This window comes from Falco punctatus (genome assembly GCF_963210335.1).
Source record: "Falco punctatus genome assembly, chromosome: 4".
Lineage (NCBI taxonomy): Eukaryota > Metazoa > Chordata > Aves > Falconiformes > Falconidae > Falco > Falco punctatus.
The window spans coordinates 21,325,450-21,613,807 of NC_137583.1; the positions used below are offsets into that span (position 1 = coordinate 21,325,450).

At 40.1% G+C, this 288,358-nt stretch overlaps 1 protein-coding gene across 5 annotated transcripts; it reads left to right on the top strand.

Annotated features, from left to right (window-relative positions):
• The first annotated feature begins 60,473 nt into the window (after window positions 1–60,473).
• LOC308062777 (contactin-6-like) lies at window positions 60,474–229,610 on the top strand. 5 transcript variants are annotated; one of them, XM_080384701.1, is made up of 23 exons: window positions 60,474–78,949; window positions 109,596–109,730; window positions 136,363–136,489; window positions 143,530–143,705; window positions 160,089–160,184; window positions 169,168–169,371; window positions 171,032–171,134; window positions 179,142–179,326; window positions 181,879–182,015; window positions 185,394–185,523; window positions 186,589–186,739; window positions 201,967–202,094; window positions 209,310–209,485; window positions 209,827–209,944; window positions 210,823–210,981; window positions 211,086–211,235; window positions 214,904–214,974; window positions 217,692–217,926; window positions 218,482–218,597; window positions 220,238–220,424; window positions 223,913–224,025; window positions 225,770–225,938; window positions 226,639–229,610. In XM_080384701.1, the coding sequence occupies exons 2-23, from the start codon at window positions 109,676–109,678 to the stop codon at window positions 226,740–226,742; spliced, it is 3,090 nt and encodes a 1,029-aa protein (XP_080240827.1). In that variant the 5' UTR covers window positions 60,474–78,949; window positions 109,596–109,675; the 3' UTR covers window positions 226,743–229,610. The 5 variants fall into 5 exon arrangements, with proteins under 5 accessions (XP_080240827.1, XP_080240826.1, XP_080240828.1 ...); XM_080384700.1 differs by having other exon boundaries at window positions 60,474–109,730; XM_080384702.1 differs by having other exon boundaries at window positions 60,474–109,730; window positions 143,581–143,705.
• Window positions 229,611–288,358: the final 58,748 nt, after the last annotated feature.

Consider the following 288,358-nt stretch of genomic DNA (forward strand, 5'->3'; position numbering starts at 1 on the left):
CAGAGCCAAGGGGAGAAAGCTTAAGGGTCATTTCAAATTTCCTCTGCAGGGAGTGCCAGGGGAATGACTGAATCACCTAACTGGCTGAGCTGCAATGAAAAATGGTTCTGTTGATGAAGAATGCTTTTTGTTAGTTCCCCTATGGGTGTCTTGCTCTGCAGAAATAAGTTGTGCATCCCCCCTTCTCCACTGAAAGTCATTGATGTAAAAACTCAATTTTATGTCACTGATATTCACAACCAAAGTTTTTTCACAAGTTGGTGAATATTTTAAGGGATATAGCAACATCAAGAGCAAATTGGTGGTTTTTTGTTTGGTTTTTTTTTTTTCCCAAAAGGCTAGCAAACACATGAACCACAAATAAGCTTTATGAATGATCCATTTCTTATCTTTTGGAGTAATCTAAAAGCTAGATCTTTCTAATCTTGAAGTCTTCTTATGGCAGGAACCTGTTTGCAAAATGGACAGAAGAAAATCCTTGTCTTCAGCTTGACCAGGTAACCGTGTCTTAGAGCCTGCACCATCCTACATCTCAAACAGCCTGATAGTTAATAAGGTATAGAAGTAAAGCAGCACCTTTCTCTTACAGCTGTGTACTTACAGCTGGTCTAATGTTACAAGGAGTAACTTAAATCACTGTCAAAGATGAAATGCTTGTGATTGACCAAACCCAAATAACTCAGAAATGTATAAGCTTGGCTTTGATGGTTAAGAACAAACCCTAAATCCTTGCCAAGACAAACCAGAGTGTCCCAAGAAAGCAATGGCAAAAAAGAATCTGGGTTTTACCCCATGAATTTGAAGAGGTTGCACAGTGGTTATGAGGAACCAAATATCTTCCACCAGAGTATGGCACTAGGCAGTGCAGAATGAGCCTAGAATATTTACTAATGTATCTGTTTTCTGAATTGAGGATAACAGTAATGAAAAAAAAATAATAAAGAGATTGCTTAGTAAACGTATTAGTAAGATCAAGGACCAAAATAACAGAACAAGACACAGAAGTCGAACTTCCTATTTAATAGAAATAAATTAAAACATAAGTGTAGTGCTATCAGGCTGATAACTTCTCAGATGCAGTGATATCTTAAATCTAATGGTTTAAAAACCAGGTCTGTCCATCCAGACCTCTCTCCCACTTATGCACTAAAGATTTCTTCTAAAAGTGAATGTTTCTGCTTAAAATTACCCTTGGTTACAGCGAAATAACTGAAATACTCCAGTGGTAGACTCCAGGCACAGAGGAGTGAAGGGAAATGAAGAGCTGAGGATGGGAAAATAGTGCACACAGCTGGTTTTGCATGATGTCTTTTTTCATCTTGCTGTCTTCCAAAAAAGCTGAGAATTTAAGTTACACACACATAGTGTTATTAAAAAAATAACACAAAGAAGGCTTCAATCTGGTATCCTTAGCAAACAGGAAAGACAGATTTGGGGCTGTCAGCCCAGCTACGCTGGACACATAATGGTATCATCTGTAATGACATTCTCTTCTTTCTTTTCCTTCAAGCACATGCGTAAAGGAGCTGCAAAATTCATCTCAGGCTGTGTAGTGCAGGCCTAGACTGTCTAGAGCACTTCACTGCTTTGTCGATGAACTTAGCAGAAATTAAGAGGATGAGGCAGAGGATTTTAGGAGAAGGAAGGTTGCTTCCGTGAGGAAGGCAGCTGAAGGAACACAGATTAACTGTGTGATGACAAGTAAATCACTGAAACTAAGTTCTGAAAGATGGCCTCCGATTACATATTCTATATTATATGTGTTCTCATCTTGATCTCTGAGGTCATATTTCAGAAGAACAGAGCAACTGAAGCAGACTAAAATTATTCCCACAGCCCTGGGAAATGCTAAGTACTCTGAAAAAAATCATGTCATAGACCTTCTACCGTGGCAATCTGAATTGGAGTATATTTTTTGCCACTGATGTCAAAATATTGTGCCTCAGCTCCTCAGCTGCAAAAGGGAATAACATGACATCTCCCCCACCCACCGCACCTTTCCTCAGCATCAGGTTTGTGCTGCCCCAAATTGCTGCACAGCAGTCAGAAAGATGATGAAAAACAAGTAATTTTGCACTTGGAGTTAGATGATGACCTACGCAAGGCCTGGAGCCACAGATTAGAGTAAGTAGCTGTTAATTTTACAGGCTCTGTCCCTTGTGTTCACTGAATGAAGCAGAAGCCCATGAAATACAGTGTACGCAGGAGGTACCGTGTATATCCTGCTGACAGTAATGCTGACACTAAAGGGTTCTGAAACTTTGCAGGCTCCAAGTGCTTCTCTGAAACATTAAATTATTTCAATAAAGTAATATATAATATACCGCAAGAAATTTATCATCATAAGAAAGCTGGTAATTTCAAATTTTTGTTTCGGTAAGGATGTTGGTTTAAGTCGAACGTAACTAGTCGTATTTGCTAGGGCTTTTTATGTAAGATTACGTTGTTAAACCTTGCTTAATACTGACTGACTGAGCAGCATTAACAGCTGACAGCTGAGATGCAGGTCTATTATAATTTGGGTATTTCTAGACTGGAACAGCTCAGGGGTTTAGTATGAAACACTGAGCAAGGTTAGAAATGAACTAGATGATTGATACCATTTTTCTGAACTGAACACTATATTAAGGGGGGGGAAACAGGAAAAAAAAATGGAAAACTAAGGTTCTGGAAAGCTAGGGCTTTCACCTGATTTATTCCCGAGCTCGCTGCAAGTTTTAGCATGGCAATATATTTTTAGCTTAATTTTTCAGGCTTCAGACTCTGCCCGGCCGCGGGTGCCGGTGGCGCTGGGCAGCACCGCAGCCCCCTCGAGCACGGCTGGGTGCCCGAGCAGCCCCGCGGGGCTCAGCCCCACGGCCCGGGGCGAGCAGCTGCCGCGAAGGTGCCGCCGCGCCGCTAGAGGGCGCCGCCGCCCCGGGAAGCGGCGGCAGGTTCTTATTAACGGGGCTCCCTCCAAGCACGCCGAATAAACCGGTTTTCTTCCCAAATCCACACCCGTCAGGGCCTCCTGTGACTCTTGTCACGGTTACTGTGGCTTCTGCTGAGGCTACGGGAACACACTGCACCTTTCCCTTCTCTACCAGGCGGCACAAGGCACCGAAAGCTGGTGGTGATAATCCTATTAGTGGCTTCTGTATTTATTACCTGTAATTAAATGTTGCCATTTACAGTGTAAAGTACACGAGACAATAAAAGAGTTAGAAACTGGTTAAATCCCGTCTTAAACCTACAGCCTTTGACAAGAGGGAAAGCATTTGTTTTTTCCCCCTCCTCCTATATTTCAGACTCATGAATGTAAGACTCTTAAATGGATTTAACAAAGCGTAACACACAAATATTCAGAAAAGCACTGAGCTCCTGGCCAGACAGCTATTGAAGATGATTTTGTTTCTTGCTTCCTTTGACTTCACACGGGACATCAAGATGGATCCAAACAACACAGGCAGACACCACATCTATCAGCAAGTTCTCAATATTCATGAGCATTTGCTTACACGGTTCCGGTTAGCGGATTGCTTATTAGCTTTGCTGACATAAACACAGTGGTGGTGGGGTTTGTTTTTGTTGAGTTTTTTTTAAGTGAATAGCCTGGGTGGAAAAACAACGATATAATTAAAACAAAACAGGACACGTATGTGTTGTAAACAAAAGGACTGGTGATCTTCTTCATACAAATCTTCACTGAGCTGCCATCTGTTCATTATAACAAGCTTATATTTCTTGAGTATTCGCCGTCATTTTAATTTCTGTGTAACACCGAATAAAATGAAGGGAAATTAATTTCTTCACGTTCATGAAATTGTTTCCTCACAGAACAAATATTCTTCTAACCCCATTCTGCTTATCTCACCCCCCGTGAGGCTGTAGTCTGAGGCTTCCAGTACAGCAACTATCTCCAAGCCACACCTGTCCCACCCCTTAAACTCACCATAGTACCCCACAGCATCAGCACTGGGTAAAATCCAAATTGAAAGCAGGATCGCCATCATCTGCACTAATTATCAAGATGCCTTGCCCCTATGTTCCAGTTCCAGCCTGGTTTTAGAGAGGCTTTCCCTGATCCGCAATCCCAAAGCATCCTGCATCTTCAATCCTAGCCACAGCAGAAAGAAGCCGCCCTCTGTCTCAGGCACTAGTTTCCAGCTCTTATCCTAGCCATAGCTCACAACTCATCTACCAACATGGGATGACTCTGTTGACAACCTCGTTATAAAACCTGAGAGCATGTGTTTTTCCTAAATGCTGTTCAGGCCCCTATACCTTGAAATCCAAACCATACAAAGAAACCAGACTAAATCAATTCTGCGGGAAAAATTCCATCATGGCAGAGTAGCCGAACTACTTCTAGCCCTATTTTGGTTCTACATCTAGGTGTCATCCTAACCCTGCCTTGCAGTCACCATCACTCACCACTGCTCTATCCAACTATAGACTGTCGTAAGACTGTAGCCCAAGACCACCTTGACCATGCCTCTGACCCAGGACCACTTCCAGACGAATACAGAGTCTCAGCCCAGTTTCAGACATCTCCGCTCCTAAAACTGCCCAGCTCTAATCCTGGTTCTTGTCTGCATTGCCAGTTTCACCTTCCAACTCCAGCCAACACAACCACCCTTGCAACTGCAACCTTTTTATCATCCAGTTTACTTGTGCATTACCAAAGGTTTTGGGTCACAGCCAAATGCTTTAATTTTATGCTTTAATTTAATGTTTTAATTCCAGCATTACTCTGCAACAATATTCTGTAATCTCTGTGTTTCTCTGACCTCAGCCACTTTCAAGTATCTAAAATGTGATACAATTTTTTTCGGCTGATGATCTCTGACTGGAGCAGGTGGGAGGTCATGGTCTGAATCTTTTTTCATATGGTTTACTATTGATACAACTGGAGGCTTTTAAAATCAGAAGGAGCTGTTAATAGACATAGGGACAGTATTATGTTAGTAATACTGTGCCTATATGCCTGTATTCTTTCTAGGTAGAGTAATTTAACAGCCATGAGATCTCTTTTGTCCTGCAGAAAAACAGGACACAGGCTGAATTAAGATAATCATATGTAAAGAACCATTTTACCTTTGAAGACAAGGCTGAGACACAATTTTAAAAATATATAATTGAACTTTTATCAATACAAGCAGTGCACAAAAGGCTTGTCTGCAAATTAGAAATTTACTAATAAAAGCATAATTAAATTGAAAACTCCTTGAAGATCAAGTTAAAGCTACCTTTGGCAGTCACTCTTCCTAACTAAACCGAACGAGTCTCTTGCATTTTACAGTGATATCAAGAAAAATGAGAGTAAGAAAAGAACATCACAGAGGCACCTGTGTTAGGCTGAGTACAACGTCAGAGAAAAGGAAGAGGGTTTCTGGTTTAGGTGTGGGTAAATTTTTCTGCTCCTGTAGAAACAAGAAGGATTACACAGAAAGGGTCCCCTGGGCAGTGTGTCACCACTGCAGGCCTGTCTTTGCTCTCAGCCACCCAGAAGAAAGGGTTTATTTGATGTTTGGAAGCTAAGGATTGAGAAAACCTGCTGCCCAAAGTCATCTTTCTTCCACAGGCATGGAATAACCTTTTTGATATCTTCAACTGAATGAATCTTGCTTGAAGAAACAATTAAATTATGCAGCTGCTGTCCCTTTGGGCTCTTATTTTATATTTTGTGTCCCTTGTGCAGATAGGCAGCGAATATCTTACCATGGATGTTTTTACCAGGCTGATATGAAGACTTTAGAGGGAACCAACCTCCTGTGTGTGACCCAGCCTCAGAGGCCCCATGTTTTCACACTGTTTTCAAAGAGCTTTGGACTACAGCATCTCCTGGACATTTTTAGCTTCCCAATCTACTTCCAGTTCCTCCCTGAGGAACTCTGGAAGGATAGAAACTCTCCTTGGCAAGTCAGAACTACTGAAAAACAAGAGACACCAAGGAATAATAACTTGCTTTTGTGAACTAAAACTTCTTGGGAAGTGCTGGGAAGTGAAGGTAAACCTGTCAGAGACAGCTTTTCCCTTCAGAGAATGAGAACTTCAGCAGTTTCCCAACCTGGAAACTTGGGCTGTTGGCATCTGGCTGAAGTTGCCAGAGGGGAAACTGGTACCTTCCTGACAGTTTTGTTTCTGCTGAACAAGCTCACGGTTCCATTTGAAGGCCCACACATTCAATAGCAGCGCTTACAGCCTGTTGTTCCTGCAGGTTTCAGGGGAGGGATAACCATCTGACCAGGACCCAGCTCCAGAACCACCCTCCCCATCAGCACAGATCTCCAGCAGGATGCCAGCCATGCCCACAAGGCAGACATCCATGGAAACAGCTTCTTCATCAGCATGAAACTCACTTTTAAAATGTAGCTTTGCCTGCACAACAATCTTGGGAGACATTCTTGCTGAAATATTTTAAACAAGATACTTTCATAAACAAAATGACCATGGGATAAATAAAAGAACTGACAAGGGATATGAAAACACAGATGGCAAAATGCAAAAGGTGACTGACTCCTCCAGAAGCAACGTGCACCTCCTCTGATAACACGTGCTGTCAGAGAAACAGGTTTCGTATTGAACACATCACCCAGCTCAGTACAGATGTGGGAAAGGGCACACTGTACACCACCAGTTAGAATGTGTTCAGAGTCAGCCCCCCAACAGCATGTCCAAAGAGAAATCCTTGGCAACCGCATATCACAAAAGAGCATCGCAGGAAGTTCAGCACGGACACATGGCACACAATATAATATTTTCTGCCCAGTAAACATGATTCTAAAAGTTTCACACATCAGTGTGAGGGTGGTAAGGGACAATGGTAAGTGTTTGTTCTGCTTTGGCTAAGGGCATGTCCTGGTTTCACTGGAAAGCCCAGATTCCAAACCATCAGCAGAGCTGCACCCACTAAAAATTTTGGTGTAAAATGGAGGTGTATTTGTGCTCCTAGGGGTAACTCCTGCTTGAAACTAGCCAAAAGAGTACTACCATGGTACCACAAAAGAAAAAAAACCAAAACAACACAAACCCAAAAAACAAAAAAACATGCAAGTTATATAGTAAATGCATCAGCAGTAAAAGTCACTCTGCAAGTGCTGTTTGTCACTTCACACTGAATTTAATTACAGTTAAGGATTTAATTAGAATTTTCCTGTTATTCTACTATCTGATTTCCCCACCTTTTTTTTTTTTTTTTCACTTGACTGATTGTTTTGTTGTTTCACTGATGTTCTCTTCATACTCTGGACTTCAAACAGCTTCATGCCCTAGGGATGACAAATACTTTTAGGCTTGATTACTTGTAATGATGGATGCCTACATTGCAGGTAGGGGAGGTGGGGAGAGTGATCTCTTACTGTACCCGCTCTCCTCCTCTGCCAAGCAGATTTCTTAGAGGCAGCTGCCTGACTGGCACTCTCACCTACCTGATCCTTGAGCAGTGAAATATTATTAATTAATGACTTGTTTTCTGATACTGACTTATACCATATATTTTGCACGCCACAGAGATCTGGCAGGAGTGGAATAACTATCATTTCAGGAGAGACCTGAGTGCCATCTGTTTTTCCTGGCACCAGCATTTCTTGGGAGGTTAGAAAGGTTGAGGACCAAATATTTTCCCCTCCGCTTTTCTCTAAATCATTGTCAAAGAAAAAATGATAAGTTTTGAAACACTCCGCCACCTTCTTTCTCTCTTAGAGTACACACACAGAGGTTACGTGTACTTTTCCACAACATGATCTTATATATTTTTTTCTGTTGTCTGACAAAATCCGTATGTTCCAGGCTCAGACCATCTGTCACTCTTGATTTTTTTTGCACAAAAGTTTTTGATGCATTTCTCTTATGATTGATTTCTTTCTATAATTTCATGGGGTAGGGGGTGGGGGTGGGGGGCATTTGACAGAAGGAATTTTCATACCTCACCACCCCAAAGTAATCTACATGCACAGTTCTCCTCAGTGACAAAAGACTGGATGAATAAAGAGCTTTAAGCTCCCAAGCAGAGCAGGTGTTGGGTTTTGCTTGGTTGGGATTTTTTTTTTCTCTGAGAAAGCAAAGTACCCCTGCAAAACAGTACAGTAGCAAAAGAGTTATTTGCTCTTTCAAGATGAGTAGTTCCTTGCCAAAGCCAAGTCCCAGAGAATTAAGCAACTCCAGTTAGAACTACAACCATCTTCACAGGGCTTCAAAAGGACTAGATTCAAGTGGACTAGCTCGCAAACACTGTAAATGTTGGAGACCTTTGACAATAGAGCTGTGGGATGCACATTGTCACAAGCCTCTTGCTCCTGGAACATGGATTTATAAATTATTTTCTTGTTTCTGGCTGGCTAGCAGTAGAAATGGAAGATCAGAGTCTGTTTCAAATGCTAAGTAAATTGCACAGGTTTATTTTTGTTCCTAGTCTGTACTATGGCTGTTTGCAAACTATTTCATATTCTGTGTGTTGGTAAAAGCATAAAAGAGTTCCAGCACTGCAAATGAGTTGACTGTGTTAAAATCAATGATTTGCCTGTTGCTATTTGCTCTCCCAGACACTTAGGACATTTAGTCTTCCACCAAAGTCATCTTCTGCGACAGAAGACCCTGTCTGCATCCTAAGGTAATAAGCAAGGTTACGGTTTTGCATCTCCCCACCCCCTCCCCAGTGTAGAACATGACAATGACAAAAATCAAGTCCAAGATGACATTTTCTACAGAAAAAAATGTGATTATCAGGCAAAAACTTATCAACAAAGTGTTCCACAAAGAAATGCACCAAAGAAGGACTTGAAGTCCAAGTGCTTCTCTCAGGAGGCTTCCTGGTTAGGCTGTTTCTCCCATGTCCCATCTTACAGAGAAGACCATATGTGAATTACAGGAGGTGGGGCGTTGGCAGCCACGTGTTACGCTGGAAATAGAGGCAGAGGAGAGCATAACGAGGAGTTCCAAAAGAGACTGCAGCTTTATAGCCAAGCTAAATATTTCAGCTCTCCTTTGAAATAGCCACTCATGGAAGGAAGAAGAGGAACATCTCTTTTTTCTTTTCCAAACAATATTTTTACCAGCACCACAATTTCTCCACAATTTTCATTTAATCAAAAGCTGATTTAAGATAGAAATCTAATTTGGAAGGAAAGCATTTTCAGCTTTTTGAAAGCCCTTCAGCCAGGGTTTTCATAATAAGAAACACACTTGTATAAACACCGTTCCCTTATGCAGGCTACCAGTGAAGGTAAAAGCCTGCCACAAATGCTACAAAAAAGTATTCTGAAACCATTTTTGTGAGTGGTTCTAAATATTAGGACAAAACAGAAGAATTCTGCTGCTAGAAAAAGTCTTGACTCACCACCACAGAGCCTAATGCCTAAAACGAAAACCTTTTTCCTTTCAAGGCATTTTTCAAAAGAGAAAATTAAAGTCATATCACGATCCAAACCCAAACTTTCCCAAAGTCAGAATTTAACATCTTTCTTCAGGTCCATTACACAGCACTAGCATGTGAAGGCAAGGTCTGGAAATCAGTCTGCAACTCACTGAAATAGAAGCCGTGAATATGGACAAAGTGGATCTGATGTTTCCATGCAAGCCTACCTCTAGTTGCCATCAGTACCAATTTTGCAAACCCATGTAATGGAGAGCTTGATTGTACCTCTCCAGAGCAATCGCTGCTAAGAGCAATTGACTGCATCTCACCATCTCCACATTGTCATATTTTGCTCTGATTTTCTGCAGCTGCTCTGTAAAAGGGTGTTTCAGTGTCAGGAACCTCTGAAAAGACTGGGCTGTGTGCTGTGCTTGCCAATTCTGTCTGACAGCTCCTGTTCACAGGTCTTCAAATAAACAATGCTCCATATCTGTAATTCTTGACAGCCTGCTCTACTGTCTTGTAGAAAAAGTTAAGTCTTTTTTTCTTTTGACTGCAAAAATAAAAACTATACCATAAACAAATAACTCCCTTCTGTATCCTGCTTCACATTATTCAACAGCGTCAGTCACATTTGCAGATGAGACATTTTAAGCTAATCCAATTCTGTAGCACTGTATTTGTTTTCTTGAGCTGTAGCTTTCTCAGTGTGTCTAACTAAAAGGGATTTGGGACGTCTCTGGGAAGCTTCGGTGTTCAGCATTGCTAAATACGTAGTTTAGGTAAAAGCAACATTTTGTACTGTGTTGTTTCCCCTTTTCAACACATTTAAAGGGGGGGGGGGGGTGTTTTTGCTTTTTGGAAAGTGTTTCTTGAACGTTTATTCCATTACAACTATAAATCCTCTATAAGTATGTATTGGGGGAACTTGGTGCCTGGCATCAGGTCAAGCAACAGGGAAGAGACTGATTTACTAGAAGTTTGAAAATCATTGTGACTTTGTACTTTCCTCTCATCAAGGCTTGTTTTCTTGCCTAATCCATTTTCGGTTGCTTGCACCATTTAACATGCGCAACTCGTAGAGTTTGTTGAGCACAACAGTAACACCAGGTCATAACCAGCATCCTGGATGGCTGCAATTTCTATTTCATCATTAATTCAGCAATTTTTTTTTTCTTTCCAATTTTACTATTAATAAACATGCTTAACTTTTCTTTCAAAGTTAATTATGATCAGATGTTTGGCTTCAGTGTGAGCTTACCCTTGACTCTGGCCGTGTTGCCCCAGATGCCTTGGTATGATCTGCACCCAGGGACACTGATGGTGCAACACAGACAGGCACCACGCAAACTGTATTTCACCAAAGCCTGGAAGACCACTGAAAAGAGAAAGTCTGAGAAACACTTTAAAAAAACCAACAAACTAGTCCTTAACATCATAATGACATACTAAAGGTTCTGAGCAGTTGGAGAACTGTCCCAGATCTTATGGATGTTGCTTTCTAAGGAGACAGGGAAATATTCCTTAGATTTAGCTTCTGATAATCCCAGAGGTGATTTGTATTTCACTGGACAAACCACTTAGAACAAATTTCATGAGTTATTAGGCATGTTAAGATGCTGATAAGTGCCTAATGGGATTTTTTGAAGGAATCCAAGTGAGACAAAAATACATCCTGCCATGGTCTAATTTCCTTTTTTTTTTTTTTTCCCCAGCATGGGGAGTGGGGGGCGTGTGTGTGTGTGATAATAGGAGTATGCATGGTACTCCTACCACACTTAATACCAGTTACCGAAAATTGTTGCTTCCATTGCTCTTAATTTTAATCTAGCCTTATATATTAGCTGAGTCAGTATTTTTTTAGTAGTGAATCTGCATGGGAGATTTTTCATGCAATAACAATAATCAAATTACAGCTTTTTATAAAATAAATTAAGCTATAATGTATTTGTTCCTTACCCATGCTAGCTTCAGTCTCTATAGAAGTAAAAGAAATTCTTGACTTTGAAAGATAATCTCCAAAAAAGAATTAAATGTCTTAATTAATTAATTAAAAAAATTAATTAAATGTCTGTCCTTAAATGTTTCATTTTGACCTTCTAGCTCTGATTTCTGGCAATAAAGAATGTGTAATATGAACACAGCATAAGCTTTCCCAGCCAAAAAAGAAATAACACGTGACTAATTAAGAAACACTAAAGATGATGTTAGTAACCCTTCAAAATTACAGTCCATTAATTTCAGTTATACGGTAGAACTACAGATTTCCATATTAATAATAAATGAAATCCTCATAATTAACATTATTTCAGTACAGGAGAATTTACAATATATCATGCGTGATTATATGTCTGATTAGTTCTGTGTGACATTAACAGTCCAGTGGATAATTTATGATTTTCCCTATCAAATGCAAAACCAAACTAGTATATGCCATGAATTGTTGAAAGTAAACTCACGATCTGAATTTGAAACAATCTAAATTATTTATTGGGAATAATGAAAGCAGGAATTAAGGTTTTGACTGTTCCTGTACTAGCCGTTGAATTTCCTTTAGTTTGCCTCCGTGTTCTTAAACCAAAGCTGGCTGGATCTCTCTCCGGACCCGATTTATTGCTCCTAAATTCCTCCAGTTCCATGCCTATTCATTTTAATGCAGGGGAATGGCAAATCCTTTCTCTTATTTTTTTAAGAGTGTTTCTCTCTTAAGCTGTCACCCACAAGATACCCAAATTCTTCAGTAGTATCAAAAATGTTAAAATAAAATTTTAATAAGTGCTTCCCCCAGGTGAGAGACATGTTGTCCCTCTCGTGCCAATTATTGCACGCTCTCAGCTCTCTCCTTTGACCATCTAACCAATTTTCTGTTGAGGACAGATCCTCTCTAAGTTGCTAGCACCAGTTCATTTTCATTTATGTTCATCACCATTAAAATGAAGGGAAAAGAAAGAAAAAGAAAAAAAAAAAGTTAAAAATATCATCTCTGCTCTAGATGTGGGCTTTAGCCTTGCAGCTCTTATTAGAGTTAATAGGATTTTAGCCTTCCTGTACTGGAGGCCCAAATAGCAGCATTTATGCAGGCATTTAAACACATTAATTAACAAAGAAAGCGTTATTTCTTTTGGAAAGGTAAAATTAAAGCTTTTCTATTACTGATCACAACTCAATATCTGCCAGAATCCCCCAGCAGTGTAGAAGGAAGGTGGTAGGAAAACTGAGGGTACATCAGGTTGTCTTCTGGACCTGCACTCTTTGCTCTCCTGAAACAGCCAACCTACACCTGTATGTTTCAAAGGGTAACACCAGCGTTTATCTTAAACTTTTATAAACTGCATCTGTCAAAAATGCCTATGGAAAGCACTGCATGAGTTTCACATTTGTATTCTCTTATCAGAAACAAGACCCAAGAGATGACATTGATTTTGTTAAAGACAAAATAAGGTGTTATCACTTTTTAGTAAACAGCATATTCTGATGTTTTGTTTCTGACTCATCAGCCAGACCACAAAACAAGCAAACAAACAAACAAACAAAAAGACATAGAGACAATACTTCCACTTAACCGTTGTCCAAAATTTTGGACAGATATCCTTATTTTTTGATGAGAAGTGGTCAAAGAGACAGTAAATTTATGTTTAAAATACCACATGCCGCTCCTCTGCTCACAAGAGACTTCAGTAAGGTGACCTGTGCCAGGTCTTTAAGACATAAAGGGCTGAGATTTATCTTTTGTGATTTGCCAATTGGTGATAAAATGATTTTACAGGGAAGAGTCACCATGGTGGGAGACTGAAAGGAAAGACAAAGGACAGCAGCAGGCTTGCTCTCAGACAGTTCTTTCATTTCAGACTTGCCAATTCCTGGTGTAATGTTTTTGGCAATTACACAAGTTATTAGCAATCTCACAAAGGTAATGGATACATCACGTGGCCGTTGACTTCAATGTTGGCCAACATTCTGATAATTAAAAAACAAAATAAAATAAAAATCAGTGCTGCAGTGCCTCCCATGTCATTTAATGTCACAGCTACTGGTTATCTGGTTCATGTTTGCTTTTGGATTTTGAGGACCTTACTAAAACAGGACTGAACTCTACTGTGCAAGAAGCTCTTCAGTTCCACAATTTTTGAATCTTTAGTCATTATGGAGTAACTGTAAAAACAAAATGTTAAAAAAAAAATTAATTACCAGAGATTCAGACTTTCACTGTGTTGCTCAAGCCAGAAGAAAACATGACTTTTCTGAGACAGGGAGAGTTTTCTAATGCGTTAAACAGAAGGAAAACCTCAGCTGCTGTGTGGACATATGGTCCAGTGCAAGAATGCAACACAGGCACTTGCACCATGGTGAAATTTTAAACCAGCTCAAGCTAATGGTGCTGCTGGAAGAGGCACCACCTGGCCTCTCCATTCCCAGACACTCGTTCCTTCTCCTTAGATCCCCCTTCTTCCAGTGCGAATCCCATAGTTCACTATCTCAGGGAACAGACCTAAGTTAAACTTTAATTGGAAATATTTACTTCTGATTTAATTAACGAAGTCCCTAGCAGCTTTGTGAACCTCTGTAGTGATTGCTGCTGCTGCTCCAGAACTTGAATTTATGGGTTAGACGCAGGCTGCAGACTCACACCGACACTGTCTGGCCAAAGTTAACATTATTAGTTAAGTTATTAGAACAAGGACATTATGTAATATTTGAACCAGATCTTATGAAAGTCCTAAAGGAAGGTGAAATACTTTCTCCTACTGGCATTTGTTGAACAGTTTCTGCCACAGCTTAAGCCTTTGTTGTATCTCTAGCAGCCCATAAGCAAGAAAATAATGAATCAGGAGTGCTTTAGATCCATCCTACTCCCCCCAAAAAAGAGCTAATAGTAAAATTGGCTTAAAAGCCAGAACAAAAAGTAGAAAACCACATCTTGTAAGACTTGGAATAAAAAGCTGCAACATGGTGAAACACATCTGGAGCCTGCTCATGAGTACTGAGGCACTACACAGACAAGGGAAAAAAACGATGGTCCCCGATCCGATCCCCAGAGCTTTCTCTTTAAGCATAGAAACAGAAACAACAACCAGATGGAGAGAGCACAAGACAGCAGTGCATTAATTAAGATTACAGCAGTAAGCAGAGCGCATTGCACACCGGCTGTCTCACCGTTTGCAAGCACTGTGGATCGCAGCTGCTGACCAGCTCGTTTTTATTTGACTTCTCCATTAGGAGCAGTGGAAGGAGGAACTATTTTTTACCTCTTAAGAAACAAAATGAAAACCTGCCCTCTCAGTTCTTCTTTAAAGTCATTCTCCTTTGTCCATCTACATTTTTCCCCCCAATCTTTCTATGTTTAGAAATAACAACTATTTTTTAACTACCTGTCTAAAGAAACCCTTTAAACCCAGATATACATCATCATCAAAATGTGGAATGGATGACGTCTGAACCTTCAGCAAAATTATTTTCTATGAAATCAAATTCTGCTGTTGATCCCTTTGAACTTTTTAGTGTGTTCACCACATGCAGAGCCACACCCAGGCTATAGCAGAAGGGTACATCAGAGGAAATATTTGAAACTGCCCAAAGACATCCTGTTTTCCTATTATTTTTTATCCACTAGCATTTTGCACATTCCTTCTGTATGTTTCAGGCTGAAGGGCTTTAAACACCTTTAAAGAGGTTTTGCAATGTTCTATGAATATAACAGTGACATAACGAAGATCTTGTAATTCCCTTTATATAACTGGTACCATGCAAACAAGAGGAATCAGACTTCAGTACAAAATCTTTGAATATGACTGGGGGGTTCTTTCTTCCTTACAGGTGCAGGCATTTCTACTCAGACTTCTCTCGGTTCCCATTAAGCTTCAGATCAAACTCTAATCAGACTAGCCAGTAGATATTAAATGAGATCATTCAGCTTTAGAGCTTGTACCTAATTAGACCACTGGATACTCAGAAAACATCCACATTGTATTCTCTTTCTCTCTCAAAGAGAGCTCCAGAGCAGCTGAAGACCTACCAAACTCCAGAGCTTTATTTATTGAGATACTATAAAAACTGTATGGAGAAACTACACACTTTGTATTTTTGCTCATTGTTGTCCTAAAGCCTAACGTCACTCCTTATGAAGAAAATGTATCAGAAATTGTTCTTAAGGATATACTGAACTGTTGTCCTCCCAGAGGAAGGAGATAGAAGCACAGGCAGAATTTTGCCATAAGATGGAATATTGGGAACGTGAAATATAGTAAAACCTTTTTAAAAACAACCAGCACATGTGCAGTCTGTGCTTCAAGTAACATTCAAGCAATAATCATTACAGAATGGTTCTACCAGACCAGCAAAGCATCTACAAGGTCTGAAACTGCAAACTCATGAGAAAAAGATCTTAACCTAAAGTGTACACATTTCTCCACTTTCAAGTCAGCAGGAAGAACAAGAACTAATTTATGTTTACAATCACTCAGTTTGATTAAAAAGTCATACTTCAACAGCTCTAAAGATGCATTTTCTGAACATCCTCCTTTCCATTCAATTAATTCCAAATGATATTTGCCCAGAAAATGTAGAGCATGTTTAATGGCAACAGAGATAATGCTAAAGCAAGCAATCCCTGGTTAAAGCTTGGACTCACTTCTGTCAGCATTCTTGCAAGAACATTACACCTTGGTTTCCTCATTAATACTGTTCTACATTAGCCTAATGTAAAACTAAGTAATGTGTCAGGCAGCAGAAATGAGCATGCAAACATAAAGCATTTTACATATGGTAGATTTCAAATGACCTTCTCCATTTTACTTACCATAAAATCAGTGATTTTCAGGGCTGCAACTGAGACTCCGCTATGTTCTTAAACGGTGAGCATCATTTGGAAAAAATGACTGTTACGAGAGTCTGAATATCTGAATACATTAGGGATAGGGACTGGGACTAAGATTTAGGACACTGGTTCTATTTTTACTTGTGCCAGTGACTTATTCTGTGGGTAAATCACATCAAATTGGACACGACTGACATAATTTGAAATGTTGCAGCTAATCCTAAGAGAACAGGTATGGATCTCTCTTTCGTATTAGTTTCCTAGGCTGCCAAAATACAGCAAATTATACTCAGACTTTTTTGCCTTGAAAAGTAAAGAAGCAAAAAAAAAATTAGGGAGTTCTATATGAAGTTACCGAGACTGGGCATTTGCAGCAAGTACAAGAGTCAGCACCTGACTGTGTTGGATTGTCTTCCCACTAAGCAGGTATATTCTGTGCCTTGTGTCTCTCTAACACAGAAGTGAGGGTGGCTGGAAGGGACTTCAAGGGGTAATTTTGATCCATTTTCCCATATTTTCCCTGTGATATTCTGATGGTCATGAGACAATCTTAGAACTGTACTTATCTGCTCACCCAGAGGTACTTAGATCTGGGGAGCATCTTCTATGAGCACTTCCCAGGTCAGCATTCATTGCTGGGGAGCCCTCAGGGTAAGAACTCACTGAGGGAGAATCTGTGAATGCACTTCAGAAGGAAAATGCAGAGAGGAAAAGGGTGTCTGAAGCTGCTGAGAACAGTTCCACCACCTCTCAACAAGGCAGGAGACAAGCAGATAGCTTAGGCTGTAGAGTGGCTCTTAACATCTATTAATTCCAGTGCTTCACCGTTCTTCCCCTTAGAAAGGATTTCTTGACATCCTGCAGAGTATCGATCGCCTTTCCAATATTTCCAGAGTTTAGCTAAAAATGGAGCACTATAAAAAAATACCTGAGTTTAACCGAAAACACTTGCACCTTGGAGCCTTTTTCCTGGGTAAGGCTCCTACTGCCCACATGTGCAGCTTCCGAGTCTCATACAAGGATGCTAAAAATCATGTGGATAATTAACCAGTGCAACCGAGCATTTAATACCACACCTGCAAAGTTTGTAAGGCATGAAAATTTATGGTTTAATAATGTAATACGGGTTCAATTTAATGTGCAAAATACAGCACTGCAATGGAAACAACTGTAAATTTTCATAGCTAACAAACTTTGCAAGTGTGGTATTTCATGCTTAGTCACCCCATTTAATTATTTCTGGTTGTTGACAGCCCAATAGAAGATCACGAAACAGACCATCTTTGAAAAATAAACTATTTTACTTAAAATTACAAATATGTAATCTTAAGTTGTCCTCTTACAGCTAGAACTGTATTTTAGGTGTATTACAGAGAAATCCTAGTAGAATCAAAATAAATTGCTTTCAGATTTTGCATGAACAGAAAGCACAAATTCATGTTTGGCAGGAGGACTGAGAAAGAGGGAAAACAATACTCAAATTCAATGTTCAGCCCACTTTGTATGATTCTAGATCATAAATCATTGTATCTACCTGCTTTACCTTGTTAAACCTTGTTTCCCTCTATAATGTTGGTGAAACCTCTCATTTTGATGTAGGCTGCCCAGGGGTTTAGCTCTAGCCTGTCCTCTGATATAGCCCAACCACACCAAGCGTGCTATAAAATGGGATATATGTGAAAAATGGTGATCGATTCAAAGGCCATCAAAATCAATAGAAGTTTTCCCGTTGGTTTGAATCATTTTCTGATCAGGCCTTACTATTTTCAGGAGCAGAAGCTTGTTTCTTCCACAGTGAAAACATTTTCCAAGAGCAATTTTTCATCTCTGCGTGCAAGGAGTGGTGGGTCTGGAGTCTGAACTTTGATACCTGCTCCGACAGAAGAGCAAGCTGTGCCAACACCTTCCATTTACAAATCACTGTCAAGATGTCAAACCAATCAGGAATTCAAAGTACCTAAGACCTTTTAAATGCTGCCAGTGTTCTGTCATGAAATATATTTAAATATTATGAAGCTTTCAGATTCAATGTCATTTCTTATAGTGAAGTGTTATAAGGAATTTTTAATTAGTGTATTCTAATATTTTTCATTGACCAAAACTATAAACCCCACCATTCTTTAAGCCAAATTCTGTCTCACTCAGATTCCAGTTATACAAGAAACACTTTTACCATGGTGAGCATGATGCTTTGCAGGTAACACTTGATATCCAGGTTGTCCCTCATGGACTAAAAGGCTAACTAGCATTCTCAAATAGGTCTTTAAATTAGAGAAGAGAGTATTGGTATGTTACAAAAAAATTATCTAACAGTATATCCAAGGATAAATAAAGTTGTGAGGAAATCCATACAGCCCTGGTAAAGCGAGTTTTGGAGTGATCCAACCAGAGACTATGTAGAGCTGCTGTACCCCTGCATTGCCTAAAGCTCTGAGGGATTCAGAACCTGATAGAGTGACCAAACCCACCCAGCAATGAGCAAACTTCCTTGTCCTCCTTCATCCCTGTACATTCTCTCTTTTGCTGCCAGAAGAGCGCTGGCTGCTGCGGGAGCTACTCTACCTCAGCCCTACAGTGCCGAAGCCCTTCCTTAGGTTGCAGGAGTCCCTCCAACCCACCAGCTCGTCTCATCACAGCAGAGGACGTAGGCACATCTTTCATGCAAAAGTCCCCTGCCTTGCTTGAGTGACAGCTTCAGAACAGGTACCAAAAGCTTCACATGTTCTTCAAAGCTCATACAGAAACAAAAACACCAGAAAGTTTTCTAACAAAAGGAAGAGGTTTCTACGCACTGAAAAGATTTGATTATCGAACCTTCACAGAGCAGCTGGAGAAGGGACCTACAGTTAGGAGGAATTGATGCTGTGCCCTCCAAGTGTGAAGGAGATGTGCTGAACCTGGGACGGTGAGATGCAGCAAGGGCACTCACGTATGCATGACGGAGAAATACAGGAAAAGGGAATTTAGATGATGTGATGCTGGTGGCAGGGAAGTATTCCTTAGGTTTGGTAAAATGTCAGCAAAACATCAGATTGCAGAGAGGCTGCACAGAGGGATACATCTGTTAAACAACATGTAAAATGTATTGCTTCCACCAACACCAATTTTATCAAAATAGAATTAATGCCAAATCCTGTTACAAGTAGATATGGTCAGCAACTAGAAAATATTGTTGTCTGTGGACAATGAAACTTTGGATAATCTAAGCAAATCTTATTTTAATACACCTATATTGTAGACAAAACTGAAGTCCTAACTTGAATTTTACTTTCAGCTAGGCTGTTCCCATAAGCTTCAGCATTTGAACAGATATTAGTCTGAGTAACAGCTAAGCAAATGCCAGCAGGAGCTAAGGAAATAGAAATAAAACAAACTGCCATACTAAAGTCAAGGTGAATGTTTCCCCCTTGTAGCTGCCCACTGTAGTCTCCATGTCTAAAATACTATATAGCATCAGCCACTGTATTTGCTGCCACATTCAGCTCCAATGGTAATTACATTTTGGGGTTTTGATGATATAGTGCGTTCTCATGATGTACAGGATTATAAATTAAACAACTTGTAGCAAAGCACTTTGGTAAGTGCTTAACTTTCAAACATGGAAGTTGTTTTCACTGGGACGTTGGGCTGGAGTTCGCAGTTGTCTGTAACGCTTGGACATGCAGGTGGATATAGCTCTGCAAGGGCTTGCAAAATCTAGACATAAGTAACTAGTCCAGTACTTCAAGGATGAAGTATTAGCACCACTGAAGTCACTGGGAATCTTGCAATTGGTTATACTCAGACCAAGATTCCACCCTAACTCTTCTGCAACTTTTGAAGTTATCATAAATAAGGGCATTATCTGATATTACCAAAAGAGATTACCAGTCACCAAATCATCATCTATGTCAATGAAATCTTTTCCCCTGGAAATTTCTCTACCAATTCCACAACAATAAACCTTGTATATGTAAGAAAAGCGGCACCTTCTCCAGCAGAACTGTTCTAATGCCTCATCACAAATTCAGAGAAACAAAGAACCTGTGAAGTATCTGCTCAGCGATCTGGCTGATGTCATTTTTCTGGGTTATGTCAGAGGTCAGCAGTTCACAGGCTCACTTACATTCAAAGATATTTCTGAGGATTGAATTTTTATTTTTTTTTAAAAGAAAATAGCAAAAGCTATAGTTTTTTCATTGTTCTCATTCCTTCTCACTCTGAACTTTTGAACTACAGTAATTAGAAATTTTGTATGATTATTATCCGGTTAATATGTGTTGATTTCTGAAAAGTTACAATAACGAGCTGACAAGCATAGCGCGCTGATCTAGTGGTTCACGCCAGCATTAAACCAAGGTCTCCCAGCACCCGTTGCTCTGTAATTCCATCAGGCACCAAGCCTGGCTGGCAGTGCTTCCACTATCCTGGCCGGGGAAAGAAAAACTAGTCTCATTGCCACAGCTATTTTAGTTAGTGCTAGGACTGTAGAGAAATATTTTCTTTCTCTGGTTTGTTAAAGACTTCTCTCGCTACTCTGAAAGACATTTCCAAGCAGCCATGCCAGGGTAAGGGAATTACATTGTTCACTCTTGTCCAGGTATTAAAGGGTAGATTAATTTTTTTTTTTTTTTTAATCCATCAAAACATTCAGTTCTCCAAAATTGCATGAGATAAAATAAGCCATCCAATTTATTTTTATTTCTTGAATCACAGGTTGGAAGCTTTCTTTCAGTTAAAACTTCCATCACCTCTTCCTGGATAGACCTCCTGCTGTCTGTGTAGCTTTGTTCTTACTATGGATTTTCTCCAGAATAAAAATACTGGCATTATTTACAAAAATGCAAACTTTTTTTTGAAAATGCAGTATTTTTAAAGTAGATTTTGCCCCTACCACCAAAGTAGCAGCAGGAAGAGCTTACTTGAGCTAGCCACGATAATTTTTTTCTACTGGACAGAAAATTGTTAGAAAACTTTTTTTCGCTGAGCATTAGTGGGAGCAGTTTTATTAAACAAACAAACAAAAAAAAAAATCACCGAGAGGCAGTTCGCACTTTCTGGAAATATTTCTAAGTTTGCACTTCTCAGCTGTATTGCAATGAAACAGTTTGACATGACAATTTGATATAAAAAAAAAGTGGTAAGCACTCAATGCGGTAATTGGAGAAGCAATTGTTTCCAATATCTTTGCATTAGATTATTACCTCTTCTCTGTTGCTCAACTTTATCTGATCCCTTAATACAGACACAGGCTGCTCATCTTACTTTTAGACAGACTTTCCAAAATGCCAAGCCGCTTCATTTTAATAAACGCTTAATAAAAAGAAGCCCATCAGAGCCTTTCTAGTATCTTAAGGCGTATAACAAAGAAACGCAGGATAACTACTTCAACACAGCTGCCAAGATCTAAACTGGATATTGTAATCATTAGGTTATTCACTTAGCTCCAGATGAGCTCTATTGCTGAACGTCATTTCAGGATCCCAAAAATGTTTCCGAAGAAGAGCTTCCACTGCTGCACTAGAGAGTATGGGGTTTTATTTCTCCTTCCATAAATTATTATTTTCTGACAAATATCAAAATAAAATACGTTTCAACAAAAAGTCAGTGATTGATTTTACGAGCTGTGCCTAAAGCACTGAACTGCACTCAGTGATGTTATTAGTGGAGATACTGGGGAATCATTTTTTATATGATGCGATCATGTCTATGGCCTTCCTGCATTATTTTAATATCAAACACATCCTGAAAAACAAGGCCCTGGAGAGTCTAATTATAAATGAATCCAGTTTCCACAAGTGATCCTCTATGCCCTGTATAAATAAACAGGGAGCTGCCTTTCTGCGGTAGCAGAGTTCACAACCTGAGGATGACACTTTCTGCTAATGAAAGTGAATATGCTGGCTGTAAGCCTTCCTCCACCACGCCAACAGAGACATAATAAGGCACAAGGAAAGCCTGCGCTCATTTGCAAGATGCCACAGGCATTTCCAGCCAGGCTAAGGAGCCTATCGTCAATAAAAATGCTCGCTGGGACCACCTATTTCCAGTTTTCTGTGGACAGGCATTTGTGTGTACCCTTCATGCCTCTTCCTAGGGTTTGCAAAGAAGATTGCCACCTCCACGGAGGATACTGGAGAGCTGACCTTATTTTGGCTCGAGATTAAAAGGTTAAATTTTACTGCTCATATTTGCAACAGTATTCCATAGCAGCTGAGTTAGAAGAAAATGCAAGTATGATGTAATTTTAATTATTTCTGGTAATTATAAAGAGAGAGCACAAATGAAATGCCGTAACATCCTTTATTTAATGTCTTTGAAGACAAAAACTACTTTTGGACTCTTTTATTACTGTAGCATCTGTGCTTCAGATGAGAAACCCTTAAAATAGTACATTATCTGATGCTTTTTTTTTTTTTTTTTTTTAATTTGGAGTGATGAAAGCCACAATTTTTCTATATGCTTGCAACAGAACTATTTCAAATACCCATCCCATTCTTTCTTAACTTGCATACGTCCCTCTTTACAGTCAAGAGCACTGGCTGTCAGTAACTGCAAGGCACATCCCTGGGGCTGGAGATCACTTTGCCACCCCCTCTAGCACAGTGTCCTGGGCTGCTGGAATCAGTTCATCCTTGTTAGCTTTCTAGCTAAAGAGGTGAAATACAGATTAAAATACTGCAACATTCTTTCATATTATGAGAGAATTCGACAGATGTCTGTAGTTCTGGGTACATTAAAATTTGTGCCATCTCGATTAATTCCAGTCAAAACACTGAATTAGTTGCAAATGCAAAAGCTTTAAGTCAGAAATTTGGGTGTGATGGATTGTCCCAAAACTTTTAATTTCTTGCTAGGTTTTTGGCAAAAGTATCTTCGAATTATAATTACAACAGTGATGTTACAGCTAGGAAGAAGGTACAGATTTCCTTTTACCCTGATTAAAAAGGGGGGTTATTTACTTTAGATTAATAGCATGAGTCATTGTCCTTCTTAGCTATTCAGTTTTGACTTGCCATGCAGAGCAGAGGTCACCCAAGGCAGCCAGGGAGCAGCAAGCTAACCTCAGCCTCCCTTGTTTATGTAATAATTAATCTGAAAAGTGACAGAGCAGGATAACAGGCTTATCAAACAATGACGTTTTAATTTGCTAAAATATTTTTAAGCCGGATTTATTCACCAAGCACCTAAAGATACATCTGAAACTAAATTAAGCGAGTGAGCACTGCTAGCAGGCGCTCTCCACAGAGGGGGTTTCACACATAGCCCATGTCTGGCAGGTTGGTGGCCAGGTTTGTGGCCAAGTGCCACCAAGGATCGCATGGAACCACGCAGCAGGTTTTTTGACTTTCAGTGAGGACAGGAGAGCTCTGCCCTTCTCCTTACAGAGCAGATCTCCATCACAAACAAGGAACCTACTGCAGCTGAACCAAGTCATTCACCCTGAAGCCTAATGATGAAGCCATTGAGATACTGCATTGTCTTAATTCTTTCCTAGCTCACAAATTAAAGAGGACTTAATTTTCTTTCTCACCACTTATTGGCATGTGCTGGAGACAGGATAGTACTTGGTACAAGTAGCAGTTGCTTATGTAAGGATGATAGGGAACATACAGGCAAACCCGTCCCAGATTCAACATCTTTCCAGAAGTGTTGTTAGTACCAATGCCACCGATTTTTCTCTACCAAAAACTCTGAAAGCAGTTCAGTTCCTTTTTTGCAGAAAGTTCCTTTGCAAACAACTGCACCCAACACTTACCAGGCAGATCATCAACGTTGCAAAACTTAACATATCAAAAGAATCCATTGTAAGTAATTAAGAGACATACATGACAGAAGGTGCAATCTAGTCTCATCTTTTCTAATTAAACACCTCAGTTGTCAAAATTATTGAACTTGCCTCAGCAGAATGCACTCGGTGAGACCCAGATTTATGATGCCTTTCACACAGCATTTAACTGTGTTGTAATGCCGAGTATGGGTGGCTTTGGCTGTAAAGCACCTTCCATCCTGAAAGATTTGCACTTAATCAGCTACTTAAATATCCCCGCATCTCACATGGAACCAAGTCTATGCTCAACAAGCATAAAGCAACACAACAATTTACAGCCCAGTTCTACAACAGATTTATACATAAATAAAATAAATGGGATCTGCAGGAGCATAACCCAAGCTTCTCAAGATGATTTGGAAGCCTCACAGTACCTTTAAGTACATTTTACTACAAAACCTTGATGAAACAAAACACAGATAATTTTAACCTCTGTGGATCTAAACAGACGAGATGGGGGTCAGATGCATTATTGATTTAATCACGTACCTGCAAAGAGAAGTCGCGCATATCTCCCTCTATCAGGATTTCAGATTGCAATAGCTATTTCAAGTTAGCCATCTCAGTATAAAACCACATTTTGCACAGTCTTCAGCCAAATAAAGGTCATATCCGTTGAACCTGGCAAAGAAATTCCAGCCTTCAGAATACTAAATGTTCCTTAGAGATGTTTCACTTAAGAGAAAAACTCTACACTAATTAGCTGAGGGAATAGAAGGAGGGGGCGAGGCGGGGGCAGGGTACCCGGCGGGGTGGCCCCCGGGCAGGGCAGTCCCCGGGGGACAAGTTGCCCTTAAACTACAGTAAAAGTCCAGACCCCAAAGGCATCAGATGCAATTTTTAATTATTTTTTCTTTATGATACCTTTTTTTTTCCATGCCCGATTGCTCCTCAGCTCCCACGCTTCTCTTTCTTCCGTAGTTTTTGCTGTTGTTTTTTTCCTCCCCTTTCACCAAAGTTCTCCAGCACCCACCGCCAGACCCAGACGCTGCAGCTTTTGGAAGAAGGGAGGGAAAACCGGGAATATTGAAGCCCAGAAACTGCCCAGGGAGAGGGGAGACTCCAGGCACCCGCCGGGCTCGCTGGTGCCGCTGGTGGAGCCGCCCGGGGAAGCCCCGACCCTGCGCTCCTTAAACCACCTCCCGCCTGAAATCAATACTGATCGATATATTTCAATAGATATGTAAAAATACAGGGAAAAAAAGGTGCCAAAAAGCGTGCCGGGGGAGAGGAGCAGCTCTGGGCCAGTCCTCTCGCTTCATCGTGGGAGTATCAACCAGACAGTTTTTACCTAACGGTGTTAATTAATGAGTGCAACATTTTTATCGATATCTGCAACAAAAGTGATAGTGAGGGCAAAAGTTTTTATTTACCAGGATTTTATTATTATCACTGAACATTAAAGATGGGGTTGGATTAGAGAACGAATTGTTAGCAGTTGACCGCCTGGGTAAGGACATCCAGTGCTCCAGTAATCGAGTCTTAAATTGGTAACATTTTTTTCTTTTCCCGACCAGGATGTGAGCAATTAAAGAGAATTAGAGTTCTTTTTTGTGATGGCCAACAAAATTGCCTTCAGACTGATGGAATTGTCCCCAGGGCAGCAGCCGCCACCTCGCCCCACCCTGGACGGAGCACCAAACTTGTTAACGATGCTTTACGGCAGCTGTTTATTAAACAAACACCTCTGAAGGGCCTGCCCTTCCAGAGCAATCTGCGTGCATCAGATACAATCAACCCAGGCTCTAATCCCTGCAAGAGCTGTGGCCGGTTTCTGCTGTAAAGGCGATCCTCAGGAGCTTGTAGCTGAGTGTACTTTTATTCGTGTGATGTGGAGAAATAATGTGAAATGGGGGCAATGGACATCGATTCTGATTGTATATGTCTGCCCAGGAATGTGGGTATGGTGACTAGTCATGGGTGCGGTGTCTGGTCACATAGGCACACAGCTCTGAGGAGACAATTACAGTTTTGAGGAGACGCCTGCCCCTCTTCCTCTAACAAAGGGGAGACAGGGAGACGCCTGCCCTTCTTCCTCTAACAAAGGGGAGACGCCTGCCCTTCCTCCTCTAACAAAGGGGCTATTTAAAAAAGAATGAGAAAAGGATGAGAGATTCCAATGCTATCTAGAGGGAGGGAGTGCTAAGTCTCCTTGCTGGAGAAGATCGGATGGTCACAAGGACATGAATCACCTACAAACCTGCAAGACCACCACATTCCAGGAAACGGACTGATAAGCTAATTAACATACGAAGCGGGTTTAGGTAACGAATATGTATAGGCGTTAATTGAATATTCATTTGTTTCATTGTATAAATGTGGGATGGTTCGTCACTTCGGGTATGCACGCTTGTGGAGGAGCGATCCCCCGTGCATCTGCGCGCAATAAACATACCTAATTTATAACTTTCGAGTTATAGTCTAATTCCGTACGTCACATGAACTCTGCATAACCTGTTGCCCATAGTAAAACACTGACGTGTTTGCGTTGTGTAGTATGCATATTTTCCCTGAGCAGATGAGAAAAATAGGTTTTTCCAGTTGTCACTACATGCTTCTTAATACTGCTGCGCCCCACAGAAAGTGTTCAGTCACTGTGTTTCAGTTCTAACCCCTTCTGAACCTCATACTTTATTTCCTTTTAAAAAAAAATATTATTTACTTTTTATTATTGCATTTGTTATTTAAAATACCAAGTATTTTTAGCTGGGTTTTTTTTGTACAGTTGTTTGTATGTTTGGGGTTTTTTTGCTTCCTTTAGTACTACTAGAAGGTGTAAAGCTACAGCCCACGCTGTTCCTACGCTGCAGCCTCTGCCTTTGCTGTCTGACAAAACCAGCCATTAGAACCTGTGCCAGGGTCAGTGATAACCTGCTGGAAAGACCACAAGGGTCAGACTGGTGGACACAGCTTCTGTTGTAATTAAAAAAAAACAAAACACAAACCTCTCGACCTATTTTGTGTGTCAAGTACAGCAAAGCAAGCCAGCAGCTCCCAGCCCTGGCCGTCTGACTTGGATGATGGTCAAGGGATGGCTGCCACCCTCTCCCACAGGCTCTTGCGCAGACTCCCCAGCTCACAGCAAACAGGAGTTGGGGTGTCCTTCCATCTGCAAACAGAGTGTGATCTTCCCCTGGAACAAGATGCTGATAAGCATTGCAAAACTGGGGCTGTGTGTCCCCACCTCAGTCTCCAGGGGTCAGATTGCCACCTAGTAAATCCACATGGCTTTACCCCCCCATGGCCAGCCAGGAGACCTGCAGGAACACACCTCACCTGGAGGGTTCAAATCCTGCCTGAGTGTGGACTTTATCTCTCCAAAGCAGGTGCTTCTCTGTATCTCTGTTTGCTCAGCATTCAGCACAACAGGAACCCATTCCTGGTCAAGACTTTGAAACTCAACAGCGATATTCCAGGTATAGGACAGGGTGGAAAGAAGGAGAATACGCACAACCAGCAATTACTTTTGGGTCTTATAACCAAGGCATATGTGAAAGGAATATCTGATGTCAAGGAAAAGTGTAATTCTGGGGCATAGAAATCCTTTATATAAATAAAAATCACGAATTTTAATAGCAAAGTCTATGAGAGATGAAAGGCCTTCGTTTGTGGGAGCACCAAAGACATCGAGCCTCATTCGCACAGATAACATTTTACACAAAGCAAGGTTTAGCCATGCATCATCTTCCCGGCAGCCAGCAAATTGCTGAACAGCACTGACCTGCTGCCTGATGCCCGACGCCTGTGCAAGCCTTTGAAAAGGAAGGGTCTGGATTTCCCTTTCCAGAGATTACTGCTCTTTAAATGGCTGCTACATTATGTGATTAGGTTCAGACAATATCCTAAAGTGCTTAATTTAGCAGTCATCTCATGTCATATTAATTAAGGTTTTTGGTCAGTTATTCTCCTTTTAAGAGCCTGAGTTGTAAGCCAGATCAATTAAGTCCCTTGTGAAACTCAGGTTTCACTGACCTTTTCTTTCTCGCCTCCTGGCTCCTCGTGTCACACCAGGTCTTCAGTGACAGCAAACACCCAGCAACAGCTCCCAACCCTCTCGATTGAGTGATCAAAACCTTGGTGTGGCCAAAATCCACGTTACAGATGACGGAACGCTGAGCCTTTCCACCCGCCGGTGCGAGGGGCAGCTTCCAGCAGCCACTGCTGCCTGCTGGGGCCGGGCAGGACTGGGCAGCCCTCGCTGGCATGGGGAATTCATCCTTGGCCAGACCGCTTGCTCCCATAGCCAGAAATTCAGATTATCCAACTGCTCCTGAGCACTGGAGTTACACTAGGAATATGCAGGAGGCACATATGGGCACAGAGCTGGGAGCTCCTTCTGCTCTGGTCATAAAATCCTTCTTTTTCTTTTTTTTTTCTTTTTGTTTGAGAGGTGGACAAGTCCAGCTCTGTGTGTGCTCTCCATGTAGCAACAACCCCTGTACAGCAGCACCAGAGGACAGGGGCTGGCAAAACACAAACATTTACAAAGCTAGTTTTGGGGGGATTTGTTTTCTTTCCTGTAAAATCTCACTTGTCTAGCTGTACTAGATGAATCATTTATGAGCACAGTCTTAGACCGTCACAGAATAGTCAGGCAATATTCAAATCTGTTAGAGTCTGCTGCAAATTTGGAAGCCAGCAGAGGGCTGGGGAAGGGCCCGGGGAGGGTTGCTGGCTGCTGGCACAGCTCATCACTACGGCGTCTGCTTGAATCTTTGAGTATCCTTTAAATACTTCATTGGAGGATGCAAAACAGGGATGGAGGCGTGCAGATGTGCAATAAGCTGACACGGGGTATATTTGCTTTATATTTCAAGTTCATGAAAGGTTCCTAGAGTGGTGGTGTAATGCAGGGAAGGCTTACAGAAATCCCTGTGATCCAAGCCTGTGCTTTTTCCCTCTGCTCCAGAAAAAAAAAAAAAAAGGTAATTTTTTTTTGTTTTCATGTAACACGGACCATGAAAGACATCAATACACAATATTTCCCATGTACGTATTTTTCACCCTTGATGCTCCTGTGCTCTCCCCGTGGGGCTGGAGGAGGCTGGTGGCCCCGGACTGTATGTGCGAGGGGTTACAGAGGGTGCCAGCACCCAGCGCATGGAGCTGTGAAACGGCTGTCGTGACTTCTTCTCTCTCTGTGTTTTTAAAAATTTACAATAATATTTTTAGTAGGGTCTCCTCGGCTCCCAGGCATGCCCTGGGTTTGTGACTGTTCCATTTACAGTCCCGGGAGGAGGTGGGCAAATGAGGTCTGTTAATTGCTGCTATTTATATCTTTCAGCGCGCAGCCCGTGGCTAGGATCGCTGCACAGGGTCTGCATGCCTGGGCCGAGGGTGCAGGGTGGAAGGGAGCTGAGGTGAAGGCGCCCAGGCTGGAGCCCAGCCGTCCCCCGCCTGCCCCACGGAGCCCCGCGCACCCACAGCCCGCACCAGCTCCTAGCTTTGCTTCTGCACGTCCTGCTGTTTCCAGTTCAGCATTGATGAGCTGCCTCAACGAGCTTTAAGCAAATGCTTCCAGAAAGTTTATGAGAGGTGGTTGCTATTGGCAGTATATAATTTACTTTTTATATTTTTTATATTTTAATATTGTGTATTTTTTTGTATTTCGTGTTTTTTTTTATATTTACTTTGTGGGATGTCACACTAGTCTCTAATAGGTCGTCTCAACAGTACGTTTTTCTGCATCTCGCTGTCTGCATAAAACAAATGGAGTCTTTCAGAATATGTTTCAGTCCGTGATTAAATTTTTCAGTGTGTCTGTCACTGCAGCAGAGGCCGGGTAAGAGAACAGGAGCGGCTAATCCACCCTGACGTGCTCTGCTGGGTCTGAAGCTGCTTATCCCTATAGGGCCAGGGAGCCCTGGTTCACAGTCAGAGGCTGCCTTGATAGAGCAGAAAACACCACAGAGGGAGAATCTGGAATTTAAAGAATTCCAATTGGAATTCAGAATAAGTAAGATTCCTGAATAAAGGGGAATTCTGGATTCTGTAGGTTAACCTTGGTAGATGTGTGCGTACGGAGCAGTGAGTTCTATAATAAGAATTCTGCCGGCGATTTTCCCAAGGTGTCAGAGTTTGTCCCTGACACATTTGTACTTCTGTTCAGAAATCCTCTGCTCTTTGTGAGAGGATCCCTGGGTCTCCATCAAAGCTGATTAATTGCCCCACACTGGGGAGAGGGCAACGATAAAGTTTTTTGAAGATGACAGTTAATGTATTTTCCTAGTTTAAACCACTCTTATTCAGCCTGGGATACCAAATTAATCTGCACTAAACATTCACTCTTATGGTCACAATTTCATCATCCATCTGAAGAAAGAGAACCCTAATAACAAAGCAGTTAATCCTACAGTCTTTTACCTCCTGAGGCCTCTCCCAGACAATTCCAGCAGTATCCTTATTAGCGCTATATTCATCTGCTGGGAGATGTCTTAATTTACATATCTGCATTGCCACACGTAGCGATATAACTATGGGGTTTCTCTCCCTCACCAGGAAGATCCTCTACGGGAGGAAGCTATAAATAACGGTGCAATAAGGAATTCCCTTCTCTTGTTTTCTTTTTGTCCACTTGATGGTCTCAATGAGAACTGCTGACTGTTATATGGGAAAATGAAAAATATTTTACTAAAAAGCCAGAACTTTCACTTTATGTCTTTGCAGTCATTCTTTGCAACATGTTTCCCTGGAAGAATGAGTTGTAAAACCTGAGGTTTGTGCCTGGAGTAATAGCAAGAGCATCTCTCTGTGGTAGACTGGGTGCTAGATGCTGTGCAATAAGGTAAAATGAGGTCTTTGGGTGTGATTACAACTACCTTTTTACCTCTAGAGTTGTCAATTAAAAATATTTTGATTTTGAAATGGTGCTGTGTGGGATACCGGCATTGTCAAAGTCAGTTTTGCTATTCCTTAGGAGAACAGAAAGGTTTCAGCTTGGAAGAATGCTGGTACCTATAAATTACCAAGTCTTCTGTCATTTTATAAAAATGGGGAAAAAAATGGGTGTTAAAAAAAGTCCAATGTGGAGCAGGTTATCTCTTCTATTAATAGATCCTTCTTGCCTGAGTGATTCTGCAATTGTATACATTGAGAAAGGGTTGCATTCAGCAAAAGTGGAAGGAAAATAAAGTTAAATACTGTATTTGGTTTCCGAACTGTTTTAGTTTAAATCCTGGACTAAGCCTACTTCAGTGATTGGAAAAAAAAAAAAAAAGTTCAGCTTTCATAATCAGCTATGAATGCAAATGGTGAAGAAAGGAACGAAAGAAACTTATTAAAGAAATGTTAAAATTGCATGCTTCACCCCTGGAGAGGCAGGAGTTGCTGTATGTGGTACTCGACCCTTCTGGCAGGCTCTGCCTTCCCATTTCTTACACGCAAATCATCACCGAGTCCTCACTTCTGTCAGTGCAAGCACACATGTGGAATCAAAATTTGTTCATGCTGCTAGCTATTCACCAGGTCATTTTGGCAATGTAATTGATGCATCTCTGATTTTCATTAAGCAGCTATTCCTCTGTCTGAAGCTGGGGTTAGTTCAGTACCCACACTCTGGGTATTTGCCTGAGCCTCTCCTGCCTCACTGTTACAGACATCTGTAGCATTAATTTAGTTAAGTAAATTGTCCCAGTGGGTGCAGACCAGAGTCGGGGCTTATGTCTGCCTTCTGCTGTCATGCGCTGCCTGTTAAGACACTCCCACTGCCTACACAACCCAGCTACATGGTAGGGATATAGACTTACCTGGCTGGTCTTCCCAGGAGTGTAGGGAGGGAAAGACTCACATTGGTTTGAATCCACTCATGCCTGCACTGTGATTTTAATAAAAATACTACAGAAAAATACAGCTTAATGAGCGGCAAAAATACCTAACATAATCAATCATTTCTCTCCACAGATTTGCACCATCAGTGTTGGATAACAACCAATACATTGGCCACGTGCGATGCTCAGGGCTGCAGCACATGGAGCACCACAAGAAATAGCGTCTGAGCCTGGGACTGAGGAGGACGGTACTTTCTAGATCTGTACGGCAAACCCTGACCCACAGGACTTGTATTTCTTCACAAAGGCAACGTACTTCAGGCCTTTAAAGCTGGTGCTGCAGGACCAGAGCATCTTCCCCTCAAGGGCTTTTGCCCAGTGCCCCATGTTGGTGTGAGCGTCGTGCAGCTTTCCTCCTCTGGTCCCTGTAAGGTGTCAAAAAGCTTAACCTGTGTCAGAGCAGCTGCAGTGAGCTGATGCGAAGCAATTTCCTCTCAGGGGTGGGGGGAGACTAATTCTTGTTTCAGTTATTGCCCTCTCATCTAGCGCAAGGGCTCGTTACGGGCGCAGGGTGTGGGCAAGCTCAGCCGGTGCCCCTCTGCAAGTGGCACGGTAGGCAAAACAGTGCCATGCTCTGCTGCTGATGGCAGCTGGCCCTGGGCCAAACTGAAGTGTAGCCTTAAATTGATTTGGGGGCTGGATAATGCATCAGGCAGTCTGCATGCATCCTGCCAGATTGACAGCTGAGATACAGCACCTACAAACGGCAATCGAGACACACTGATCGCTTCATCTCATAGGCACCACCTTTGTGGTGGGTAACAGAGATTTAATACCCACTTTTCCTCTATCATGCGGCTGTCCTACTCACAAAAGTGACAAGACCTGTGTGTTTTCCTCTCCTGGTTCTCTATCCAAATTCTTTTATGGATGGAGCTCCATTTTTCTTTCACCCGAGAGCACAGTACAACAGCTTTTGGGGAGGGAACGATGGCAATGCAAAGTGTACAACATGCTGCAACAGTTTAGAAAGGGAAATTGATCCAGCTAGATCTGTCAACGGCCTAAATTTCATGCAAACTAGGCTAATAGGGAGGTTTGGACAACACCGGATCTGGAAATTGTATTTTTGAAGCATAAATCTCCCAGGATTATTTCTTTCTGTGGATTATATGAACCAGAAGCTCTGATTTCCATGGATGCAATGGCTCTTTTTTTCCCCCAAGAGAGGCAGTGGTCCAACTCAGGGTCCTGGAGGCACAGTTTCTGCCATAAGGACATCCTGCAGTGCAAAAGCCTTTGAGGTATCTGTAGATATCTCCATTATTAACAGAGAGCACAGCTTTAGCTCTTCCGTCTCAGCCAACACTTTAAGTTGGGCTCAGATATGCATTATAACCTTTTAAGAAACAGTTATTACCTGACACATGGAAGGGAAGGTGAGAGAGACAAGTGTTACTTGCTCCGTGAAGAATCAAAGAACTCACATTCTTAAATATTTGGATTTTTCTCCAGCTTTCTGTAACTCATTTCCTATGAAAGGACAAGAATCTGAGCAAAACAGAAAAAAAGCCTTGTGCTGTATTTAACTTCCATGGGGACGCAGAGGGAGAGGAACCTGAAGCCAACAGCCTGATAAGCCAAAGCCTTCTGCTTGTCTCTGAAAGGTAAGTATGCAGTGTGAAGGAAAAAGTAAGTCAAACACATAAGTTTTCAAATCATTTTGAGGGACTTGGGGTTGTGGGGGGAGGGACTATCTAAAATTAATTGCAGATTCCTTGCAGCAAACCTAACAGCTCCCTTGCAGTGTCCCCTCTCTTTCACTGAAGGGGTGAAATGAAATCCAGTCCTTGATTCAGCGTTTTCTTTGATCCCTGGCTACGGCGTGATTGATCATAGCAATTTCTCTCACATGAACAGAATCCTTTGGATAAACTCATTTCAGACACTGAGGGTTATAAATGTACAATAGGCCAAACACTCATGTTTTGCTTGTAGTATTTAAAGTCATATTCAATAGGATTCAAAACCACTTGTATAAAAGCAAGCAAACCATTTTAAGACTCCTGATTTAATGAATTTCTGAGAAAGAGAGCCTTGTCTAGGTATATTTTCATTACAGGACGACCTTCCACTACACAATACATCACAAAGTTTGTAAAAATAGGACAGGAAGAAAGAGATAAACCACAAAAAATGCCAATGCATGTATATATACAAGTGTGTTTGCATCCACACACAGGTGTCCAATAAATGTCTGAGTCATGCAGCAATCCAGATGTTGCTCTGTGTTAATCTTCTTTTCTTCCCAAAAGATAACAGTATAATAGAATATTATAATAGAATTTCATGCACGTAAGGGACTGCCCATGTCTTTAATCTGAATCATGATCTGGAGTCTCTCAAAGTTGTTCAGCTCTCCTCCTGTATCGTAATTCATACTAATTAGATTGCATTACGATGATTTCTCTCATGAGAAGATTGATCCAAACTCGGATTGGAAAGAGTCCTGGGAAAGCTGTGTGCCGTTGTTAGTACAGGCACTGGAGAGGGCATCCCAATTCTGAGCTGGGTTTCAGCCATAAGTTTCCCACCTTCCTTTCCTACCCTTAACTTACCTATTAGCATATTCATTAAATGCCTTGTGGTGGGCATGCTGACTGCAGTGCTCTCACGCTGGGTGTGAAATCATGAAGCTGCAGTTTATTTGAGCTTGGATTAGATTATAAATTAAAACCTCAGGCCACTCTCTGAAAAATTCATGGAGGTTCAAATATCTCTGGGGTGAACCTGGGTTAATCCACTATTATTATTTGTTGCAGGTGTGCAAAAGATACCGTTGTTCAATAGTTTATGTGCAGAACAAGGGACCTCTCTTTTTCTAATAAAATTGCAGCCTCAATTATATACACTGACATCCTGCTGATCTCCTCAATAGCAGATCAGTGAGTGGAAGGTAATTTCTGGTGGATCAGGCAGGAAAACAGTATTCACAAATCATGGAGAACCACAGCTGCCAAGCTTCAGGCAGCTCTGCCGTGCTGTGCGGCTTCGCCTTCTAAGATCAGAGCACAATGCCTTTCATTGATTCTTGCATTCTATTTGTTAATTCTTTCAGTAGCATTAAGAGTTTCTAACATTTTTGATCCTGACAGCAAACACTGGAGAAGAAACTAGAATGATGGAGCAGACCAGGCAAAGCTTCCTAAATCCCATTACTGCCTTTGCTTTGGGTTAGCATGAAGGGCATGTAGCATGCTAGTGGCAGCTCTGTGTTGGCAAGTAGGATTATACCCTTCCTTTACTTCTCCAGCTCTCGAACATGAGAGAAGATAGATGTTATGCTCTCTCAGAGTTGGAGTAACTTTTTTTCCTGGGGATATGAAATGGAGCATAGCATGGCAGCAAACCTACCCGTGCTGTTCACCAGCATTCTGCGGCTGGCTCCAGGAGCGCTGTGCCAATGAGGACATGGCTCTCTGGGATGTAACCCCACCTGGGGCCACCATGTCACACGGGCAGGTCCCCTAGGCTCGGTCTCGCCCTTTGAGATGAAGGGGTCAGCCTGTCTGTGGGAGATGCCACAGCTCATGGACGGGCAACGTCAGCGTATGTGTTTGACGAGGTGATTCATTTGCTGGTATGGCTGTCTCTGGAGTGCCAATGAATGAGCTTGACCAAATGTAGCCGCTTTATGAAGAAACATAAACTAATCCAATTTTAAAATAGAACACAACAATTTGAAAGCATGCTCATTTACTGTGCAAACACTGACCACAATTATCTATGCATTCTTCACTTTGGGGAAATACAAAGTTATGGATAGATGGGGAGATATTCTGCTCAGTTCAACAGTTCCAGGCAAGCATCGTGGCGGTAAGCAACTTTCATTTTTACAGTGATACTGAGTTAGTGCCCTTTAGAGAACCACTGGAGAAATTCAAATTAGAAAATAATCAAGAGCCTTGGTAACGTGTACATATGGTAATATATAATGTGTTACACAATTAAGTCAATGTTAGCTCAAGGAAAATCTTTTAAAATCATTCACTGCTAATGCAGCGCCAGATTGTGGTACCACGTAGCCCCCAATCCAGCCTTGGACCTTCATGGCACAATATCAATTTGAACTCACCCAACTTTGTGCTAGATACAAGGCAGGGAAAATTCCTTTTTCTTCACCCAGAAAAATGCTAATTTTTTGGTGTGTTTTCTTGACCCAAAGCAGTTACAAATCCCCCAGCTCTCAGGTGAATACCCAAATAAAAGCTGGATGCAACCCTGGTAGCGTGGGAAGGGGAGCCCACCCTGGCCAGAGGCAGCCACCGTGAGTTCAGGTCCTCAGCGTCACCCTGGGTGGGGAGAGGTGGCAGAGGGAGACCGAGAGGGGACGGGGCAGCAGCTCAGGTTTGCCTCTCCCTTCCTGACTGTCCACTGCAGGTAGGCTGTCTGAGAGTACAAACCACATGGTTTTGGGGCAGAAAGAACAGTTTTCAAGCAAGGATGAGAACAGACTCTCTGAGCGGGAGGGTGCTATAGAGCAATGATCTTTCCCTGGGCTAAAGGCAAATATTCAATCATATCTTAAAACTTGTCCAGACTGATTTGAAAAATAAGTTTAATTCCAGAACTGTGCTCTTTTTCTCTCTTTCAGCTGCAGAGGTTTTGTGATTTGTACTAACCTTGAAGATACAAAACAAAATATGTGCTAATGATATTCCTATCTCCCAGCTGGTGTTGGCAACTCTTTTACCGCTCTGCAGGACAAGTGCAAGTACAAATGCAAATACCAGAATCTTGTTGAGAGCAGAGTGTCCCACATTTCAGTCTAACCATTCGAACTACAAGACATGTAATAAAGCAGTTTCTGCTCTGAATGAATAATTGAGCTGCTTCTGTGGGGAGGCCTCTAAAGAGCCATGTGGCAGAATGTTTTTTAAGGCACTTATGAAAGCTATCCCACCTGGAAACCATCCCACACACAGAGCCCACGTTGCTCTTCCTCTCAGCTTGGTTTAATTGCTCGTTCCATGTCTGTACCTAAGCTGAATGGTGAAGAAATACGGCATGCTACATGAAATGCTGTGATTATTTTTAAGGTAGAGCAAGACTTCCAAAACCATGAAACTCCATGAAAGTCATCAGGCGGGGGTTTTTTTTGTTTGAGAATTCTTTCCATGTATCAAAATTCCTCCCAAGGACATAAAAAAGAGTTTAAGAACACTTCAATGCTTGGTTCTTGAAGCAATTACGTACCACACAAAAACCTCACTGCTGCATCCTCCACCATATCCGCAGGTGCTGTGGTGGTGGACACTGCTGGGACACCCATCTCAGGAGTCCTCCTTAGGCAGGCAGCATGCCGCTGGCTGTCTGCTCCAAGCCATAGAGACAGACTGCAACATTTCTACATTCTGAGAAAAGTTTTGAGATTACAAAAAATCCCTCTTTCACCTTGGCATGTAATAGTGAGCAATAACAAACCCCAAACCAACTAGTAATACTACTACTAAGACTACTATTAACAACAACAATAACGTTGACAGTATTTGTGACATATCAGCATTTCCCAGTGTAAGCTGTTTTTTCAGAAAAATCTGACCAGCTGGGTGCTTACTGCCGATATCACGGCAGTGGCTGAATGTCCCTTAGTGCCTGGTGAGCTAGGCAGCCTGGGTAACATACAGCCCCCTAGTCTCGTTTCAGCAAGTAAGCTGTGAGTAAGGTGCAGTCTACCTAACTCCAAACATTACTATGCCAAAGTTAGAGTCAGAGGAGAGAGGTAAGTACCTTTGAAAGCTTCCAAAGATTTCTCTCTTCTGAAATACAGACACTTAGGTAGGCAGGGATACATCACTGTATCCTTGGACGATGTGTGTTTGCTTCCAAGGACTACACTGGAAATGAAAACAATCAAGTCAGGGGGACAAATTCCACTATTTTTCTGAAATGTACATTTAATAAGTCCTACCTGATATGTATGGTGTTGCTTTTTAATTCTAGCAATATGTATGTTTTGCTAGACGGAATGTTCTGTATCTGGAGCGAAGGCAGGGAGTTCAGCAGTGACTCGCAACTCTTGTGGGAATTCAGCTCACATCATCCTTCTGATACTCGAAAAAGATGTCTCTTGCTCACTCGGTTTGCACTTGTGTGGCAAACTTGTGCGTGAGGAGTAGATTTTTCAATCATGTTCTTCGTCTCAAAGCTTTGGGTTATCTTTGATATATTCTGGGCCTAGACCACCCTGTTCCAGAATACAGGAATGGAGACCTTGATTCTTCTGCTTGGGAAGCTGGCTATCAATCCAGGACAAGGACATTCTTGTGAAGAAGGGGACACAGCCAGAGTACTAGCTAACTTTTTTTTTCCTGATGTGATTACATATTTCTATTTAGTATGCAATTTTCATACCTGAACTGTCCAAACTATTTAGATTTCAAGTTTCTCATCTGTGGTGCACCACGTGATCCTCTGTGTTATAAATTAATAATTATAATACTTCAGTCACACAAAAAGGGAAATGAAGTCAAACTATGGTTTTATTATTCATGTTACATGCCGTTACTTTGTATTACTTTGTCTTTGGGCTTTTAAAAGTGATTTTTTATGGTCGTTTAGGGGGCAAAAAGCCACATGAACAAGAAAAAGCTGAACTAAACAAGTGCTGGAGTTGGAAAAAATACCCCGTACTAAGATTCTGCTGGTTTGTGCTTCAGGAAGATACCAACTTACCCTCCCCCACCTTTCCGATGGGCATGCTAATGAGTTTTGGACATAATTTGTGCAGAGGCTGCCTCCAGAGGAGAGGGCTTGGAAAGTAGTGCTGCTTTCCTATAAATGCTGAGTTGTGGGGACTGTGCACCGCACACCAGGGCCGTGCTCCCGAGAGTGTCGTCAGCTCGGGGATGGGACCCCTGAGTTACCGTCATGCTTGCGGTTATCTGGGAGCACAATAACTATCCATCATGGAAATATGAACCACCTTTGAACTAAAAAGGAAAACCAAACTTTCCCTGGAACAAGACATGAATATGCTCTTCCTCCTTCTCAGTGCTGTCATTTGATTTAGATGAGGCAGTTCCTGCCTTTCTTTTTTTATGGATCACTGAATATTACATAATTTTCCCCTCAGAATAGCTCCTGTTGAGCTTTTTCTTACTTCAGTTTGATCCAGAGTTCAAAGGATTCAGTAGGGAATCCCTACATTAGCTTCAAAAGCCTTGGATTTAGCTCTTAGGTCTTTATCTGGTCTGCAAGCATCTTCTGTTTTCAAGTGCTAGACGAGCTTCCTGCTAATTTTGCAATTGTAACCCACCAGCGGGCAGGTATTACGTGCCAGCCTCTTTCCATTTCCAGAACTGAAGTTACCAAGTCAGAGACTGTAGAATTTGGGGATGACCCATTAATGCTGTACAAACTCTCAAATTCCTTTTCTTGATGGTAAGCCACTATTTAACGGTCTAGAAATGATACAAAGGAAAGTTGACATTTCCTCCTAACCGATCTGTTATTGCTCTGCTGGCAGCACAAGATGGAAGGTTTCATCACTTTGTATTACACAGAGAACTGTTGCGGGTGTTTATATATAATCTGCCACAGCTTCTAAATTGTGCAGGATTAGAGAACAGATCAGGTTCACTCCAGTGACCTCCCAAAAGATCTCTGTGTTGCTACATTTAAGGTTTGAGCTCAGTGACAGTTACAGGCAAGGAATGGGGGTGAAGGGAAGGTAGCGTATTAGGAGAGTGGAGAAGGTGGCAAAAGAAACTCATAGTGCTCTTTATTTTTTAAATGTCGCCTCTTTTTTGGTTAACAAATTGCCTGGGAACAAATCATGATTTTTCTTGATCAATGTATTAATCTCAGTGAATAATTTATCATCTGCAGTTTATTCATGCAGTTTATTTTAATAGGAAATTGGACAAGTTTGGCCACATGGTCAGCAGGTCCTGGGCTGGGTAAGGATGTCAAAGGCTGCAAACTGACCAAAGGGATATTCCATTCCATATGGTGTCATGGTCAGCAATAAAAGCTAAGAAAAAGAATAGGAGGGGGCATTCATTATAAAAGCATTTGCCTTCTGCAGCAACCTCTACATGTCCCAAGGCCCTGCTTCCCAGGAAGTGGCTGGACATCACCTGCTGACGGGAAGCAGAGGATACATGGTTGTGTTTTCCCTTGCTTCCACACATGGTCTTTGTTTTTCTTTATTAAACTGCCTTTATCTTGACCCATGCTTTTCTCATCTTATTTTCTCCACTTGTCCTGCTGAGGAGCGGCAGTGAGAAGCAGCTCAGTAGGCACTCTGTGGCCTGCCAAGGTCAGCCCAGCACACAAGCATCCTAAAAATACTTGGGACAAAATCATGTCAATGACAGACTTCTGTTCTTAGGGAGCTTCAGGTGAATGTACAAAATGTGCTTTAAATTTCCATATTTTCTTTAGTTCATTCATTGTTTTATTACTAAATATTCCTGATTAGCAATACTCATGCTTAATTACCCTCTAGCTTGTATGACTTGTAAACTCTGTGGTTAACACCACATTCCTCATCTCAAAGTAACACCGTGACACGATCTGACATCTGTTATTTACTTCAGCATTATTTCTTTATTATTTGTGGAGGAAAGGCTGCAGACACAAGACCGTAAATTTTCTTTCTTTGCTAAGGTGTACAGTGGAGAGCAGAGCATAAAGACAACCCAGAATATATAAAGAACCAGGATATAACATTGCGCCCAATGAAAAATTGTGCAGAGGAGGATATGTTACAGAGAATCTTCTTCTGTTAAAGCACACACAAAGTTTCAACACATTTCACTGCTGGGAACTCAAATACACAATTTTAGGAACAGAACAATTTAATTCTGTGTTGCAAGAGGTTTGCAGCAGGTATATGAACAGAAAAAGGATTAAGCGCACAGGAATGCAGCCCTGCAGTCCATGCAAAGATGATTACAGGTTTTCCAAGAGCCCATTGGTGATTTTTGGGGTTTTTTTGTTCTGTTTTGTTTTGTTTCACTCTGTCTGAATAAGCAAAGCTAGAGGTCATTTGCATCCCATTGCATCTGGATTTTTTACATCCACCCAGACTTTTATTACTGCTGCTGATTTTCTGCAGCCTGTGTGGTTCCATTTAAAAGGGACTACCAATTTAAATTCCAGCATCAGCATACTTTGCAGGTAGATACTTCAGCGAGGCCTCATACTGAGTATGGAGCTTCTCAATGTGAATAACGATACCAGGATTTGGCCTGTACTATTACAGAAATAAGCCATTCTGCTGACTCCGTAGCAAGTTAATAATTCAATTACGCAAGAGAAAAGTACAACTGTAACCACAGAAACATCCTCCACGAAGTTTACATAAAAAAACCACCAACAAACAAGCAAAAAAAAACCCCCTCACACCACTAAAACTAAAAAAGCAAAATCTCACATAGCAGCATCAGGAAGCCTACCTCTTAATAAGCATATTGTGTAGGACCCTTTCCTCCAGCACTGACACAAAAACAATAAAGATTTCATGTCTTCCTAACAGTTCTGCCTTTACGGGAGTGAAAAGAAAATTACTAGAGAAGAATAAGCCCTATGGCGAGTTCCTTTCAGGCTTACGGACCCTGGAGATTGAATTGGGTTTTGCCCTCAGATATTTCCTTAAGTATTTACATGAAGGGTTGGCAGATCAGCATTGCACCCCACCTTTTACAGGCAAACCGAATCCATCCACAACGCCACCAGCGATAAAGCTGTACGCTGCCAGAGCACGGATGCTCAGGGCCCCTTAGCTTTCACCACTGCATTCATCTCCTCTATCTTTCTTTTTATTTACCCATCTCCTCAGCACTTTTAGTTGGACCGATATAACACATCTGTTTATTACCATCCCTACTCTGTACGTCTGAAACTGTATACGAGAATATGCGTTCTCATAAGGGAAGAATAAATGTATTAGACTAACATGATTCAGTGGTCACAAGCCTTATCTCCCAAGTTGTCTGGAGAAAACACAAACAGCTTTTGCTAAGCTTGCACACGATGACACTCACACGTTTACTCTGCAAGTGACTGACAAAATGCCGTATTACCAGGCTGGAGTATGGGCAGGGCTTTGTGTGACACTGGATATTTATAACACCTTTGGAAATGATTCTTTGCTTTACTAATGAACGCAGGGGTATTGCCAAGACTGGCTAGAGACGCATTTCAAAAGCCTTGTGCTTACACTGCCAAGGCTGACAGTCCTCCCCGGGGCATGACAGAAAAGCCGACTCTCTAACCAATGCCTCCAATATTTCCTCACACAAACAACATCATAAAGATGACCTCTGCTAAGGAAAAAGGTCTATTTCCACACTACATCCCACAAAGTACCACATCACGGACACTGATATGTAGCATAAAAGCATTACACGATCATCTTATTCCAAGAGGTATATTGTAACTCTAGGGGCTACGAAGGCATTTATGACTTCCCATTTTCCCAGGTTTCATTTTTAATGAAACACTGACGTATTTCTGGGTAACAATGTGATAAATTAATGGCAAAGCAAAATGATTTGTTTTCATGTCAGGAGGTACCTAACAAAAGAAGCACATAATCTTGCCCCTCTAGAGCAAATAAACTTAAAAATTGTAAAGCTAATAGATAAAATGTGAAGTTTTCAGAGAAAACAGTAGGAAGAAATTGATGCATTTGTGCTTTTGCAGAAGCTGATCTGAACTTGGGAGAAGGATGAAAACACAGAGGAAAGTATTTTCAGATAGTCAGGAAATGAAGAAAATGAAGGACCAATTCCCCGCTCCGTGGACTCCAGACCCCCTATGCAGACTTGTTTGTACATCCATACCCCATAATGCCAATTTAATATGGTACTGTGAGATAAATGACAAATTTAGGAGGTGCTGAGAGTCTTAGGTAACAGGGACCACAGTAGCATCTATCTTGCATAAAAGAGAAATACAACTTGTCCCTGCTGGCATTTTGCTTCTGTGTGGGCGTGTATGAAGAGCAAGAATATATCTTTAAATAAATAAAAAAAAAGTATCTCCATGCTCACTCCTTCGAGCTGTTTGCTAGTCATGCATAGCTCATCGCCTTACCTAATGGCGGGGTGTATCTGTCACCATTGCTAAAAGCTGATGCTCCGAATCCTACAGCTTATGGTGCCCTCCTCACTCCGGCCCTAGATACCAGTTTGGAAAGTACCCAGCTTTTTGCCACCCTGGAGCCTGATTTCAGGACGGAAATGTTTCCTCAGCCAGGCGACCGTGAACATTTAGCAGCAGTGGGTACAGCTTTGGGTCGGAGTTACAGACTGGTGGAACACACCTCAGCCCCGGGGGCTGCAGGACAGCCCGAGGGGGTCTGGGCACAGCTCTGGGCACTTCAGCAGGAAAAAAACCCACAAACATTACAGATAGACTGTTTTTTTTATTGATTTCTTATTTCCAGTGACAAGATGATGACCGGAGAGCCACAAAGGGCTGTCAAAGACAAGTCCAGTGCATGTTCACGCCCAGTGGCAGGAGCCCAGGCTGATGGTGCGACCACCCACCGGTGCTTAAAGCCCCTGTTTCCAAAGAGGTACTTTGCTGCAGCCCTGAACAAGCTGTTGAAGGGCCTGGAGTCTAAACTTTGCTTATGCTCCCAGATTTCTCTATGGACCTGCTGAGCCTGTTTGTTTTAGGAATTTTCCTGCTCAGCAGTAGGTGCAAGATCCCCTCTGCTGCAAGCAGACACACATATATTATTTCTGCTTGAAAGACGCAGGGTATACCTGACCTTCAGGTGCCTAATTTTCTTATATAGTAGGAAAAGCCTCCACAGTGGCTCCTGCAGGCTTCTCCAAGGCAGAGAAGGTAGGAGTAAGAAGAGCTGCCATTTAGCTGCCTACATCTTCTACCCGATCCAGTCCAATTTACAGTATAGTCCTTTACATGCCCATTAGTCACCTGCCTCCCACCAAGTGTAATCGAGTCACTTTCCCCCATTTGATTTCTTTGGTAAAAATGCACACACTTCTGCCTGTCAAATGCTAAAAAGGGCTTATTAGGATCAGTCATAAAAAATCTATATACTACCTACAAATAATTGAAATCCTATTTTCAGCTTTCCAGATGCATAAATCACTGTTCTGGTAAGCAATCCAAATCGCAGCCATTACAACCTTTGATTCTGAAGGACAACAAAGGAGAAAGCCCACTTTCTTATCTCTTGCCTTGGACCAGTGGGAAATACAAGGGGATGGTACCAGAGGTCTGTACAGCCTCAAACAGCGAGGCACAAAGCACTCTGGCTCACGTAAAGGGTGCGAATGAAACTGAAGCTGTTGGAGAAGAGCCATTCTCTCATGTCAAATGCTTTTGCAGCACATAATGATCATGCAGCCACAGCCTGAGGAGTCTCTGGGCGAGGATGGGTACAGACGTTATCTGGTGAGATTCTTCCTGAAGAATCCTACCTAAGGTGGATGTATTAGCAGATATTTTAAACATATATGTAGCTGCAGATAAGCTACCTGAACTCTGGCTGGATCATAGCTCTTGCAAGGTAGTGGAACTTGCATTTTATTACACTGGAAAATTATGGTTTCATTTCTTTTTTCCAGGGGGTGAAGTGAGAATGAGTTACAAACCTGGATTTAAATTTTGACTGAGCTTGAGTGCAATGTCTGTTTACAAAGCCATTGTGTCCCTGATGAAAATCAGGCTTCCCAATTAATGTATATTTATTCATTCACTTATTTATTTATTGTCAGGGTAAATTCCTAGAAGCTCTAGTAAGATATTGCAGCAAATACTGTTTTACTCCCTACCTAGGCTAATACAAAAAGAAATACTTGAATGTAAACGCAGTGCCTTATCTATTGTACAAAGGATAGTCTAACCCAATTTAACAAGGAAAGAGAAAAAATATTTACTTCCACTAATCTGATATCTGAAGCCGAGCTTAATGTCGCTGAGGTCCTAAAATTGCCCAAGCGCTTGGTTTTGTACTTATGTGAACTTGTCACCAACCATCCCTGGTTTCTCGACCTTCCACAGTGATTCCTCAGGAAGATTTGTCAGAGCTGGATTAGGTCCGGAGAGCAGGGATGTAGCTCCAGTAATGCCTGAAGGACAATTAGTGACTGTAGACACAAAGAAAGACTGTAGCACAGCTGGCGCTGAAGACCTTCATAATCCACAGTAGAGTTTAGGGGTGTCTGTACGGACTGCCAAGGTGTCTTTGTGGACTGGGACAGATGTGAAACCACTGGCCAGCTTGTTATTGAAAAGCTTTTAGCATTGTGCAATAAGGCTTTTCCAGGACATTTTTCTAGATTGAGGAGAGAATAGTATACCGTTCATCCTGCCTAAACTATTTTGGTGTAAATAAAGTATCTGAAATATGAGGAACATTCTTTGTTTTTCAGCAATAATTAATACACACACTGCTATCTCTGTGCTTGAATTTCTCTTGCCTAAGCTCAGTGCATTTCAACCCAGAAATTCTGCTCAAATTCTTTATCTGAAAACCTCTTATTTTTTTACCTGGCTGTAGCTCAGTTGAGTTATGGGGATTTGATTTCTTAACCAACACTTTTGTATCCAACTCTCTTTAGAGCACCTCTGCACATATTTCCTGAAAATTTTAAATATTTCTATGCATGCTGGAGCCTTGAGCTGGCCCAAATTCTGACACTGTTTGTCTAAACCATCTCCCAGGGTGACCTCAGGAAAGAGGAGCACAGGAGGTCTGGTTCCACCCAAATACAGACACCCACCAGCGTGATGCTGCCCCAGCCAGTGCTGTGCCTGGCGCATGGGGAGCTCTGGCTGGGGCGAAAGGAGAGGGTGGAAAAGAGGGGGCTCTGCTCTGCCACAACAATTCCTCTGCTTTTACCTGAAAGGCCTGGAAAAGAGTTTTTGCCTGTCTTCTGTCAGACTGGAGGAATACCCCATGGCCTGCACAGTCTCTGCTGAGTATTCAAGCTTTTGGGTATTTATTTAAGTTACAGCAGCAACTTTCATCTTTTCTTGCTTGTCACAGGAAGTCAAAGTTAAAAGGGATATACATAGTGCTATGGATAAAATTATAATCTTAAAAAAATATATGTATAAATAAAGCTTAATAATGCACCCTAAATACTCTTGATAGACCCTCAGGCTTTGGAAAGGTCTCGGCTAGTGAATGGTGACCTGTTAGTCCACACCACAGCTCTGGTTGAAATCTCTCTTCCTTGGGGGATGCCGATGGACTAGTCTTTAAAAATTAAATTCAGCTCAGATCTATTTTGCAAATCATCTGAGAACTCTATCAGACTCCCTGCCTACATCAAAGGCAAAGCAAAGCTTTATCTTCAGTGCTGTTGAACAGCATCTGAAAAAACTTCAGTGGGGAAATGTGCAAAAACATCGCTTTATTCTCCCAGTTTGTTTCAAACAAGTTTAAAGAGAGTGATAACGCATTGTAATAATAACAAAATTTCTCCTTGCTACTGTAAGTGCATTTGCTTTCAATTCTGGGTTAACTTTTGCAGCAGGTAATTGCACATGAGGAGCTCCTGGCCGTGGGCTTCCTCCTGCACACGTGCAGAGGCACTTCACTCGCCCTTCCCTCCGCGCCCTGGGTCTGCACACGGGTTTCCAATCTGCCCGTTTCCTCTGTGAGCCACAGCAAACGCTGTCTATGCTTCATTTCAGAGGGTTTACTTCTTTAGGAACAAATGCTGAGCATATGTTCACAGCGAGTGACACGTTATTTTGCGAACAGGTTCTGCTCAGACCGGTGGGTCTGTTCTCAATCTGTGATACCATACGACGATCGGAAAGGGATGACAATTCACCTCCCTCTGCCATAATCATCCACCTATGCACATTTACACTGCATCTTATTTCTAACTGAAAAGAATAATTGTAGGTATGGCTTTGGAAAAGATTTTGCAGTTTATTTTCAATTTTTAAAAAATCAGTCAACATGACATGAAAATTTGTCTGAGCTTTTGGCAGACTTAAAAATAATAATAGAGTTTTCTTTCTGGGTTGAACAAAATGTTCTGTTCAGATTCAAAATTAAATGCCCTTTCCTACTTGAAAGCTTGCTTAAACGTCTGCAAACAAGATGAAAATACATTTAGAAAGTAAACATTGAAGCTAACAATTAAAAAATCATGTTGAATTTATTGTAAAAGGTATGGACGCACCTGGTGCTTTACTGTTTGTGGTTTGGTTTTCTATTTTTTTTTCTTTCCATTTCTTTTCACTGAATCGATCTGGCAAAAATTAATGGTTTAATAAAAGCTTCAGATTTGGAAATAACAGTCTGTGAGATTTTTGAAATGGTCCGTAAGAAAGGTTATACTGCTCTTTGAAGCTCAGGGTAGAGAACACAAAAGACTGATTTCTGAGAATGCTCTTAAAAAAAATGTAAAATGGTAGATAAACCCTTGCAGTCGTGAAAGACCTGCACTAGGTCCTTCAGCAGCGGTACCCAAAGTTTCCAGCAGAAGAGGGGGTCCGTTTTCTTGTGCCACTCCTTGTCAGGCTCTTGGAGCCAGAAAGGATAAACCCACCTGTTCTCCTCAGTACACCCACGAGCTTCTGAGTCCTTTCGGGGTGTCAGGAGCACGGAAACCTCTGGCAGAAAATGAAGCCACCTGAATCCCTCAGCCAGGAGCTGAACGTGGCCCAGGGCCAGAAGGGAAGATTATAGCACTTGTGTTTTTCATTGGAAGTGAGTAATTTTGAAGAGATATTGAAGACGGAGAAATCCTCTCTCTGTTCCAGGTAGCAGGTTTGGAGGTGTTAGAAATAGGCACTACATTACAGTGGGATTACGAAGAAAAGTGCAAACTGCAAGACAAAATCATTCTGAAATTTAAAGAAAAAAACCCCAAACCTGTACCTCTTCCAGGAGCCTGGAAAAACTGCTTTTCTCTACAGGAAAATATCTGCCAAGTGAAAGCATTGATCCTGTTGATGCAGAGCTACACAATACAGCTAAGGCATGTGAATTTGAACAGTTAACAGCTGGACTAATTAGAGAGCACAGTATTATTGGTATAACTGATAACCAGGACTAAGCAAGGTTATTTTGCAAGTAATAGATTTGACTTTGCAAAGAACAGTGGATATTTGCAGAGCTAATGAAAACTGCGCTTCACAAATTAAAGTGTGAGCAAGCAGGGAGAGAACTGGAGTGCACCTAATTAAAAATGCATACCAAGGCAGAAAGACAGAATAGGAAAGTAAACAAATGCCAGAGACCAGATTTGTTTGCAATAAATACGGGAGAAGGCACACTGCCACCGAGAGGTGCCCAGCCCGCGGGTGCAGCCGCGCCCGTGCAGCACGAGGAAGCGTTTCGCACCATTGCTGAAGCTGCTGCATCTCCCCCCCCCATCCCCGAGCAAATAGCCCTTCGGGCCTTGGGGCTGGCAGCCCAGTGTCCTTTACTAAACCCAAACACATTACTAGTGTCTCCAAGAGGTTATTGTACAGCTTCAAAAGCTAATACTTACAGAGTTTGCATTTTTGCATGCAAATAAGCTTTGATTTAAACTCATTAGCATTTCCCTTTCTAAGCTCTAGGTTGAGTTATTCTTGGACTCCTTTCTCTTGGAGAAGTGATGACTTATTTATCTGACAGAGCAACTACTATGTCCCATCTCAGTTTTGTAATCTAACATAACCTTCACAATTCTCAGCAGCTTTGTTCGACAGATACCTACAAAAAGAAATACGTCACGGGCACAGCCGTGTGGCGTCTGCCCTCCCCGGACGGGAGTTTGGATCAACCTTCCCCTTTGATTTGGTCCTTCAGGTTCGTACAGCAAGAGCCCAGCGCTGGCAGAAATGCCAAGGGGTTTGACTGCTTCCAGCTGGGGTTGGGGTGGTGCTTCTGGTGCCCCACATTGGAGCTCAAAGCAAAGCTCTCCTTCAGCCTGCCTGAGTTTTTTTATTATCATTATTTTCCTAGGTGAGTATCCCTTCTTATTTCTCCAACAGGGTATTTGCTGGCACCACCAATGGGAATCATATATTGAAAAGATATATAGGCTAAGGCATACCATAAATTTTCACTATGACATAAATTTCTGGGAAAAGGTGCTAAATAATCCAGCAGGTGCATGGAATAAAGGCTTGCTGACCGCTTGCTGGTATTTCCCCTTTAGTTATAAAAACAACTTCTGCATGGCACTAGGAATCAGGAATTAGCAAGACGCTTGGAAAAGCAAGGCTGTTCATGTTAGACACAGGAAAAGTGGGGGCATTATATCAAACAATGAATAGCAGAGGAATGTTCTCACCGCCGCAGACTGTATAAACAAGGGATCACTGAACAGCGATGTAATCTAAGTGGTTAAAAAGAAATTGTTTTCACATAGTGCATGATTAATTAGTACAATTGATTGATATAAAAAATGTCGCTGGGTTCTAACAGCTGGTCATTGATAGGGTTAACAAAAGCACTCAACATATAACGATACTATTTTATCTTTTTACACTTTAATAAAAAGCCATGCATATGTTTAGTGCATATTTAGCTAGAAAATTTACAAGAGACACGAAGCCTCATGCATCTGGGTTTAGAGTCACCTATTTAATGATTAGGAATGAAGACAGAGCGGCTAGCATCCCAAATTGGCGTGTTGCAGACATCATCTCCTTTCCAAAGCACAAGGTGCCAGCTCCTTGTCAAAGAGCAAATGTGGAAATAAAAGACTATGGATCTGAAGCAAATAAATTCCTGTATCTCAATGAGAAAAAAGCTGGTGATATCCTCATAGCAAACTCACGCCCCGTAATACATCCCATTTGTCAGGTGTGGAAAACACCAGCACCAACTGCCTCTTAATGTCTTGATTTTATTACACCGGTTTCTGGTTATAAAAAGTTTCCACATTTCAAGAAAAACTCAGATCCATTATCTTTTGCCTGTCTTTATGTTAAAACCATAGGGGACATCTTATCTTTTTAAGGGACTTAATCCAAGCTCATGGGGGAAGTTTAGCTGAAGGTCAAGGGCTGTCGCAGAGAGGTGGCCTCCGGCCCTGAGTGCCACCTTCCCGTCCTCATCATCTGAGATTTGGCTTAGTCATGTCTTGCTCATTAGCTGAGCCCATTACCTGTTTGCTGGGGGATTGACTGATAACGCTAATGTTGCTGTACTGAAATGGCTGTAAAATCATTAAGCATATCTTGTTTTACTTAACCTAAAGTCACTTAAATCATAAGGCTTCTGGAAAGCATTAGTGAGACCAGAATTCCCTGATGTGATAGGGAAAACTTTAATGCAAAATGAAGTCTTATCATATTAAGCATGATTTTTATCATATCAGTGACTTAAGAGATTAATAAATGTTGTTTCTCTAAAATTATAAGACAGCTCCTGATATGAAATTGGATTATGTCAGTTCATTTTCTCCATCAGCTTTGAAACACTGCAAAAAGCAAAGATTTGTCATTAACATATGGAAATCACTCAAATTTCTCTTGTAATTAGACTTAGCCTGCCTTTGCTATTGACACAGAAATACTGGCTTGTGTCTTCTTACAGAAACCCGTTTCCTTTTAGATATATACAGAATAAAACTCATGTAAACCAAGGAAAGCTAAAATGTCAAGAATTTTTAAAGTTTGTAACTGAAGGGTTCACAATTCCTAGAATATTTGTCAGGGGCATTTTAAAGTAATTTCAAGGATTGTCTTTTCAGCTAGTGGAATTGAAAATGTTAATGGCTTTGGGAATATTAATTTTTTGTTTGGGTTTGGGTTTTTTTTTTTTACTAAATTCAGTTAAATCTCACCACATTTTGCTGTTTGGTGACTTCAGCCCAATTGCTGCTGCTTTCCCTTAGCCTTGCAAAGCCACCAGGCCATGAATTTGTGGGCCACTGGAAAGGTGACTGTGGTTCACAGAGTGAAAATAAGTGCTGAAGATTATGTACACACTCAAGGTCAAGTTCAAAACAGTATAAATCCATCTCTATAGAGCTGTCTTAAAGTTACATTAGAGTTGCAGCTGCTTCTCATAGTGAGAATGCTTTTTCCATACCCTGGGTTTGAATTTTTTAAAGTCACCCTTGCAAGGAGCTTTGACGATACTTAGAGACTGACCCAGTCCCATAAAATCAGGCTGGAGATTGTTTCCCTCTCTCCCCACTACAGCACAGCTCATAAAATTCACCCCTTATTTACCAGGTAGATGTTACGTGTCAAATCTGACCACCTGAAATACATGGTTTTTATTGTTCCCCTGCTATTAGCAATAGGATCATTATTACTGCAAAATCTTTGCAATGCAATTACAGTATATCTAGCAATATTGAGTGCTATAAACCTATGATCATGGAAATCTGCAAGAGCTATACTTAGACTGTATTAAATTTTGGCATCTGCTCCACATTTTAGTTGTCATATATTTTATTCTCACCTACTAATAGCAATATTTTGAATAATTAGTTACAATTCAGCCTAAAGGTCTCAACTGGCAGTTGACTAGGGAACTTTTACAAGCAGCACACATGAAGAGTTAAACATGTCACAGCAACATTTAATTACGCAAGACTATGCATAAAAATCCTTAAAAATATTTCTAACGGGCAATGCAGTTATTTAACTTACTGTCTAAACTTTGTTGAAACATACTTTGTCCAAAACTTTGGATCCAGACTTTCCACAATGAAAGCAGTAACTCAACAAGGCCATATGCCACAGGCAACTCCTTTTACTGCTGAGCAATGCCTTACGCCAGAACTAGCCCCACTCATCCAGTGCAGGCAATGGGCTGAAAAGGCTTGATCGAGGGTGTTGCACATTTTGGGACAGAGTTTAATTGCACACAGGTCTTGCTTTGGCTAAGCAGGTACACCTCGGAGCAGTGCAGAGTGCTCCACAAAACACACATGCCCACTATTTTTGTGGAGTGCCAGTACCTGACAATCCCCACAGCAGCCTAACCACAGATCCTTTTTCCAAAAGGCACCAGCCTTAGCGTGACAACTCCTAACACACGCTTTATCAAAACACATTCCCCATTCCGCAGTAAATGCCAGGCAGTGCTTGTTCACACCGTTAGGGCTGTTGGCTGAAAACTCTGAACCTCGCTGCAGCTTCACCTGCTGAACCAAAGAACTTTGCACTGTCAGGAATTTTCTGTGCATTTAGGTAGTCATATGCCATCTGGATAAAGAGATAAATTAGGAAGCCGGGAGTCTCACAGGTACTCTGATGAACCATATCTGCATTTTTTTTTTTAAAGACGTATCCACAGGAAACAGCAGATGCCATATGCACCCCCCTCTCCCTGCACGATGATGTAGGTGTCTTACCATCAGTGGAGAGAACCAGTCCTTGAACTGAAAAGCATAATTAAGTGAAATAATCTTTCTTTACCATGTCTTTCAATTCTCCACTCTCTGCTCTGCCTTTACTCTTCCCCAGAGAGCTTCTTTTTACTGCTAACACTACTTTGTCCAGAAGGCTTCATAAATCACCTTCTGAAGAAGGAAGGTATCACCTGTAGCTGTTCCCATCCATACCCTGAGCAACCGTTCCTCTTCAGCAGTAATACAGCACTGTCCATTGTATCTCAGGTACAAATTAGAAAGCAGAATTCAAATAATGAACAGTTTATAATCTCATCATAAGGTCTGTTCGAAAGCCAGGGTTAAAAATTAATAACAGTTCAAACAGAAGAGAAATAATCTTGTTTCTGATGTTGTCAGTCTTAAGCAATATTAAGAATGTAAGAACTGCTACAGCTGGTCAGGCTGAGGATATATTTAGCAAGATTCTGCTCTGTGGCAGCAATGATTATGGAAGAATTTAATAACATGGCAGGTAAAGAATAATCCTTCCTCCTCTTGGAAATCATCACCAGCAAATTTTATACATTTTGAACTGTCACAGGGGAAGAAAGCATCAAGACTATGACCCAGGAGACTTGAAGTTGATCTGTGCTGCTGCCACCCTTTCCTCTATTCTCTCTGCACTCATTGCTGTGCCCCTGCCTGCAGAAAGGTGATAACAACGCTTCCTGTGCTCCATGTGTTTTTTCTATTTCCAAACCCTATTCTCCGGATACAGAAGACACGTGTGAATGGGAAGCACCTCACTCAGTTGCTCAAGGGTCACAGCAGGATACTGGCCTTATTACAACACCGTATAATAATAGCCACAACAATAATAATACCTCTTTAAGGAGAGAAAATAATCAGCAGAGTATTGAGAGAAACTATTTTTCTTCCCTTTTCATTGCTGCTGTTTCCCTTTTCTTGCTTCCTCTCATGCCTTTCCTCCCTGCTAGCCCCACAGAACATGAAATGAATTTTCCCACCACAGACATGAGCCTTCACCAGTGGATATTGTTGCTGTGTAATGCTCTTATTTCAAGGTGTTGGCAGGTATTGTAAGATGAAGCTGAGAAAGTGAGTGAATTCCAGACTCAAGAAATTACATGCCTACAGCACATCATATGGTTAATAAAATGGAAAAATTGAAGCATGGGTCCCATAAGTTTTCTCTTTTAAAGCACAGACACCTTTAGTTTATGAATTAGTAAGCCTTTTTCATTTCATAGTCCGTAGGGAATTGCTGTTTCCTGCCCTGTTCCTCACAGTCCTGCTCTACTTTCATGTAACTTTTATTTTAACCTTCCATTGCTTTTCATTGCATTTGAAGAAAAATTCTGCCCAGGAAAATGCCATCTTCCTCCCTGCCTGACAGCTGGCTTGGGAAGGGACAGAAACATCATTAAAAATCAGAAGTACTTTAAGTTCACACATTGCTCACTTACAATATATAAGCTTACCATACAGCCCCTGAGATGCGTAAACAGGGTGTAGGGAAACACAGTGCTTCTCCTCAATGTCCTAAGCTGAGTAGCTAAAAGACAGCTATACCTGGGGTTAATCTGCATGCGTTAAACATATTGGGAATACAATCATCGACTCAAAACTGGCCATCCAACGTGTAGACAAATTTTGCATAGTAGTAAAGGTTTTACTCAGTGTAGCAGCACTAATTCTGTTCATCACGCACGTTCATTCCTGAGTAAGTGGCTGGATAAGTAATATCTCTAATCGTTCTAATAAGAGGCTCTATCAATACCTTCAAAATGACTAATAGCATTTAACTCTCAGATTATATTTATAAATGGTTTCCACTTAATGCATTGTATAGTTGACTTTAATGAGTACTTACTGAAGGCTCGTGTAGTACAAATATGTTGCTTAGGCTGTGATAAAATGGTACTCCTAGGAATACTTGCAACAATGAGCGGTTTGGCTAATGATAGAAAACATACTTTTGTGAATGTTTTATTTACACAGTGCTCCGATTCACGGTTCTCTTTGTTTCTGGAGTTGGGTAAAAGGCTGCTCCCAAAACAGACAAGCCCTGTGGGGAAAGTGCATTGAACCTTTATTTTTTGGTCCATTATTGAAGTGCATTTTTGACTCTGAGTATTTTAGATACAAACCACATCCACAGTTCTTTGCTAAGCAAATGAGGCTTAATCTCTCTCTTCTGATCTCATTTGTGCTAAGGAGCATCTCAGCTACCAAGCCAGGTATGGTGTTTAACATGTTCTAGGCACAGCTCCCGGATTCACCTCCCTTCTTGACATTTGTTTCTTATCTCTGACAATTAGTTGTGCTGAAATCACCTTGTTTGTTTTATTATCGTGGAAGACAGCTTTGCACTGCCTACAGCCTTACTTTCTGCCTCTGCAGTGCAAGATATTTTATTAACCCTTTGGTCATGCAGATCTTGTATGTTCAGAAATCGCTGCTATAAGACTTTATAGGTAAAGGCAGAGAATTTTTTTTTTTCTAGGAGGTGATCAGGGACAGCAGCGATAGCCCAGGCAAACATAATTTGTATATGATTCATTTATATATGGTTTGTAAAGTTGATCAATCTCTTGAGAACCCTTACAGAGACTACATAGATGGAAGACATACTATGTCTATTATTAATAAGGGCTAGGTTATTCAGCATTTCTTCAGAAAATTGAGACTACTAGAGGGGGACATAAGAAGAAACCCACCTAAAAATGTGAATAAAAATATAATATTTTGATTAAGTTAGCAATAACATTTTTGCTGGCAAACTCTGGTCATTTTTCATTTTGATTATTTTTGATATTTTTTGATGCTGATATTTCCACCCTGCCTTTCACACCTGCTTTTCATGATAAATTGTGGCTGTTACCCTGCCTGCACAAGCTCTGCTGTAGTGACGTACATTTGGGATTTGCAGTGCTTCATTTTTAAAGGAGTTATGTGAAAACAATCTTCACATGTTTGGATTCAAAAGAAGCCTTGAAAGGAAAAAGAAAACACCACAATCTACATATATTCGATCAGTTATAATTGTTCTGATTGTCTGAGTTTGCCTGGTAGAAGGCGAGTGCCTTGATTCATTACTAACTTCAGAATTGTGATGCTCGGCATCCCGGATACCTCCCGGTTTCTGCATTATATAAATCAGTTGAGCTTTCAGTAATGGGCTACTGTCTGGGTTTATTCTTCCCCAGACAGGCTGCAGATCTACATACAGTCAAGGTTTAAGCTTTTTCACTCTGTTTAGGTTAAAAGGTTTTATTTCTGGAGCAGTCATTATCTTGAGAGACTAGATCAGTCTTTAGATCTTACTCATTAACACCTGCCTATTAAAGTGTATATTATACAGCAGACATTAATGTAGAGGCAGCACAGAGCTCACTGAATATTTGCTCTTTCTTTAAGGCTTTTTTGTTGTGTGTGTTTTGTAAGTGTTGCTTACAGTTTTATGCTTTGAACTCCATACTGCTGGTCCCTGTACTAAATGCAGCCCTGGAGGCTTCCTCTGAAGAATAACTTAATTCCTTAACACTTGAAAAGAATATGAGCAGCCCAGCATCGAGCCATGGTGATGCTACATGACTTTTTAGACATAATACTGTTTTAAAATAGATGTTCATTAACATTATTCAGAACTGCTAAACTTTATGGTCCTGACTACCTTTATTTGTCATTTGGTAAAATTTTCCTTAAAGGAAACATGAAGACTCATCTAAGAAATGCAAGCTTATGTACCACAGACACCAGTGGAGCAAATCCTACACTCGCTTCCAGCCTTTCAGCTCTGCAGATTTCAGGCCCATTGACTTTAGATGAAAATATTACAATGCGATTTTATTAATACAGAAGCTACAATTTCTTTCTTTTTGCTTTTATATAAGAGTTATCGACAACGAGTGGACAGCTTTGGTTTTTTTACCTGATGCAATTTGAGACAGATGAAATGTCACAAGGCTGAAAGACAAAAGCTTTGTTTCAGGGATAGAAACTGCAAAATAGAGACCTCTTCTGAGGAAAAAGAAAGTTTAGAAAAGAGGAGGGGGCATAATTCAGCATGGGTCAGACGGGGCAAGGACAAAAGTCCCGGCAGCCTGATGGCCACCAACACTAACGGGAGGGACTCTTTGGTGCCCTTTCCTTCATATGGAGACAAGTTCCCCTGAAATCAGTAAAAATCTTTCTTCTGACTGCAACAAGCTTTGGATCAGGTCTGGCTTACAAAGCAGAAATCCAAAGGAAAATAATGTGTGAAAACAAATTCATTGTGAAGTGATGTTAGATGAGAAAAGTGCAGAGACAACACCTCTGATCTCTCCTTTTACAGAGCTCTTCAGAACCCCAGCTCCTTCATTTGCATGAAAGTTTCATCTTAGGGAAGTTTCTAAGACAACCACCACACAGCAACAAAGTGATTGCCACAGCCGAGACATTTCCCTCTGACACTGCTTTGAAAACGCTTAGCCTAATTCTCTCAAAACTTGACGATTAATTGAAATTTGGCTACTTTCAATTACTGGAATGAAAGCAAAAAGGGAAGAGTATAACAAGGCAAAGCTGGTTTACAAATCCTCTGTTCTGATCGCTTCAGAGTTGATAAACCTTTCTGTAGTACCCGTGTGTCAAATGTCCACGGAAATACCAAAATCCCAAATTGAGTCAAATCCCCAGGAACAGTGATTCCACCCGGCTTAGATCGTAAGGGACCATCCACACCAGCGGGATAAAGCTGCACGTCACCCCCAACACCACGTGCTGAATTTCCATACACTGACCATCTCTGTTCAGCAACTGCAAAGGTTAAAAAAATGTGATTTCCCTCGGGAAGCGACATGGTGGTAACTGTTGTATTTATTTCGCCATCCCAGGCTTGAATCCCAGGGGCAGGGAGAGGGACGGGCTGTGGCTGAGGACTGACCATGCCTTAGGGATCACTGACTTCACATTCCAGGGGTTTAGAAGACAGCTGAAGTTGTTGAAATGTATAGAAGAAAAAAAGAACGGCTAAATATTTAGGAATTTAAGGATATTTAAATGAATTCTGAGGCTGAAGTTTTGCTGTCAGGCTCAAAAAAGCCTCTGCAGGTGCCTTGCAGAAGGATGGCAGAAATTCTACTCGCTGGGTAGGAAAAAGACATCGTGGGGAAAAAAATCCTTTACTCCTTTGGATAAATCAGGGCAACCTAGATAGTTTTGTGTCAGTGTAGCCAGGGACATTTTAAATTAGAAAGCAAAGGAAGGCTAAAGCTTCAAAACAAATCTCAGAGTGGAAGGCAATGGTGTTGTCATTCACTCCAGGCACACTGCAGCATGCAGGAGCAGGACTGCAAACATTTTTTGGGTTTACCTCTCTGGCATCAGCTCAATCCCAGTTTAAGAATGGCCGACACACAGACTTGACCTGAAATCCTTAGGGACCACCTAAAGATTAAATATCAGGTTTAAAACAGCAACCTGCACAACTTCGTGCCTCTGTGACAGGGGAGCTGGAAGAGCCCAGTTCAGTCTACACATCAGGCTTTAACAAGAGAATCTGAATTTTCAAAATTCCTGTTTTCCTCTTAATAATTTGGACCATTAGCTGTCAAAATAAAACATAACATGCCAAAAGGAAAGCATTACTCTCTGAATAAAGCAAACACACCCTGATTAATTTACTTTCTTTCTAAGTTGACAGCAGAGGTCAGCAAGGAAGACAACAGAAAATCACAGCTTGGTTTCAGATTGTTCAGGGAGGTCACTCGGAGCAACAGAGGTAATCACCCAGCTGGGCAATGAAATGTTACCTCAAATGACTTGCAAGTTCTGGTCGCTTTTTATATAGGTTGGTTGTTGTCACATCATGAAACCATCTGCACATTTTCACCTTTGCAAATACTTCTCCTGAGACACTAGATTTTATACATTTCTTTGTGCTCCCTGGCTTTTCGTTCCACTATAATTGCATTCCCTCTGATAGACATTGTTGTCTTTTAGGTGTTTTGCCTTCTTTTTTCCCTTTGCTTGCAGCTATTTTTGGATGGTGAAAAGTGCTAAGGAAAGGGAACCGCAACCCATCACACTCCTACCAGCTTGAGCCAGTACCAGCAAGAGATGCCCAGAGCCCAAGAGGAATGGCAGGGCAGCAGGAGAGCACCTGAAGGGCAGCACAATGGAATTCCAGCCATTCCGTCAGCTTCATCAGGGGCCCAACTTAAATGCCTCTACACAAATACACACAGCAGGTGGAAATGAGGAAGAGGAGCTAGAGATGCCTGCAGGGCTGTGATCTTATTTGCATCACAAAGATGTGGTGGGATGGCTCCTATGACTGGAGTGTTGGGGTGGAAGGATACAGGCTTTTTAGGAAGGACAAGCAGAGGAGGTGAGGAGGGGGTGTCACCCTCGAATATCAATGACCAGCTGGAGCACATGGAGCTCCGCTTGGGGATGGATGAGGAGCTGATCAAGAGTTTATGGGTCAGAATTAAAGGCAAGGCAGGGACAGATGACATTATAGTGGGGGTCTGATACAGGTCACCCAACCAGGAAGACCAAGTGGATAAGGGCCTCTATAGACAGACAGGAGCAGCATCATGTTCACAAACCCTGGTCCTCCTGGGGAACTTCAACCCCCCCAATATGTTAGAAGGAAAACACAGCAGGGCATAAGCAATCCAGGAGGTCCCTGGAATGCATTGGTCATAATTTCCTTCTCCAAGTGACAGAGGAGCCAACGAGGAGAGGTGCCATGCTAGACGTTGTTCTCACCAGCAAGGAGGGGCTGGTGGGGATTGTGAAGCTCAAGGGCAGCCTTGGCTGCAGTGACCATGCAATGGTGGAGTTCAAGATCCCCAGGGGAGTGAGGAGGGTGCACAGCAAGCTCACTGCCCTGGCCTTCAGGAGAGCTGACTTCGGCCTCCTCAGGGATCTGTTCGGTGAAGTACACTGGGGTAAAGCCCCAGAGGGCTCAGAGCAACTTGGTCTATTGGAAAGTGTCCCTGCCCATGGTAGGAGGACAGAAACTAGATGATATTGAAGGTCCTTTCCAACCCAAACCATCCTATGATTCTATAAAGTGGGAGAAGCGCCAGAGGTGCCATTTGTTTTAAATGCTTCCCCCGCCTTTACATTCAATATAACCTCGTTGTTTAAATATTATATCTTTTCAACTCTTACAGTAACAATTAATGTTAAGTACTAGCTGTCTCAGCATTCTTAAGTTTGCTCTTCAACTTTTATCTTCCATCCCTTTCTTCAAATCTACCTGTTCTCCACACTCCATAAAGCCTGAAGACTAGAAATAACGTTAAAACCACACACACATTTTTCCATTAAAAATGCACATAAATGTAAAATAGGTATGGGATTATATCATCATGATTTTAATAGAGGCAGTGAATTCGACAAAAATTTGAAAAAACACAAGAAAAACAAAAATCACCATGCATTTTTTAACATTATTTATGCATGCAAAGATTCATGAAGCATATAGATGGTGCCAGTTTAGATTTTCATTGTCTAACTAGGTTTTCTTTGGTGAAGAATTACTTTATTTAGACACATTTAGAAAATATGCCTTTTTTGTGATTTGATTTTGAAACAGTCAATAAAAAACACCAGGGAAAAATACTTATTTCATCATTAGAAGCTATAAAACTGGTTAGATTATTTTTGTCACTTCTGCTGTGCAGTGGTGAGGTCTATTTGTAAAGAACCAGAACACTTCTTTGATGTGGATCCTTTCAAATAACTTAATTGCAAGACAGATGGTAAGAAACAACGAAAAAAAAACCCAACCAAACCCCAAACCCTGATGAAACAAAACAAAAAACTCTGCATAAAGGTGGAAAATTGCTTGAGGAATGCTGTGGTCTCACAGGGAGAAATCTTTCTATTTGTAGCTGGTAACTGCAGACTCCAGGTCTGTGATTAGTCTTTAATGTAGAAGAGGTAACACGATGTAGCTGATGAAAACATGTCAACACAGCATGAGAAAAAGAACAAGAAGGCAACTCTTCCCTCAAATGAAAATTTTCAGATCTTCAAACACGCTCTGTCTTCAGTAGCGACAATTGGAAAGAAAACATGCTTTAGTATTCGTACAAAGCATCCAAGATTTTTTATCAAATTTCTTCAGGCTTGTTAACATTACGGGCTGCACAAAACCCAGTTCTTTCATTAGCTTCCCAATTTTCTATGCAATATGATATCATGGGAGAATCTGGTCACAGGACCAAACACAACTAAAAGTTTTGCCTGACATTGGTGACGCTGTTGGTGCATCATTCCATACAGAGCACAGACACAGAGGTGTGATATTTGGTGGTCTTATGGGGAACACCAAAAGATGTGAAAGCTGGCAAAAAGGGACTCAGTTCTAGCCGTGCTATCTGCTTTAACCACATTAGCGGTAATTATAGATGGATACACAGAAGAAACCAAAACATGACAGGAGAGCAACGTCATCCATTACCTGTCCAACACCTCTCTTCAACATGCCAAAGCTAGACCTAAAATTGTAGTTGAAATAATTACACCTATCTATTGGCAATATAAATGTTTCGAGGAGGGAAAAAACCCACCAAACCATTAAATTGTGCTACACTGCAGTCAAGAACCATAACCCTGATAGCCCATGAGGGATTTCACCTCAGCCCAGGCAGGACATTAGGAGTATATTACCCAGGACACATAAAATAGATCGGATCAGTAATCAATAGAAAAGGAGAGGTAGTGTATTTAGTTGACAGATCATGGTAATAAGCACTCCAAGAAAAGTAGTGTTCTGTGTAATGACTGTAAGGGAAAAAAATTCTGACCTGAAACTAAATTCAAATGTAGGCTCGCAAATCTTCCTGGTGTCTCCAAGGTTATCACACTATCTAAACTGTGTGTGAGGAGGGAAGGCAGACAGACTGTTTCTGAGGAGTCACAATTCCCATTGTAACAACTTTTCCCTACTAGCCCTATTTCCCTTCAGAGCCCCCAAGCACCTCTTTGCACATGAGCTCCACGCCTGAGCTCCCCCACCACGTGGGATGTTACTGCCACCTCCCACATTCCTGCCTCCTGCGGGTTTAAGCTCTTGAAGGTAAGAGCTGCCCTTTGCTGTGTACGTGTACGCCACATCACGCCTCACATGATGCAGCCTTGCTTTCATTTACTGCCCTTGGGCACTGCTAGCACAAATAGCAAAAAAAACCCCAACAAAACAAAACCAAACAAAAAAAACCCTACGAGTGAAGCTGTATGTAAGGGCTATACATACATTCCCAGCACACAGATATAGCAGGACATGCTCTCACTGGTGCACCCAGGGCCAAGGAATGTTGACTACTGACCATGGCTAAACCCAAGTAAATGGCAAAACCCAAAAGTGTCTAGGATTAAAGCTTCAGCTATGGGCTCTGTGATTAGCATGTTGCGGTCTAAGGAAAGATAATAATTTTGCAGGGTTTTTGGGGAGGAAGAAAGGTATGCATGCTTTCAAGCGTGAAACCTGGGCTTAGACGTGAAGGGGCTTATAGATCCCCAAGTAGATATATTTAAAGAATTATTGAGATTATTGTATGGCAGATTATAACCAAAGGCAGTGAAATTAGTAAGAGCTCGCTGCGGGGTTTTGCCTCTAGATTTCATGACTGCCAGATCCTAATCTCAAGCACATGTTGTGCATTGGTTGTTACATGGGAAGTGCTGCTGCAATGCTGCCTGCATACCCATTAGCAACACTTTTTTCCTTCTTCTGAGATTCTCTGAGATATATTGCCCTTCTGAGATTAAAATCTAGACCTAAATCTTCAAAGCAATTACATAGACAAAAAGCAGCAGTCTCCTCCTGCCATACAACGTTCAGGGAGTAGAATTCGCCAGATCAGAAAGCGATGGTAGATTATCAACCCCGAGAAAAGGCATGATACCCTGCAGGAGTGATCAATACATGAACAAATATTCCTACCTTGATCTTGCTCCTCTATAAAGCTGTAGGTGTTTGTTGCAGATTTTAATGGAAAGAAAATTGGACAATATAGATTCCCCCCCTCCCCTGGGAAAAGGTGCATTTAAAGAACAAAAGCAAAACAAAGGAAGATTGGAAACAAGGAAATCCATGCTTTCAGCCTGTTGGTTTTTTTTTTTTTTTTCTTCCTTTGTTTGAAATAAAATGCTACTGATTTTTTAAGTTGCCTTGAATACTCTTTTTGGAAGGTTTACTGAAAAAAGGTATGAGTAATCAGGGAGAAAGAATCTGCTCTTGAGGTCTTCAATAACTGGATTTTTGGTATGTATTGTACCTGTTTACATTCTAATTATAGGAATAATATAAAAATGAATCAAGTGTTTTTACAGAGAAAATATTATTATGAATCAATCCCAAGTCACATTATTCTGCCTTTGTTCCCACATGCACTTAAACTAGTAATAGCACCCGTGATTTCTACATTGGTATTTATTACTTAAGGAAGGAGGCAAGATTTTTAAAACGACTGGTGTCATTGTGATTCTACAACCACCAATAAGCGAGGAAGTTTTTTTCCCACCACAAAAATACAATTTCAACCTAAATATGCACAGGGAGAAATTTTGCCTAACAATGTCAACAGAGCTGAGATTTCACTGAAAGGAGTCAATGAATGCCTCGTTTTCCAAGGTGGGCGTTCAATTATGATGGCAGAAATCAGCATATCCTCCTGCTTAACTCATGCATAAATTGTTCCGTGAATTTGGATATTTTTAAATTATAATTGCACATAGTAAGCAATGGGTAAACTGTGGTCTGCATACTATACTGCCTGTAATCTAACACAAAACAGGCTGGATCCTCAAACTTTTAAATATTTCTTGTTACTACTGACATGAATAGCAATCAGAGATACCTGGGAGGATAGGGACCAAAACCCTTGTAATCTGGGTAGAAAGTATGGGGTTTTTTTTACTATATTACAGAAGAAGAAACCGAGGAAACTTTTTTTTTTTTTTTTTTGTACAGTTTACCAAAGATTACAGAAGACAAGCAGGTCAGAAAAGGATTAAAATAGAAGAATTTTAGAGTCTTATCATGAGCCAGACTTCTTTTGTGCTGTTAAAAGCAAATCTACTGAGGTTAACAAAAAATGTTGTCTATGAAGTTTGCTTGATTTTAGACAGAAGTAATTAAATACTGCTGTACTTGTCTCAAGAAAAAATCCTTCTAAAGATCAAACATCTCATTTAAGATATAGAAGGGATTAAATACTATTGCAAAAATTCTCAGTAACTCTATTTGAAGCCATGAATTATGTATGTAGAAGGAGACCTATAGCAGAAATAAAACAAAAATCCCACCCAACTATAGGTGGCATTTGTAGTTTCAAGTGTAGAAGAATGCATCTCATACTGTGTACCATAGCACTTAGTTGTGACAAAGTTATATGATACTGCAACAATAAAAAGGGAAATTTAGATCCGCAGTAAAAGAATTGAAATGGATTTTCGTCTACCAGAGTCTTCAAAAAATCAGCCCTGTACACCATTTACACTAACAAGAAGGTTATTCCACATTGCAATAGACATTTTGATGTGCATATACATTATTTAACATTATTGAAAGGGAAATGATGCTTAGCTAGAGTAAAAACAAGATTGTACCTAAATCAATTCTTGAACGTCTATAGGAATTTGTTTATTGGTAACCTCTTATAACTTTCACTCTGTATTTTGTTCAATACTCATCAAGCGTTTTAAGCAGCTCCTAGTCTTTATGTAGGAGGAAATAATCACTGGGCTCACAGCAGACACATGAATTACATATTGTGACTGTAGTTCTTCCAAACCACTATGGGAAAACATTCAGTGGGTGGTTGAGTGTTGGTGGTTCATTGCCTGGTTACACTTTGCCCTTGTCATTTTGGAAAAAACCAAGAGCCTCCTAAAGACCTGGACCCAGCCAGGGTCCTTCCCCAAGCAATACAGCCCCTGGCTTGGCAAGCGGTCTTCTGCAGGGCAGCAGCTCTGGTTAGGGACGCTTCAGTTTAAAGCACGCTTCAGGTTGGATTGGAAAGGAAGGACAGCTTAGGAGCAAGCCGTTTTTTTTAGAAGACTCAAATTTATGTTTTCCTCCTCCCACAGATGCCTTTTACAAGCTTGGCCGATGTTATGGTACAACTATCGGGTGTCCAGCTATCAGGAAACAACCTGTGTGTCTGGGCAGAACTTGAGCTATTCAGTTTTTGCTCAGGATTACCAGATGCACCGAGGTGCACTAGTTTCAAGCAGCTGTCATAAGGTTTATATGGAAAGGGACAATGCTTCGTCTCCCTGAACGTTACCAAAGAGCAGCTTCAAATTGTTCCCTCTTGTTTTGTGCAGTTTATTCGGCCACGCAGGCAGGTGGGCACCTAAAACCTGCACCGTGATTCAGTCTTGGTTTCAGAGAGGTATAAACAGACCCATAGGCTTAGGAAAGTTTTAACACTAAACTCTGAGCTAGCCATGAAGCTTTGGTGATTTCAGGATCTGGCGGTGGTGGTGGTGGTGGTAAGCATTGCAGATGTGGGCAGAGGAGAAGGAGTCAGAGTCTTATGGTGGAACCAGCCCTTGGTTGCCCTGCGAGCCAGGTTTCTGCTGCAAAATTGCGACTGCAGCAGATCCCTATTTCACAGGCATGTTATGAAGATAAATACCCCTAAGAAGGTGTTGTGATATGTTCATGTAAGGAGTGTGTGGAATGCTGTCAGTAATTTTACTTGAATTAAAACTGGAGCTTAATTCCCTTTCCGAAGATTTGTATTTCTTGCAGTCTTTTTAAGGTTTCCAGAGGGAAAAGGAACTGAAGACTGTAAACCAAAAAGAAAGTCTTTAATCCTTTGATTAAACTTTTTTTTATATATATAACGGTGAGGACTATCACCTGAAAGGAAGGTTTTATTACTGAAATATCATTAGATACTATGACTGAGATACTTAGTATGTGCTATAAATTTCTCTTAACTACTGCTGATACTTAACTATAATCCACATCTAAACCTCACATCTAATCAGCCAACTAATCAACTTATTAATCAACATTTCCCAAGTAGTCTTGACCTCTCCAAGACCACAGCATTACCAACGACCCTGAAAGGCACTGATCTGAGATTTGAAAAGCCTAGGCAGTACGTAAGACTCCTATAGTTCAGATTTTTATTCAGTAGTTTGACCTTGAAACCTCTTGATTCATCATACTTGTCAGTGACATAATTAAGATCAAGTCCTGGGCATCTGGGGACCCTCTGGCAGTCTTGTCTCATTTTCACAAGAAGTCACCAGCGTGCAGCTGGCACAGCTGGCAGCTCTCTGTTAGCAGGGCGGTCCCCAAGGCCAACAGACCCGAGCACCAAGGGGTTTGCCACCATGGCTGACAACCATCGCCCTTCGCCCGGCGTCCCCCTGGCAGAGGACAGCAAATGCTGTGTTTGGTGTCCTACAGCCAGGCTACCCACAGGCAGCTGGACTTCAAGCCAACTACCTCCAAAGCAGCCTGTTTGATTCTGGGGACCGGGCCAGCTCCTGACAACCTGGGATCTGCAGCTCCCGAAAGGGGAACAGCCATCCTTGTCGAGCCATGTGGCGGACATAACTCAGCCCAGTTCGAAATCAAGCCAGATAAATTTGATTGCAAACAACATGCTTTTCACACCAGCGTCAATAGACACATTTATTTTTTTCCTGTGGGATTGAGAACAATAAAACCTATTCATGAAAACCACTTCAGGAACAATGTGACTCCGTATGTAAACGTCCCCTTTGATTAGCTGCAGCTGCAGATCTGTGGCACACTGTACTCACAACAGACTCCATCTCACTCCCTTAATGGGATGGCTTTACAGTCTTTAGTCCTGCCTGGTGCTAATTGCTGACCCCAACACAGGTCTGATGTTTAAGCAGACTTGTTACTCAGAAACTAGCGAAGGATAATGAATCTAATTCCACAAACACAGCAGTAAAACAGACACACATTTCCTCCCTCCTTCTGCCAATTCATATTCCAGGTTGGAGTGAATACCCTGGTATCTCCCATACCGGCGTTACTAGTTCTCACAAACAGCTAATTGTTCTCCAGTCCATCATTACTGTCAGTCAGACTGGGCTTTAACTTTGTGATTTTTCTCCCCAGCACTACACAGCAACAATGCCATTTCTGTCTTCAGCAGTGTTGAAACCAATAGATTTGATTCTGCTTTCAGATTTATTTTTTATCTCTGGTTTTCTACTAGTGCCAGAGGAAGTCTGAGTAGCTGAGAGACACAGGGCTTCCAGTGAAGGAAAGGGTGTGCTGCTTCAGTGCAAATCTGGCAATTCCCTTGTATTCACCAAGGCAACAGAGGGCATGCTGATCAACGCTAGCTAAAGCCTCTACACCAGGACCCCCTTAGCCATGACCTCCACAGTACTGACCTTTCCCAGAACAAGGTTTAAACTGTGGATGCTGATTACAGATATTTGTTACTAGAGATAGAGGAGTAAATCCATGACTGGTCATAATAATAGACAGTTTATCTTATATGCACACAAGTGTCTGTAAGGAGATCTGTTGCATCCTTTGCCCGTGACTTACGGAAGTATCGCTGGAGTGAGGCGGATCAGGAGAAGCTGGATGAGGGAGCTGCTGGTGTGGATGGCACCAGTTCACTACTGCAGCCAGGGCACCTTTTCACAGCTGTGACTCCACCTGCTCATTCTTACCTTTGGAAATCTTTGTTTCTCCTTCTGCATGTGAAACTACCGCTGCTACTACAACTAACATTTCTTTTCCCTTGCCATATACCATGCCTGAAGCCACGCTACCAGTCTCTTTGTTTAAAGACCAATTTGCTAGTGAAAGGTCGCAATAACCGCACTCTCTTTCCTGAGATAATTTTACTCCTACACTTCTTAATTTCATTCTTCACAAGACATCAGAAAGTGCAAATAAAGATCAAGCGTTTAAGTAAGGAAATTTACCCAATGATAGTCTGAGTGATCATTTTCCCCCAAGTTCAGTTATAGTAGTCTGATCTGCTCTTAATCAGGGATTTTGACATATGGGCACTACAGTGCCCTCTCTTGTTCTACCTCTCCCTGGTACCTTTAGACATCTCCTGTTGCTTAAGCAAGGGTAATATTAATAAATTAATTATTAGGAGAATATACATAGCTTCAAGGATTATGCACAAGCTATTAACAGTAATATGTAGAGGATAATATACGCTGTTTACTAGCTGAAATAACAATCAGGCTGATTTAGGTTATCAGCCCTCTCACAGCACAAGGCAAAATTAAAATGAGCTACTGGGAAGTTAATTTGAGATGTTTGCTGTTTCAATACAGTTTATACACCAAGATGAGAAAAACGGTGCAACAATTGCCATAAGCAAGTTGAAACAAATGGCATTAAGGGGATGGGTACAAGTAAACATAACATATAGATAAGATCTTGGTAAATTGTTCTTGTCTTTTCTTGTAAAAGTAGACTGAGGAGCTGCGAGATTTTGCATTGGTATAAATTGAATCAGTATAGTTGGGTTTAAGAATGGGTGATACCTCTTTGTGTAATTTCATGTCACAGTTGAAACACTTTTTTTATTGTAGACTGGTGCAGGGTTGACTCGCTCAAAATGTAAAGTTTCTTGAAATCATGTAGAAATCTGGGGAACAACTTCTAGGAATAGCAGCAACACAGGCTGAACGACAGCAAATCATTCTAGGATGTGAATCTTTTTGGATTTCAGTGCTCAATGTTGAAACCAAAAGGAAGGATCCAGAAAAAAAGCCCAGAAATAGAAAATATCCTATAAAAGGACCAAACACCCCTCATTTCCTTACAAGTGTTTTGCCTATTAGTTGCAACTGCAGTTTTATGGAAGCACCACTGCAATTTCTAAGTGAATGTTTCACCTAATTGTTTTATTCAGAACAGCCCTGTGTGTGGAAATGCAAAGCTACCCACAAGACAAGCTTTTATTTTATGCAGGTAACACAGCTAGGCTATAACCTTTCTGACATTTAGGGGGTTTGATCACCCGTGCTAAATACTTAACAAGCAGAGATTTGATTGTGTGGTATGAAGCCTGCATAATTTATTTTTAATAGTCTGATAAAATCCATTGCACAGTTGAAAGATGCATAAAGATTTGGATAGTGGAAAGGACCATCCATACAAAGATTTACACAAATGACTATATTATGGGAAGAGTGATGGGGTGTTAAACTGCTGGGAACCATTTGAATAACAGCATATTTCGAGAATGGGCTAAATACTGTCGTTTTAAGGAGTCCATGAAAATCAGATGGTCCCATATCTTTCTAAAAATACAACAGCATCTGACTCCAGTAAAGCAAAGACTGTCTCACTGGGTACAGCTCTTTGTAACATTTTCTTTCTATTTACATCAGCCCTGCTGAGTCTGTAAACATCTCTAAACAGAACAAACATGATGCTGGTTGACAACCATCGTTTCCCCTACCATTTTGGGTAGGCTCTGCATGAATAAAACCCTTCCTGAGCTGAGATTTGCCTTTTGCTAAGCCCTTGCCTTTGCCAGATTTATCCTTGTAGGCTTATATGCACCCCTGAAATATATTAGGGGTTTAAAATGGAAAGCCAGACTGATCCTTGATTACAGTACCTCTTATTACAGTTCTACAAGGCAACAGCAATAAGAAATTATCATCTGTGATACAAAAACTACCCTACGCAACTTCATTATAATCATAAGCGATGGTCTGTTTTAAGAGAGTGTAGTTTTAATTAAGCTGATCTTTGAGGGGGAAGTTGATGGGATTACATAAAGAGATCTCTTTTTCCTCATAATGAAGGTTGGTATAACTTTACAAAATTCAATTATTTCTTTCCGATGCTGCATAAGAAATATTTGGGGAACTACTGAAACAATTCTTAAAGCAAATTATACCACTGTCAGAAAACAAGAAATCAGTGTGTCAAAACACGAGGATATTTCTATACAAAGCATCTAGCAAGTGACTTCATACAGACGATCCCTGTCTGAATATTATATTCCTCTCGTTAATTTTATCTCCAACTAGAAAGAGAAATATTTTCTCTTTGCCATTTAAAATTAAAAAATAATAATCCAAATGAAAAATGTCTTCCAACATAATCCAAAGGATACAGCAAAATCTTATGTTTTAATTCATCTAAGCCTACTCAGTACTTTAAAAACCTAGGTACAGGTTTACTGCTTCTGAGATCCCCACATAACTACATTTTCTGCAGTAAAACCAGACCTATAAAATTCCATCCACTATCTCACGTATACATTTTTAATAAGTGGATTTTATCTACTAGTTACCTAAAGGAAGACCTAATATAACAGCAAGTGTTATACCACGGACACGCTACTGTTTATATTTCCAATTAGATCAAATGGTGTTAAAGCCAGAGATGCTCAAACATCAGCCTGGTGAGCCCTGGGGAAACCGGCTGGATGGATAAACATAGAGCTGGTTAAATTATTCCTTTACACTGATCTAATACCGTTGACATCAATGCCAAGCTTAAAATGAAGGAACAAGAGTAATAAGGAGGTAGCACAAGGAGCAATAGTACTTGAAGGCTTTTTGGTATATTCTTCTAACAGTAAACACAGCGCAGTCTAATCTGGCTGTAGTTTAGATGAACTGCCACAATATACATCTTTTTAAAAAGAACTTTTGTTTCCTCTTTTAGATGAAGATGGATACATGTTAAAGCTTACACCCAGCATTTTCTTCCAGTGCTGAAGTGCGCTGAGAAGGGAGACTAAAGCCTTTAAAGGATCCAATGATGATGCAGAAACAGCGAACACATTTTCTGGTTTTAATCCACTTTTTAATCTATATCTGCCTCTGTGGGAACTGTGATTATGATGCAGGATATATAAATTATAATTCCTAATACCTTAGCACTAACTAGAATACCAGGTCATTTAGCTGGTCAAGTGAATCTACATCAGCGCTCCTCTTTCTTTCATTTTTAATATTCTCTAACCTGTGTCTCTGTAATCAACAGTTATCTGCTTCCTTGCACTTGTGCCCCAGCTGGAAAGCAGGTAAGCAGATGCTTGGATTAATATCTTATCAGTGATGGATCCTTCCTTGCTGCAATTCATGCATATAGTTACCGATAACTTTCACTTCTTCAGCAAACTTTAACCTGGAAATCCTGGAAATCAAAGCACCATTACTACCCTTTTAGGAGGATACTAAACTTTTAGATTCCTAATGCAAATTAATAATATTATTATTGGTAAGGTTTTTTTCTTTTGTTTGTTTCAGGGTTTGGTTGTTGGTTTTGGTTTTGTTTTTGGTTTTGTTTTTTTTTTTTTTTTTTTTTTTGTATGTTTGTGTGAACAAGTAGGTTTTTAACCTACAATAAAGCAGATACAGAAATACATGGGAAGCCACATACTGGATACATCTAGTCAACTGAATGGGGTTCATCAACAGGTAGGACACGCTAGCATTACAAGTAATGTAGAACAATCCTATGCAATTTTGTTTTCTATCTCTAGGAAAAGGGCTTAATTGCCAGAACTTGTAAGGGAAAGGCAAAATGAGGGCTGCGTTCCTCAAGGCACACAGACGGACCCACTCAGGTTTCAAGACTGGCACAGCTGAAAGCTTTCTCTGAAACCAGCTCTAGGCAGGGCTGCAACATGCACATACCGGCACCCGAGCCAACACACCTGCTTTTCACCTGCTGCCCACCCTGTCACACGCAAGGCATTCGAGCAAGTTAGGGAATTACAGAAGTAACAGCTCCATGATACTACTGTCTATAAAAATAAAACCAAGAGAAGACACGAAGACACCCGTAAAGCTTTACCGCAGAACCAAGTAAGACACCCGCTGAAGTTACCAACTAAACTCCTTTTAATTTCGTGCCCACCCATGTGTGCACAGGCGTCACATCGACCCAGCACCATCCCCTGCTCACAGCCCCTAAAGCCATCAGTGCCCTGGCACAGCAGGGGGCTTGGGGAGTGCCACCCCCACCCCCCACAGCAGGTTGCTGAGCACTTTTCTCCCTCTTTCATGCTTCTTTGCACTAAACGGACTGGTCAGACCCCTACGGTTTGAGATTAGGATTGATGGGGCCTTAGAGAGGAGCTGAGATCCTGGCTCAGAGTCTTCTCCAGCACAGCTGGGGGTTGCTTTGTGTGGATATTAAGCCCTTATTATTTAGATATTCAAATAGTAAATTATTTTAAGCCTTGGCACCTGTATTTATATTTTCACTAGCTTTAATAATATTTGCACTTCTGACTTTAATTTTCTTTCACTCTAAGCATTAGTAACCCTCCTAACACATTAAAAACCAAGATAAAATAATGGATTTTCAAGTTACTCAAAGGTAAGTCTCATCTTATAGAAGATTTTATTTTTCTCAGGGAATGTGGAAAGTCAAGAATTACAGTCTTGATCTGAGTCCGTATGAAGCCAGCAGAACTCCACAGCCAGGGCTTCGCAGCTCCTGCTGACACTTTTCTCCACACGTTTTTGCATTTGTTAATTTTGATGTAGAGAGGGGGCCATTAGTGTTTTGACACAGACTGCACAGCTAGGTGTCTCAGGTTAGGCAGATTGGGCTGATAGTATTGCACAAGCTAAGTCACAGTAGTACCATGTGCTAGAACAGCCATTTTTCCAAAAAGCAGAAAAATTAAAGGCCGAATGGTGTCAGAGACAGCTTCCTTCTCTCTGCTGCCCTCAGCCCCTCCGAAAGGGGTGTGTGTTTTCAAATGTAAAATTGCTACAAACAAAAGAGAGGGGAAGAAGAATATCTGGCACAAGTGCATAATACATGTCATAGCTGGTGCAAGAAACGCCCGTGCAATGCGAAGCAGGAGTGGAGTAGGATTGCAGGACAACTGCTGAGGAAGAAATGGAGCAGGGAATCCTAACGTGGGTTGGCAGGAATCATACAACCTTCCCCCGGCTTTATTAATTCAAGGAGTAGCGCTCAGTATTACATCAGAAATTTCTTATGAACATTGTGATAATGACATGTAATCTGAAAATGGAAAATGTGATGAGGAAAAGTTAAGAAGGCCTACTAATTGTGCCAAAAATAATTTTTTATAAGATTCTATTGAATAGGATGGAGCATTGCCTGCTGACATTTTGTTTTCCCATGAGATCTGGAAGAAAACCTCTACGTGTTCACTACAAAAATAAAGTAATGATGCCAGAGTCACTGGGGACTTGCAGATGCATGAACACACATGGGAAAATATATGCATTGAAAACAACAGGTATTAGCTGGTGCTATAGGAGCTGCAGCAGCTTCATGAAAATAAAGTGACGTGGGTCACAAAGAGTGGCAGTGCCACCAGAAAACAACTTTCTGCTTGCACCAGAATGTCAGTCCAAAGAGATGTGTCTGCAGTGGGAATAGGTAACATCTGTGAGCACTTTTGCAAAACATGACCCCCGAAGAGCATGCCAAGTGTTAGATAAAAGAAAGCTGTGCTTGAAAGGAGCAACTTAGTGTGTAACTACATAAAGTTCTTTAAATGGAGAGGTTTTATGAATTATTCTACTTTAGTTTTCTGGGCTCCCTCTCACAGCTGATTGACTACTTCCAGCTGATAGCCATTATGTGACATCTAGTACCCTATACTTATAGCTGGTGATGTCTTTGTAGTCTTCTCCTCCACATAGCACTGGTGGTGGACATTGATCCACTACTATTTAGCAGAATTGTGAGGTGCAGTAATGAAAGTTCATTGTAATTCCCAGACTCCATTCTTCTAGTTTTCTGTCCCTTCAGAAAAATCAATGCAAAAAGTGACCCACTTATCTGATACTTCACACCCAGGAAGGTACAACCCTAAAAATCTGGAAACACACAACTTTTTTTCTCAGTTTTGTCTGGTTTGTTTTTAACAAGGTGGGGCAGGGGGGGGAAGCAACAAACACAACACAACAAACCACCACAGCCCCACACAAAACCCTGGAGAGAAAAAAAACCCACAAAACAGACAAGCAAGCCCCCCAATTGCTATGAATAGAAAATCATGCTATAGTTAGTCATGAAGCCATTCTGAGGCATTGAAAATATCACGAAGAACGCTGTAATTGTCTCGATAGCAAAGGCAGTTCAACAGTGGTTGCAGCTGGCTATGCGTTCAAAACAGACACCCACATTCAATCACACTACCAGTTATATCAAAAATAACTGTAATAAAAGCCTTTGTACTTATTTTTGCTTATACTTTTAAAATTTCCTTGTCCAATTATCTCCAAACGGGCCTGACATTTCAGTCCCAGGGTTATAGAGCTTCCAGTTCCATTATAGATAAGCTTACAGGTATTGATTTGAGCATTTCCCACTCTCAGTCAGAACCAGGTGTCTGTAGAGGACAAAAAGTTTTCAAATCCATTGCCATGTGGCAAAAGTGAAGCGGCATCAGAAAATAACACAGATCAGATGAAAGCATAGGAACCATTTAGGCTCTACGCCGAGCATTATTCATGGCTCCAGAGGTCACCTTTGCTGGAGTGATCATTAATAAGCAGCTCATTTTGCAAGGATTAACACCCATTAAACCTTCGCATTTATTCTAGAGACAGAGATCAATGTGGCACTTTAGCACAAGGACTAACAACATCGCTGAACCGTTTCTTTCCCCCTCTCATCCTCTTTGTGGAGGGTAGGGTCTCAAGAGTTCAGAGGGCTTGCTTTCTACTTTATTTATGTGTGTGTGTGCATAAGTGCTTGTATGTGTAGCTGGAAATTAATTACCCCCCGTGTTGTCAAAGCATTGCCGAGTGCAGTCTATGACTGAGGTTGTCTATAATTCTGTTCAGTCACTATAAAATGGAGACCTAAACAAATTAGATGGAGGAGACAGCCTGAAGCTCAGAGGAAGGAGTTTTGTGGAATACAAACAAGGCCTGAAGTAGTCTAATTCTGGTTCTTCAATGGATCTAGTGTGAAAGAGGCCAATAAGTTCAATACTTTTAATTGTGTCTCTTTACATTTGGCAGAGGACAGCTAAATGCACACCTTGATCAAACCAATTGCGTTAAACCTGCAGATCCCTTCTCTTTTACTTTGGAGGGGGAAGAAACAAACAATAAAGAATATCTACAAAGACAACAGAAAAAATACCTGTTCTATATTAAGGTGTATTTCCTATAGATTACACAGATTCTTCTGTATTAACATTCTTCCACATGACTCTCAGTGCTAAAACACAGAGAAGACATGCTACTGAGATTTTGTGCTCTCCCCAGTCGCATGGTAAGAGCATAACGAAGTTTTAAAAATAATTTTTTAAATGTCTGTAAACAAAAGAGTGAACACTGCTTCCAGAGTAAATTCCTTTCCTCTTTTCCAAAAGACTGCAGAAATAACTCCAAGAAGGACACACGTACATTACTATTTGTTTGAGATGTGGGTCTGCTCTGCAGCCCAGGTCTATGAGCTGATTTGCCATCTAAAGATGAAAAATGTACATCTAAAGATGTAAAGCTGTAACACACTGTAAAAATGACTAATCTCATTGAGTGGCCAAATCAAGCGATGATGTATGGAAGCAGTAGTAACGCATGACTTTAATTATTGCTCTCTGGTAACTTGCCCACTTCATTGCTGGAGTGATCGTATCCCCTCCCTTCCTAGCAATAGTCTCTTGCCTGTAAGTCATCAAAAATACAGGTGGTTTTGTTTTGTTTGGGTTTCTTAGTTTTCACTCTGCTGAAGGGAAATAGCACGGCTCCAGCAGCAGAGTTTTTGAGGAACTCCAGGTACAACAGTCCATTTTCCTGTGTGATTTCAGGGCCTCTTTTATGCAAGATCAGATCCCACACCAGTGCCTGAACAGTGCAACTACCCAGCTTGTCCAGTGGCTCAATGAACTTCATTAGTAAATTCTAATTTTTCCTGTAATTCAAATGAGTTACTATGAATTTTAGCCTGCAAGTTTCCATCATCTGTGTTTCCCAATGTGTCTCTGACAAGACTCTCAGGAACATCACAAGACAAAGGCGGTACAACTCATTAATTTGAAATTATATAGCTTACTTCTCTATTTAAAAAAAAAAGTCACAAAGGTGCATTTATCTAGCATTTAGTTTGCTATTAGCGTGTGCTGCAATTTATTGCAGAATAAGTCTAACAGGATTGAGGAGAAACTAAGCCAATAATTTGAAAAGTAATTACCTGCTGGCAGTACACAGGGACGCTGTGAAGTTTTACAAAAGCAGTGAGCGGTAGCTCTAAGTAGGGACTTTCTCCAACATCACACAGGATGCCTGCAGTTGAGCCACTTGTATCCAAACTTATTTAGTTTGTAACTCAGCCTAGTAGTTTTGCCTCTGGAATGACTGCTGGATAAACCCTGCAAAATTCACTCCCAATCTTACTTGAGCAGTGCCTATGGATTCATAAAGATGATTGAAGATTTTAGAGTAACCAAAAATCCTATGCACAGCATAAATGCCAAATTACAATTTAGGTTGCTCAATACGCGAGTTTCAAAGCAGTAGGTGGCAATGCCTGAATAAAGCACCTCACGGGAGGCAATCACATTCCTTTGTTCAAAGGAGTTGCATCTTAAGCCTTAAATTTTGCCTTTGTGATGTAGGAACTAGCTCAAGGACAAGTTGCCATCTGAGCACAGCAGAAAGAGTCTAGATCATATTAGTCCTTGATCTAATTCACTTTAAAATGTTGCTAAAGACAATTCGAATTTATCTACTGTGTGTAAAAAAAGAGACAGAAAACCCAACACAGCGACAAGAAGTCAGCAGTAAGCTGGAAAGCTTGCTCTCCTTTTGAGGGCATAGTGACAGCTCTTACAAAACCCCCACATCTATGATTTGAAGGCATCTCCAATTTTTACAGAGGAAACAGAAGAGAAAGCCTCTTCCAGACCCTTCCTCAGCAGAGTTTTTGCAAGAAACACCTTGGCCCAACTCCTGTTAATTCACTTCTGTCTTCAAGTTTATGCTCCAGATTCTATTTGCTCTCTAGTTTATAGACAAGTTCCTATCTCTGAGTTATTTTTAGCCTAAAACAGTGTCCTGAAAGCTACACAAGGACTTTGTGCAGCTCGTTCTGAGCTAGGGAAACTTTTGCCACTCTATAATCCAGGGCCAACTTCTGGGGTGACTGGAGCCCCATCCTAGACTGCTGAGGTTGCTCGAGCCTCCCCCCAGATTGCTTTACAACACAGCAGCCATCGCCCATGCTCTGACACTGTCCAAACCTGAACAGGAGTAGGAAGAAGGCTTAATGGTTGGAAAGGTTTGTTTAAGGGGCTCCTGACTGCTGGGAACACAAGGTTATGCATGCTAAGGAGGTTTCTTTGATCAGTGGTGGTTTTTTCTTTAAAAACAAACAAACAAACAAAACCCCCAAAAAAACACCAAACAACTGTTAGACAGCTTCTTCTGCCAGAATACGGCAATTCTTCAAAAATAAAACATTTGACGAAGAAATGTCACCATCAATGAGATTTTGTTTTGCAAGAAAACTGGGCAAACCCGCAACATTTTGGTAACATTGAAATGTCTTATCTTGACCTTTAGGAACAAGCTGTTTTGACGTTCAACTTTATCATCACTTTCTGTGTAATTTCTAAAAGATATAGGCATAATCTTTAATAGGGTATGGCATAGTTCAGAAAATCTAAATCAGAACTTCAGAAGTTTTAATAAAAAGACAATTTAGATGTTCAAAATTCAGGCACTTGGGTGTTACAAGTCTTTCCCGAATGAAAACATGAGACCTCGAAATGAATAATCTACCTTTAGAAGGGACATGCCTAAACTTTTTTTTCCATTCCAAGTTGGAAATGGGCAAGTTTTAACAGCATTATTTTCTTCAGCAGCTGAGAAGTTCTGCTCGCACAGTTTTGTCAGACAACCAACGCATAAGCAAGATAATTTGTTTTGACATAGAAAAGATCAGATTTTTAGTAAATTTTTAAAATCAGTGATGAGAAACTTTAATCTGTTGTAAGCAACTCTTTGCCTATTTACTCTTGGTACAACTTCGAAAAAGCACTGATGTTATTTAAAAGAAGATTTTAATGAGGAAATACCTAAAATTCCATTTCAAATCTTATCTCTAATTAAAAATAGAACAGCTAATTATAATGCCTGTCTACTTTAGAAGGTGCTGCAAGGCTTAATTAATTGTCGGTAAAACTCATTTGAGAAGTTCACACGATGGAAGTGTAAAATTGCTTATGTTAATCAGGAAGATGGCTAGGAGAGCTCTGAAACAGGAGGGGAGCGCTCGCCACGCTATCCTCGCGGGGCAGGCATGGGATGCTTGGCATTTCTATGTACATCCCATGAGCTCCCATAGTCCTGTTGTCCCAGTTTTACAAATGAAGAGCAGACCAGGACAGCTGAGGTGCTTCCAAGGTCATAAGAGAAGTCCTCCAAGGAGGTTGGGTTGAACCTGGATCACTTAAATCAGGTCCAATGAACGACTCTCCTCTGCAAAGGAATGACAGAACCTCCTCCTCTTCTCTGTTCTTAGGAAGGACAACATCAGCACCTTCTCTCCTGCTACTGTTACTTCACCTTTCTTCAAGGGCATCTCAACAGCCACTTCAAGTAAAAGCAACCTCACCATTGCCACTCAGCAATGACTGTGCATCTCAGCACATCCAAACCACATCAGAGGGAGAGAGAAAGTGGCCCAAAGCGATTGGTACCACAGCAGAGCTATCGAGGAGATGCCATCAAGTTCCTGGTGCAAGCACTCCGCCATCAGCAGCTGTGCTGGAAAATCAGGGGATGCAAGAATGTGCTCCCAGGGTATAGGTGGGGAAAATTCAAACCCATTCCTCCTCTTCTGTTGACTGAATTGTTGTCTTGGTCTACTCTGGGCATCCTTGTGCCACTGTGTGTTTTTGCCACCCGACTTCCACATCGTCTCCACTTGCCATTGCTCAGACAGGCAGGCAATTAAACCCATTACAAACTAATGAATTTACACTGAGATTACACTAAAATGTTGTGAAGCAATGCCTGTGACACAATTGCACTTTCCTTAGCAGAAACATTCAGAAAACTGCTGTTTCCACTTCTATCCCCTGTGAATACAAATAACTTTTGCTTACTAAAGGAAAGGCATTCCCCTGTCTGAGCTTTGCATTTGATCTCTGCTGAAGGAGTCCCAAGAGGAAAAATGGAAATCTAAGAAGGTTTGAAGTTTACGTGTAATCAGGATTTATGTCTGTGCTACTTTAGACAAGCAAGTTGTTCCCCCTGCTTTTTTTTTTTTTTTTAATGGAAAAAATGGAGGGGTAGTTAAATGTTTGGAGAGGGCAGTCGGCGCTGGGATGTAATCTGCGTGTCAACTTGCATCCTATGAGCTTAATCTTGTGGAGCTCAGGAAGCAATTGTGGGACCCAGGACTAAATAAAATTATTTCCATTCCTGTTCTAAACCTAATACCGAGTACTGACCCAGTTTTCAAGAAAAGAGGTTTCTGATTACCTGACAGAAGCTCATATTTGTACGAAAAGAATGGCAAGAGCACATTTAATCTTTTCTGCTACTAGTGTGACAGCTGCGCTTTTGCTCTCTCAGCTTTCTTGAAGGATGATCAACGCAGAGCTAATTTTTATACGTTCAAGATCTCCAGACAAGAAATATGCATAAACTGTAGTAGCTGTTTATCCGATTCAAGCACTAATTGTGCGGGTCCTAGCACGAGTACAACGGGAAAGCAGTGTATTTCACGGTTAATACCAGTGAAGAGACACGCAATGCTCAGTGGATAAAAGGCTTGTAGTCCCAGCTGGGAAAATAGTTCCATTATCTCCCAGCTGCATAGACCTTCCATACGGCTCCGTTCTGCCTCGATGAACACTGTGGCTTGCTGAGAGCTTGAAACAGTTCTGCAGAAAATTGTAAAGATCCTGAGACATTTCACTGTTAAGATCTGTAAGTACAGAATTGTGCTGTCTGCTGCAATGTGAATAATGCTGGGGGAACTGCATTTTCTGTGGGTTTTTTTTTTTCCTTCCTCAGTAATTTTCGTTAGCATAAGGGGTAGAGAATGAAAAAAAATCACTGCTTTATTTATGCTATGTTCTATAAATGGCTGATGCTCCAAATGTATACATTCTCGGAAGAGAAAAATGTGTATAATGAATCTGTATGCTTGTGAGGTCCGAGTCAAACAGACCAGGAGGCTGTGCTAGTAACAGACACCACAGGTATATTATTTGAGTATCACAGCTCTGTGCTGCAGTAAAACGGACAACACCGAGGATGACAGTGCTAATTTTGGCACTTTCATATGACTTTCTACAGCACATTAAAAGATTAAGTGGGTAATGAAAGCCTAATATAATTTCTACTGGCTGAAGGTGTAAAAGCAATAAACAGTAACTTAAGGAAAATTTAAGTCCTAAAAAGAAAGTTTTCCCTGTTGCTCACTGTAACAATTAAAAAAAAAAAAAAAAAAATCAAGTTCACAAGGTATGTTGAACTTTGGGTTTTGCAGCCAAAGATTTGCAAGAGTTTTAGTACTTGCCATTTGTTTACACTGTATGACACAGCTTTAAAGGAGGGAAATATAACACTTTATAAGGAGTTTTGGAAGTCTGTGGTTCCAGAAGCAAGCAACTGCTGGACTAGCGCTTTATGTTAAACCATATATGCCATAGTACTTTTTGGGTAAATACTTTGATTTGGACAGTTGTTGCATGTGTCTCTTCCAACAGCTTTTGCACAACCAGGCTCCATGCTAACAGTTTCCTGCAGCACAAATATATCTGAACGATTAAACAAGACGCAAACAACTCTGCAGTGCATTTAGATAACAGTTAGTTGTCCTTCAGTCAACACTGCAACCATTTTCAAATAAACATTACAAATTGAAAGTTAGCCTATTTACTCCTCTGAATAGCATTTCCTCCTCCCCCCCTTTTATTTTCTCCCACAAAGAGAGGGGAGTTGTCAGAGCACGCCTTCTGCATCCAGTATTTGGAAAGTTCTGCAAGTTCAGGGAGTTTTTGTGTGTGCGCAACTGAACCCTGCAGTGTTTGTAATTCCAGGCACCACATCACCACAAATAACCCATCCTCACCAGCCAGCTTTTGCTTTGGCGCTCCAGAGGCACTATGTCAGTGCTTCACATTCCATGAGTCTCTGCTTCAGAGGTTTTATGACACTAAAAAGTCCCAAATCAGTACCTATATAAAGTTAGCAACTACCATATATCATATTTTATTGTGTAAAAAAAGAAAAATAAAGCACACCAATGTATGCAGCTATAGTTTTCAAATGATGGCAGGCTCCTGATCACCATGTATTAGAAGTGTTACCTTCCATGCTGAGGATAAAATTATAAATAATATATAACAACTTAAGTGCTTTAAATCAAATAGGAGACACATCTCTCTTCCTTTTCTTCCAGCTTTATGATCAGTCTTAAAAGGGCTTGTGGTGTACAATAAGTTATCCTAAAATTAATTTATTGCAGTTGAAGCAAATATTTCCATCACAGAACAAGGTGCCAGCATCCCCAAGAGGACTTGAAACACAAAGTTGCATGTTTGCAGTATGTGAGCATGAAGCACCATTTGTATTTGTACAGGAAATTTTCATTAGAAGGATGTTTGTCTTGTGAGTATACAAAAATATATCAGCTCTTCAAAATGGCATTCAAATTTTTCTTTTCCCCAAGAAACTGTATTAGATGCATGTTACTACAAGACAACATTCCTTTTGCTTAAAATTGTGACCGAGTTTATTCCAAAAGATTGCCACAGATTGTCTTCTGCTACCTCCCATCCAGAGGCCAGCTAGATGCTGCTATCCACCTTCCTGGCATCGGGCTTGCTCAGGGAGACCAAGACACAAAAAACATCTGAATTCCACCCCGGTTGCCCCCAGCCTCCTGCCCTGGTGCGGCCAAGCCCGTCCGACCTCTGCAGAGGAGGACCAACACCAGCAGGTCTGGCTCAGAAAGTCCTTCATACCTTCTTACCAAAGGCTGTGCTCAAAGTTGATTATAACTATGTACACGGGCAAATCCATAGTCTAGGCTTCCAGGTGAGAGGCAAGCTCTCTTTGAGCAGCCAGGACACAAAGAACTTCAGGCACAGTTTTACAACTACCAACACCTGTGCTGGCAGTTATCATCTCCAGGACACCAAAAAAACTACTTTGTAGGAACACACCAGTATTTAGATGATTTAGTGACCTTATTTTCATTCACGAACTAGCAAATCTCTCTTATTTACATAAAGCCTTTCTACAAGTGCAGAATATGCAAGAAAAAACACCACACCATTAACAAGAAAACCAAGTATCTTTGAATAGCTTAATCATGGAAAATAAAAATAACCCCCACCAAAATAGATCAGGACATTGCACTTACAGTTCCCCGGCTTGCTGAGAAGACAACCACACACAACTTGTGCAGGACAAAGCACCAGAGATACAGAAGACCCCACCTTAACACTAGGAGGCTGCTGAACGGAACAGGTCAGCACAGAGTAGACATAGCAAGATATTTTTTTGCACAAACACAGGGACTTGCATGTATCAGTTTCAAAGGTTTTAACATCTCCAGAGAGAAGTAGAGAGCAAAAGCCTGAGCTTTTGCCATACCTTTCTGCCCCAAGCAGCTCCTGGTGTGCTCCCTGCCCAGCTGCAGCACCTCCAGCCACAGCTCCACCTGGTGAATCAAGTACAGCTGGTCACCACTTTCTTTGGCTTTTATTATTGAGGGCAAAAGGTGTTTCCACCCATTTGTTGAGGGACTGTAAAGTTAATTGTCCCATTTTAGGCAAAGAAATAATTAAAGACTCCAAACACTCACTCCATTTTTAGTGATTTGCAACAGCGTGCTCCAGTTTTAGTAATTTGCCTCAGTAAACTGCTTTTTAAAATATTTTTTTTTTCAGCAGGACATGTTTTACTAAGGTCTCACTAGCTCTGTGACTTCCCAGAGTTAACCTCTGCCCAAGCCCAAAGTGAAGGTGCCCCTGTGCCAGATTCCTGCCTGTAGTTAACTGCTCCAAGTGCTGACACTGGCCCAAGGGAGGGTTTTGGCATAGCTGGGTACTGAAATCTTCCAAGATTTGTTCCCAGGCAACTTGATCAGCTTCAGAAGTTGTGGGAAGGGCACAGTAGGAGAAACACTTGCCTTAAAATGATGTTGGCTGAGCAGTCCCCATCGAGCAGGCAGCTTTCAGCTTGACTCACTCCACACTTTCCTCCATCCCCACCAAGATGCAGAGCCCTTCGCTCACAACACCGCTAAAGCCAGGCAGAGGTTTGCACGGTGCAAGGTCTGAAAGGTACCGGGACAGGACCTGCCTGGCGTCACCTGGAGAGGGCAGAGGACAAAACAGTGACTCACTGGCACAGACAGAAAGGAGCAACCGTCCTTCTTGTACACTATTGGATTTTCATGAGTACAGCAGCAGCCTCCATGCTCTGTTTGAGGATGGGAGACTGGTGATGACTCTTCTGTATTGCTAGTAGCAGCTGGGCCACATCTAATCAGGTTACACGTTATTGGCATATTTCCTGGCTTGCCTTTTTTTTTCCTTTTTTTTTTCCTTTTTTTTTTTTTCCTTCCCTTGGTCCACAGTGACTCAGTATTACAAACCTCCTGTATTAGTATCCCTTGGGATGATGCTGTCATTTGGCCAAGCTGGTTTCAGGACAGCGGTGGAGCACAGCCCTACCCACAGTAAGGATGCTCTCCAGCCACACCACCTTGCTTACTGCGGCTGGGCTCTGCAGGCAGGAGCCCTGCTACGGCTGCCACCACCTGTGTTCACCCTCTGGTCAGCATCCAAAGGGGTCTGGGATGGGCTCTGCCATGATCCCAGAACCTTTTGGAGCTCAGGGCAGGAGGCAGTGATGAGGACTGACTCACAGTCAGGGTGACAACGTATCCAGGTAGCCACGTATGTCCCGTGGAGCTTTATTTGGGGGGTCTTTGTGTTTGGATTCCCTGCAAGAGGAAAAACTCCACAGCATGCAGTGCTCAGGAGAGAGGGGTGGGGAGGAGGGAGTGAGAGAGAAGAGTAATTTCCCTCACTTAGACCCTCTAATATGTTTCTAGCCTATAAAGACAAGAAGGAATGGATAAAGATGGTCAGAAAGGCAGTTTGTTTTATTAAAATTCTTGACAGCATCTGCTGTAATGCTCTTGTTAAAAGAGATGGAAAACAGCAGAAAGATGAGAGAAACAGTGTTATGTCCCTGCTCTTTACACAACATAATAATATGAGAACTAATATAATTGGTTTCCAGATAACTGTTTTTATTAGCCATATCCAAACACAAGTGATCCAGCTGCCCAGGTACACAATAACCCTCTCCAGGCTCTGAATCACAGCTCCCACCAGAGGCATCTCAAACAAATAAGGTGCTACCTAATTTTTCTAAACTTAGTACTCACTATTCTTCGGGACACCCTGATGTGATTGCCAATAGGATCCATTTTATATGTAAGATTCCTCAGAAAAAAGTGAGAACTGTTTCATATTTGGTAATGAACTAAGCTCTTTTGCGGCTGTAACCAAAGCCTGAGGACCCCAAGTCCCTATCTTGTGGTGATGCCTGCAAACAATCTCTTATTAAACCTGTGCCATGGAGAAGGCTGGCTAGAAAACAAGGATCCTCTGCTACTGAAAACAGTGTAATTTTATTCATTCCCATTCCTGTGTGGAAGGGGCTGAAGTCACCTATCTCAGAGGGACTGGTGGTCTGGGAGTCAGGGCTATCATCTCATGTCTGCATCTTTTGACGTGCAAAAAAATAAAATATCAGCAGTTAATTTGCTACCCTGGATAAGTAGATTACTCACTGCTGTTCTTGCTTGAACCTTTCTCATGAGGGGTCAAAATGAGCAGACCCTGGGGTAGGTCTGCCCCAGCAGCCAGCAGTCTGGGATAAGGACACTGTCCAGGGGTACAGGACACCACAGTTCAGAGTAGAGATTTCATCGCTGCTCGTAACTTTGAGCCTAAACTCCTGGCTGTTCTGGAACTTCACTTCAGCAGTTTTCCTGTGTATTTGAGAAGTCTTCCCACAGCAAATTTTGCCAGAGCTGCTGAACTCCTGAAGAGGCTGGGCTTTGATGAAGCGGCATCTTGCTGAGTACCGAACATCAGAGCTGTTGCTATCACCCCGCAATATGGACTCTGTGTGTTCATCTTTCCAGAGTGCTCAAACTCCACTGCTAATAGACTTGGAGAGAGGAAGATTTTAGAGGATTTTAGAAGACTAATGAGGAAAATACTTTCTATTCTGGGCAAAGGACATGCTAGGCTGAGTTATCAGCAAGTGTGAGAAGACAGCTACCTTTCACCAGCACCTTTTTTTCTTCACGTCCCTGTGATTAACATTGGGAATAGAGAAGCTGTTCAGGCTGAAGCTCTGTACCAAGTTTCCTCCAGTCAAATGAATGAATTTTTAGATGTTTAGTGATTGTTTCCCATTCAAACACATCTTTTGTGCATTTTAGGCTTTATCCCTTCCCACTGCCTTGTCCGTTGTGAGGTCAGTCCACAAAAAATAGGTCTGGCTGGACCACAAAATATCTGCCACCATTTCTGAAATGCTGGTGCACCACATACTTTACCAATTCAAATCCCTTTCTCCCAGGTGTTCCCTCTCAAGCGGTACCTACGCTGAGTTTGGTGTACACAGCACGTGTGGTACATCTGGTGAGAGAAACATGCATTAAAAGCACTGAAGTTTCTGCAACTTCATCTCTTCAAGCAGTTTCTGGTAATCCTACCATGAAATTACAAACCCAGCAAGACCACAGCAAACCTCACTATAAATTGTGCTTCCTCCAATTGTAAAGGAATCCAGATAAAACGTAGATTTTTATCACCTAAATTAGACAGCTGTGCCACACGCACTATCCAGCATCCTGCACGGACTTGGTGTCCCAGCCCGCAGCGGAAAAGTCTCAGCTGTCTTGGCAGGCAGAATTTGGGTTTGTTTGCAGTACCCTGTGCTCCATCCCTGCCTCCCCCAGTGTCTTATAGCTTCCAAGGAGTCTGTCCTTGAGCCAAGAAGACCAAGCGTGTTATTTGCGCTGTGGGCCAGTTCTCCGTAGAGAAAGCAGACGCAGCCTTTGGAGATCCACACTGTGCATCCCGGCTGATCTCCAGTGCAGCTGCTGATCACCCTTCGTGCCTCGGTTGAGAGTCTCTGGCACATCTGGTAGCAAACACTATTACACCTATTTCTCATGCTTGCTTTAGAGCCGGCTAAGCCCTGGCTGGTGACTGCTGTGTACCGCGTTGTTTAGCATATCATATTGTAGCTGGTCCCTGGTACTGCAGCATTTCAGCTCTCCTCACACTGATGACATTCTGCTAATTTCCTTAATTCAGGCACTTAGCCCAAAATGGTTTTGTTTTTCGTAGGTTGATAATAGCAGGGAAGCTCTGCAATTGCCAGCAGATCTGGGCACTGAGTAAATTTCTCTCCCAGAAATTGTTTTGTCTGCTGGTTTAGCAAGAGCACTTAGGCTGCACAGCAGGTTAGAGGTTTTACCCCTATTATACTCACTTAAACTGCCACCTTTTTCTCAGCACTGACATCATTAGCTATGACATATTGCTGAAGCCTCTCCACAGAGGTGACCCAGTCCTTTCTGGAGCTATCACACAAAGCTAAAAGCCATATATATTTTTAACCCTGTCCCTTCTGGTATTGCTCAGTCCAAAGCCACCAGAGGTGCAGGTGTAATTTCACTGCCCTAAACCCACTGTGGTCCCTCTATTCCACCATGTCCATGAGTTAGGTCTGTGTTTTCAATCCTGGCTCACTTTTCCTACCCGAAGATTGATAAAAAATAACAATATTTATTAACTATATAACTGTGTAATGCCTGGCCAACTGGACAGCCATCTGGTGAGGGCACAGTGATAGAGGAAAGACTTGTCAGAAGGATCTTCTTCCACTTACAAGGAAAACCTTCATTTCTTACACAGCTGAAATAGGAATGGTTATCCACGCATTTCTTTGCAAAAACTTTACAGAAGAACTAAACAAAAAGAAAAGACTTATTCTTCAAGGAGAGAATTCTAGTAGGACTAAATGTACTAGAAATATTTGTTATCACTGCTGTTGGAGTACCCAGTAGCTCTGACCGGGATATGGTCAGGCTGATACCTGTGCAAATATTCCCCACGAAACACCCCTGTCCCAGGCAGGTGGTATGTTAGGGTGAGAAATGGAGGTATGGTGAGACGCACCTCCCGCAGGTGTAGCTGCCTGAAAAGCAGAGACAGAGCTCTGATACGCTGAAATCACAGCATACCCTCAGCCTGCTCTTGCTCTGCACTGCTCAGTGCAGGCTCCTGGCTCCGGCAGCCCCAGCTGTTACATCAGCCTTTCTTTGCCATGTTTGCTGGGGGGCAGCTGAGCAGAGGGCTGGAAGTTTATTGCACTGTTTGGCCACTTTTCCGTATGTGTTTCTGTCTGTTAATAGGATCATTCACCCCCTGTGCTGCCCATGCCCCACACGCCAATCTGTGCTGCAGGGATCATCCTTGCTGCAGTGGCAGGGATGCTTCATGCCCCACTGCTGCACCTCTGCGCTTTTGTCTCCATCGGAGACGTCACCTTGGCTTTTTGTAGCCGCCTGAAGCAAAAGAGCATCCTGGCTTATGAACCCGCACACAATTGCTGCAGTTCCAGCCAGGAATAAACTGCTCTTAACCTAAATACTCCTCTGAGGACACTGAGCTTGGGGGGAAGAAACATAACTGTGCTGTATCTAGTGCGAACAGGAATAAGTGAGTGTAGTAGGTACTGGATAACTCTAGGAAGACATTGTGAAAGCAGTTGGAAAGAGAGGGGAGGCAAGGAAGAACAGTGGTTATCACAGCTAAACAATAATGGCCTCTTTATATTGTAGTAAATGCAATGTTTTCAAATAAAACATATACTACTGCAGCTATGAAGACTATAAAGGCATTCAAAGCAAAAGCTTTGTCTAAAGGCAGGCCATAGCCTAATATCTCCAGGAAAAGGAAAACTCCAGCATGTTAAGCCCCCTTCCATAGTGGGTGTCAGCGGGGCATGGGGGGGACTGTGGCTGGTGCTCCCCATCACCCCTCCTGCCAGGTCAAGCTGAGTGCTACAGGGCAGCAGCACCTACAGAGAACACAGAATAGTTCATCTGACAAATTAGAGTGATAAAAATGATAGAACAAGGCAAAGCAGGCAAAGCTCATTAGTGCACGAAGCAGCACTGGGGGTGTATTTTCGTCATTCAAATCTGGCATGAAATGGGTGCACTGCGAAGCGGTGCAGAGTCCACTGTCACATTTGCAGGAAAAATATTTAGCATTTTAATGCAAAATGGTCATTTAGGTGAACCAGGATCTACCACTAAATTTTAAGGAATATTTGATAACTAGAGACTTCAGGGAAGGCTATTGGTATTTTTAGGATGCTCTCAGGAAGGCTATGGGGAGTGCTATTTGGAATTATTCTGTACTTGAGGTATTTCAACATTAATTGCACAGCTTTACTGAGAGATTACTAGTTTTAAAGTTAGTCTCATTGAAGGTGTTGAATAATGGATGATATTAAACTTTGGGATAGAGATGCAGTGGATTTATTTGGAAGACATAGGCAAGAGATACCCGAAATCAAACACCTGTCAAAAAATGGTAGAATAAAAGTTATGTATGAAGTGTAAGAACTGACAGAACGTACCTTACACACTGATTCAGGTAAAGTATAAATGACTAACCATGTCACGATTTTACCTCTTTTTCTGGCTGACTTTCTCAGCAAGATTGATTCGAAATCCATCTAAGCCCTGAAAGGAATTAGCAGGAAACCACTTTGTTTGACAATGCCAGAGCAACCAGCAGCAATACCCCAAAATAAAGCCCGAGCCCTGCCTAACCAGGGGGCCTTGTTCAGTGCAGAGAAGCATCGGTAAGTCATACAAACTTCTCACTCATACCCACAAATGCAAAAGAATTATTTCAAGAGAGAAAAAAACCCAAGTCTGAAATTGATCATGAGGTATACTAAGGCTGAGTCACAAAGGTATCTGCCACCGGTGATTTTCTAGACTGTCCTGCAGAAGGCTATATCATAAAATATTGTGAACTTCTTTGTTTGTAAACAGGGCAAAATCAAATCTGAAACAGTGATATATCCCATGAATGCCTGGGTGATGTCTGTGAGCTTTGAACAAGTTAAAAAAGTAAGGAAGTGTAAGTTCAAGTGCTATCGAAGTAAAGCCAGGTGAGATACTTTTAAATACCTTTCCTTATGGGAGCTCACATTTCAACATCTTATTGGACAAACCAGGAGGTTGAAGATAGAAAATTTATTAAGAAAATAAATCAAGAAAAGTGTAATTTTAATAAAACCTGCTGAATAATCTCAGTTCCAGAATTTTTTCCTCTGTGTGGGGATGCCCTAGAAACAAACCCCCATGTGGGGCTGGGGGGGAGGAAGGGGCTCCTCGAGGCTGTCTCCTTCCCATGTCCTCTTCCTCTCCCTGGCGGGGGTGAAAGCTCCTCTGCATGGACTGTACCTATACGGCTTGTTTTTACTGCAGTGGCCAAATTCCTTCCCAGACCTGCTCCCCTCACCAGCAGCACTTGCGATTTCTTTCTTAACCGGACGAGCGGTTAAAGCTGGTATTTCAACGAAATGTGCGATGAGGTGTTAAGAACAGAGTTACAAAAGGTGTTCAGAGGACACCAAGAGTTTAATCCAAGCCCCTGTGGGCTGATCAGGGCACTAGCATCGTGTGAGACCATCCTGGGGCCATCTCTTGCAACTTTTTGTTGACTGTCCATTGCCAGCATGGGCAGCATCGGCAGCGTTGGGTATAGCAGTAGAGGAAGTCGCCAAAATGTACACCATCATGGGCAAACCAGCCACATTACTCACTTCAAATGGCCCAGACACTTGAACGCGGTGGACTACAAGTGATCTGAGAGCTGACCTGGGCAAGGCCACACAGCGCATCCTGCCTGAAATCCTCACCCATTTATGCAGAATGAGGGTAATTTTCAGTCTCTCCTGCCCGGTCAACAACCACAGCCTAAAATGTATTTTTAACTTTATTTCTGATTATTGTTATACATATTTTAGTGGCCCCTGTTTTTGCATTAAGCTTAATGGCTGTATACACTATTACAAATGCAGTTACCTGTCATACCATTTATACCATCTCATTTATTCTGAACAATACAGCAGCCCATGCCATAATTCATCAGAATCAGGCACTGATTACTGAAGTGGGTAATTGCACAGGCTGTGGCTCGGTGATCAACTCTGGGCAAGGCATAGTCCAAGAGACAGGATCAAATACAATGAATGTGATTGCAGTAAAGGTGTTTGCTGCTGATAGGTTGCATTTTGCCATGCAACGTAAATCACCGGCATACAGCTTGTAAAATATTGGTGCCTTAGTCTCATCTACAAACAGGTGTGTGAAATAATACTGGTCCAAATGCACAGCTACTATTGCCCTCTTCTGGATAGAATACTACTAATTAATACCAGTAATAACAGACTTGTTTGTGCCTAACCTCCCTGCTTTAAGGATCAGTAGTTTTTATTGCATGTCTCTGTAAAGTGTGTGTACATCTGCAGTCCTTCTACTTTATATATATAAAGTCCTTCTACTTTCAAGATATCTCTCTCTCTCTCAAAATTCAGCCCTATACAAAATATTACTACGGATCCAATCAATGGCCTTTCTCTGCATGTGGCTGTCCTGACATGTAGTCTATCACTCATCTTCTCCTGATTAAAAAAACCCAAACCCCAAAGAATACCAAACACCCCACAATACCACTGCATAGGCTTGTAAATATCTCTGTAGGTCAGGGGAAAGCACAAGAAAAGGCCAGTCCCTGAACAAGTAATTTTGGAAGGTATGTCATGAAACTAGTACATCTTCTGAGAGATTTATATAATTCATATAAATCATTATATGATAAATCATAAATTTATATAAAGCATGATGTTTATACAGGGGCAGGGAAAGTCACTGGGTAGCATCTCAGCATCCCTGCTGGTTTTATTTCTGACACTGCAACAATACACCTTGTACATTGTGACTGTTGCTTTTACTTTGCAATTGCACATGTACAGCTAATTGCGTCTGAGTCTGGAGTATCAGCTGTGGGCCACCATTGGGAAGAGTATACTGGTCTTGGTAAAACACAGTCTACTTCCATAAGAAAAATACCTGTATTCCCACAAGTCCATCAGGTAAAAATCACAGCCTTCTTGTTCCTCCTTGGTTCCTGTCGAGCACTAAAGTTACTTGGTTTAAGTGCTGTCTCTTTGACATCCCCTCCTGTGGACTCTGGAGTGTAAACGCCCAAGTGAGAATGGCTTTGCAGCTTAACCGTGATCCACACTGCCTTTCTCTCCCACAAAAGTCCACACTTCAGAAAGCAGATGATTGTGCAAAATGAACAGTGCAAACTGGATTTTCCACCCACAGTTCCCAGCAGCACCATCACTCACACACCCAGTAAGCCACTAACATCTCACAGTGGAAATGCAGCAACAGAGGAGCTGTACAGAACCATCTTGCAAACACAGCCCAGTGTCAGGAGCCATTTCTTGGCTTTGTGGTGAACTTCAGTGTTAAGCTCCTTGCTGGGGCTGGTTTGCAAGGTTTTCTCAATCATGCATGGGGAACAGACAAGGGGAACTCCAGGCTATTTCCAAGAAGCTGATTGCATTGTTCAGAGACGTTTCTGGTGGCTACACTTTCAAAAGAAACTGCACAGAGATTTCTGTTTTCCTTTTATTTCAGGGTTTTGGAGAAGCATTAATGCTTTGCTTTTGGGTAAAATTCAAATCAATGCAAACCTCATAAGCCAATAAAATTTTATAGATTGTTATCCAATATGTAATTTGTTACACAATACCTATGTGGCTTTTGTTTATTGAGACATAAAGACTTTACTTTTTTTAAGGTAGATTTTATGTGAGAAAGGCATAAGAAGGAATAACCTTTCATACCTTTTGTGCCATAAACTAAATTACCCTTAACCTAAATCATTTATCATCTAGTGGCAGACTAATGAGACCACAATAAACAAGAACAAGCTGTCTGAAATTTTCTTGCAGGGACAACTTTTATTTATATCGGCACAGTCTTTTGCTTGTAGCTTCATGGGTTGGCCACATGGATTGTATAGTGCATAACATCAGATGCTCTGAACAGTAACCAAAGAAAACTTGTGAGTCTATAAAGCTTGTGAAAGGGACTTTCTCACCGTTGAATCACATATCACAGGATGTAAGTGCAGAAGAGATGTTACAGGATAGTTGCATACTTTGTTTATTTTCTGGTAGTAATTTCTACTGGACTGATGCAAGGAAGGGAAGGAAGGTTTCATTTCTCCAGCACATCTGAACAGCAGTCTGAGGGCTTACTCAAATGCAGATCATCATGGCTTTTGTGATCTGGATCAAGAGGCTTGGAAAACCTTTCAGAAAGAATGATACCTACCATATTTGTGAAATACATTGTAATGTACTGTGCTTACTGCTAAGATGTTCTTTGTCTAATATAACATTTTTCTTTGCAATATACATTGGTCTGTACACCACATTATTTTTACCAGTGTAGTTTCAAAGGAAAGGAGCGACACTTTGGAGTAAATGCAATTTTTTTTCCTTTTTTTTTTTTTTTTTTTTTTGAGCCAGACACACAAACATAAAAGAAGCTTTTACTCAGTAGGTCCTGCTTGAAGTATAAGTGCACTGACCTACAGATCCACACAGAGAGTATAAGCCTATTTAGTGCAACATGTGATGGTATCATAACTAAGATATAAATCTTTAGAAAACTGATCCAACTCTTACTGAAGTCAGTGGGTTATGTTTCTCTGACTTTCAGAAAGACCGAATCAGACCTTGTATGCTGCTTATTAGTTACATTAATTACTGTGTGATTTATCCTCCACATAATGTAATTGTGCTTGATATATTCTGCTGTGTACAGAAATCGAAATACTTGTTGATGATCTTGCACACTGATGAGGACTGATTTGCTTATTAAAGAAATAAAAGCTAAAAATAGTGGATCCCCTTAGACCTAGCACTTGCTGTTTCCCCTAACAGCTAACAGATGATAGATTTTTCTAAGAGGAGCAGACCAAGAGAGGAATCTATTCATTGGTCTTTGCTTAGAAGCTGTGAAAATTTAGTTTTGTGTGATTATTAATAACAACATTGTTTTATATGTCACGAAGAAAATAAATAGTCCATTATTTAGATCACCACCAGTAAATGGATGTTTTCAGGAATGGAATGCAGGTCCATCATCTTCTTCTTATCATCTCTACTCAATCTTCTAAACTTTTGCTGAACCCATAACATATGCTGCTAGAGAAAATTCTGGACTGCGAGAGAGGCTGAGTCAACGAACAGAGCGACATGCAGTGTAACATCAGCAGAAGTTATTAGTGCCCACATGCAATTTATGAGCACAATCAAACATGCGGATGACAAGAAGTTGGGGGAGAGCTGCAGTATCCCAGGAAACAATCTGCATTATTAAGAACATAACTCCGGTGAAAGTATGATTAGCATACAAAACTGCAGACACTTCACTTCAAGATCCTCCTCAATGTCTCTTCTTCAAAACAGGAAGCGCATTTAAGCCCATTACAGACCGACCTCTATTCTGAGGTTTTACAAATGCAGTTCCAAGGCAATGAGCAGAAAGGTATTGATAGAGCAGCTCTGCAGGTATGCAAAACCGAAAAATAATTTTTCTGCACTCCTTGGGATGGGTTTGATGGTCCTGGCAAAGCATTAGACTGGGGTTCTTCTGGTTTATTTATAGTACATAGTTCTATACATTCGTCCATAGCTTTGAATGGCAAAGATACAGCTATCTCTGAAGGTAGGCTGTTACTGGTATCAATGCTGGTGTGCAAGCTGAACTGGTCAGAACCTTTCTTAAACATGTCCTAACCTGCAGAGTCTCCTGAGCCCTAGGAAAAGGATACAGCAGGACCTCAATGGAAACTTCATTACTTGTATGTTTTGGATGCCTGTCCCATGGAAACATGCACCAAATGAGAAGGAGGGGGTATAAACATGGGCTTTTGACTGTTACCAATCAAACTACTATTTCAAAGGAAAGAATCTTCTAATTTGTAGTCCCAGTTTAGCAAAACATCTAAATACATATTTTGCATTTAATACAAGAGTGATCTTACAACTACAGCAAAGAATGCACAGGAGCACCTGAAAATATGCTAATTAATAACTTTTACTGCTAAGGACCAACCGTTCTACAAACTTGGCATTAGACAGACCCTGAAGCAGCGAGCTTGAAGTCTAAAGACCCTTTAAATTCAGTGTTTTCCTTGAACAAGTCCTTACATTCCTCTTGATGTCCTCTGGGTAGAAATATTAGCAGTGTTAAATAGCTAGCCTCCAGTTTTGAAGATAATTTGCCTCAGGCACCTTTAAAAAATGTAGGGAAAATCTTGGTTGTTGATTTGTATTATTTTTATTGATGTGGAAAATGTGATTCCTTATTAAGAAATGCACTCATAGATTTGTTGTGACAGAACATTATTTTCATGTTCTAAATGTATTTGCAGTTGTTTTGGTTTAAAAAAACAGGACAACCTTTCTAAGAGGTTTGGGGAAATCACATGCTTTAACAGTGACTCCAAAAGGCAAAACTCGCTTTTGATAAGGGACAAAGAAACGATAAGGGGTTAAGGAAATATCCTCTTTACTGTGGAAAGACTGATTTTGATATTCTTAATGTCTGCTAAACCAACAATTGTAACAGTTTACAACAAACATCTTGATGCAGGTGTGAAACCAGAGAAAGTCGGTCCCTTTTATCTCACTTTCAAAAGGCAAAGATTGCTTCTTGATTTAAGATCCTATAGAACTGTCTATGGTTGTGAGGGCTTGAAGAACTTCATGAGTATTATTATATCCAGCTTGGATCATTCTACATTCAGGAGAGAATTTTGGAGCATTTTCAGTTGTTTCTACTACTCTACTACTATAGGTTAGTTTATACTACAGAAAATGCTTCTCTGCATTGTTGAGGATTGAAATGTGGTTAGCATGTGTGTGCAGGTGTCAGTACTTAGGGTTTTGCTTGGTAAGCGGCGTGTTCTTGACTAGGTTGTGAATGTTATACAGAGAGCCTACAGTCTATTGTATGGATATAGATATGTTCAGCTACTTCTGAGAGCTGCCAGTGAGGAGGATCAGTGGGCCTGCAGCCTGTGATCGTGAAATTGGACCAAGACAAAGAGAAAAGGATCAGGCAGTCACCTACAAGTAGCACAGCAAACAAGATAAAACTGAGAAACTCTTTCCTTAGATCCTTATGAATTAGTTCATAATACACTGTATTTTTACTCTGTTGTTTAGCAGTTAAAAAAGTAGGTCTGATCGTAGATCTATGTGGAGGAATTCAGACTGCAGTGCTGCAGTCTCCTTCCATGGCTATAGCCCTTCCGAGAAACAAGCACACAGAATCCCAGCACTATCAGCTGAATTTCATGAGTCACATCAGCAGAAATACCTATTCCTCACTGAAAAAAAAAAAAAAAAAAAAGCTGTGAAGCTGAGATCAGCTATGTAAATCTCAGAAATCTGGCCTTGAACATTTCACTTATTCTACCACTACAAAAATGCAGCCACACATGGACTGAGAATGCAGCAAATGTTTGAGAAGTACAGAGAAATGCTTAGAATGGAAAACAGAGAATGGGACAATGAAAAGGGAATGAGTAACAACTAATAACGCAGATGAATTTTCATCATCTTCCTTTAACTGACACAACACTAATATTCAAAACTTCAAGATTTTTCATTATGGTAATTTCTTTTGTAATTTGTGAGTGTGGTGCAGCTCACCTAATTACTCAGGACTATGGTGTGTTGAGGGATGTGCATAGATCCCCAGCACCTAGTTGTATTTTGGGGTACCTAATCAGCAGAATCATTTTCATAAGTGCTTTGCAAAATAAGTGCTCCTCAAAATGGCCTTGAGTAAGATAGCAGTGTGTTTAATTCACTACTATTTCTTTTTTTGTATTATAACAGATCATTTGGCGTTGTGCAATTTGCTCTCGATTATTCTCTGTGATTCCAACAACATATTTTGGTGCATAAAGAGAATCTAAATGAAAGTGCTGAATAAAAGGGTGTAAAAGAGGCTTCTCAGAGCATTGATGTTACAAGAAAACAGGTTAAAGTCCTATTAGTTTTCAATGTACAGTCTAATAGACGAGAAAACAAAGCAGAAATGAAAACGAAGTTCTGCCTATGGAAAAAAAAATTCAATGCCAGTAAAAACCTCTTGCTAAATATTTATATCCAGTCATGGCCAGGTTTGATGTAAACAGTTTTCATGGACCTTCACATTTTAGCATTTTAGAATTGATATATTTTAAATAAGAGCATACATAAATAAGTGCATCCTAAATATTATCTGTTTCCATGTTAGGAAACCCCGAGTAAAACCATTATTTTTATCTTACAACAGATAAATTTAAAGGCTTTTTCTTCCAAATATCTTTGGTCCTGATTCCTATCTGGTGCAAATTAGCATTTCTGCATTAAGCTCAAAGCTATTCCTACTTACAGCACTAGAGTATCGAACCCTGTTTACCTGTCAAAAACCGAGAACACCTCCAGAATAGTAAGTTCAAGTTCAAATCTCTTTAGTGTATCCAGGAAGAGAAAACATTCATAAATACTGATTACTATTCAAGCTAACATTTTGCTTTTCTAACATATTCTGAATCTATATAAATTGTCTGATGCATATCCAGCAGATGCAAATGTATTGATACTTGCATGCGTGACTTGTATGGAGTGCAGTATAATTATTGAGAAATAGAATCAGTTTCTAACAAATCATCTGCCATGTGCAAAACAGGAGTCTAGTAGTAATTAATGTAATAAAATGTATTAATGTCTCTCTCTATCTCTTTCTTTTATCTTCCTGGTGACACTTGATAAGGTCTGCCTCCTGAATGAGCAAACAGCTCATACATAAGTCCTAGGAAACTGCATCAATTGCACAACTCCATTAATAAACAAACAAAAATCAATTAATCTTAGGCTTAGAACTATATCCTATTTCTCAAAAAACTTGATACAATTGGTATGTTATATGAACTGACTTTGAAGTGACTTTGAACGAACTTTGATATGTCTATGGAATTCTAAGCAAAAAGAAAAAAAACTTAATTGTAGGAAAAAGGAAAATAGATTAGTCTTCTTTAAAATACGTCAAATTGTTCTCTGTAATAAAAGGAATTTCTAAATTGTGCTTATATTTAGACCATGTAAACATGTGCTTCCCCATATATATTCAAATATGCAGCTCATAATCAAGTTTTCTTTTCAAATTACCAGTTTAAATAGAAAAAAAGAAGTCTGTTAAGATATACTATGATTTGAAACATGATCATCTTCTAAAAATCAAAGCTGTGCTGAATGTCTGATGTGTGGCAACTTGTTAAAGAAAGACATGGCTATTTATATTTATTAAACACCAATAAATAATATTTCTTCAGAGCCTTAATTGAGAATAGTGGACCTTCTGTTCACCCGGTTTGGACTCTCTAAGGCAGGGAAGCATCACGCAATTTCCAGCCCCTCGCCCTTCCTCCTCTCTGGCTTACCTGGTGCATAGACTACAACCCTCAGGCATGCATCGCGCTTTACGTGCTCACCCTGTCACATAGGTGTGAAGTCAAAGTCATTTCAAGCAGTGTCCGCTGGCTCTGCTGCTTGGACCAGGCTACGTGTGGGTGCTGCAGGTGAGGACAGAGCTGCAGGCTCCTTTCTCCTAAATAGAGACCGAAGTATTAGGGATATATAACTACAAGGGAATAGCACAGGGAGATGGCTAGTATCAGTGGGCTGGCAGGGGACAAAACATGCTTTAGTGTCAGACCTTCATATGAGCGGGCTTTGCCTTGGTTGTTAATTAATTTCATTATTGTTGATCCAGCCTGAGAACCCTCTGCTCCCCACTCCTGTTGTAGCACCCAAAAACCTTCTATAGAAAAGGCACTCGGTATGGTGAAGACATTAGAAACTCCAGCACTTTACTCCCTGGCTTTTGTTTGAAGGACTTTTATTTAGCTTCTGCATTCCACCAGCATCCAGATACACTGTTCAAGCAAAAGAGGTAAATAATTTGTATGCCTGTTCCCTTCTCCAGATCATCTTGAACCCTGTCTAGACATTAAAACAATCTGCTGCACTGATTATTCTACTTGGATATATCTCCTATCTTAAAATACATCGATTATGCTGAATTAAGTCCAATTTCATCTAGAAACCAACTGGTTATTTTCTTCTTTTCCTCATTATCAAAGAGATTCTAAATGATAGTAATAAACAGAAATAGCATCACCAAGGAGGAAGGGAACAGTAAGGATCATCATTTCACACTGAATCATTTACTTGTTAAACAATAAGCCCTGAAATTAACTTTCCCTCCTGACACACATTCATGCACATATGCATGCAAATAAAATGATTAGAGACTTCATCTTAGGCAAAAATAATGGCCATGTATGGTTCAGCTAATCTTAAAGTCACCCTGGCATTACAGTTCTGCCTTGCTCCTATTTACATTATTTAGCATTCAACTTAGTCTCATTGCCAGCTGGTTTAAATTCATCTAACCTATAAGCATTTGTGTCTGCCGAGGTCAGCACAGAAACAGTCCTAGCTTCTTTATTTATCACTGCACAGCAACGTATGGCTATTACAAAATCTAAATATTTCCTGACAACTCTCTGAGGACATCTAAAGATAATAATTTATATTCATGATACTGTTAATACTTTCTGCCAGGCTGAAACCAGTTGTTAATAACTCAGCAGACTTCCAGGTTCTTGTCTAAAATTAGCTTTGGTTTCACTTTTTGTTGTTGTTGTTGTTTACAAATATCAACTCTGATCCATGAATTTCTGAGGCAGGAGTGGCAGGTGGACTCCCTGGTCTCCTTCTGAAGGTGTTTCTACAAGCCCCTCGTTCAACAGAGCATTTCTCCAACTCTGCAAAACTGAACTCCACTGACGTTTTGCACAAATGCACATTCACTCTGGGAAGCAAGTTTGGTGGATGGGTGGGTGTCTCTGCAGTCCACGTGCAACCATGTTGTGCTGTCCACTGGGAACCCCCATGAGTGCTCACCCCGTGACTGGTATTCCCAAAACTCAGGCTGCATTGGGGCTTTGGTTCACACCTGCTTTTCCCCTGCCACACAGCTGCCACGGCTCCTGGGTGGGTTATATGCTGCTGAAGTAAAGCTGCAGTCTGACTGGAGGAGGGTTTTTGGCTTCGGTTTGGGCTTTGATTTTTACAGGACAGCCACTGTCTTATATCTTGCTGTAAGATCTGAGTGGACACAAGATGATCATCATTCTTAACAGGAACTAGGAAGTGCAGTGTCAGTAAATCAAACATTTATTTTTCCAGGGTAGGTTTTTTCAGCCATATTAAAAAAAGAAAAGAAAAAAAAAAGAAAAGAGGTAGTTCGAAGGACCAAAACTGGTGCTAGTGTCTTGCTGCCTCTAGTACCAGTCAAAACTATTTCAGGTGAGTTTAGGTGTCATTTTGAACCCTAAAGGAGTCAGTGTGGACATCCTGTCTCACTGCAGGTCTACAGGAGAGCCTGCTGAAAGCTCTTATAAATTCCCTGCCATCATAATGCTGGAGTGTCTTCAAGCTTATCATTCCTGGGACAAGGAGAGTGTATCACCTGCCCATCAAGAGAAGATTAGAAGCAATTCATTAGCACGTTTTCAATAAAAGAGAAAAAAAGGACTTGAACACCTTTCCCCAAAGCCTAGGAAGTCTTTCCTTTTCCCTACAGCTGCCCTGCAGTACCTTGTTGTTCAGCAGAGAAATCCTCCTGCCTTTTTCCTGAAACCAAGTCCCAGGATGACTTGTTGCACTGTAAGGGAGCCCAAGAAGCAGACTTCTGATGTACCACATCATTCAAGTGTCATGTTTAATATCCACTCAATACCCCTCACAGCACTTGTTATGTCTTGCTTTCTTTCATACCTTGTGCCTGACGTTTCACATGCAAAGCACATAATTCCTCCCCTTTCTCCCCCAGAAGATAGGATATGAAAATGAATAGTTTCTCAATAAACTGCCTGTAACGGTATTTTTTTTAAGTAGGAGAAGCTGCTAGCTAGGTGTTGTGATGACAAGCGACTGGTGCCCTTGCTGGGTTTGTGAGCCCAGCATTTGAAGCTGGCTGGTTGTAATTGGGAGGAATAACAAACGATGAGCAACAGTGAAATGAGAAAGGGAGAGATCATTTCAGATGTTAGAGCAATAAACCACAAATGAGATTCTATGCTGGTAAATATATAATACATCAACAAGCCAAGAACAATAAAAAGAGGGTCTCTCTCAGTAGATGGCGAATTCCAGCTGCATACTGATCAAATGAGGTTTGTGAGGCATCACAGGGAAACCCCCTCTGCCATTAGCTCAATGAACGTGCCCAGTTGGGTGTCTCTTGCTGAGAAGGCCAGAGGCTTGTTATTACACTTCGGAGAAACACAGCAGTTTGACTTTGGCTGGAGTGAAAGGTACCAAGCGAGGTGACCTGGCACTGCATCAGTCCCTCCGTGCACTGCGATTCCCTCCATGCTCACCAGCTGGAGGTACAGGTGCATAAGAAATGCAGAAGGAAAAGCTTTGCAACTAAGGGTATTATTTTGTTTGAAAGGAGGGCACCATAAAGATATCACAATACCTTTAATATGGATTTTAATAAAAAGATCCGGGATATTAAATATGAAGCAAGCAAAAGATTAAAATGAAAACACTGAATAGCAGACTTTATGGTGGCACAAATTAAAGCGTTCCTGTGATAGAAGTCTCATATTGAAACAACTGCTGCATGAGACCTTGAAAGAGGTGAAGTCTTCAAGATACCATTGTAAAGGTTTATCAGCAGTTCCTTTATTAACATCCCTATCCTTGAAGAAACTTGCACAGTATCTTTTGATGACATTCTAATTTTGATCCTATTTTACTGAAGAAATGGGAATTTTGCTACTAACTTTTGTTGGAATAGAATCAATTTTTTTTTATTATCATTATTGCACTGATAATATTTGGAAAGCTGTTTTCTAGAGTTCTTAAGCTTTTACTGACAGATATGAAGTAGATATTAAACTTCATCTGTGAAGAATAACGTATGCTTTCCAGTCTCAGTATTTAGGTACCATCTAGATGTTTAGCTTTAGTGTTTGTGAACATGTTAAAAGAAATGCGATAATTAGTTTACACTTTATATTGTCAGGTTTGGTAAATTCAACACTTTCAGATCTCTTCAGAAAATGTATTTCATAATGTATCAAAGTGAAAATTGATCCACACTTACACTTCAGCCAAACCTTTTAAGCCTTTTATCAGATCTTTTCTATCTCAATGTTTGCTCAGTAATTATTGTAGACTGTATTGAATGATTAGTAGAGAATGTTTTAGTTGTTGGAAATTGTCTATATGATGACACCTTCAGAACTCTAATTCAAATGGAAAATGTTCTTCTCTGCACTTCACAGAAATCTCTGAAGGCTAGGCTGAAATTTTCATCTCATCAAAACTTACAAAAAAGATTTCATACAGGTGTTTGTCCATTCCCACATAGGTAAAGGTTAAATGAGAGCAGCACTATTTCAGTCGAAGAATGTGTATAGCTCCTGTATTTGGCCCTTGCAGTCCTGTCAGTTACTTGGCAAAGAGCTGGAAAGTCCTATACCAGGAGGACTACCTGGAATGACTCTGGAGGACCGAAGTCATAACCCAAGTCCTTATATGAAGCTAGTGTGTGGGTGAAGTTGCCATCACATTGTAGCAGATGCTAACATCTTTCTGCCATGTCTTTAAATAAGTATTCCAATTCGCAGGTTCTACATGAGAATCTGGACTTCAGGCACTTTAGCATATGAAACATTATATGTTTAATAACTGTGATTGTTTCTAGTTTTCCCCTATAAACATTTTGATGGCAGGTGATACTCCTAGTGCTGGTACAGAGACATGGAAAGGGATGAAACTAAAAGAGCGAGAGGTGATCTGTCACCTCTGGCCTGATAAAAGGGAAAAAGGTTTAGATGACCTAAGCATTGTGTTGGAACTAAGGCAGCATTAGATCTTGTTCCTGCCATTGTGAGGAAAGTCATGTCCAGAAGGGGCAACAACTGGAGCATGTCTAGGTCAGTCCAAGCTCCCATCTCTCCTTCCTGCGATAACCCTCTGTGGAAGGTTGGGGAATACCTGGATCTTGACTCCATCTGGAGTTAGACTGTGACTGGGTTACACAACCAGGCCAAGAACTTAACATATTCTCAAGTCTAGGAACATAAGTAATAAATTTTGCTTTTTCTGTCTTCATACTGCATACGACACAATGGAAGACTTAAAACTGCAAACAAAAAGGGAAGTGAAACGGAAAACTATACTAGGTTAGTTCTTCCAGCATGTCTCCAGGATCTGTGCATCTGCAAATGCAAAGAGATGGCAGGTCAATAGCACATAATCTTTTGGCGAACCACTGTACATATCGCCTACAGAAACTCCTGAGCTTGAATTAGTTTTGCCTTCCCTCAATTGCTGGAAACATGGCAGTCATTGCTAAATGCTACTATCACTGCTGCAAATCTTTCTTTAAGGTTATCCATTTGCCCCAGGAAGCTTTTGTGGCTGACATTTTTCTTTCTATCAAACAACATAAGATAAATTATTACTCTACTTTGCCTCACTCCTGCCTCACTTCTATTTAGTTTATGAAAAGAGTTGCAGGCTAGAAATCCACTGTCAAAGGCACCTATGCTTATCCCAGCTACGAATTTAATGTAGAAAACACATTTTCCTGAAATCAGAAGTGATAATTTCTGCTAGGAATAGAGAACACAGCGCTGAGGCACGTATAGCTGAAACTAAAGCACAATTGTACTAGGGCATGAGACCTTGTGTTTCTTGGTATCACATTTCAGAATCTTAAAGATGAGGAGCTTACTCACTCTAAACGGATGCTGATCCTCACTGCTGCCTCCAGGAATATCAGTAATGAATACTAATGTTCATGACATATTTCTAAACTACTTAAACTGATAGAATTGCTTTTTACATTACACAGGGTAAAATGAGGTGACTAACTAACAAAAAACAATAATTCACTGAAAATTTTAAGAGACACATGCAATGATGTGCCTCACTTAATTAAGTGACAAATATTTCACACAAGCCTGAATTTGGACAGTCCTACATATAAATGATGTGCCAAAAGATAATACTCCATGTAATAGAGACTACAGAACAGAAATTACTGCAAAGCAATATATTGACTTTGTAACTATATGTTGTCTTCAATTGACTTGAATCACAACATGTTTATATACAAAGCTAGGCATGCTAAGTGGACACAGAAACCATGGAAAAGGGATTATAAAGAGTAATGCAAGTATTGGGATTTTCTTTATAACGAATTCGGGGCCCACGGTTCTGGCAATGGGATAAGCAGTTTACTTGAATGCCATTTACCATTCTGGGCAGTGTCAACCCGAACTGGTAGCATATTTTAGTTTTATCGCTTCCCTGCAAGGGATTTGTCGATGGGTCTGGACGGAAGCCAATCCTTGGCACAGCCCAGTGCTGTTCATGAAAAGCTGCAGGTGTGAAGACATACCCTGAAGTGCAATATATTGGCTGTGCAAGGGCACCCCAACATCTCCTACACAGACTAATATCCTTGCTCCACGTGTCCAGGAGTAAGAGACTGATAGACCAGCCAGGTTTTATAATGAATAGAAAAGACTTCACCACTCTTCAAACAAAACCAACTCCTGTGCTTGTCTTATCCCATTCCACCACAATGAGATATTTCTGTCTTTATTTATCATCGGCATCACTGCAAAGAGCAAAAATAGAACCATAACTTTATATGTAAAAAAACCTCCTAAACAGCTGAGATGATTGAATCAAATTATACCTTTGTTTGTACTGTGTATGCATACACAGACTCACATACATATATACATATAGAGACATACATATATATAAAGCTAGTATGTCTGTATCTCCTAAATTACAAGGAAACATTACCAGCAACGCTGGTACATGAGCAATGTGAGTACATGAAGCAAAATTTTATATTGCACATGAGACAGCCCTTTCAGAATGATTACTAGCATTGCATACTGTGTATAAACTGAAAAAAAGAAAATCAAAGTCCTAGTAAATAAACTCTGAACAACATGGTTCGTATGAGATAACTGCACCTTTACTGTGCTTTCCTAAGGCTTGGTTAAGCACAAGGGCTGTGATTGTATTGCAAGAGTTTTATTCATTATGACTTAAGCAGTTTACTGCTGAAAGACATTTTTATGCTGATTTGTCAACAATGCAACACACTGGGGTTTATATCTTTCAGTCTTTATGTTTGGGTTAAATACAGCAAATTCTCTCATTGCCTCTTTCCTACCGAGACACGGTTACTTACAGTTGTGAATGCCCACACAAATGTTTGTGCTATTGCATTAAACCAGTGCATATAGATAGAATGTTCCAGTGAAAGCGTGTCACTAACACCTTCCCAGGGCATTGCACAGCAGTGCTAGCGGGACACTAACTGCACACAAAGCGCACAGGTATGTTCCACAGTGCACTGATGGGAGAGCGGTGCTTCTCACTCAGCTTTCTAGTTTAAGTTCTCTAATTGTTGCTGTCTATGAAAATAAAAATCACGTGAAAAATCAAAATTATTTCTAAGATATGGAAATCCTGTTGTGTCTCATACTTGACTGTTGGAAGAAGGTGTGAATCCTCAGAAGGATCCTTCATCATGGGAAGATGAGTAAGTTCAGGTGATGCAGGGATGGTGGATCCCGTTTGCTGGGCAGTTTGCTCAGCCCAAGCCTTTTGCCTTGTCCCTAGAGATCACAGGACTACCAGAGTGCCATTAATATTTAGTAAGCAGCAATGGCCTTCCTATCTGCTTATTTCAATACTGATGAATCCATCTGGGGAGCTGAGCGAGGCCTCATCATAGACACTAGAGTCCAGACCATGGCTCCCCGTATGCCAGTATGGTGCCTTAATGTGGGGACTTTAAGACACAAAAGCATCTACAGTGTCACACCACGTGTGAGTCCCAATGTCACCTGAAACACAATGAGCTGTTAGGATTTGGGAAAATGTTTTGAAAACACAAGATTTAAACCATCCCTGAAGGCTTTATGTACTGAATTTGAATTGTAAATAAGCTACAATATTTTCTGTTTCCCTAGGAAAAGTAAGCAACAGCAGTCAGGAGTGAAAAACAAATGAAAATCCAAGTTCTTTTGTGAAAAAGGAAAATAGGAGCGATCACTATCGGAAACCTTAGTTAAATAACACGGAGTACTTTCCTCCTTTGAAATATGGTTCAATAATTTTAAATAAGCAGTAAGTATTACAACAGCATAGGTAAATCTTGCTGGAGACTGTAAAACTGGTCGCTTCTGCTTCTGCTCTGGTAGTTACAAGTATTTGCTATTCAGTCTGTTATGGGTATCTGGAAAATAGTTTGAGTGCAGAAAGCGCCTCAGGGATAAAAAGTTTGAAAAGAAAAATGTAGCTGTATATCATTGGCATTCATGAGAAAATTCACATTAGATGCCTTCAAATCAGGTGCTCAGGAGACAATATAGAGATCAGGAGCAACGGTGTGCCAAGAATGCAAGCCTAGCTGGGACAGACTCAGCTTATTTTCTGGCAGATGAAGAATACAAAAGTATGGAAGGCCAAATTCAAAAGATAATATAGATGTGTGGAAGATGGTAGGAGGGAAAGCTGAGGCTGCAGCAAAAAAGGTGTGCATGTGCTCCCTGGATTATAGCCTCTTCACATTTTTATTCCTTTCCTCCTATATGCATTCAACAGATCTCTTTCTATAGGTAGTTACACTAATACACCAGCCCTGCAGTGAATCCCCTCTGCCAGCACAACTGTGGAATTTAGCTCCAAATCCCTGTTGTTACACACTGTTTCTTTCACCAGGTCAAAAAGTTGCTATTTCTGCAAACAGAGCTACATTTTGCCATGGGTAAAAATGTCAATTTCCTTGAATTTAGCTAAGAGCAAAATCTCATCATCCCTGCTGCCTGACAACTTTTACCTCAGAAAGATGCCAGTTCACCACCTGAACCGACTTTTCTTGCTTTTACAAAACTAACAGACAGTTGTGGCAGAAAATGTGAACTGGTGCACATTTTCATGAAAACTCAGATGACACTAGAAGTGCATTTTCTCCTTTGTCACTGACTTGATCTTGTAAGTGGTTTGTTACCTAAATAATAAGCAGATGAAGAAAGTATAGGTCTTGAAACCCAAAGCCTGGGCACCAGGCTGAGCCTCAGCTCAGTAAAAAATAAAATATTGGCTCTTCTGTTAATGCACTAAATATACATCAGGCCATTTTAATTAAAAAATAAATCTATAACGTATGTCCTTCTAAATTCCATCGCCAAGGGAAAACAGCAATACAACTGCATGCTTCAGATACACGACTGAAAAAAACTTTCCCTCTACATGCTAAGTGCAATGCCACTAGGTCAACGCATCTACTTGTATCCCATGATTACACTTAAATTTTTGATATTGCAGATACCCAGAAAGAAATGTTTGATGAAAGCAACACTTCTGTGTACTTTCTTTCCAGTACTATTACTCAGACTATTTGCAATGAGCAGCGGGTGCTGCACAGCCCATCCAGGCAGTGGCTTGCCTGTTGCTGCATGCAGAGCCAGAGCTGACCAGCATCGTTTCCCCAGACTTGTTTCAGACACCTTTCCTCCACCACAGTATTTCTATCTGTTTGTCTCGTATATACTACCCCTTCATGTCCCACACGTCACATTTAGATGTCTCAGGAATAGATATCTTCCATTCCCCCACAGATAAGAAGAAAAAGCAACAGCTTGAAAATATCTGAGGCTTGAGTCCTTTTCTACAGACTTGTTTTCTGTAATGGGAAAACAACAAAAAATGATGCTGACTACTTCTGTAACAAACATATTTGTATAAATTACATGCTGCTGACAAATGGACACGCAATCAGTATTTTTAGGGGAAAATGTAATGTTTCCCCCATGATCATATTTAACATACTTTGTTTTCCATCTATCTATCTAGACCGACTGTTCAAACTGTGGCATAACAATTAGAATAAGTGATAGTGTTACATCCAAAAAACAAAGAGTATGATGGCACAATTTATCTTGTTACATTTCTTGATTTAATGCCAGTCTGGGATTTCTAGTCTGAACCAGATTTTTCTTATGCTATAAATATTTCAGTTTTTTCATTTATTCTTGATTTAATTTGACAGTAAATAATCCCATGGAAGCTGCTGTTGGAAAGACGTTGTAAAAATTATTAAGTGCCTGTTTGCCAGTTAGGTCCTTGTGTTTGTCAGAGTGAAATAAGTAAAACAGTTGGGTTACTTAAAGGAAATGTGTGTGTGTATGTGTGTGTGTGTATATTTACAATAAATGCCCCATAATTTGCAGTCTCAGAAGCAGGAGATTTACAGTTCTGAGGACTGATCAATACCTTATAAGAATACAAAGAGTTTGGGGCATATATTCTGAATATTGGCAGCAGCAAGTACTTGCTGCTTGGTTTCAAAAGACTCATGTATAACTCAACGAGAGGAGAATAGAAAGCAGGGAATTTTTCAGAAGGATCTGTCCTTGCAAGAAAGTGCAAGTGTCTTGGAAAAGGATGGATCTGGTCAGTTAATTAGCTTTTATTGGTGATTTTTAGTTGCTCAGAATATTCCCCCTGGGAAGCATGTGAGTAACATTGGAGGGTTTAAGTTCTTTTTCTTTTGAGCCTTAATTGCCTCTTTCACCTTTAAAAAGGATTTCAGGTGATCTGCACAAAGTAACTCACACACCTCGTCTGCGATGTCCAGAAATAGGACATGTTTGAGAGATCTTGAGGAAAGACAGTTGGGTGGGACTAGAGCAGGCAGCACTGGGAAATGCTCTCTGTCCACATCAAGAAAAACAACCACAGAAAAATGCCCACCACAGGCAGTGAATGCAAATAGAAATGCCAACATGTGGGAATGCACAAAATTCATTGCAAGAATTTCACCAAAAGGGGATAAACTGTAGACAAATACCAGTTGTTACCTAATGATACTGTGAGGGAACCTCGGCACTCAGCAAGCCTCTTTGTTGGTAAATGAGCAGTTTGAGCCTCCCCACCCAGGGATGTTGCTGGATGTACCAGTCCTGACTGTTTGAGGACTCTTCCCGAAGGCAACAGATCTCTCCTGCCAACCTCTAGTCAGAAAAAAAGTTAAAACTGGGTCACAGGGGAAGGTAGGGAGTCAAAGTCACAAAATTAATATAGGAGGAATTAACACAAAATGTTAGTAAATAATTAAAATTACAACTTTTTGATCTGAAAGAATACATTCTGTTTAGGAAGGACAAGAAAAAAAAAGGGGTTTTTTTTCTGTCTTAAATATCAGACATGTGTACATCAGCTTCAATAAAATACTGAGAAAGAAGAGAAAGGCTGTGAAATAAATGTGATGTAATTCAACAAGGAAAAGTACAAAGTTTCACACTAAGTAGAATAGTTAATGCAGACAGTACGCACTGATCAATCAGTGCACTATAGCCAGGTGGTTTAAAGAAGGGGTTAGAGTGGGACCTGAACTGAATGCAAGTATAGAGATATATTAATAAAATTAGCCATCTTCATTTGGGAATGTGTAAATAGGAAATGGCTGTTCATCATCGCTCTGCCCAGCTCTGTGCAATGTGCTTGCAGATAAACGTCAGCTATGCTGAAATAATCCAGAGGAGACAGAACTGAGAAGAAAGGATAAAACAATGACTTGGGAAAAATAATATAAAACATAACAATGTTCTTCAAACATGCAAAGGTATAGAGAGAAATGTCCACATTCGTTAATAGTAGACAAATAAAAGCATTTATAGCCAATGTTAAGAATAACTTTGAAGCCAATAATGTCAGAGTTTCCTGAGGAAGTTATGAAAAGGCTTACACCACCATAGGTCTTTGAAGCATGATGGACACATATCTGTTGAGGATATTTGAGGTGCAGTTACTGTTGCCTGGGGCAGGACTGATGTATAAAACAACCACACAGCTTCTTTTTCTTTGTTTCTGCTATGACAGAATTATCCAAACTTCAATTTCTTTTTTTTTTTTTTTTTTTTAAACAGCTCAAGCCATTTATACTTTTAAATGACACAACTGCTTCAGCAAGCCTCAGATGTGTGTGAAGTAGGACCTCACAAAAGGTTAAAAGAAACTCTGCTTTTTCCATCCTTTTTTTCATAAACTTAGAAGCTTGTCAGGGTTCAAGGTTTGATCATTTCCTGCCTGAAATGGCAACTAGCAACTGTGCACCAGGTTTATATATGTCTCCCCTGAGACCATCTACAATTTTTAGGTGGCATGTATAAAAACCTATGAACAGAATTAGGTCCCCTACAGAAGTGGGATGACTTCCAAAAGAGCTGAATTTCTTAATTTTCTGAAAAGTATCTCTCTCACTCACATCAGCAATAAGTTTCAGGGCAACCCTGTATGATATCTTTTCACACTGGTATGAAAAATGAGACAAGTGAGAAGAGAATATGGATCTGTAAATGTGGATCATAAATGTAATTTCTCAGTGGAAAATTTTCATCACTTAGAAGTTTTAGAATGATTTTATGATTTTGTAAAGCCATTTTATTAAGTGATTTCTGGTTTCAGCTGTTTTATGAACTGATTCCCAACAGTAAATTACTCATTTGCTCTTTGGGAGTATAGGCCAAACAGATACTTTTTTCCCTGGCTTAATTCATCATATGTTGACTGAAATGTCAAAGGAAATTAAAGCAAATTGTTAGGTAAATCCTTAGGGGAGAATGTTTCATTCCTGAAGAATAAATCTTAACACAAAAAATTTTGTTGGGCTGTTGTTTTTTTTTTTTTTTTTCCATCGTGCAATTATGACATTGTATTGTCCTCTCCTCCCATATGAGATCTACCACTTTGTATCAATAACTGCTTATATGAAAAAACGTTCACCAAAGGATCCTTTCTGGGATCAGAAGTCAGACCACTACAGAGCAAGAAAAATCAGGAAGTGGGAGGGATGTTTAGGAGTCAAGAAGAGTACATTTTTGCAGACACCCTTTCCTCTAACCCAGCAGTGTTTGACGGCTGGACCGCAGGCAGATTTTGCTTTCTTACTTGGTGAAACTCAGTCTTGTGCAAGCGAACTCTGTGACACGTGGAGTTGATGCATGGGTCTCAAACATCACGTATGCTTTTCATTGATCTTGTTGCCAGCTTTGTGTCATTTGGGAATTATTTTTGTGCTGGAACGATCCTATCTAGGCTATTTATTGTATTTTGAGTGTCTGAGTCTTCAAATGGTGCAGTAGAACATGATTTTATACAGGGAAAATTGGGGTATTTATTTCAAAACTGTATTTTAATTACGCAATATCTCTTCCTGTTTTTACAGAATATCCAGGTAGTCACAGGAAGACACACTATACTTTCCACCGATTGGATGGGAGGAATTTTTGACCTTGGAAAGTGGAGATGGTGTTGCTATGGAAACTAATAAGTCTGCTGCCATTCATGAGCTGCAGCACAGGTAAAATGTTCCACTATTAGTGTTTGTGATTGATAAACCTATATCAGTATCATAATTCTTCTAGAAAGGAGAAGCAATTACCAAAACTAACAGTACTTATTCGCATGAACAAGTGACTAAGGAGCTTTTCATTAGGACATGCTTTAATTTTAAGGAACACAAGGTACTGCCTTTGAACCGGGAATACACGTTTCAAGATCATAAGAAAGCTGTACTCCAGGTAATAGCTTTTAAAAATATTCTAAGCTGTAACACTGAGAAAAAAGTACAATTGTTACTTGGCTAACAACATGCATGTGAAAGATATTTCTCAGCCACAGCGTAACTAACTCCCAAACCAGCACACGGAGCTGGATCAAAAACCAGAGCAGTTTAGTGAGGGGTCTGAGAATGGTACATGGAAGTTTTAGATTCCACATGTAATACCATACCCTTCAAATGCCTCCATACTGGTAAGGTGTCTTTAAATCACATTCAACTTAAAGACAAGTAAAAGCATTCATTTATGAAGTCCAAAATAAGTAAGAATCATAAGGACTATCAAAACATAAATTCCAGAAATGAAAGAAAATCTTGCCTAATGCCCAAAGCAAACACAAATGTTCCTTCTTTGCCTCCAGTTGGCATGACAGACCTTCATGCAACCCACCTTGTCACTGAACCAAGTGCTAGGTGCCCTGTCAGTCCTCAGGCTGTATTCAGAGGACAAAGTGTGGCTGGAGGAAGCAGGACTGCTTTCCCCCATTCTCCTGCTTGAATATCCCTTGTGCTTTATTAAAATATCAACAGGTTGCTAGCATACGGTCAAATGTTCTTTTCTGCCCGGCTGGGCATTCCTTGCAGTCAGGGTTTGGTATTCTGAGTTCATTCCTTTTTTGAACCCTTCTTCTAATTTGAAGCATATAACTTGACAATCCTGCTTCATGAACCCATAAAAATGGAATTAACTCATGTAACTCGTTACAGACTCATCTAAAAATGAACACAAAATGGTAACCAAACACCCTGAGGTCACAATGAATTTGGGGATGAGCTGACCCTTCACACTTGTCTGTGATAGAAACAGTGATAACTGACTTTTGTCTATAATTAATGTATTGAACTCTAAATAGTTGGGATGTTACTCATGTGCTTACAAGGAGATTGTATTAAAGTAACGTCAAATGATACTTAAATTAATTATGTAGTGTATGAGTCAGCAGCTCTTTGAAATGATGAAACAGAAGCAGAGTATGAACTTCAGTAGTATTTTAAAATATGATTTAAATTAAACTAGATAATATTTTATCTAATAGATTCCAGGTAAAAATGTAAGCCTCGGGATCAGACTTTCTCTTACATCAATACTAAGTGCCCATTTCAGTAACAAACAGCTAACATGTTAAGGTATTCATATTAAAATATTTGTAGAGTTCTCAAGCAAACAGTCACTTGTTTAGGCCCAGAAATGCTGAATTAAATGCAACCACCTGTTCAGGATCCCAGTCATCCCTTTAACTGCCCGCTGCGCTGCCACAGCACCTATCCGCCCTCTCGGGGACTTCTCACAGATCATTGCCACCTCTACTAGTCAACAACTTGTACCAATCTTTTAGAGTACAGGATCTCCCTATAATTTCTTGATTGCTTTTAGCAGTTGTGAAATAGATGATGATCTTGGGATAGGAATCACTGCAGGAGCAGTACAGCTTGGTGATGGACAAGATATTTTTACACCCGTGTTTCCTATTTCCAGGTATAACACTTTCCTTCACGTCTTTTCACAAAGCTTTCATTTTTCAAACTTTTCACCATCTTCATCTTTCTTGCTAGAGGATCATCTTTTAATGAGACCAGTATCCTAGGCTAACTGAGTTAAAAGATACTAGGAGCTCGCTTTTATGTTAACCTGTTCAGTTTTTTGAAGACCTAACAATAGGTAAAAATTTAAATGTTCCATATGCCCAGGTACTAAGAGTAGAGCACAACGGCACCTTTGTCCTGATCCTGCCATCAATTAAAGGAACAGCAAAAGCTCCCGCTGACTTCACTGAGATAAGTTAATTTATACTCGGGTATAAATTAATTCCATTGATTTCAGTGAAGCTATGCTGATTTGCACTACATGGCATTCCATTCTCAAATATGCTTGATGGTAATAGTCAAACCTGCAGTTATGGGCAAAATTCCTTTGATTTATTACATGGATGGTTTGCATCAATTTAGAAGTAATAGAACTGAGTGGGAAAATTAGGAACTAGTCATGATGCTGAGCAGTCATGGGGTCTGGGGCTCGGAAAGTAATTCAGGTTGTTAGATGACATAGGTCAGTCATTTCTTCCTTGTTTCTACCTCAGTTCTACCAGACATATAGAATAAAAATGATAGTTGACCTATAAATGAATTTTAAATCTAAGGATAAAATGTGCTGTACAGCAGAGCTAAATATTATTAGCCCCCCAAAATGGCAATTCAATTACTCAGAAATCAAACTACCCTCTGTATTTTTCTATATGGTGAGATCATGGAAAGAGTAATATTCCATTCAACTCTTATTTTCCAGCAGAGCTTTTTTATGCAACTCAACAAGGGATTTGGGGGTTTTCTTGCAAGTGCCTTAGGGAGTAAAATAAAATAAAGTAATGTATGCATGCACAGTGACACAGTGAAGGAATAGATTAGACTTTTTTTCATAACCCATTGCTATTCAAATGAGATAATCTGATCTAAGCAGAGCACCAGAGGCAAGAAGGGTGATGAAGATAAATTCAGAGATCATTACTTTAAATTCTGTGTACTTGTTATAAGGGTGCATGAGAACCATCTCTTTACATTGTTGTTTAAATTTAAACCTTGCTTGGTATTAATACTCTAACAAAGAGCACTTGTTTTCTGGATTGAAGATCTAGATAGAATTTTGAGAAGCTGATATGAGCAGTAATGTGTCCAATGTGCTCAAGAAATAAAATAATTGTTTCTTCACACCAAAACTATCTTGAGTTTTCCTCCTATGGCTGCTTCTAGCTCATGCTCCTTCCTCTGGAGATATTGTGCAAGGCTGGTTGCCAGCAATATCGTATTGGGGCAGTAAGCTATCTTAAGCATTCATCCGATACATCTTAGACTGCTATTTGGAAATACCTGGAAGACCCTGGCTCTGCAGCAGGTTGCCTATGCAACAATGGGCCTCTCACCTATCTGTCTTTCTGGTCCCTCCATTCTCTCCTCCTCACATATCCTCATATATGGATTCTGTCCAATGCTGCAATGCAAAGAATAATTTGATTATAAATACATTGCAAAAGCCGTTCTGCCACCCTTTTCTAGTACCCAGTTTAGGAATACAGGATAAACACAGGTTGCAGATGTTAGGGAAGAAGAGAAACCAGCGCAGCTTGATTTTCCGAATGGCTGACCTAAGTGTATGATCCTGGGGGAACAAGTAAGTCTGTTGGTAGCGCCCTACACAGCAGGTTATGTACAGTCCCACTTTGGCACCAGTTTCACTGCAAATATTTGAGCTTCCCTGCTTCCTTCTTTCAATTCTCTGAGGCTCTTCACTGTCCAGGAAGAGGAGGAAAACTATCCTCTCATTATTTCTGCAGTTTCCGTCTTCCTCCTGGACAGCTTATCCAAATTTTCTGTGCCCTTCCCATTTCTAAAGGCTCTCGTGACCCTTCTTTCATCTGATTCCTGGTGGCTTCTGCCCTTCAAATAAATACACGTAGTCTTCTATATGGAGATGGCCTTTGCAACTATCCTTTGCTCTGCTGATGGTCTTGGCCCCATCATGGAAGCAAACAATTTTTCCAGGGTTAAAGACGAGGAAAAAGGAAAATACCAGTAAAAGCTATCATGGTCTTAAAATTAGCTACAGACAACAGAAATATTAAAAGCCAAACCAGCCAGTCTGAACCTTCATTTTGGAAATGAGGCAGTAACTGTCTTTTCACACAGTCCTTTGGTTTATTGGCTCAAATTCAATTGAAGATGCAACTGCAACCTCCCGGGCTGTATTTTGGCCCATCATTTTGAAACTGCTAAATTAAAGAGAGAAATTTCATGATGTAAAGTGTCCTGAAACTCCTTTGGGTCCCAGCATGATGAATATTGAATACATCACATCCCACACTCTGCCTGCAGTCTCTTGCAGATTTATTGTTAGCATAACAGCACCTTTAGGAATGGAACAGCAGACCATATATTTTAAGACAAGTGACATCTTTGCTATTTCTAACAGCGAACTGTGGAGATGAACTAGTCCAGCCTGGAAATGTTAAGGCTTCTCTGAACAACCAGAGGCATTCGAAGACTCACTGATGAGCCAGAGAATTATAATAATTTGGTCTCCTTTGGACAACATGGAAGTGTACATGACTTTGGGGAACAGTGACCCTGAAAGCCGTATTCGTGTAAATGACTTCCTAGTACCTGGCAGGAGAGGGTGACTGGTAATGCAATGACCTTCTCAGGAGAGTGAAGAGTGACATTTAAAGAAAAAACTTTGCTTCCACTTTATGGGGTATCATGTGGTTCAGCTCATTTCCCAACATCAGTGAACAACAAACATACTCTGGCACAACAAAGCCAGCAAAAGAGAGTGCCCCAAAGGTGAAGTGCTGGGGTGGGTGAAGGAGTGGTGGCAAGCCACAGAGAGAGGGGCAGCCCTTCCCCTGCCATTTCAAAGACAACAAATTTCTTGGCAAGATGCAGGAAGAGGGACTGTGACTGTATTTAGAGAGGATGGGCTATGAGATCATTTAGTTACTTTGATTTGATGCTAACAGGTTTTACCTGATTTCTGCTCTTAAAAAGACTTCATAAACATGTTGCTAATTGCATCACAGCTTCACTCTCCTTCACACCCAGCTGGGATGCTCAAGGAGATACTGCTTTGACTGCCTCCAATGCTGAAGGAAGACCCTGTCTCAGGGAGGCGTTACCTAATGGAACAAGCTGCTTCTCCAGCACCTGGATGCCCCGGCACAGGCTACTGTGGGCAGCAGGAGATGGGACAGAAGGTGTCTCAGGTGTGACCCTCACTCTCATTTTCTTCTGGTACCTCATTTGCTTTCCCCTTAAATGCAATGGATCAATTGCCTGGGTCTGACATGGGTCAGCAATATCCTGGCTAAAAATTCTGGGAACTGCCACACATATTCTTAGATACAAACCCAGGACCTAATACTTTTTGTATTAGGAAAAATACCATTATTAAAAAAGACATGAGAAGACGTGCAAGACAGAGGAAAAAGACAGCACAGATAGGAAGGGAAAATAAGGTATTTCTCTAATCCATCACCCAGTTCTGCAGATATCACATTTAGAAAATGTTATCCCAAACATTGCCTTAAAACGGAGAGCAGGTGAGTGGCACAGTGAGCTGCTTGCCCCTGTTCATTTCTGGAAGGGCTTACACTGAGCTGGTCCGTCTGCACGTAATTTTAAGAATGAGAATAAGCAAGTCCAATACTTCCATTTCCTGTCTCTTATCAGAACCACAAACTGTTTCTAACTCAAGGGCAAAAATCCAGACAAAATAAGCCAGCATGTAAGAAATGTGGCTCTCTGTCCTCAGTGCAAGGCAACATAAAGGATGAAGCCTCCCGTGACAGAGAGGACTGGTGCTCAGGAAGCCTGTGAGCAATTTCTGGCTCTACCACTTGCTGGCTGCTTGAAGAGAGGATGTTACAAAGCACCACGAGTTTAAGATAACTATTTCCTTCACTACTCCATTCAAAGAGGGATATATTCACACCAGTTTGTGTCTTCAGCTGCTATGATAATGAAGTCCATGCAGAAAGAAATGACAATGCAGCAATGATAATAACTTCAATAAAGAAGTGACAACCTACATTAGTAGCAATTAGCTGGTGTGACGGTGAGAAGGACTTAGCATCAGAATTTTTATGCCTCCACAGATTGCAATGGCAGTCTTTACCACTTCCTTTGAAAAGGGAAGAGTTAAGGCAAAGCTCAGTACTTCTGAAAGCCTCACCTATTATATTTAGTGACTGTAAAGGGTTTTGCAGCTTTTCACTAAACAGACATAAACCCACCCCAAAGCTGTCATTATTCTGAGTGGGCCACAGAGTGCAATACTGCCATGTTTCCAAAGTATACCATACCACATCAAACTGACCTGCTGGGTACCAGGAATGATAGTCATTTAAAATTATATAACACGGGCTAGACTCACATAATAGAAAAGTCTTCCTTATTATACTTTACTTTCAAGAAAAATGTCTTTTTTTTAATTCCTTTGAGTGCATAGACATATGGTGAAAAACAGGTTAGAGCTCAGATGCTTCTTCGAGGGTGAACTTTCAAATTTTAGGTTGCATTGATTTAGCTGTCAGAAAGATGTTATTTACAGTTTGTGAAGTTAAGTAGAGCATGCTAGAATTCATGGAAGTCATTACCAGAGTTTTATGTTTTCTATATGGCTCTGGTGTATGCCTCTTCTATAGTCTGAAAGGTGTAAACCATCTTTATACTCATTTAAATAACTTCTAAAAAAAATATCTCTTCAATTAGTTACTTTACTTTTTTTTTTTTTTTTCAATGCTTTGATTTTTACATGGTTCCTTTCTGTTTCATATCAAGTCATTTCATCTATCTGTATGAAAGGCTTATTAACTTTGAAAAATAATATCCTGGTACTTTAGAAGTCATTCAAGGTTTTTTTTTCTTTTTTTTTTTTGTTTGCAACAGCTTCAAAGATAATTCAATTTTACTTTATTATCACTGCCAAGAAGCTGAAATTAGCAGATGATTAAGCACTTAAAATAATTTGAGCATTTTCTATTGCCAGCAATAGAAAATTTAAGTATAAAAAAATTTGAACTTATGATGGCACAATAATATGTCACTGAAATAGTTTACTGAAGCATACCGGTTTTCAGTAAAATGTAACGGAATATAATTCTTCCATTTAATATCAGTATTTGTTGGGGAGCCAGTTTCCAAAACTCCTGATCAGTTACATATGAGCACAAAACAAACTGAAACCATGCAGTTGCTGCAGCCTCCCACATTGCACAGCAGCTTTCCCTGACTTTAGTGTCATCCATTGATTTTGTCCACACCTAGAGACCTTCAGAAAAGCCCACAGCCTATGTTTGATGTGTCACTTCTATAACAAGCTACCCTTTAAGTTGACTTTGAAGACATTGTTTTGCAGAGGTCACTATTAGAATGGGGTACTTTGTTTACGAATGTTAAACTAAAACCACAGGGCTGGATTTTGAGATCCCTCATTTCAGAGTTGAGGATCCTGCATCTTGATCCTACATAGTGTTACGATAATCAGTTACCAGTGTGGATTCCCTTGGGGCTGAACAGTCAAATCCATTATCTTTTCATCTTCACAACCAATGCCTCAATCAAACCACTGACATGTGAAAACACAGATTTTATTATGGTGAGAATGATGGACATGTCCTACGTGAAATGGAGGGAAACCCAGCTGTAGTCTATAACTTTCCACTAGCATAAAAGTGAGGTAAGTAGATGGTAAGAATGAAAAGGATTTCATCATTTTTCAGAAAACAGACCTTTCAAATACAAAAAAATTATTAAATATCCTTTATTTAGAAGTGAAAACCCTATTTCCATACTGTTTAATATTCCCATCCAGCAGATCTGCACACACTGACATGGGCAGAAGACCTTGCCCACTAACTTTTAAAAGCTGAAACAATATCTGCTACTTCCACGTAATCACAGACTGATCATCCTTTCCATTGTTTGCAGAAGCTTGAAAATAAAATGTCTTTAGTTATTGATTTGCCACTTCTTTTTCATTTAGCGACTATTGATCGCTGTTTATGTGTGTGTTTCTTGTTGAGCAGAAATTAACATTGAAAACTTCTTGGAATTCACTGCATTCATACCTACTTGACATTCCTGGGGAAAGCTTTTGCTACCACAATCACTGTAACTGGGGTTTTCAAAAATCTGTTTCGTTTTCTCCTCCAATCTCTTGGCAGCAAAAAGAAAAGATTTATACACAAAATATTTTTTTTTATTACTATTATCGTTGGCACTTGGCTGGGACAGAAAATGTGGTTGTCACAGAGTCTGAGCTCACAGAGTAATTTCAAACCACACATTATTATTTAGGCTGTGGTTATTGTGCCTACATTACAAAAATAAACCTCTTAGGGATGTGAGGCATTTTTTCATTACTATCTGGAAGAGAAACTCTTGTGATTACCCCTAAAATTGCTTGCTGGTGTGTGTTTGGGAAGCCAGCTCTGAGACACATGCTGATCTGTAATTTGAGAAAAATATGGATGGATTAGTCTAGTGGGGCCATGTGTTGGGGCTGGATGAATGAAAATATCTGAGATAGTGATGAAGCATTCTTTGACTGAAGCTATTATATCTGTACCATCTGTAAAACAGTCTTCTCATTGGTCCTATTACACTCGGATCCTATAGTTTTCCTTGTTTTGGCTCTATGAGCTCCAAAAGCAATCAAAATCACAGGCCAAGTACAGATTTTCTATGAGACTAGATTATAGTCCTGAATCATCAAATAATAATGCAAATAGATTCTTATTTACTTTGCATTTGTTTTTCATCCTCCATGACTACCCTTTTCTATATTCTTTCATTAAACTTTAGGGTTAAATGCTAAAAAAAAAAAAAAAAAAGTTAGAAGTAAAGCTTAATTTTCATGGAATTACACGGTTTCAGGAACTGAAGAAAAACCCCACACCTACCATTTCAGGATTTACGTTAGTAATTGCTCTAGTTGATGGCATAGTAATCATAATTAGCATCCAAACAAAGATAAGGCTCTCTGCGGCTTCTTCAGCAGAGGGGAGTAAGTAAAAGGGCAACTTCTGAATGTGGAGGTAGCCTTTAGACACAGCAGAGACCTGCAGCCCCCACTTCTCTGGATCTCTCTGCTTCCCTCTGTCTGTGTAAGGTCCCCCTGGAGGTGACAGTCCTTGCCCTAGTAGGGCAGCCTAAGGAGGAAGCTGTCTAAAGTCCTGCCAGGTTTGCAGCAAGAGGTAAATTTATAGTCTTTAATCCTAATCTCTATGACTTTACTTTTATATATTTGGTTTTAAGACTGTTTTAGAATTTTGGCAATAGGATGGGTTTTTTTCCCCCATGCATAATACCATGGTATTTTGTCTTTTGTTCAATATTAATATATGCTTTATTGTTCTATTCTAATTACAATCTCATTATTAAAGGGGTAGTATGTTTTCCTCTGACAGATACTGCACCTCATTGTTAGAGAATCTTGGTTATTCTCTGCTTATTGTTATTAATAATTTGTAGCAATTGAATTGGTATTAGAATATTACTCTGCTAAATCACTTTTGCTGCTAATTAAGGCACTATCTGTGACATTGTTTAGCTCCAAACATCATGCTCCTGCTTTTCAGCCTTTTATAATTACCTGTAAGTCATTCATTTCTACTTCTGTAAGTCAGGTCTTTTAATCAAGACTCCTGTGAGCTTTGTCGTGGTGCGAGCTGCCGCTGGTAGGAACGAAAAGTTCTCGTGGACAAAGGTATTTTTGTAATGACAAATGCACCTTTCACCGCAGCCCTGGAAGTCCTTAGAAATAGAATAATTATACTTGATGGTTCCAAATGGGCAGAAAAGAAGGAGAGTTTTGAGGGAAAAGTGAAAGATTACTGATGTAATCCAACTATTCAAGATAGCAGCAAGGAAAGTCACCATAGCTTTAAAATGTCTTCTCTTCACAAAACATCTGTAAGATCACATCTGTCATACTGTTTCTTGGGATACTATTTTCTCTGAATAAGCAAAGTCACTTCATTATTTGCCTGGGAACCCTACTCACTTTTACTCCCCAACAAACAGAAGACACAAAAAGGTCATTCTTGAGTCATTAGTGAAAGCCTCTTAATAGCTAGGGGGCTTACTGATGGTGCCTGGAGTATGATTCTCTTTTCATGATCGGGCATCTGACATATTCTATAAACTGCAAACATTTTTACACAGATCCAGGAAAATCAGAAACACTAATTCTGTGCAATCCATTCTGTAGATATTCTAGTGGAGTGTAAGAAAGTATGAAAAAAGTAGCAGATATTCGTATTGAAATTGTTATGCTGGTGCTGTTCTGTGCACAGGTGTGCACACACATGTACTTTACGTGCATGCACCAGTGCCACAGTTACCTAAAATTTGATCTCTGTATCTTCATTAGTCCATCTGCATTTCTGACTTAAGCAGACAATACCAAGAAAGTTGCAGGTATTGGTGGTGTTACAAGCATACGCAGACAGGACTGAAGTCACACCTCACTTGCTGGAAATGTCACCCCAAGCCCTTGTTTTGCTGCCAGTGCCTGCCCACCGAGAGGGCTTCTTAGGGGCAGGCTAGCAGCAGGAGAGGGAAAGGCGGGTTCAATAGCAAAGGGTACCTCGCTCTGTTAGGAGCTTCACCTTTCTTTTATCCAGCCCATGTGGGAGATGTTCTTTTTTCTATCCCCTCCCCACTCTATCAGCAGCCATGTACCTTATGGAGGAAGGCTCTCTGAAACAGGCACTTCAGCATCATTACAAAGCTTTCTCATGCGCAATTTTAAAAAAATTATTATTTTTTTTTAATTTTATATATATATATAAATAAAATTTTTAAAAAAATTGCAAAAGCAATATTTGTATGCATTGATCTGTGTATGGGTACATTGTTTGGCACTGGATTTCCTTAAAAGAAGACACAAAGCTCATTATCATTTGGGAGAATTGTCTCGGAAAAGAGAAGTATGTTATAAAACTAGAGAACACTGTTCTTTGGAATCAGCTTCCCTTTTGCTGAATTGCTGTGTGCTTTTGGACAGATTTTTGTTTATATTGTTTCATTGCCCCAACAGATATCCAGGCTGCCACTCCTCCCAACCTGCAGTACAGCCCCCACCTCAGACTGCGCCCTGAACTCACCCTGGAAAATAACTTTGAAATTTAGAGAAAAATCTACCCAAACTTTGACTTGTGTGCTTAGATGGCCTTCCCACCAACACGAAAGTGATTTATGTAATGCAATTTCTTCATCCTCTAGTATTGTCTCACTTCACACACTTATGCCAAGCAGTTTTTGATGATTGCTTTTCCTACAGCTTTTAAAAAAACACATACTAGTACAGACAATGTGAAAAAACCTGCAGGGGTTAACTCTAGTAACATCTTGTTGAACATTAATCAGAATCATATTTCAGTCACATCAGTCTAAAGCTACTGAAATCATGGATGATATGCATTATCCTAATCAGAATATAACATTATACTTCCAACTACTACTTCTAATTAGATTTATCCAGGTTTACACTGAATATAGTAGAAATAAAACAGCTTTTTCTGCGTCTTTCTTGTTAACATTTGTGGTTTTGCGAAACACAAATAGTTTGCTCTAGGCCAGAGAAAATGTAGTCATTTATGCAATAGATACTGAATTCATATTTGCCTGACAAGTGACCTTATCAGCTATAACTTGTCATCTTCTAATTAGTCTACATTCATTTTTTTCACTAAATTAACCCCCAGCCTCTCCTGAAGATAAGTTGACAGTATACCAAACTGTGTAAGGTGTTGCAATTAAAATGGTGGTGCATATGTACACTACAAATTTGCACTGAAGAAAGGTACATCTCCTTAATACCATATCAAGCTGATTACAAACTGAAATAGTTTTTATTCCCAGTGATACCACTGACTTGCAAGGTTTGCTGACTGGTAACAATAATGTCTTCTCTTTAGAGAGTCTAAGAATACTCATATAACACTAAAAGTGCACAGAGAGCTCTAGGGACCAGGCATACCTCCATGTTATTAAAACACGTTGGAAAGTACAGAAAGTAAACAACAAACCTGGTTTTATTATTGCTCTTGGAAGATTCCTTTTATAACAAATCATAAATAAGCACCCCTTATAAAATCTGAAGCCACAGGAAGTTTATCTGGATTCCATGTTCATTTTTGTTTCCATACCTACTTTCAAGACTTTCTATAACATAAGGTTTAAATTGATAATTTCTGGAGACCTACAGAAGTACAACTTTAGGAGCTGGTTAAGCTTTCATATAAATAACCTGCATGTCTACAATTTTTCAACACCTCCAGGGACAGATAGCTGCAGATCAAAAGTTTTGAAGATTTGAATTTAATTTCTTCACAAATTAAATATCTAGGTCCTTAATTTTTAAAAAATGTAAGTGTATTTTACTTTACAAGATTGACCTTGAAGGTAAGCATCTAAAAATTGTATGGATAAGAATGAAATCCTGTGAACCAAATCGAGCCTGATTCACCTTTCATGCCTTAAAGTAAGTTGGTTTTACAGTTTTGGCTAAAAACCTAAACCACACGGTTTGAAAACTCAACTGAAATTCACATATATATTTTAAGGAGACCTAACTTGAATCAAGATTTTATGTCACAGTCTGATATGTGTAAAATACTGCACTGTGCATATACGTAACTAATTTACAGGGAGAAGTTGAGAAAAGAGCACTTCTGTCAGCCAAAAGCTGGACATTTACTGCAAGTCAAAATAATAAACCAACAATATGTTATACTGCACTGACATTTTACTAAAATGTCCATATAGTCTTCAAGATAATAGATACGTGAAAATGCTAGCATGCAGAAAATAAATGCGTTAAAACAAGATGTGTTGTAAATTCAGTCGGATACAATTATTGAGGAGAGGAAACATGTAACACCCTACTTTCTCTCCTTTAAAACTCTGAACTCTAAACCTACCTAAATTAGACCAGAATCTATCATTGATTATGTCATTCCCCAGAAATATGGCCTTCAGACTGTTTGTCATAACTCTACTGGTGATACTACACAGCAGACACATTAAGTATCACTCAAGATGATACAATTTTCCAACTACTACAAGTCAAGCAAATATGTTCTCAGCCTTCTGGGACAACCTTGCCGGTAGATGGATGACACCAGGCTGTGATGCATGGACTGAAACAAAGCAGTCCCTCATAGAGCTTTATGGTGCCTTCCCACTGGTTTTGATCATGGCCCCAACCCTTATGGGAAGGACATGTACTTAAATACCTAAACCCCACTGAAATCAGGGGATCAAAAGCCTGAATTCAAGTGTTAACACCTGGACTTTTGACATTACAACCCGGAATTTCCCACCGACTACCTCTTCTTATTTTTTTTATTTATAATATCATCTGTGTCATCTGTATCATTTAGTGCCTTTTGGATTTTGGCTTTGCATTTTATTTTATTTGGGCTTTGCATTTATTACATTTTACTGCTTACATTATCCCCATAATTGAAATACTCTCTGCCCCAGCACACGTTCGCTGCGATGAGAAGTAGCTCCCGCACTGAGCGTAATTCTTCCTTTGGCACATTATGGCATCAGTCCACTTCCCCTTTCAAATCTGCTTCAGTTTGAATTTCACCACTGGCATAGATGAGATGACTAATCCAATTTCCCTCTATGCAGAGTCCTCTTGCCATTCTTTCTGTACTTCTACTTTTCCCCTGAACAGTCATCATTTAATGCCCCGTTATCTTAGATGGCACTCATTTATTGGTTTATTAAGCAGTAATTTAGCAGCCTGTTATCAATTCCTTCTGTAGCCAGGAAAAATATGCAATCCAAGTATGCAAGGTTCCTGAGAATTACAGCATTTTTGTGATTTTTGGATTAGAGAAAAATTACTGAAAAGTAATACATATGAAATGTTTTCCCTGCATTTCATTATTGTCTGCACACCGAAGCTCCCATCAGGCTACTCAGAATGTAGATTTCCTGATCTCTATTTCTGTTTCCAGCCGAAGCAGAGAAATTGTACAAAATCTCAGAGAGCTCAGTTGACTGGGAGAAGCATGAGGAGGTTCTAAGCCTGGACTCAGTTCTGCCTGCACTCATACTGTCCTTTCTGCAAGGTCTCCAGGTGGGGAGAAGGCATAAGGCTTAAATTAATTTTTATGAGCTTGTTAAAAAACAAGGAGTTTAAGTGAAATAATGGGCAAGGGTGGAAACGAAAGTGTGCCCTAAGCATTAATACAGTAGCATAGAGGGATCAGTGTAAATCCCAGCTAGAAGAATGATTTCACAAAATGATTTTGAAGGTAACCTTGGCAAAGACTTGATTTGAAATTACAGCTTTTAAGATCTGGATGAAAACAGAAATCTTTTTTGTTAATAAATCATTCCTGTTACTAAAAATTGGCAGATTACAACAAATAATGAAAGGAGAGATAAAAGGAAGCAGCTAAGAGGGTGATGAGATACCAGACAGCTAAAGTGGCACTGGCAGTTGAGCAGGTACCAGAGAGGTGAGCATTTTCCTATCTGCTTTTGAAAAGCATTTCTGGTTCTGGTTTCCCTCTGGAAACATATGCACAAAAGACACAAAAGGACAAATCATACAAAATCTCCCCAAGTGGGAGATCATCCCACGCTCCGCCAGCTCTTCTCTGGAGTGAGCGCCCCAGGGAGAATTAACAGGGACACCCGAAGAAAACTGTGTTTTGGACGACTGCTGTTTGTAGCAGCACAGCGTTAAAATGTCAAACATCAACATCAGAAGGGGAAAGGGACTGCCTTACAGGTATAATGGCAGGTCTCTCCACTTTTCCAATGTTCCCCAAGTTTTTCAGCCTGCTGACACAGCCAGCATCGTTCCCACTTTGCATACACCGGGCTCCGAGCCCTGCCATGGCTGGGTTAGCCCTGCCTGCTGAACCCTTACCGTGCTGCATCTGCTCAGAAGCAGAATCTCAGTGCAGTCAGCCTGCTTTTATTTTTTTTTTTCTTTTCTTTTCTTCTTCTTCTCCTTTCAGATGGGTTTTGTTTTGCTATTTATGCTGTCATTTTTTTGAGAATAGATCGGATAAAGGTCATTTTTTACTTGAATGGAAAAGAACAGTAATTTGACAGTGAGACAATCCCAGCTTGCTGCATATCAGAAATGTTGGTATTAGCTTCTTTAAAACAGACTAGAGACAAAATTGTCCTAGCAACTCAATTGCTAGCAGTTATTTTCCAAAAAAATTAGCATTTACAAAGTTATGTTTGTGGCTTCTGCTAAATTTTAGGATACCATTACTGAAAACACTTTCACTTCATTTGTGTTTGCTCAGAAAAAGATCATCATGAAGATATTAAATAGTCACAAAAGATGATGGCTTCAAATAGTGTCTTTTGGCTGATCTATAATCATTTGCTTTGGCAATTTTATTCAAGAACATTAGCACTGATTGCTTATGCTGTGTTCCTAATTATTTCTGAAATATTGTGCTGTTGCCCATGCTGAAATGCATAACGAGCAAAGCTGTAGGTTAGTTCGAAATGCAATGTTCTAACTGGTTTTTAATCAATGAGTGATAATGATAGCTTGTGTTTTGACTTTCCCTGTTTAATTGCCAGTAATAAAGCAGATCTTAGTTGATGATATTTAACAGAGTTCAGTTTCATTTATCTCTGTTTATTCTACTTATTTTAAAAGTGCCTGGGAGCTTTCCATGCTTGACACAATAAAAAAATATACAATACTGATTATATTTTGGTTGCCTAATATTTTCTGCAATGGAGGATTATGATGGACTTTCATGGGGAGTTACTGCACCTCACTGTCTTTGGTAGGTTTCTGAAATGCAGTAGGTGTCTAATGGTAAAGCCATGTTCCATGAAATCCCAGCCAGATTTTTCTGAGATACAGACTGTTTAAATCACTGTTTCCCTTCTGCTGCTTATGATAGCCATGATTTTTTTTGCCAGGGTGCCAAAATAATAATTAAACATAAATATTCTAAGGGTGAGTCAGATCTGCAGGTGATGCTGCACAAGAAAGTACATCTCATCAAAACAGCCACCCTGGCTCAGGCTAAAGGTGCATCCAACTGATTACATGACAGTCAGCCAAAAGTAGACACCTAAAGACGACCAGAAGAAGAGGGACGGTATATTGCTTGAATCCTATATTGCATAGTCCTCTACTTTTACCCTACATGCAGTGTCCAAAGCAGAGTTGAATTGGGATAATTTGTCTGGTCAGGCAGGTGGACACAACCAAGCAAAATCCCCTGGGACTAGAGAAGTGTACGCAGTTCTCTATTTGCATGGCAATACAAAGGGCTAATTGGGAAAGTGAAGTGCAGTTTCTGCTTGACCTTTGAGTTTCTTCACTGGTCAACAGTCAATTTTGCAATAGACTGTACCTGATTTTTGGCAAAGACTGACCATTTTTTTGGTTGAAGTTTAAGCTCCAAACTTATTGTCAATCTACTAAATGGATGCCAATACTGTGATGACAAGCCTATGTAAATCAGTCCATCAATACAATAAATATTTCAATAATAAGCTGATAGAGTAATCTATTTTAAATTAGGGTTTGCCCTCGGTTTAAAATGTTATAAATAGCTCTTGTGTTCCTCCTTCAATTATGTGTAAGAATATAAAGACATTTATAATCTTGCCTGGATCATTGCTTACGAAGATTTATTTTCCAAGATTTTATTTCCAAGTTATCAATCATCTGAAAGCAAGAGGTAGGTGGCAGCCTTAAATTTCTGTATTAGATCTTCTTATGTCCTAAGGGGTTTTGCCATGGTAGTTATTTGGACTATTTTCTCCATACATTTTTCTATTATCTTCATGATCTACGCTATTTCTACAAGTTATTCCAGAATATAAATCTTCCTAACTACATGCAACTAGATGATCTTTAAGGTTCCTTCCAACCAAACCATTCCATGATTCTATGATTTCTAATGTCAGGTTCTTACAGCTAGTTCAACTCGCTTTATTCATGCCTGTTATTTAAGCCCTAGTGGGGAAAGCAAGCATCTATGAATAAGCCATTTCATTCCAGTTATTCAAAGTAAATAACCAAAATTTAAATAACATGTACACAGAGTTTGAACATCCACCTGCAATTTAAGTACCCTATAATGGTGATTGTATCTAGCTTTCTACAAGGTCTGGGACTCATAACACTGTAAAAACCAAAATACTACTTCACGTTACAACATGTTTCCTGTTGAAACATAAATGGGAATTACAAAGTGTGCCCTCTGGAGACAAAAAAAGAATCATTGTTTGCTTTAGTATCTTCAAACTCTTTGCAAACTAGCCTTTTTTGTAATTTCTTTTTTCTTCCAGTGTGACTGGATCTATGGTACTAAGTATCTGCCTGAAAACAATGCAGCTGTCATTCACATCCAGTAGCTATTTCACACTGAACTGGCACAGTTTTCAAACACCAAGTGTTTAGTGCACCAATTATAATTTATGACATAGTATACAGTCAATATAAATAGAAAAGAGATGTTCTTAGCATATCTCTTCCCTCTTTCCCTACAGGGCATGGGTGCACACACGTGTGTAATTGCTGGTAAGGATGTATATGCTCTATACATTTGTATACACACATAAGTATAGGCCAAATACATGTCACACAGCACAGTATTTCACACACAGAGAAGACTTAAAAAAAAAAAAAAAAAAGAGTTGCTTATATTTTGCTCAGTAGGTCTTGATCCATTGCCCATTGAAGTTTATGAAAGGTTTTCACTGACTTCAAAGCACTTTGGCTCACAGTCTCTGCATAGAAAAAGAAAAAAAAAAGATGAAGCACAAAACTGTATCTACTACCGGCTATAAAAACGCTAGCTGAATTTAGCATTCATCAGGCCGCTGCATTTTTTCTATACAGAAATTAGTCACAGTGGGGAAATAATAAAATAAAAGAATGTCCTAGTAAATTCAGTTGTATTTGATTGGTATTTTCCCAACAGATTCCCCAAGTCTTTCTGCCATGGGGCTGGAAGAGGGGTGCCATGAAAGACTGTAAAGATTTGTGTAAACAAAGTTGAAGATTAAAAGGCTTGGTTGCCCCAGATACTGCAGGCTAGCCAAGAAGAGGGGGGTGGAAGAATAAGGCATTTCAGTCTAACTCCTTGAAACCATGCAGATGGTTTATCCTAACATATAAAAAGGGAGAAAAGAGAGACAGAGCTATTCCTTCCCCTAGGCTTGTTCAGGATCTAGAGGAAAGAGGCGATGGAGCAATTCCCTTTTGTCTCCCACCGTCTCCAGAGTCACTGGATGGGAGCATAGGGCTGCAAAGCAAGATGCTTAATGAAAAGACTGAAGAGGGTCTGAAATGGAGCTTAAAGGCTAGAAGAAATTTTCACAAATACCTTCCCCCCCTTCTCCCCCATTTTGAGTATAAGCAGAACTGTTGCTTGCCATATTGTCACACGCTTATTGAAGTTAGTGTTTCACCCTCTCCCTGTCTCTACAGAGCATCTATCAATAGTGCAGTGGAGTTTTGGGGTCATCACACCAAAATCCAGAGCTGATCAACACCAGCAGTGGCAAAAATTATCTAAGCTTTATTAATAACCATCCTCCTTAGACCATAAAACACAGTTATACTTTGCACAAAAAAAAAAGTTACAGAAAAACAAGTGCTGGATTTATTTAACTGGCAGGATATTAAATGATATAGCTGTTATCTTTTCCTGTATTGTAAATTATTGAATTAAGCCTTCAGTCAGTTTGGCAACAGTGCCAAATGAATATTACAACAGTACAATGCAGCAAACAGTATCTGTCATCGAATCTAGGTCTCACTTATAACTGAAATTACAGTGAACAAAATGCTTGTGCAGTAGATTGGAAAAGGTTCATTATTATTTATTCATCTTGCCTAGTAACACACAAAAATAATGAAATTTCATTGAGAAGAGTGCACGTCAGGATTACTATACATCATAAAGACACATCCCTCTAACTTCATTGTGGGTATTTGTCTCCGTAATTAGATGTCTGTTCCACAATAGTTCTGTATCTGAAGGACATGACCAAGTTCATGACATAAAACAAATCACCTGCACAAATGAAAAGGCTTCCTTTATCTTGTCTACATCATGCACAATAGCACAAAAGTCTTCAGAAAAATCTTTCTGTAAAGCCACTGTAGTCATCCACAGTTAGTAATTCTAGCAGTTACTTTTTTAAAATTAAAATATTACATTATTAATACAGCTCACACATTGGTGTATTTATAGCCCCTGTACCTATTCAGACTACTGTACCTTTGCACGTATCTCCACAATTTGTTGATAAATCTGTGTTCATCTGTAGCCAAAAGTGTAAATTAGTGAAGCTCCATTGAATGCCATCCAGAATGCATCAATTATGAGTAATTTTCCTGCACTGCAGCTTGAACTTCTGGTCTAGAATCTTTAGGGGATATTTTTGTTTGGTATTGAATGCAGTTAGTATGATGTAAATCTGAAGTTAGAGTTTCATTGCTATACTCAGTATGATATGATGCGAAACATCACATTTTGGCATTTAGAGATCTATCATTAATTATTTTGGAATTAGAATGTGTGTATCTGTTAGATCAAAATGCAGATGGGTAATAAATTCACTGATACCCAATTACATTCACAAAAAGTTAGCTCAGAGTGTTGAAGCAATATGGGTTATTATAACAGAACTGTTAAAAAAATGTTAGAAGCACCAGATTTTGACAAAACCTTTTGTCAATATATATATTTAATTGAAAAAGGCTCATAATTCAAGGATATGATTGGTTTTGCATAATAAGTCTTTAATTATTACCTGTGATATATTAAACCCTAATTTTATATGCTAGATTCTGGCAATCCTGACAGCTGGTTATATGAGTAATTAAAGTCATATTTTATGCTTTTATTGTTTGTTTTCACACCCAAGTATTTAAAAAAAATGTGCAGTTAGTATACAACCTGAGTACATTCCTCGCTGCATTAGCCTGAGATCACCCTACCTACACCACCATACAGGTTATGTTTAAATATTAGGAAGAAAACTGGAATAGTCAAATAATTTTTCAAGGAATAAAATTCAGGGGAAACATAATTGTTTTCCTTGAAGACAGTTAACATTTCTGCACCATTCTCCAGGGCTGGAGGAGCCCTAACTATTCCGGTCTTGAAAGTTACATCTCCAAACTCAAATGCAGAGCATGGTTCTGTGGGGGAGGCGCAGGCAAAGCAAGGCAGCCCTGCTGCTGGGAAATCGCAGGTTCACAGCTATGCCTCCTGTCATCTGCTTACCCTCCCTGTTTTTCAAATCTGTGAGGAAGGGGTACCGCTAGGCTACTGTGTCCCAGATGAAAGGTATGCCTTGTGCTGTTGGCTGTCATTTTATAGACAGCTTCCTATATAAAATCTGGGCTCGAGCACCAAGCTTCCATTCATTACGAAGAGTTTCTCTGACTTCAGTAGGGCCAGGACTTCACCCTCCTCGACACCTACCTTTCTGCCTACATCAGAGTTAGCTAAATGGCTTTCTCGTTTTGGTGCCTGATAACAGAGACGATGTGGAATTTCACCACTACTCCCAATTTGACTTTTTCAATAGAAGCTGCAGCTTGAAAGGAGCCCTGTGTCTCTGGAGCTCTGTACATCACTGTCTGAAGGGAGAAAACACACGAAAGTTGAAGGCCCCTTGGGAAAATCCTACGGGTTTTAGGTTGCTTCTGCCTGCTCAAACCTATAACATCTCTTCTAATCTCCCTTTCTCTGCACATGTCTCCTGCTTCACTCTCTGATTAAGAACTGAATGTCATTGAGAGGGAGAGGAGGGAAGCCCGCCTCCCACTGCCTGTAGTGCCGACAATGTTTTTTTTTTTCTTTTTACAGAATGCTTTCGTGGCCCTTTTCTGCTTCTTCTTTTTCCATCCTCTCTTTCAGCATTAATATCTGATTCCTTGAACTGATGTGTTACTTTATGCTTTCCTCTTAGCAAACAGTATCTCATCCACTACCTCTCGTATTGCATTTGTCATGCTCCTTTTAAAGTCCTTGAGCTACCTGGTCCATGCTTTTGATGAGGAAAATAATCATTCCGTTCTGCTTCTGATGAGATTCAATCAAAAGCCCCAATGTTATTTGCAGGGAAAGACTCCATGACGTTTAAAAATCTGTGGGCTCTATAAACTCCCCCCCTCTTCCAATTAAAACTCAGCAATGTCTTCAGCTGTGAAAAAAATTACAGATCTTGAGAGATTTTGAGAGCATTTGGATTTTCTTTTTCTACCCATGCTGTCATTACAAGCAGGAAGTCTCTAACTCACCTGTCCCATCCTTTTTGCTAGAACTGACAGGTGTTTTACTATCAAGCTGATTTAAAAGAGGCCTCTTAATCAGGTGTCAGCTTTGGCCCATAAAGTCATATTAATGTTTTGGATCAGATATGAGGCTCTATCTAAGGCACATTAAGAAAGATTCATTAGAAAGTCACTACCCCTGGAATTTGCAGCCTTCCTGGAACTTAATAGCCTGGATAAATTCCTCCTTATCTGGTTTGCTTATGTGAATTATAGCAGTTTTGCATTTAGAAGCTTTTTAGAGAACAGGTTTTACCGTTGTTCTGGCCTCTTTATTCTTGCCACCTTCAGTAAGGGTACACTGATATGCTCCATATGCACCTGCCTGTGCAGCAGCACGACCCCTCCATGCCTACTGTGTGCCTCCAAGTGAGGAAAGAACATCCCTAGTCCATCACAATTATTTGCGATTCTTCAGTGTAAGACCTTTAGCTATTTGTTCTACAGTGGACAGCACAAAGGGCTTCTCACCTCTCAGCAGTTCCACAAAACAGTGTGGCAACAGAAATAATCACAGAAGCTGCAAATACTGCAAACTTTAGATCTCTCAGACCAACAGAACTGTACGGTTTTGGTCTTTGAGCAATGAATCCTTTTGAGTTTGTGTACTTGGAGCTGGTTCACACAGGCAAACCTAAAGCCTTATGTGGTCTTTCTCTGCAAACTTGATGTTTCTAGAAGACTTTCAGTTTCACCAAATAGCATTTATCTGATATTACCAATCAATTCTGGGTGATAGTAATTACAACTCCTCTTTGCAAAAAAAATCATAATAGAAAGGAAAATCTGTAGTAGGAAAGTGATTTTTTTTTTTTTTTTTTTAAAAAGGCAGTTGGTTTGCAATGTTGGTCTACTAAGTTATCTATACATATGCTACAGACTGGGTCTTGGCCAGCCTAAATTGCTCCCAGGCTGTACAGCTTGGCCAGGCTAAATTGCTCTCCAGCTGTATTGCCTAGCATTTCCAGTTGAGCAGAAACCTCATAACGACCTAAACATGAAAGCAGCCAGAGTCAGACAACAGGGGAGAACAGGGAGCAGGGTTTGGCTGGGAATTAAGTTGATTAAATGTGGGCTCCAGATATGTGTTTCGTTTTCCTTGTCTGCGTGAGACAGTGGATAAGCATTTAAATATTTATTGTGACTAACCAAAAACTCTGACTACAGTTGACATGAATATCATAGCCCAATATAACTAACTGTTGCCCATAAAGCAATGAGAGGAAAGCACTGTGATCTTCTCTGCTGATACATAATTATGAAAAAATAGGCTTCCTCCTCTTCCATTGGCACTGTGTTAATCTCTGTATTGGCTGAAGACAATATCATATAATGAATAAAGGAATGTTGATTCATTTTCATACTTTAGATTTGAATTCAGACTAGCATAATTATGGTCTTTATGGAGATCAAACTGATTTGGTATCATAAAGAAATACATTTTAACTTCTTATAAAACATTTCATAACGAGAGTTTATATTTGCTTTCAAGCACCACACTGAGGATTTTGCACACAAGCTTTATGTATAAAAATGATACATTTAATCAAATATTCATATTCCAATAGATTAAATAAAATCTGAATTATTTAAATCTTGACAGAAGTAAACAGTCCTACAAAGAGTCATTTGTCATGTATCTCTGCAGAAATCATGGTGACTGTAATCTAGAGAATGGGGGAGAAACATATGGCCATTCTCTATATGAAACGCAAAAGGATGCACCAGGAAATTAGAAATGACCAGCCTGACCTTTTCTATAAATAAGAGATGGACTCACAGTACACCATTGTCTCTGAAAGTGCACATCATTTCTCACAAATTTGGTATTATTCTCTGTTGCAGATCAGGCAGCAGGAAAAGGATATTAAAGAGAAAACAAAACGATAGCATGAAGCCACCTTCACTTAAATTCACAGAAAATATTTTTGCGATAGGGACTGTGACATGTCTACTGCAAGGGAGCTGTCAGGGTCCATGTAAACTGCTGTGTCCTTATTCAACACAGCGAGAGTCTGTTGAATTAAAGGCACTGAAAAGGGACATAAGAAATAAGACGTTCAAAAATCTGCAAATAATGAGTATAAATTCCATTTAGAACTCATCATGGGAATTTAATTCCAGATATACCAAAATATCTGCATCTTTATCAGCTAAACCCAGGATTTTTATGTACGTCGGGTAGCTCACCACTGTTAATTTCAGGCCCACCCAGCCACAATGATTTAAAAAATGGAACAATGATCCCTAAGTCACTCTGGTGCTTTAGAAAAGCTTTTAACTGGTAGCTCTGGGAAAGTAATGAGAATTACTAACAGGCTAAGGAAATTAACGCAGAAGGGAAGAATTTTCCTACCACCACCACCCCCCCCCCCCAAGTCAAAGGATCAATTGCAGAAACAGTGAAAAAAGAAGTCTAAAAATTTGTCAAAGGATTAAAAATGGAAAAGTAGCAGGAAAAGAAAGAAAGGTTATTTAACTGTATCCAGCCACCAACTCTGAGAGCCACTCCGCCTAGCCCCATGTGCTTTGCTGAACAAATTTTCTTCTCCCCTACTACCCATAACAAGAAAGACTACCGTGAGAAATAGAAACAGTTCTGCTTTACTATACAATAATTTGAAAGTATGAAATAAAGGGAAAATAATTGGGGGTCTTAGGTCAATATTGGGAGATGCGTAATCTTTCTGATCAGAAACCTAGAACTGTAAGAGATGAGTTACTTATTTTTCCTACAGCATCTTGCTCTATGACTAAAGACCTCTGGAAGAACCAAAATAGAAAGAAAAAAAATATCACAAATTTAAGCTCTAGACAGAGGTAAGGCCTGAAATGCATGCTCAGCTTTAGTTATTTGAGTAAACTCACCAAAAGCAAATGGCAAAGCCCCATCATGTCTCAAATGTAGTCGAGCAACAGCTTTTTTCATTGGGTTTGCTTCCTATTTTCTAAGATTTTCACCTGTGTCCTACCTATAGTTAGGGACCAGTCATGAAACATTTGGAGTCTGCCCTAAGTTCACATACAGTCTGAAAAGTTTAACAGAATGAAAAAGTTATGGAAATTGATACTTTTTATGTGATTTACTGCATTTTATGGTCTGTTATGTCACTTATAACGTCACATATAATGTTCAGCCAAGTTTAATATTTTGTCTTCAAACCACTAGCTCATCTCAGCTGTTTTACTGGCCTGACTTACTTTATATCCTAAACTGAGAGGATGCAATTTTTCTTTCTAGCATGCCCACGCTATCTCCTTTATAACACAAGATATTCTTAAAATGAGATGTATCTACCCAAACAGCTATTGTGTTATAAAACAAATCAATCTTTTTTGACTGCTACTTTGAATTTTATTCCAATTCTCTTCAAGGCTATTTCTCACTGGTACTGCTCATGAAAACACCCTCACAGCTGGGCTAGCTTTCTGAGTTTACAAAGGACATACAGTCTAAATTGGGCTAATAGACACATACGAATGGGCATCTCGATTAAGATATGTAGAAAACACTGTGATTATCAGAGGCAATCCTTAAAAGGGCTTCTGATCAAAAAAGCTTAAGTATAAAACATTTTCATTTGTTCATCACTCTCTAGAGTTTTGCCAGATGTTCTTTGCTTTAGATCACCAAAATAGAAAAGTCTGAATACATTCATCAATGAAAAACAATTCTACTCCTAGAAAGATGGCATTGTTAACTTTTTTGGTTTAGTGAAAAAGATTTCAGATATGAAATAAAGATTTTAAAAATCAATGATATTTTAAAGAATTAAATATTATATTCTAATTACTTCAGATAAAAATGATTCATACAATTCCAGGATCAGAAAAACAGCAAGTGTTACATGAAAGCTGACAACAATGCTGATCTGGCTTTTTGAAAATCTAGAGGAAACAGATTGCAGTGGTTGAAAAGTACAAAAGGACATGAATACACATAAAGCTGGTAGCAGATATAGATGATCTGATTTTTGACCTGCAGAAGGTGCTTAGGTTGAGAGGCTGCCAGCAGGTGGAGTGACCTGGCTAGGGTAAAGCTTGGAGAACTGAGTTAAAGTATCTTTGGGGATGCAGGAGGAGACTGCTGGTGTCAGCAGAGCAAGACCTATTTGAAGCAGCTGAGAAAATCCTCATGGGGTTACAGAGCTCTAGAGCAAGAGGATTGCACTTGGCAGCCTGGGGACTGAAGTGATGACACAAGGTGTGGTGACGCAGTGGCCTTTGGGAAGTGGATTGTACCTTCCCTCTCCTGTCACCAACAAGCAGATAAAATAGGTGAATACAATCAGACATGATTACTGTCAACATTTATGTTGCTTCCAGAATAAAACAACAAAGAAAATAGGTTTTTGGGTTAATACCTCTTCTTCCCAGCTGTGCAACTGCACTGCAAACTTTCTAGGTTTCCTGGACTCATGTAAGACTTCTAAGACCTGGAGGATGGTCCAGTTGCTAAGCTTTATTCAAGGATCTGGGATTATTTATTTGTTCTGTCACTAGTATTTGGTTATAGCTGTGAAAAAATAATTTCCACCAAACTTTTCCTTGCAGGAACATCTGAGATTTGGAGGGAACAAATGGGTCAGACCCCAGCCCACATCTGTTGTCTCCTTGTGTTTACATGCTGTAGTTAGATTTAATGGGTCACCAGAAAGATACAGGTTCTAGTGAAAATGATGAGTAATTCAACTTTATTTCATGCTCCTTCTGTTTCCAAATGGCCCAGATGAGGGGGGTGACTGGACCACAACAAAAATATCCAAACCAAACCCTGACACCAGGCCAGCTAAAGTACACAAAAGTAATATATCAAAGGATGTGAAAGGTTAAAGGAGAAGGAAATGACCGACTGCCTTAGACTGTTATGTGTGTGACCTTCTGGACCCCAACACCAGAAAAAGAGACCAAATGGCAGAGGAAAGGAAAGCCCAGGACCACTGCCCCACCACAACATACCTTATGATCTAGAAGCCATTTGCTGGTCTGCTGGAGGTCCTTCCTCTCCCACTGTAGGCACTCTCATGGACTGTCGCGACATGTCTGTGTTGTCAGAGCTTGACCGCAGTCACCGAGCTGCCGGACTTTCAAAAGGTGATATAAGGCTGACACATCCACTCACCTGGTGAGCAGGGAGGTAAAAGCACCAAACACAGAAAACCACAACTTCATCCTTCCCTGCTTCCACTTGTGAGCTAAAGAAGTATGAGGTAGATGGGGGAGATTTAATAGATGGCCGTATAACTTCCACAGGAAATATGCAAAGAAGCTAGTCTTCACCGTCACTTGCAAAATAAATCATCAACACCTGGGATATGCGATTTTATTATCAATCAGCCTTGAAATATTTCTTCTATAATAGCCAAATGTCTGGAGGTGGATCCCCCGCGGAATATAATAGCAGACCTTAACTTTTGACCAAAAACAAAGGACACCAAAGGACACATTTATGTGTAAGGACACACTAAAGATGTCTGATCTTAAATTATTGTTTTTCTTTCACAGGGAAAGAAACCCTTCATGGTCCTATTTTTATCCAAGAGCCATATGATATCACTTATTCCACGGGATCAGCAAATCCAGAAATCTTACTGAACTGCACAGCTAAAGGATATCCACTCCCATACTACAGGTGAAGTCAACTTCGGAAAAGTATTGTCTCACTGTAAATCTTTTAACTGCATTTTTATCAGTTAAACATACCTCAAAACATGTCAAGCACTCACAAGGAGAGTATACATAGATACAGTAAATTTGAGGAACGAAGGAAATATTTTTGCGAGTCTACTGTTAAGACAATTAAAGCAGGAAAAGAAAACACCTCACTGAAAATTGTCCCCCAAATATTTTAAAACATACAAAATTACTTCTGAATCCAGAGAACAGCTCTGAAAATGGAAATGCTGTGCATCTGTACTTGATAAAACTTTCCATACATCAATAAACGCTTGGAGCTTGGAAAGCAAAAGAGCAACATCTTTGCCTATTTCTAATTCTAACATTTCATGTATGTATTTATAGTGTTTATTTAGAGAAACAGCAAGCCACAGCTCTCATATCTAGCTTACAACACTCTGCAGACTTACTTAATAAAACCTTGGTACATAGGATTGTTTGTTTATTCAATAACTATGGACTCATTTAAAACATAGCTTGTTGCACCAAGTATCTAGAAAGCTGCGTCTAATAAGAGGAAAAGCTGAAAATCTGGAAAAAAAATGAGTGTGCTTTCTTCAGAAAAAATAGGAAAAATAATGGTCTGGGAAAAGCAAAATATAAAAGTAATAATGAAAAAGGGAACAATTTATGCAAAGACATGAAAGAAAATTGTGTTCTACCAACTACTTAGTATTAATTCAATAGCTTTTAATTGTTCACACAACAGTTTCCTCTGTTAAGTACCTCTACTAGTTATCAACTTGGCTTTTGTACTTCATGTATTAATTTGTTTCCAAATGTTGTGCTAGTAAAGGAATACTTTATCTTTTTTTCCCAGTGTTACTTCTCTTCCTATGAGCAGAAATCCTCACCCATTTCCTATCCCATTCGTCATTCCTCTTTTCAACATGAACACCTACTGGTTCATGTCATGAATTTCAAATCTTTCCAGTTCATCCATCCATCTCCTTCATATCCATTTATACAGGCAGCTTCCCCAGAGAACCATAACAATTACTGACTCCTGTATTCCAACCATGGACTCTACACATGCACAAATAGTAAAGACAGTGGGTTTTGTTAGGCAGGAGAGCTATGAAGTCTCCTCCCATCATATATCTAATATTAACAATATATCTTTCACTTTTTTCTTACCCATCTGTTACTTAGTTCATTATTTTATTTGCACTATAAGCACATTTTGCAGTCTCAGTTACTCCTGTAAGATGAGATCAACATCTGCAGATGGATCCTGAACTAGGTCAATAAGAAGTTATCAGACTATCACTGCTGCTATTATAGCCTGGGACCTTTTCACCATGACTTGAAAGGAATGGGGAGTCTTCAGCACTCTTCTGTGACTTCACTAAAACTAATGCCAGTTTTGTTAGATAAAGATTGAGCCCAAATATTTAAAGTTCCAACATTTTTTGATAAATCAAGCACAGCATGAAATCATATCCTTTGTTGAATGATGGAAAATAACAGTAAGGTTCTTCTTTGGTTCAGAAATACAGAACCACTACAACAGGAATAAAGTTACATATAAGCTAATTTTCTGTTTAGCATCTCTTGCATAAATATGCATGCTGACTAATGCCTTTTCTTTAAGGAAAAAATGCTTAGCATTTCCTAAAATCTTTATTATGTACTATATTAGCCTTACAGACTTACTGAATATAGTAGTTAACTTTTTGCAACTTCATTTCAATATTCTGTGTATCCAACAACCACAATGCAAGAACTATATAGAACTGAAGCAGGCATAAAGGCCAAGTAACAAAAAATGAGAGACACTGATTTCCTGTTGGATGCTTTTGGAAGTAAAGGCAACATTGCTCTGATTACAATTGAAACAAAAATATGGATAGAAGGAAAATCAGCACGTGTTTTAAGAAATCTATATAAATTTCCTGATAAATAGTCTTACCTATTATGCCTTTTTCTAGAAAGTCAAAATTGTTCATAGTATCAGGTCATTATTATTATTTGAACTGTTTCTTTGTGTGATGTTGGAAGTAAATAAACATAACATTTCAAATTATAATTTTTTTACACTTAAGCTTTTCTGTTATAGTTGATTGAAGGACCATGAACAATTAACTTAAGTAATGAGTTTAACTTCTTTTTCTGCTTACAGCCTATCCATGAACATAAATATCCCAGTTCCACATTTCTCCCATTAAGTCATTCAGTTCAGTCCAACTAGCCTTCCTCCACACTCAAAAAACCCTGAAAGAAGTCACCTAGAGCCTGCCAAGCAAGTGTTTGCTTGACATTGCCTGTTTGGTGCCAGGTGCTTAGTTCTAACTTTTCCTGAACTTACGTTCAGTATCCAGAGTAATCATGTAATCTAGCATTTTCAAGTAAGTTTGAAATTGAAGATTTTTTCCGCTCAATAATCTTCACAGAGAGCAGCCAATTGAATAAATAAATAAGAAATCCAAGGACAGCATAAGCATTATTTATTATAACAATATTTTAATATTTCAACATAACTTAGAATGATGTATTAAAATAAGCTAAGAGATTCAAATTCAATCCAAATCAAAGTACCACAGAAGATAACTGTAACAGAAAAATAAAAGTGAGGGGAACAGAAGCACAAAGTCTATGACGATTGCAAAAGACATAAAATACGTGTATAATCATTGTATAAAATTGTCAAATGATTCCCAGTAACCCCCAAAATATATTTATCTTATTCATACCCTTGAAAAACAAATGACTATCCTGCTATAGTTTACTTGATCACTAAAATGCAGTCCCTTGGCTCACTGCAGATTCTGCCTCAAAAGTGGAATCGAATTAAAAATGCCTCCAACCTCTGTTGTCTTGCAACAGTCAATAGTTTTTAAACTTTCTATTTTCTTCCACTATGGAAATGCTGTATACTAGGGTGTTCTGCAAGTTTTTATTTCCCCAATTATGAGGAAGTCTCAGGTGATTTGGCAGGATATTTCCATCTGAAAGCAAATAATCTAGAAAACTTAGAACATAATGAAGTCTTTACAACCCCCTCCATATTTTTATTATAGCAGTACATTGAAAAGAGAATTCATTAAATCCTGTATGCATAAATCCACACAGAAAGTAGTTCAAATTAGGGAAGAGAGATATACAAGGAAGAGCTTCTAGCTATGATAACTTTGATACAAAATCATGATGCAGCCATGCATGCTCTGTGAAACTTCCAGGTTTTTATTTGTAGAGCTGGAGAAAGCTCTTTCAGCAGGAAATTCTGATAGTCCTAAATGTATCTTTTTTTAAAGGCAACTAAAACAGATTAATGAAATACCACATTTGAATTTAACCAAAATATTTGCACATTGCCTCAGTGGAATCTTTAACTAATTCCTTAACTACTTCAACATTCATACGTTGATAGTTTCACTGAAATTGATACAACTCCACATTTAATTTCCAAAAACAAGTCATGTCTTCTGAAACAAAGTGTTTCCTTTTTCTAAATAGTTTCTATGGAACAATATTATTTTCCAGATTCATTAATCATAGACATGGAATGCATTTAGTTATAGCTACCGAGATATAACATAGCACTGTGTAGTATTTGATCACAGGTGTGATCAGAAATTTTCCAGCTAATTACTCACTTACCACAAGTCATAATTTTATGCCAAAAGTTTAAATTTTCCCTACCAAAATATCAAAGATTGTAGGTGACCAAACAGCAGTTTCATCTCCCTGAAACAAAAACGTGTTGGCTACAGGCTGAGGACTCTGTCTTCTCAGCTCCACTCGATTTATTTGAACATGGGTTGGGGTGGAGGCAGAGGTGTCAGGATTGTGGTGTCAGTAGCTACATGGCCTAGAGGAAATTCAGCTCAGAAAGGGTCAGGAAAGTCTAAACACCAGAGAAACCTGTGGGTATGCAGCTTAACAGTCAACTTATGTATAATGAAACATATTGACATTTCTCAAAGAAGTCCTAAGAATATTTGTATTCTGCAAAGATCTCTAACATTTCACCATTTTATAAGTTTTATGCTCTTCTGTGTTCTTTGAACGTTTTAGCTAGATGAGTGTTTTTTCAAGGTGAAAACATGATAGAAATTCATTATATTATTTTCCCACAGTACTTTTATTAGATACTACCCTGAAGACAGATCACATAATTTGCAGTTGCATTGTAAATACGCATTACTCATATATTCATGTTCATTAATAAATTCTACTCCTCTTCATTTGTATTTGCTCAGAGACTATTTGAATAGCAAATCAGAAGTATTGATTAAGTAGTATAAATACGGGGAAATCATCACATATTAGAAGATTGTTATTGTATCAGTAACTTGACTGCAGTGTACTTTAGAAGGAAGTTCCCAATAACCCCAGCATTAAATATTGAATATAATCCAGTGGCCTGGAATAATACTGGTGTATTAGTATATTCAAATATTAGGATAAATTGGTAACAATTTAAGAAAAAGAGAACAAGAATAGATTGCCTCTTGCTGGAGACCTTTAAACCAAGATGGGAAGGGGGGAAGGTCCCACATATATATTTTCTGAAAGCCTTTAAGTTAATGAAAACTGTAAGGGAATATTTGATAACTGGTGTTCTATAAAAGGTTAGATTTTGAAGCAAAGAAAATCTAATTATTTATTCTATGAATTCATAAAACATTTGTTTTCTTTTTAACTTTGAAAATACCAATATGATTTGAAAAGTTTTACATCGCTAGGGAATTCAGCATCAGAATATAGCATATTTTTAGAAGTCTAGGTTCTGAAATAATTGGTCCAGAATGCATTTCCTATAATTCTTTAATACCTATAAAATTTTCCAATGGTTGCATGAAAAAGTTCATGAAAATATGTAGATGATCCTTGCCTGAACAGGCTTATACTAAAATTTTCTTAAAATAATCCTTCAAAGATTTCTGTGCATTAGACAGTACACTGCAGAACACACAAAGTCATTAAATCATTGTCTATCACATGAATTCATTAATTTGCTTCCTTCAATGGTGTAAACATATTAATTAGGAAAAAGCCCACACCAGGATATGAACCCCTATTTTATATGCAAAGTTTAATAATCATTGTACCACGGTGATTAGAATGATTATGGGGATACTGTGAAGAATTCATTTGCAGCAACTAAGCCAACAACTTTGCATTTGTTTTGAAAAACAATTATAGATCTTAATTGGGAGCCATGTAATGATGACAGCAGTTATTTCAGTGATTGATTCCAAAATTAAAGAGAACTGGCAAACTAAATACTAGAATATCCTATATTAGAAAACTGAAAGGTTTAGACAGCGTGTACCATATGTAAATCCTGAAAACCAGCGAAATCCTAACAATGATACAGACTACTGATTCATACAACAGGCTCATGGATGGGCACCAACTATGATTTTGATCTTGTTTGTGAAAATTTAAAAAAAAAAACAAACCCCAAAATACTTCAAAACAAAAGCAAAAACCTAGACCAACTAAAGCAAAATGTAAAAAAAGGAATACAGAAGTATGAAAAGGTCAAAAATTGGCTGCAATTGGTAGGAAGAATTGCTGATGGTCCACTGTTGCATCTAAATTTCTTAATGTTGATGCATTCATGAAAGAAGAGGCAGTGACTGGCAGACCCAGATAAATAATTTAATGTTACTAGAATTTTTCACAGAATTCAATTGATTTTGTATTTTAATCAGTTATTACTGATGTTTAAAAACAAGTGCCCACTTGAAAGGTCATGATCTTTGCTTCTTCTGTACATATCTGTCAAGATTTCCCTTGGACAGAACTGCATTTCACAGCACAGTTCAGAAATCTTCCTCCAAAAGAACAACTACCTGTGCTGCCTGATCATGTAGAGAAAGGTCTGTGGCTGATAGAAATAAAGTATTGCACTGTATACCCAGGTCAGATCTTTCTAGAATATAGTTACGGTGCAAGTTTGCTTCAATTTGTTAACTGTGTGAATCAATACTGCCAGGAAGTTCATCTCTGCAAACAAGAAATAGAAGAAGTTTTTTTTATGCCGTGATCCTTCAGACAGTTTAACAAGGAGACAATTTCCCTTGTTTCCAGGACTGCCATAAAGCCTTCGGCAAACACAAAGTGAGCCATTAGCATCTCCTTTGTGGTCTTTGCATCCTAGGGAGGGGTAGGCATCATGCCCACATAGGTCAACAAAAATGATACAAGTTGAAGAAATGGTTGTGGTATAAAATTAAAAGAAGAAAAATATGTGGTTAGGTTGTTTTAGGATTGCTGACCACCTAAAGTATGGCATTAACAAGCCCAAAGCTTGCAGACGTCAGTGACTGATGTACTTTATTCTTCCTCTGGACCTCATGTAAATAATAAAAATCTAACTGTTATGTGACTGACAGTAAAGCCACAAAATTTCCCTTCTTAAAACAGATATTATTTATTTTCTTTGAAATACAAATTTTATTTTGATGTCTGTAAATAAATGTGCAATGTTGCAGACAATCCATTTTCTACTTAGTGTACTAACAGGGAGAAATCATGTTTTAAAATAGCAGTGTTATTAAATTATCAGTCTCAATTTTTTTGTATAAAAACTTCTCTCTCTGCTTCCGTCTGCCCTCTGAGGTGTAATCTTTCCTGATCTATATTACCAAATTATTTTTGTAACCGAATTTATGACATCATTCACAACAAATGTAAAGCACATTCAGCTACCATTTATATTACAAAAAATAAGGTAGCTGTAGTTGAGGCATATACCATACTCCCAACTGGATGGATAACTTAGTTTGTATGAATAAGTTATAATTACGTTTTGTAGACATCTGGATGAACACTGGTGACTAGCATAAAAGCAGTAAAGATTTTTCAAAGAACAGAATTATTAATATCATCAATATAAGTAGCAGTCTTGTGTGAAAACTGATATAATTTTGTGATAGTTAACTACATTTTTATCATTACAGGTATGCTACAGCACACTATTTAAGATAAATATGAATAGGCTCTGTAAATTATAAGCATAATTTGATTTTTTTCCCCTCAAAGGTGGAAGCAAAATGGCACAGATATTGATCTTACCATGAGTTATCACTACAGGTTGGTTGGAGGCAGCTTGGCAATCAATAACCCACATAAAAAACAGGATATTGGAACATACCAGTGTTTGGCCACAAATTCATTTGGAACAATTCTGAGCAGGAAGGCAAAGCTTCAATTTGCATGTAAGTTGGGGAGATTATATTTATTAAAGCATTATTTTCCGATTAATTCTGCACATGAACTGTAATTTATTGGATAATTAAAGTATCATCAGTGATTCTGTTCAAAGGGTTTGGCTCACTTCAGCAGTGCTTATTCTTAAAAAAAGAATCATTCCTGGTAAATATTAATAACAAAAACAGACATCTGATGGCTGCTAGCCCTCAGGAACAAGAATAACTTTCAGAAAATTGAAAGGTCAAGGATGATGACTGCAATTATTTTCACTTAATAAAGGTGTTTCCACTTTTTAAAAGACAGTGCTCTCTTTGCTATATTGCAGGTAGTTACAATTGCAGGGGGGAATATTGGAAAAAAAATAGGCTTTCTATTTTCTATAGCATAATGAGGTGTACGTTAGTCATTAAAACATTATAATCTTAATTGCCACATTGATATTTTTTTAAATTAACAGAGGAAGAAACACTTTTGCCTTACAGAGTGTTGAAAACTGTGTTATACTCTGATATGTTTCAGGTTTCGACTCGACTGGGTAGAGCACGTATGATGTCTTTAGACAATTTGATATTTATTTTAGGCTTGCCCCCCATTTCACTTCTTCACAACTTCACAATCTTTTTCACAACATTTATGTGGTGACTAAGTTCGGTTAATGCCCTGGGAGGGGAACAACAAGCAACGACAAAAAAAATCCCAGGTATCACCTCCATCCCTTTCTTGAGTATAAGGCTCAGAGCTGTCTGTTGCTGGGAGAAAGCAATTGTTTTCAAACCTCATTAATAAAACATGTGTCTAAAGCCAACCTTGTGTCGCTATTTCAGACACCAGCAAACGTATTAATTATTAATCTTGTTCCATTTCTCATAGCAAATCTCATGTCGCAGGGGTTATACAAAGGAGACATTAGAGGTCAGGATGGTTCACAGACTCTCTTTTAGTGGAGCTGATCAAACAGTATATCGCTAGTATCTCATTTAATAATGTTTTACCCTGAATTTCTCAAAGAGCTTTTGATTCCCAAGAGCTAGTCAAATGAAAACAAGAATTCTTATTCATTATTTTTCCACTTTTTCTAAAATATCTTTGCAAGCCAGCCTTCCTGTAAGGGAAATTATTTCAAAATCTAGAGAATTAAAATTGTTTAGTGACACAACAAATCCCATTTTAGAAAGAAGCAAGAATAGATGGTCACCTCAAAATTGTCTATGGAGTCTGTAATCCCCCAGGAACCATGATAGGTCAGGAATGGAGCAGGGAAAAGACCTAAAGCAAAGGAATACCCTTAAACGAAGGTAAAATTTGGTATAAAAAATAAAGAAGAGAAAAAGAAAAACGAGGATTATCTGTGAAGGAAAGAGGGCTCTTGTGATTTTTTCAGCATGTCACATTACTCCATGATTTCATCATTGCCTGGAAAATTCTACCCATGATTCAAATTCCTGGAATCACTTTGCTTTCCCATTGACTGCTGTCCCAGCCCATAGGGAATCACACTAGCTTGGTGCACCAGCTTTCGGGGCATACACAGCCCTTGTGGCCAGCACTCCACTGCATAATGTTTCATTGCACCTCCCTTCCCTGGCTTTCTATGTTTACTATTAGCTATAACCATTTCATAACAGTGTGCAGGCCAAAAGCTAGCTCTGGAAAATTGGCCTGTTTTAACTCTTCACAAGGAGAAGGCTTTGGAGAAAGCTGAAAGGGTGAAAGAAGGGAATGCAAGCTAATGGAGAAGACCCCACTGGTAAAGGAAGAGAGAGGAGAAAAGTCCTTCTCAGGATGCTGGTCCATGTTTGTCCCTATGTTCACAAATGCATCCCTGATAGTCCTCAGGGGAATGAAAGATGCTGGTTGGCACAGAAGTGCCTCATCTTCAAGCTCTTGTTGGAAATGTGATCCTTTGGAAGTTCTCCATAATAGAAAAGAGAAACTATATACCCAAACACACAGTTTTCTTTATGAGGCTGGGTTTGCTAAGGATCTAAACATGGATATGCACCTTCCAACAGAGCAAGGCAGCTCTGCAGAGCCCTCCTGCAATTCCCCTGCTCCTGGTGCGGCTGTGGGCCAGCAGTCTGCCCTCAGACATGAAAACCTGAAAGAAATCACATGCAATTTCCGTTCTGTTGGAGGAAAAGCACATCTCAGTGTGATGCAGCTGATGCCACTTAGCAGCTACAGGACTTGTTTGCCAGAAAATGGACTTCATCAATTTAAGTATTTCCAGCTGTTAAAACACCAGTTCTTTAATACCCTGTGCTGGTGAAGCATTCCCTCTGAAGCACTTACCTCACTAATAGCTTGAAGTCTCATGCCAATATGTGTCAATCAAAATGGCCTAAATATCAAGCAGTCCTTTTACTTGGGCTTCGCACCCCCACCAAGACACTTCCCAAAGTTACTATGGGGAGCAAGTCACAACATCTGGGTTTCATTTGGCCCGAGCAGCAGACAAACCCAGAGCTACCATCCTGCTTTAATCCTCCAGTTCTTAACAGCAATCATCTAATAGTAAAAATCTCCCACATTCAAGGAGCACACCACATTTTCATTAGCGGTGATAGATGTTTACATCCTTTCCCATATAAAAAAAAGAGGGGACAGACAAATTGAAGGTTGTCATTTACATTGGCAAACACATACAGGAAAATGCTTCAATTTAGTGGCAGCACTGTGAAACTCATAGAGTCTTAACTTGTCTTACAATACAAAAAAGCCCACAGTATATGGAAAATGTTATAATGACCTGATGAGAACAGTGGAACAAATTACCTTGAAACAGTTATTTCACAGTTAACATTTTCTTATTTTCATGTTGTCATCCAGTTTACTACTTTGTTTCAACCAATACTTCAGGCTATATCTTAAAATCCAAGCAGGCAGGAATGTTGATTATGACACTTTCATTCAATACCTAACAAAATGGGACTCTTCCCTGAACTGGGCTGCCTGGAAAATTATTGCAATCACTGTGATAAATAATGGAATCAGACCTATTATCCAAGTAACAGGGTTTATGTGTATTTGTCTTTTTGCTACAAGGTAACTAACTCAGAGTTTGAATTAATGATACCTCTGGAAACCTATTGTACATGTCAACTTAATACGTGAAAAATACTTTTTTTCCCCTCTGTTCAAGATAGTGAGCTCTCTGAGTAGCAAAATAAATGCAGTATGAGATTAGAAATATGTCTTCAGGTTCAGCTAGAACTTCATGCTTATCCTCTATTAAAAACAGAGCTGTCAAATGAAAGCTGCAGGAGGAATACTGTACAGAAGGAAGCAGCATAGATTATTAAAGCTACAAGCTGAAAATGAGAGACAGCATCAGGGAAAGCGAGCAGAGCAAGAGCATATAAATGCATTAGTGGGATACATACGATGGCAGTCCTATGTTACTCGTACTTCCTGGAGATGGGTTGTTTTATCATAAATAAAGTTGAAAGCTTCCTATAAATCCTGCACATCCCTTGCTACCCAGCAAGCAGTACATTTTGAAAAGCTAACGTGTGTTTTGCAAGAGCTGGAGCTGTTGATCTGGCTCTTCAGTCTGGTTAAAAAGCACTGGTGTCAGATCCCAGCTTGTGTAGCCAGAGCCTATCACAGACACATGGGTCCTCATGCAGATTTGAGGTTTGAGCTTTATACCTGCTCACAGCCTGCCACCCACATGGCACTTTCCTCCCTCCAAGTTCAGCATTCACATCCAGCACAAGGTCACCAGTAACGCTTCAGCTCCACGTAAAGGGAAGACAACGTTGTGGGGAGTTCATCATGAACTATGCAAGAGAGCAATCTTAAAGAAAGAGATGGGGACAGGGAAGGTGTTACTTCAGGCTTTACACAACTTAGTTTCCAAACCAAAATGAAAATGCTTGTGCACAAGCTTCTCAAAAGTCACAGGTTTTGCCTCTCCTGTGTGCACATGGGAGAAGACAACCCTGAAGAAGCAGCCACCCTGAGCCCTGCACTGCCAAAGCTACCCCGCAAAGCCACCACAGAGCTCAACCAGGCACAAACCCAGCAGCTATCACTTCTGACCCAGAGCCAGAGATAGCAGTCGCATTCAAAACTCACAAATGAAAAAAAGCATCCAGGTTTAAAGAAGTATTTTGATCAGTAAACCTAGAGTTTATCCTATTCTGTGGTGCCAAGATGCATTCATATGCATATTAATGAGGTGTTTTGCAAAATTCTATTTTTACTAATGAAGAGCACCTAAATTGCATTTCATGCCTTAAAAAAGACAAACAAAAACCATGTTATAGAAAACTGCTTAAATATGGCTTCAGCCAGAATTCTAACCCAAGGCACACAGGGGATTTGTTTTAATTATTTCATCAGTTTTAAGTAAAAGTAACTGTGTGCAAACAACTGGTCTTGAGGGAAATCCCCATAACTAGCTGCAGTAAAACTGTCCAGGCCCGTTTCTAATTCTTTTAGTTTTCATACATGTCTATAACAGAGACATTAACAGATACATAGGAGAAACAAGTGCAAATTAAACAAACTAGAGAAAAAAAAAAAAAGTATGCCACCATGAAAAAGAATCACATGTAAACTTAATTCATAACTATTCAGGGCATAAACCCAGAAAATTCAGTATTAATTGAAAACATCTAGTTGCCTAGGGATCTTAAATTAGATTCTCAGTCAAATTGTTCTACCATCTCTGACAGACAGTTTTGATGATTGTGGCTTTCTCAGACCTCAGGCCCCCATTATTAATCATGAATTCTGAGAAACAATGACAACAATTTAAATTCATGACTAGGATTAGTCATTTTGTCCAGAACCACACAGGAGAGCACACAGTGGAGCCATTAGACCACATTCTTTAAAAGTGTCCCCCAGCGCTACAGATCAAGGAAGGATTTTTTCCTTATCATTTCTGGTCTGCAACCATATTCTCACATTTTTCAAAGGGATGCTCAGGGGTTTTGCTTGGTGCTTATTTTCAATAGCATTTTCCTAAATACCCACATCCTCTCTCCTCTATGGCCAGTGACAACGTGCTCATAGCAGCATGGATGAGAGTGATAGTGGTGGAGCACTTGGAATAAAATCTGCAGCTCCCAAGTGCTCTCACATGCTTTTTGTAAGATAGAAGAACACAGTTTTGCTGAAATAACAAATTAAAGAGGCAATAAGTCCTCCTGGACAGAGTTTTTCCATTCTGAAACATAACATAATAGTCCATCACTAGTATTTAACCGTTTCAGGGGAAATATATTAAAAGCCATCAAGTCCATTTAGTCTTTGGTAGATCATGACAGCCTGAACATTAGCACAGCCCTGTTAGAGTGACTGTCTGCGAGATGCTCAGCAAGCATGAAAGCCCACTTTTCATCTGATTACTTCATCATGTTATTTACCTTTGACTGCACACAAATTACAGAAACATCACAAAGCAATGCAGCATGCCTCAAAATGCCATAACCCTTTTTACTTGTAGTATATTCTTTGAAACAGAAAATGGAAAAATCAATACACTTAGATCAGATAGTCTGGATTTGCAAAGTCTGGACATGCATGAATTTTAGCTTAAATGGCACATGCACTTCTGGATGGGTTGTATTGTGGTACTGTGCGTGTCCAGAAATCCCTCTGTAACAATTGTATTTGATTAAAAGGCGTGCTAGATGTTATAACTACCACCTTGAGTAAAGCTCTCAGGGTCTTTAAACTGATTGTTAATTCATCCTTGCATGCAAGGTCTGGCATACTGATCAGGCTGTCTAGCAGCTTATATTGCAAGAATGAATGTTGCAACTTCTTTCTTTTTCAAAAGGAGATACATGCTTCCCAATTTAGAATTCAACTAGGCACTCAGGGATGGACAGCTGGTAACTGAAAAGCAAACACAGGAAAACCTCAGCTTTCTAGTGGCAGAAGCAGGTCACCACCAAAGATACATCCCCCAAAGTTTTACTTCATTTACTGCTTTCCCTTATCCTTTCCAAGGACACTTCAGGTAAAGTCATAGACTTGCCTCTATGCACATCATTTCATAACAAATAAATGCTATGTAATGCATTAAGCCTATCTCTCCAGTTTGAAAGGGCTTCCTTATATATAATGCAGAAACATATCTCAACTTGCAGATACACGGAGAATCAGATATAGAACATTCTCCTTTCCAGACTCTACACAGCCCTCCTGAAGATCCTGGCAACAACTCACAAACTGCATCTTGCCACAAGCAGGTGAGAAAAAAATGCAACCTGCAGTAGCAACACTCCCTGCAGGTCGATCCTGTCTGGAGGATGGAAATACGACTGTTGTCTCTCCCTATGTCACTAAATAGGCTTATGGCTCAAAATTTCCTTTTGGACTTCTAACCACAGTCAAAGAATCTGATATAACTACAGCAGCAGTACCTACCTCTCCTTGTGTATGGGTAGGTGGAGTACAAGCTTCTGAACAGGTGTTACAGTAAATATATCAAGAATTCCATTTATTAATTGGAAATAAACCCTGTATTTTGTCAAAATTCTGCCTGGAATGAAAACAAATGGAACTCTCATTTATCAGTTCTGATTGCTATGGGCACTTTGTGCCAGTGCTCCAGCACTCTCTGCAGCAGTTCCCCATGGTGGGAGTCCACATCAAGGTCTTTGCTTAATGGATGCTCTCCAGGGGGCAGACAGCAGCCTCAGGCAGACTCCCCCCACCCTACCCCCACTTTTCTTCACAACGTTTCCCCACAAGCTTAGGAAAAACATGGTGAGAACTTGATATGCATTGCTGTCAGGGGTCTATATGCTGCTCTAGCCACTCAGAGGTGGGGCACTGTGCTTCCTTAAAGGCTTCTTTGAGCAGAATTTTTGCAGAGAACAAATTATAAGCATTGCAGTTTTGTCACTCGAAGGCCAAAAGCGCTGCAAGACAACACTATGTTCAGCTTGCCTTCCCATACCTTTGTTGAGCTTTCCAGTATTTATTTCTTTGCAGAAGTCTGTGCGCACACAAGCTGTCACAGGCTTAAGGAAAAGCAGGAGCCATCAACCACCTTTCAACAGTGATGAAGCAGGAAGCCTGGAAGGGTTTCACCTGCTTGCTGGCAGGACAAGGTAGGGTGATAACAGTGTTTCTATTTTAAAGCTCAGATACTACAAGAATGGGATCATGCCAACACCCAGACATTCCTGAAGAAAGAACAGCCTGGAATCTTAAAACCAGAAGATATGAAGTATCTCTGCTTAATGAAGGGATTTTTCTTTCTTCATCATCCCCTGGACAGATGAGTCTGCTCTGTGTTCTCAGAGCCCATCTAATGTCCATCAACACCAAATGCAGTCATGACCTCCTCTCTCTTGCTAAACACACAAACTTGAGCTGATGGTAACAACATTCCTCTTATCTAATGTTGTAGTAGATCAAGCAGCAATAGAAACCCAAGCTGCATTTTTCTCCCTCTTTCAAATGGTTTAAACATCTTTGAGTACTTAAACACCATGTTCAAGGCTATGCTGTATTAGGATACTTTGTAAAAGCTGTTCTATTCCATTAGGTTAGTTGCTTAAACTTCTGTTGTAAAAGGATGCTCTCACTTCTCCTGTACTTGTAAGGAATTCTTTATCTATGAAACGGAGACGTTGTAAGTAGTATTACAGGCAGTGAGCTAGTCAGATAAAGTAGTAATAGGGAATGTATAAGTATTTGAAGATCATCTTTTAGTTATGTATTACTTACTATTCTGTAGTTCCTATAAAAGTGTTTATCCTAAATCAAACCATTGCAAGTTGTATTGGAAAAGCAATATATGTGATTGAGATACGGTAGGTAACAAAGCATCTACAGGTCCCAGAGCTGCTAGATACTGATTGATAAAATTTAATATTTTTGAAGGATAAAACCAGTCTATATTTGCAGCCTAGGTGATTTTCTTTTTATCTGCTCTACTCTCATTGCAGACAATATGTCTTAGACTCCAATAAATCACTGAATGAAATATCCACAATGTCCATGTGAGCTTCTCCATTCTTTGGTGTGACAAAAAAAGAAGTTATAGGTGGAGGCTTTCAAAGGAAAAAAAAAAAAAAAAAAAAAAAAGAATTAAATTATTTGGAATATACAATCTTTTTTTTTTTTTTTTTTTTTTTTAAGAAAAATAATGAAATTAGTTATTTTTGCAGTGAAGGTTGATCCTGCCCAATACAAAGGTTTAAGGTGCAAGGTGAACTTCTCTATGCCATTGCTTATGTTGAAGAAGGAGGAAAAGAGTGTGTCATTGGTACTTTCCACGGTGCAAAGGAATAAGGCCACAGGCACAGCTTTTCTCAATAGGCAGACCACATCTAGTACAGGGAATGCACTGAGCTGTAAATATTAATTTCTAAATGCTACTGAAAGAACAACTAATAACATACATTACACCTGAAATCCCACTTAAAAGATTCACATTCAAAAATCTTTTACATCAATCATTCAGGTAAACCTTGAAATTCCTGTTGGAAGGAAGTCTTTGATGGCTTTGCAACTGGAATAAGTAAGATAAAGCAGTGGTGTCTGAGGATAACCCAAGGTAATTCTGCAAGAAGTAATTCTGTGCTGGATTGAGATCTCCAAAGAGCTGTGCAGGAATTTGGGAAGGGCTGAAATATACATGGCCATGCTTTTTAGACCTTGCAACAGTGCATGAGACACCTCTTTTCCTTGCCATTTTTTTTTAATTGAACATATTATGCATGTATATTATTATATTGTGGGTAGATGATTTTTCTTTCTTTATAAAAAGCAATTTCCAGCCTGAAGTGGGACTGTGGGGTGATTGTCAGAAAGTACCCAGCAGGACCTTGGACATGTAGGCAAAATGGGCTCTCCACAGGACCAGGGCTATGGCTGCTCACTGCCAACAAGAAGGTCAAGATCCCAGGGAAGGGGTGAGCTGATGAACCACCTCCACGCACCCTGGGAAACCAAGTGTCTGTGGGAGCAGGGGGAAATACAAATGAAAGAAGCTGGGCTTGGATAACAACCCTGCCAAGAGGTAGTCTGACACAGGGGGCTGGGACCATCTCTGGTGTTAGGTCAGTCAAATCAGTGTAGCTCTGGCAGGGATAAATCTGGCCCACGAGATTTAGACTGGGGAGAGAAATCTGTTTTTAAGAACACTCCAATCTGGAGAAAACTCATGCAGACGGCAAAGCAACTCTATGATGACAGGTGACAAATGAACTCTGCTGTGACAAGTGAGAAAACTGTTCAGGAATATAAAATATTAAAAATATATTTCTTACATCCCTCTCCCTTTGAGAGGGTCACATCCTCAGATATGCCTCTGGCCTGCAGACAGGGCTTAGAGTAAAAGCCCTAAGGCTGCATCAACACTTACTGCTCAGTGCAAGTCCTGTGTTCGGTTTAGAAGAAAGCTTTAATATTTTATGCTGCTAACTCTCTAAAAGGGGAAAAAATAACAAAAAATTGATACAGACCAGCACTATAGCTTCACAGCATAGGTTTCTTGGTGCATGAACAAAAATCAAGTCAGCTAAGGATTTTTCCCACCCCCACCACCGCTCTCCCTGTTTAATTTAATTGTGACCTTCCATTTTTTTCCTCTAGAGAAGCTTGATATTACTTTGTAAAGGGCATTTTCACTCTTTAATTCAAAAAGACAATCAGGCTGTGGCAGAAATTATTGTTCCCCACCTTGAAAATTAGAGCCTGTATTGGCTATTCATACCATTTAAGCTGAATTGAAGACCTGGGCCCCATGTGCATCCTAATGTGTAAATTACAGGTCCTCTCCCCTTTAGAAGCTTCAAAGTAATTTATCTAAAGCAGCACAAATGAAGGCCCTTGGTTGATTATGCAGCCTTTGAGAAGGACAAGACCCTACAGCTGTGCTTCTCCCCTCTTGGTTTGGCAAACAACTGTTGAGGCAGAGAGGAGCAAGACTCTGGGGCAAGAGACATAGCCTGGCTCTCCTGGTGACCTTCTTCGGGGAGGAAGGAGAGAGCAACCATCTTTTCTAATCAGAGTGGGATGCAGTCTTCACCTCAGGTGAAACATAGAACAGAATTGGAAATTACAGTTGATTTTTAACCTGTCCTGGTGAAAGGAGACACTCCGGTGTTGCCCAGGCTTGTCCTGGCTAAAGCAACTTCAAGTCCTACAGACCCTGTGATATTCCAACACTGACAAAGCAGAGGCTCGCATGCACTTCGAATGTGGAAAGTGCAGAAGAACTCAGTAAGTGTTTAGTGGAAAAAGCAAGTATTTAAAAATCAGGAAATGGGAAATGCTAAGCAGCTTTCAGACACCTTAATTAGAGATAACACTGCTCTTAATCTTAGAATTGAATTCATAGAAAATCAATTAGAACATTTTAAAAATTGAGATTAGATGGTAGCGGGAAAAGATTAATGTATTGACACTATTACCAAGACAAAGGAATTGTCAGAGGGTTTGTTTAGCAAGTTTACTACAGTTTTGAAAGCTGAGAAAAAGAGTTAACTTTCCAATGCAAGCTGTGGGAAGTGGGATGAGCCCTTCCTTTGTGAGGTATTTGGAGAAAGAAAGATATTTCCATAACACACCCTATTGGAAACCTGCAAAAAAGGCTGCAAGAGGTTGGTACTAGTCTCTTACAAGGCAATTCAGTACAACAATACTGAGGAGAAGCAAGAAACATGGCTAAATGCACAGGAGTTCTTCTGGGGTGGTCTGAACAGATGATCACAACCTCATGGCAACAGGCAGTCTGTATCTAAAGGTATTTTAGCCCTCTAAAACTTTGGGATTTCCTGTATGTGAAAAGAAAAAAAAAAAACAAAACAAAAACCCAACCCAAAATCTGACCAAGTATGGGACCTCCCAGAATTTGAGATAATTTAAAGATCCGTTAAGTTCTAGTTTTTCTTATTTGCAGCTATAGCAAATCTGATGCCTCCAAACTGGGCACAGAATTCAGACCCACATTTGCCAATGGGCCCCCTAATTCATTAGTCACCAGCAAGTGAAGGTAACTGTCAGCTCATAACATACGAGTTAGAAATGCTTATAGAAAATCATAACGATGAGCTTGTTTTAAAAACTGCTGAGGTTGTAATTTTTATGTCATTTCCCTGTGAGAGAGTTTCTATTGTGATATATCACATTCAGTAACACTGATCATATTGCAATATATCATAGCCAATAAAAGAAACAAAAGAAACTGGAACAGATGTGATATATCAGTTTGACAGAGCCACATGGAAATGTTAAAAGTTTTCTTGATTTGTCTTCAGGAGTATAGCTAATTTTTACAGTGCTTTTACTACTGTCTTAACATCCATTACATATTTCAATAACAAGTAATTACAACTATATGTGGGATTATGCTATGACAAAACAACTATGAAAACAAAGCAAAAGTTCAAGAAAGAATGCATTTACCTTAATTTAGGTGAACTGTTAAACATTATGCAGGGTGATAAATTGGACTTTAAGTGTATGCAACAATTTCATATATTAAAACACCCCAGTTTCCTTGTGTGCTACTTGGTATCATAAAGATGTTCTATGCTCATTCTCAAAATGGAGTTGTTTGGAAATGCCACACCTATCCCTAAGCAGTTTAAGGAATTTCAAACACATGCTTGGAAGGTTGAAACAAATGAGTTGCTAGTTGCGATTAGGTTTTTGTTCCTATCAAACATTTTAGTAGCTCCCTAACCCCAGGAAAACTGACTGTCTTCACACATTTTGTTGTGCAAGTTAAACTGACCACTCTAAACCCCGTAAGGCAGTTTTGTGTTAAAAATTCCACCCAGATGTGCAGGTAATAGTGGTGGTGAAGTCAGAAGAGGTATCTGAGATAAAATCAGCAATTATGTCAGTGCTGAGCTTGAAAACACTAAAGAAAAAATACTGTGTGGCTGAACCTGTTAATTAACACAAGTACTTTAGCAGGAAATATTTGCGTATATCAGTTACAGCTCATTTCTATCTCCACAGCTCATCATTTCAAGTAAACACCTCACCCACTGCTGTGGGTTTGCTTGCCTTCTCTCAGCAGCAGCTCTGTGCTCAGTCATGCTATGCTGATGGTCACCCTCACTGAAAAACACTACTCTCCTCAACTTCTCTTTTCATCAGAATTGAATAATCTACATGGAAGACCTCCAAGCCATCTGCTTTGCTGCGATAAATCGGCATAACTTCCTTGACCCCAGTGGGGTCCTACTGACTTACACTAGCCGAAAAAAGCTCTGGTCCATTCCTTCCCCCCATTCCTCCCTTCATAGCTGGTAAGGAGCCAAAAGCCTCCTTCACTACAGGTATTCCCACTTACACCAGAGAAAGCCACGTCATCCTCTAGTTCAGTTTCCACAAAACGCCGTATGTTTTCCTTGTTCAGAGCACACACCTTTCTTGCGTAGGTCTGCAAATGTTCCCAGACAAAGATGATGACTCCTTGCCACACAAGCTGAGTCCATATATTTTCCACTCTTTACTGTGAAGAATCACTTGTTAGGCTGACCATTTTGCTTAGCCTACATGACCTCATTATTACATCCAACTGATTAATCGTGCTATACCAATAGTAATCTGCCAACATGCACAAAAAAAAAAAAAAGTTGTTTTTCTGTTAAAACTCACAGCTGAGAGAGCAATGCAGTGTGAGGGAACTCACTGTTCATAAAATGAGATAAATACAGACAAAGAATAGAAGGAGTTATGTAGAAACTAGGTGATAATTTATTTATAGATCTCTGCAGAAACACTGAAGTTCGCAAATATACCATCTGTTAAATAGTCCTGCTATTCCTAAATGTATATTAGCAATCTAAATGTGTGCCAAACACCTGATCTTTGTGATTTTATTTGATACTCTTTTTGACAAGCAACATTATGCTTTCTCAGATTATGTCATGTTATGTTATAAAGCTATGCTAGGTAACTAACTGGGAGAACAGGGTGGTTGTGCTCTGTTGGTGTAAACGGCTGCTCAGGGCAAAGAGAAGTGGTTTTGAGAAGCAGCCAGTTTTTCAGAAAAACAAGAGCAAAATAGAATATCTACATTTATATTAAGCTTCAGGTTATTTTTAATATATATATTTAGCACAATTTAGATTGAAATTAATTGCTGAAAATACATGCAACTCCATAGGGGCGAAAAATGTATGCAAACATTTTTTGGGGCAGAAAGACTGTTTCCAGCAAAAAGAAACATTATTTCTGATGGTCCAACTCTTTATCACCCTGGACTACTTAACAAAGATAGACAATTTTATAATTCATCATTGAATCCCATCTGAACGAGGTGTCATAATATTTCATAGGAGATGCTGCCTGCCTGGAGAAAGGGTCCAATAAAGATGACAAACAGAGTAAGACCGACTCCCCTAATGAGTTATTTATAATCATTTTGCTTTGTTTTGCTCTTTCAGAGGTTGGTTTTTTTAATGTGCAATGATTCTTTATTACAGAGAGAGACACTGAATAAATTTATTTTGTACAATTATTTGTCAAAATCAACTTCAGAGAGAAAAAAAAAATCATTCCTGTTTATGCCTTCTGAATTTTGCAGTGTGTGGGTTTCTAAAAGATGCAGTCTGATAAAGACCTCAGAATCAAGTACTGGAAGGGACTGCCTAAAGAAAATGATCCCTAGAGGTCTTTAAAAATGGGTTAAATAAGTATCTGTTAAGAAGGACATAGTGTACTTGTACCTGTGAGGGGCCAAACAAATAGATTAAGTGACCATTTATGTGCCTCCTTATGTACTTTTTTATACCTGTGATTCACTAGTAAGCATAATGGGATTAAAATCTTCTCTCCAGCACTCGAAAAGCTGAGCTGCTTTGTATAAGTAAGCTACAAACATGGTATGAAAGAGCTCAGACACCTGCATACAGATTTTGATGCTCAGGCTTGAAAAGTGTAGATTAAAAAGGCAAAGCCAACTTTTTCCCCCACATATAATCAAAAGTAATCCTGCAAATTATAAAATAGTGGACCTCATAAGAGATCTACTACTATTGCTTTTTCATTATTTAAACCAGGGATAGTTTCATGGCTTTAATGGAGAAACAGAGACAGGTGAGTTTCTAAAATTAGAGTAAAAATGATACCATGACATATCATGTCATTAAACTAAGAATTGCTGCTAGAAGCTTATTACTTTCCAAAATCTATTCCAATTTCAGAGCAAAGCATTACATAGTTAATTCTCAATTGTCACAAAAGCCTTTTGCCACTGCTGCACTGAGCTTTCTTCTTTTCCTCCTTTCTCAGGTGTTTAGTAACAAGTGAAATTTTGTTCTTAAAAAAAAAAAAAAGAAAGGCCTGATTTACCATGGCAGAAAGTATTGGAAACCACTAGTTAGACTACATATACTTTTCCATCCTGCCCAAGAGTTTTGGTGTGGTTTTTGTTTGTTTGTTTGTTTGTTTTATAAACTCCATTATTATGTAGAAACTGCACAATCTAGCAGCTCAAGAAAGGCAACAGGGAAGGGAAATGTGACCATTTCTGCTGCTAGTGCCTGAATCCTAAAAGATCTAAATGGTCTGCACCTTTCCAATCTTTTTCCTTTTTAACATAATAATGGGGAAAATCGAGGGCATTTTTTTTTCTCCATACAAAGCTTCTCCCAGAGCAGAAAGGCTCAGGCTAGCCTGCCCAAGCAAATCCCTATCTAATGTCTTGAGTTGTCCCTGGGGCCACTTTTCCAAACAAGTGTTTTCTCCTGGCCTTTTCCTTCTCAGAAAACGCTTAACCCACAGGCAAGAAAAAGAAAGCTGATAAATGTTCTCAGACTGAATTTTCAAAACAGGTAAATAAACAAACCCACACATTCAGAGATTGGACCAGTGAAGACCTTCTAATTATGAATTTAAACTCTAGTTAGTCATATTACATCCATCCACTTTTTTCCCCTTTTAAATTAATATTACAGGGTGAATAAACCAAAATAAATTGGGTTTTTTTCTCCCTTCTTGTCTTTTGTCCTCCTGGACTACCTAGACTGCAAGGCAGAGATCTAGCCAGTAGGCAATTAAAAGAACATCAGAGTTTAAAACACTTTCCCAGTGTATTGACAGGTACCATCTATTGTAGCGATGACAGCACAAGGAGGTGCTACAGCTGCCTAATTCAATTCAGTCACCCCTGAGTAGACAATGTCTTCATAGGAGACCAATATACAGGAGATGTAGAGGAGGAAAAGAAAAATTAACTGTGTAAAGTTCAACTAAGGGGGAGAAAATTGATATATTGACATAAATAGCTAAGCCTGTACAGGTAGTAATCATTATTGCTCTGACCAACATGAACAGCTTCTCTCTATTGAACTCTGGATCAGGTAGTTGTTCATTGTTCATCAGTTGCTGATGAAAAATGGAACAACTGTTTGAAGCCAGAATCTGCAGCAAGGTAAATAAAGTAAGCTTAAGGCAAGCATATATGACACTACAGTCTGAAGAGTTTTAATGGGAAGTTGATACTATTTATTTTATGAAAGTATATTTTGAATGTATTTCAAGCGATCATTTCCCAAAGTACTCTGACAAAAGTAGTAAGTCTCATTAGGATGAGAACGGGATCAAAATGTAAATAATCAGTTTTCAATGTACATCTATTGTGTCACATTTTCTTATCAAATTATTTAAAGGGAACGAGACTGTTAATACTTCCACATCTCAGTGAAATGTAAGAAAGCAGAGGAGATTGAGTGTGGTGTTAGATTCAGTGAAAAAGAAAAATTAATAGCCATAAAAGTCACCTAGGGGAGATAGGCATGGACATATTTATACAGGAGATTTCCCTAAACCATCACATGATTTCCTACTGAAAGTATCCTCTTTCTCCCCTTTAAAACCAGTGCTAAGTTCATTTGGGTCAATTGAAACATATCCACTTACTGCAGCCAGCTTTAGGACAGAACAGACTCATTAAAATTACAACATACTTTTAATCAACATTTAAACACACACTCTGTGGGAATCCTGATGATGTTTAATTATCACTTGTATATATATATATAGGATAGCACACCTGCTTTATATTTCTATTAAAAAAAAAAAAAGAGGAAACAATGCAGAAATAGTATTTTCCCTACTCATGTAGATTAAGAGTCTAGAAGTTCCAAAAAAATTACGCTAGAGAAAGTCATGGAACAATACACTAACTTTGCAATTAGGAATTACAAATACATACTCACAGGGTTAGAGTATAACTGCTTTATGAATACGTATCTCATGATTGCTAAAGGATTAGATACTAGGTCAAATGAGCTATTTCTCCATAGAGTACGTCAACTCACATACTGAGAGTATATTATGCTATAGAGTACATGAATATGTTCTTGAGGTATGTAATTGCATAGCTTGGGATATAGTTAAGACTAAATCAGAGAGCTAATAACTGGGTCTTGTTTTCTCCCTCTCTTAAGATCTTGAAAATTTTGAAATGAAGCCAAGAAGTACAGTGTCAGTCAGAGAAGGACAAGGAGTGGTTCTGCTCTGTGGTCCTCCACCACATTATGGAGGTATGATGAATAACTATGTTGTATGCAACCTGAACATCAACTGCTATAGCTTGGGAGAAGTAGCCTATGCAGTTCCCCGTCTGATTAGCAATGGAATTTGTGCATGAAGTGTATGGGTTTACAACAAATTTGGATTTAATTTCTTTAAAAGACACTGGGGTTTGCACTTCTTAGGGGGGGCATTTTTTATTATTCTCTGGTTACTTGTGGACTAGAATATGCCATCACTTTTGCGGTGTGACAAGCAAAGAAAGCATGAAGGTCTAGGAAACTCTGCTCCTGGCATAACTGGTTATCTCAGCTCCTTCACCCATATGGAACAGCAGAAGAGACACCATCAGCAATTCTTTCTACATCAAAACCACTTCAGATCGGAATGGAATTACTGTTTTGCCTTTTAGCACTTGCTATAATTTGAATCCTGCATTTTACAGATTAGATTTGTCATGAAAATTTGTCTTTTGCTCTTTAGTACCCAATTCCTTCCTTTCTGATAATCATAAAAGTCACAGAAAAATTTTGAATAGAAAGGACTTCTGGAAAGGTAAACTCCCTGATTAAAGGTCTGATTAGATCAGGTGGCTTGATAATGCTTTGCAATGCTTCAGTGAAAAATGAAAAGGAGTTTTCTGGGGAATTGATTTGAGGGTGCCTTGCATTTGTTACCATTGCCTACTACTGCTTAACCATAAGGCTGCTTTGGAGGTCTTCCTTTTTGGACAAGGTAAAGTCCAGATGCCATGCAATGAACCAGTAATGCATTTAGCATGGTGTTTCAGACTTTTCATCCAAGACAATCCTAAGTATGGGGTGCAATTTTCCTTTTCCCCCTGTCTATAGGTGTATTGCCACCTCCAACATCAGCACTTAGAGCAATGCAGAGGCTTGAATATGTACTTACAGTATTTTTTAACACTTTTTGTGCCTACTAGAAGCAAGCAGCTTGAATGTTCTTTTGAGATTTATTTTTCTCACCCACCATTGACTCTTGCAATTTGAGCCACATATATTCAAAATCTTCTCCAGGGACGTTAGAACCCAGATCAAAACTGCTTCAGACCTTTTGAAGTCAGGAGTAAGAACCATGGTTTCTTAACATAACTAGCTGAAGATGATTGGAAATTCTACCCTGAAAAAGCAAACTTATATTAAGGGGGAAACATCAACAGCATTGTTACCAGACTGTCTTGTTCTGGACTGAAAGAATCAGCAGTTCTTAGGTAACTCATGTCCTGCTTTTGGCAGGAGTGACCACACATCCACAGGAGCTGCAGTTTCCCATGTGCTACCATCAACATCCTGCTCTCAGTAATGTTTCCTCAATTCTTCTTAAAGAAACAGAGTTATAAGACAAATTCCCATGAGAAGGTAAATAGTGATCTATAAAGAGGATGCACTATATCAGAGATGTAGAGAAACCCATCAATCAATTTAAAGCCCACAAGTCTTGAACAGAGAGGAAATGTCAGTTCACTTAGTGTTTACAGCTGTATGAAAGAAGTATATAATCAAGGAGATGAAGTGAAACCTAGTCCTTAAGGGCAGAAAAGGCTTGAAAGAGTTCCTGAAATGTATCAATGGGACAGATAGAAAGACAACACATCCATCCTCGTGTCAGTAAGCTATATATTTTCCTCTTGCTGTAGGGTAGAATTATGATTTGACAAATAGGAATGAGTAGAAGAAAACATTCAGAACAAATAAATAGTTAACAAGCAAGTTCACCACAGATTAATTGAACTGACAAAATGGTATCCATGAACAAAGCCTTTGCCACTGCGTTTCTTAAGCTGGAGATGTGAGCTGTTGACCAACAGGCCTGAAAAATACATTATCTGAAATAACAAGTCTCTAGAGAACAGAACAGAGTTTTGTCATCTGTAAACACTGTATTTATGATTCAAAATGATATGTGTGGAGATGAAGTACATTGTGTGAACTGTGATAAGTTCCATACTATCTCAGGATGCTTAGGAAGTATTTTTATTTAAAAGGATGGTGTTTTTTTTTTTTAATTTAAACCCTCACTTCTGATTTGCAGTACCTACAGGGGAAAGAATTATTATCCATGCATACAGCTTCCATTACAAGTGTTCCGTCTCATACTTTAAATATAATAGGAATTAGTTAGATATTGAGGAATTTGGAAGACATACCATACCAGAAGGGATAGAGTCGGATTTCCTATAACGTTAATACAAGTAAGACAAAACAAGCTCTTTAATGTGTCCTGTACACTAGAAAATAAGATTGCTCTTAGAATTTCATATCCAACTTGGTAGATACAGCCAATAACCAGTGCAGAGAATGAGCATTTACAGGGACACCAAGGTTAACTGCATAGAAACCATTGACAATGCTTTTGGAAAGAGGTTCTCCATGCCATTGAAAAGAGACTTAATGGAGCCAGAGCAGATGGACACACCCCTTCAGGCACTCCTTCGTATAGACCAGCTGCTTCTTTCCTCAGGATGAGTCACTTCACAGACCCAGTCCCACCCACACATCACACAGAGGGAAGAAGAACATGGTTCTGACAGTTACCGGCTTTGTTTTCCTTTGACCTGAAGGAAAACCTCTGTACAGCATTTGTTAAGAGAAGCTACTATTGACATAGTTATTTTTGAACAGACTGCACTAGGTAAAGCCTTCAGCCTTCCTGCTAACCTAGCAACTCTATATCCACTTCTTTTAGCAATGGATGAGGTAGAAAAGCAAGAACCTAAGAAAGCAATGTGTTATTAATTGAAGTTACCTCACATATAACATCAAGAAGTAGGAATGTAGGAATGAGGAGAGAGAATACAAGCCCAAGAAATATTTCTACTAACCATTTTATCTAGAGAAGCATTTTTCCAGAGAGGCCACCACAGTGCCAGGCTCCCCTAGGCCCGTGCCACGAGGAGCCCCAGAGAAGGCAGGCCCTGCAGGCACCCTTAGGCCACTCAGCTGCTTATTGGATGCTGTAAATACTTTTCCACTTCCAAAAATATTTAAAGCTCAAGTTTAACCAATTTTAGGCTTTTTTGATACAGTTGACAAGAACAATTGTGCTACTGCTTTTTTGTATACGTACTTCTTAACTGAGACTGCCGATAGCCTGGTTTTGCTTATACCAGTGAAATGAGCAAGTTCATTTTAACAGGGGACAGAGTCTCTATTAGGCAACTATATGATAAAAAAAACAGGGGAAAAGTACAGAAGAGTTGCTCTAACAGCTTTCACAGTAGCTTTAGACCTTAAAAATAACTCTCAGAGAACAAAAACCTTGCAAAGTTGTGCTAAAGCTGTACTAAAAAAAGTTAACACTAAAAGAGAAGCCACTCTGTATTACTACAAACGTTAGTGCTTTTAACAAAAATCAAGCACACATATTAAAAAAACAAACAAACAAACAAAAAGACCAAAACAACCTTGTAAAGTCGTAGCTTAAATATTAGATCAAACCAGCCCTTAAAAAAAAAACAAAACCCAGCCCGTAACGCGCGTGTCAGCAAGGCTGTGGGGCCGGGGGGGGAGGAAAGGGCATGTGTGCAGTGGTTCTTTGATCGCTTTCTTTCCTAGCTTCAGTTCTGTAGGTCAGCAGATTTTTTTCCCCTGATGTAGTTAACATGTAGTGTTATTTTACTATTAAAAAATATTGGTTTATATTGAGCCAGGAGGTAGAAAAAAAGCACATAGGAAGGAAGTCTGGAGAAGCCTTTCTTTCTGTGGTTATGTGTGAGCTTGATACGACTATGATTAAGAAGTTACTGCCTAAGTGATAACACTGAGCACAGGACTGTAGGGTGGACTGCTGTTTATTTGCTTGGAGGTGAGGTCTGATATAAGGCCTGTTTCCTTCATGCTGGCTCCTTGTAGAGCGTTAGGAAGTTCCTAATCATAGGAGCAGCAGGGTCACTGGTGTGCTTGCACTTACTTGTGCGTGAGCGCTGCCAGGGGCTGCAGCTGGGATGCTGAGGTGGTAGGCTTTTCTCTGTGCTGATGTTATTATGCTAAGGCTACGTGAAAGAAAAACAAACACTCTTAAGGAAGTAAGAATGCTGCCCACCTGCTAGGTGGGGGCGTATGTAGCAGCCTCGGGCAGCAGCAGGGTGGTGAGGAAGGAGGGCTGCATGGAAGCATGGCGTAGGGAGCTGGTGTGTGGAGAAGGTGCGATGACATATGCATTGTGTAGAAGGGTCTTTAGCTTCTGTCGTGGGTTGCTTCTGCCTTTTATATTAAACAGTCTACTTGGTAAAATGCATAATATTAACGTGAAGGTTTGAATTGTATCTCCCTTTATAAAGCTGAGTGCCTTAGTCATGAGTTTAGAGTCCCTTTCTCTCTGCTCCTGTTTCTCAACACTCCTATGAATCTTTAATCCTCTCCTGCCAGCTTTGGCAGGAGGGAGTCTCTTCCCCGAGACCAGCCTGTCTCTGTTCTCCTGCAGAACAGGCAGTATTGATTTGAATTTTCTTGGACTGAGAAATGCACTAAAATGTTAAATTCCCTAGACTAGTATATCAGCAGTGATTATCAGCTGCTCCTCTTTCCCAGCTGTGCTCTGAGAGGCAGAGCTCCCAGCTGACAGGTGTAGGCAGTGCTCTCCTGCCTGGCCAGGCTTGGGTAGTGCTTGGTTGGAAAGTGAGGTGGGCTTCACTGACTTTGGGGGGCTTCTGGGATGAGAAGTGAGACTGACACCACATTGTCATTGGCCTTGGATTAAAAACAACCCTACTGCATGCTAGTGTTGCAGCACTAATGAAATAGCTTCTACTCTGGCATGTGCATAATGAAGTGTGTACTGCTGTAATTATCCCTCCGCTGACACGGAGCCCCTTTGAAGTAAAGGCAAGTCTGTGCTCTCCCAGGCATCCACACAGAGTCAGCAACAGTGTTGGGATCACTGTCTTTTGCAAACAAATATCAATTTTCAGTGCTGAAAATATGTTAATTTGGGCTGAGACCAGTCAGCTGTATGTGTGAAAAGGAGCGGTACTCTGATAGTTGTTATGCCATAGCTAGACAGAATTAAAATTAATTACTTGAAGGTGATTATATTTTCAGGCTTGTCTTAGAAAACACCATTGCACATGGGTGTTAAATTAGAAAATTGAGAGTAGAAAATATATTAATAATATTTTATTGTTAGTTTTTGTGAACTAAATCCTGAAACTTTCATAGTGCTCTGAATTTTATGTCGGCCCAGATATCAGAAGGGTTCTCTTTGGGGATAAAGCTCCATGAGGTTAGCAGAATTTTGTTTGTAACCTAGTGATAAATCATAGATTCTCTTTATCTGTCTTTGATATAAGCTCCACTTCCACTGTAAGCGATTTCCTTCAAAAGTTTATGGAAAAAAAACCCCGCAATCTGGGACCAAGTTCTGTTTACTTGGTCCATATCTAAAGCACCACTGAGTAAGGACTCATCCAAAATTACTCTAACTTGTTTCTTGCCACACATAGTGGCATGCTGTGATCTGTGAACATTTTGGGAAGCACTACCTTCCCCAGCCTCTTCTTTCTCTTAAGTCCCACTATGTAGTTTTACCTCACACATTTATTTTTCTAAAATATCACACATTAACTAAGTAGAAAGAGCAATAGGAAAACTGGGCTAATTCATCTGGCATGGAAAACCCTCTGTTCCTTTGCTTCAGGCATGTTTATTCATCTTCAGCATCGTATGAAAAGTGGCTACTCCAGAGGGAAAGCTACAGCCAAACAGGCCTATGCACAAAGGAGAAAAAACAAAATAGAGGGGAAAAAAGCCCACAAAACTCTTTGGTGCTGATAATAGCTAAGACTTGTGTAAGAACTTTTATGCTGAAGCGCTTTTATAACAGTCTCTGAAATTCGGTAACTCTGAGACTGTTATGGGTGTGTTGAATTGTGATCCCAACCACTACTGGTTTCAGAAATCCTGTGGTTAAATGAAAAATACCCCACATCCAAACTAAAAAATAATTGTAACTTTATTTTTCTTCCATAAAATAGCTGGCAGAAGCAATTTTCAAGTTCATTTAAGCTAGACTTAATTAGCAGGTTACTATCTCTTTATAATTTGTCTTCTATGCCTCTACTACCTTCTGTTCAGCATCCCCTTCACCAGATTCTTCCTGGCTGCTGATTTACTCATGCAAATGGATGTAACCCCAGAAGTGATAGCATGGGCCTTTCCTCATTTCTTTTGCTTGTTATTGGGTCTGCTACATATCTGATTTATTCAAAGTGACCCAAAATGGAAATATTTAAGTAACAGTAGCTTCTTTTATAATGCAACTTCAGATTTGTAACCTATTGCATCTATTGATGTTACTTTCTAAAAAAAAGAGTGTAGGGTAGACTCCTGGTATGTAATGTCTAAGATATGCCTTAGAAGAGAAAAAAGTTTGGTCTACAAATTTGGTTCCTTTCTCTTGAGTTTTCATTCAAATCCTGTTGAAGTCAATTAAAATTGGGGTTTCCTACAGAGTTCAGTGGAGCTTAATTGGGCTCTAGGCAAGAACGGCCTGCAGATTGGTGATGCTGGACCTGTATTTGGAAGAGTGGTCGTGTTTATATCCCTTATACTGGCGGGATAATGATTTAAATATGAAAAAGAAGGGCCTGCACTTGTTCCCAGTTAATGGGAAAATTCATCAATAGGCCCTAAGGCAAAGGTGGAGTACAGACAGTGAGAGAGTAACGGAAACTTTGGAAGATGAAGTCAGCTGGAACCTCCTGAGAACTGAAACCAGGACAGAAAAGGACTGACTGTCTTTCACTGATGAATTCATTCACAGATTGACCTCATGAAGAATGTCTGTGTAGTATAAAGTTGGCTTTAATAGAGTTTTATTAGGATTTGGATACTCTGTCCTATAGAGACTTTAGCTGTGTCACCAGGTCCTACAGCAGGAATCTCTTTTTTGATTGCATGCCATAAAATGGTCCATTGTGGCCATCCATTTGGTGTCTTAGCAGGTACACTGGTTATAGTGGGTCAGCACTTTCTTCAACCCTGGAATTGCCAGCACCAACCTTGCTACTAAAATTTACTCATTTCTCATTAGGTACACTCTGCTGTCATGGAAGCCTGGGCACCCAACTATCAGGTCCAACCACTCCAAGCAGTTTTGTTGCATGTAAACCCATATATGCATTTGTGTAGGTGTGTAGGAGGAGGAAAGCAAGGGTTCCAGTTCTTGCAAAAGGGACGTCAGGGTACCAGCTCTCAGATGTTCTTGTGAAATCTGAAAAGACTGCAGATCCAAGGCATTTATTCCACAAAAATCCCAAGTTTACAACATAGTGTTTAATAGAAGATAGATTAAAGTATTTACCCTGCAAATCTTCAGCATTTTCTGTGTAGTCCCTAACTTGCAGGTTAGAGAACTTCAAAAAATGAGTTGAAACCAGAGTTTTGCCCACACCAGTCTCTTTGGTCTGTTTGTTCAGCTAGACTATAGTCATCAGACTTGTGCCTGAGACAAGAACAGTATGTATACAGTATGTCTTTGGAAGACATATGCCGTCATGGCTACATGGCTTATATCTAGCTATAGGCTGATGCTCCCTGTGAAAGAACCCACTCATCTCCAGATGATAGATACTTTAACCAGGTACCTAAAAGTACATGGGCGTGTGATTGTGAAAACACAGTGCTTTTACCTTGTGTGTATGCCCACATATATGTACACTACATGTGTTGTATTATACTATGTAAGAATTGTTGCATCTACTGTACCTCAGGAAAAAGTTTAGCATTAAGCTGCAGTAAAACAGAGCCTATTGCAGGATTTTGCCAAGTATAGAAAGTGTCATTGATTGCTCCCTGGAGATGCATCATTTCTAATGAGAGTCCTAAAATGTTAGAAGATGATAACGTAAAACTGCACAAAACTACTGGAATTTGCAGACTTATTACCATACTGAACCCACGTTGTAAGTGAAGGGGGGGGGGGGGGGGGGGGAAGGAAGAAACGTAAATAATCTTTTTTTCAAATGGGATTGTTGATGGGGGAAATGTGTAAAAATGAAGCTGTTGGCAGAACACTGTTAGCTTATGAATTATACATTTAATTAAGGAAAGCTAAACTGGTAGATTTTGAAACTTCTGATTTACTGTGTCTTATTAAAGACAGAATTTCAGTCCTGCTCCCGCTGTTGGGTGCTGGCAGTGGTGCGGAGCAGCCGCAGCGTGGGGCTGGCGGGACACCCTGGGTGTACCTGCTCTGCAGCTCGCTGTGTTACAAGCACTGAACCAGCTGGCTGCAGTGCTGATAGCGGTGTTACAAGGCTTGGGCAAAAAGCCCTTCCTAAAAGCAGGGTCCTTAGATGGTAAGCTCACATGGAGATCTGCCCTTCCAGGATGGGCTAGTCAGATAAATTAGTTTTAAGTTGCTTAGACTATAGACATACATTATTCAGGTATGCATTATGAAACACTGTATGGAAGAAGAGGGCAGAAAAGGGTTTGGAAGTCAGAACAGGAGAAGCAAAATGAAAGCAGGTATGGAAGATAAGGAGGGAAGGGTCAGATGTACAAAAGGATCAAATATTAAATAATATCCAAAATATAGTGTGCAATTGAGCTCTCCTTTCTTGAGAATCTCATAATAAAGCTCCATGTAACCAGTTTCTGTTTTCCATATTCAGAGTGGAGAAAGGAGCTGTAACAATGACCAGCAATTAATTCAGAGGGAAAGTATTTTAAGTAGAAATTATTTACTAAAACAGCTTTCTCATGGTGTTGCAGCACTGCCATTCCTACTTAAAAATAGTCTAAGAAGGAAAATGAGAAGTAACAGGGGACAAAAACTTTTGTGACCTTCTGAAGTGGCTTAAAATGAGTTTAAAACTAAAGCAGTGCTTACCTTGCCTTTGCTAATTTGTGCATCCCCAGTGGTTTGCCCTGTAACTGACTTGTGCTTTCAACTGGCAATATTGCACTTAAGCACTAGTGGGAAGCAGTTTATATTGGGAAGAGTGCATAATATGTATCTGGTGTTTTCTAGGCTTGTCCTATACATGGATCTTCAACAATAAAACTTTATATGTTCAGGAAGACAGTCGCCGCTTTGTTTCACAAGAAACAGGTAATCTGTACATTGCCAAAGTAGAGCCGTCAGACGTGGGCAATTACACCTGTGTTGTAACTAACTCGAAAGCAGAGCAAAGTGTGCGGGGGCCACCCACTCCTCTCACTCTCCGCAGTGATGGTAAGTTACTGGGGCACACTAGTCTACAAGCATGCACCCCGATGCTAACCGGGCCGTCTCCACTTATTGGGAATTGATACTGCTATACATCCTTATGGAGGTAAAAGGCTCCCAGGAAAAAGCTGTGCAGTGGGACATGATCCCACTGTTCCTACTGGTTTGAAATGAGATTTAAACTGTCAGCAAAGGGGTGATGAGATAAACACATGCTAAGAAAGCAGTGCTCAATATAATTGAAAAATAGCAAGAGAATGTCAAATGGTACATTAATGTTTTTCATCTTACGGATGCCTGTGTTGAGGTTTAAATCTGGCAAAGCTTTCTATATTTATTATCCAGGTGTAGCTCAAATATTAAATCTGGAAAGCTGGTTCAAAATGACTCATTGATTTGAGAAACTCACCTGCACATATACCAAATACCTTTCTGGCAACACTTCTAATTAAATGTTCACAGTGAGAAATATATACCTGGGAAAACTTTACACAAAGTTTGTTTTGCAACTTTGCTGACCTAAATTGCGATATACTTGTATTGTTTGTGAAGCAGTGGTGACAATCAGTAACAAATGTCTGTGTAGTTAGGTTTCTAGGATAAATAACTCAACTCTGCATTATAGAGTAATAGTTCCACTATGAGACTGTGCTGCTTATAGTAAGATCGCCCAAACCAAAGTTATAGTTCCCCAGCTCAAAACTTGGTAATTTGGTACAAATTATAATTGTAAATGTTTTAGACCTTTTCTGTTTTCTTGCTTTGCATCACTATTTCTTTTCTCAGACTCATTCTATCAGTTTTTTTTATCTTCTTCCATTAACTTTGGTGGCCTTGGATTAGGTCCTAAACAGGCAGTCTCTAAGGCAACGATGCAAACTCTATGTGTAATATTAGCCAGATCCCTGTTAAATATAAAATAAGAATTGGTTTATTTTCAGTGTGGGATCTGGACAAAGATGTGATGGTCAGGAGAATAATCTGGTTCATATCAGTCATTCCTGTTGCAGTGAGTTATGCTGAAAGATGCATGCACATTTAAGAAGTTCAGCTAAAAGTTTAGTTTGCTAAAGCACCTCCTGGAAAATTAAATGCCCTAAACTGATACTGGATTATCTGTGGTTTACCAGATGTTCTGCCAGATTTTCAAATGTGATTATTGAGTCTAACTACATCAGCCTTTCTCATGGAGCTCACGTTTGGATGTTTTAGTTTTAAGTGTTTGACTGGTATTTTGGATACAGAATTCTGTGTTTTGGATACAGAATTCCATAATCTGTCTTGCAGCCAGTATGTATCCTGTGTCCTGAGAAGTGACCAATATTAAAGGCATTGCTTGTTAACACCACTTGTTAAGAGGTGCGAACCCTGAATCATCTCTAAAAGTCTTAATGCACAACACACATGTACATGTGGAACTTGCATGAAGTCATGCTCTTCAACTCTTGGATGCATAAAATTTAACACATTTCACATAAGCCTTCAGCATAGGGTTGAATTTCACCCCACGGGCTGTCTGCTCCGTAGACATCACGTGTTGATTGCCACAGGTGGAATGCAAAGGCTCTAACATTATTAATGCCATCCTTTCCTTTACACTGAAATTCTGTTGTACTAGACAGGTCTGAGGCTCAACTGGAGTGCTAGCTGTTTTGATGTTCAACAGGTGTGATGGGGGAGTATGAACCAAAGATTGAAGTACGTTTTCCAGAAACAACATATGCAGCGAAGGGCTCATCTGTTAAACTGGAATGCTTTGCCCTTGGAAAGTAAGATTTTTGTCTTTTATTAAAATGTGCGTTCTGACACTGTAAGCACAGAGAGAAACAATGATTCTTTATAATTTGCAAAGTAGAGTATTTTTGGTCAGAATTTGAATTCATAAAACTTTTTTTTAACCTTATCTTGGTTTGATTGTTTCTGCACAATGTGATCCCAAGGAAATGAGGAAGAAAACTGTATCATAACTGAAGATGACTTGGTTGCAGCTTGAAGTGGTGGGAGGAAGGGAGGGGAGGGAAAGTCAGAACAAAGACTACACTCCTTGGGAGTACTTTTAAGTCTGAGACCTGGCTTCAGGTTATAGCATTCAGTGTAACTGCAAGTTCATATCTGATCAGTGTCAAAAGAGGAATGTTTTTGTGTGGCATTGTTGTTAAGAATGAAACCTGGGGAAACAGGATGTGGTTTGAGAGCACACAGGCTGTCTAGAATGGATCCAACAGGTTCATGTGGCTCTCGGCACCTTCTTCTCCAAAGCGATGCTGAGGAGCCCTGGGAAGCCCTAGCAGTAGCCCTTCCTGCTAAAATCTACAAATCTATTAGGCTTCTGGTAGTCCATGTTTTTCCTGGGCTGCTTATGCTGTTGTATTCATTTACAGAAGCAGTAGTGCATTCAGACAGCAAGGGGTGCTCTGTATTCAAAGAGCAGATAGTTAACTGAATGAGCATAACTGCCTACAAAAACTTGTCTTTCCAGTGAGGATCAGTTTTCCCTGGAAAAGCTAGAATAACCTTAGATTGTTGACCTCTATTTAGTTTAAGTTCACTTTGACAATCCATTTTCAGGCTGTAAGCTTTTAAAGTGTTTAGAGCTTTCCCAGAGGTTAAAAGCCTGACTTGCAGACAGCACAAATTAATCAAATGTTCCTCTGGAACCTACGCTGGGAAGTAGAAAAATAAAGCAAATAAAGTTAATAAGATGGGAAATGGCCTTTGCTTTCTGATGAGATTTTTATATAAACTAATCTTACGGCTAATTTTTATTAAGAATGAAGAATATTCCTAGAGCCATCTTCAAAGGCACATGCATATTTTTGGCCCAAAATGAGTACCAGACTGGAACACTCTGCTAAAGCTGATTTTCCTTTCCAAATACTGTCAAGCTACTTCTCTTTAAATACCTCCTTAATTGTGTGTGAGTCAGTGCAGGCTTTACATTTCAAGTTGTCATTTCGTATTTCCATCTGTTGCATGGAAAGTGTTTAACAATGATACATTGACTGCAGAAAAGCATTTCAAAAACAGAGTAAATTATATGTACAAAACAGTGCCTTCTTCTGAAGGGGTAAAGATGGGTCATGTTAATGTGGCACGCAAGTTTTTCCATTTTGAGAACATCTTAAGGACAAAAAAAAAAAAAAAAAAAAAAAAAAAGAGGTGTGCTGATAGGATGTATAAAGAAATCCCATAGCAAGCACAGTACCTTCTATGCTGTGCTCGAGTGGCTGAGAGGGTTAATGCAGCTTTAATATATATTCTCCTCTTCATATATAGGACTGCAGCTGCAACCAGTGCTGCCATACTTCCCTGGAGTTCTGCTGCATAAATACCAGTGACCTATGGGCAGAACTCTATTCTTCACAAGTTTGTTTATAGCATGTTGCTAACGTGCATCCAATCTAGTGTGCATTTGAGAGCTGCTGTTTGTGCATAAAAGCTCTTTAGTGGTGTTGCTGGAGAATTTCCCCTCTAGATTTTTTTGATAGATTAGGTGTCTCATACAGATCTGTACTGTTTTCAGTCTGCTTTTTTCCTCTCTGAACAGAGCCTTGAACCACATTTTCACTAGCCTGTCAATCAGTGAAAAAGCTTTATTTGAGACCTGGTGTTTATATGTGAATAAAGCAATAGAAACAGGTTGCAGGTGAAGTACTCTTAACTTATTAGATAAAGCCAGATTTCTAAAGGTATCTAGGTGATCAGTGGTATTGTTAAAAGCTTGAAGTTTCCTACCTCCAGCTGTTTACAATTGCAGTTAGGCACACATAAATGCAGCAGTGTGGCCATCTGCACTTTTAGATACCTAAGTTCCACTAAAACTCTAGCCCCTACTATTGTCTGTTTATGTTAAAATCAGTTCAGCTCCACATTTGTTGAGCTATACCTCTGATCTGCCACAAGCACTAACGGTTATTATCTCTCTTGGATTTCAGAACTGCTTTCCCATTATCCATAATTTTCTATATTCATACTGTTAGTCCACTGGTTCAGACAATGCTGTCAGCTGCTACTACCTCTGCACTTTGAATAACAGAAATCTTTCACATCTAAGGCAGATTATAGGCAACCTGCTGTGGTTTTGGTCTCCGAACGTCTTAAATGATAGTACTTTTATGGTATTTAGAGAAATAGCATCTCTTTTCTATATGGAACAGCAAATCATACGTATTGGACCTTGCTCAAAAAGCACTTCCACATTTAAAACGCCAGTACAAGAGGCCAGACTTGTGGTCGAGTTTTAAGATGCTGTTTTACCTGGGGAAGCTCAAAGCCACCGAAGAAGTTCTCCTTCAGCCAGGCTGTGGGAGACGCAGAGGCAGGTATATTCCACCTAGCTCTGTTGCAAAGCTCTTTACATTTTCCATGAAAATGTAATGACTGACTCTGACAAATGGTCTTGTAGCCCAATCAAACTCTTGCTTGTTTTGAGGAAAATAAATATAAGGGGCCCAAAGAGTCTGTATTTGTTCCTGGAAAGAAGGTTTGAAGGTATTGATCCCGAATGGACAAAATTGCTCAGGCCAGCTCTTGACTCTGAATCCTATTTTGTAGAAGAGAGACCATGAATGGAAGATTTTGAGAAGTAAATTAGTCCCCACTGTGATGGAAATACAATTGGGCAAAAAGAATGTAAGCAGCATGAGAGTATCTGATGATTGGCATGAGGAATCTAAACAGGCAAAAAATGTACCTTGTAGTTAATTCTTTAAGAGGGAAAACTGAAATATGAAACAGCAGTTTGACTGTTTCAAATGCTGCAGCCTGTGGCAATTTAATAGAAGAAATGAGGTTTTGTATTCTGCACTAATATTCATTATGTTGACAGTGTTAATAGTGTGCCAGTATTAGAAGTCAGGTTTTGGATCAAGCTATATGAATCATGCCATACGTCTTAAATTATTGTTCACTATGTCTTTGAGGGGATGGAGTACCATGGAAAGAGTTATGTTCAGTTCAGTTACTGTGCTGCTTTCTGTAGATTTCTTCCAAAGTAACTTTTTCCTGTTGCACAAGTAAGAGTAGTTTCTGTAATGAAAATAAACAAAGTAGTTTCCATGTCTGGTGCACATATTTATTAAACTGTGCCTGTGTTTTACATATTTCTTCATTCTTTTCTGAAAGATAGGGAAATAAGCAGTTTGGAATCCCTGCAGATGGGCCATTGCCAGCTGAGGTTGTAAAGAGCATATGTGAATAATATAAAACAGGATTTCTTTCAAAACAGAATATTCACTTTTCATAGAAAGGCCCCAGATACTCCTGTAAATGTATTCAGGGAAGGGTTTTTTTAGAGGCTGTTAGTGTAAGTAGGTAATCACAGAGCTACAAGGGGTTTCCAAATAACCATCTACATTTACATAAAAATACCAGGCTTCACGTCTTCATTAGATAGCTCTTCTAGTATATTCTCAAGGAGGTTATGTAGGAGGCTGTAAAAAAGATCCATTGCGGTGTTCTAGAACCATATATATATGAAGGACTTCTGCCAGTGGTTTGCTATTTTCAGCCCATGTTCCTGATAGAGGTAATACCTTAAGATTTGTACTTTAAGAGATGAGCAAGCAGCTCTGAAAGATCCTCTCTTACATTAGTCGAGTGGCTTGTGACCACAGGAGAATGAGGCACAATACCAGGTTTCAGGAAATTTTGCTGCTTTGCTGTTTCCCAAGCGATACATCAAGCTGATTAGAAGCCTGAGTGCCTTAATTATGGTGCCCCTTGGATCTTAATTCTTCCTTGTGTCAGCAGTTGATGCAGACATGACAGCAGCTTTCAAACCTCAGCTTTGTCTCATTTGTTTAACTAGGCATGGTCTTCATTGCTGAAGCTGTAGATTTAATTTTATTGTGAAGTGCCCTCAGATCCATAGGACAAAAGATGAGGCACAGATGCAATGCATCACCTGCCTGCTGAGTCTTTGCTGCAAAAAGTTAGAACCTTCATCTTGGTGCGGGCTGTAATGCTGCAGACAAATTAATTTCATGTTCAGTGTGACAAGACTTGTCACCAACCGAAAAATATTCTCCATCGCCTTTTCTTTCTGAGTTAGTAACTTATGGTTTTGTGATTCCGCTGCCTGTATGGTAGAATATAAATTAAATTAGTACTCCTAGATGCTCTGAAGGTTTCAAATAAATTGCAGATTTATGTACAAAGACACTCTCATATTTATGCACTGTTTTCTTATTTGCTCAGGTGAAAGCAAGACTTTGTCTATGAAGTGTAATAAATTTAAAAAGTGTACTCATTGTTTCTTTATATATTCCAAAACTTTTTAGCCCCAAGCAGTTATCTGTTTTGATCTGGTTATTGATAGTGACTGAATGAAAAAAGACCCACCAGCTGCAGGACCACCCCAAATCTGCATGGGACGGTACTAGCCTATGTAGCAATGTCAGGTACTGGCCCTCAACAGAATATGATTATGCAGTTTAATCCTACAAAAATTCATAAGGCTGTATTTATTAAACTAGGTTTTGTATACATTTATTTGTACCTAAAGGACAGTTTCACTTCTTAAAGCATCAACTTGTAAAATAGATAATTTGTTACAAAAAGCAATTTCATTAAGGTAAACTTGACATGTAAGTGGAGGGGTTTTTTTACCTTGAAAGTTTTCATGTGGCCTGTAGTAATAGTCACTGTTAAGAGGTTTGGTTATAAAAATGTAAACTAACATCAGAAGAAGGAGAAACCAGCCAAAAAACCTGCATTCTGCAGAATACAGTGACTGAAAATGCTGGAAAGTCTGTGCTAATGAGGTGTCAGCAAAGTCAATGAAGAAATGCATGTCTTCTCAAGCTGCTATGATAATGAAGCTCCTTCCTATGGATGATGGCACAGAGCTGAGCTATGGATCCTCCTGCAGTCTGCTCATTTAACCTATAGCTGTCCTGACAAATGAATTCCCTCTGCTGATAAAACCAGGCCACTCAATGCAAGACTCCCTGGCAGGAGAACAAAGTGCTGTTATCTGTTTATTGCAATTATGCATTTAAACACAGCCAAGTTGATGAACTAAACTCTGAGGTTTTTATGTCATCCTGCTACAGTTCACATCAGAGGGAGCGCATTTCAAACACCCTTGTGTTTGGCCAAAACAAGGCAAGTTTGCCTTGAAACATCCCCAAGGATGTCATTATAAGTATGTGGCATGGGTAAGGAAAACAGGACAGCATCTTCAGCTCAAACCTCGGTAAACTTGACTTGACAAGTTGACAGACGGGGCCTTTTTCCATAGAGCCCTGCCTCTGGCCTTGGTGTCAGTGTAGGCTTTCCTTATTCATGAATAGTCAGTACTCAGAGAAAACAAATGGCTAAGCGAATAGGAAATATTTATGTGAAGCACTTTCAGGCAGCAGAGCAGGAATGAGTGCATGTAATTGTTGGGTTTATTCTCCTATATGGCTGTTAGTTTCCTCTGATCTCTGTTACACAAAAAAAAAAAATATCCGGAAGAGATGCCTTAAAAGTAAGTACTTAAATGCTTCTGGCATTCTGTGCACTGCATGCTTCTGTTATACAGTAGCTATTCACCCACTGTTTAATATGCAATAGCATTTTAAAAGCCAGCCATGCTCTCCTTTATGTCATCAACAGTTTGTATCAATCTGCTGCAAGGCTGCAAAATACCTCTGGCTGTTGTCCTGACTAGAGCACGGTGATTGTGGGACAGACCTGCTCTGCACTAGAGCTGCATTTCTTTTAAGTAACTAAAAGTAACTTGGCTTACTGCATGGATAATGTCATGCAGGGTTTCTGGAGGAGACAGCACCTTTCAAGAGACCAACCGGTGCATTTGAGAAGGAGACAAACCCTTGTAATGTTCCTAGTAAGGAATAATAAACAAGTTTGCATTTGAAATAGGTTTTGGTCTCATAGTGAAGGGCAATTAATAAAGGTGGTGATGACAACTACTGTCATCTAAAAAGATTCGGAATTTAAACAATTACATACTGCACCAAAATGGGAAATAGAAGAATAAAATCTCAGTTGTTCTTTCCAGCTCTTTCACTGGTTAATGATGTCTGGCATGTTCCAATTTCTCTCATTTGCAGTAAATTTTTCAGCTGTATCAGAGGGGTCGTGTAAGAGTCAGAACTTGTGTATGTATGAGTTATCCTTGTATATACATATAGTGCAAAGCTAACACCAAAGTCTGGAGCACATTGATTATAGTTCCAAACCATTTTCAGAGGCAGTTCAGTTATGCTAGAAAAATGTAAGGTAGCTAGAGAAGTTATGGTGCTTAAATGGCTCTTAGAGGTCGCTCGGTTAAATTTGTGGTCTGAAGACCATGATTTTCTGGTTTACAGAGCAGAGGGAAGGGCAGCTCAGAGGTTTTCTTGCCCAGGTGAACTCCCACCAACATGAGGAAAACATTTGTAGGCTTCTAGCACATCTGTCCTATCTTTCAAGCCTAAAAGCAGAACTAAGCAAATTTATGGGATTGTTGAATGTTAGGGTAGTCTAGGTGTACATTATCCTGTTGTTACCCTATTAACACTTGCCTAGCTGTTCAGTCTGATCTGCTCAGTAGTTGTGCTTCTCCCAGGTCATGGTTCTTCTGGCTTTGGGTGAGCTTGTGAACATCACAGCCACACAGACTCAATTAAGCCTAAATTTTCTTGTGTTAAGTAATTTATCCATTCTATATTTGTGACTTTATTTCTGTGGTCGCTAAACAAGGATTTGAACCAGGGAACTAAATAAAGTGTGAGCCGTTACAGCCTCTACTAAAAAGGAATAAACACTTTGTAAGTCAGTGCTGCAGGCCAGGGACCTTGGAGACTGGCAGACAAGGGCAACATGCCTCTTGAATTTCCATGAAAGTTATGTTTTCAGGTTCAGTACCGAGTGTTTGCTGTCGATGTTACTTCCAATGGAAAAGAAGTCAGTATTCAGCCAAAGCCTCTGTAAAAAAGCTGTTCAAAACGTAACTGTTCATCTGCTTAGAAGAAGCAACTTTGCAGAAACAGAAAGCAACTGTGAAATCCAAGACTATTAATATTTCAAAGTGTTTTGGTGACATAATAGATCATGAAAGTGAGGCTTGTATGGTTTGTGATATTATCAGAAATCCAAGAAGTATTTATAGCTGCTTTCCCACTTGACTGGTTTTTTTTTTTATTGTATAGAATACATTGATCCAAATATAAATGAATGTGATAGAAAGCTAAAAAAACATGAAACAAGAAATGCTGTCTTTTGTCTCAATCTCCTTTCAGCCTCAGTGTCTCATGCTTTCTGCTTCCTTGCTCAGCTGTCTGTCTGCCCTCCTCTGCGCTGGCTCCTATTTTTTATACCTAGAGTTATTGGTATTTTCAGGTCCTTTAGATTGTTGTCCAATATTTTGTATTTTGAGGTGAGAAAATATCTCTAATGCTACAGGGAATTTGTTTGCTCTGAAAACCAGTCAATAATTCAGTGCTTCTATGGTGTTTATTTGGACTTCCAAAGTCATTACTTCAGTGTCACAGTGTTTAAGAGCAGGTTTGAGCGCTAAGTAAGAGTCACTGTGAGGAAAATCCAAATTGGCCTAAGAAGCAATCACAGAATTGACTGAGGACTTCATCCCACTGCTGGATTTGCACCCCTAAATAAATTGGACAGGTTATAAAATCTCAGTCTTGTGAACCTCTGTATGTCACACTTAGAAACAGGAATGATTTCTTCTTTAAAATATTATTACTCTTATGAAAGGATGTGACATCATCTTTTCTCTGCTATAACAAATGTTCTCTCTTTTTCTCTAATGAAATATAATTATTTAGTCCTGTCCCTAGTATTAGCTGGAAGAGGTCTGATGGAAACTCACTGACAAAGAAAATCGAACACAACAAAAACAAAGGAGTTCTTGAAATCCCAGATGTTCAGCAAGAAGATGAAGGCTCTTACGAGTGCATTGCAGGAAACATTCGAGGAATAAACATTGCAAGAGGTCAATTATTTGTCTATGGTAAGCAGATTGACTAATTTCCTCATTTATATTTTTTACAGAGCATGGTGGAGTTCAGATGTATTTTGTAGATGAAGTCTATTAGCCCTTTACTGGAGATAGAAAATGTAGTTCACGTTAAGCTGATTAAAAAAATGATTGGAGTTCTGCAGTGACCTTCACTGAATTACGTCCTCAGCAAATAAAGATATTTTGCATTAAAACTCAGATTGAAAATGTGGGCTGTGCCATGATGAAGTTGTAAAGGTTAATACGAGGCAGAAAGAAATCCCTGGTACATTTACATGAAACATTAAGGGCAGGCAAAAAGATTTACTCTCAATAGCTCACAGCAGCGTAAAGCTGTGCTGCCCCAGATGCAGATCAGGGAAGGATTCATGAGGTTTTGGTTCATGTGAGTGGAAGATTATTTCACCTCCTATTCTAGCTGAACTGTAATTCGCCATAAACAGACGAGGGCAAAGCAGGGGAAATGCATTCTGCTGCCTCCCTCTCCTTCCTCCTTGTCTAAAAGTGAATAATATTTCTCTGAAACTGTTCTCCCTTTCCTTTTCTCTTCCCACACACATTAATTTCCCATGATCCAAGTCACCCGTGGTGGTCCCTCATAGCCAAGGTGAAATATATGCTTTTTAGTCCCATTGTTAATACCCAGTGAAAGCAACATATTTTGATGTGGATAAAAAGCGAGATCTTTTCTCTATCTCATACATCTTTCAAAAGAGAAAGACGGAAAAATAATAAATGTAACAGTGGGGGGAAAAAATTACAGAAACCTGGACTGGGCCTACAACTAACATCTGTTGAGAAGACCTTTGCAAGTTTTGTTGTTTTTTTTTTTTTATAATAAATCTCTTCTGATGAAGAGATGCAGGCTTTGCTGATAAGCTACCAGTCTCCTGCAGCCACGTCTAATATCAAGATATATGCCAGGAATAGAGCAGTCTACTGCTGTTTTGAATATTTAATTATTTCTTTGCTTTTAGGGGCTTATTTTTGTTCTCATTGCCGACTAATTTTTGCAAAACATCAATCAATCAGTTCTATTAAAATTAAGTTCAGTAGATTACCTGGACATGGTTGATAACAGCATAGGCGACTACAAAATTATGATCAGTTAATATAATCTAAAACAATGCGCTTATTAAATGTGCTTTGTAAATTAATTAATAGCTGTTCATAATGAAATATATGAACAGCACTCATGAAGTTTTTGCACCAGATTATTTTAAATCTTATTAGGAGTGGGCTGTTATATTATCTACGTGATTGACTTCCTCTTCCTTAATTTCTGTGCTGCAGTGTTTTTATTCTGCAGGCAGCTTGTCTCTAGGATAGAGGGTTTCATTCCTGGGCACTGTCTGCTGCTTTGTGTACGATACCCAGATCACATGCCTTAGGCTCTAAGAGCAGTATAAATGACATGTGATTAGAATCACTTTAAAGCATGGTGAGCTCTATCCCAGATACTCTCTCATTCTGGGAATGGGCTCATTGGCATTGTATTAATCTAGTGTTGGACAGTCTCAAGGTACTTTGGGACAGTCACGAACTACCTACCCGCAGGGCCATGCTGTACAGGGAGGTTTGTTCTGCTAGCCTCAAAGGATAATGATTCTCATCCTAAAATCAATTTTTTCTAGGTAAGAACTATATTTGTGTGTGCGCATGCACATTTATATAGGTGTGGAGACTGCAGCATTATGTTTTAATAATCCGGCCAAAAATTTTTCACGGGATGTTGACACCAGCTACTTATGCTAGAGCTAGAGGGATGCAACCTAGTATCTTCCTTGCATGTGGATTTGGCCTGTCCCCAAGTTAGGTGGGTGTTAACTGTTCCCCCTAGGTCTTACATTCACCTATATCTTGACAACTATTCTAAATGTCAGCCTGCCTCAAGTGGATTCCTGCACAGCTCAGTCACTTGAGTACTTGGATGTTTACAGAGCTCATACGCAATTCCTGCAAATTCCGCTTTTATGCGGCAATGAATTCATGTCAGTGTGCCACAAGTATTCAGAAGGTGTTATTCTAACCTGAGTAGCCCTAATTCCTTCGTGTAGTATTTGTGTTGTAAATTACAATCAATGAACCCATGGTCTCATGTATGTGGGTAAAACCAAAAGGTAATATTTACAATCCATTATTTATTAACCTACTTAATAATGATTTTGGTATTTCTATTTTTGGTACACAGATTTAAGTACCTTTAGAAGAAGACTGTTCTTCAGAAAGTAGGGGTCTCTGGTTTCAGAAAGTGTGTCCAGAATTTCAGGCATCAAAGATCACTGCTTCTGCAAATTTTGGCCATAAAAATGAATAATATCTAAACGGAACTGCCTGCCCACTAGTCACTTGATCTCTAATGTTTTCCCAAGTTAGTCCTAAAGTTTAATGCTAGGGAATTGCTGTGCAGAATTCACTCACAATATAAGAAGAATGTGTTGGAGAAATACTAATCAGCCTTGCTCAGTTCGTTAATTAGTGGCAGCATACCTCCAGTGAAATCACTTTTCTCCTGCTTAAAACGGTTTGCATGTTATTTTCAGCACTCCCTGAATGGGACAAAAAAATCCACAATGCCTTTCTGCCTCTCTATGACAGTTTGTTTTGGGAATGTAAGGCAAGAGGAAAACCAAGCCCTTCCTACAGTTGGTTAAAAAATGGCCAGCCGCTCATGTCAGAGGTAAGGTTCCCATCGTCTTGTTTGCTTTCTTGCTTGTCTTTTGGGTTTTTTTTTATGATTTAGTCATGATGTTTATTTTACCGTGAATTACCTTTTTTTTAGAAACTTAATTAAACGTTAACATATAAACGCAGATATGAGCACAAACTCTGCAACACAAAGCCTTGGTTCATGGAGTTTATCTTTACTGAAAATGTATGGTACTGCTGGTTTATATTAAGTAGAGGTACACCAGTTTCTTCATATGATTTCTTACAGAGCATCTAATTGCTACAAGATATGGCAGTAGGTATGGATGGGTTTAAAAATATCAGTTATAGTTAGTGAAAGAAGGGTCTATTCAGAAACACTAAACACATTTGTAGACAAAATCTGTAATTTGGGAAACTGGTGGGATGCCAACTGACTGTTTGTGGAAGAGCATTTCAGAGCTGGCATTACAAAATGATCAGCCTGTTAACTTGGACTTTTCTTCTGTTTCTGTTAATCTGTAGGCTGGATGGACCTTTGGTCTCGTGCAGTATGACCATTCTTATGCTATGTTCATCCTTTACTGAGTTGATCAGCTATGAAAATCAGTTATTATTGAGGTTAATACTTTTTTTGGTGCTAGGTAGAGAAAACGTAGACTAAAGAAAACCATACCAAGTTACAAAGAAGGTGTGAAAAAATGAAAAATCTCACTTAAAGGCAAAAGAAGGGCTTGAGTGGAAAGGGAAGTAGTGAAGCGGTAGGAGTGCAAGGAGAGAAGGGAAATTAATTGGAGCTGAAACACTTAAAGCAGGTGTTTGAGAACCCAGGTTTGTTTCTTTCTAGGCAGTATAATTATACTTCTGTGGTGGCCAAGATTTGGCACAACCATCTTGCATCTTCAGTTGTTGGCAGCCTTATGGAGAATGACTTCTGTGGCAAGACACTTTTTGCTGTGTTTGCATTCTGCTGAGGCCAAGTTTTCCTTTTTTTTTATTAAGCATGCATTCAGCCTCTGTTGGGCATAAAATGGCAGAGCTCATTTGTAATGCATTTTTACTTCTCTGGAAAAAAATGTACTGTGATTATTTTCTGTCTAGCAGTAACAGATATAGAATAATTTCCAAACCATGGGGCAAATTAGCACTTACTAGACATAGTGCTTACTGGAAGCAAGTGGAGTGTGGTCTGATCTTTCACATGATTTTCTGCTGGAGTAGTCCTAAAGAGAACCCAACTAGCTTCTAAGAAGGCTAGCCAGAATTTACTTGGACTGTGATTTTTATGAACCTGTTTTTCCTCCTCATTGTGACCTCTTCCTAAGCAAGATTGTCTAGCTTCTCCCTCTTTGAAGACAGCAATACTTAGAATCTGTCATTCTTCAATTGCATCGTTTCAATAAAAAGGAATAAAACACTCTACAGACATATTTTCAGCCAACATTTTCACAGTGCTTACAGTGTATTGTAAATGGAATACTTGAGGCAAAAATGCTGAATGTTATCACTCAATGGACAAAATGGATAGTTTGGAGGTGAAAGTACAGGGGAGGTGTAATAAAATATTCAGTCTGTCACAGCACCCTGCTTAGTGGAAATATCGCAGGGAGAATGCCTTCCAGATGCTTTCTACCTTGGGGCTGATTCTGAGGATACTGTCAACTCTTTGTCAGACCTTTCTCCCTCACTACCTAGTTGGTCATCCTTGAAATATTCCTGCTTGTGTACGTGGTATGGTTTTCTCTCTGTCTGCGTAGCTGAAGAAAGCCAGCATAGAATGGTGGGGAATTTGGCATGTGTAAGAAACACAAGCATTGCTTCAGAAGGGGTTTTGCATTCAAAGGATGTTTGTAAAAATAGAACACATCGAGAGGATAGCAAACAGCCTGGAGGTAAAACTAAGTATGCAAAAGATATCTGTAGCAAGAGCCTCAAAAAAAAAAAAAAAAAATAGCAGTGGATAAGTAATGTAATGTTGTTAATTAGTTTGCAGTACACCAGCCATTCAACTGCAGGCTGTGCTCTCATCAAATTTCCAAGCTAAACAAGGTTGGTCTGGGTCAATTCTTAGTTGGGAGATCTCCAAGGAAAAGGCAAGAGCATTGGAAAATAGAGCTCTATGGCTCAATAGGTGGCATGCTCCCCTCTGCAAGCAATGCAAGAGAAATCCCCTGAACAGGCTGTGCAACTGGCTTATCTGTGGCAACATGGCAAGTCAGGTTATATACATCTAGCAGTTCACAAATGTGTTTTAGATGCTTGTATCTGTTCAGCAAAGACTGTACTATATACTCTTACAATATATGCTCCCATTACTGCTTGAGCAGCAGGAGAGCCAGACTAAAGGAGCAACATAATAATAATAGTAATACCTGTTGTTGCAGACTTGCATTTGGTGATAGAATTTATATTCCCTGTTGTGGGTTTCTGCCAGACTGATCTGTTTTCAGGAACATACTGTCTTCTCCGTCTCAGTGTTACACTTTGCAGCGGAGCTATTATTGTCTCTGGAGGCTAGTAATTGTAAAATCACAAAATATTTAGCTTTAAGTTATGCTTGCAGCATGAAACGGGCTTTTTTATATTTGCCAAACCAGAGCAAATAGAAGTTCTTTTAATAAGCCAGAACCCAAGCTCTGGTCCAAGTTTACCTACTGTGCAGCTTCCTCTATTTCAGCAGAATTGTACAGAAGAAACTTAGTGTATAGACATTCAAGCCACGAGGAGCATGCTGTCCCTCTGATCTGAACAGCTGCCTGTGGGTTTAGAAGGACTTTAGAAGCATTGGCTTTCAGTAGAGATTTTTCAGTGGATCATTTTTCTGTGACTTGTGATCTTGATAACATTTGAAATGTTTCCATTATTTGAGCACCTGTCTCCTGTGGAGCTTTTCTGATCAGTTTACATTATCATCATCAGATTCATCTAGTCAGATGAGGGGATAGGCCATGCTTCACTGTGCCCCCAGACAGGGCTGCAGGTGCTGCTTCTCAGGAGCCATATGGAAAGATGCTCCAGGCTCCCAGTGTGAAGGAGCTGTACCTGCCCTGCAGTAGCTACTGCTGCGCCTGCTTCACCGTGAAGCACAACCACAGATTCACAGTTCAGCAATGCAGAGAAGCACATGCCACAGCTGGAACATCTGGGCAAGCCTGCCCATAGCAATGACTCTGCAACTCTGCCTGTAGTTCTTGAAAAGTTTGAAGAGCTGAGAGGTTTGAAAACATAACCACCATCATATAGCAAGGTATGTGTCACATTTCTGATGTATTCATCCACGTTGCTTCCAAGAAAATAACATTTCTGCTTCCAAATTATGATCAGGTGCATTAGTGTGATACCAAAAATCTTTGGGCTTGTACACTCCTTGGCTCTGTCAATGTTTTTTGCTTGTTTTTTCTTTTATCAGGAAAGAATTCAAATTGAAAATGGAACTCTTATCATACCTATGCTGAATATGTCAGACTCTGGCCTCTATCAGTGTGTGGCAGAAAACAAGTACGATACTATTTATGCCAATGCTGAGTTGCGGGTGATAGGTGAGTAAATGTCACTAAAATGAGCAGGTACTGAGTATAACAGGACACTCACTGAAAAAAAAATTGAAATTAAGAAATTAGTAGATTAAATTCCACCTGGCAGTTCAAGTATGCTGATTATTTCTTTGCTGTGTGTTCTTACCCATGTGGAAAGTTGGGTTTGTTGGGGTTTTCTATTTCATTTCATGACTGGTTTGGGGGAAGAATCTAATCCCTTGTGTGGTCTTTCCTTATCACATATGCAAAAGCTTAATGAATTATGTTTCTCACTTAGTGTTTTGAGTTATTAATAGTTATTCTGCAGTTTATAAAAAGTCATTTCAGAAAGTGGGAAAAATAATTTAACTATAAACAAAGAGCATATGGCAAATATGTATATAAAAACAAATAACATGTAGCATGTAATCTCATTAATGATTACCAGAGATGCACATAAAATAGAACTTGTTCATATTATAAAAAGTATTATCTTGTAGATATCCAAATATAAAGGTTTTTCAACAGCCGAATACTAATGAAAAAAGTAGAACACAGACTTTAAGAGCACCTAAGTATTTTACAGGTCTTGTGTTTTCTTCTTCTCCAAGAGTGGATTTCCACATAAATTACTGGAAAAATAAACCTATTTTCAGAAAACAGTGCTGGTTTAGAAACAGAAAGCACTGAAGCACTGTGTGTCTGAATACTCTGCAGATGAATACATGTGGCTGAGATCCCATGTGTGCTGTTTGTCCTGCTGACATAGCTGTGCTCAGGACCATCGCTCTTTATTGCAGGTAGACCTATTTTCCCAGTCTGCATGTAACCCTAAGGAAAGATTGCCAGAGCAGACAGTTTCTAGGTAGACAGTTTAGAAATGGCATAAATACGTAATAAATAAGATGCAGTGAATTCTATTCTTTGATACTTAAATAGATTTTTCATGTTAGATAGATGTGTACTTTTGCAGAAACCTCAAAAACAAAGCAATTACTGGATTCACCTATTATCTCACTAGAAGAGAAGAATTTAGCAAGTTCACTTAGTAACTCACTTAGTAAGCTCTTCTTTCTTCTCTCTTTCTAGCTGCAGCACCCGACTTTTCCAAAAACCCTGTGAAAAAAACATCTGTTGTTCAAGTTGGAGGTGAAATTACAATTGGTTGTAAACCGAGCGCTTCTCCCAGAGCAGTTATTAACTGGAGAAAGGGCTCAGAGGTTCTGCGCTGGAACAAAAGGTACAGTCATAAACAGTTGCTGGATTTGTTGAGTGTTCTTGGTTTTAATAATAACATTTAAACATCACTAAAACACATCTGGCTTAGTATTGCTTTTGACAGCCCATTGACGGAAAACTTTGATGCCAGAGGCCTATTTGTCTTTAGCAGTGGCCGTACAATTCTGTAGATATAAAACTGGTTGAGAACAAAGCCAGATCGAATACACACGGGTAATTGTATGATACATACGTTTGCATTCATCAGCAGTTAATTCACTGCAACCCTATCAGAGCTGACTGTTTACCACACACAAAGCCCGAGTTGAATCCGCTTCATGTAGGAGACATCAGTGGAGGCTTCAGGGAAGCAGAATATACCCCCAGGCTGCAGCATAATTGCTTTGCAGCTGTACAGGTTGTACGATAACCCATAGCTACATCAACCTCCGTATTCTCTGTCTCTTCTGTTTAGGCAGGATTTGGTTAGCTGCTGGACCAGAATACTGGCAGGGCTTTACTGACGTTTTGTCTGTGATGGTTAATAGCTTATTTGTGAGTTGCCACAAACCATCTGTATTACTACACTTGAACATCAATTAAATGGTAAAGCATTAAAATAAAAAGCAACTTACTGACTTAAGTTGGGTGTACTATTCACAACTTACAACTGTGATGATATTTCCATATACAAATGTAGACAGATGGATGACATGGGCCACAGTGCCTAAGAACTGCAGTCCTCAGCATCTCTTTCTGTTCATAAATACAATGACAACACTGTTTTATCACATTGCCATTTTCAAAGACTGAAAACAGAATCAGTAATCCATAAGGCTCTGGAAACTGAGACCCAGATTTTGCACACAGGACCAGTTGCTAAGGGAGGTTAGTTTGGGTCACGTAAGACTTAAAATTAACTATTATTCATTAAAACAGCATTATCCAAAACTCTGACACAAAATAAATACTTCCCTATCCCATAGTATAGTAATATACAATAGACATAAAAGTAAATTGAAGTGTTTGTGAAAGAAAGTGCAAATCTGAGAAGTATTTCACATAGGCACTCGCAATGAAACAGAAAAATTTGGGTAAGCAGTCGATGCCACGGGGCATAGAGAACTTTCCAATGATTTCCCCCCCTTTCACTAATGGCAATTTAATTTTCTGTGTAATTGCTCATCTAATGATGAAAAATGTTCTTCTAAATTAGTGTTCAGTCAAATCTTTATTTGCATTTTGATTGTATGGTCTATTCAACAAAAATGTTTGTTCATTCCTATTTAGACACAGTCTATCCCTACGGTATGTAGAAAACATGCTTAGTTTGCCACAGGTAATCTCTGGATTTTCTGACATTGATGAGAACAGGAACAAGGAGAGCATTGTTTAAAACTTAAATAGTGGAATTAAGCCTAGATCTTGAGGTTCTAGTACCCTGATATTCCCCAACCGATTTTCTTATTAAAAATAATATTAACTTACTGCATACAGTATTTACTTGTGGTTCCGTATTTATTTTCTAACAATAATTATAAGCACACTGTAATTTTGAGCATCCCAGAAGGCCTTCTGCTGCTTAGCAGAAGTAAACAAAAGGAGCAGGATTTACACTGAGGCAAAGGGAGAGAATGTTTAAACTCTCAGTGTGCAAAATCTTACCCGTGTGTCCACTGGTGCAAAGTAGCATTTACAAGGCTTTTTTGATTATTAAATGACAAAATCGCTAATGCTGTGGTTTTAAAGGAGAGAAAATAAATCATCTATACAGTATTTTTCCAGAAGTCTTTGTGTCGGAAAACAGAAAATGAAATAAGGGTTTGTATGGCTGTAATTAAAGTACACAGCTAATTAAAGTACTAAAATCACATGCATCTTTGCTCATAAAAAAGAGAAGGAGCTTGGTCTGCCTTTCTCTATAGATATGATTAAACCCTGACATGTCACATACAGATTAACTGTTTTAACTAAAGCGTCCCTTATTTCTGCTCCCATTTTATTGTGCAACAATTATAATCTCTCTGGACTCCTTTATGAGCTCGTTTAAAAAAAATAATATTTGGTTGGGTTGTAAATGTTGAAAAAAAGGAAGCACCAATCCCTTCTGTTTCTAAGAGCAAAATTGATGGACGCATTGCTAAATAAGTCAGATCACATAGCTTCTTCAGAATGACTTAGACAAATTCAGTCTTTAGCTACAGAAATAGAGCAACTAGACCTATTCCACCCTAAGGGGAAAGAGTATTCTTTTTCACCTTCTATTATCATGAGTGAAAGTAAGTTTATTCCTGATAGTCATCCATGCATGGTCACTGCTCTCCCTGATCATCTGAACTCTGAATATAACATGGTAACACTGCTTTATATTAATGTGAGTTTGTAAGTGTGTAAAGAGAAGTGTGCTAGAACGAGACAAGCTGAATAATAGACTATATTAATAAAAGCAGCAAGAATTATTATGTTATTTCCTCTGAGAGTTTTTTATCAAGCATTTTTAAGTTTACAAAGCTACAGTGTTTAGGCCCCAGCTATTTGATTTCCTGAGTCTGAAGCATAATCTTCTGTATCTCTTGCCATGGTCCAGCAGTGAAGGTCTTCAGCCCTCAGTCTGTTTCTAGGGGCACAGTTTCCTCCAGCCACACTTGTCTCTCCCATCCTCTGCAGATCAAGCGCATCATTGCCCAGATCTTCAACAGCTTGTATGCCCCCATTTCTGCAAAATACTTCATTGCATTTGAAAGACAGAAGTCCTTCAAAAAATTCCCAAATCAACCAATTTTTACTTAACATGGTAAATCAAAGCCTGAACATACCTGTACCAGGTCTGCTTGGTGTTCCCACTCTTAATGTCCCCTTTCTATTTAGTATTTTACTTCAAAATTTTCAGAAATAGCTAAATTCCACCCTCATCCATATCGCTCACCCCCTGAATAGAGGGATTTGTCTTTGGCTCATGCTGCTGGCCACTTTAGAGAGGGAAGTCAAGGTTATCAGCTGCAGGAATCAAAAAGGAATTCCACAGCTAGCTAATCCTAGCTGGTTTTACCTGCTCTCTCCTCACTTGATCCCCCAATCAGCTTCTCTAGATAATCTAGCAGTACAGCTTGAGGTTTTCTTGTGGGCAATTAACCTCCTTCTTTGGATCAAAGTCTTGAGAAATGGGCTTTCAGGAGCAGTACCGCTTGTCTAATGGCCAGCTGCTTGAAAAGATTTTGTTTGCCCTTTGCCGAGTGCATGCCTTTTTCCTGGCATGTGCTGTGGATTTTAGCTCAATGTAGAAATGCAACAAAGAAAAAGAACAAGCTTCACGTTTTGAACTCCCACTCTGTGGAGCTGGACACAAATATGAACTATTTTCATGTATGCCATATATTCTAAGTTAGTGCAATTGAAGCTTTTTTCATCTCGCTTCTCACTTCTATCATCTCATGTGTCAGTTGAGGAAAAGAAAGAGTAGAAGGGAACAATTCATATATTGAAGCAAATGTGTAAGTCTGGACATTGATCTCATCACAAATGTATGTTGCCTTAAGTGGATTCAGGATGAGGACCCTCATGGAAAACTTACTTTATAAAAATTCTTTTTCTTTGAAGCGTTTTAATAAATGGGAATTGGAAACCCTTTTGCTTTACCAGAGGGAGGTGCTATTCCTTCACCCTGAGTTGAGGATCCCCGGACACTGTGCTAAATGCATATAAACATATGTGATTCACTCCACTCAGAATTTAAAGGAGGATAGCTGAGGGAAAACTGAGAAATGAGGTAGGTTGAAAGAATGCATTAGTCATATACAGCACTTTCCATGCATTAATAATCAGTAATAAGCAAATATTCATAATTCAAATCTTTTTCTGGGGACTGAACTAGGGGTATGTTTAGAGGTCAATAAAATAGCTTCAATACTTGGCTCCTAGACTTGGTTGTAGGACACAGTTCAGTTCCATCCCTGTGAAGGGTGCTAATTTATTCTCTGCCATAAATAAAGCTGCTTGATGTGGTAAATGCTGTCTTCCACACCACGCTTGTTTTTGGTATTTTGCACTCAAGTTATCACCATTACTCAAAGGAAACACAGGAGAATGACTTAGCACCAAAATGAAAAGCTATCTTTCAACAACCTTATGTAAAAACAACTCAGCAGATGTAGTGACTTGAAGGCTTCTAAAGCTATGGATGGGGGGAATTATCTGGTAATTGCTGAGGTTTTACAGCTGGCCCTTGGAGACTTGAACTCAAGGGGGTTTCTCCTGCTCCCATGTGAAGTGCAAGGACCCAGCAGGTTTCATTAACTACGGGGCTGGGTCTGCTCACAGCTGTGTGCTGCATCTGAATTGCTGTACCAGTCTCCTGGGCAGGACTATTCTCCTTCAGCCTTCTGAGCACTCACGCCCACCATCTGCCTCTGCCTCTCCTCTGCTGCTCCACTGTTCAGAGTCAGATTCCAAAACCATGAATGTTTTAACACATTTTAAACTCTTTTTGTTATTTGGGAAAAGAATGCTGTCTTGTGACTGCTGTCAGAATTAGAGAAAGAGGGAGTTAAAAAATAAAGGCAATTAATTGGTAAACAGGAGAAGTCCTCAATCCACTGATCAAATACAACATACAAAACACATTGTACTGTGAAATAGTGTTTCAGCTTGAACCAATTTGAGAAGAAATGTGTCAGGGCAGTTCAACAAACTTCAATGAAACATTTCAATTAACAGAATGTCAACACTGTTTGTTTAGCTTGTACTGAAACCTTCCAGAACATCCATTATCTTTATTTAAAAAGAAAAAAAATAAATCTGCTTGGGGAGGGATCAAGACAAAATAGATTGAAAATTCAAAAATTTGCACTACTCTGCTAACAAAGGACAGATTGATGTCACTTAACTTTTGTTTAGCTGAAGTCAATATGCAGTCTAAGATAGTTATTTACATTTTCTTGGCAGGCACCTCCATCTCAAATGAGATGCCTAAATTTTAGATGAGCAAAGCTGGGGGAATGAAACCTATCCACAGTGTCTGAAAAAGAATCCTACCTATATTGCAGTCTGACCAGATGAGTAGCACAGGCAGAGAGAAGCTTTGCTTGTAATGCTGCTTATTGCCACAAACCACCCTGCTTTATGCACCTGCTGTTCACAGATAAAAGTAGGATAGACATTTGTATGCTGGTAGCAAGTTTCATACACAACATATTTTCTTATGCTATTCCAGCCCTTACCATTCTATTCCAGCCTTCTACATCAATGTGGCTAGGTGAATAGCAATGGGATATTAATATTACTATTATTTTATTTTTTAAGTCTGGTTTTTGAAGCCTGGATTAAGTGTATCTCCATTTTTATCCTTCTTGCTTTTCTACCACAAGAAGCTTTGCATAGCTTTGATGATACGCCTTAACCCTTCTATCTTATCAGTGTCTGTGTGCTTGTAAAGAAGTTCATTTCCTATTTTACTTTTTAAATAGAGCACTTGAAGTGTGGGCATCAGCAATCACAGCAATTCCAGATATCTTAGACACCATCACTGTAAGTCAACATGAATACAAATTAAGCTTATCTCTTGATGAAATTCTACTTTTGCTTAGGGAACCAATGGAATTGATTCCACATCTGCTAAATTTGATTAATCACTTCAGTTTCATTCCTTGCTAACAAATTGATTGACAGAAATCAAAGGCATGGATTTACCTGCCTGCTTTCAGTGCTTGGTCTGAACTTGCATATTAAGATATGAAAATTCTTACAAAGCCTGAGATTGCTGTATAGAATTGCTTTGGTTTTTCATCTCTCAGGCCACACTACTACTACATATTCGGTGCTAACCAGACAAGACCCATCATTACACCCTTCCCAAGGGAATGCTGAGAGCTGCAAGGAGTGTTCTGTGTTCTAGCTAAAAATATTTTTTGCACAACTTACAGTGGTTTGTGGTTTCTATATGAAAGATAGCAGAAAAGAGGGTATTGCAAAAGACTGGTGGAGACAGCTATAGTGTATTTCTTGAATATTTGTTTGCTAACAGAAATTTTACTTTTCTCTTTTCCAAGTTTGTTATAAGCATAGATGTGCAAGCATTTGCCCATGCTTCCTCCTGAATAATGTCATTGAATTAGGAGGAACATTAAACATGGCAGTACTCACTGAAGAGTGAGTATGCATGAGCAGAAATGTTTGCTTATCTAGCAAAACTAATGATACTGGTGTAAGAAAAATTTTACAAACAAAGGCTTGCCAGAAAGTGCCTCAGACTGACCTGAAATACCTTTAGTCTTTCCTTCTTTGTGTTCACCATGTTTCCAGTTATTTTTGTCTTCTCCCCCAAGCTGAGAGTGAAGGCAGGGGAATGGAAAGCATATGAGTGGAAGATGAGGAGGGCGATCTAAAGAGAAGGAAGAATGAGCACAGATGAGGGGAAGAAAAAGACAATATTTTATTTTTCTTCTTAATCTTATTCTGCTTTGTTTTCCCCCTTTCTTCTTTCTGTGTTATCTTTCCATTTGAAGTCAATCCACTGCAGAGTAATGAGAAGGCAGAGGGGGACCCCCATTGCTACTTGACCCAATGAAATGCTGGCAGGCAGCAGACAGGGAATATTAGTGCAGTGGAAGACACAAGAAAGGGGCTTTTGGTTTATTTTCTTTCTCCTTAGAGAGTTTTGTAATGGAACAAGCCAATAAACCTAATTTCATCATGTATTACTGACTACTTAATGCAATAGTGTTTAGCACATCAGATAGTGTGAGCATCAAGTAAGCAAATGAACCATATGTTCTCACATACGAGAAAGAATGACAACCTGCGTGATGCTGGATTTATTACAATTTCCTTTCTGTATGACACCACTCTAATACAATTTTAAATTGTTCCTACTCAACTCCTGGGAACCTTGTTCAGGTGAGCCTTTCTGAGGGGCTGTCCTACATGCTGAGATGTCCCAAGCAGTCTGTCACTCTTCCATGTCATATGGAGTTGCAATAAGCTAAACCCCAACAAATGTCAGTGTTGTGCCCTCTCTCCCATTTGGTTCATGTTTTATCCCTGCTTCATGCACGTATTCTGGTTGATGTTCAGGATTTGATCCAAAGCCAGCTGATCTCATTGGAGTTTTTTTTCAATGACTTCAGCAGGCTGTGAATCAAGGTTCCTAATTAGGAGTTTGCACAAAAGATAACGAGAGAATGCAACCTTCTGTGCTTCTCTTCTAGTCCAAGTTGTACTGCCGTGCACATCATTACCGTTGCACTATTCTGTACACACTATATGGTGTGTGTTGCCATAGCATAAAAAAATACTAATATTGGATGAAGAAAATGCTGCACAAACCCCAAATAAAAATTAGTTCCTGATCCTAAAAGTTTTCAACTGAAAAGTAACATCAGAGGTAACAGATCAGGATATGTTGGGGAGGTGACGCTAAAAGGCACAATAATGTTGATTAACATGACAGACATGTGGGCTCTTGCCCATGATGCTGGAGGCATGATGAACAAAGAGTCTTCTGGAAAGGAGTTTCTGGGATCATTTTGAGCGTGAAAGGTGATGTGAGTGAAAGCATAGAAACAGCACCTTGAAAAAGTGGCTTGGCCAGCACAAAGGGTTTGTAGGAGAATACTAACAGCTCTGGTTTAGGCGTGGGCTTTTATTAGAAAGAAATACTGCTGTTTAATCAAACATCTTTTCTATGAGAACTAAAAATCTCTTCAGGTTTTCAGTGAAAGGAGGAGCTGCTTAAGGGACATGCACAAATGGTAGAATATGACTCACGTTAAAAAGACATACAATTTCTATGCTCTGCCATGCTTTGAGCAAGGATGTGGGTCTGAGGCTTCAGTGAACCACATGGAGTCCCTGACATTATTGCTTAAATTAAGCATAAATCCAGTAGCCCAGTGAGGATTGCCCCAGGGTTTCCTACAAGCCCACAGGCAGCCCAACCAAGAGGCACGAGAAGGTAGAGGCAGTGAGAGCAAGGGCATGTGCAGCTGAAAAAAGGTTGGGTCATCAGCGTGGAAGCTGAAATTACTGAAGATGAACACTGTTCGTCTCCAGTACTGTCTGTCTGTGGGGGTGTGCGCACATGAATGTGCTGTCCAGGCTTTCTGAAAGCACACCAGTACCACACTGTGTACCTGGTGTCAGTTGCTTGTTGTATATACAGAACACTTTAAAGTTAACAGCAGGTTTTATTGTACTTTTATTATTGAAATACATTCTGACAAGCAGGTAGGGAAGAAGATTCCTGTAAGTGAATTGAACTCCCACGCAGAGGGTAATTCAGGGCCTTATGTACTGTTTAAATTCTACTTAAGTCTCATATTAAGAGCTTAGTCTTACATCTGGAGTGAATTTGGTTGTATGAATGGCTGTGTCTGAACCCCTAATGATGTCTGAATCATAAAAATGATGATTAATGGTGGGATTAGATTGAGGAGTAGTAGTAGTGTGGGCATGCCATCCTGTACTGGAAGAACTTTCCTTTGATGTACCAGAGTTACAAAGATTTCATAAAAACAGCAGAACTTGTTGGCAAATAGTAAAAAGTGGCAACCTTTTCCTTTGGCAGTTCAGTTCATTTTCTACCTGGATTCTCACCACAGAATGTCACAAAATCTGGTTCCTGAGCCTTTCCTTCTCAGTGTACTACTTTATCACTAGTTTTTTCTGCTATGAATGTTCTGACTAATCAATGTATGGCTACATAAATACAATATTTCGTTATGTCCTGTCCACAGGTAGACTAATAACCAAGAAATCTTGCTTGTTGCCTGGATGTGCTAAGGTCTGGCTCTTGGATCAGTCCAGGATTATACTACTACTCTCATGACATCTGCTGTTTAGATGCAGATTTGAAATAGGGCAAAGACAGCTACAGGGGAGAAAAGAGCCATAAATGGGCCATATCTCTTAAATATGACATGAGACCAGGTTGTTTATGTGGAAAAAGACCAGATACATGGAAAGCAACGTTTTTTGGGGGTTGCGTGCCTGTTTTCTTTCATTGCTAAACTAGTTCTTTGGTTGGCATGCCATTCTTTCCCATACACATAGAGATGCTGCTGCCCAGTATTCCCTGGCTGCAGGTTTTGAGACATATTGCTACAATAGATTTAGATACATGTCTACTGACATGGTATTCCGGTCACATTTTTCTTTGCACATCACACAAGAACATCTGTCTTGCATTTAATGCTCGAGTATGTTAAAGACAGGGCAAAACAACTTTTGTTATTTTATGTTAAAGGGAGTAGTGCCATTTCCTGAAGAGACTCTATTTTGTCTGGAAGCTTTATGATGGAGTATTACTCAGTTCAGATGTCTGTTTGTGGTCCCAAATTTCAGAGATCTTATGCAAAAATAATGTTCCTTTTTAGGAACAGAGGGGAATTTTAGGAAATAACAAAAAGCAGTATTATAGTGTCACCTTCTATCATTGCTAATAATATTCTTTTCCAAAATATTTTAATAAGGCTATTCAGCTAGATTGTGTAATTTTGTTTTGATCCAAATAGGTAACAGAGTTTAATGACATTGATTTTATTTCCAGTTAATTGCCAGTCAACTCTGAAGCTTATTTATATCAGCATGCAGATAAGGAAAATCTTCTTTTAAGCATAGTTTATTAAATGGAAATACTATTAGCATACAAATGACACCCAGAATAGGATAAACAGATACAAAGATCATTAACATATAATACAGACAGTCGGATCTCAGATGGGACTCAGCGGGACCTTTTCAAAAATACCAGGGCTGTCATCAGCAGGTACAATTCATTCACTCAGTCAAACTTTACTCACATTTCTATCTGCATACATCACTAGTAATTCTGAGTCACTGGAGAGCGGTGCTCATGTTTCTGCCCCTCACTTACTTCCCCTTGTACTTTTTAATTCAGCCTCTCATGCTTTTCCATCTTTGTAAAATTAGAAACGTCATTTGTTTTCTCAATGTCTCCTAGCATATCTGAAGAAATTTATAAACAATATATCTCTGCATAGCCTATGAAAGCAAGAGTGTTTTTGCTCTTGAGCAGTAAAGTGAGACTGAGAAGACATGGTTTCAAATAGGATTTCTCAGATAATAAAAATTACTTGCCTCTGATTTCATCAGATCCAGAACACTCCCTTTTTATCTGCACAGTGCTGTGATGATGACTTCAGTAACATTATGAGGTGTCAGACATTTGAGGTTAGAGGGAGACAGAAGAGTGAATCTTTACATTAAGTATCAGGGTTACTTTATTTTGAAAGGAATTACTTTATGCCCTTGAAGAGGTAGCTACCCTACAGGCAGTGCTGAAATCTGCAGAAGTAGGCTTGATTCTCCCCTAGTTTGACACCAATCCAGCTCAACTGATTTTGATGGGGATTTCAAAGACATTTGCTGTATTGAATTAATGCAATTCACATCCATGAATTAAAATTGCACCTCTCTCTAAAACAGATTAGATGAACAATACAGCAGTGCACAAAAAATACCTCTGCTGCACTTTAAAATCTAATGAGTTGACACCTCTTTCTTTTCTCAGATTTTATTTTTCTATCAGCCTTGTTAAATACATATTATTCTTTCATGCTCTTAAGATCAAAGTAAATAGCCATCAACAATCTTTTGTTCACATGAGACAACACTTTCGGAGATGGTTTGTTTGGCCTGGTTAATTAAAAGCTGTACCTATCATCCCTGCTTGATTTCTCAAGTTCTTTACTTAAAAAGTATGTGTGACAATTTTAATGAGCTCTCACTTCTTCCCAGTCTCATGTCTTCTGTAGAAGCATAGCAAACTAGTCTTTTTGAACATTATGCAGAGTTTTGCCTCCAGCAGATCTTGGGTAGGCTGTTTGTTTTCCCTTTCTGCGTATAATGCTTATCTTAGTGTACTAATGGAGTCACTCAGAGAGGACAAGGACGTGGATCAATCCAATGTAATAAGTAGATTAAAACCAAACAAAAATACGTGGCTACACTTAAATAAACCAGGGAAGAACTTCTCACAGGCTGTCATGGGACTAAAGGTTTGCAGAGGCTCAAAGGGCTTTGAATTCATTCCTGAAGACAAATTTCATCCCACATAGAAAGGTACCGTCTCCAGTTCCAAACCCTGGGTTACGAGTCACTGAATGCTAGGAAAAGACCGTGGTGCCTTCTACTGCATCCTTACCCTGCCCTCGCCCTCTGCCATGGGCGTCCTGCAGGTGGGAAATTGGCTCAGTGTGTCTCTGAACTGGGCTTTAAAAGCTGTCCACCTTCCTGTGATCCACATAAAGTGAACCACATCTAACACATCCATCTTTTTGCAGGGTAAGTTCTCAGGCCTGTTAGATACGGAATGATATTTCTGGGTATTTCCAATTAGCCCTTCACTACAGGAACTTACATAACTGATTTATATAACTGGATTTCCATTTTTTCCTTATACCAACTTTGCTTAATTGAGCTATTTACCCAGAGGTAGCCCCTGTGGGATTCAGGCAGAAACATGGGTGTCAGCACTAGTCTGCTAAGGATTTAAGCATTTCGTAGGTCAGAGATGCCTGTTTAGAGTTGGGCTTATGCTTAAGCAATCCCTAGCTGTGACAAGGCTTTATGAACAGCTGCCCCAGTAGCTCCCAGTAGCTCATCTCATTCTTCATTTTTCTCCTCCTTTCACAGGGATGCATTTATCAGATCTGCTTCAGATCTTTTGCTTTTTGTCCCTCGACAGGCACTTATTTACTTATTGAGAGAAGTCCAGTATTCCTAACAGAAAAAGATATTCTACTTGCATTATATTGGACAAGTTAAACTTTCCTGTCTTGTCGCAGTGCTTGGAATTACCTTGTCTTCCAATGCAAATGCTAAGAATTATTGTCTATACTCTTCACACAGTCTAAAATCTTCTGAAAAGTTAACAGTTTTCAGCAAGCCTTTCAGCAGGTGAGACATGTGTTTCACAGCTTCTTTTAAAATCATTTGTTAGAGCTTGATCTGTAGCCCATTAAAGGAAACATTCCCATTGCCTTCAGAATCACAGTTCCATTATTTGAAAGACAAATGGAAGAGGATAAAGTGCAGCCCCTCTGAACCCACCCATGGCGTAAAGTCATGACTCTCAGGAAGTTTATGGCAACTTTGTTGTTCATGGGAACTGGGTTGGTATTTCATATCACTTTTTTTTCCCTTGCATTTGAAATGCACCATCTTGGTTTTCTGCTGTGCTCTGCTTTCTCATCCCTCTCCTGACATGGACCTCAGTACAGCTGGAAATTACTCACTTTTTTTGTTCTTTAATTCTCTTTCCCGCTAACTAAATACTCTGGAGTCCTCTGTGCTTTTACATAAATTCTGTCAGAGTATCTTATTTACTGCTAGCTCCCTAATTGTCTTTAGGTAGTGTGACCTCTGTTTCAAACGACTCTGAATCTTTTATTAGTTCATGGTTTCTCTTTGCTAAGCTCCGTTTTGATCTATTGAAAGAGCCATTCCATCCTCAGCCTGCCCAGGCATTGAAATACTGTTTCAGAACAGCATTTCTCCAGATCAAACATTACCTCAGCAGCTCTTGACTGGGTACAAACCCCTTTTAGTGGATAAACCTGGAACCTGGGAATTATTCAGGTCTCAATTCCTAATGAAGACGGCAGGGAAAAAAAAATATCTGAGTGAGACGTGACTAAACTTCACTGAAAAAGCCCTAGCCAGAAATCCACAGGTGGCTAAGCACAGAGCCTGTGCATTCAAAGATTCACCCTTTATTATTCTGTATTTTTACAGAGTCTTTTTTTCCTGTGTATTTACCTACATTAGAAGCTTTTGGGGACTGAGAGGGTTTTTTTGCCTCATGCCTACTTCTGGATTCCAATTTGTGCCTTGAGCTTTTAGGTGCAACTACAATAAAAATAACAGGGCATCAATATTTGATGGTGAGAAAGACGCTACGGTGGCTTGTTATAACTTATTATTCAGGTGTCCAATTTCTGAACATTTGCTGATGCACACTTGAATCTCTTTTGATACTCTTTGATGAAGCCACCATATGTTAGCTAACCAGTCAATTGAATCAACTATTTTATCACCAGCAGTTTCTAATGAGGGTGTTTTCTTCTGGCTGGTACAAACTGATGTGAAGAAATGCATCATTAATGCAAAGAAAATTGCAGAGGAAGAACTGGAATACTCACAAATGTGTTTCTTCATATTTAAATCTGCCTTTGAAATACTGTCATCAGGTGGGTCCCCATACTGAGGTGGAGAGGAACCCATAGTCTCTTGTTTTGATGCACAGCATCATGAAGCCAGCAGAAAGGGTCACTTCTTTCATGCTTATTCATTCTTCCTTATCCACAAAACGTCATTGAGTAGATACATCATTATACTGAAGAGCGTACTTTGTTGCTTCGTATTTTGCTCCTCTCCAGTTTAAGATGGCTATATGATGGGTTATTAAAACCAAATGTTTTCTCATCATACTACAAATTGCATACAAACAACTGCTGCACTACCTGATGATTATTGCCAAGGAAACAAAGAATTTTTTATTCAAGCCTAAACCCCTTCCCCTCTCAGCTCCACACACCGGTGAGAGAGTGCCTGGCATCATGGGGACATCTCAGCTTTTCTCACTCCTAAATCCACCCCTTTCCTGCTCAGGAGCAGATCTTTCAACAGGGTACGGTCAGACAAGAGTGGGAGACATGACCCTGGGGGGACGTAAGCAAGAAGACCGACAGGAATCCAAGTCTAGTGCTTCTCTTCGTCAGTTGAGAGCCTGGGAGCGTGTACTGGGAAGCAGAACAGGGTCTAATGTGTTACACATAGAGCTACAAGTGTATAAATACCAGAGCGGAATGCAGCATGATACTACGATGGGTTTATGTGTTTAATGGCGATGATATTACTGCCAGCTTCAACTTCTGCTCCTGTTATTGTTTGTTTCCTTTAATAATTCATTGCATCATCCGATCTTATGTTGTTAGTAATAAATATTAAATGTCCAAGCTGTGATGCATGAATTAGGTATTTTCTTTTTATAAAAGGATTCTTGCATTAGATTTAAATGTCAATTAAAAGAGGAATATAAAAGTACAATGGAGCACTTCTGTGAGAGCTGGAATGAATGAAGCCTGGTTTCCTGTGAATTTTTGACTTATAGATGGATTTTGTCACATTCAAGAAGCCATGGCACTTGAGTGCAGCTATTCCCTGGTTGGGTGCAGATTCTCTGATGCCTACTAGGGACTGTGCTCATGCAGTGGCCTTACTGACAGGAGGGCCTGTACATAGAGACCCTGACCCAATTTTCATGAAACTTTCAGGAGCTTCATGTCTTCCAGCCCACTGTCCTTCTTCTAAACTCAGAAAAGAATCGATCAAGAACTTGAACATCTACCAGGTGCAACAAGTGGATGGAAGAACTGAAACAAAATTAACAAAACTTTGTAGGGTAACTGTATTTTCTGTCCAAAAGATTATTGCTTACCTAATTCAGTTTTCATTTTCACATTCTCTACCTTTGATTGATATGTGTTCTCTATGTTTGTGAAGAAAATCCCCAAACCCTCAAGCGCTGCCCTCGTATGTACAAACAAAAAAGTGCCAAACTCTGTACTGATTTACATCTTAAAGTATCTCATTGACTTAAAGAAGTATATGAACAAACTTAGAAATTAATTTCATCCATAAAACCCTGGAGCAGTCCTGAAATTACTATTAAATGCGATTTACTGAATACTCTGCAAACTGGTGTAAACAACATAGAGACTAATAAGGTGATTTGAGGGCCCTATGAGACAGGGATGTATTTGATTTGGTTCCTTGGCTTGTGAGATGGCATTTCAGCATCTCAGCTAGTCTGCTAATACCTTTTAATAATCCTGAAAAAATTGCACAGCCAGCTGGGCTCAGACACAACATTAGTATAGCATAGGAGCACTGGGATCTGAATTCGTGTGTGCACACACACACACAGGTAAAATATAGCACATTTAGGTAAAAAGTTGGGTCTTCCTTCTTCCTCTTGAGACTCCAAATTTTGCTGCAAGAAAGTCAGCTAGATATGTTAATGGTCAGCTCCAGTATGCTAATATAAGATACTTAATGTAGAAATCAGTAATAAGCAGGGGTGAAAATTGATTTATATCTATTCAGCTTGCTGTAGAAGATAAAAGTTATAATGGAAACGTTTAAATATTAAAAGTAGCATTGCATTTCTGTTACAGTTCCCGTAACAGAAGTCTTTTTTACTTCTTTTTTGTTTGTTTATTTTTTCCCCAGGGTCACCTTTCTAGAAGATGGCAGTCTCAAACTCTATAACATCACCAGATCAGATTCCGGGGTGTACACTTGTATAGCAACAAATCAGTTTGGAGCTGCCAGAAATTCAGGAAACCTGATTGTGAAAGGTACTTTAATTCTGGGGGGGCTTTTTTTGTGCTTTATGAATATTATAAAGTATGTGCCTTTTTCATTGGGATGCCCAAGCCTGTGCTGATCAGTGCTAGTATTGACAGGTTTTCACTTGCAGTTTAAAGCTGAAACTAAAGCTGTCCACTGCCTGCAGCAAAGAAAACCTCATGACTGCACCACTCCCATGATCAATTTGTTTATCAGGGGGGTCTTCCAAGATACCCACAGAAACAAGTAGCAACATTAAAAATAACATTTGCACAGCAGTACCATTTACACATCGCAGGTACGGGCTGTGCTGCTGCAGGCACTGGGGTGTGGAGACAGATCAGTGTGGAGTCAGTGTGTGTACCCTGTACAGCGTGCTTGGATGAGTGTATTCAGCTCATTTACGATTTACATCACATCTGAGACTGCAGAAGAGACTTCAAAGCTGGGGTGCCAGAAAGAAATAAGATGTTATGAAGTTATCTGAAAATCAGACGGGTTTATTTTCTTCAGCGTGGGGCAGACACATGTTGCATACGTTGCATTCCTGCAGAATCTGAAGCCACGCACTCCTGTGCATTCCAGCTGCTGTGTGCTACTCTGGTAGACAACTCCAACACAGATCAGAGCCAAGCAAAACCTCTTCTTTGGCCATTCACATGACTTTTGAATCTGAATATGTATAATGGCCATCTCCCACAGCTCTCACCCTAATTGCTGCATTAATAATAAAACAAGGCATCTGTTAGGGTGTCTTCTGTGCTTTCATACTAGTTTGTTTTCCTGGATGTTAACACTAAGACACTTCATTTCAGAGGACACCCCTTTGTCTGAAAACATATGATTTTTTTTTCTGTCTTCTTACATTACATTTTGGTTTAATTAAACTATTTCAGCCATTAACTACAGGTTAATACAACTAAACAGATGTCTTTCTGAAGGGAGAGCATCCCCCTTTCACATTACCATTATTTTCTTCTCCATTATGCATACGAGATAAAATTTTAATATTCTCCGTAAAAAGAATGTGACTTGCCTCTTTGACAATCATCGCTATGAACTTGTCTCATCAGGATCATTATAAGAAGCCAAATCGTACATCCTCTAAGACAAAATGACTGATGGTATGTGATGAGATGTGCCATAGTGCAACTACCTAGTTATGCATGATGTTTCCTAAACTTTGTATAGATGTCAGCAGGGACTGGCCTGTCTGCATAACACTTCCAGCTCCAGTGCTTTCTCCTTCTGTTTTGTCTTTTTCCCCTCCTTGTTTTTGATGAAGGCACCAAGTGCAGGTAATAGTCTGCCTGTCACATTTTGTAGCCCTTACATATGAAACAAATAACCTTTAGGACTGGAAAGCCATGTTGCCATCTTCTGTCCTTTCCCCTTCTCTGTCTTCACTGCAAGCCCTCACCAGGGGGGACACTGAGTTTTCCCCAGGCTGCTGCTTTCTTTGCTTTCAGTTTTTATCCAGCTGTAGTAGGCTTGTACAAAGCCATGGCTGGGAGAAGTGGGAGACACAGTATTCAAAGCCCTTGACCGAGAAGTACTTGACCCTGGGTGTCCTGTACACTGGACAAGTGCTGACCCATGAAACTCCAACCATTAGCACAAAAAGTGGACAGCCCCTGGGTCATGTGCCAGTTGCCCAGCAAGGTGTGTTGTCACAGAAGACGACCTTTTGTGCAAGATCATACTTGGGTGACAGTCCTTACTGCACAGCCAGTGGTTGGGCACCTGGCTTTGTTTAGCTTCTCCTCTTGGTCTAGGCAATGTGTTGTTGCTGTGTTGCTTTTGGATGGGGGCTCTCACTGAAAACCCTGGCAACTTCAACACCTAATACAGCTTTTCAGACCACCTTGGCGAGGCCAGGAGTTTTGTTCGTAGATGTGATGCTTTAGTTGGAGGTGTATAAATAGCTTTCCTAACAGCCATCCTGTGATTATCAGTTTAAGCATCCAGAAAATGATGTTATCAGCTAGGAGACACATCATATCAAATCATCACATCTGCTGTAATTCTCTTTCCCTCCAGAGCTGCAGCTTTGTCTGCACTGGGGCTGAGCTCCTGGTGTAACCACACACCCTGGCTCTGGTCCCAGTCCAGTGATGCTCTGCAGGGGGGTGCCTGCCCTGCAGTAGTTTCCACCCTTCTTTGAAACACAGTTAAATACGTTGTGGAACATATTAAAGTATATGATGTCCAAAGCAATCTTTTGCTTCAAGTTTTGCTGTGCTGTCTCCATTAGTAAAAGGAATTTGTACAAATTTACTGCTCAGGTGGACTAGTCCAGAGCTGGAGGACATGAAAAGAGATACTGTTTGTACAGATATTCCTATGAGCAGCATATGAAATGAGTATGCTCTGAGCTTTGATCAGTGACAGAAAAAAAAGGAAAACGGAGGCAAACTTAGTATGTATTTCTTTTCTTTGCTTCCACATGATATTTTCAATACAGACTTTTTTATAAAAGTATTCATATTTGTTGATTTTAAATGAGAAAAATTGAGTTTATAAGTGGAACTTCTGAGGTTACAGTAAGCGTGTTAATCAGTTTTGCAAAACAGCTAACAACAATAACGTCTGCAGTTACAAGAAGAGGAGCACATTATTAAATGTAATTTTTAACTATTTTTTTTCTTAATATTCTTGTTTTCAATGACTTCAGAATGGTTACTGTAGCCTGCACGCGTGACCTCTTACCTAACCTACTGCATCTGGCAAAAATCTTTTGCATACTCATATTCTGAAAGAGCAATTAGCATTGATGCAGTGCAACATGTAATCTGAGACGATGTTTCAGCACAGCTAGCAATGAATAAACCAAGAAGTTTAGGGTTTAGGGATCTCTGACTTCATTAAGGTTATATACCATTTCGCATATCACATATATACATCCTAATGGAGCAATATGGGAAAATCACATTAAAATATGAAAAAAATGTTTTGTTTGGCATTTATGAAGTTTATTAAAACACTGAGTAACAACATGGTATAAAAATGATCTTGTTTGCAGGGAACATTTGTTTTTGTTTCCCCTCTGGAGAAGTTTTGGCTGTTCAATTATAGGCCTCATTGCTTCAGCATTATTTTCAACTGAAATGTCAGAACTTGGAAAAGCATATCTAATGTGCAAATTAAGTTTATTGCTGCTCATTGAGTTGTTTATTTTTTGTGTGAGAAGTCTTTATTATACCTCCAGCACTCACAACATCTTATCTATTTTCTCTTCTGGAATGGGATTTGCCATATAATGCATGTCTGCAGTTGCTAAGCAAGATAGATAGATAACGTAGAAGCAAGAGCTTTTAAGAAGCTTTTAAAAGGATTTGAGGTGGAAGTCTTAAAGACACCCCATAAAAGAAGCAGAAAGTATCACACAAGTGAACTGCTCTGCATCAGCGGCACCACTGGATATCAGCAGGCTAGAACAAGAGGTACAAGAGGATGGCAGTACCACAATAAAATGGATTTTTTGCGAACGCTACTAAAGAAACACACCTGACACGCAAACCCAGTGTAATCCACAGAAGAACAGTTTTCAGTGTTTATTTGGTGGAGGCAAAGAGGTTCATGCCAGTAAGAAAGTAGACGACTTATAATACTAACAGCATATAGCTTTGAGATTTTTTGTGTTATAAGAGGAAAACTTTATGTTCTGATACTCCAAAATACCGGTTCACTAGAGGGTTCCATAGAATGCATTTTTTTCAAAATATTTATCTTTTCCCTACAGAGGCATTCCATAGGTTTTAACAGACAAATGATTATGGAATTTTGATTCCTTCTAATAACATTCTATAACAGGATTGCAGATGTCTTATTTCTGATCTCTTTGAATGTATGATCAAATAATGACATGAGGAATTACATGACAGACCTAATGAGGCAACTGTAAGATTATTGGAACCTTCTGATGAAGAAAAGTTTCAAAAAATTTCCAGCCAGTTTCATTAAAACCAGCTGGAGCTAATGGCTCCTGTACAACAGATGACTGGCTTTGATGGAGGTGTAAAGATTTTACAAAAAATGGGACATCATTTTCTGTTTGTGTTCTGTGGATTCTAGAATGCAAGGATTGAATCTGTTCACAAATTCTATGCAATCCTGTTTGTATCTTTCTTGCTTAGTCTTACTTTGACCTTTCCATAGAAATAAATTGATTTTATTTATAGTATTATACTTATTTATAGAATACTGTAATTGTACACAGTGCATTGTAGAAGAGTCAAAATGCACTGATCCTGGTGACTAACCATCCAATATGGAGAAACAGGAGTTATAAAATGAGGTGGCATTAAGTCTTGTGGCAGTAGAGATGATGTGGGTCTTGTGAAGGGTAGATATTTTAAACAGAAATTTGAAGGACAAGAAGTACTTGACACATGGAAAATTCCATAGTGGCGCAGTTTTATAAATGCTGAATCAACTAAAGCAGAAAAGGTGAATTTCACCCCTGGTATAAGTGCTTTGATTTGGAGTTTTAGCAGAATACCCAATTCCATGGGTAGCTTCAGACTATCGTCAAAGCAGTGAAAAATAAATACATCCAAGTTCTATTTAAGGGAAACAGATTAAATGCAAGCAGGAGTTTATACCTGGCAGCAAGGAGCTTATCCCAGGCTTCGGGGTCCATCCGAGAGGGCTGGGAAGCTGAACCCTGTAGCCACTGTTTGCTCATACCCAGACATTGACCTTACCAGTGGAAGGCGTGGGAAATATGCTCTTGCCCATCTAAGTGGTTGACATTGTAAACGAGCCTTGTCAGGGCCAGCCCTCTTCATTCCCAGCAGCAATTACTCTGTACAGAAGACACGAGCTGCGAAGGTGACCCTTGAAGGGATTTCAGAGGGGCCAGTTCCCACCTCCTGGTTCTCCCAGCTCCACCACACAGGTCAGACCCAGGGGCTACATGAGGTGGGCGACAGCCCAGGCTGACTTGCCAGACCATTCAGTACCCTCTTGTAAATCAGGTGCAACTTTTTGCATCATTTATGAGAGAATATGTGTGGAGACATCTCTCCTGCACAGGTAAAGACAGAGCAGACAAAACCCAAGTGGACTCAGGGAGAAAGTATGTATAAACATTGAGAGCAATTTAGAATTTCCCCTTTGAGGTTGACCACGGTGTTCAGGGGAAGTCTTTACTTCTTCAATGCCGTATCTTGTTGGCTTTAAAAGCTCAGTTTATAGGTTTAAGGAAGGAGCGACAGGATGACTTTGGAGGAAGAGATGAGGAGTTTGGAGGACTGTGTCAGGCCAGAAGATCATGCCTCTCCACCTGCTAGTGGCTAAGAGAAGTTCAGCTATCACAAAAGCAACTTTCAATTTTTTAACATAGACCAGGGTATTATGTTTTTTCTTCTTTTAACATATACAGCATTATTGCGAGTAATAGAATTTCTCTCCTCCAGGTGTTACTCATGCAGTTCTATTTCAGCTGTGAGAACTACAGAAGGAAAAGCAAGAAAAGAAAACTTTGTGGAGGTTCTCTAGTTCCCAGATACTTTTCAGAATTATTCTATAAAAGTTACCTGTACTTCACAATGGAATTACTTCATTAGAGATTTATGGAGACAAGTTCTTTGCCAGCATGTGCTGAAATCAGTGGAGTTGTGCCAACAAAGAATATGGCCCTTGAATCATCTGGAATTTATTGCATCTGACACACTGCTTCCAGTGAGAGGAAGAGATTTCTCTAACCTAATGATTGAGTATCTTTAAGACAGTCATCTGAGGCCTTCACATTTTTACAGTCCTTGACTTCACACAAACTGATGGAGCTGCCACAGTGATAGTTTTACATGGCTGTGAAGAGCAATTGGAGTATGCAGAGAAATCTGAGCAAGCGTGTTCCAAGTCTGAGCTCTAACTCACAATGAGAACCTCTGACACTCTCTTAAATGATACCAGAAAAAAAACCACCTTATTTGTCTGTAAAAGTAAAAATAAGACAAGTTCTTTCTTTGTTTTCCCCTGAAACTGTTACTTGATGCCTGCAGATGTGATGCTTTACAGATGAAACCAGTGAGATCCAGTTTTATTTTAAAAGGTTAGCAGAAAATGCAACGTTCTGCCTTGTTTCTACTTGACCACTGCCGTAACAGTCACTCATCCAATGCAGCTCAGGCACTGGGAAGAAGCCCTTCAAGCTTCAGCCCATATTGCCTGTCTGTACCTACATATTAAATCAGTTACTGCAGTGATGGGGACAGTCTGAATGGGAATGGGTTTGAAGGTCAGAGGTTGGATGCCCTGTCATGCACCAGCCCTTTGGAACCAAGGCCTTGGTAAAACCTTGGTAAAAAAAAAAAAATAATTCTGAATTTTCAAATATATTTCTAAGACATAGAGTTAAGCCAGAATGAACACTGAACTAATACAGCTTGTGCAAATTTTCTTCTCCTCTCACATTATTTTCAGAACATATTAATACTGTTGAATTGGTTCTACTTTCATTTATACATGCACCTCTAAATTCTCACCATTTTGTAACACTGATGCACAAAAGCTTTATTCAAGGGAATTGCTTACAACAAAGTGGTTGTTATCTCTCATCTATCTGCCAGTCATATCAACAGGAGTGAAGCCATATAAACTTATTTTTTTCCCCTTCAGCGAGGAGCTCCTACTTTCCTTAATAAGAACTGCAAGTTTGTTTCTCAGTGTAAGAGGCTAAAAAAGATTACATAAATAGTTTTTCTCTCTGTGAAGGTATCTTCTTTGAAGCTGTAACATGAGCAACGCTGTGCAGTAAACTACCACCACCATTTATATAGATTAGGGATCTCATTGTATAAAGTAAGTGGAGATGAACAGCAGTTTTGCTTTTGTTGCAGTTTCCTTTAAGGAGAGATTTGCAAGTCTGAAGAACTGTGGGCATATTTTTAAGTCTTAATAATGAAGTCTGCACTTTTTGAGCTGAAATCATATCTATTGACTATGGGCTTTACAAAGTAACATATGACTAATTCAGCATGTTGCCTCTGCGTCTGCTTGCTCTCAGAGGCACACAGCATGCTCATTGTGTTGATATTGCAAAAGTAATAAGTTATACATAGGTAAGAGTGTTCTGAAATCATTATTAGAGATAATTTTCTTTATTATGGGACATTTGGACCAATTTAAAATCATTGCACAAATGGTACAAAACTCATTCAAGATCTACTATTTTTATAAGCATTTTAATAAAAAGGAATTTATTTTTGTTTCCACAGAAAGGACTGTAATTACGATTCCACCTTCTAATATGGATGTAACAGTTGGAGAAAGCATAGTTCTTCCATGCCAGGTGTCTCATGACCCATCCATTGACGTGGTGTTCACATGGTCATTCAATGGCAATAGGATTGATTTTAATAGTGGAATACATCATTTTGAAAGAATTGGAAGAGTAAGTTTCTTAAACTCCTTAGTGCTTAATGAAAACTATTTGCCACAGTCTTTAGATGACACAAATATTTATCATAATTCTACCATCGCTATTTATATGCATGGCAAATCACTGTTTCTTTACAAGGGTTGCAGCCATTTGTTTTTCTTTCTTAAATTTCATAAAGGCGCTTGAGTTATTTGTGAAGCCCTAATAAAAATGTCCACATGAAAGAAACTGATGATAGCTATGAATATTTTAATTTAAAAGCTGAATTTTTTATTAATATTGAGCAATTTATAAAAATGTCCAGTATGGAAAGCATGTTGTGAGTGATTAGTTTACTCTTTTTGTATCTCCAGGAATCTATTGGGGATTTGATGATAAGAAATATTCAGCTACATCATTCTGGGAAATATGTGTGCATGGTACAGACAACTTTAGACAGTCAGTCTGCAACAGCAGATATAATTGTAAGAGGTATGTCTGTTAAATGTAGACATGTATATCTTCTGGAGGAGTTAGGAGTTCTTAACATCAGCTGTTGTTTAAATGATTCCTAGGACAGCAGTTCAGCATTTCGCTAGGTAAATGCTATATATATCTTGTACCCTTGGCTCCAAAATTCCATTGAGGTGGTGGCCAGCATGATGCTAACATGCAGCTAATCCAGGGAGATCCGTGCGATTCTGCCATGGCCTCTTTGAAAGGTAAACTTTCCTGGCCACCCAGGTCAATATGGCAAGGCATAGGGAAGTCCTCTCCTTTCAGCACACTGCTGTACTTGCTTCTTGCTGGGCAACTCTGGGTCACTCTGCAGGCTGGAAAAAAAACCCACCAGACCGAGTTCCTTTCCACAAGTTGAGGTTAATATGAAAAATGAGTTTCTGTGGTCAGCTATTGCATCTTTTTACTGCCAGCAGCAAGAGAAATGCTGTGATGGGAGCAGATCCTTTGAACCCTAGCAGAAATCAGCAATCTGTATAGTGTACCATCTTGTATTCTTTCTAAACCTCAGTTTTGATTAGATTCAGTAGGAATTCTGAAAATGTCAGATGGTTCAACGAAAGACACAGCAGGTAAATTTTTGTCAGCCAAAAAAAAAAAAAAAAATTCCTTTGTTTGTAGTTTTCATATTAGTAACATAAAAACATTCAATTTCCTGACTCAAAACCTCTCATTAATTAGAAAAATGTAACACAGACATGAAACCATCGTTTAGAGATTGTGCTGCTTTTGTGAAACTGCAGCTTCACTAATAATTCCACTGACTTGAGAAAGTAAGAGTTGCTTGACCCATTCCAGGAGCAAATCTTCTCTTCCTAATACCTTCGTCTTAAAAATGCTAATCATATTAGGCCCCCCAGGTCCACCAGGAGATGTTAAAGTTGAACATATTTCTAGCACTACTGCTGTCTTATCCTGGAAGTCTGGAATAGATAATAATAGTCCAGTCCAGATCTACAGTGTTCAGACGAGGACTCCTTTCTCAGTTGGATGGCAGGCAGTTTCAACAGGTGAGCAATTTAAGAGTTGCTTTGTATTTTTTGCATGTACCATTAATTTGCATCTGCCATTAATTATTTCTAAAATACATTTCACATGTTTATTTTGCCTTCAGTTCCTGAAGTAGTTAATGGCAGGACTCACAAGGCAACCGTCATTGACTTAAGCCCTTGGGTTGAATATGAGTTTCGTGTGGTTGCCAGCAATAGTGTTGGAACTGGGGAGCCAAGCAGACCATCAGCTCTACTGAAAACTAAAGCAGCAGGTAAGCTCCTTAGTTTCTGTCAGGTTTTTTGCACACAGACACATTGTCAGCTCCCGGGTGTGAGAGTGGCACTGCAGCAGAACCGCTCACTCCTACAGGGTTACATTCACATCTGTCTAGCATTTTAGTCTGTGGCTGCTATGGCTTCATGACAGCACACCTACACTAATGATGCAAGGGATGCTTGGACATGATTGAGGGACTGCACGTTTTGCTCTCTTGTTTGGAGATCACTTGAGCTAGCAACAAAAGCTGGAGCTGGCCCATGCTCCCTTCCTTTGATATGTCCCAAAATATATCTAGTCCACATGCCTGAACACAAACTTTCATTCAAGCGGTTGGGGAGTTGGATTTGTTTTCTTCCAGTTACAACTGCGTTTAGACCCTGCTCAGGGACTTGCATAGGAAATTATAAAGCCAGCTCTCTGGCACAGCCTAGCACAAGCATGTAATGCCTTTGCTGCAGAGGATGTTTGATATCTGAGCATCAGTAGGGACAGGATATTGGCTTTAACTGGAGGAAATAAATTACAGCATCCAAAGCCCAGTGAAACTAATAGCTTCCATTGACTCCAGGGCAGGATCCTTACTATCTGTCTGTCTAACCTTTACACATTTATCTTCTGGGGCTTGGAACCTCATAGGAAGAAGGCTCATTCTTGGATGACCGACACTGTCAGTCCTTTGACCTACTCAGTTTGGTGCGATTTATTTGAAGTCCAAACCTTTGGTTTGTTTTATGTTTCTCCCAGCCCCCTGCTTATCAACTCTCTCCCACCTATAAAATCAGTATTTATAGGATGGAAAGCAATAAAATGGAAGCAGCTTTTACAGTCCACTTTCTCTTTTCTGTTTATCTCATTTGCCAAGCTCTGAAGCCTGGCAAGCTGCATTTCAAGACAGAACTCAAAATACAGTATTGTACATTATACAGCAGAAAATACATAACGTCCTTAGAAACGTGGATCCACTGGTTTCTCAGGATACCTACAATACTGGTTCCAAGGCAGAATTACTTCAAAATGTATTAAATCAGTTGATTTAAATTTAACAAGTTCTTTTTCCTGTTGTTGAAACAAAAACTTACACTGAGTATTGATGCCAGAAAAAACTGTTTGATCATTAGAACACCAATTTTGGTAGATTTTGTTGTCTTTCCAGGTGCAGTGAGACATTAAAAGAGCTCTAGCAGCAGTCAGGACTGCCTGGCCAGTGTGGCAGTAAAGCAGACTGCAGGCTGCCCCCAAGGAAAGGGAAGAGCCTGAGAGCCTCCAGCCTGGAAAGATGCACTGATCCTGCATGACCTTAGGTGTCTGGGGGATGCATGCCTGAGTGGTGCATGGCCCCTTCCTCCAGCAGGAGAACCAAAGGAAGTTTTCATATGCATGGAGTAAGGAGCAATGTGAAAAGGGAAGGCTAAAGAAAAGCTGGAGACAGGGAGAGGCCAGATTTTCTAAATTTCCCAGCAGAGTATCACAGATACATGTTCTCCATTACACGATTGATCATGAAGTCAAAATTAGTCTGGGGAAGTTCTTTCTTGCTGTTGCCACCATGGGGCTTTGTGAAAAGTGTGATATTCAAACCCACGTATACAGTCAGTAAAAGCTTTCATTTTTAGAAGTGGTTTTTCATTATTTGAGGAATTCACAAGACTAGGGCTAGAAAGAGAAAGAAACAATAAAATTAATATTATTTATCATGGCAATAGCACAACAAACATTATTTCCTTACAGTGTAGCACTGTCTGAAGCTTAACAGAAGGAACAGAAAGATTTGTTTCAGGTTTTAGTTGCTTAACCCCTTCACTGCTGTAAATCATTCTGTCTGAAAATTTTGCTGTGCAGTGGGAGAAGTAACAGCTTGTCTTAATTTTTTTTCATCAGAATAGGAAACTGAAAACAGTATGACAGTGTGAACAGCAAAAGCTGGCCACAAAAGGGTGAATTTGAACTTCACTGTTGTAATAGCTATATTGCCAGCTGTAATCTGAGCATTAGTACATTTGTGGATGCAAATGAGCCACTGTTCATGTGATTAAAGTGGAGCTGAGAATTAATTGAGCCTCTGTTGGTGCACTCAGCTGTAAATTTTCATCTGTTTCTCAACTATGACCCAGTTGAGGCTCTGCTGAGCAGTAGTACAATTTTTTTCCCCATGCAAATGTATTAAGTACTGAACACTTTTAACACATGAACTAATTGAGCATCAGCTGGTTCATGAAACAGTGAAACCCTAGGCTTGAAAGTCTGTTTTGTCATTTTTTCCTTTATTGCAATTCTTTTCAGTCTTCGATTATTTGCCACTGATGTGCACAAAGACATTGATTGTGAGTGACAAAATTGAGTATCTATGCTAAACTCTCTGAAAGGGCCCAGTCCGTTTGCACTTGCACTCACTTTTATGACTGCAAAACAAAATCATCGTGAAATGTCTACATTTCTGGAGAGGATGAAATCAGATAAAGATTTATGTGTGAGATGGAGTCTAGAAGTCATAGTGGATTGACATAAATTTCTGTGAACTTGAAGGACTATTGCCTTTATTGCCACTCCTGCAGCTGGGCCAACGCTGAGTGGAAGAATGGGGAAGGACAGGCACACATGGCAAAAGTTGCCAAAATCTCTGAAAAAGCTTCTGAGATGTAACTGGCCCACCTGTTTCTGATCCTGTCTTCAGCCCTGTCTTGACACATCCAGTTTTCAGACAGGGAGAGCTGAATGAATGGAACAACAAAAACAATCTTGAAATTTCCAAAAACAGTACCAAGGGTCTAGAGATGGCAAACAGTACAAATGCCCTTTAATAGGGGGTTCCTGTATCAGTAGGTTCCAGGGTTGTCATCTTCTTAATACTCTTCCAGCAGCTGGAAAGGAAGGCAATTCCATCCTTGCAAGTAGAACTGTAGTGAACTCTACAGTAAGAACAAGGTTGGTCTGTCTAAATTCCATCCATTAGATCACAATCCAGTTCCTCAAAACTGTCAACATTTGAAGGTTAATGGGGTGGGCATGTTTATTGAAATGCAAGAAATGCTATTTCCTTTGCCTCTGCAACAAGAGTGTTTGAGTGATGAGAAGCCTCTTTAGCCTGGAACACTAGCCTGTAGCTTGACCTCGACCCTGTACCTATGGTGCCGTACCCCTGGGGCACTGCTGGGGAAATCAAACTGTAATCAATGCACTTTTGGACACTTACAGACTTGGAAGAAGGAGAAAAGCAAATTACAAGTTTTGAATTTCCTAAGAAAAGCATACAGCCAATTAAAAAAATTAATATATTGCTCCAACAACATGTTTACCGAACAAATGCATAATTAGTAAATCAGTAGTGTTGCAGCTACAGTCTGAATGGAACATCATTTTGCCAATTAGTTGATGAGGCATAATAATGTCAGATACTTGATGCTACTAGCTTCTTTAATTAATTTTTTGAACCAGGGTACTCATGTATCAAATACATCTGTGGCTTCAGCCTTATAAACTTGAAAATGTGTAAATGTAATTTCAGTTCATTTAAAATGTACAGTTACATGATATAGTCCCTGTTCTGCGTGTTGAAAGGCAGAGTAGCTGCATACGTGCTAGGAAAAGCTCTGACCAGCCAGTTGACAAGACCTCGGCAGTAGCAGTGGGTAGTGGCAAGCACCAACGTCTTTTCTTCTCCAGTTCCTGTCGTGGCACCAACGAACATCAGTGGAGGAGGAGGAAGCCGCTCCGAGCTGGTCATCACGTGGGAGGTAATTGTTAGCTCAATTAACCTAAGCTGTCTAATGGGGGAGAGTCCATGGGTGAAATCACAGCCCTGCTGAAATCCAAAGGCTTTTGGTCACTGGCTTTGGCTGAGCCTGGATTTCATCCTGCATCTGGAGACAAAAAAGCCTGCAAGAGATACAGCAAGTTTTCTATGTTATAGTGAACAATTTATAAAAATAAACAGTTTAAGAGGCATGTTATAAAGATGTTTAGAAGTCTGTATAACCCTCTTATCTCCATTGTACAGGAGGTGCTTAACACACTAATCTGCTTGGCCATTTTTTGCATTAACATTTTTCATACTTTTGTTTACATGTTTTTCATTCTGGAACACTGTGCTGACAAGACATATCCTATTATGCGTTAAAGGAGATGAGCCCTTTAATTCTTCAGCACTCCAGCAAGAGGAAAGAATATAAGTTTTCAGAAGAGCTAATACCATAGTACGCGTTGCAACGGGTGAGCACAGGGCGTTTCAGAGTAGAAAGTAAGCGTTGTGGGAAGAAGCCCTCCTCCAGCCACCCAGCAGCATCCCCACGGCCATTGTGATGAAGACACACATCCTCTTGCAAAGCCCGTGCAGCGGTGGGGCAGGCACTCGGTCAGGACTCTAGCCTCTATGGGAGAGCTCCCCGGAACAGCTCCCAGCCTCTGTTTTTTTTATTGCCACTGAAACATAGATGTGAAGTTGATGTGATTCACCGAATTAAATCTCTCCCCTGGCTTTGTGGGTATCTAACTGAAGTAGGAGCTACTCCATGCCATCAGCAGCACGCAGCCTGGAGGGCAGAGGCCAGGCGGCCTTGCCATGTATCTGACTGTCAGGTGTGACTTCTCAGAGGCTGCACAAGATGCCCTCTGTTTAGTCCCTAACTTGAAACAGGGCCTCTATGAACATTGTGCTCCCTTTGTACATGATGGAAAATTTCTCTTAATGAAAGGAAAAAAAAAAAAAAAAAAAAGGCTTCTAGTTTAGCTTAAGCAAGAAAAGCAGTCTTCTCTCTTCCTTGACTTCATTCTTTTTCCAAAGAAATAACCAATCTCATTTATACAGTTTGAAGGAAAGGAAAAAGAATGAAATTAAACTAAAAATTATGTTCTTCATCAGCTGAGCGAGCTACCTTTGTTCTGTATGCTAAAAAACTGTGCCATTTAAGCAGCCTTTCGGGGGAGGAAGGGAAGTGATAGGAAAATAATTAGGTAAAAAAAACCCACCTCACTACATAAATAATACTGCCAATGCTTTCCCCTCTTCATGCTGCAAACCGAGTGAAACTTCACTTTTACTGAACTAAATTTTCTTCAGTGTGCATCTTTCGCTCTTTTGTTTTGTTTCCTCCTCTACTGACCTACTCTTTGGGAGCAGAAGAACATGAAAATTGAAAGCAACCTGAGAGATCTCAATCAAATTATCCTGTTGGACTCCATAGTGTGTCCTGAAAAATAGGAGAAGTACTAATTATGCCAAGCTAACAACAGTGAACATTACTCTCCAGCTTTCTGTGATGTACTCACTAAACATCTTGATTACAGCTGAGGTCACAGAAACCTCAAAAACAAATTAAATGCTCTAGAAAGTAGCTTGGACCCTTATAAATCCCCGGTGCACCATCATCCCTCACACTTAACTCTCTCAGGACTAGCAAAGAGATAGAAGAGGGCATATAGGGGAATGTTTGCAAAACACATCAGGAAAGACACATTTGTTATATATGCCAGGCTAGGCTTATTATTAGAATTAGAAGGAATTCATGAAGAAAATAATAAGTGCCGTGAAGTCTTCTGATGTAATTCCTGTATTTTTTTTCCCTCCCTTCTTCTCACACCAGTGCTCCCAGGAGTTCCTCTGCAGGAGAGGAGATTGGAGCCAGGAGTGATCCCAGGGACCACAGTTCTGACCCTGTGTTCTCTCTCTTTTTGCACCATTTTCCATGTCTGCTTTTCTGCACACCTTAATTTTGATGCAGGCGTCTAAAATAAATGAAATTTTGCTGAGAAACTCTTCTTTCCTCCATGTGCTACTTGTTTCATAAATGTTATCTTGCTTTGAGAAGCCAATGTAGAAGTATTTTTATCCCATGAAAACAAAAAGTTCCTGTTGGAAACAGTGTTGATTTAATTGCCTGTTCAGTATGAGTCAGTAATACATGTCTTGACATGAGATTTTATTAATAGAAACATTTTGCCATGTTGACTTGCAATAACATTTCTGTTCTAAACAAACTTAAATAAGACTATGTTAATGCACTTGAGACTTTTACTTGTGCTTAAAATTATATGTAAGTATTGCACTTATATGCAGGCAGTTGTACAGCTGATGCACATGTCTGTGTTCCTGACTTTTTTTCCTTTTAAAAAGTCATTTATTTAAGATTAGCATTCCTATACCCCTTGGGGAAAAAACAAATCAGCTACAACTTGTAGTGAGTGAAATGCTCTTAATTTTTAAAACTTCATGCCTGAAAGAGAATAACTTCAATGGAGCTGATCAGATCTTTTGTTTCTAAATTGATTGCCTCAATAGATTTATTATTTTGATTTTTATTTCAATATTACATTGACTGATGGAGCAAACATTATTATCTTCTCTAAGGCACAGTCAACTAAATCAATACCACTAAAATATACTCAGAGAATGAAGATTCAATTAAAACAGTGTATACTTGCAAATGCTTATTGACTGACTGCCTTGTCACTACAGCCAGTTCCAGAAGAACTACAAAATGGGGAAGGTTTTGGCTACATCATTATGTTTCGTCCTCTTGGCTCGACAACCTGGACAAAAGCAGTGGTGGCTTCAGTGGAAGCAAGCAAATATGTTTACAGGAATGAAAGCATTACACCTCTCTCTCCTTTTGAAGTGAAAGTCGGTGTCTACAACAATGAAGGAGAAGGGACCCTGAGCTCCATATCCATTGTCTACTCAGGAGAAGATGGTAATGCATGTTACTCTTACCAGTAATGGTTGTGTAGCATCAGTAGGTCCCAAATATGATCAGACAGGTCTCCATGGGGGTATTAAGGAGCCTGCTGACAGCTGGTCATTGAAAATTGACAGAAGGCACAAGACAGAAGATGGGAAATTGAAGTAAAAGAAAGCAAGGGGCAGGTTTTCAGAACTGCTTTAAGTAGACAGCATGTTTCAACTTATTTGTCCCCAAGCAGCTCTCAGTGAGAGGGCTGGGAAAATCAGGAGACATTCAAAAGTATAGTGCTCAGAGGGTCTAGCTCTTGGGACCACTCAGTGCAGTTGATCTCTGAAAATCTGTCCCAGATGATGGGCAGTGACCAATTTTGAAAACGTGTTTTGCTGATGCTCCACAATAAATGGGTAGTAAAGGCAGCGGTTCACACCACCAGGTTTCCTGAGCCTCTGCCAGCTGCTTCTCCCAGAATATCTTCCTCTTTTCTTGAATCTCCCTCAGTTCCTGACATAACACCCTTCTGCTAACACAAATGTTCCACCAGCTGCGTTTTCTCCCATCACCCAGAGCCACGGAGAGCACCAGCAGGGGCTTCGGCACTGAGCGTTTCGGCGGCGGAGGTGGAGGTCTCCTGGCAGCCCATCACATGGAACAGGCACACAGGCAGGGTGCTGGGCTATGAGGTGAGACGGCTGGTGCTGGTGTCTGACGCCTTACACATGTCCTTTTCCTGGCCATGTTTGTGTTCTGGTTTTCCCCCCCTTGCTTCCAAGTCAACAGGCAATGGAACTCTTCACCTGACTCTCCTTAGCAACATTTCACCTGAGATAATCACAAGCTTTTACAGACCGGGGCTGTAGCTCTGTCCCAGACTTCTTGTAATCTGAATTAAAACCTCAAGATTAATCATTTGCAATGGCTACTATAAAAAGACTCATGCTTGATTCCACAAAACAAAGCTGATCCTCCCTCCTCTTACACAGCTCTAATGCTGCCTGAACACGATGGGGTACTTGCTAGTGCGGGGGCATGACCCATAGCATTGACTACACAAGAAACCAGGGTAAACGCACTTTAGTGCTATCTAAAATTTGTGTTGCGGTGTATTTGAAAGGCTTTTGGCTTCTTACCCCTCTTAGAATCATAGAATCATTTAGGTTGGAAAAGTGTTTCACATAATCGAGTCCAACCATTAACCCAGCACTGCCAAGGCCACCGCTAACCCATGTCCCCAACTGTCACATCTACACATACTTTAAATGCCCCCGGGGATGGTGGCCCCACCACCTCCCTGGGCAGCCTGTTCTAGTGCTTCGCCACCCTTTTGGTGAAGAAATTTTTCCTAATATCCAATCTGAACCTCCCCTGGTGCTGCTTGAGGCTCCTTGTAGTGAGCACCTGCTCAGCTACTAATAACTGACAGGTTTTTGCCCTGTGCACTGGAGTGCATTGCTGGTGTCCCGGCACAATTCCAGGGCCAGATCCAGGGCCGGGCATTTCTGGGTCCAAGCAGGGGGAGCAGCGAGGATGATGGATGGTGCCAGACCCCGGGGGCACTCCACCAGCTGTGCTGCTGCCGAGCTCCAGCACCTGGCGGGAGCAGAAAACCAGTGTCAGCTACATCTGACATCTACAGGACAGACTAGGGGTGCCTCCAGCAGAGTGGGGGCAGAACAGATTTTTGTAACAAAATTGGGTACTTCAAAGTAACCTCAGATATTCTTGCTAGGCATTTTACTAGTGAAACAACTGTCTGGTGGGGTTTTTTTAATGTAGATAAGATAAACCAAGACAAAAGCAAGTCAGAAATACTTCAAATCCTGTTGTGTTTATATACAAATCTATAAATGAAGGTAATATGGAGTCACGTACGTACACAAACCTTCCTAAAGCAATTACTCACTGGAAAAAGCCCCCAGATCTAAATAGCTGTTACTGAATCAAAAGTAGAGGCAGGATACAAAATAATTAAAAAAACTCTTAGATGACTGAGGTAAATGGTTTTTTGTAACTTTTAAAGTTTTCTTCATATGAGTTCAAACCATAAAACCAAACAAACTTTTAAAATTTCTCACTTTATCAAAGGTTTCCTTTCGGACATCTATAAAGTTAAAGATTTAATTTACTTCCTTACTTAGTATTCAGTCGCTGAAATTTTATTTCTTCTCTATAAATATTCATGCTTTGTTTTATTTCCTGCTAGTTTTGAATACAAAAAGTCTTGTATTCCTTGAAATCTTCATTGTCGGCATGTCTGCTTCCCCGCCAAATCTGTAATTGATGGAAAACAATAAATTGCCTGTTCTTCGTTCTCACTTTTCAGGTTTTATATTGGACTGATGATCCCAAGGAAAGCACGGCTGGTAAAGTCAGAGTCAATGGGAATGTAACAGCCAAAAATATCACAGGACTAAAAGCTAACACAGTGTATTTTGCAACAGTTCGAGCTTATAACACTGCAGGGACAGGGCCCTCCAGCACCCCAGTAAATGTCACCACTAAAAAATCACGTGAGTATTCAATTTCGTACAACAAATGTTGCAAACTCCCAAGTGTGATAGTGACATTTCAGCTTACCGTGACCCATCTCAGCTAAATGTTGCAGTATCAAAGAAAACAGGATCCCAAATTTCTTTGTAAATTAGGCAACAAACTCTGTGACCAAGCAACTTCTCTATCTCCCCCTGACAATATTTCTGTGGTCACCAGCAAGTTTACTCAGACTCCTCTGGTATTTAAGACATTAATACAATATTTAGCTTTGGGTCTGTCTTCATGGAAGCCAAAATTCCTATCAACTTAAATCGGGTTATTTCATTTACCCTGTTCTATTGATATGCTAAAGTAATTTTGCACACCTACAAAATTAGATAACACCAGTGTTCGTGTTCCTGCACTGTAGGAACCGTGAGGAAGGATTGCCTTTCTCATTGCAACAGCATGCCACTTACTTTCAGGAGTCTTCGAAGGAGACTTCAAAAGAGAGGCAGAGTCAATAGAGGAAAAATGTTCTGCTGGTCAAACAATAGATTTTGATGTGGGAATGTGGGTTTGGTTTTTTCCAGAAAACTGTTGAATGCTCTAAATACAGTGCTTTTATGAGACCTCTAAGCTGTGCACTAGAGAGGGTAATATATGGGATACATTCATATAAATACTATTTAGACATATTTTTTTTGGAGTTTTCTGCCATTGTAGAAGTAAAATCATATGCTGTTCTATTTGTGAGAAGTAACTTCATGAAACCAGTGCTTTCATGGGGCCATCCTGCAAGGTAGCAAAGCAGCACTGAGCACCATCCTGCAGGGTTGAACCCATTAAGTAAATGTTCACTAAAAGCAAAATAGTCACAGAGCAGGAAATCTTGGATCTACTATGTACCAGAGTGCCCAAAATTCATTACTGTTTAAGCATTCAATATTTTTAATACATTCCCTTGGACTGTGTTTTCCAGTAAACAGTTGATCAGCCCTTTTGCACAAGGGAAATTTTTTTCCTGTTTTTCACCAGTTTTCCTCTTGTCTGTGTGCTGCCTCATGCTATTCTCAAAGTACAAGACAGGAAACAACTTGTAAAATGAGTTAAAGATAAAACTTAAAATTTAATGTAAATAACATAAACCAAAATAAAGGCAAATAAGGTATTTCTTAAGGACTCAAACATGACCTTTCTCACAGGCAATTTCTTACTGGAAAATAGACTCATCTCTGGAAATGATTCTCTGTATTTGTACCTGCATTTGTATGAAAGACAAGTTAAAGACATGGCAGTCAAAGTGCCAAGACATATAAGGAATAAATTTGCTTTTTTTTTACATTGACTTCATCTTCTGTCAAATTCAGGATTGTACTAATGGTTCATTTAAAAATTAAAGTCAAAATAACCCCTTTAATATTTAAAAACATATATTAAATTTTTAAGCTCTAGTCTCTGAAAGATGGAAGCACTTTCAATATGGGTAGAGGTAATAGGTCAAGAGAATATAAACAATGTGCATCGGCAGTGGGAGTGTTAGCTTCAAGGTAATGTCTTTGTCTTCCCACTCATCATCCAGGATTCCTACGATGTTCTCTGTGTGCCTTTATTGTAGAGAGTAAGCAAAACTAAAATGGTCCTTCTGCCAAGTAGGTGCAATTCTGATTGAAACATACTTGCCTAAGATCAATTTAAGGTCTAAGTTGATATCCTGGTTTAAGCTTAAAGTACTTAGGAAAGTGGAAATTATGTCCTTCCTCCATGAACATACCGGTCCATTAGGAGCTGTTGTGATGCTCAGCTCTTCTGCTTCTTTACTTTTATGTCAGGCATTTCAGAAATTTCTTTGCTTTTTCTTTACAAACGTATACATCAGCAGAGACAGATCTTAGAAATACTTTGCAAGGATAAAGCTCAACTCAGTACAGCAACAATGCCAAGTGTTACCTAAAACATCATTAATTTAATGAACTTAAACATATACTTGGACCATACTGTTCTTGACAATGTTGGTTACAAGAAATTAGTTGAGGAAATGATCTGCTAATCTTAGATCTGAAGAATTGTTTGCAGTATTTTTGCTTGCGGACATTACTATGGATTTGGGGAAGTGCTATGTTACCCCCTATTCTGGTCACTGGGTGTATAGCAAAAACAGACTTTTGTTTTGAAAATCATCCTCTGGTGGTTTTTCATCCCACAGACTATGAATTAAGATGGGTTTAAGTGCAGTGCTAAAAAGCTTCGATGAAGACAGTATTCACCCATTTCTGAGTGCTTCCAAGGCTTTTCAGAGTACACAGTCAATGTAGTATTTGACATCCTTTGCCTCTTGCGAGTTTTTTGTTACCAAATTCCTTATATAAAATATTTGCTGAAAGCAGCAAAGAGATTTCAAACAACATCTAAGTAAATTTGCAGGTTTATGTATGTGAATGTATATAAATGCCTTAAAAAAAAATACCGTTTTCCAGCACTGACAGTGTGGCTTATGGAAGGACATCTGCTTATATTCACTTGGGTGGTCCACTAGCACCTTCTTTCCCTATCAGTGAGATGGATTAGGCTTCTCCACAATCATGGAGTAGATAGATGTGAAACAACAGGCACCATCAATTTATTCTGTGTCCATGGGAAATGAAAGAAATTGTGGAGTATTACCAAATCAACAGTATCTTCCAAGTTACACACATTAATTATCAATATATAGGAAATCTAGGGAGAAAACAAGGATATCAAAGGTTAAGAATTTAAAAGTCAGGTTGGAATACTCACAATATGTTCCTCCAAATCTCTCCTCCTTTTTCTTAATTCTGTTCAAGTCCTTATTTCTTCTAACACCCCCAGTGCCACCCTCCCAGGCAGGGCCTAGGAGGATGCACCATGGTCAGGAGATAATGTGGTGTTCCAAATCTGAGATACAGTTCAAAGGCACAGTTTCAACTTCACATGTTCACACAGGATTCGATTTCAGTCACTTGTAGGCAAATTTTCAAAGTCCTCTCACTTAGGCGTAAAAAGCCTTTGAAAAGCTACTCTCAGCCTATTGTGCTGAGAATTTATAAAACCCTACAATGTTTCATGATGGATCACATGGAGACTTTAATGTGTAGTTCTTTGTAACCTGTCCTCATGGCTGATGAAAATCTTGTCTTTTGTATTTTGCTCCTGGTTTTAGCTTTTTCTGAAATCCATACAGCAAAACATTCTCTAGTACATTAAAATAGAGATAGGAACAACATAGTACTTAAACAAAATCTATGAAATACAACTTGAACTGTCAGATACTGTCAGGCTTTTCCTAATTTCAAAAATGAACTCTCACAGTAAGTGGTTTTGTACTGTGAATAGATTTTTAGTCTAACTGATATGAGAGCAACGATGGACTGAAAAAATGTTTTTTCTCTTAGATTTGAATCACCCATGCATTTGCTACTTCCCTGTCAGCAGCTCATTCAATTACACTATGCAAATTAATATTCGGTTGTGTCTTGTGATTACCATCATCTTTGTTTTTTTAAAGCACCGAGTCAACCCCCGGCAAACATCGCTTGGAAGCTGACAAATTCCAAAATCTGCTTGAACTGGGAACATGTTAAAACAATGGAGAATGAATCAGAGGTGCTAGGCTACAAAGTAAGTAATTTCTTTCTCTCATTAATAAGACATGTTGTTTATAATAGAGGTACAAACAGTGACATTGAAAGGTGACTGTTTGGTACCTGGAAAACAGTAACTTCTGTGGAGTTATTGGGGACGGTTGGCTGACATCTGTACAAATGGAAGAAGAGCTGTGTTCGTTCAGAGTAGGACCTCTGAACAGGGACAGAGATTTTCCATCCCCAGTGCTGGATCTGTCTTGTTCCCTTTTCCTTGTAATCTTACTCATCTGAGATTCTTGCACTCGCATCTTTTTGAGGAAGGAGTTTCTCTCATATATAAGTAGAGAACAGTCTCTTAAGCATTGAAGGTAGGCATAAACACATTTAAAAGTTGTAATTCTCTGGCGGTTCTTAAATGTACCTCTGAAAAGAGCTAGGAAGATATGTAAAGATCAATGTGAATGAAATCAAAAGCACTCCCATAAATCTATTTTTAAAGGAAATAAAAATTTATTTTAAAGTTTGTTTTTGATGGCTCTGATCCCAAAAGACTTATGGAAAGACTTTTTTAGTCCTGAAGAACTACAAAAATGGAGGTGGAGAGTGCTTACATGAGGAAAGGGTCTCGGTATCAAGGACCTCATGCTCCTAGCCATTTTAGTGTCTGCACAGAATTATTTATGTTTAGGGAGGAAAAGGACACACACACGCCTTGTAATATTTCTTGAGATCATATTGTTTTACACCCTAGTGAGTGATTTACACCCTAGTGAGTGTGTTTGAGTAGCTCCACACACTGGGGAAAAATGCTAAAACTGGACTATTAAGCTTTCTTCCTTTGTGTCTAACCCGCCTGCTCCTAGGCTACACTTACTACATTTTGATGTGCAAAGAGTGCTTGAAGTACTTGCTGCAATATTTATTGAATGATTCCTGTTTAGCCTTCTGCTTTGCTCCTCAGTTGTCCTTCTTATCATAAATGTCAAAAGATTGTCAAGAGGAAGGAGTCAAACACTGATGTTGATGTGCTACTAAGGAAGAAAGGCTTCTTAGAGGAAAAAAAGCTGTTGGCAGTCTGTAGAATCCCTGTCTAGCCTCCCCAAGCTGCGCTGCACCTTGGCCCAGCGATTCATTAGCAAAAGACTTAAGTGCCAGCAGGTGCTGGATCTGTCATGTTTAGTTGTAGGAATGTACTTCCTCAGTGGAAACCCAGATGCTACTACCCAAATTTCTGTCCTTTCTTGACATCTTTAAAGACACACTGCTATGCAGTGTCCCAGGTTTTCAATAGCAGGCAGTAGTTTTGCTCAGAACCCAATGTGAACATTTCTATTTGAGTTTAAATGCTCACCACAACCAGGCAAAATAAAAAAAAAAAAGCCCAAACTAAAACCTCAGTTCCTGCACTATCAGATGAATTCTGAATATAAAAGGTGTTACAGATTGAAGTCTCTTTTAAAGGTGTGTCTACCTTCCATATTCACAGAAGAGCATAAACATATTGGATAAGGTTTTCATAACGCTGCTTTCAAGATGAGCCTCAGCTTGTCACACAGAGGCTCTCCTGAAAGCTGGAGTGAATGCTCACTAGGGTCTCCATTACAAAATCTGCAGAATGTATTTCGATGTTTTGAATTAAGTTTAATACTCTGCAGGATGCTGATAGTGCTCTCAGAAGTTTGGGACATGACAGAAGAAACTCTCTGCCAAAAAAAAAATATTCCATTAAAAATAATAATAAAAAAATTACTCTTGTTTTCTCATCCCTTTTTACTTAGATTTTGTATAGGCAAAACAGACATAGCAAAACACATATACTGGAGACAAACAACACTTCAGCTGAACTTCTGGTACCATTTGAAGAAGATTATCTCATAGAAATAAGAACAGTCAGTGACGGTGGGGATGGCAGCAGCAGTGAGGAAATTAGGATTCCAAAAATATCAAGTACGTGAGATGTTATTTTTTTCTCTGAATGTTACTGTGTAATAAGAAATCTGTGTGTCTCAAGAAGTACAATAGATTAACTGACTTTCCATTACAGTAGGTGGCCTCCCTCCCATTGCTTTGTAAGGCTGGGTACATGTAGATTAGTCTCTGGTAATCTCAGATTCATTAGCAGAGAAAGTATTTTGTGCAGCACTTGGATGTGACCTTATTTTTAGTGTAGGTCTCCCTCTGCCCTGGCCTGTAATGCCTGGGGAAGGACAGAGAAAGAAGCTTTCTCACTGGAGTCAAAGCTGCAGCTCTCGCATGTAACATGGCTCTTCATCTGCTGAGATGATGCTGCCGAGAGGGAGAACCTCAGCCCTGCACTGTGGCTGCGGTGGGGTCGCCCAGGGTCCAGCCTCTGCTCTCATAAGTGACTTACTGTTTCTGCAAAATGGAGCACAGTTTTGCAAGGAATGAGCCAAAACCCTCCTAAAAGCGGATATGCGCAGGGAGGGTGGGAAGCTGATTCGAAACCATACTCCATGGAAAGGCTGCTACATTTTTAAAATAAATAAACAGAAATAACAATTGTGGATAACGTTTAACTTTGAAAACAAAACAGACTACTGTTATGCTAGAATGCATAGAAAAAATTTTCTTTTTTTTCTACACAAATTTACTTTTGTCAGAAAATTTTGTGTTTATATTTTTACAGGTTTAAGCTCTGGAGCAATAAAATTGTCCCCAAGGGTAAACCATATACTGACATCTGGGATCCTGCTATTGAGTTCTGTTCTTACGTACTCTTTTCCTCGATGATTAAAGCAGTGCTCAGCCATGGACTTTTAAAAATAAACCACGTGTAGATTTTATCTTCATCATGAACAACATTCCTGATAAAGAAAAACAGTGGGGATGGGGGAGATAGAAGTGATCTATTATTAATAAAACGTTAGGTATCAATATTACATTAATTTTTAAAAATAGCCATTGAAATTAATGGATAAATATATATGCATTAATTAAAGGGAGTGATGAAAAACATAACTTGAGTTTGTAAGGAGAGTGGTCTCAAATTCTTTACAAGCCGTAGTTCTTACTGAAACTCCAGTGTAATGGTATGTCAAGCATGAAAGACCTGTGCCGAGCTGATACGACTGAGAGAAGAGATTTGCAATTGCTTGTGATGTGGATACCGTTTATCTCACGTTCTTCAATGTAACCTGTAAGAAAGTCCCACTTTCAATTAAATAAAAGCTATTTGTTTACTTTTTGCACTTGTTTGTATTGCAGGGGGTGTCGTACAATGCATTATATGAAGTATGCTGTACTGTTTTCTTCAGAAAATGGAAACTTAAATAAAAGGAATCATATGTAACAACCCAAAGCCCATTGAATTCAATAGAAGGACTTTCAATGGCATCAGCAAGCCTTGAACCAGAATTGAACAAGACAATACCTTTTATGAGGTACCTTACATATTCTCAAATACATTTTAAAGGACTTTTTCATGCAAAGACTATTCTCATCAACAAAACTAGCAGAGATGCTGAATACCTTTTTCGAGGAGATTGAAATATATCAGTCTTCAAGTGGGTTCCGTTGCTCTCTCACCTGATACGGTTATTCTGTGTTATAGCTTGGAAGTGTAGATTCATCTTTTGGCTGGGTAAGAGGGTAAATGAGAACATTGATTTTCATCATCTTGAAATATAAATAAAAGCATCTAATTAAGCCCTTCAACCTATTGAGTTATTAGAATGACAATCACAGGAGTGAGCACAGCTTTCAAGTCAGCTCAAAATGTGAAGTCACGCTCATGTCAGCTTTAACAACATCCAATAAAAGGTAATTTTTTGTCTCATCTAATTACTGGGGCACATTTTCTTCCTTCCCACTTTACTCTGAAGTATATTTTCTTTTCACTGCTGTCAAATACATGTTATGTCATCTTTGTAACCATTTACAACTGCAAGTAAATCAAATGTTCCATAGTATTTTTTAAAAGGAAAAGGTTCAGATGGGGGTGATGGTGTCTAAGCACACAGATGAGCAAAAGGATAGAGATTCATCTGTGCACGGTAATCCTGCAAACAGCATAATAAACATGTTTCTTATCTGTGGGTATGGGAGGCCAAATTGGCAGCAAGAGTCTAAAATGTTAAATCTTATAGGAAGCTACCAAAACTTTGGTACCTGAGATGACTCAAAGAGCCCAAGTGCTGGGCTCCCAGGGAGAACTCCACACACACTGACATTAAGTGAAATCATAAATGATAAAAAAAATTGCAAAAGCACATGTTACCAAATGATGTCCAGTTTTGATCTAAGGACTCCAGAGGATGAAAAGGATATTGAGGCCTGAGGACAAGGCATTTCACTTGGATTCATGCTCACCATTAAACATTTCCCCCTTGTGTTGACACCGTCAAGGCCAAAAGAGCGTGTTTCATGTTCTCGTGGCTGTGCAGCTGTGGTCTCACCAAAGACAGGACTGTAGAAACCTGGGGATTTTTCTTTACTGTGGATAAGCAAATGCCACTTACACCTGGTGATGTTTAATAATCCCCATGCTGAATTCAACAAGCTCTTTGGCAGAGCTGACCACTGTCTGGTGGAGATTTGACAGATCCCAGCAGGTCTCCAGCCGGAGCTGCCCTCTGCCCTGGCAGCTCACTCCCAGACCTTCTTGTGTCCATTACGCAGTGGGTACCTTTGGGGGTTTTTCCCAAGTTAAACCGAATATAAAATTCTTGTATTTCATAATGTAAATGCAATCCTTCTGCTAAGTTTAAACAAACCATTTATTTTCATTCAAGCAAAGAGAGATTTTCTGCAGAGCAGTTCTATACAACTGAATAGAAGGCCTGATAGATGCTTAATTACAGAGAGGCTCTAGAAATATAATGCCACTTTTAGAAGCCTGTCCTCTGGGATTTCTACAAAGATACTAATCGCAAGAGTTATTAGGAAGAGGTTTAACATAGCTTTCAAAAGAAGAGAACAGTTTAGGAAGAGGTGGATATGGTATTAAAAATCTTGATAATACCCTAATGAAATAAAAACATTTTTCTTTGCGGTGAAACTAAAAAATGAATAATTTCTTCAGGTTTGTTTTCATTTCTGTATGCTTTGCTGATGTTCTTTGCAAGGTACTTTTTGTCACTGCAGAACGTACTTTTCAAAATCAGGCTTCTTATGCCTCTGGTGTTTAACCTCATAATTTCTGCTTTAGCCCCGTCTTGTCACTCCCATGGGAACAGCCCTTTTGTAAAGTAAGGGACGACCTGGGAAGACCACTAGCGTGAGTAAAGATATTCCCGTGCCAAATCCTCTTAGGGCTGGAGCACAAGTGGATTGCCAAGTGACTAGTCTGCCTTGGGAGCAGAAATTCCAAGCAGTCTTAAGGAGAATACCTTTAAATATAGAAATGATAGCACGCACACACACACACACACACACACACACGCTCTGCTTCTGCAGGTTCATTTTCTTCTCCTCAGCTCCCCCAGTTCTTTTTTGGTGTTTCACTTGGACGAACTGATGTCTGAGCTGCTGAAAGCGATGGAAGTCCAGCTGTCCTTTTTAAGTGAAAATGTTATTAAAGCACCCAATGCTGAAATAGAAAGAGTTCAGATGACTGGCAGCTTTCATTAAAAGAAAAAAAAAAAAGGGTCAAAAATAGTTTTGTCACTCAGTTGCAGGAAAAAATTTGAAAATGGGAAAAGTATAAATCCCCTAAAACCAGAAGTTGAAATTAAAACAGTGGAAAAAGTAAAACAAAAAACCTCTGCAATACTCATGGTTTTTAGCAACTGGGAAGCTGAATCAAAAACCCACTTAAAGGTGCCCAGTGCAGGGAACCTTGAGCCCAATCTTACCAGATTTAGAAGCACCAGATCAAATCACAGCCCAGCCTAAGTCTTCAAATAGCTGGAAGAGTAATACCTATTTTATTTTGATAACCTAAGCAAAGTACCAAAAAATGAGAAAGTGTCACAGTCCGATTTTCATTTTAAATTTAACACATCTGCGAAATATTTCTCCATGAAAAAAGCAATTTTGAGTCTATCCAAATGTTTCGGTTCCCTCTAAACACAATGTTTCTATGTGATTTAAGAGCATTTAAACTTTTTTTAATGCTTTCTCCCTTCTTTATAGAGCAATTTTTGAATACGAATGCCAAGAAACTAAATAAAATAGCCCATGTGTGCTATTGTACCAGCCCCTAAATCAACATTATCCTGAAGTGCAGAAACACCCTGTGTTTTCTGCAGGTCGTTGGAATGCAGCCCTGGTGACGACTTGACACAGAGCTCTAAATCACACTTACGTATAAATGTGTTGTAAAAGCGGGAAAAGATTTTATTAATATCTGACTGTAGTGCAGTTGCAGAGAATTTCCCCCAATGATTTTCAGAGCCTGTGCAGAACAGAGAATTTGCTTAGAGAGTATTTGGGATGTGCTGGGCTGCCTTGACCTGGTGTCTGAGGATCCTGCCTCCCTCCCTACACCCCTCCGCAGATTTTTGCCTTTTCAAGGAGCAGATGTCCAGCTGCTCTTTGCCTTTCCCTGGGAAAAACTAGGGTAGGACTTGTCCTCTTCTGAATAAACCAATGCCTTCAACCTGCTCTGGCACTGCTATCTCCAAGGCACAGTTTCCCTCGGAGTGCCAGAGACTTGCTGCATCTCGGTGCTCCTGAATATTAGGGTTAAAATGCCTGTGCAGGAGCAGTCACAATGTGGCTTTTGGATGAACACGAGTATGATAAAACCATCTCTACAAGGATCTTGAGCTGTTGAAAGCACAGGTGGTGTGGGAATGCACATCACCTCGCAGCCTGGGCATCCTTCAGCCCATGAGTGGTCCAGCCGACCTCAGCCATCAAGGTGAGATGCTGTGAACGTGCTGCCTTCTGCTGCTGGGTGTGAATCGATGAAGGGCTGCCACTTGCTGCAGGAATGGTATGGACTGGAAGTGTAACAGAATGGCAACTGATGCATTCAGAAAAATCTGTCTATCTAAAAGTCTAAATAAGGTTGCAAAGACTTTGTATATAATGCCCTGGTCATCTTCAGAGTGTATGTAAGGATTCGGCATTTCTGTTGCTGGCCATTATCTAATCCAAAAGTGAAGGAGGTGGCAGTGGTAAAAATCAGTGCTATTAAAATAGCTGGTCTAAAATCTTTTTTTGGAGAAGCTTACCATGCAGAAAAGGTCAGCTGGATATTTTGACAGCATGGTATAATACAGGCCTTCAAATGGCTTCAATTTCAATCATTCAGGCTTTCTTTATACAAACTTCTTTTTATCAGTTCCTAGCACTTAATACTTGAAAATATGTCTGATGTAGCAATTAAAATGTTGTATTAATAATACTGTTATGTATATTTTTTTTGTTTAACCTATTCTATAGATGCCAATATATTTCAGTACTGAAAAATGGCTACAAATACTTCCCATCCTTAGAGGATGAATTGGAACAATTCTGAAACACAAAAGGACACCAAAACACCTCCTTACAATACGCAGTTTTTTCACAACATACATTCAAGCCTCTAGAATTTTTGCACTGGACTAAATACACCTTTCTACAGCCGCTGTGGGAGATGGGCCAGGTTAATTAAGGACCTGGCTTGGACACTGCTGTGCGTGGCTTTGCTTTCTGCTCTGCCAGAAGTAGCTGGTGTGACCCTAATGTGCTCAGCGTAGCTCTATTAATTATGATGCTAAAGCTTGAAACCTCCGTTCAGCCCATACCCGCCACCTGTGCACATCCCTTCTGCATTCCTACTAACTCCATGTACAACTTCATGGCTATCATCACCTCCCAGCGAGTTCTTTTTCCGCACTGCATCCAGATCCATGGTGAAAAGCCCAACGCAAGTTTTCACAAATGATATCCCTGTTTGCCTCCTTCTACCTGTGTGCTGACCACGCATGGGGCAGTGCAGCTGGAGGAGAGGGACAGCCTGCTGCAGCCCCGCGGTGGCCACCAGCCCGCTCTCCTGAGGCATAACCCACTTCTTCCCGTACAAGCAACGTGCCTGCAGGCTCTGCCAGAGGTCCTGCATTTATGGCAATATGTAAAATCAAAAATGAGATGCTGAGGCTCAGGGTTTCGTTAAAAATGGAGATGCCTAGAGAAGCAAAACCTCCTACAGCTGTTGGGGCTGTAAAATAAACCAGCTGGCAGCTCAGCCTTCCCTTCTCCGTGCACCCATTCCTATTCAGCCTGACCTTTCCTCCTGAGGAATCGCACCGTGGCAGAGATCCCCCTGTTGCTGGCAGAGCTGAGTTAAGGGGTATTTTCTGGGAGTCTCATTAAAGTAGGCTCTGTGTGTCTGTGAGCACTGCCAGCATGATTTGGTTACGTTATTCCGCAGCCCTGCTATCCCAGAGATTTTAAAGAGAAACAGCAGAAATCTTTCACGTGTCCCACTGCCCTTAGTAGATTTAAAGCCTATGCAGTTTGAGTGGGTTTAGAATTTATTTGAAAGCCGCCTTACACCAGTACAATTTATCCACAGAGATCAGCAGTTTACATCATATTGATTAATGTGGTTATTGATTTATTCTGCGATTGTACTGGCTGGGTATACACAGTACTGGAAAGTGCTATTTTCCAGGAGTGATTGACTTCTTTCTTTATTGACCAAAATGAGCTGATAAAAATCATCCACAGACTGAGCCAGAAGTACTTTTTTGTGTTCCTGCTTCTAGCAGAGCAAAGTAGGAGATGAACGCTAATGCAGAGCAGAGCAAAGAAGTTACAGCACTTAACCCCTGCGCTATTACCCTGGCTGGGATAAATCCAGCCCACAACCTCAGTGAGGCAACGGGCTGGAAGGCTGGGATGGTGAACAGACAGGCAGGCATTTGAATTTTGAAGAGGAGGAGTAGTAAACGGCTGTTCATTCCGCTGACATTGGCTGGTGAGTGCATTTTTTCAGAGCTTGGTGCTGTTTCTAATGCTGGTACCAGCACTGGCCATGCTGGTGGGCTATGGGAAGCTGGCGGGTGATCAGGCACCCAGCAACAGGCTGGGAGTTCAGATGAGCTCCCAATGAGGAGGAGCTTGAGCTGTCCCAAGGGCCCCCGTGAAGGATAAAATGTTGCTTTTTCCTGCAGTATTAGGACCTGCAGCAAAGTTAGTGCTGCCCCTGGCACCGCTGCTCGCCTGCTCTGCCATGTGACCATTGCTCTGCACATGTATCTTACATCATACGCATATCCATATATATGCATATCCATACACAAAGCAGGTATAACTACTGTTTATCATGACTGTTCTCAAGTTTTCCCAAATTGAGGAAAGGATCCCATGCCCCTGAAATACTTAACTGGTTACACTGCATCGGCTTTTAGCTTTTTTAGCTTTTTTTTAGCTGCTGGCCAAGAAAAGTCCACCTTCGAATGAGTCCATGGGTTATGACACCGGATCCACCCACCACCCATGCAAAGTATCGTGGCTTCCTGCAACTTCTTCATTTAATTAGGAGCTTGGAAAACTGAATTAACTTCAAAGGTAGATATTCTCATGGGTAAATTCTCTCTGTTTTGAGGCTCTCTGTCAACCCAGGCTTCAAACCTATCCTGCAGAATTTCTAACAAATTTTAAAACAAAGCAAGCAAAACCATACATCAAATACTGAAACTCCCCCCTGACCTGCGCCCCCCATCCCCCCCTTCCCTCCCAAGGATTTCAGGCTTCTTTTATGATAACAAATTTAAAATGGAATTAACACTCCTGGAGAATCTTGCACAGCTCACAGGAGCCATAACGGGGGGGGGGGGGGGGGGAGGGGGAATGCCCAGAAAAGGCCAGGTGAAGAAATACGGAAAGAAAATAAGAAAAGAAAAAGAGAAACTTTGCTCCCAACCCCTCAGCGATCGGCAGCATGAATTTTGTCAGCCCCTCTCCGCCCATGCCATCCACCAAGGAGTGCCGAAGCCAGTTTCTCTTTGATTTTAAATGAGCCCTTAAAGCCAAAAGGTGCTTCAGCTCTGACACAGCTCAGTTCTGGCAAATGTACAGAACCATCGGTGGGGCAGGTCAGTTGTTATGGCCCCTGGAAAGCAGAGAAAGTAAGGTGAGCAGCTGCAGAGAAGTTCTGTTCTAGCTGGCAGGTTTCCTGCTTGTTTTAAAGAACAAGAATGAAATAAAATAGGAAAGCAGCGATCAGCTTGGAGCCCCCAAAATCTGGCAGTTCAACCGTTATCTGGTTTTATGAGCTTGTCTGAGGAAATGCCATCTGACTGCACGGGATTTCATCACAAGGCTCTTGCTTATTCCAGGTCAGGTGAGGGGAAGGGGGACGTCGGGGCTCTTGTCCCGTTAGCGGGGACGTTCCTTGCCGCCTCCTCCCTGGCTCACAGAGGCCACGTCCCTGCACGCTGCTGGAACCGCAGCTAAAACACAATATATGCTTTACTTTCCCACATGATGACAATCGGCAGTAGTTGTGCTAAAGGTGGCTGGAAAATGTTGTGTGAAGCAGTCTCCCATCAGAAAACACTGGTTCTTCAGAGCAAAACGTGAAGAGGAACACGCTGGATTTTTTGATGTTTTCAGGAGATGTATCTTCCAGTGACACAGAACTAAACCGAGTATTTTTTTCAATGTCTCCAATTCTCTGACTTTTTTTTTTTCTTATGATACATGCACTGTTTTGCTTCATATAAACGTTTTACTTAGCAGTTTTGTTAGGTTTATAACGAGTGCTGTATCTTGTTTCCTACAGCCCCTCCTGCTCCAGCTGGCACAGGTGTCCCCCAGCACAGATACGCATGCTTTTATGATACATTAGAAAATAATTACATTTCTTCAGCATTACTGGAAGTAAAGAGGACTTTCTAATATTTTCAAAAGCAGTAGTTCAGAATAAATTTTTGAACCATTCCAGTTCCCCTTCCCATTTGCAGTGGTAAGTAATTTCAGAATTGTCTAGAGGGTGAAACATTTTTACTCTTATTTAATGAAATCTGTTCTGCATGCCGTTGACAAGTCAGTATTACTGTATTTATTTTTATATATGTCTATTAATTTATAGATTTGTATATATCCATTTTCTAGTGAAAGATGTAAAGTAACATTATTACAGACCGATAAATATCTTCTATAGAGAACATCTATGAACTCCCACACTGTTCCAGTTCAGAGACACCCTCTGACAGAGGCGTTCTCCCAGGCTACTGAGTTTCACAAAGCTTTTGAAAATTTCTCTTGAAGTCTGAATCTTAACACGATCCTTTGCTCCTGTTCAATAAACACGCACCTCTCTCCCCATGCCCAAGTACCACAGCGGTCTGTTAGAAGAGAGATGCTCTGTTCTGTGCCTGTTATATTGGTTGGCAAAAGATGAAGTTTATTCCAGTAAGCAATGGATTTAATGTGGAGAAGAGTTTGGTCTCATTGATTTAGATGAGGTTTCACTCTTCACCTCAGAATGAATTTCCATCTCCACCGAATGTGCAGGCAGCCCAGGGATAGCTGCGGGCTGGGCTGCCCCAGCGGTACCCGGTGGCTGGTGCAGCATCTGGGGCGCAAGCATCTCCTGCAGCTGCCTGCAGCCACCCCTGGCACCCACAGAGCGGAGTGTACTTACGAAAAATGAAATTAAAAAGAAAAGTTAGTAACTAAGTGAGCTTTTATGTGTGTGTATATATAAACACACACACATACATATAAGGAGCAGAACATAGAGAGCTGTGTAATGAAAAGAGTAATACATTTTTATTTTCCCTCTCTCCCTGGGAAGGAAAATCATGAGTGATTCTGCAATAGTAGGTGGTGTATAGCAGCAGGCATTGGTATCTAGGGCCTATAAAAATTTGTCTAACTTATCCATGGCACTACATTCATAAGTATGAGCTCCCAATCATTTCTCTGCATTAGGGGATGTGTTTTCCTTCCCCGTTACCCCCCCAGTCGCTAGAAGATTTCTTCTATAAATACATTCTGCTATAAATACATCACTGGCTCTCTGGCTTATTAGTTGTTTGTGGGAAATAAAATGATAACACGCCTCGCACTTTAAAACTTTGTTTATAAAATGTCTTCATAAAACCACTAAAAGGCACACATGAAATAAAATCATGGCTGTTGCTTACCATCATGCTAGCCCTACAAATTGATTCTTTTTTTTTAAATTAAAGACAACAACTGTAGTATGGTCACTTTGTGGTAGTTCACAAGTTCAACAAGTGAAATCAGCCTGCCAGCACTTACTGATTCATAAGCACTCCGTGCTATGCTGGTACATACTTTGGCATTTAATAAAATTAAATAGCCCAGGCCAAATTATGCCATCGGTTTTTAATCAGCACAATACCCTGTGTTTAATAAAGCTTTCATCATCATCCAATGCGGCCAGGATGCTGCCTGTGCATCCACAGGCTTCTCCCAGCCAAGCAGGCACTGGCAGGAAGGCATCTGCCCTCTGAGGATGGGATGGGAAAGTTCAGTTTTGGAAACATTGCATATTGCTTTATCAGACGTGCTTGATTTTTATGACATCTCTTTTCAGGTCTGAAACACTAAAACACCCACATATATTTCCACACATAGTCTTCATTAAAGCCATTTGCTGGTCACTAGAAAACTTCAGGTAGTTTACAAAGACTGTCAGACAGAAGTGTGGATGCCTTCGTGGTTTTAAAGAGCTGACAAACATGTAGGTGCCCATTGGGGCCACAAAGAAATGGGGTTATAGTGCTTTCCAGTTTTCTTTGTGTGTGCGCATTTTGTTTCTGCTTAGCAGCAAACCACCAAAACTAGAGATTTTTTGCAAAGATTGTTTTCATGTTTTAACATTATTTAATGCTTTAGCTTAATATTTTGCATTTAGATAATGCATTTAGATAATAAACAGAAAATAACATTAAAAAGAAAAACAGGAACATTTCTTTGGTTGGATACTAAAATACCGGTTGGTTTTGCTTTTTTTCCATCAGTAATACATTTTCTTCTGCTTGATGCCTGTGATACAACTCTATTTTGCAGGGAACAGGCACTGCCAAATCCTCCCAACCAGATTTTCCACAGCAGCCGTTGAAGCATCCAAGCGCTCCGGGTGTGAGCGTGCCACTGTGCTTGGCCCCTGCGGGAGCTTCGAGCCTTGGGCTGGTCCCTGGGGGGCGGCAGGAGGCGGCAGCCCCCTCCAAAACAACATTTGTTCTGTGAGCCACGCTCTGGCTGCTTACCCTGAGTTTTTGTTTCTACCCTCTACACGACAACTGTTGAGTGGAAATAATTTGAAACTAGAAAATGAAGTTACCAAAACACAGTTAGGAAAATATCCACAAATATCTCCTACATATCTTTTTTTATCCTGCAAAGATTAATGTATGAGAAGAAGTGATTAATTCAAGCTTTACTTCGCAGATGATCTCTCAGGCCTAACGGCGTACGCACACAGTCAATATTTTGCAAATGTTTTGATTAATAAATCTTTATATAGCCCACTGCAACTTTGTAGATTTAAATTGATGCTTGCACTATTTGGAAAGCATACTGATTTTCCCTGCATGGTTTCCTGACTCACGCTCGTTAGCCCAAAGTAAAGAAAACAAAATAAATGCTGGTGAACACAAAACCTTTTGCTTTCACTGCAGAAACACCTTGAGGTATAAAACCCTTTGGAGGGGGACTGTGTTCTTGGTGGGAGAAGCTGCCACCACTGTCCGAGGCTCTGCCCTGCCCTCCAGCCCAGCCTCCCCCAGCACCATCCCTGGCAGCAGTCTGGGCATCAGCTGCCCCCAGAGCAAATGCATCAGGAGGTGCCCAGCACCTCTTCAATCCCCTCTCACCGTATTTACAAAATACAAGCCCAGCCCCAACAGCTCTCCGACATGGCCCTCCGGCAGGGCTCTGGCTTGGGGAGAGGACAGTCCTTCAGCATCTGCAGGGTCGGGACAGATTTCTCTGCGAGCTCTCCCATTGAAGATGTTCATCTTTAATGCTGGAGAGTAAGTTCGTTCTTGCTTTGCTATTTGCTTTGACTTTTGTTTAATGCCACAAGTCAGGAGCGATTCACCCCCGGTTTGCCAGGGCTTTCAAATAACCTTTGAGCATGAAGGGCCGGTGGAGGCAAGGATGGGCTGAGCTCGCCGGGGGGGCTTGGTGGGAGCGACTGGGCTGGCAGCCCCACCGGCTCTGCTGGGTTTGCATGGGTCCCAGCCCACCCCACCGCTCCTGGGTGCTTCTGGTGGGTGCCGTTCTCAGAGCTGCATATATATGGGTGCTGTTCTTGTCTGGCTGCTGCAGGAAAATCCTTTGTTCATAAACAGGGCCTGAGCGAGGCAAAGGACAGCTAGTGTCTTGTGGGATGCTTCTGTTAGGGGGAAAACCCAAGAAATATATCTCCTTAGCAATACCCTGTCACTAATGGGGGGGGGGGGGGGGGGGGGGGAAGGAAAAAAAAAAAGTGTTCTGGCTGGTTTCTGATGCACAACAGGACCAAACACTGGAAGCTACTTTTTCTCACAGCTCCACATGTACCTCCCATAGCCTCTAATTCACTTTTTTTCTTGATCATATTTTCAGTCCCCTTATGGACTCCTCTGGGCTGCTTCTTGTCTTTTGTCTTGGCACTTCTGGAAACATACATGCAGCTTCATACAGGCCCTCCATCTATAATCGAAGAAATGTCTCCACTGGGACAGGGCAGTGCCAATGGCTCTTGAACAGCTGGGTTTTTCATGGAACAGCATTGGGGTTTCATTGTTGATCCCTGTTCTTTCCATTTTTATGGACAAAAGAATGGCTTAGCAGCTCTTTTCATCCATCCAGACTGAAGCCTGGATGTTACGTCCAGTGACTTGTCTAAGGTTTTCCCTCAGCCTGATTCTTGATTATAGAAACACAACAGGCATTGTAATTCTACATTTAATGCGTCCCCAAAAGAATGAAGTACACTTTGGCTATACTGATACTGTAAAGGGTGTCATTTTTCATAAGGAAGTTGCCAGAAAAGCACTCAAGTGCCAGCTAGAAAGCTCAATATCATTTTTTTAATAGTAATGGAGTATATTAATGAGAAAAATTTGGACCCTAGCATTATAACTCTTCCAGCAGATATTATCGTTATGTGCATTTCACATTATTACTAATTTTGTATTCAGCATACCAGGACCATTAATTCAGATTTAGTCTGCAGCTGAATAAGCCAGATTGCTTAAGAAAATAAACGTCTCTATTACTTTTTATAGTGTTGAAATTAATTTACAGTTCCAGTTTGTGATAACTAAAATTGAGAATTAAAACTATATTTGCTACCTGAGATTTCCCAGAGATTAGCATTCATGAGGCTGTAAAAATATTAACTACTTTAAATAATGTTTGCAATATTTCTGGAGTTATAAAGCACCTTCCCTTAGCTCATTTTAATTTATTTAGCATCTATCTCTTTAAGCCTTCTTTTTAGGATATTCACACCACTGGAAGATTAGACTGAGATTATTGCATTAAGATAAATGCTATTTACAACGATTGCATGTAATACAATATGTATTTCCGGGGGCTTTGAAAGGCATGGAAATAAAAATTTTAATGATGTCTTTAAGGGCTCTCAGGTTGCCTTTGTGCTGCAAGAAAAGTCGAAGTTGAGCAGAATTTCTGAAGCAGAATGGCATCAAGTCAACAGTGGAGTAGATAAAACCTTTATAGGAAAAAGGGAACTCAATAAAAGCACACCAAAAGGCGACGGCATTTCCAGATTAATCTCTGAGAATCACGAGTGCAGAAGAGGGAGCCAGGGGAGCCACGGGGCTGGAGTCTTCAAACTAAGCTGGTGGGCACCGTAAGATCCTTCACGGCTCTCTGGTGGCTGTACCTGCTCTGCAAATGGCTCTGTAGCTGGGGGGGAGGGGTTGGGGTTTGGGGGGTGGGTGGGGTGTGAATGTGTGGGCGGGTGAGAGGTGTGTGTGTGCTGCATGCCCTCACCACTGCTACCCTCCCCCGCCACTGAAAAAGCACAATTACTACCCCAAACCGGGCAATAATGTGGGGATTTTGGAGCCTTCAGCAATGCTTCCTTAGAGGTTTTGGTAAATTCTTGCCCAATTTTGATATTTACTGATTTAATGAAATATCTGCTTAATTGTACCTGTCTGCAGAAAGTTCAGAACGGAACGGCCACGTAGCGGCTGAGCTAACCTTTTGCTGGATCCTTTAAACTTTAATTTTGATCTGAGTGGCATGGATGCAGAAGTTGGAAGGGTATTTTGTTGAGGGAGCTGCTACAAAAAGCTCTCAAGTACTGTTAGGACCATGTGTGATGGTAAATCATTTTGCAGATCTGCAACAATTTAAAAAAAAAAAATCATTGCTTGACCATCCTTCCATATAGACAACATCTCCTTTGGGTACCACTGGAGAAGAAATCACAATCCCAAAGACTTATACTTTGCTTACATTAATACTAATTTTTGTTATCTCAGATTTGAGGGGTTTCTATAAGGGATTTTAGGATGATAGCATCTCAAGCTGAGAATTCAACAGCCGTGTTCATACTCTGAAACCACAGAAATAGCATTGCCTCTAGTTTTCCTTTAAAAAAAAGAAATATATATATATATATATACATATATATATAGTCTGTTCTTAATTCTGAAGGCTAGAAACCAAATACCTGAGTGTCATTTTATGAAAATTGCTCTTACATCATGAGTGAGCCTCCAGTGTTCCACGGCTGTGCTTTTGCAATAATGGTTCAAAATGGAAACATTTATTTTTCCCCAGTTTTTAGTAGCTACAGCAGAAGCAGGGGGCTAATTACCAATACTGAGCTACAAGGGTCAGATTGAGAGGAAAAAATGAAACTAAATGTTTCAGAAAATAGGTGAAGGATCCTGCTGTGGCAAATTTGGATGATTTAGCCTAGTGCTGTGGCGTTTTTTTCCCTGTAATCTAGAAGTTATAGTAGAGTTGGTGCTTTTAGAGTATTGAGCTGGAACTAGCAACTGTACATAGAGGAACAATCAGGAGTGGACAAAAAAAAGTTATTAAAAGATTGAAAGGTTATTTTCCTATTTAAAACAATTCACATTCAAACATAAAGATATATAAAATCAGAAGCTGAGAATACAGATCTATGTTCACGGTAGAAATACACTTCAGCTATTCAGCAGCAGTGATGCACCTTCAATTCCCGTTGCTCTTTTATTGCAGGTAGGATGTCTGTGGAAAGAGAAGTATCCAACGTAGGTCACAGAAAGAGGAAAGGACTGGGTTTAAAACTTTTTTCTCAATAAGTTACACTTCCATGTCATCCTAACATCCTGGCAAGGGAAAATATGTGGGACTTCCCCAAGACTTTTGAAGATGGCCTCATTGTTGCATTATTTTCTGGTACAACGGGCAAAAAGAAAAAAATTGTCCAAATCTTTGGGTAAGTCAGAGTGAGCCCTTGGCCTTGACAAACCTAGGTATAAAATCATTGTAAAGCAACATGGGTCTGGCCGAGCTGCCTTAGGAGCTCGAGCCTGCGCCAGTGCTGCTCCCCGCGTGTCTCCCCGAGGCCACTGGCACTGCAGCCAGCGGGCACGCGCCTCCTCTAGATCGGAACAGAAAATTCTGAGCTGCTAATGAGAGCGATTCTGATGGAGCCTGGGGCAGCAGTGGAAGACCAGGACAGTTGTTGCAGGGCATGCCAAGGCCTGGGTCCCTGTGCCATGTCACACAGCCCGCAGGGCTGCAAGAGCAGATGGCACTTGGCTGCGGCCCTCAGCCGGAGCCCTCAGCCTGCCAGGGTACGCTGGCACACAGAAAGCTTGCCAGAGATGTGTGGATGCTGATTTAGTTTAGCCATCTAGCAGAAAGCTTTAGGACCCTTCCAGACTCCAAAATGAAGTGGTTAAGACCGTGCGGGGGCACCCTCCCTCCTCCTTGCCAGGGAGCTGTGCTTTGCCATGGGTCTCATAGCAAGATCCGTTTAATCAGATACCAGAAAGCAATGGGGAATTACCGAGCATAGCACTGGTGGCATAAATGAGATTAAACACCCACTCACATCAACGAACTTAAAGGAAATGGAAAAGGGAGGGAAATCAGTCCTCAGGGCATGCTGGAATCTGGGTTATTTTTTGTTTTCCCTTCCGCCTTTCCAGAAAATACTGAGTAAAAGGTCCCCTTCATTATGGTCGGTTCAAATGTAGCATCTCACTGCAGTCATAGAAACACAGGCACTAAGAAGTTATCAGAAGAAATAAAGAAGTTGAGAAAATCATTTTATTGCCTGACAGAAGGGGAGGCTGCCTTAATTTTGTTGTCACTGGGAGTCTAAATGTATAAGGACAGCTGCTGTGCTCAAGCAACAATGCAATCAGTTAATGCTTTCAGCAGGGAGACATTAGCTGCTTCTCCCTCCTGCCAGGCAGGGAGAAACAAAGTTTACCAAAAAAAGAAGAAAAGGAAACTTTTAGATATTTTTTTCTTTCTTTTTCCCCCTCCCTGTGCTTCTTTGCTGGAGTCCTCCCCAGAGCAGGGAATGCCTTCCAGGATGTTCCCATTACTGCATTTCGGTGGTGGTGTTCTGATATGTGAGTTGGCCATGGCGCATTTTCAGAGACAGCTGCAGTAAAACCACATAATGGCAATTATTAAATAGCATACAGTAAGGAACAGATAGCGTGTCCCCAAAGCTACTTTTGTTATTGACCAAAAAATATCAATCGGTAAAGTGCTGACTAAGATACAAAACGAAGCCATGAAACCCGGAAGAAGTTTGCCCTACATAGTGATGAAATTAGCATAGCCAAAATGAAGACATTTGCTATTTTTACATTTCCAATTTGAAATGAAGGTAAAGCAGAACAAACAAGAAACTAAAACTACATGTAAAATCTCTGATGTGTTTCTGCCTCAGAGCTGTAGTAATGAAGGCTTCCTCTAAAGGAACAACCTTCACTACCTACATGTTCTACCTTTCAGAAGTTCTGAGGTGATAAAAAGGAGAATGAGAGGAGCACAATGGCCTGTTTTCAGGCATTCGTGACGAACTAGAACAAACAGAGCAGGACAAGAGGAGAAAGGAAGAAGGGAAAGAGAAGAGAGAAAACAGAAGAGATGAAACCCATTCATGTTAGGCACAACCATTAGCCCATTTCAAATTAGGGACGTAACATCATTTAGGTTGGAAAAGACCCTTGAGATTGAGTCCAGGCATTAACCTGACACTACCAAGTCCATGGGCTGGTTTAAGAGAGGGATGCACTGGGATTTTGAGGACCTCAGTTATCTTTTCAGATCTGCAGCAGAATATGCTGTGTTCTTTCACATTCCACTTAGAACTGGTCTCACCCTGCTGCCTGCCTGGGCCCGGGCACGACCAGCACCACGGCTGAGGGTGCTGCCGGCACCATCAGTGGTGACACCTTCTTCCACCACTTCATCCCAACCCCTGCACTGGTTTTGTACCCCGATGGGCAGGAGGAACAATGGCTGAGTATCCACTGCATGAGCAGCATGAAAGGGTTGGGATTCCAACTCCAAAATGTCTTCACCCCCGTAAGGACAAAAGAAGAATAGGGCAACATAGGGATTAGAAATGGGAGTGTATGGGAGGTGAGGAAAGAGGAGACATCTTCCTCAAATCACTGAACTCTTGTGTTCCAGCTTCACTTATGTAGGTGGTTTAATGATGGTGTGTTCGTTAATGAACAAAAATTGAGAATAATAAATAAGCACAAGTGTAACGGGTAATTAAGTTGAGAAACTAACTCAGAGCACAGATGGAAACAAGGCAGAAATTTAATTTGATCAGTAACTTGGACAAGATTTTGAATAAAGAAAGAAAAATCATGCTTTAACTTACAAATCTGTGGGAAAAAAAAGATGCACTTAGTCAAAGAAAAGGCAAAAATTCAAACTGTTAATGGCTTCATATTTTTTCCTAAGAGGCAGAAACGCGGCGGTGGTTGGGTGTGTTACCCTCAGCACAGAGTACTGGAGAGAGCAACCAAATGAAATCCTCCAATTGCATATGTCATTCGGAAAAGTGTGCAGCTTGAATGAACATCCCATAATTAAGATACATAATAATAGCATCCACTACGATACATCTGAATGCAAGAATCACAAGGAGAGAATTACCACTTTATACAGTACGTGCATATCTGCCTTATGGAAGTTCAAAATTGTCTCAGAGATGAAAGAGTGAAACTGAAAGGGAGTAACAGTGACACTAGAAAGCTTTTAGATTTTGGCACATTAAAATATGTTTTATTATTTAAGATTGGGATTTGAGAAGCTCTTGTGATAGATACTTCAGTTCTTCTTCCACTTACTGTCGTTCAGCCTTTCCCCACCTTCAGTAAGGAGTCTTCTTCATAATTCTGCTGGGAAGCCTGCGTGGGGCTCACAGGCAGGACACAGCCTCTGTGAAACACCTGAGGTCACTCCTCAAGCAAGATCTCAGAAAAAACAACCTACAGAACCACGTTTTACAGGCAACTGACCAGGCAAAATTAGGATCTTTTAGTCAGCAAGTCCGAAATACACACACACACACATTTCAATATAAAGGGGCAGCAAGAGCATCAACTTGAAGGAAACAGAATGTTGATTTTGTAACTGTAATGCTCTGAGGCTGTCACCGGCTGAAATGGAAGTGTTCCTTAGGTTGCTGAAAGCTCCTGTCTTGATCTTATTCATCATTATTAAATGTTGAAAGTTTAAATATTTCATATAGATGAGATGAAAAGATTGCAAGAGAAACCAGATAATCTCCACAGACTTTAGAAAACATAGAGACCAAACCCAACCTAAAAGGAAATGAATACTAAAACCACACTGTTAATTAAATCCCTTATTTATAACAATTGTCTTAATTTCAAAGATTTATTGAAAAGAGATTTAAGGAAGGTGAAGTAATCTTAAGAAATGACAGACTAATCCTTTCTTTGGGACCAGTGATTATATGAAGGTGCATTGAAAACAGCGGCGAGGATGCTGGGTGCGCTTGCTGGACAGGTACCACAGCTCAGTCCAGACGTTAATCTGCAGGAGTGGATTAGCAAAGTCTGGTGGTCAGGCATTTTCACAAGGGTTTTATTCAGTCTTGGAAACAACATCTACAAAGAATACACTGATTTTGTGTAGCTCAGAGAAACCACCAGGGAAGCAAGATGGAGAACAGATCTCAGTTCATTTGAAAAGATTAAACACTGCCATAAAGTAATCTAGTTAGTCATATTCTTTGTTCTTCTTGGGACATCTTTAGAACTGGCTGTTTTATGCTGCTGCTGCTTTGCTCCCTTCACCCCCACGGAAAAGGCTCTCCTCTGCACCAGCAAAATGCTGAAACACGGCTGTGAGTGCACCAGGAAAGGTCACTGCGCAGATCAAATGGAACCAGATATAATGAGACTCATCTTTAAAACCTCTTGTTAATTAAAAGACAAAAATCTGAGCTTTCGTCATGTTTCCAGTCAAAACAAAAAAACACAACTTTTGCAGTCATTTCAATGGCAACCAGATCAGGTTTCTGATAATATTGATCAAGCATCAGATGCAAGGAGGCAAGTACGAGAGTCGGGCAGGCAGTGAGTGGTGAGGACACTAAGCAACAACACACCCTCTGGATATCAGTCTGATGATACAATTCAGTAAACTAATTAAGGATGATCTTTGGAAACCTATCATTCTGAAACTGCTATTATGATTTTAATAATAAATTACTCCATGTTAGTCAAAGGCACTTCATACCACCGCTGCCTTCCAATGACTTAAATCCATAACAGGTCTGTCTTGACCCAGGCTGTTAGACAAGAGGTGCGGAGGAGCACAGATCTTATGCGCAGGCTGGGGAAGATTGGATTAGAGAGGACTAAAATGAGCTGTCAAATGCTTTCATTTAAGCATTCTGGAGAGGATTTTTAAGTCATTGATCCCTAAATACACTGGAAAAAAAACCCAGAGCTAGATAAAGACACAAATAAATGTAATTGAGAGACTATCTTAAAACAGAACTTGACTTTATAGCTAATATAATAACACAGGATATTTTTATAAACATCAGGAAAATATGTCAAAAGCAGCAAGAAAATTAACTATGACCAAGCAGAAAATACAGTCACTTACTGAGAACAGCAGATATTAGATCTGAAGGAAAAATAATCTATAGCATTCTCCTTTCTCCTGAATAAAGCTGACACACCATTTTGTCTGATAATCTGCTTTCCCATGATGCAACTGTATTCTAAATTAGATAATGTAATCACTTCATCCTGTTTGAAATTATTGTGTCATATCGCTATGAACAGTTCAAGAGGTGCCACACATCAGGGAAGTGTAAGCATGCCAATGGTAAATGAAAAGCTATCAATCCATTTATTTTAATTAATTAAAGCTTTTTCTTATTTTGGGGACTTCAATATGGTATAATAATTTAAGATGATGTTCTAAGCAGAAATGACCAAGAGACATCTTGCAGACTGTTTGTCAAGTCTCTGCTGTTGTTGTAGGTCATGTTTTTCAGTCGATGAACAAAATAAACATTTTTCATTAAAGGTGAAGCCTTTTTGCAGTACTTGTTTTTAAACGGAGCACTGAGGAGAAGCAGCAGACTTGAGCCAAAGTGTCTGTCTCAAAGGCCGAGTGATTCCTGGCGAAGAGGACTGCAGGATGTTCTTTCGGATGACTTCTGTTCCAGAAACGTTGCTTGTACGTTAAGAAAGCAACTTGCAACTACAAGTTATTCTCCAGTTCTAGCAAATCTCCCAGACGTTATTAGGCATTTCCATCACCTCAAAAAAAAAGGGCTAATAGTGGCAGAGCAGTGATTTGGACACAGATGGTAGATCTATAGTTCAAACTGGTAAGAAACTGAACAAAAGAACAGTTTTCCACCATTCTTCATAAATATTTCAACCTTGCTGAAGTTTCCACAAGAGATTTTATTCAAATGCCTTGCCTTGAACAGCATCTTTAACAGAGAGTTGATGAAGTTGGAGCTGTTTAACCGCTATGTTCTGCCTGTAACCTCTGCTTACAATACCACTTGCATTATCTCCATCCAGGTCCAGTTCTGACATGAAGCAAATGCAATACCCTGATGATATCAGCAGGTGATAGTACAAGTCTTCATTCTTTCAGAGCTGATTTAAATTTTTGGCAATTTCCATCTCAGTTCTGTCTATACAAAACAAGACTTTTTCTTCTTTCAAACAAGAGCTAAAGAATATACAAATGAGAAGATATGCCAACTTCGGTTTCTCTCCTCTGAGGTTCTTTGAAATGATTTCCCTTGAACTCCCATCTTTAAAAAAGCAGATGACTTTAAACAACCCTTAGAACTCCGTGGAGGCATCTATAAAATGTTTTCTCTGAGGCAATCAAAGGCAAGAGACTTTTGTTTCTCAAATCCTCTGACAAATAAAGAACTCTGACTTATAATATATAAACATAGGAATCATGTTAAACTCTTGTCATGTTGTAGAAAGTCGCACTTGACTTACAGTTTGGAAAGACTTTCAGGGCATACTTCACAGACTGTTTATTTTCCCCAACTTGCCAAAAAAACAAAGCTCTGAGGGGAGCTTTTGTGGGCAGGAGAGCAGTATTTTCCAGGGGTGGCTGGAGCGTTGCAGGCTACAAACCTCTGAGATGTTGATATGGTGCTGGCTGCTGACACCCATAGCCATGATAACTGCTGTTGGGTTAATTGTGCCAAGAAAGTAAATGGATCGTTCTTTGGTGAGTTAAGGTATCAGTCGGCCTTAAAGCAGAAGCTGGATCTGGCTCCTGGACAGAAAATATTTCAGGAAGTCACATCCTCAGTCAGTGTTGGCTGGCACCGCTAAAGAGCGGACCTCGAAATGTGTTTAAATAAGGATTTCTAAGAAAGAACGTGAGGGGGGCTGCATCACATCGCATTTGAGAAAACGAGCAGATAGAGAACAAACCATTTAGAGTTCCTAAACCAGCACCAGCCAGACCCCTAACGGGGATGCTCAAAAGAACTGTGCTCTGTCTTCATAGATGAATTCAAATTACTTGTAGATTTATGTTGATTTGTTTATCCCTCACCCTTGGTAAGGATCCTTGCCCTGCATGAAAAACTAAATGAATGCTACTTAAAGTTTAGCCTTATTGATTTGCATTTTATATTAGACAGTAAATTAAATTTATGCTAATGTGATACATATATTCTTCCCTGAACCGTTAAAGGGGAGGTGGAGCTACACAGTGCAATAGTTTAAATAATTATAGCTGTCACTCACAATTATTTGAACTGTTGTGCTGATCAACATTCTTGAAATCTTGGATATTAGACCCCTGAAGTTCCCCAGGAGTAGCTTGGAATATCAGAAGGAGCTAAAAGCAAAATCTTAGTTTTAAATGGTTTTGACAGGTTTACTTTATTTTCGTACTTTCTAAAAGGAGTGCAGTACGGAACTGGAAATGACAGGCTATTGCTTTCATTTCATTTCATCCTCCTATAAATAAGGTCTCGTGAAATCGTACATTAATATCCAGGAAACCTTTGTGAAATAACAACACCTTCTCATTGAGCACAAAGACTGTGGGTAAAGTTGGGAAAAGCTCAATGAAACAGATGCCCTGGAGAGTGGTTAGCGAGGGAAAGCTGCCGGACACCTCAGCACGGGAACCTGGGCACACCTGCCCAGAAAGCTGCTCCAGCTGCTCGAGGGCCTGCCATGGAGACGTATATACATATATATATGTAAAATCAAGTGACCTAGAACTGAAGTATTCTACAGCACATTACCAGACTGGAGAGTATCTAGTTCACTTGTATTTTTGCTTGAATTCAGTTTTAAAAAAGCATAATTTTTGGTATGAATTAAACAGCATCTCTGGTATAGGTGGCATTATCTTTAAAAACGTGTGGCTCTTCGAATGGTATGACAGATCCTTTGAAATGCAAAGGTAAAACCAAGTTATTAAAGCTCATTTTTTTTGCTCACAGTATTTTTAGTCCATGCTTGCCTTTGATTTCCAGCACTGAAGTAACAATACGGGCATAACAATAGAGGTCACGGGAAAGAACAGACAAAAATCCGGTCTTAAACTGTACACAGGCAGATACTCTGGTTCACAATTCATCAATCCGGAATAGTGACCTCTAGAGAGTGACAGGCAGAGATATCTGCATCCTAATTCCTCCATCCCATTCTCCGCAGGGAGGATAGCTCTTTGTGATGACAATTACTTGTATGAATAAGACTCTCTCGGCTCAGCTCTCAGACTAAACTTTTTGTGTGTTAAAGGCGAGCCGTGGTATAGCTTTCTGTCATACTTTGCACCATTATGGTAATGCATGGATTTTAAAAAATAGCAAGAGACAGGGAATGGAAATGGGACTGGTGCCAGCGCAGAATTCCCAGGTCTGAAGCACTTCCAGAAAGTGCCTTTGCTCTTCCTTTGACTGCTGTAATGATGGTCTGGGTAGCCAAAAGCAGCTCTAAGCCAAACTTTTAGTCTGAATCCATTCGGGGATAACGCACTAATGAAAAGGGGAGAACATCCTGGAATGGATGCAAGCAGATACACTTCCAAGTGAGGGGAAGGCCAGGCAGTGGTCTGCAAAGCACCACCGAGGACTGAACTAGATGGTGCAGACCTGCAATACTGCTAAAAGAGATCTCAGTGCCTTAAAAGATGTATTGGAGCTTTGGAGGAGAATGAGGAAGTAATAAAGTACCTGGGTATAACATCGGAGACTTTGTTACATTTTAACCAAGTCTCTGAACTCCACAGTGTACACATTTTGCATGTCAGCTCTCTAAATTGCATCTAAATCTTTGTTCTGTGACATTTAGCATCACTCTGCCTTACCAAAGGTTGTTGCTTTTTTTTCCAGTGCCTTTCTGACCTGTCTTTAAAGTCAGCACTCCCATCAGTCTCAGCTGACATACAGAAAATAGTGACATATTGACTTTTACAAGGGGTGACACAACATGAATAGATGAAAACTTGGCACTGGATTTTCCATATGAAAGGAAGTGTCAACAAAACAGACGACAGTCCCCACACTTCATTCAGTTAATGAATCACCATTGTCCGTGGACATGCATATATTCAGTGCTCTGTGGAATACATCTCCTGAGAGAAGCAGGTGAACTTTAGAACAAAATTAAAACTTTCAAACCAAAGTTTCAACTTCTATAGACATGAAAGCTCTTTGCTTAAAAATATGAAGGAATTAAGTCAATTAATTTGTTTTGTCTGCTGCTTGGGAGGGGGAGAGTTGAGATGGAGAAACACAACAACTTGCATTTTGTTTAAGGCTCAACACAACATTTCTTCTTAGTCTCAAAAAGTCCTGAATTGTCCTCCTCCCACCTTAGAAGCACAGGATAACTGAGGCTGGATGGGACTCAGGAGGTCTCTATCCAACCTTGGGCTTTAAGGTCAGCTAAGACATCAGACGAGGTTACCCCACTCCTCCCTGTACAGCATTTTGTTCTCACAGAAAGGAGACATTTTTTGCCCTTATTGCCCATTATTCATATGTTGGAGTCCCAAAAGTGTGTTCAGAGAAGGGTGTTTGACTAGCACTGGGATGGTCCCATGCGCTTCTGCTGGGCAGCCTCTCACCCAACAGGTACCCCTGAGGGAAACACTACAGGTGACCTGAGGGTACACCAGCTGCCCTGGGCTTTTGGCCAGTAGTTTTGGAAAGCTAAATAAAATGGCTGATTGGGACTGCTTAAAACTTCCCATTTACAAACTGTGTTGAAAATTTGCAAAAGTGTCCTGGATTTGAAACACAGAACCAAGGAATTTCTAGAAATTTTCTTTCCCATTTTTTCAGCTTCTTTCTAGTCCTTAGAGCCATCCAGTGCTGTCATGCACTGAACAAATTCATAGCAAGAACACTAATTGACTTCGGCTGATTAACAGCTGACAACTGCTCAGTGGTGCACTGAACAGAGTTTTAGCTGGCTCCAAAATTGGAAGTGTTAAAATCTACCAGAACTGCCATTAAGTAGAAATTTTTTGCTGGCAGTCCCAATGCAGAGGTCAAAAAGCCTGCTTCTCTGCAGATGAGGGAAATGGTAAACTATCATGAGGAACAGCTCAGTTTTACTGCACAGTTGATATCTGGCCTCTGGGAATAGAGGTTTCCTGTGGTGCTCTTAGACAAATTTTCATAACAGCACACTTCTTTCAGTAGCTGATACTAGCCATACCATATGCACGTTCTTTCCTTTCAAGAGTCATCATGCATGGAATTATTTATTATTGTACAGAAATGTTATAATGAAATAATGGTTGCCTCGATGCCCTAAAGCTGTAGGGTCATTTAAATGCAACTGTCAGCTTAAATGAAAAGCTACACGATGTATATAAAACTGCAGGACTTGTTAGATTAACATTTCAGTCTTCTGAACTGAGTAAGTAGCTTTGAGAAATGAATCCAATATAGAAAATCAGATGTTGAGAATAGCATAGCTGAGTAGCTATGAAATGTCATTTCCCCCTCTAGAAACATAGACACTTGAAGCTGAATGTTTATGTTCTTAGCCCATTTCAGAGGATGGGTTTGACACCAAGTGCAGCAGAACTGCTGCAGCTCAGCAGCCTGGTGGCACTCGGAGAACAGAGCTTTGGGGCATCTCCACGCCGTACCACCCATACCACCACCACTGCAGTGGCACAAACTGGGGCTGCAGCTGGGCTCAGACAATGTCATTTCTACAGCAAGGTTTGCAAACACCCCTCGCACTTTCTTTCCCATTGCTGCCTGGCAGGAGGGTGGCCAGCTGCTTCAGCAGCTCACTGGTGACAAAGATGGCAATTGCACCCCCGCATGGGCAATGCCGAGGGGCTGAGGGAGGGCGAAGACAGCTCTAAACCTCACCTCTAAACACCGTTAGCTCTTTTGAGCTCTACCTTCACAATGCTCTTTTATTTTGTCCTTTGTTTTCAGCACAGGGGATGAACAGGGACAGCATTTGGCCCCCAGAAGTTATCACCAAAACCAGATTTTGTCATTTATCTACTTTCCGATTTTAATGAATCACATTAGTTAAAACTGCAAGGGACAGGGACAAAAGAAACGCTTGAAATCAACCTGTCTATTACTTTTTTGATCAGCCTGGCCCTTTAGGCTCACTGGCACGGATTTGTTTCCTAGCAGATCAATAACAGAGTCACACGTTCTGAAAAGAAAGCTGTTCCCTTTGTGGGAAGTGCGAGGCTGGGAGAAGCCAGGGGTGGGGAGGCACGCTCTGCTTCTCAGCGCGTGCTGCCTGCACCGTGGCTTCCAGAGGGTTCCAAAACACATTTAACAACTGCAAGAGCAATATATCCTGTTTAATATTTGAAGGTTTGTTTAATATTTTAGACATTAAAATCTTTCCTGTTGCTAAAACCAATATTGAAGCAGGATGGAATCTACCTGCCAGGATTTTCCATCAATGACACCACTGAAAACTGGTGGAAAAAAAATTCACATCAGCTGCCTATCCACCTATACTGTAGGCCACTGAGGGTAGCATGGATGATGTATCCCTGCAAAGATGCTGTGGTCACTGAAGTTTTCCACCAAAGGCTTTGTACATCTTACAGTTAATAGTGAGCATCACCCTGAGAGTGCAGCCAGCCCTGGGCTGCTGCAGTTGCCTCCTGTTGTGCTCCTCCTCCTTCTCAGGCTCTTTAAATGTATTTAGCGTGGAAAGTTCCATGTGATATCGAGTACTGAGGTGAAAATAATTCCTTTGGACTTTTCCAGTTAAATAAAATCTTCAGCTGTTTTCATGATAGAGGAATCAAGTTGGTGTGAAAGAGCGTGTGCTTACACTGGTTTGGGCTTGGCAATGAGCACAGCTGCATTCAGGTAGGAACCAGCAATGGCAAAACATTTCTTGCATCCGACATTAGCAATACAACACATTCTGTTCCTCTTAATTCTCTCCAATGTTACACCTACTTCAATTTTTTAAACGGCTCAAACTGAGTCTTTCTGATTTCTCTTTCAGATTGTTCTGCAATTTCCTCTCCTGTTGAACACTGTTTTATTCTGCATGATCCCATCCCAACGCTGCAGCAATACCTTGGCAGCCAATTTGTACCTACTGTGAATGCTTTCAAGAACGTGGCCTTTTCTGGTTACAAACCAGCCCAGTTGAGCAGGGGCTACAGAATCTCACATCAGCACAGGACATGGTTCTTTGTGCTTTCCTCCCATTGCGTCCTCGTCCGGGTTTATTATAAACCTGGCATCAGAGTCCGTTTCACTTCTCCATTCACAATCTGCAGAAGAAAATGAATTTGAAAATGAGTATGTACAGCTTGTTTTTTGCAAACTGCTCATGTCCTGTTCATTTAGTTAGCTTCAAAATCTGTAGTAGTATTTTTAAGTCTCTGGACTTATTAATTGATGAGAAAATTCCCTCAAGTTTTTTTACAGTAGCTTGTGATAGCCAATTCAGTTGTCTACGTGTGTTTAAATGTGCTGAGATTATGTCTGCTTCTGTGGTTAAATTCAGTTGCTTAAATCTGATTCTTGAGCTGCACATAGGATTACAGTTATCTCTGAACACCTCAGTTTTAATTTTACTTTCTTCTTGTGGACATTTTTTAACCTCTTCACACATTGGGAAAGATACTGCATGTTGTGAAGGCTTAAAATCCCTTTGGTCACAGATGTCCCATCATGAAAAGCAATTACATTTTCTGAAGGATTTAGTTCTCTTAGTTCTTAATCTGGAAAACAAAACAAAACAAAAATGGTTCTGGAAGCTCTGAAGTATATCAGTCTTTTGAAAGGAAGAATCAAAAGGGAAAAAAGAGAGAGGATTGTCATGCTTTCTTTTTATTCCATGGGCTTTTGTTTGCTTCTGTCTTGATTTTAGCACAGGATAATAAATCCTCCACACCACTTTGGTTCATTTTTTCTCTTTAAGAGGGGAGGGGGGAAAAGGTTCAATACTGGAAAACTGTAGGGGAATGAAGACAGTGGGTTGATTGACATTGATAATATGCAGCTGTGGCCTTGCTTTGACGATGTGCAGCTGTAGCTCGTCCCTGCAAAGTGGTTAAATAGCTCTGAGGAGTGCTGGAGAAAAAAAGAGGTCCTGGATGGAGGAGAAGCCTTGAGAAGGAAAACCCGGATGAAGCAGAGACAAGGAGGACTGCGGTCTGGCTTCTGGCAGGTGGAGAAACAGCACGGACAGTAGAGTTTGACCAACGGTAAAGCTTTTTGCTGCTTGCTAATTTGTTTGTATTGCATTATTTTCCTGACTGCCGTAATTCAAATTGCAACAGAAAACTATGATTTGATACTCATTACTTTTCTAACAACCTCTTTGGCAAGACCTTGTGGTGCTTGTCAAACACAACACTGACCTGCCAAACAGCATGCAAGGAAAGAGGATGTCAAATGTTTTCCAGCTTAGCATATCTTCCTCTCGCATGTCTTGTTTTTGGCAATATACACATGCACTATTTGGGTCCAAACTGGTCACTGGACAGAGACAAAAAACAGAATTGCTGTGCCTGCCTGGCAGGTACAGCTTTCCTGAGTCATGTAAAAGAGAGCTGGGCACCCTAGGGGCAACTCAATCTCCGGGTGGGCTGAGTCACCCCAGCAGCACCCAGCTGTCCCTCTACACCTGCAGTTCCCCCAGTGGGTGCAGCACAGTGTGCCACAGCGACAGCTTGTGCCTCATCTGCCAGCCCTGAGCAGCCTGGAGCCCAGCGGGCACATGTGGCCCGGGAGCTGATGGGGAAAATACAGTTAGGCGTCCATTTGGCCAGTGGCGATCCACCAGTTTTAATTCAGGAAAAAAGGTGTTCCTGGGTCAGAAGTTGGAAAATTGCTGATATAGACTGAAAATGGAGTTTGTAACAACCAGCTTGTAAGTTAGGTGTGGTGCTGTATTTAGATGCCTAAAGGTAGTAGTACTAAGCCTGGTCCAAAAGTTTGGAAACAGTAACATGTCCACAGCTTTGTTTTCTCTGGGACTGCTGGGAACAAGCCACAGTTTAGGTTGCCATTAAAAAAAATAAATCAAAATAATAATCAAATTACTGTTTTCGTTGCATGAACACAAAATGCCTGGTTATCCCCACTGAACCACTGCTGTTTAACAAAACCCTGACTGGTATCTACTTGTGACCTTCATTTCTATGTAACTGCAAAATGGGAACAGTAGTAAGGGGTTTCATGTTAACAAACAAATACACAAGACAAGATCAATTAGTCAAAATTGTGACTCATTTCTCATTTACAGAGCACTGCGGAGAAACTCATCCTCACAAGGATTCTGCTCACCGTATGAGGGTTTGGCCTTGTTCTGATCACAGCTCTTGAAAAGTTACATTGAAAATCAAACTCAAGGATCTGTGCATCCACTAAGCCCGGTTAGAAAGAATCAAGGGTAAGGTTGCTTGCTGTCTACTGGATGTATTTTCTTACACCTGAAATAGCTGCATTAGTAATCTCCACATTGTCCAGATCACTGTGAGTGAAATACAAAATTGTCCTTCAGTGATTCTCCTCTTTCTGATCTCTCTGGTACCTTTAGAAGAAAAGCAATGAAAATAAAAACCCTGAAATGGAGGGTGAAACAACAGTGGATATTCAGGTTTCCAACTAAACTGCATCCTCAACTTTAGGATCCAGTACAGTTTGGTCTAACTTATGTCAGTCAGCAAAATCTCTTTGGAATACCTTCCTAATACCTGCAAAAAAAGCAGGTGCTGTAATGCCCTGCTTTTTCCAGTTGCTCAGACAAGCTGTTTGTTTGTCTTAAAGTCACAAACCTGAGAGCCAGCCTGTTCCAGCCCTGCTATACCACAAAGGTTCCTGTCTAAGGGTGCCAAAGTGGGCCAAATTCTTTCTGAACATTTTCCTGTTCTTAAAGAAAACAACAAAAAACCCAACAAACAACAACAAAAAAAAACCCAAAAAGATGATCTTGCTGCTCTTATAACACAGTGCAGTCATCTGATTCACCTCCAGACTGGCCCTTTGGTGTTACCCCACCACACTTTTCTGTAGACTGTACTAGTTCCTTTAGCTCCTGCAGTCTCATCTTGATCTAAACACAGAAGAGGGGCAGGAGCAAGCTGTTTAGCTTAATAAACAGATGCACAAGGCATGATCAGTTAGTCTTAAATGATAAGACTCGCTCATCATTAGCACAATGCTACAGGGGTGCTCATCCACACAAGGGTTTTGCTCATTATCTGAATATTTATTTAATTGCATAAGATCTGCTCAGCATCAAAACTGACCTCCAGGCAGGGTGCTAAGTCAGGATCTAGAGGAGCTCCAGCCAGCAGCATCGGCACTGATTTTTCCAAAAGGTGAGGTTTAAACTCACACTAAAGAAGCAGGGACGGAGCAAAAGGAGGGTCAGGAGGCTGGTCTGGTGGGTGTACAAACTCTGACATGAGAACATATTCATATGCCAGGATGCATGGCAGCACAGCCACAGATTTCACAGAGCACCTTGACAAAACTTAGTTGTCCTCCACATCCATGGAATAGGGAGTGAGGGGAAAATGCAGGGTCACAGCCAGAATACTTATGCTGATTTGATATTTTTTTATTATTTCTGAGGAATGAGCCTCTTTTTTTCAATCCTGCCAAGTCACAGAGCCCAAACACATCCATTTCCACTTTCTAGTCTGTCTCCCAGGACTAGAGGGAGAACAGAAATTCCATTTCCTAACAGTAAGAACTTTATATGCTGGAAAATAGGACGCATTTTTCAGGAAATATTTGTGAATACCCTAAATCCTACAAAAAAAAATGAAATGGCCAGAATCCCCAAGTCCATGGATCTCTGTGGCCCCAGGCTGTCACTCTGACATGTCATTAAAACACAGAAGCACAGCATGCCCCGCACAGGAGCCTCAGCATCTAGCAAGCAAGTCCCTCAAAGCCTGTGAGCTACATGCCATTCACCTGGAGGCTCCCTGCTAATTGAGAGAGTGGATTTGCAGATGTAGTGCAGGTCAATGGGAAGGGAGTTTGCTTGGAAGTTGATTCCTCTGAAGTTTTCAGAACTTTGCTGGAAACCCAAGCAGATAAACATCTTTTTCTGGGACCGTGGGTCGGTTTTCATCATCTTGCTGCAGTAGAAACCGGCTTGCCAGTAGTGATGCAGAGGGTTTATTTTTATGAGGCTGTGCGTTGTGAAGCATGGTGTTAATTGGGACGGGGTGGTGCTGAAGAGGTATTACTTGCTGTTTGTAGGATAAGTTGCCTTTTCTTACATCTGTATGGATTAACTATTTTTATTATACCAGCAGTCAGAAGACAAAGGCGTGCAAATCACAAGGTTAAGCTTTAAGATGCATTGTGATAAGGCTCCCTCAATATACAGCTCGACCAAGAAGTGACAGGACAGTGTTTTAGGAATGTGTTTTAAGATACCTTTAAGCATGGCATCGCCTATATTCCCTTATACATATCTACAGGCCTCTTTGCCTACCTTATTTCATTCACACCCTGACCTTGTCCTGTGCAGTGTGCCGCGTGGGGAGGTCGGTGGAGCCTTTGCCTGAGGCAGAGGTGTTTGGTCCCGGCTTGGTGCGGAGACCAGGCAGAACATCCACCTGCCTTTCTGGCACAGAGACACTGCAACCCCAGAGGGAATGATGAGCAAAGCTGCCCTGGGTATTGCTCGTTTCACCAGGCACTGATGCATGAACCACCACAAGAGTTGAAATTTCTCCTAAGCTGGGCATGGTTATAGTCAAGCAGCTCTGAAGAATAAGCTTTCCAGCAGTGATGGGCAGACATGTTGTCTCATACCAGGCAGGAGCTGATACCCCTTGGAAATCAAATTACAGTCATGTTACTGTGAAGGAGTTAAGAGAAAATCTCATGCTGGTGTTTATAGACAAAAGTAAGAGCAGAAAATAATTATAGACTACAGCCTGACTAAGGGCACTGTATAATAAGGGAAAGACATTTATATAGAACATCTTATTACTATTCCAACAATAAGAAAAAGAACATGATTGATAGAGAAAATTTAAAAGGCCAGAAAATGCTTTAGGAAGATGGAAAAAACAAGTGAAAAATCAATACACTAAAATGTCCTCTGTTCCACTTCCTTTATGCTCTCAAAACAACATGAACAAGGTTCTCTCGCTTTGACATCTAGAGCAAAGATGACAGCAAACAAGGCAGAAACTACAATACTCTTTGGGACCCACCTTCAATTACAGCACTATTAAAAAAAAATCATTTTTACTATCTCCCTAGCAACACACTTGCCAACCACATTGAGCCATTAATTGCATAATTGTTCAACTACCACAGCCTATTTTACCGGCTTTGAGGCTATCAAAGGAAGAATAAGAAACCCTGCTAACAGCATCATATAGTATTAGTTTAATTAAACATAAATGCAAGGAAGAAAATATAGTTGAAACCACACAATGTAAGCTGTTGGGATATGATATTTGTTGTGATTATTCCCAGTCCACTTTTAGTCATTAACCTGCCTGGATTGGTATTCCAGGTACACATACTTGCCAAAGAAATTCCTGCCTTATCTAACAAAGTTTTAACCTCTTCCCTGATAACACAGAGCTGTTTCCCAGAGTCAGACAATTCTTGAATAAAGAAAAAATGATCAATCTGCAATTAAGGCAGGATTATATATTCTGGTAATTCTATATAGTGGGTAGCACAGCATAGGGGGAAATAATAATAAAAAAAACCACAAAACCAAACCCAAACCAACGAGCTGTGGTACAACAAAGAATTAGAATATTATCCATTGCATTAATATTTTTGCATCCCTTTAATGCAATCAAATTAACCAGGTTTGGAGGAGCTCTGCTGGCTGCAGGAGGTGATCACTTCCTGATTAAGTCAACAGATATAGAAGTAAGTTCAGTTCTTGGTCTTGTAAGAGGGTCACTGGATTAACTTCTGCAGGTTAGATCCCACCAGCCTGCCTCCCTGCTGCCATCAGGAGAAGCACAGGGAATTATCCAAAAGAGCCTTCCTGCCATCATTCCCCATGTTCCTACTACAAAAGGCAGATGAGAGCAGAGGGGCTACAGTTTAATTTTGCTCTGCCATGAAGTTATCTGTGTCTGGATTTCTTTCTATCTCTTTGCAAATGTTCTATTATTACTAATGATTATTTAAGTCTAATGTTACTACTGATTATTTATGGTAATATCTGTACTCTAATAAATCCCTAGGGAATCCAGCCCAGTGGGTGAGGCAGGCTCCTCTGCGTCTACTGTTAGTGCCCGGCCCTTCTCTTCCCCTAATGTGCCCCGTGCTGGCAGATGCGTCTCCAGTGAGCTTCAGCCATTTCTGGGTTCACCATATCGAAAGCCTATAAAAAGCTTATCACCTGGCATTACCTGGGAAAGCACCTTGTCATACGCCAGAATAATAAGAAAACTAACCGGACCTCAAGAGTTTTCAGGGAAATGTCATACGTACTGCATCGCAAAGCATTTAATCTATCAGTTTAAAATTCTGTCAAATTATCTCCCATGGACCAGCAGTGGTCTAATTAAACTAACTAGCAACCTGTTGCATTCACCTCTGAGAATGCACCTTGTTATTGCCCTGTGCCTTTGTCCTCTTTGTAAAAGCAGGGAAACAATACTTCCTTCAAACCCTTTGACATTTGCTTGGGTTGCATGCACCTGGTGCCAAGTCATTCACCATGCAGCGTGCTTGTACAGCACGGAGAGCAAAGGGCTGGGTCTCTGCTGGGCCGGCAGACTGCAGCAATAACGGTGAGCTCTTCCCTTGGGGGGTGCCGCCGCTGCAGCCGAAGGATGCTCTGCACCCTGCATCAGCAGGATAACACCACCGCGTCCCCACAAAACCCTGTCAGTTTGCAAGTGATACCCCAGTTCACACTCCTGTCACTTGTGCCGAAGCTGTGATGCCAAGCCCCGCTCCAGTGGAGATGGATGTGGCTTCAGCAAAGCTTGGAAAGGGGTGAGGAACAACGGCAGGGGCTGGGCTGGCTTTACCACCCAAAGGTGAGTTTGCATTGATTGTCCCTGAGAGGGGAACACGGCTAGAGTCCTGATTTATAATTAGCATTTGAGAGAAGCCAGCATGGTCATAAACCCCGTCAATCTGTCTGAAAAACTGTGAGCTCCTGCCCTTCCTGGGGTTTCCTTACAGGATCCGGACTCCATTCGTGCTTGTGGTGCTGAGGGAGATAGGACATTTCACCCGTGTAGCCTCAGCTTCTCCCCCGTCTTGGGTATTTTGTCTTATAGGCAGGTAGTTTTTTCCAGGACAGGATTTATTTCCATGTGTCTTTGTATAGCACCTACTGCAATATAGCTATGATCGTCGCTGGGTTTATTACAGTATCGCTGCACCACCATAGTAGTAATAGCACCGTGAATTAAAGGACCATCTGTCCAAGTGTAATTCATTCCCCTGCCCACTCAGTTCCACAGTCTGTCAAAATCATGCAGGTTGAAAAAGGAAACCAAAAACCTCTACTATTAAAAGTGCTCAAATTAACTGGATCTTTTTGACAGAATTGGGTTGAAGAACGACTACAGCTGCGCTGTGGAAGATCTGGAGGGGCAGGAACTTCTGCCGAAGTAGCAGTGATGGACACTCAGGATGATGGGGAGTGAGGGCAAGCTCTTCACTGGTTATTAAGCCGGTGTCACAACACATAGTCCCAGTAACGGGGCTGGGGAGGGTCCCAACACCTCTGGGAGCTGCAAAAAGAACAGCTCTTTAGTTATGAACTGAGGTGGTGAAAATTGTCTTCTCTTTGCCCATCTCCTCTATCTTGACATTGTTCCATAGCAGAGAGAAAGCATGTTCGGTCTTCTGCAGCTGTAGGTTCAAACCACACAGGCATTCTTCTTTCTTAAGGCTTCAATTTAAAAAAAAATATCTGCCCGCTCCCCCCCCAATATTTAAAGGGATAATGAGTGTTAAAAGGAAAACAAAGCAATGAAACAGACAGATCCATCATCAGGGAGCCCAGATCAGGCAGGTCTCTGAGCCAGCTCATCATTTCTATATCTGAGAACAAATATTCCGGACTTTCAAAACATTCTGTCAAAATAGGTATTCTCTTCATGCTTTTTTTCCTTCCTAGGGACATACAGCGTTCTTTCAGCTTTAATTTCAATTTTATTTAAAAAAAAAATTATTTTTCCCTTTTCTGTTAACAACATCAATCAGGTTTTGCAGTGCACAGGTCAGTTCTGCTACCTTGCTCTCATAATATACACAGCAGTAGGATTTCCAGACCTGCCTAAGCCCCACTGACCATTCCCAGTAGTAACGTCTGATTTGTTTCAGGTGGACTGCAAACTCATTTGCAATCCAAAAAACAAGAGGCACCTGGAATGGTAACTTATTCATTCTGAGCTATTTGAAATTATCTGGATACACTGGAAACAGAAGAATCTGAGCCATCCAAAGCTGCTTTTCATCTCCTGCGAGCCATGTGACAGGATTACCCTGGAAGAAAGGACACTTTCACAGGACCAGTGCTGGTTCAGTACAGGCTGTGGTGCTCAGTGGTGGTGGCCGCAGCTCCACACTGCGAGTCCTTCAGCTGCTGCGGAGGTGGGAAAAGCTCCCCTCCCCCCCCTCCCCCATCAGTCGCTCCCCCAGCCTGCCAGGGCTGCTGCTGCCACACTGGGAGAAGTTTGACTCATACATGTGCGTTGAAAGGCTTAGCCAGAAATAAAAAATCTACATTGAAAGACAGACTCAGTCTAGAGGCACCTGGATATTGAGGAATTTTACTTTTTTGGAGATTATTTAAACACACACAGAGAAGATATTATTATCCCTAATAGCTATGCCTTAATGACAGCGATGAAGAAAGGTTTTGGGTGGCATCTCGCAAGTCAATACACAACTGAAGGCAGAGGAACATCTTCTCAGGGTGAAGCATTGAAGCATCAGAGGTGCTGGTCCTTCCTCCTCCCTTTGCTGGGTTCCTCGCTCTCGTCATAGCGCAGGGGCTGTGCTGTAAATTGGATCAGCAAATGATCCAAGTTAAAAAAATATAACCTGAAGGTTTGTTGTGCTTTGAGCTTCTTAATCCAGATAATTACATCTGTCCCTCTTACAGCACAGCCCCCAGAACAAGTGCGAGCCGCACCATGGAGGCTGCAAGCTGCAGCAGAAGGGTGGGCAGGGAAGGAGCCAACGGGAAGAGCTTAAAGCAGCTTTGCTAATGGAGAGGAGTGTTTGTGCAACTTCACCCTGAATTTTGAAGCTACATTAAAGCCCTGCGATCAGTGCAGTTCTTAATTATTTGCACTTCAGTGCATTATGCATATAAACTCATCAGCACTTGAGACACTTCTGTCATCTGCTCACTTGTAAATTTGAGATTTTTGAAACTGAAGTGGTCTCTCACACTGAACTCAGTGACTTGTTAACAAGGGGAAGATTTAGTCTCCTCTTAAGGAAAGCAGTTGCTGCTGTGGTCTTGAATGTCCCTGCAAGTTAGCTGTCTGTTAGCTGCAAGCTGCCTCAAAGTTGTTCAGTTCAGGTACCTCTTTCCCCGTGGGGAGCTTTCCTTTATCTAAATAAAAATGCATCAATGAAAAATAATATTTCTCAGCAGTCCATGCTATTTTATCAGTAAAATAAGCTCTAACCTAAAACTTCAGGAAAAAGGGAGAGGCTCCCATGCCCTGAAGCCCAGTTTTCACCCATGCACATGGATTTCAAGTGCCACACAGACAGCAGAAGTACTCCTTCCCCACCGAATACCATCACACAACAACAGCAATTTCTTAAACTGGTTTTTGTAGTCCTGCTCTCCACCATGGTAACTCAGGTTACAGATGGCCGTGCCCCTTTTCCATTAAAAATCAGCCTAACCGCTGCTGGAGCGAGCCCCTGCCCCTGGCGCAGGGATGGAGCCTGCTGAGGCAGCAGCTCGGTCCTGTGGGAAAGCGCGGTGATGGAGCACCCGCAGCAGGCTCTTTGGGGGGTTCTGCAACAGCACTGCCTCACATCTTGCAAGACTTCTTCTTCCCCTGTAATTACATGGAGAGCCTTTTTTGAACATGCATATTGAGGGGGAGATGAGCAAGCCTCTATTTAAATCTGTGATCATAAAGATTTCTTTTTCTGCCAATTCAGGCAATCCCTGTCAAATAAAAACTTTCCTATTAGCATACAGCAAGAGTCAGTCCTGGTTGGGAAACATCACTTGGATATAGCTAGGTAGAAAAAATCTATCTTAATGGTGATCCACCGGTATTGAACTGTTGTATGACACATAGGGTAAGTTGCTTGGTATGAAAACAATTATTTGCCATTACAAATAAAAAAATTAAAAAAAGGCAAGACCCATCCGGTACTGTGCTTCCCCCTCTCATTTAACTTGTAATTGCTTTTATTGACAATTTCTTCTTACTTCCCCAGAGTAGTGAGGTTATTAAGCAAATCTGTCTTTTTTTGGTACAAAATGATAATTTAACTGATTTAAACAGTTTCATTGTCAATACACTTTCATATGACATTCTAATCCTGCACACCACACTAGGATTTTTTTTCATCTGAAGACATTTTGGACTGTGTAATGACAAATTGGGCACTACTGGCATATTTTCCTTTCTCAGGTTTTGCAGCCATCTCTTTATAAAATTACAGCTGTTGTCATTAAAAATGCAATACATCTCCCTACAATAACTGCTGTCATAATATTAATTTTTCTAAGCAGGTATTATCAGTTTTACATTATCGCCTGCAGATTACACAAACACTTGCTGGCATATACAGATGGCTTGAGCTTTACCTCCAGCCCTGTATTCAGGGTTTTCCACCAGCTGCCTGGGAGACCTCAGAGGCACCTCTCCAACAAGGCAGCATCCATGCAGGGTCTTGGACCTTCTGATTTCAGTTTACCCAACAGTCTTAGACCAAAAGGGTTACAATAGAGGGAGAAAGGAGGAGAAACAAAGACCTACAGAACAACAACGGTTTGCCTAAGGCCATGCAACAGCAAAGGAGCAAGTGGTCCCACCAAGCTGTGCTGTGCGCAGCTGCCCTAACGATGAGCAGCAGGGAAGAAAGCAGGGTTTATGGTACTCCCTCCACCTTCCTTCTTAATTTTAACATCCTACAACTGCTGCTAACGACTTCTCACCCCACCAAACAAGGAAGTTCACTAGGATCTGGTGTGTTAATCAAGGTTTGCAATGGTGTTTGCCAGCAAGATTAAACAGGGCAACGTTCATTCCCAGAGCCCTGTTCAGTCCCTAGCAGAGGGGTTCCTGCCTGCTTGGATCTTGGTCATCATGGGGTGAGTACTCGCATTGCTATACTTACATTGCTACTGAAGCTTTATCCTGATGCTCTAAGTGAGCAACCAAGCCCAGCAAGCCCAGGGTTATGTGGTCTCTGATGGGCCACAGCAGTTAGAACCAGGACCAGCAGAGCTTTGCTGATCCCCCCCCCGAACAAACACAACCAACCACATGAAGGTTTGCTTCTGGGTAGCACGGCTGCTGCAGTGGCCCCCAAACAAGCTGATCTGTATCCACTGGTCTAAGGTGGGAGTTTACGTAGTTTGCAGATATCTTTCCAAATGCTGGGAAGCCTTCCAGGAGTTTCCATTTCATTATCTTAGAAATGGCTTCTCCCCTCAAGCTGCAGGGGGTGCAGCTGCATGCTACTTATAGCAGGTACAGAACTCTGTTTCCTTGCGTTTTCTGATTTACCTAGGACAGTAAGAGAGCATCAAGTCCCTGATGGTCTTTTTAACACAGGCTGCAAAAAAGAGAGGATTTTCAAGCCATCCTGTCGCCACCTTGCAATAGCTAGTCCTACATATTCTGAAGACAGCTGAAAAGAAGCTACTTCACACATAATTTTAACCTGCATTGCCTTTTCTCGTTTTGTGTGGTGTTCAAAAACAATATTTAAGCTGATATGGAAAGACTTCGGTGTAAGTTGGAGCAAACCCCTATCTGTACCATGTTAACATCAGGTTCCCAGAGCAGCAGCAGCCCCAACAGAGCCACACTTTGCGCTGTACCGTGTTGGCAGCACCCTGTTTCCCAAAACACCCTTTGCTGCTTATGTCAAATTACACTTGACTTGGAGCCCTGTACAGACATTTTGTAAATATCTGCTCAGAAACCTCTTTTTTTTTTCTCCTCTCCTGCAGCTGTGAAGTGCTCTTCAGCTCTGCTACCTCCCCCCCCATTTTTATTTCTGTATTTTTAAGAACAGCATGTTATCACTCAACTGTCCTTTTTTCTTCCCTATTTATAATCCAGTAAAAAAAGAAATTTATTCTTCTGTTTTTTTCATGAAGTATTTAATAAAGGGAGGGGATGAGCTCCTGTTCAGTTACTTCAGGAGTTCTAGCAAAGCTGTCAAACAAGAGGGAGGCTTATTAGGTATGCTAAATGAATTTCATTTGAAAATGAAAGCATTTTATGTCTTGTTGTTTTAATTCAAGTCATTAGCTTACTATGAAGTACCTGAATCTAATTTAGCCACATTTTGCCAAACTTCTGAAGTATTTTTAAACACTCTTTCAAACTCCTTTTTCTTTATCTAAGTGTATCACATGTCCCATTTGTAATGGTCCGCTGTATTTGTTAGATACTGGGGACCATCTGTTAAAAATTTGCCCAGAACAAATCCAGTTTAAGGAAGATAAGGAGGCATAGCTGTGACTTTCTCGGAGCTAATAGCTAAAATTTTTGTAAAAGGGTTTGGATCAGCTGCACTTGAGATTTTCACCTTATTTTGAGAAGACAGAAATGGTGGTTAATTAAAATAAGAAGATATTTCTTTAGTCTGCAAAGAATATTTATAAATCACATATGAAATTGGAAGTAATTTATCACTGTTGCTCTATGAAATTCAGCTGTATATCCATCTGGCCATGGTGCTTTAGGAGGTAATATTGCTTGCAGGGCACTTTTTATTGCTTTTCTCTCATGGGGGTTATCTAAGTATTGCCTCGGTAATGCTGGCAGCTCTGTTTCATCTGCAAGATAATAAATGGATCGCTTCTGTTTCTGTTGTATATAATTCAGAATGAGGAAAAAAAACCCCTTTATTCATTTGTTTCCTTTAACTTTTTAGTTAAAAGTTAGAGGCATATAGCCTCTTACAAGCTGAGATCCACTGATCTGGTTATCCCTTACGGGAGCACATGGCTGTGGGGGGCTGCTGGTGAGACGTGGGCTCTGGGATGTTCAGCTGTGTTTTGTGCAGAACCAAAATGAACTAACAGCAGAGTGCAGCTAACTGGAAAAAAGGAGCCAGGAAAATTTTTGGTCTAATACAACCTTGAGCTACTTTTCTTAAGCTCAGATTTGAATGAAAGTATTGATTTCAGCACATTCAAATGCGTTCACGAATAGAGGTCGCATTTAGTGTTGTTGATGAGCGCAAGTATATGACTCAGACCGAAATATTTCTGTATTTACAAAAAAAAAAATCCACCAAAAACAAACACCCAGACAACTAATCAGATATTTGAAGTCTGATTAGGGGTTGCACAGAGGTGATAGTTTAGATAAATTTTCAAATTAAGCTTTGCTTTGATGTCAAACCAGTCTGGAACTAATGATGCGTTGTGCAGGAGGCACCAGCAGAGTGGTGCGGTGGTGGGAAGCTTTGCTACAGGTAGCTCAGTGTTAGCTAATATTCCCCCTCTGCCTCTTCCTCCCATTCTGCCCAGGATACTATTGTAGAAAATGTAGTAAAGGGAGAATTGCGTAGTAATGGAGCGCCTTGATAAGAGATATCACTAGAATGCTGTTGAGGGATGTGCTGGGATTTATTGAAGCACCTATCACGTCCACAGTGACAGGCTCTTTTGGGTCTGTCCCTGTGATACCACCCGGCTCCAGGCACCGTATGGATCTGGGCTCAGCGATTCGGAGATGGGGTCATGGTATCTGTCTGTACCTATCAGTTTCCATAGAAAACAGGCTTTGAAAAGTAGCTCAGGTAAAGATTTTTCCCCTGTCTGCTGTTCATGGGAAGGAATTGTTCCCAGAGGTCCTGAATGCTGTTTACTGTTTTTCCTGCTTTTCGATTAGATATATCTGACAACTTCAGTAGCTAGGGTTTTATCCCAGTATGAGCTGGATACCATGGTTAGTCGTTGAGGGCATAAAACATATTTTCCAGGACCAGCCTTGGACCCACTGTTGTCACTGAGAACTTCCACTAAACCTCAGAAAAATGCAAATGCTCAATTTTGAGGGAAGTTATTTGATTTTTAATTTCTAGCAGCTTCCAAATATAACTGTAATAATCGCTCCCTTGCTTCCCCACCACTCCCCCAAAAAAGGAAAACAAATCCCAGCCAAATCTGTTTCTTCAAGTATTAATGCAGTGTAACTGTACTGCAGTCCCAGAACGATCAGGGGAGAAAATACCCGCAGAACTGAGGTCAGGTTCGCTCCTCTCTACACTATTTCCTTCCAGCTCAGTGCTGCAATATCAGATGAAAATAGATGTGCGATTTCTGTGTTCAACTTAAAATAAATACAGGGATATGATGGGATCTTAAATTCTAGAGCCCAGATGCCATGTCACGTAGCAGTGACACTGGTTTACACCAGCTGAGTAGGTGAGTAAAGAAGAGCTCAGGAAAGAGGTTGCTGTGAGTGGGGAGGTGGTGGGATTGCTGGTGGGAGTTGCTCTGTTCATACTGGTATGTCGCTTGCTGATAAAGTGACATTACTTCAGCAAAAGTCACAGAACAGTAAATCAGAGAATGAGAGGGATTCACTGAGGGCTCAGTCTTTCCTTTGGATGCACATGAGCACACATATGCAGGAACTAATTTCACAAGGGATGTTATACGCTGAAGAAGCCTCAGATAGTTTCTTAATGTAGCTCTTGGATTGCTGCAAACAAATTCAGAATATGTTCCTTTGAATTCCAGAGACAAGTTTGGTTTTGATTATATTCAAGTCCTTTAATCATCCAATATTTGTAAGCATTTCTGTGAATAGTTGTTTGGGGTTTTTTACGTCTTTGAGGTGTGATTGTTCTTCCTTCACACATCTCTAGTTCCATGTAAATGAATGTATTTCTTACTTTTTAGTTATTTTTCTGTAGTGTCTGTCATTGGACAAGAGTGACCCATGTAATGCAGGTGACCAGTTCCACACTGTAAATAGTGAATATTTAATAACTGACATGAATGGGCTGCAAAGAGCCGTATGCAGAGAGACATCTAGCCCCGACTCTCCACTGAAGAGCTGTTAATAATGAATACATCCACAGCAATCCTGATCAGATCACAGCAATTCACCAGCAGAAGAAGAGCTCGGTTACCTAAATAATTTATTCCCAAAGATTCAGTTCATGAGTTCTAATCACAAGTGTTTATGATTTTTGGTAAGAGAAGAAAATTCGGGCCAAAATGCATCCTGGAAGTGGCTTCAAATACCATTTTAGCAAAAGATTTCTATGAATCTGAAACCAGTATCCACTACTGTAATGTTACCATAGCTTTAATGATTTCCATTGATTTTTTTCTTTGAAGATTGAACCTCTGATTTTTCATGTAAAACTCAGTTTTGTACTAAAAAAAAATATATCTATTTTCCTATCCCCCATATATGGAAAAGAAAAACTGCAAGGTAAAGCAGGAGAAATCTAATCTAGAAAACCAGAAAGCAAGTCAAAAGAATCAAGAATGTATTATTTTTAAAAAATGAGATTTATTAGCCAATCTCAAGATGTTATTATGCTGGATGGAGAGAAGTAGGATTATTATGTTCTGCGGTACTGTACAGGAAAGCTTGAAATCTACAGCTATGCAGAAATGGAAAAGCACACGGAGGAATAGCCACTTGAAATAATTCAGTGAAATAGGAAAGAACTTGATCGCACGGGAGTTTCATGTTATCAGCAGTTCTGGGAATTGATTGGTTTTCCTGCAGAATACGAAAAAGATCGGGTAGACGCTTGAATTGTGTCTTTGCTTTCTGGTTGTTAGCATTTACAGATGTCCCTCTGTGTCTCATGTACTGTGTGGTTTGCTGGGGGAGGGTGAAGGCAGACACCAAAGCGTAAGTGGGCTCCTGGCTTGGATGATGGGTAGGGAATGTGCTCCTCAGGTGCTATGTGGCACTTGGTGAAGGAAATCTGCTGCAGCAGGTTGTGTAACAGGAGTGTCGGCTAACAAGGCTGTGAAGAAATCCTGCAACAAAAATATCTGGGAGGAACAGGTTCTCCTACAAACAGTAGGCATGAAGATGCACTGACAGATGTTACTTGGGCTCCTGGCAATCCCATTAAATTTATTAATGCGGTCTTGGGTTGATGTGAGCATCAAAATATGCACCACTGTAAATGCAAGTTTCTACTCTGTTCTGCTCTAGCTGCATGTCCTAAAAACCAAATGAAAAAATGCAGATGTGTAGAAGCTGGTGTAGTATTTCCAGGCTTTGGAAAATCTGAAACAATATTTCTTGAGCACTGCCTTTTCAGACAACACTATGTTAACTTAGAAGTATGACTAATGTCAGTACTAATGACCCTGTTGATCACTAAATGTGCTCCTCGGGCTATTGTACTCCTTGCCAATACAATTTCGGAGTCCTAAATGATTGCTTTTGCATGTTTTAGGGACAGATTCACCTAGTGTAAGCAGATTTACTTGCATACAGTGTTGACAAAGAGTCTACCTCAGATAGACATGCCACAGCCCAGTCCTCCAAGAAACAGATCAGATCAATGCTCTATAAATGTGTTTCGTTTCCTGGAGGCGAGAGTCTGGGCAATTGGAAAGAATGGTCCGTCAAATCAAACTGCACTGGGAAGGACCCTCAGGTCAAGGAGTAGGCAAAAAGCCACAGAACAGTTTTATAGGAGAAGCACAAGATGCTGACTGTGACTCAGAGTCGTCAGAGCAAATTTCTACCTGGAACATGGAAATGTGGGATCACTACAGCAGAACCTCCGCAGAGATGACAGGAATCAGTGAGGCTCTAGGCAGAATCACAGATGGATTAAAACTGGAATATTCCTTTTGATAAAAAATTTAAATAAGCATCCAGGAGAGAAATGCTGTCTAGCCAAGGAAGCCATCAGCAGGCCCCAAGGTGATGTGAAAGCTGCCAGCCAATTGTTGGAGATGTTTCCCAGAGAAGCAGAGCTGATGGAGCTGGGGATGGGTGTCTGGGACCTGCAGGTGTCGCCGAAAGGGGTTAGATGAGCAAAACCACACCGTGGGGAAGGGAATGCATGAAGCTCTTCAGTCTCCGGTGTCTATTTTAGTGATGGAACAGGGAAATGTGTTTTTGCTCCTAAGGCTACTAATACCAATAACAAAAACAACTCTCGTTTTCTTTTGGCTGTATTATGGTTTTGGCAGCAAGCCTTCATGCTAGGCACAGAAAACACTGAGCACTGCATCTTGATGTCCTTCCCATCGCTCAGTCCAGGAGACCTGTTTTCCTTAGGGTAGATCAGAAGACATATGTCCTGGGGCTGTCAAGAAACATGCTGGAAACACTGGCTACTGCAACTTGGAGTAAGAGAAGAAGGAAAATAATTGTGCTTTGGGCTCCTTGCCAGGGCAGAGGTACAGATGAGGGTGTCTTTGCTGTCTTGGAGAAAGATGATAATGGGTAGAAAGGGTCTCCCTCTTATTCCATTTTTTTCAGTGGACCAAATCATTCAGCCCTTGGAGCAAGGTAGAAAATCCTGGTGAAATGCCAAGCAGGCATTAAGGAACCAGCTTCTTCCTTGCCACGAGTGGTCCTTTCCTTCGTTAACAGTGGACAAGGCAAATGAGTACCCCACTCTTGCAAGCAATGTGATTTGCAAGGACATATTTCATTTCTTTTCAATGACTGTTCATGCAAAATTGGAGGATTAAATTGCAAATGGAAGATTTAATTAAAATGTTCCTTTTTCTAAAATCAATAATCGGGCAAAATAGTTTTACTTTCCATTGATATATCTGTTTTTTCCCTCATTTAAATCAAACTGTGAATTAACACTTTCTAACATATTGCTTTCAAAAATGCCCCAAAAGCAAATTGCACCTTCTGATGGCCTTTGATTCATTTTAATGTTACATAGAATAACTTAACAGGCATATTAGAATACAACACCAAATAGCACAATTAGGCAGTTTCATACCTTACGTTTTGAAAGGGTGGAAGAAACTTTTTAAGCATTTAACTCATTTAGTAAAACTCGAGTGCTACAGAATAAATTGTATTTTGATCTATGTAGAGTTTGATTCTAAACTCTCAAATCTCAATGGAGCTTACTTTATGAAGTAACTTCTAATTTATATTCTCTGTTAATGTCAAGAAATTAAATCATAAATCTGGAAGCAATTCTATGTAATAAGGTGGAAACAATGGAATAAAGCCTGTCAAATAATTTTAATCAAAATCCATGAGATTTGTGCTACCTGAGCGCTATTCTCTCTGCACAGAAAACTTAAAGCATTCTAGCATTTTATTTATTTCAATTTTAATAACTGTATCACGTGAGAGATTGTTTTTCTTAAATCTCAGAATTAGTACAAAATCTTCAAATTCATTTTGCAGTAGTTATAAATCTTAACTAGGAATGTTTTAATTTCTGTGGGATTGTGTAAGTTCAGAGCTGGACTACATCCATTCTGGCATTTAACTCCCATGGATAGGATCCTAGTTTTATGAAAGTTCATAGTGAAAGTCTGTCAATATAGATACACAAAGATTTCATCTATAAATTCTGCCAGATACTTATTAAATTTTTCAATATTTGAGGTATTTTATTATGAAAAATAAGTATTACATGCTTAATGCATGAGAGTATTTCTCATTCTGAGAGTGAAGAAAAGAGCTAGACATAATGTTTACTATACATAACTGTTTCAGTCCTGCCGTGATTACTCTTTGTATTTGTCTTTGAGAAGTGTGGAGTAGGGTGCAGGTATCTGCTTGAAACAGGAGAAAGTGTCGCTAATATCATCCGAATTGCGACTACTCCAAGCATGAGGAGCATTTGGGCTTCACTGCATTTGAATTGGGCTCTGTTCACTTGAAACTTGCAACTCGGTTTTACACTGCAGCAGCTTATGTGAGTTTATTCTTCAGGTTACAACTTGGGGCCCATCACTCTTCATGTGGTTTGCAAACCTGTGCTCTTTTCCTGATCTATGCACCTAACAAATCGTAATTTTAAAAAGGTAGGAGGCACCCTGAGATGCTGAAATTATTCAAAAGGTGTTACAAAGCCCCACGATCAAAATCTGTTAACTACAAAGCTGATGCAGTTTGCTTTATTTCTCTTCTTTAAAACTCTGATGCATAAAAAAGAAAATAAAGGTGAACAGCACAACAATCAACCATTGCAAGTCTCCACATTGTTACTTCGGTGATGCGCAATCTGTTAGCTATCTGAAGACTGTAAACAGACTAATATTTCGAGAAGTATGGGATAAATCACCCATTTAGAAGCAGTGAAGAGAAAATGATGAAGCTCCAAGTGAGTTGTGAAGCAGTGAATAAGGATGTATTGCACCACAGGAAACCATCAATATTTGTTTATTATGTCAGTGTGAGAAATAAATCTGTTAGCTAATTTGTATTCTCTTCAGTTAATTCTACTGTTTCAGCCTGAGTTTTTGTGTTTTGGTTTAAGTGCTACACAGCTGCTTAATGGTGCTATCAAGTATTCTGAAGTCATGGTCTCCTGGCGATAGGGAGACACTGCAATGTATCTTATCGACCCAGAGATTATGAAATAGCAGTTCTTTAGGTGTTAGTCCAACACTTTGTACCCCTTTATTTTCCTATGGATGGTGTTTATCTGGTGTAGTCAAGATTCTGGACTCATGGGCCAGCCTCTTACAAACCAGTCCCAGAATTGTCACGCTGCAGTTAGCGATTTGGCTTAATACATGTCTAACTGCCCTTGCCCGGGCCATCTCCTTCCATGGAGTTGTTGCTTAGACTTGCAATGGCTAACATTTTCCAAAGTGGCCACTGATTGTAGCTATATGAACTTGATCTACGGGCATACTAAACTCCCACAAGTGATTTCTCTGATGGAGATGTGGTTATTCAGCACCAGTAAAACTGAACTTTGCAGAATGAGTGCTCTGATGCTGAGATAATGGTTCATCGCTGCTCTTTGGTCCTTTCATTTTTTCTTCTCTATCTTTTTTTTTTTTTTCCCCCCTTGGTGAGATTTACATTTCCATTTTCGAGCTACTAAGCTGACCTGCATAAAAGCCTTTGGCTCACATCCTGATGCCTGCTAGAAATCAAAATCTGGATGGCTGTGTGCTTGTGATAAAAGAATGGAAAGAGAAAAGTTAGTATTTTGTTCTTTAGAAGATCTATAACTCTTGCTGGTGAATGAGCTGAGAAGGAAAAGATGTTACAAGTTTTCCTGCACCCAACTTGAATTCAGTTTGGCTTGCTATCTGGAAGTTGTCTTGGAGAAGGGAGTTAATTTTTCTGCTGGGTGTTTAGGCTAGCTGACCGTTTTATGAAAACAGGATCAGGAAGCAGATAGCTCATTTAGTTTTCTGCTTCTCTCAAATGCTTCTGCCAACAAATATTATCTGAATTGTTTGTTCATGAAAGATTTTATAAAGGTCTTTTTAAAAATCTCATTTCAAAATCCTGCTGTAAAGGGCTGCAAAGGTTATGAGGGTTTGCTTTGAATCCCACTACCATTTCCTCATTGATCATCTAATTTTTGCCACTCTAATAAATGTCTGTCTAACTGCAAGACAAAAGTTGGATTGATTCTAGTCAACTTGGACTGAAGGTGTTTCAGCAAAGCAATGAAAGCAAACATTAATGTGACATGAAATAAACAGGGAAGGAATATTATTCTACATAAAAATTTGTTCTGGATGTCCATGGAATAAATGAGGGGGGAAGAAAATATTTTTCTGGGAAAATAAAGGGTTTTGTTTTATAAGGCATTTTTTAAACGTTAAATTTCTTGGTTAATGACATTCAGCTGTGGCTAAAGGCTTCCAAATTCATATCCAAAATACTTTCAGCTCCCAGCTGCAAGATGTTCCCCTTTGAATCCACATGCGGATAATTAAGTAGGGTGAGGAGAAGTGAAGAAGTGTGGGTAAATTTAATTAATGGATAGATGATTTTACACTTAAGTCAAAAATATAACATAGCATGTAGCTACTCCCTTCAAATGGACTATTGATGGGCACTGAGCTTTGGTTTAAACTAAAAATGATGCCTGTTTCGGAGAAGGCAGCAAACAAGAAATGCTTAAAGATGGAGAAGGCTTAGAGGAAGTCACAAAGTGTAAAAAGCTAAGCCAAAGGAACAGTTTGCAATGAATAATGTGTTATTTAGCACATTTTTCTTTTTCAACCCGTGCATCAAAGAAGTGGGTTTTTAAAGTCTTTCATTAATTGTAATTGTTTAATGAATAGTTCTTACAAAAACACAACATTCACATAGTCTGTGATTGTAGACTGTTCACTCCAAATATTTCTTTGTCTAATATTCATGCTTCACCATTTGAACTTACTAATTATACAGTTTTAATTTCTTAAGTCCTTCTGGCTCCCTTGAAGAATGTTTTAGCACAATGCAATTCTGTTTCCTGATGAAAAGGGCTGTGGCATTTGGTTTTCATTAACATTTGTACAGTTGTGATATCAAATCCCTTAGAAGCCCAATGCTTCCAGATCTAAATTCACATCTTAAAGATCTATAAGATCCCTTGAAAACACCTACCAACAAGGTCTGCATTCTAGTTTAATTTTGTTTTGTTGGCAAATGCCCAACATAGGTCTTCACGTGCAGCAAACCCCTCCTGCAGATGGCAGATTGCTGCATGCACAGTTTTGGTCCAAAACGTCTGTTCCCCTATGACCCACAGCACAAACAGCGGCTTCTTCCTGCAGTCCCATGGGGATCATCATTGGTAGCTCCCTCAAGGATCAAAACTGACTGTGGCTAAAGGGGGTTTCTTCCAGTTTTGCTCCCTAATTACCACAAAGACCCAAACTGTGGCGATCTAGTCATGTTTCAGAGTCTGGTTTGTGAGGTTTTTCTCAAAACCACAGGCATTGCTGCCAGCTTCTGGTTCCCTTGTTGCTCTTGTACAGAGTAACCTAGATTTTTAAAAAAAAATGTTTTCAAAACTCTTTGGTAAGACTTCATTTTAGGAAAGTTGAGTGAAGTGCAGTACCTAAGGACATCTGTCTTTTCCACGGCAGTCAGTAGAGCTTAGGAGAGGACACTGGTGACCTCCTTCCCAGCCAGAGCAGCTGACACAGCATGGCATGGTCTGAATCACACACACTTTGCACAGAAAACTGACAACAGCTCCTTATCCTCTGGCCTTCTGCACTCCAAAGATGTGCCAGGGATGCTTCCTTTGTAATATTGCCCTAAGACCCTACAGGAACAGTGTAAGAATGGCTTACCAGGTTTCTTGGCCACCAGCTTTTTATTTCCGTCTCGGCAGGGAAGAGCAGTGCTGTCACAAGGATTGCACACTCTTCAAAGAGATTTCTGTTGTGCTGAACTGAGCTTGTTCATACCACTGGGGCTATGTGTTGTAACATGAACAGGCACCTCTGCTCCTCTCATTTCCATATTGTGCTGAGTCAATGTATTGAATCATAACAGTTAACACAACAAAGATCTTTTTTTTTTTTTAATTGCACTTCACCATGCAAAGAAAAAAAAAAAGCAAAACCAAACCCCACACTCAGCCCTTCAGAACTCAGAGTATCCTTGACATCTAGATGTCTTTCCAAATAAAATAATTTCAAATTTCATTACTTGTTTTCAGATTACCAGCTGCATTATGCCTTCATTGGTTCATTTAAACCTCCGCACATTCCACAGAGTCATTTTAACATCAGTTGATTTACTAGCTATTAACTCTCAAATAAAGAGAGGAAGACAAGGACAGCTATGTTTACTATACCTGCAATATAAAATTGTAAAAGCTATAGAGAAGTTAAACAATAATTCAAAATTATGCCTAAACAGAAAAAAAGCAAAATCTCAGGGTCTTATCCTCAGCTTTTGAAAATCTCTGAAGTACTTAGTATGAAATATGAAGCAGAAGTAAACAAGAAGTGAACAATGAAACACAAGGCAAATAACAATGGGGTAAAGAGGAAACTGCCATCACAGCGTAGCCTGCAAACACAGGGATTAGAACACTGACAAGACAATATGTGATTTTTTATCAAATATCCTTTAGTGACATGTCTGTTGGGAAGAATGCCTTGTACACAGTAAAACCAAATAAATCTATTCCAAATTCAACTTGTTTGAATGAAAATACTCAAATAATGCTGTCTCATAATCTATTAATCAGGTTCCACAGTTAACAAATGGTGAGAAAGAATGGCTACAAATACTCTTTATCCTTTATTTCCCTTGGGACATATTAATGTAATCCTTTTAGGATGGATAGGATACAAGGAAATGAATCCTACTCCCTCTTCCACAAGTGCAGGAAAGGCCATGGTAACAGAGCAGGCAGTTCTTCACAATTGTTAATACGTGGACCAGGATGTTCCCAACTGAAAATGAAATGGATCTCCAGAGATAGCTGCAGACCCAGCATGCCCTTGAGGGAAGCATTTGGTACCAGAGGCATTGATTGGAAGCCTGCCTGTAAACTTATACTTGTGAAAATAAAAACTCAGGAGTAAGCAGTTATCTTAGGTCTTTCTCAATACAGTCCATCAGCAAAACTGCACCAGTAGTGCAAACTCTGTTTGCAAAAGAAACTTCTAGGAAACTCTACAGCTGTACTTCTGTGACGTAGTATTTCCTTTTTATCCAGTTTAATTGACAAAATCAAGACATTAACACCATATTTTGATACTTTTGGGGAAGTATTGATTTGATTTGTCACCCACTGAAATCAAATGTAGATGTCTTTTGTATTTGTGATGCAGAAACGGTCCAAAAGTGTCTAATTCAGGCATTTATTTGTGGAAGTGGAGGTCCAGGTACACAGGTATAGGCACCCAGGCTAGGAAACCAGATCGTTAGGTTTTTAACCTCTGCAGCAGAGAACCAATACAGAATCCTGCTGAGACAAATATATTATGGATCTGAGGAGCTGCTCTGTGGGCTCACTCACTGAGACTAATCTGACTCCTGGCTGAAAGTAAACCTCGAGTAAAGAAAGATTTGGAAGGAAGGTGAGCAAATATCAAAGAACTATGTGCAGCAGTTCCGTAATCTTTTAACATTGATCTTCGAGGTATACATGATACAAACAAGAAGGCTTCTAGCTAAAATTCAGACTTAAAAGGTCATTTTAAAAGAATCTATTGATGAGTTACTTAGGCCATTCTCTTCAAACTGGTAGAAAAAGTGTACACTGGCAGTCTGCCTTACCAGGCAGATACTTTTTCTACCCTCAGCTATCTTTAATTAATATCAGGAAATAATTTATTCCTTTGCTGATTGTGCATTGAGACTTACCCTGAGTGTGATAATCATGATGTGTAATACTGAGAACAAAGCACTGCAGTGGAGTTTGATGGGCAGTTACGAGAGAGTTTAGAAAAATTAGCAGTAGTATACTTCTAAGGGAATCATCACTGAGGTAAGCGGTTTTGTGATTTCTCTTTACGTAGGGACAATATTTTTTTAAAGATTGGAAACCCAAACATTATTTCCACATGCTTCAATACTGCACATATCAAAAGTTTTATTTGTAGAGAACAGTTTTTATCTGATCTTACATAAAAATCACCCTTGAAGAGCATTCGGCCACAGTATTTCAGCAAGAATCTTTGGACCTAAAATCTGCAAAGCTGTTGTGTGCTCCCATCTATTTTTATGTATTATATTAAATACATTTTTAAGTACTGTTCGGCAATCATTGGGTCCTCACACCATCTCATTGAGATGCTTTTTCAGAATCAACAGTAGAGAAAAAGTAATGTGAGCACAATATATCTGCCTGACTCTATATAATTATGTTTTCTTGTAGTTGCTCAATGTGGTGACTTTTACAATTTACCACTTAGAGGTTTTCTTTTAAGACCAAAAAATAATGGTTCGTCTGCTTATAACTGATGTTCAGTTCTGCTTGAATTCATTCTCTTCCCATCTTTGTGTAACAGGCGCCTTTCTCCTTTCCGCAGCAACAACTACAATTATGTGGATTTCAGTCTCATGATAAACTTGCACATAGGTGATAACAGCTGGTCTGAGTGAGCGTAACAGCTTTCTTGCAGCTGTAAGCATTTTCCAACAGCACTGGTTTCTCTCTTGGTGTTGATGGTTGCAGGTCTGGTTGCAGTAGATGCCTCTGGCGTTCACATATGTACAATGAAACATTTCTTGCATGTGCACAGTGAACCATTTTTTAAAAAACACTGACCATCTCTCCAGGCTCACTGAAAGTCAGATTTTGCTGCCATTGGGTTTGGGGGTGTGTACGTGTGTGTGTGTTGAGTTTTGTTGTTTCTTAACGAGTCCGCAGAACAGGAATATAAGAAAGTGGACAGAATAATCTTTGTGGGCCCAATTGCAAACTTTATTTTGTTGATATGAATTGCGAGCAACTCCGAAAGGCACATTTTAATGGGTTTTTATCCATCTTATTTCAACCACTCCAGTCCTGAGCCTGTCTTGCTTGCTTTTACTTTCTGTGTTTTGTTCAGTGCAGAAACGTTGCTAAGACTCACACCAGGTAGGTCATGTTGCACCGAGACAAATATCTTGTCTTACCTGTAGTGAAGCTGAGAATATCTTAAGCTTCTTTATTTTTTATGAAACAGAAGTGCAAAAGTTCATCTTGCATAGACTTCAGCTGTGGTGAGGCAGAAAGAGGAAAGTCCTCAAAAGATCAAGAGTATGACAATAAGAAATTCAAAGACAACCTTGTAAAAATCATGACTCCTTTTATTTAGGCCAAGATTAAAGCTTTTCTTCTCTCTGCCTTTGGAGGTGTGGCTATGCAAGCCTTTTGAGTAGTCTTAAAAAACTGGTAACGGAGGAGACAGATCTGAAGTCTGTACTTTTTGTTGGGAAGAGGATTTGGGAAGTTTATTTCAGCCCAAATAGTCACAGAATTTGTGGGGTAAAATTGCATTCTGCATTGCTGATAGAGACTTAAAATAATGTCTAAGAAAATATTATTTGGAATGGATATAGAAGAAGAAGAAGAACTTTGCATTCAGTTCATCTGCACTCCAAAATCTTTATTCTTTCATACTAATTGACTTTCTCCTTGGAGCCACCTTTGCATCTGGGCATCTGTTATGAGGGGCAGCACTTACCTTTTCCAAATAATTTAGAGCTCTAATTGCAAGAAAAATTCTGGGGCTCCTGTTGATTATCTCAACAAATTTATATTATTAAGGTAAAAGTAAACTCCATCTAGCTTTGACCTCACCTGGATCCTGTATACAGGTATCCTTCATTCACGATGTTCCCTTCCATACATATACACATTGAGGCCCCTCTTTATTACTTTCCAACTTCTGTTCTTTGAACCTTTTCCTACCACAAACACTGATCACTTAAAACTGGAACGAAACGCAATGATGATGATCTGAAACAGCAAAACTGTGTTCTTTTTTCGAGAGGAAGTGTTTGCCCTTGTTCAATGAAAGGTCAGATTAGATGATGATAATAAGCTCTTCTGTCCCAAATATCTCTAAATTAGGCCATGTACTTGCTGTTGGAACAGCATGCTGTGCTGCAAGATCTTGTAATTGAGAGCTCTTCCTTAAATAACAGATGAAATAAATTACCATGGAGAACGAAAAGTCACTCATTTAGGCAGCCAATGAGAACCCCCACTTATTTTACACGTCATTTATAGTCCTCTTTTTGGTCGTTGCACTCAAGAAGAGTGCAATATATGGCAGATGATTATATATAATTGAACCATTTCCTGTGCTGACCTTGTATTGTTGACAAATTCTGACATTGGCACAGCAGATATTTCCACTTGCCCATACATGATTAATACGGCTATTTCGGGTTTTGTTTCAATCCCGTCTGCACAGTAGAACTGTGCTCTGTCTCATTTATCTGGGCTGTTTAGCTTAGATTCATTCAGTCTAAGTTCTAAAGCCTAAAGTCTGGGACCTAATATTTCTTATTGACTGTGAACTCAGTAGAAAATGTTATGTGTTTGGGATAGATGAACCTTTATGTGCTACATCTTCAGTGTTGGTAGAATATAGTGAACATATACGCATCATTAAATTACAAAGAAAGTAGTATTTTTGACATACTATTAACTATAGAGGGTTGGTCAGCAGACTATCCTGCCCCATAAGCTTGTGCCCACAGCTAATAACTCCGTAATAACTCCATGCTTGAAGTAACAGTGAAGTAACAGGCTTTGTACACATATCAAAAGTGGACATTTCACAGTGGTTATGTTAACAAGTACACAGCAAGAAAGAGCCTATTTCTTCCATAAATGTCCCAGTAAGCTGCCTAACTTTAAAAGAGTAGTTCACAAAGCAGTACCGTTTTTTTCTTACAATGGTTTTATTATCTCAATCATCTCACATTCTGTAGCACATAAAGATGTAATAATAACACATTAATGTTCACTGTTACAGTGCAAAAATATAGTCTGAACCATGTTCTGATCAAAGACACAGAACACATGAATTTCAGCAATGAGTTAAGTTGTAAATGTTCCCAAGTTTATCAATGAAACTACTCTGGCATTTGTGTATTGTGGAAAAAGGGAGGCAGTGATAGTCCAGTTCATTACAAAGGATGGTTCTGTATTGAGAAAACACTACAAATAAGGCTTTTATTTACACTTTACTTCATTTTAGAACAGAGGTGCAATCTATTTGTCATTACCCCCTTGATATTTATTGTGTAATTCACATCAACTAGTGCCTAATTCCTTTTTTTCTTAAGAATGTCAGATTTCCTTTTTCCCCTGGAAACCTGCAGTTTTCACAGAGGTAGACCAGGATCCAGAAGGGACTGCTGAAACCAGTGTCTGTGATGGGGCATGTAATTCCAGTACATAATTCTTCTGTAATGATAGTAATTAGCTTCTCTCTTTTTCCTCTCAGCAGTTATTATTATTTGGCATTTCTTGTTTTTTGTGTATCTTTTGTTGTTTATCGGTTCTGTCCAAAGTGAATTGTGCTAAATTTTGTCTTTGGTCACATCAGAGTAGTTTTGGTTTATTTTTATTTTTTTATATTAAATAAAATATTTATTTTAACAGAGTGATGTTACTGTAGAGGAAAAAGAACTAGTCCCAAACTACGGGTCTTTTCCTGGCCAAATACAACAATATGTAAACATATGAGAGCAATGGAGTAAGTGGGAAAGAAAATTATAAAATTTAGGAGTGCAGAAAATAGGAAGGAAAAAAAGGAAAGATCTGTTTGGAGGGAAAGACCAGTTGCTCTTTTCTTTACCCACTTTAAAAGAATCTTTTGTAGGCATCGTATGTGCTGTATATCTTTCTTATCTCACTATATTCAGCTTTGTTTGTCTAATATCTGCTCAGCAACTGACTGACTTTATTTATCTTCATTCCCCTACATAGTCTCTGTAATAATCCTTTGATATTATTTATCTTTGTTTGACTTACATTTCCTTAGCAGTTTTCCTCTGACATTGTTCATCTTCATTCCCCAAATACCCACCAAGCAGTCGTTGACTGACATTGCTCAGCCTGGATCTCCTCACTCGCAGCCAGCAGCGGTTACCTGAAGCCATCGTTCTTCATTTGCCTGCCACCCAACCAGCCACCTTGTACCATCGCTTGTGCACATTAGAAATGACCATCTAACTCAGCTCCATTTCTTTTCACTTCCCAGTACATCTAGCAGTCATCATCTGGCACCATTTGCTTCAGTCTTCAGGAGCACTCCAGGATTATTGGTCTTTATCCCAGCTCCTTCCATGGGCAATTACGGGCAGCCCTGCCTCCACCTGCCCTGCCCTGCCAGGGACATTCCTGCTCTGGATGTGCTGCCTTGGGTTTCCACCTCCCCCAAGTTTTCTGCTTTGACACCTGCAGGCCTGGTTGTGTTAGATGAGATCTTTGAAATATGTATTATCCTTGTGAAAAATCCTACATGTGGAGTAATGAATTGGGCTTCTACAAAACAGATGACTTCAAATATTAACTATGGTTCACAAATGCCTGTATGAAACAACTGAGGGATTTGTGACAAAAGCGTAAGAGGCATTGAGGAGATCTTGGATCTTGGTGAGGTTTCTCACATAGCTTAACCATAAGGAAAAAGGAAATGAGTGTAAATCTTTCCAATCTCAAAAGAGATCTGATCAAACTCCACCATCAATGTGTGTGAAGTGCTGTGAGATGTTCTGGGGGAAAGCTCTACCATGGAGCTGAGCATCAGATCTTGGCCAAAAACTCCCAGAAACGTAGGGAAACCATGTAACTGACTGCACTACATCATGGGCCTGTCTCTGCCTGCTTCTTCCCAGAGCTGTTTCTGATCATCAAGCTTTTGCAAATTCTGAGATATTTCATGCCGAGGTTTTTTTTGTTAGGTCCAGAGTGTCATGGTTTTACAAAAGAAAATACAGAAAAGTGTCTTTAAACCAGGTAGCCCACAATTATGAACATGAAATTTTTATGTTTGTTCCCACATATCACAAGAAACCTGAAATGTTTAATCTGCAAAAATGGGTTTTAAGCATTAGGAAGCCAATTGTAAGAAATTGTGAATTCTCAGATTTAAAACTCGAGATAAGGATGAAGAATTATTTTCAAATGGTATTTTTCCTTTTTTTAAAAAAAAGCCCACATTTTGGAGAGGTGCCATAAACAGATGTGTTGTTAATGAGATTCCACATCATCAGTTTCAAGTATTAGGTTTGTTGTATTTTCAAATTTTCATTGCCTTTCTTGAACTCAGACTAAGATTCAAACACTAGTACATAGAGTTTTACGGATTAAAAACTTGAATTGCCTTTAAGTTTAACCAAAATTCTCTGTGATCTTAGCAGTACTGTGCACATTAGGACATTCCCCGCCACGTTTTTGTAATTCATTATGATAAAAGTGGACTAATGTTTTTTATGGGGAAAAAGAGCCTTTCTGAAAAACAGATGTTATCCTTTCTGCTTTATCCAGCAGAGCAGTATTTTCTGTCTGAGTCTCTGGTGGCTCTGTTTGGACTAGCATGACTAAAACACCATGCATCTTTTTGAAAATTTTAAATTTTATGTCCTATTTTAGCAGAGAGCACAATTTCACACATTGAAGTTCTCTAAGTCAAAACCTGTTTTCCTTTTTTTTTTTTTTCGCCCTTCATCATCTTCTTTTTGACAAGCCTAACACATTGTTTCTAAATTAAACACAAGTTTGAGAGAAGAGAAGGTTTATTGAATGCTAACAAAAGGTGACTGTGGGTTGGAGAATGTGTAGAGACATGCCAGCTTTCCCTGCAAAACCACGCAGGGCTTCTGTGAAACTTCTGACGTTGTGGAGGTGACAAACTGGTCAGGGGTCACTCGCCTGGCTGGGGGCTAGGGATACCTGCTCTCTCTGCCAGCTCTTCCCAGCGCAGGGGTGCAGCTCCCCCCGCTGCAGTTCTGTAGCAGAAGAATTGAGTGACAAATGTGTGTGACAGGGACAGGAAAGAAATCGTGGTCTTTATTAAATGGTGGGAAACGTGCTACAATGAAAGCCTGCAAATGGCCACTTGAATCGACGCACGTAACACCATGTGCTCTCATGCTAAGGAAATCAAGGTTGGGTGGGTGTTTTTTTTTCTTTTTCTTTCTTTTTTCTTTCTTTTTTTTTTTTTTTTTTTTTTTTTAATGAGAATGGTAATTTTTAAAAGGATCTAAGCTAAGCTTGACCTTAAAGTCTATTAAATCAATGACATGGTACCAGGCTGAAATTATTTTGATATTCAGAGATGGAAAACTCACAAATAAATTAATATAAAATAATGACTCCACCTGAAAAGAGATCCAAATTGGGTCGTGGGGAGGATGCTTAAATTCAAATCAAACTTTGGATCCAGGCTTCATAAATATTCTGTTATTTACATGGCTCAAAGTAAACTGTCTGTGTTTGGAACAGTTATTGCAATGGGAAAAGACGCCAAGCAGTGTGCAATCTTCTCTGCTCTCATGGAAGCAGAAGAAGATTGCAGTCTTGTCCATACATTTCCTTGAAGAACTGTGCCTGTTACTCAGATGTATTGAAATACTATACAAATACCGCATGTGTCAAACACCACATTAACCAAAATTTAAAAGGTGGGATTTTAAACCTATTACCAGCCACAAATAATCAATGAGGACAGTAACACAGGTCACAGGACCGGGAAGCCCTTCACAGGACTGTGCCTGCTAGCACAGCGAATCACACACACAGCCCTGCTCACTGACACCTCCGCAGTTACACCTGGGGCATTGTGGTGTTCCTGAGGCAATTTCAAAAGATCTTTGCATATTTAATTGCTACCAGAATGCTTTTTTCCCCACTTCCAAGATCCTGAATTGTAAACAGCTTTGATGTTAAGTAGCACTGGGATTGCTCCTGAAGGAATGCCACTTCCACCAATGTGCCTCTGTAATGTCTTCCATTATGTTCTCTGTTAGCTTCTCTATTCTCATGGTCTATGTTTCCACTGGACCGTGAAAAAATACATAAGCTTGTATGTGTTTATCACTATTTGCCCTTCATAAGGATGAGTCTTCAGCTAGCAGAAACCAGTAGAAATATATTAACATTTTCCCAAATAAGTTTTGAAATGGGTAAATAAATTATGAAGGAGTAAATAAACAGTAAGGTTGCATGTGTACTCATTGAGAGGTCTGCTCAAATGAGTGCACTCCCACTGGCATAAATAAATGTATTAGTGTGTTTCAATAGTAAAATTAAACCAGGGATTTCAAGACTGTCATAGTTTAGTAAGTGCAGGCAGCATGTCCCACCATGTTGTTAATTTTACTCGATGAGGATATTTGTAATTATTTAACCAGAACCTGTATGTCTGTATAGGCTGAGGTCTTTGCTTATGGGCTGCTCTAACACAGTAGGTCTGCATTTATGGCAGCCAAAAAAGTGCTTTTCTGCAAGAATCTCCTTTTGAGAAGATTTTGGGTTTTATTGTCTTATATTGCACCACAATCACATGTATTCAAATATATTTTATTAAAGCTAGCAAAAATTCCTATAACTTTTTATGTGCTGCATAAATACAGTATGCGCAGCGGTCTTCAATACATCATCTGCTTTTATTTTAACATAAAAATATCAGTAGAAGGGCTGGAAAGTTTCTGAGTTGTGTAGCGTGCAGTACGTGATGCACTGCGGCATCGGGGGCAGCGACTGGGGGTACAGCTCCGCTGGAGCAGACAGTGCCAGCCAGAAGACTTAAAAACCTCCTAAAGAGTTGTGGAGCTAAAAGTAGATGGTGCCAGATGGAAAATGAGGGCGACTGCATGCCCCCCTCCATCTGCTTCTAGTCATCTCTAGGACAACACAGCAAAACCGCCCGCTGCTGGCTGAATCTAAGAGGTGGATATCGGTTACAAAACGTATGCGGTTCTTCTGTAGAGAACAAAACTACATGCTTGCTGGAAGTTTTGAAGGTAAAAATGTGATCTATGGATTACTGTTGCGTCCAGTTCATGCCAGGCATGGAGCACCGGGGAGTGCAGCCCCAGGTCACGGGCCCATGCAGCCCTTGCAGAGCCAGAGCCTCAGCCAGGCTCCACTGCTAGCTCAGCCCCTAGAAATGTGTGTGCCATCAAGAGAAAGCTAACAGCTCCATCCGTACAGGCATGAAAAGCCCCGAGGATGGGCTGTGGGGCCAGAAGGCTCATGGGGAAGGAGATAGCCACAGGGGCCAGGGCTATGGTGTGCCACTGGGCTCCCTTACCTAAGCAGAGGCAGGTGTTTGGCTTCTTACAGCATCTTTTACAGAAAGGCAGCTTTTAGAGATAAATGAGAGAGCCCTGAGATCCAGGGCCAGAAGTACACAAAAACAAAAAGGACCTTGATGTAGCCCTAAAGGCCTGTATGTAAATAGCTGCTCTGTGGCCAATGTCACCATGAAACCCTGCCATGGCTGTACTCTGATATGAGCTGGACAGCCTGGGATAAATCTGCTGTGCGCATTGTTTAGTGGCTTTTGGGCACTCATAAATCCAAGGGCTGTGGGCACCCACATTCTTTCTAGCTTCCTATTACTTAGATTCCCTCCTGTGTTGGCCACGTACCCATGCCATGGATGAAATAAAGAGCAGCTCAGCATCTGTCAGTAAAAGCTGTCTCCTTTTCATCTGCACCCTCTGCCCACTGATTTCCAGTTCGCCTTGAAGTAGATGAAACACCGTATGCCCATTTACATGCAAGGGCTGGAATCTGAGTTCTGAAAATAGCTTCCCCTTTACTTGCTCTTGCTTGTGTATCCATCAGAGAGGCAAAGGCACGGAGCCTGCACTGGCCGGAGTGGGCACAAAGGAGCTCAGGTCAATAAGGAGGCACCAATGTTCTTGGACTGCTCCACTGCATTTATCTACGTGCGTTTCGTACCAGTTCCTGCTTCCCAGGGACTTTTCTGGCAAGTTTTATTTTTCAAGCTTTACTCTATTTTATTTCTCTTGAGAAAAAGGCAGGGTAAGAGGTCACCCACTGGGATCTTTTGAACTCTTGCTTCCCAAACTGCAAATGCCTTGAAAATTATTCTCAAAATATTTTCTGCAGTTCTTTATACCAAGAAAAATATTAGTATTGGAAATATTTGAAACACAAACAAGACTGTCTTTTAGAAACAGACGAGTTTTTGCTTTTTTTCAGTGGTCTGTTGTATTATGATAAATATTCTTTAGTCCTTGTTCAAAGAACACATCATTATCTGAAATTTTCTCTCAGTGTTTCCATCTGTGAATGTCAGCATGTAAACCCACCGTTTAGAATTCAGAAGGCATGATTCTGTTCCTTGCATTCTATTGACCTCCACTGGGTAGGCATTTAGGAGGTGGAAGACCGTTTCCTTCTAGACATCCTTGCCTTTCCGTCTGCCTCCCACTGTCCGCTGCACTCATGGCTGCTTTGCATGAGAAGTATCGTGCCGTGACTACTTCAACAAACGCACAGGGTCCCTGCAAGTAAGAGCACCTAGCAACTAGAGGTTTAAGGACCAGTGGAGCCACCTCTGTGCTGGTCTATGGGCCCTTGTCCCATGGGTCTTGGTGGGGTGGGCAGCTAAACCCCTCAGCAGCTCATGTGTGTGCCAGGCAAAATGATGGACATCATCATTCCCTGAATTTCTGCATCTGGCTTGGTGAGGGACCTGTTTTGATCCTGGAGCACAGCACTCACTGTTCTGGTTTCTGTTGTGTTTTCTTTCTGCAGTCGATCAAACGCTCTCCTCTCAACCAAGTATTTTTACACACGTCTGGAAATGTCTGCTGGAGGCTGGGATCTAATAACAGATGCCATGACTGCCAGCCGTATCGGGAGGCTTGCGTGATTTTTTTGTATAGAACAGACTGAGAATTCGCCAACACTTTTTTTTAAATAGAAGTGCCGATTCATCAAAAACCTCTATAAGGGACAAAAAGAAAAATCTCCCTGATCTGGGAAAAAAGGTTTTGAAGTTGTTGAAACATCCCATTCCACACTCTGAGTGAAATGTTTCATTTTATAATTTGAAATTGCCTATTGAAATTTGAAATGACCAGGTAAATAAAGAAAACTTAAAGATGACTGTGTGCTTGATACGATCCAACTTTGTTTCAGGCCATTATTTAATTAAAAATTGGTTTTGCCACAGTCCAGTATAGGAAAAGAACCCCACCATAATTAATATAAAGTTCTTTCCATCCAACTCTGAGTTCATATATAATAAATATTGATCACTATGCTCGTTTGATCTGACCCCATAGGAGACCATAAGTATTTGAAATTTATGCCAAATCCTGTAGCCTGTCAAATGCAATTAAAAACAGAATTTACTGATTTATTTTTTTTTAAACCTAGAAGAACTCACCATGTATGACTAAGATATTTATTTGCTGCTGTATTTGTTTCAGTTTTGAAGCTTCACGTCTCTTGCCATTTGTCACTGCTGAGGGCAGTAACTGTTTCTTCCTCCGGTTTAGAGGTGAGCACTGCAAAGTGGCATGTGCTTAAGATTTTTCTAACTCTATGGTTTCACACTTCAGACACATACTCCCAGGATAAGCCTTTGGTAATGTCTTTATGAAAACCTGAACATTTGGTCCTTGCAAGCCCCCAGGGCAATTCATGCTTTTGAAGAATTTGCAAAACTTATTGAAGCCTGACCTTTCTTTTCTGAAATCTTGTTGACTGTGTTTAGTTCTGTAGATTTTCCTTTGCTTTTCCTTCTATTTGATCTTCGAAAAAAATGTAGTGACTTTCCTTATTAAATGATGCTAAGCTTTTTGGTTTGGGTTTTTTTTGTTTGTTTTGATTTTGGTTTTGAGGGTTTTTTTCCATGAATCTAGGACTTTTCTCAAATAATCAGCTATATACTTTCCCGTCCTCAGGGAGTTATTTCTTCAGTGAATTTATA

Bases quoted from the DNA above. Each gene is read 5' to 3' on its own strand.
- LOC308062777 (XM_080384700.1), top strand. From the start codon at position 109,676: ATGGTGTTGCTATGGAAACTAATAAGTCTGCTGCCATTCATGAGCTGC. The intron at 179,327-181,878 runs GTAAGCAGATTG...TGTTATTTTCAG, and splicing joins AGGTCAATTATTTGTCTATG to CACTCCCTGAATGGGACAAA. The intron at 220,425-223,912 runs GTGAGTATTCAA...GTTTTTTTAAAG, and splicing joins TGTCACCACTAAAAAATCAC to CACCGAGTCAACCCCCGGCA.